This window comes from Phacochoerus africanus, chromosome 10 (assembly GCF_016906955.1).
Source record: "Phacochoerus africanus isolate WHEZ1 chromosome 10, ROS_Pafr_v1, whole genome shotgun sequence".
Lineage (NCBI taxonomy): Eukaryota > Metazoa > Chordata > Mammalia > Artiodactyla > Suidae > Phacochoerus > Phacochoerus africanus.
The window spans coordinates 12,680,427-12,968,784 of record NC_062553.1 but is presented as its reverse complement, the minus strand read 5'-3'; the positions used below and the strand labels follow the sequence as shown (position 1 = coordinate 12,968,784).

The 288,358-nt window shown below is 36.7% G+C and overlaps 3 protein-coding genes and 1 pseudogene across 14 annotated transcripts; 3 read left to right on the top strand and 1 right to left on the bottom strand.

Annotated features, from left to right (window-relative positions):
• Positions 1-27,433: 27,433 nt before the first annotated feature.
• Positions 27,434-27,701, top strand: LOC125137371 (dynein light chain 1, cytoplasmic-like; annotated as a pseudogene).
• A 44,959-nt stretch (positions 27,702-72,660) lies between these two features.
• On the top strand, positions 72,661-229,137 carry LCORL (ligand dependent nuclear receptor corepressor like). Of its 11 annotated transcripts, none has more exons than XM_047799551.1 (9): positions 72,661-72,987; positions 121,393-121,458; positions 133,450-133,529; positions 134,426-134,555; positions 173,630-173,881; positions 196,577-196,670; positions 204,641-207,662; positions 215,883-215,909; positions 227,344-227,492. In XM_047799551.1, exons 1-9 carry the CDS (start codon positions 72,831-72,833, stop codon positions 227,362-227,364), a joined length of 3,849 nt encoding a protein of 1,282 aa, XP_047655507.1. In that variant the 5' UTR covers positions 72,661-72,830; the 3' UTR covers positions 227,365-227,492. The 11 variants fall into 11 exon arrangements, with proteins under 11 accessions (XP_047655507.1, XP_047655504.1, XP_047655505.1 ...); XM_047799548.1 differs by having other exon boundaries at positions 204,641-209,451; positions 227,344-227,466; XM_047799549.1 differs by lacking the exon at positions 215,883-215,909 and having other exon boundaries at positions 204,641-209,451.
• A 597-nt stretch (positions 229,138-229,734) lies between these two features.
• On the bottom strand, positions 229,735-273,709 carry NCAPG (non-SMC condensin I complex subunit G). The gene is made up of 21 exons (XM_047799560.1): positions 273,324-273,709; positions 272,192-272,395; positions 270,991-271,219; positions 269,005-269,150; positions 268,643-268,727; positions 266,660-266,849; positions 266,096-266,245; positions 260,394-260,534; positions 259,846-259,969; positions 258,107-258,196; positions 257,775-257,954; positions 254,779-254,889; positions 253,304-253,423; positions 248,219-248,446; positions 237,505-237,686; positions 236,792-236,966; positions 234,410-234,574; positions 234,046-234,181; positions 233,602-233,685; positions 231,462-231,534; positions 229,735-229,933 (listed from the first exon to the last, which is right to left on the bottom strand). The coding sequence occupies exons 1-21, from the start codon at positions 273,432-273,434 to the stop codon at positions 229,819-229,821; spliced, it is 3,039 nt and encodes a 1,012-aa protein (XP_047655516.1). The 5' UTR covers positions 273,435-273,709; the 3' UTR covers positions 229,735-229,818.
• A 201-nt stretch (positions 273,710-273,910) lies between these two features.
• DCAF16 (DDB1 and CUL4 associated factor 16) lies at positions 273,911-287,772 on the top strand. Of its 2 annotated transcripts, none has more exons than XM_047799562.1 (2): positions 273,911-274,045; positions 285,385-287,772. In XM_047799562.1, the coding sequence occupies exon 2, from the start codon at positions 285,932-285,934 to the stop codon at positions 286,637-286,639; it is 708 nt and encodes a 235-aa protein (XP_047655518.1). In that variant the 5' UTR covers positions 273,911-274,045; positions 285,385-285,931; the 3' UTR covers positions 286,640-287,772. The 2 variants fall into 2 exon arrangements, with proteins under 2 accessions (XP_047655518.1, XP_047655517.1); XM_047799561.1 differs by having other exon boundaries at positions 273,937-274,045; positions 285,370-287,772.
• Positions 287,773-288,358: the final 586 nt, after the last annotated feature.

Sequence of the window (288,358 nt, the reverse complement as noted above, 5' to 3'; positions counted from 1 at the left end):
TCGACAAATGCACAGTGTAGTAGGGGCAGTAAATTGTTTTAATTAAACGTAATTGTACTACGAGGTACTCCTCTCTGCTACAAAGAAGTAATGTATAAAGGACAGAGTGACAGACACTGCTGTAGGATGTCAATGCAAACCTCAGCAAAATCATAGTTAAGCTGGGTTTTCAATAATTAATGGGACTTCATCGTAGAATATGGCAAAAGAAGTAACTCAAGTAGAGAGAAGAAAATCTGTCCTAAAGAAATAACTCACCATAGGAAAAAATCCTGTAGGCATGTTTAGGCTTGTTATTTTATTAACTATGATTATCAAGACCTTTTTTTTAAAAAAAGCAAAAAGCAGGATACACAAATGCAAAGAAGAGTATAGGGATATTGGAACAAAATACATAGAAAATCTAGAATGTGTAGTTGCCACATCTAGGAAAGTGAAATAAATGAACAAAAACTTAATTATCAAAAAAATAAGGAAATGGTTAACTAAGTAGTGACTAACCAAATCAAGGTCCTATGAAGACTTTAATAATGTTAATAATAGAGTAAATGCAATAGAGTCATTTCAAATTTTTGAAATAATCTAAAATTGGAAATTCTTATTATGTGAACAAAGACTTTAAAGGAAAATGCCTAATAAAAATGGCTGTTATTTGATGTGCTAGCGGTCATTATTTTATAAAAATCTTTTTGAAATCCTTTTATAGTGATTTACAACTTCAAAAAGAAAGCATGAGGTGTTTCTTTCTAGGAAATGCCTTTATGTTTACCAAATTATTTTAAATTGTTTTCAGACGAATTTACAACAATATTTTACGTGCACTAAAAACAACAAAGCAGAAGCATCAAGGACTAAAGTAAATATTCCGACAACATTAACTTAACTGTGTTCTGGCAGGCTTCCCATCTCAAAAACTCTTCCATTTAGAAAAGTTGTGGAGCATGGGAGATGAGGGTGGTTTGCATCCACTGTATAGCATATTTTATGTTCAAAGAACAGAGCATTTAATTACCTATGGTATAAGGATTTTCAACTAAAGTTGCCTTAATGAGAATACATTTATATGGCAACAAGATAGATTCTTCTAATCCTTGGCTTTTCCAGACAATAAGACAAACCAGGAAAATCTTCACCAGACTCATGACACCTAAACATTAGATGAGCTGTCAATCTAACATGGAGTCAAAAACAACAACAACAACAAAAAAACAATAAGGGAAGATCAAAAGTTAAGAAAAAGAACATGTTAAATTTCTATTCATTTTTTCCATTTTTTTCTCACCATTTAAAATCATAAATGCCTTAGCATTTGATTTTTAATGTGCCTTAAAGATCTATTTTTGAGTTTCTTATTAACTAGTGGTTATGGAATATTACTTTCTGAAATTACAAGATTAATGCATATATTTTTAAGAAAATATAGAAATAATTAAAAGTCAGAAGAATGTCACACATCCAATTTTAACGAAGCAAACTGAACCGATTTTACATTATTACTGTCTTTTAAGTGTGATAGATATGCATGTGCATTTTATTAAATTTTTAATAAATGTAACAACCTGCATTACAAATAGTAAAATAATTATTTCCTTCAATACTCAGGATTTTTTTTAATTGCGTTGAATACCACAGTTTCTCTTTCACAGGAATTATTCATCTTGAAAGGTCAACTATAAATATCTTTTCCTAATATCTTTGTGGCTGAATAAAACTGAGTGTATGCCTAATGAGCATGGTGCTTGTCAGCCTTGATTTTCTTTCTGTGGCTAGAGTTGATCGGCAACTCGAAATACATTTCCTAGAGCTATTCAGCAACAGGAGCCCAAAGCTTTGTGAGATGCCTGCTGGTATGGGAAGCTAGCAAGTAAAGGAAAGAGGAAAGGCAGTGAGATTTCCGAGTCTGCAGAGATGTCCAGAGGATCAGGAAATGTCTCAAGCTTCTGCCGTATCTATGAATAAATTACATTTAAGCACCACATTACTGTTTGTTAAGCATCTTACATGCATATCCTTCTCCTTATAGATGATGGAACAATCTCAGAGAGCCCAATGTCATGGCCATAGCCGCTCAGCTACCAGAGAGGCTAGAGATGGAATTTTCCTGCCCCACAACCTAAGCTCATACAAGCACACTGTCATAGTACATGGGGTTTAAAGTCAGACCAACCTATGCTTGAGTTCAGGTTCTGTTGCTTCCCAGTCTTGGGCAAGTCACTTGAGACCTCTGTGCCTCAACTTCCTCATCTGTAACATGGGATAACAGGAGCCTAGATGACACAGCGTTGTTGTGAACATGAAACACTGCATATACATCCCCTAGCACACATGCAGCCCTGGGATCATCCAGTTGTTTTAGTTGCCGCAATTGCTGCGGCTATTGCTGTCATTCTCCAAATGCAGCTGCCAGAACAGTTCTTGCAGAAGACAGCATGATGTGGGGGTTAGGAACGACGAGCTCTCAAGCTAAACTCATCTGGGATCAGATCCTACCACTGCCAAAGAAAAGCTATGTGACTCTCAAGAGGTTACCTAACTCTGTATTATCTCCATTTCCTCCTCTATAAAATGAAGGCGGTGATAATAAAACCTGTCTTTTGGCTGATGGGAGGGTTAAACAAGGCACATACTTGGAATACTTAACATAGTGCCTAATGTACAGAAAGCACTTAATAAATAGTCATTTGACTCTATTGTCATTATTATCTTATTAATTTCCATCAGCTTCCCCCAAGTTCCTGACATTAAATCTATTTTAAAACATCTGCACATCTATTACGTGTAGGTTCTGGCAATACATGGAAAGAAAGTGACGTTTCCTACCTCAGGTAGGTGTGGTTACAATCTATTTTATTAGCTAGGACATAAGTCTATACTAACAATGCAAGGCTTCATAGCCTAACTGCCGGTGAAGGGTAAAGACAACAGGTGAGACCAGAGTCCAGGGGAGGAATCCATTTTGAAAACATTAGCCTTCCATCTTCGGGAGCAGATTTGTTATTTATGACCACCCAAAAAAACGGGGGGAGGAGGAGCCAAGACGTGGTTCCAGGACTCTGGAATTTCATGGTCTTATAAAATGCATTTTAAAATCAAGGGAAATAATACCATTAAGACATTTTTATTTTGTCCTGAAGGCAGAAGCATTAAGAAATTTATCTAACCTCTATCCATACCTCATTCATAAGAAAAAGAATATTTTACTGCAAAAGTATGTGGAAAGAAATAACCTTTGAATGAAAAACAATCATTGTGTGTGCATGTGTGTGGTGCATATGTACGTATATATTCGGATGCACCAATAACATCACCTCTGTTTCTCATTTCTCTTCAAACTGCTTAAAAAAAAAAAAAAAACTCATCAAAACCTTAAGGTTGAATTCACAAACCAGCACTTGATAATCACTGGGACAAAGTGTCCTGCAGAGTATAACAGGTGTGGACCAGATCTACACTGGCAGAGCAAAGCAAAGACCTGGAATTAGACCATTTTAATCAAAATGTTTGTTTGGCTTCAATTACAGAGATAACTTCTTTCCTAAAATCTGCTTCCACTTCCTGATTCTGTTTACTAGGAATAACAACTTTTTTAGACTTGTCATGCAAACAACCCCAGCCCAGGGAACGGGAGCCACAAGGGGTTAAACTGAAAGTCATATGCCAGGCCAGTAAATAGAGATGAATTGCTAGTGTTCCTAGAAAGAACAGGTCCGTTTTCCAGATTTCCTGAGGAAGGAGCTGCATAAAGTGGCTTATTTGATTTTGCAGACGGAAGCAGGTAGCAGGAATCTAGCAGGAAACAGAGCCCTCAAGGGAATATTCAGAGAATGTTTAAAAGGAAGCATTTTAGAAAAAATTTTAAAATAACTATTTCAAGCAAAGTTGGAGATATTATGTGGAGTAAACAGCACAGACTGTGAATCCCTGCACTACTACTTACTAATCTTAACTATCTTGGGCCACCCTCTCAATCTCTCTGAACCTCAGTTTTCTCATCTACAAAATGGGAGAGGGATAATATACACTTTGTAGGCTTAAAGATTAAATTACAATAAATTACAATGTATATAAACTGTCTGGCCATTATTAGGTATTCAAAACAAAGCGGCATTACGGTTATGGTTAGAAGATTTGCTCCAATGAGGATCACTAATTTTTTTTTTTAATTCATCCAGCAAACATTTATTGGGCCCTTGCAGGGTCAGGCAAGTCTTTGAATCCAAAGTTCTCAAAGTACAGTGGCAGAGGCAGGGAGCAGGGAAATAGTCAGTAGATTTTGACTGATTCTATAATTTTAAAAAATGTAAAAAAGGAGTTCCCACTGTGGCACAGCGGAAGCGAATCCTACTAGGAACCCTGAGGTTGCAAGTTCGATCCCTGGCCTTACTCAGTAGGTTAAGGATCCGGCATCACTGTGAGCTGTGGTGTAGGTCACAAACGTGGCTCAGATCTGGCATTGCTGTGGCTGGGACATAGGCTGGCAGCTGTAGCTCCAATTCGACCTTTAGCTTGGGAACCTCCATATGCCGCGAGTGTGGCCCTAAAAAGCAAACAAAAAAATATGGATGAGGTACAGTGGTAGAACCATGGACCAAAGTACAGAGCAATCAAATGCCTAGAAGAGGAGCTCAGAAAACCGAAGTGCCTGAACCATGTCTGGAAAGGCATGCAGGGGCTCCTTCAGTGAAAAAGGCAAGGAACAGCATTTCAGTCTGGGGGAACTGCACATGCAAAAGCAGGAAAATATGAAACTCCTTGGTGTGTTCAGGGAACCATAAGTAATCACTTTCTAGAAACTCCCAAACATTTAATTTGTCATGAGGGCTTGAATAAGATATTCATGCTATTTTTTCAAAGACAGTAAAACTTCACCATGCTACAAATATAGCCATAATGCAAGTGGCAATTTGCTCCTATCCTCTGCTTAGCATTCCCACCAGGAAATTTTGGCAACTTTGAAGGCTTAGTTCTCTTCTGTGAGGAGAGGGGTAGTATTAAAAGTGACTCCTCTCCCAATATCCAGGCATTTTTCAGTTTAGTGTATGATGCACATTTTGATTATAATAATTAGCCTATTTCCTTTTTTTTTTTGCTTTTGCTTTTGCTTTTGAGGGCCTCCCTTGTGGCATATGGAGGTTCCCAGGCTAGGGGTCAAATCAGAGCCGCAGCTACCAGCCTACACCACAACCATAGCAACACGGGATCCAAGCCATGCCTGTGGCCTACATCACAGCTCACGGCGATGCCAGATCCCTGACCCAATAATCGAGGCCAGCGATCGAACCTGCATCCTCATGGATAATAGTCAGATTCCCCTGACCCACACTGGGACTCCAGTCTATTTCTTCCACATATAACAAATGAAAAACATTTTTCTTTCTTCCTCTGTGCAATAATTGGAATAGTAATTTTTAAAACATATATTATTTTTGTTTAAAATTGCAACAACAAAGCACCACAATTTTCATGCCTCAATTTTTAGGACCACATTTATCATCGTGGAAGGAATTTATCTACATAGTAAGAATAGTAATTATTTAATGCCACAATAACATATGGATTTAGTGTATAGATTTGTCAGACTTTTATAGCCTAGCTAGTATCAACATCTAAGTTCGTCAATGTTTTTATTAATGTTTTAAAGAATAACATCCTAGCCATTTCTGAATCAAAATTTCGAGTTACAATAGCCTTTTCTAGACTCAGTCAACCTTGGGAAAATCAACCATTTGCCCAAAGGAAAGAAACAGCACACCCAAGAGTAAATTCAAACTGTCAGACAATTGACAATTGTCAAAGAACAAGTATTGCTCTAAACATGCTACTGAGATGACCCCTAGAAAAAAAAAAAGATGGAATCTTGACTTCAGAGCCATAACAAGTTTAAAAAGCACCTGCGTTTCTCTACATCGGGAAATTGTGGCCCTTGAAAACTGAAACTGTAGTTTATTTGCCTAGAGAGTTATACCAGTTAGGACTGAAAACTCAACCCAAAAAAATTGAGCAGAAAAGGGCTTTTCATTGAACTAAAAGCCCAAAGAGGAGTTCCTGCCATGGCTCAGCGGTGACGAACCTGACTAATATCCAAGAGGATACAGGTTTGATCCCTGGCCTCGCTCAGTGGGTTAAGGATCCGGCATTGCCGGGAGCTGTGGTATAGGTCGCAGATGCTGCTCGGATCTGGCATTGCTGTGGCTGTGGTGTAGGCCAGCGGCTACAGCTCTGATTCCACCCCTCCCCTGGGAACTTCCATATACCGCAGGTGCGGCCCTAAAATAAAATACGGTAAAAGTCCAAAGGTAAGGCAGACTTTGAGGTGTGGCTTGATGACGGTGCTTACCCGCATCAGTGGTGTTACCAGCACACGGTTTCTTTTTCCTCCTTATCTGGCACTGCCTTCTGCTCTTGGCTTTCATCCAAGGCTCCATGCCGGGGTAAGCAGCTCCAGCTCCACCTCCTCTCAGCACCAGACCTAGGAAAAAAAGAGGGTCTATTTGTGACAGCTCTCCCCAGAAGTCTAGGATTCCTTCTGATGAACCAAGGTTAGCCAGTTGCCTACTCTGAATCCATCTCATCACTGGAACCAAACAATGGAAACGCCATTGTCTTAGGCCTTCAGGACAAGATACATCCCTGAAACTATGGGTGGATCCCATCCAGTCCATACAGATAGACGATGGGGAAGGCAGTTCTAAAAAGACAAGAACAAACAAACAAAAAAACACACACAAAAAATAACTCCAAAGAAACTATTCCTGAGTGAGGTCACAGAATCTCCACCAGCCCCCTTCAAAAAAGGCTGCTTCAAGACAAGAACCACGTCTTGGTTATCCTTATACACACAATAATTACCATAACACAGCTTCCATCACATAGTAGGTACTTAATAATTATTTTTAAAAATACATTTGACTTCAGTGAGCAGAGCTGAAATGAAAAAAAGACACTCTGTTAGCCCTTCTAAGAAAGGCATAACCTACCAACAAGCAATCTTAAGATAAAACCAGACCAAGATCTACCCTGGTCTAACTCATCGTTCTACCCATCTATCATCTATTACCACCATCTATTTATTTATAGTTATCTTATCTTTGTACTGTTTGCAGTGGTCTGAGTATATTTACATGAGCTTAGTTAAATAAATATAGTCCTTTCCTACTGTCCTTTCTATGTTTCTCAACCAGTCTTTCGTCTTTCAAAGACCTGTGTTCAAGGGGGCCCTTTAAATATATTGTTAACTAAATACAGAACTACATATGATTCAGCAATCCCACTCCTGGGCATATAGCCAGACAAAACTATAATTCAAAAAGATACATGCACCCCCATGTTCAACGCACCACTATTCACAATAGTCAAGACATAGAAATAACCTAAATGTTCAGTGACATGTGAATGGATTAAGATGTGGTGCATACACAATGGAATACTACTCAGCCATAAAAAAACAATGCCATTTGCAGCAGCATGGATGCAATTAGAGATCTCATACTAAGTGAAGCAAGTCAGAAGAAGAAAGACAAATACCATATGAGATAACTTATATGCAGAATATAAAAATGGCACAAGTGAACCTATCTATAGAACAGAAACAAACTCACAGACATGGAGAGCAGACTTGTGGTTGCCAAGGGGAAGGAGGTACAAAGTAGAATGGACAAGGAGTTTAGGGTTGGTAGATGCAAACTATTACATTTTAGAATCAATAGGCAATGAGGTCCCACTGTACAACACAGGGGACTATACCCAGTCTCCCGGGATAGACCGTGACAGATGATAGTATGAGAAAAAGAATGTAGTATATACATGTGTGACTGGGGTCACTGAGCTGGACAGCAAGAGTTGACACAACCTGTAAATCAACTATACTCTAATTAAAAAATATTAAATATGTAAAAATAAAAGTTATTGTTAAAGAGATACAGCAGAAAAAAAAAATTTTAATTCTAAAAAAATTTTTTAAAAAAGAGAGCAGAGGAGTTCCTGTCGTGGCGCAGTGGTTAACGAATCCGACTAGGAACCATGAGGTTGCGGGTTCGGTCCCTGCCCTTGCTCAGTGGGTTAACGATCCGGCGTTGCCGTGAGCTGTGGTGTAGGTTGCAGACGCGGCTCGGATCCCACGTTGCTGTGGCTCTGGCGTAGGCCGGTGGCTACAGCTCCGATTCGACCCCTAGCCTGGGAACCTCCATATGCCGCGGGAGCGGCCCAAGAAATAGCAACAACAACAACAACAACAATAACAACAACCAAAGACAAAGAAAAAAAAAAGACAAAAAAAAAAAGAGAGAGCAGAATACAGTGGTCCAAATCCAGGTCTGTAGTTAAGGTCCTATTACATACTTTGGCAGAAATGACATACAGTCACTTATTTACAAATAATTCTATTTGGCTGAGCAACACTTTGTAGGACATGTGGAGAATGAATTTGCAGCCAAAGAATAGAACTAGTGAATATCCTGGAGTAAGGGAAAGTGTGGCAGAGTTAAGGAACTGAAGGAAACTGAATAGGCAGAGAAAACAAGGGGAGAAAGTGGTGAGAGACTGAGGTGCAAAGTTCACAGAAGCTAAATCACAAACAGTTATACTGGCGTTCCCATCGTGGCTCAGTGGTTAACGAATCCGACTAGGAACCATGAGGTTGCCGATTCGGTCCCTGGCCTCGCTCAGTGGGTTAAGGATCCGGCATTGCCATGAGCTGTGGTGTAGGTTGCAGATGTGGCTAGGATCCAGCGTTGCTGTGGCTGTGGCGTAGGCCGGCGGCTAGAGCTCAGATTAGACCCCTAGCCTGGGAACTTCCATATGCCACGGGTATGGCCCTAGAAGAGACAAAAAAAAAAAATAGTTATACTAAGACGTTTGGACAGAAGTTCCCATTGTGGCTCAGCTATAACAAATCCAACTAGTATCCATGAGGACACGGGTTCAATACCTGGCCCCAGTCAGTGGGTTAAGGATCCGATGTTGCCATGAGCTGCGGTGAGGTCATTGAAGTGGTTTGGATCTGGTGATGCTGTGGCTGTGGCTGTGGCATAGGCTTCACAGCTTCACAGCTCCTAGCCCGGGAACTTCCTTACGCTATGAATGCTGCCCTAAAAAGACCAAAAAAAAAAAAAAAAAAGCTATTTGGACAAAGGCAGAATTACCTTAAAGCTAATGAAGCTTAAGCTTCCAGCAAAACCCTTCAAGGCCCTGGGAAGGGCCCTAGCTAGGGGTTCATATAGTCACAGTTTTTGAAATTTTTGGAAAGGAAAGATACTTTGTACTGAAATTGGTGACAACAACTATCTATTCCACTCTGACCTCCTCTCCACCAAACTTCCAGTGGTTTCAGTTGACTATGGCATTTGGGGGAATCCAGAGCCATGGGAAGTAGAGTTCCCTATATATTTACTTTGGGTTTACTGTTCACCATCATTTCCAGATATTACGAACTTATTGCAAGCCATCTCAGTGTAAGAAAGGCTTTTTCCTTTTGTGATGAGTATGGCATATTTGATCAAGTGCAAATCCATAGATTTTACTGTCATTTGGAGAGATATATCCATAAAGCAAGTTCAAAATTAAAGATTCCTAACTCGAATGCACATGATGGGTATCTCCTTTTATCACTTTTAAATGATTTTTTTAAATGACAGAAAAGTTACAGATTAAAATAATGAAATATGCAATAGAAGCAATAGAGATTAGGAATGAAATCAACAAAAATTATTCTAACGTTGAAAAGCAAATTGTAACAATCGGCTCTCAGATCTTACCAAATGAAATGCTTAAATAACAGGAGGAAATAACTTTTGAATAGAAATAATACATAGGCACCTATTATTAATTTTGATAATCCAATTAATACAGAGGAGTAAGTCATAGGAACACATTGGGAAAAGCCTTAAAGTTCGTGCTCTTAATACTCCACTGCAGAAGAGGGACATCAGGGGAGTTCCCGTCGTGGCGCAGTGGTTAACGAATCTGACTAGGAACCATGAGGTTGCGGGTTCGATCCCTGGCCTTGATCAGTGGGTTAAGGATCCGGCGTTGCCGTGAGCTGCGGTGTAGGTTGCAGACGCGGCTCGGATCCCGCGCTGCTGTGGCTCTGGCGTAGGCCAGCAGCTATGGCTCCAATTCGACCCCTAGCCTGGGAACGTCCATAAGCCACAGGAGCGGCCCAAGAAATGGCAAAAAAAAGCCAAAAAAAAAAGAAGAAGAAGAGGGACATCAACAACTAATTGCTTAATGTGTGTCACCATCTCTACTGGTGCTGAGGAATAGTCACTGAACAAGAGAATCTGAAATGTTCTGAAATCTTATAACTCATATTTGGAAGACATTCAATAGAGGTTTCCCCCAGTTAGACAATAGTCTTAAATAGTTACATGGCATATTAATAATGAGTTACAAAGCTTTTCAAAAAAGAAAATTTTCTAAAAAAATCAAATTTTGATTGCTGTGTTAAAGAAAAGATGAATTATCCACCTACAATCTTTGTAGAAGATTTTACAAAATCACTGTCAGATGAAAACATGATCAAAACATATGCACCTAAAAAAGGAAGCAAAGAAGGTACTCCAGTGGTGTGGAGGGTTAAATAATTAAGAAAAATAAAATATTATTTTTCTCAATTTTAGAAAATTTGTAGCATTCATCAGATTTTTTTAAATGTATACTTTTGTGTTTTATTTCCTCATTCTTAAATATTCACTTCTGTGCCTAAGTTTTATATTGATAATCTTGTATTATTGTCCCCAAAGAGGGACTCCCAAATTGTATAAACACTGAAACCTGCCCCCGATTTTGCACATTATTCCAAGACATTGTCTTCCTCTTCCATCCAGTCTGTTTATGCTGTCAGGTTTTGCCCAAATGCCACCTCTACACCATGGTTCTTTGTGCTGACATCTGTTTTCACAAAGGAAAGAAGGAACTAAAAGTTCTGAAGCAATTCTTCTCTGCTGGACATCATAGTAGGTGCTTTCTGACACGACCTCATTTAATTATATACATTCCTTGAAGGCAAGGTTATTGTTTTCCACATTTTCCAAAATCAAAACTAAATTCTGGTTGTAATAATTCTGGCTCTCTACGAATGCAGTGGTGCCGATAGCATATCTTAGCAAGTCCTTAATAAGTGTGTTGGTTAAAGATAACTATTAACCCTACTATTACATTTAGGATTGATAAGCAATGAGGTCCTGCTGTACAGCACAGGGAATTATATTCAATCCATTGTGATAGAACATGATGGAAAATAGCATGAGAAAAATATGCATATATGCGTACGACTGGGTCCCTGTGCTGTAGAGCAGATGTTGACACAGCACTGTAAATCAATTATACTCTAATTTTTTAAAAAAAGAATATATATGTGTGTGTGTATATATATATATGTTTTAAAATAACAATTAACCCTTCAGGAGACCCATTTCAAATTTTGACATAGCTCACCAAAATGCTGCTTCAGGTTAACTACAGGGTTTTTGTCCACATACACCGTCCTTCCAAATGTTACAACTCCATGGGCAAACGTCCCACTTATACCCAAGATAATCTCCTGCCTGTAAATGCACTTAAACTCTCAGGACTTTAATACGCTCTGTATTCTGTATCTCACCCTGCCTGAGTGTATTCCCTTCCAGCTCACGGTAGCCGGTTCTTAACATCCCCACCGAGAATGACACTCTAATCCCTGGGGATTAAGCAAACACTGCCCCTGCTCGTCAGCATTACATTGTTAATCCATTAGGATTTACAAAAGTACAATTTGAACAACGAGGAGATAATTCTATTGCCCATAATTTAGGATGGCAAAATCAGATCAATTAAGGCTGCCAACATATGATTTAATTAACACAACTATTGTATGGAGGGTATTGCAGCACATATGGTATGATATGTAAAACCAAACAATGTTTTTTATAATGTGTGAATACAGCTATTACAAAGTTAGAGATCAAGTAGAGCTCTCTTCCTTAATTCTTCCTTGGGCTGCATTTTTAACATGACCCTGACTGTATCAGGTGTCAATTTCATATATGATGCTTAAATTGTCTATTGAAATAGAAGGTTTAACCAGCTTTTTTTACTTTATATGTCAGGTTCTTAATAGTTTCCTAAATAACAAGGAACACTCTTAGTCAGTTGGCATTTTCCAGTGTTTTAATTGCCTGCTGTGATATAATTATTGTGACATTTTGGGATGTTTTTAACATCCTGAATTAAATATTCTGACATCCCACAGAGCACTTCATGAAAACAGTCAAACTGTATTCAAGTCATTAGCAGTCTACAGCTGTCCTTTAATATTAAAATTATTTTCCAACACAAAACACAGATGAAAATTAAAGTATTTAACAACTTTGAGCTCGGGTTAGATTTGAGTTCTATATGACTCTAATTTGTCAGGTAAGGAAGATCAAGGTGACTCTGAGATTCTTCCATTAAACTTTATCTGAAGCACCAAGCAAATTAGGGCCACCTCATGATAAAAGATAATGAACAAAATGTACTGATTTCAAAAGTGCAATTAGCCCTAGATTACACAGCCACAAATTCTGCATTAAGGATAATTACCAGAACACCGCTTCTCTTTCTCAATTGTCCTGGAAAGCTGGCTTGCTTTATTTTATTCAAGCCCTTATTTATTTACCCATTGATCTATTTATTTGTTTCACAGGATACATTCAAATAAAATCTGACAGATAATTTAGATAATTGATATATTTTACTTAACATTTGTTTTAATTTTATATAGTTTTTGAAGGTAACATTGGATTTGCAAGTATTACAGAATATTGGCTACATATGTTGTACAATATATCCTTGAGCCTATCCTATCCCAATAGTTTGTGTCTCCCATTCCTTCATTCCTACATTGCTCCTCCTCTCGTCGCTCTCCCCACTGGTAACGACTAGTTTGTTCTCTGTACCTGTGTGTCTGCTTCTTTTTTGGTATATTTACTAGTTTATTGGATTTTTTTTTTGGTTCCCCATATAAATGATATCATACAGTATTTGTCTATCTGACTAATTTCACTTAGTGTAACGCCCTCCAAGTCCATCCGCATTGTTGCAAATGGCATAATTCATGTTAGGTAATTGATATACTTTAAATAACAGATCCTGTGCTGTACTCCTGGTGGCAAGGTCCCAATGGATTTCCAAAGGGAAGGCCTGGCTTGAAGGGCCAGTGACTAGCACAGGGGTAGCTCATCATCTTCATTTAGATGTCTTACAAGCAACTCAGCACTAGCACATCTGTGGGTTCCCACTGTGGCTCGATGGTAACGAATCTGACTAGTATCCATAAGGATATGGGTTCAATCCCCGGACCCGCTCAGTGGGTTAAGGATCCGATGTTGCCATGATCTGTGGTGCAGGTCACAGACACGACTCAGATCTGGCATTGCAGTGGCTGTGGCATAGGCTGGCAGCTGCAGCTCTGATTCAACCCCTAGCCTGGGGGACTTCCATGTGCCGCAGGTGTAGCCCTAAAAAAAAAAAAAATGCTGAAACATTCCCCTTGATTCCCTTCCAGTCTCCCCTATCTCAGAAAATGGCAACTCCATGCTCCCAGCTTCCCAGGCCACAAACTTGGCATGATCACTGACTCTTTTCTTGCTCTCACACATAAAAATCCAAACCATATGGAAATCCTATTAGCTAAAATTCGAAACATATCCAAAATCCAACATCTCCTACCACCTCCTCCTCTGCTTCTTAGTTCAAACTGCTATCACTTTTTAAGTTGATAAAACAGACATAAAATGTGCCATGTTAACTATTTCTAAGCACACAATTTTGTGTAATTAAGTACATTCACGGTGTTGTGCAGTGATCACCACTATCCATTTCTAGAACTTTTTCATCATCCCAAGCAGAAGCACTGTACCCATTAAACAATAATTCCCCATCTCCCATCTCCCCCACCAGCCCTTGATAACCTCTTTTCCATTTTCTTTCTATGAACCTGATTCCCCTAGGTACTTCATATAGGTGAAATCACACTATATTTGTCCTTTTATGTTTGACTCGTTCTGTTTAGCAGTTTTTAAAGGTTCATCCATGTTATATCATGTTTTAAATTTTCATTTTCCTTTTTAAAGAAGAATAATATTCCACTGTATGTCTACACCATATTTTGGTATATGTTGTTAGACACTTATGTTATTTCAATGTTTCAACTATTGTGAAAAATGCCCCTATGAACCTTGATGTATAAGGATCTGTTTGAGTCCTGCTTTTGATTCACTTGAACTAGAAGTGGAACTGCTGGATCACACGGTAATCCACTATCATCTTTTGATTGAACAATTATACTAATGTTCTGTCTGGCCTCTCTGTATCCCCCTTGCCAGTCCACAGTCCATTATCCCCACAACAGTCAGTGTGATCCTTGAACAACCTAAACCACATCATGTAATTTCCCGGCTCCAAGGGCCCCAGTGGTGCTCATATCAGAAAGAAAAATCCAAAGTCCTTCCTGTGACCCAGAAGACTCTGATCTGACCCCTGCATGCCCCTCTGAACCAGTGCCCTCACTATTTTCACCTTTGACCACAGTCCAGTACTACTGACTTCCCTCTACCTCCTTAAACCAGACATGCACGTTTCTGCCTCAGGACCTTTCCACTGTTTCCTCAGTCTGCATAACCAGATAACCACATAGGTCCATCTCCCATTTCTTCAAGTTCTCAGCTCAGATATAACCTTACCAGACCTGCCTTTTTTATCTCCCTGTCTATTGTAGCCCACAAATACACACACACACACACACACACACACACACACACACACACAAGCCAATCACTCTCAATCTTCTTAACCTGCTAAATGTTTTCCATAGACTCTGTTACACTGGACATATCATATATTTGTTTGTTTATTTATCGGCTGTCTTAGCCTACTAGAGGGTAAAATTCCCAAGGCTAAGGACATCATACTGTTTGTTTCTGTGTCCCTAGATGGATGCTCGGCACAGAGATGCTCAGTAACTGTGCTGATACTTTCGTGCTTATTGCTCTTCCCTCCGCCCTGAAAAGTTCTTGGTTATGGCTGAAGGATCTTGAACATCAGTGACCCTGGCATTTGCAGTGCATAATTGTCTCAATGATCTTCCTAATGTTGACTTTTATTTCCTTAGAAGAGATGGAAATAAAGAAAAATGGGACTTTTTTTTCAGTGACTTATTGAGACTTTTCATAACACATTATGTTCCTTCTAGAAAATGTAGGGCTTCTGTAAGCACAAAAATAAATTAAAAATCATCTGTACTACCCCAACCCAAAGGTAATGATTCTTCATGTTTTCATGCATGTCCTTCCAATTTTTTTTCTATTTATATTATTTTTTTCTAATAATAAAATCAAATGTATAATTTTATATCCTACTCTTTTCACTAAATGTTATATCTCAAAAACTGCTTGGTCACAAAATGTTCTTCTGCAACAACATTCCCAATGTCTGGGTAATATCCACTGTGTTCAAGTACCATAATTGAACCCTATATATTAAGCATTTAAAGGGTTTCTGATTTTTTCTATATGATCAGCAGTGTGGCATCTTTAAAGCTAACCTTTGTGGGCTGCTATGAAAATGCCTTCATGATAAAACCCTAACAAAGAAATTTTGAGGTCAATGGCTATGCAGAGTTTTAAAGATTTTCATATGTACTGTCAATCTATACTCACCCAGGTAGGGCAGAAGAATGCTTGCTTTAGGGGTGCCTGAGAATTGCTGGTGTCACCTGCAGCTATCATAGCTCTTCAGTGAAATAAGCAGAATCAACCTCAAGGATGGATTAGGAGGAGCATAAGGAAAGGAGGTTAGATTAGTGAAAACGGGCCCTGATGGGAACTGGGGAGAAGAATATTAAAAACAGACTTTATCTTCATTATAACCGTTTCCCTGGATTGATTAAGATGGTAAAAGTAGTATTGCAGGGGCAGCATGAACAAATGCGAAGTATTTTTAACTACATTATTTTCTCTAGGCAAAATAATTAATATTAATTTTGATGCAAGCAATACATTGATTATGCTTGGTTTTTCTAAAACCCTAGCCTCACACTTTCCACACAGCAATCTAAAGGTTGCTTCTAAATTCAGTTCCTTTCAATATTTGGCTTTAAAGCATTTATAGCTATTTTTATAGCAGGAAAATATAGCTTGCAAAGGTGCAATATACACAACAGAAAACAAACAGGACAAAGTTTAGTAACAACAATGGATGAGATTCATATTTCAATACATTGTAACTGTTTCAAGAGTTTTGGCCAACTTCTGGTCAGATTAAATCATCCTTTTGTTATTGCAAAGTGACAACTTGTACTAGAGTGGAGGGAGGGATTTTTTGTTGTTGTTGTTCTTTGCAGGTAAATTATTAAAATTCTCTTTGATAATGTGGTTTACTTACAGAACATTTTTAAGAAATTTGTCAGGAGTTCCTGCCATGGCTCAGTGGTTAACAAACCCAATATCATCCATGAGGATGTGGGTTCAATCCCTGGCCTCGCTCAGTGGGTTAAGGATCTGGCATTGCCATGAGCTGTGGTGTAAGTCACAGATGCGGCTCAGATCCCGTGTTGCTGTGGCTGTGGTGTAGGCTAGCAGCTACAGCTCTGATTCAATCCCTAGCCTAGGAACCTCCATGCCTCAGGTACGGTCCTAAAAAGACAAAAGACCAAAAAAAAAGAAAAGAAAAGAAAAAAGAAATTTGTCCATTTTTTTTAAAGTTTGCTTCACTACAGCCTGATAATATAAACTTCTTACCAAAACATAAACTGGAATATACTACATTACTGCACTTCATTGGAAAGGAACAAGCCAGTGCCAAGTTCTCTATCCTCAGCCCCTTTCCCCATCCTACCATACCCAGGGCATCCCTTCTCCCCATCTCCATGGATACCTCTCTGGCCCCAAAGCACCAGCATCGCTTACTGAGACAACAACTGTAGCCGCCTAATGGTTTCCCTCCATCCGCTCTGGATCCCTTCTATACTTCCGACCACAGTGTTATCAGAGTCAAATAAAAAGTAGATGTAATTCAAATCTACTTAAGATGTTTCAATGGTTTCTATAACCCTTACTATGGATTCAGAATTCTTCAGCACAGCCTACACAGCCCGGCATCATTGGATCCCTAACAATCCCCCCAGCTTCCAGGCATCCCCTTCACTCTTGCCCACTGAAATCCAACCACAGACTTAGCCTCACCAAACTCCTCTCCCCACAGATTATTTCCCCTTCCTGAAATTGTCTCCTGTGAGTCTCTCCACCTCTCCCTCTTACTTATCCTCAGATTTTATACATCATCCCAAGAGAAACGTCCTTCCCTGACTCCAACTTCTTGGTCGGTTTCCCTGAAATACCATCTCATAGAACTCCGGTACTTTGTAGCACTGATCACAACTGAAATTCAATAATGATCTGTATTATTTAAGGTCTGTTTCCCTCCTAGACTGTAATTTCCATGAGGGCAGGGACAATGTTTATTTTGCTTCATGAATGTATCTGTGGGAGTGGCTTAGTGCCTGACGCATAGGAGGCACTCAGTAAATACTTCTCCAAGAACTGCAAGGACTGCATTTAGTCCTCATATTAAACCCGAAAGGTAACCAAGACCACTGGCACAGCATAGAGAAAGAAATTGTGATTCAGAGAAGGTAGTTAACTTGCCCAAGATCAATCACAGCGGATTTTAGAAGCATAAATAGAATAATGCATTGAGCAACTTAGAATACTTGCTTAATCAAAGCTGGAGTAATGATTAATAACACTCATTGTCATTAATATTGTTCAGCTTTTGAAAAAGTTTGCCAGCCAAGGAACAAAAGCAGTTAGTCAGCCTGAGGAAACAGAGTTATAACTACACATTCAATACCTAACTCTCAAAAAAAAGGTTGCGAGGTAGAAATGAACATATATTAAATTACTTTCTCCCAGGAAAGCCTAAACCATGGCTGGCCTATTATTTGCACACAGCATATAAAGATGACTCCTATACTCGATTACCACATACTAAATAAACTGCTGTGAATCAAGGACTCACTGGAGTACTAAGTGAGATAGTACTAAGTGGAATGGTGGGTGGCACCACACTTAATGAGCACGTTATGCTTGTTGACTGGATATAAAAATGAGCCAAAACTCGAGCCCCAATTTACTGATTCAAATTTTAAAGGTAACTTATACTTCAACTTCAGTTTTTAAAAAAATTACATGGAACTTCTTGAGCCTCCCTGTACCTAGGGCTTTACATGAACTAGCTCTTTAGTGGTACTAGCTACCACACAACTGGCACTACACAACATTGCCAGATTGCAATTTAAAAAACACTAAGCAATAAAATTAATGGATATTATTCAACAAATACCACTGAGTACCTGCTGTGTACCACAGAGCATTGATAATGATGACACCCACATTTGTATAGTTCTTCAGCGTCTACAAAATGTTACTGCTTTCCTTTCCTCGTTCCTCTCTGTAGGGAACCTGAACACTCCAACCCGTGGTTTATTATCTACTTAGTTTCTGATCCATCCCCTCTAAGACCCATTCACCAGCATAGAGACAGTGTATTGGTCCTGTGGTTTTAACATCCAGGATACTAAAATATGCCCTGGACTCTCACAAGCCCACCACGCGATAGCACTGTCTTAACATTGTGGGGAGGAACCGTATGACTAGTTTTGTCACATGTTCTGCATAGAACTCCAGTTCTTTCACTACACCAGGGGTTCTGCCTGAGCACCATCCAAATGGCGCTCTGATGACCACAGTAACACTTGCTGGTCCCCTCTCAATGAGACTGAGACCGTGCCTGTGAAACTTCCCCTTAAAGCAGGCCAGAGCAGGCCCAATCAAGTCACCACTCCAGTGGGTCAAAGCAAGATTAGACAGCAGGAGCAGACAAGGTTTGACCAACCTTTGTAATATACCAAGTTTATCAGAAGTGATGAAGAGAAAAATTGAAATGTCAACCTGAGAGGCCAAACCTTAAACCTTGTAGGCCTAGGATTTTACTTACAACCAACAACATTAGATGATAATGAAAGATAAGGAATATAGTAAATGCAGGAGCAAAGTGGGTAAGAAGCAAAATATACCAAGGATTTAATTTTGGGGCCTCATCCTATTAACACTAAGTTAATGAATGGCTGGCTTAAAACACAGGAATAAGGGGCCTCTGGAACTTGCAACCAAAAGAAAACTAAACAGAATATAGTATACTTAACGAGGTATGGTGTATTACTCACATTTTATAGACAGAAAAGTGACGCTTGAAAGCTCAAATGTTTTGTCCAAAGGAGAACTCTGGTAAAAAAAGAAGGATGTACCCAGGCCCCAACATAACATACTTCCAAAAAGTACTGTATAAATGCCTGTTGACTGGACATAGGAACAAGTCAAAACCTGAACCCTTAATTTTCTGAATATACTTTACATATAACTCTTGAGCTTTGCTATGTACAGGGTTGTACATCAACTGGCTCTGTAACGGTATTCTCCGCCATGCCATCCTGCCTCCACTGATGCTAAAGGAAAGCCAGATCACTCATGACTGGCATTAATCTAATGCAAGTCAGTTTGGCAGAAACAAGTTTAAAGGTAAAACATGAATCTGCAGAGAAGTCTACTCTTACAGTAGCAATAAACAAGAAATGTAAGAATGGAAGCCGTCTACCTGCATGTTCTTGGGAGAAACCCAATTTGCCTGGCTGGAGAAGCATTACAGTTTATCTCTGTATCCCACAGGCAAAATCACAGTGGACACAATACTGTGAACTTAAACGGCACTCCTATAATGACAACCTCTACACAGAATATTCCTCTCTCAGGAGTTCCCGTCGTGGCGCATTAGTTAACGAATCCGACTAGGAACCGTGAGGTTGCGGGTTCGGTCCCTGCCCTTGCTCAGTGGGTTAACGATCCGGCGTTGCCGTGAGCTGTGGTGTAGGTTGCAGACGCGGCTCGGATCCCACGTTGCTGTGGCTCTGGCGTAGGCCGGTGGCTACAGCTCCGATTCAACCCCTGGCCTGGGAACCTCCATATGCCGCGGGAGCGGCCCAAGAAATAGCAACAACAACAACAAAAAGACAAAAGACAAAAAAAAAAAAAAGAATATTCCTCTCTCAACTCCCTTCTCTCTCTCTCTGTCTGATATCTGCACAAACCCAGGGATGGAGAGTACCTATATGTTAATATGTTGAATATATTAATAATAAACATTTGCTTTGAACTCCCTTTTAAATTAGTAATGAGACTTTCAGATCAAGAGCTCCCTCCCTGGAAGCCTATGTTTGAAAGTCATGCTGGTTAATCATTGAGCCACCTTATGAACTTACCAGGCACTGTACAGAATAAACAGGTGACTGCCGTTTTCCCTTTATGCCTCTGTGTTACTTAGCTAAAGCATAGGCCTGAGAGCACAGTCCTGTAAATGATGGAATAAAATATACAATATAACAATAAGGCAAGTCAAAAATCTCCACAGAAGGAAACATAAAAGGTTAAGGCTGACATTCCTTCTGAAAAGTCACTGTGATGGGATGAGGGTAGGAAAATGTCAAACAGAAGGGAGGTAAAACAAATGAAATTCACCGCAGTAGCTGGATTACGTCAAAATCTCAAAGGTGACGAGAAAGGCCTTTCAAGTCTAAAGATGGGGAAATACCAATAATTATGCCTTCTGTTTATCTCCCTTCAGGAGCTGAGACATTTTACAAACTTTAACTCATTAATCCTCACAACATGACTGTGAGTCAAGAGGAGGACAACCGGTCTACCTTGTTTCACAGAAAAAACAATGAGACCCAGGGAATGGGATAAGCGGTTGAGTTGCTGCACCATGCCTGCAGGGCTGCCAGCAAAGACATCCAACTAGGAGCTGGCAATTCTGACATCCAGACATTAAACCCACAGAAACACAGGGCCCCCAAAGAAATTTACCGTTATAACACAATCAAAACTCCTAAGATTGGAAAGCCATTCTCGCCTCATTAGCTGCCAGGTCTATGATTCTCTGATCTGTTCCTTCTGGGTGTTAATAAGAATTTTTCATTTTTGAAAAGCATCTTGAAGCTGTCAGTAATAATATACAGGGAGCCACAGCTTTAAGATCATAGGCATTAGATGCTAAAGATGAAGTCCATGGATTATATTACACTGTACCTATAGTACTCTCAAGTAGTCTGTATTACTGCTTAAAGTATTTGCTGTTACTCTGAAGGAGAATGAAATCAGGCTTGGTCTTGTGACTTCTGTTGACTTCTCTGTGGAAAGACTAAATACCCCTAGCCTGTCGAGGTCAGGTTTGACCATACAACTGCCTTTGACCAGTAAAATGTAAGCAAAAGTCACATTTGTCACTTTTCAAAAGAGGTTTTAAGAATTACTGAATGTTGGAGTTCCCGTTGTGGCGCAGCAGAAACAAATCCAGCCAGTATCCATGAGGATGCGTGTTTGATCCCTGGCCTTGCTCAGTGGGTCGAGGATCCATCATTGCCGTGAGCTGTGGTGAAGGTCACAGAGGAGGCTCAGATTCCGAGTTGCTGTGGCTATGGTGTCAGCCTGCAGCTGTAGCTCCAATTCGACCCCTAGCCTGGGAAAGTCCATATGCCCTGGGGTTCGGCCCGAAAAAAGCACAAAAGAATTACAGAATTCTCTTGTGGTGTAGTGGTTAAGGATTCAACATTTTCAGTGCGGTAGCTTGGGTCACTGCTAAGGCACAGGTCTGATCCCTGGCCTGGGAATTTCCATGTGCCATCAGTATGGCCAAAAAAAAAAAAAAATTAACACATAGTCATCCATGTGTATTTCCCCTCTACTGAGAGTCCCAAAATTTGCAGAGAGAGACTGTGCCATCAATTCACCCAAAGTCATACAACTGGAAATGGTCTGAGCTATGATTTGAACCCAGCCATTTGAGCTCCAGCACCTGTTCTCTTAACCACTATTCCATACTTTCACCACGGGAATAGTGTAGCCTAAAAGAGGGTAACTTGTTTGGTAGAAACCTTATAACCAGCAATTTCTTCAGGCACTGAGAGAATCTGGCTGCAGCTTAGAAAGGTAATAAATGTTTTTCTGTATATATGTTTGCTTAAGGTATTTATGCAAGAGGTATATTTTTAATGCTAGGTGGCAACCTCTTTATACTTAAGAACCAAGTGACCAACCCTTTGTCTAACAGGCTAATAATACTTGCCCTCAAGGGTCTCAATTACAATTCTTCATTCCCAACAATAAGCTGGATCACTGACAACTTCCTATTTTCAATCTCCTCTTTTACAATGTTTACTTTTCCCAGCAGTTATTCTTCTTTGTTCCTTGGGCTCTTCTACTCTGGAAACAGAGATTCAAGCCACAAGTTTAGAATGTAAGTTCCTACTCCAATCTGCCATTTCCGCAGTTCCCCATCTCAGGAATCACCACCTCCATTAAACTAGTTGCTCAGAACCCAAGGCTGGAGTCCTTCTTGACTCTTCTCTTTCACTTACACCCTTCACTTGATTCTTTGGTGTATACCGTCTATCTCCAGAACATTCTGCTATTACTTACCTAACCTACTCTCATCTCTAAGGCAGCATCAACACTCCCAGGACTATAGCAAGACACCTAGCTGGTCTCCTTGCTGCCACTCTTGGTATCCTACAAACTGTTTTCCACAGAGCAGCCAGAGTGATCCTCCTAAAAGATAAATGGAATTCCTCCACCCTCGTCCTTTCAACCGCCAAGACCTTCCCACCCACTGTTAACACTGGTCAGTGTTTAAGGACCTGTGTGGAATCACCCCACACAGGTTGGGAAGAGATGCTGACAGTCTGATCTCATACATAGTACAAATGAGCTCTAAGACATCCCTGTTCCCACCACACTTAGAAAAATATCCAGAATTCTTACAGTAAATTCAAAGCCCTACATGACCTGCCCCAGCTACCCCTCAGATTACTCCTCTTCTTGTTTACTGTCCTCAAGACATACTGGACTCTGGGTTTTTCCTCAAACATCCCAAGCATATGCTCATCTCAGTGAATGTTCCTTCCACAGATATTCACAGGGTTCCCATCCTCACTTCATTCAAGTCTGGGTTCGCATGTTGCTTTGTCAATACCCTGTATGAGTAAAAAAAGCTTGATAGCTTTTTCCACTGTGTAACATACTATTATATTTATACATCTATAAATCCACTGTGAATATAAGCTCCCTGCAGTAAAGGACAATACCTTGTTCGTTGCCATATCCCCAGCATCTAGAACAATTTCTAGCACATTGTAGGTGCTCAGTAAGTGTTTACTTATTAAATGACTGAATGAAGCAACCAACGAATGAATCAACTAAGAAGATTTTTCAAAATAAAAAGACAGGTGTGTGACTAGTGGAGAGGAGTTTTGGGACAAGGACAAAGTGTCTTCTGAGTCCTAACTGAGCACCTAAATAGAAGTGAAACCCAAATTATAAAGGCCTTGGTCTGTCAAGTAGAGAGTAAAAAACAATTAAGTGACCAGGTGATGAGTGAATGCAAAAATAATATGTAAAAAAAATTAGACAAGTTTTAGTAATAAATAAGGAGCTGGGGCATGGTTGTTGCAAAGAGAAGATTAAGGACACATTAAGGATAATCTTGGCCCAGTAGAGAAAGTCCACGAGTAGTTGTTGGGAGAGTCAGACACTTATCCAAATACAGTCATTTACATGCTCAGTGATCGTACTCAAGGGACTTCGCTTAGTTTTCTAATCTATATTGAAAGACATATAAAAAGAGGGGATGGCACGTCAGGTTTTCTCAGACCCATTCTTATTGCTTAAGATCATATAGTTCCAAGCAACAGTCTGATCTCAGGTACCTTAGGTAGTAAAGAAGTTTTTAAAAGGGATACTGGATGGTTCTCCCAGAATCATAGGGAAGAGAAGAGAACCAGAATCAGAGAAGAACAGGAAATAAGGTAGGCCTGGGTGTTTCAAGGCAAGAACAGAGTAACAGTATTCCCAGAATTAACAGCTGCAGTTACCATGTATACCATACTGAATATATGCCAAGCACATCCTACACACTCAAGATATTCTAACTTACTTAATTCTCATAACAACCTTTCACAACCCTATGAGTTAGGTATATTAATGCCTCCATTGCAGAGATAAGGAAGCTTGGCATAGAGCGGTTAGGTAACCTGCCCTACCTATGTTCACTTAGTTAGTAAGGAGTTTAAACCCAGGCTCTCTGGATCCTGAGCATACCATTTCATTTCATCTTCTAGTCGAGGTTTCTCAGATTCCCAAAATCCCTCTCACTCCACTAAGTGACTGTGATTTTCACAAAATCTCTAAGAGTCCAGCAAGAATAAGCACAGGACACTAATGTACTTTGTAAAAAAAAAAAAAAAAAAAAAGAAAGAAAGAAAGAAAATTAAGGACTATTTCCTGACCTTTTAATGTGTGTCAGAACATTGTGCTAAGAGCTTTACATATAATCTCATTTCATTCTCTCAGTGTTATGAGATACATATTTCAGATGAGGACACTGAAGATTAAAAAGAGCTAGTAATTTGCCCAAGGTCACATTGCCAGTAGAGCTAAGACTAAAACCCCAATTTGTCAGATTAAAATTTTAATTTTTTTAATTTATAAGATATTGAGTTATGCTTAGCTATACAAAAAATTGGAGTGGTCCTTTAGGTGATGGAAAAATAATTCCAAGCATATATAAATGCGAATTATATTATAATAAAAACCTTAGAAGAGAAAAACAAACCATAAATGTGAAAATACTTTTAAGGCTGAAAGCACTAATTAGGTTGAATATATTATGCTATTAATAGTACAAGGATATTAAAATCACATATTGATTATAAAACATATTGACCCACTAAAGTAACAAAAAGAATTGCTTTTATAATAAAACATCATAACCTTGAACTTTCTTTAGATGTTGACAGCTCAGTGATCTCCAGCTCAGGGAAGGAGGAAGGAGGGAAAAATGGATGAGACAGTTGAGAAGGGAAAAAGGTTGAATGTCGGCCTTCCCGTCATGGCTCAGTGGTTAACGAATCCGACTAGGAACCATGAGGTTGCAGGTTGGATCCCTGGCTTTGCTCAGTGGGTTAAGGATCTGGCATTGCTGTGAGCTGTGGTGCAGGTTGCAGACGTGGCTCGGATCCCTAGTTGCTGTGGCTCTGGCATAGGCCAGTGGCTGTAGCTCTGATTGGACCCCTAGCCTGGGAACCTCCATATGCCACAGGAGCGGCCCAAGAAATGGCAAAAAGACAGAAAAAAAAAAAAAAAAAGAAAGAAAAGAAAAGAAAAAGGTTGAATGTTGATACCTTCCAGTTGCCTTCAAATCAAGTGAATGGTCCATACTATTTAAACTTGTTTCCCTTGCAAGAAAAAAGATCAGTTCACTTCTAGAGAAGATTTTGCAGTCAGTAACAATTCAATGGTACTTCAAATTTTTTTTTTATATGAAAGGGAGGATAGTGCAGGACATTTTCTTCTTTTCTCAAAATATAGCGAGGAAACACCAAAAAGAAAAATGCAAATAAATAAAGCTATAATTAGTCTTACAGATCCACACATGTATCTATTTGTGAATGGGGGTGGGGGATGGTTATGTCTACATGCAAAGTATCTATACAGAATAGAAAAAAGTAGGCTAGGACTTTTAGCCACAGATAGAAATTGTAGGTAATCTGGGTTAAGTCACCAACTAATTGCATGACTCTGGGCAAGTCACTTGATTTCTCTCTTCCCTTTGGTCCACCCCCCTGGTTGGGCACTACACAGAAATTCCCTGAAAACCAGATGTTACATCAAAGACAATATTTCTTGGAGGCCAGCCTTGCTGACTTCTTTGAAAGGCACTAAATTTAGAAGTAGCGTGCAAATAACACTGCTCAGATTAAACTCGCTTATTAGTGGTCCAGATGATAATCAAAGGCAAACAGATGGTCGTTTAATGAATGTTATTGGAAGGAAGACATCTTTAAATATAGGATTTGTGCGAAAAGTTTGCTTTTTCTTACGTGTTATTTTGATGATTATGTTAGCAGGTTGGCATCTCTTTTCAGAATATAACTTTGTGGACTCTCAGAGACATGTTGAGCAAGATCGAAGCTTTGGAGAGCCAGGGGAGGTTTCTCCAAGTCTAATAAGCAAAATTATGCAGTTAAAATGGAGCTTGAAAACCTTAACAGAAAGTGTATCAAGAGCCAAAGCATATATCTTAAGGAATTATAACTGTTGAGTATACCTTGCTTTTTAAAAACATGACCCTGGGAGTTCCAGTTGTGGTGAAGTGGAAACAAATCCAACTGGTATCCATGCAGATGTGGGTTCGATCCCTGGCTTTGCTCAGTGGTTTGGGGATCTGGCATTGCCATGAGGTGTGGTGTAGGTCACAGATGCAGCTCAGATCCTGCATTGCTATGGCTGTGGTGTAGGCTGGCAGCCGTAGCTCCAATTCAATCCCTAGCCTGGGAACTTCCATATGCCACAGGTGCAGCCCTAAATAGCAAAAACAAATAAAAGAAAAGAAAAAAAAAAAGAAATCTGACCCAACTTATGCAAAATACCAGTGCCAGAGTAGGAAATGTTTCCTTTTACAAAAGATTTATAACAGGATTCCTTATGACCAAGAGTACCCTAACATGCTGAGAATAGGATTTTATTTAATTAGTTTTTTTCAAGAAATATGCCATCCTCCTTGTACAGCAAAAAATGTGGTTATTAGCTATATCTTATTCCCTTTTACAGAAAAAAATTACAAACTACATCCTAAAATAGGCAAGAATAGCTTTGCACATGACTACTAGAGACTCTGAACCAGCATCAATTCATGTTATCAATGTTTACAAATGTTAGTAATACAACTTATGTTAATTGGATATTTATAAAGTTCTAGGTATTAGGTACATTTTACAGACAATACTTGTCAAAACAGAGCTACTCACACTAATCAGTTTTCCTGGAGTACAAGTGGGGTAGTCAGAGGCGCAATTCTACAAGGTCATGTATCCAGAGTTTATTCAGGATCCAGAAACTACACTAGATTGAACAGAGAGAAGTGAATATAAATTATTCTTAACTACATATAAAGTTATTAATAAGGTAATGGAAGGAGTAAAAGGAGAACTCTAATTAGTGGCAGGCTGCTAGGGAACCAGCTCTCTGCTTGGGAAAATCTGATTTGTATCATTTGCCACTTTCCATGGTGTAAATACTCCCACCATGGCAGATTTCCAGCTACCAACAGTTTAACCTGACTTGCAAAATTCCTTCAAATTTAACAATAGACCCTGCCAGCCAATACAGGCTGGCTCCAGCACAGAGGTAGCAACTATAGAAAACAGCTAGTACCCCTACTGCTGAGGGAAAAAAAGAGGCTGGGATTATTGAAATTTAGACGCCTGGAGGAGGGCACTGAAGAGCAGAGCAACCCCTGTTCTGTGGTAATCATGTGTAACCACAGGGAGGTGATCAAAAGTGCAAATATTTTGGAAGATACGCAACAGAAGTTGGTGGAGTGTGGAACTCAGGTGTTGGAGAAATACAGCATTTAGGACATTGTGCCCATATTAAATAGAAGGAGTTTGACAGGAAGTACAACCCCACTTGGCACAGCATCATGGAAGGAACTTGGGTATCTACACGACACCAGAAGCCAAACACGTAATCTGTACCTACTTGGGCCAAGTGACCATTCTTCTGTTCAGATCTAGTTAGACGTAAGGAATGAGGCACACACCCAGTGATCCATCCAAAAAACAAGGACTGCAGCTTAAATTCCAAATACCAGAGACTGAAATCTTCAGCATCACCTAGGAGGGCACCTCGTCTTTGAACTTTCATTGTGTTGTTTTGAACGGGGCATTCTCTAATTTCTTGTAATTATATAACAATGGGTAAAGCAGCTGATACGTTTTGTTTTTTTTCTGCTCTTCGTGTTTTTTACTCCTCAAAATCCTCAAAATTCATTCCTTTCAAAAAATTAATCTGTAAGAGAAGTGTGAACAATAAATAAATGCATGTATACATACATAAAGACATAAAAAGGAGGTGTGACTTGTGCCGGCGACTCTGAAGTGGAGTCCAGAATTTTGAAAGCGTCAGAGTAACTGCAAACCGGATTCGATTCTGACTTTGGGAAGGAACTGCCGCCTCGGAATGGAAAACACTGCTGCAGCGCTGCTCTCAGGAACAGGAAGAGACCCCAAGCCAACAGGAAGCAGGCAGGAAGGAACTTGCCTTCTTCTCCCAGCCTCGCCTCTCCCTCTGGTGCCCCCTGATGGAAGAGGAACAGGGATGGACACCAAAGCCGAAGGCCGTTCGGCAAGTGCAAGCCGCAAGGTTGCTGAGCTGAATGGAAAAACGATGCTTTGGACCTGAAAGGCAATGGCTTAATAACTGGCCTGGTTAAAACCAAAAGAATAATCCTTTATACTTGTATAACTCTTGACAAGTCGCTACATTTTTTTAAATCTTATTCGAAATTATAACCACCACTTACTGCTAAGTATTGATAAGAACCAAGAACCATGCTCAATGTTATACACAATGTATCTCATTCAGTTTTCAGAATAATACTATGAGACAGGTATTGTTATCCATTTCATTTATGAGGAAACAGAGGTATAAAAAATTTAAGGGAGTTGCCAGAGATTACACACGCTGATGGGGGCTGAATGGTTCTTATACCTAAATCCACAGGACTGCCATTCTCAGTGAAACAAACCACAATGACAGCACCAACTTCATGTGAGATCTGCTCAGGAAGATTTATATTCTTAATAAAGTAGAACAGCAATCCTGTTAGTTACGACAGCTCCTGCTCTCAGCCATTACGTACAAGGATTTGGGTATTCTGCAAAAAAAAAAAAAAAAAAAAGCTCTGATTAAGAAGTCAATGTTAAAGTTGGGGACAAGTGGAAACAAAAGTGTAAAAAGAACAACCTAAACAATTCAAGGGCTTCCATTTTGTCATATAAAATGAGTCCAGGAAGTTCCCATTGTGGCGCAGTGGAAACGAATCCAACGAGGAACCGTGAGGTTGCACGTTCAATCCCTGGCCTCGTTCAATGGGATAAGTATCCAGCGTTGCTGTGAGCCATGGTGTAGGTTGCAGACACGGCTCAGATCTGGTGTTGCTGTGGCTCTGGCGTAGGCCAGCAGCTATAGCTCCGATTAGACCCCTACCCTGGAAACCTCCATAGGTCACGAGTGTGGCCCTAAAAAGACAAAAAAAAAAAAGAAAAAGAAAGACACATATAAAATGAGTCCAGAATTTGGTGGTCCAAGAAGGGTACAGTAACCCTATGATGCCCTCCAGGATCTAGGTTCTTTCTAGCTTTCTACTCTTGGCCGTCCTTCTTTTGCTGGTGTCTTCCCTTCTCATGCTCCCTCATTGTAGCAAGACTGTTCCTTCCTGTTGAATTTTGAGTCCCTGTTTTGATTGAATAGAAGTGAAGGACAAAGAGCAGCTAATTCTTTTCCTTTTGAAGAATTTCTCAGAAGCCTTTCCCAGGAACTTCTGTTCATATCTCATTGTCCAGAACTGTCACATGGCTCACAGCTGAAAGGGAGGCTGGGACATGTCTTTTGTAAAGAGCCATATTTCCACACAATAGGATTCAGATAGTTTGAAAAAAAGAAAGAAAATTGGTTTGGAAATTATGCACATCAATCACAAAAGATAAAGAGGACTTGTAATATCAACAACTTATTTCTCTGTTACTTACTTGTCTACCTTTACCTTTTCCTAACTTATCAAGCTTGTGACCCAGATTTCCCAAGGCAGCCTCAGTTGAAAGTGTTCATCCCTTTTGTTCCATAAACTCAGTCATATACGCCAGCCCTGTGTCCTGACTTTTATTTGGAAAATGTGTATCATTATAAACTATCTACTTGTTTTCTGGTATATTCTTCAACTGCCTTTTAGGTCCTCTTAATTTTCAATTTAAGCACAGCTGACCCTAACCCTACAGTTCCAAAATGTCCCCTTTAGGTTTTTGTTTTCATTTTTTTGACCATTTTGTCAAATTTTGGTTGTTTTCAGTAACTCAATTTAGTATTCTTAGAGTTTGGAATCATTGCTGGATCAAACTGAACTTCCTATGAAATGATGCTCTCCTTCGGCAGAGTATCTACTATTACCTCTTCATCCAAGGTAATTGTGAATTTGAAGAGTAAGGGTTAGGAGGTCCTAAGCGTTCAGCCTCTGAGCTGCTTACTCTCTCCATCACTCTGTCTTCGTACAACTTAACCACAATAAATAAAACCTTGAACAAAAGGAAGATTTCAAGAAGACAAGAAAGCATCCCAAGTTGGCACAGCACCCAGTACCTCTTTTCTTCTCCCTCTCTCTGCAAGAGATCATGGCCCTGAGAATCAATTAACACCCTCCAGTAGTCAATAACTTGATAGGAAGATGTGTGCGGTAAGAGAGAGTTGACACATGATAATTACCATGCAACATCTTAGGCTTTGTTTTAGCAGATTGACATAAGGTAACCTGTGTCTGACCTGTCCTGCACACCCATACCACCAGAGCGGGCCCTTCTGCCTTTTCCCCGCTTTTTCTCCTAGGATGTTTTTAATACATTTTTTAAGGAAGATTTTATGTTTCACAGAGAAATCGAACAAACAATATAGACTGTTTCTGTATACCTTCTTCTCCCGTGGTGTATCCTATTATTAACATTTTACTTTAGTATGGCACATTTGTTATAATTAATGAACCAATACTGATACATTATTATTAAATAAAGTCCACAGTTTATTAATGTTTTCCCTAAGTTTTTACCTAATGTCCTTTTTTGGTTAGAGGATCCAACAAGGATACCACATTCATTAGATTTAATAATCATGCCCTTTAGGCTCATGTTGGCTGTGAGGTTTCTCAGACTTTCCTTGTTTTTAATGACCTTGATAGTTGTAAGGAGTACTGGTCAGATGTATAGTTGTATGTCCTCTATTATAATATATCTGATATTTTCCTCTTGTCTAGTTTGGGGGTGTGGGTTTACGGGAAGAAGATCACAGAGTTAAAGGATTGTTTTTACCACGACACATCTGGGGTCCATACAATCAAATGACTAATTGTTGGTGTTGACTTTGGTCATCTGGATAAAGTAGTGATGGTCAAGCTTGTCCACTATGAGGTTACTCTTTTTTCCCCCTTTCTGTACTGTATACATTTTGCAAGGAAGCCAGTGTATTCAGTCCATATTTAAGAAGTGAGGAGTTATACTCTCTGCAATTAGAGTGAAGTATCTACACAATTTATTTGGGCATCTTCTGCATGGGAGATTTGTCTCTTCTACCCCATTTATCTGTTTATCCAATCATTTATCTATGTCAGTGTGGACTCATGGACATTTATTTTATACTTTGAATATAAATACTACTTTATTTTGTTGCTCAAATTGTTCCAGCTTTGGCTATTGGTATCTCCTTCAATTGACACTTGTGCCCCTTTGACATAACGCATAATCAATGTAGGTTTGTTTTTTAAGTTAGTTTTTGTTTAGATCTCCCTTATTTGGGGGCTCTACAAGATACACCAGGCTCATCTTGTATTATTTCCTGCCCCAGTTCTAGCATTAGCGATTTCTCCAATTGTATTTTCATCTTTACTGTCAATTTTAGTTTTTTTCAAAGATTCTTTATTCATTAAGTAAGCATGAGGTTACTATTTCCTTTTGCTTCCAGCAAAGAAGAGATGAGCAGCTGACACAACAAAATAAGTTCAAAATATGCAGAGCCTTGAGAGAAGGAAGGAAGAAAGGAGCTTCCCATCTTCCTTTCCACATAGTTCCCACAAGGTGAGTCCCACTTTCAGACTATCAGAGGAGAAAGTCCATCTGAAGAAGAAAGTCACTGCTTGCACCCCCTCAGAGCATCCTAGAATGGATACTCTCCCTCCAGAAGAACCTCTGCTCTCTCTCTCTCTTTTTTTTTTTTTTTTTTTTCAGGGAAAGGTCTTTTCATCTCATCATGCAAGAGGACACCATCCAGCACATCTGTGTCTTCCAGAAATGGTTCAAACACTGGTGCCAACAGGGAAAAGGATTAAAAGAGCCCAGGGGACATCTCTGGTGAAGATGCAAATATCCACAAGCCTAGCCAAGTTGACACACACTCACCCATATCTTTCTACCATCTGCCCTTAGTGCACCATTCACAGAAGATCACAATGAGATGAATTCCTCCAGAATTTGTACAATGCAGTAGGTTTGCTTCTTCACTGATTCCCCTCCTCACCCACCCCACCACGCCTGACTGCATGGAGCCTTTACCTGGACTCAGGACTGACTATAGCTGCCTGTCTGGGTGTGCCCAGTGAAGAGATCACTATTGAACATTTCCTGGATAAACAAGAAGACTATTATAATACATGTGAAAGGGGAAAGGATGCCATATAGTCATTTAGAAAGATGGTAAATACAAGGTACATTTGTTCAGAAATAGATGAAAATACAGGAGTTTTGGATTCTTGGGGGTAAAAAACTTCTATTCCTAATTCTTCCTTTCTTTCTCCTTTATTTAAGTATACAGAACAGAAATTAAGTCCTCAGATGCTGCAATAAACTGTATTTGAAACCTAGGTCATATAACCTTCTGCAATATATAGCCACTGTGAACCTCAGTTTCTTCATCTATGACATGGGAAAATAATAACCTTACCTCAGAAAGTTGTTATGAGGACGAAATGAGAAAATACATTCAAAAGCACATAGCACAAAGACAAGCATCCTATAAAGTTTTTAAAACTAGCTATTGTTATCTTTAAGTACCTACTATGTGCCAGGAAAAGTAGGCAATACTGAGAGAAGTAAGAACCTTGAAAATCCATTGAGGAATGTCAGACATATAAGCAATTTCAATACAATTTGTAAATTCAACAGGAGAGGGGGAAGTAGAATAAGGAAAAAGCACTCCAGCCTAGGGATCAGGACAATTTCACAGTGGAAATTCCACATGAACCAGGCTTCCAAGGACCAGCGATGGGGGCTTCCTGAGCACACTAGTAGGGAAGGAAATTGAAAGCATAAGGAATAGCATTTGTAAAGGCAGCGGCATAGAAGAGCACGGTATACCTAGAGGAAGGCAAGAAGTCCAGTGTGGATGGGGACCAGTAGGTGTGTGATGGGGGGAGATGGAGAAGGTGGAAAAGTGGGAGGATGGCAAAAAATAAAGACATCTGATGAAGGCTGATATGGCAGCCTAAGGAATTTGGCCTCTCTCCCAAAGGCAGTTTAAGGCAGACTTCCAGCTCTGCTTTGGGCCACAGAGCAATTGTACTGTAAATTGATAGAGCAGCATTTGTATTTACTTGTCTACAAGCCAGACATAGCAAATGCGCACATCCCCATGGAAATGTTCGTCGCCAGGATCATCAGTAATCAGGGCAGAGGAGGGACAGGGGGTTACACACACCAAAAACAAGTCAACCGTGGCGCCCAACCCAGCCCGTTACCTTACATCACCACATGGCTGAACTTACAGAGGATTTGAGGAGGAAGAAAACCTTCTTAGTTGAAACAAAAGGACATATCGCCAAACATTTTTCTCTCTTCCCTCCCTTCTGCACGTGCCAGTTCTGGACAATTTTACACCACTGCTTCCCCCTTTCAGCCCTTGCTTCTCTTGGCTTCCAGGACAAGCTCATTCTCCTGGTTGTCTTAACCTCATAGGATGTGCCTTCTCAGTCTCCCTTGCTGGTTCTCCAGCCCAGATTCCAATTTCTGGACCTCTTCCCCATCTTCACTCATTCCCTAGATGCTCTCATGCAAATGTATTACTTTAAATGTCACCAAGGTGCTGACAATGTCTAAATGTATATCACCAGCTCAGACCTCTCCCTTGGATTCCAAACTCTGTATCTGATTCCCTGCTCAATATTTCTATGTGATATGGCAGGCACCTCAAACTTAAGATGGATAAAACTAAACTTTTGCTGTTCTAAGCCAAATCTGTTCAATAAACATAAATCCCAAAACCCTTTTAAAACATAAATTATCGCCTCACTCCTCTATTCAAAACTATCCAGTAGCTCCTTAGTATTCACAGAAAAGCCAAAGTCCTACAAACCCTCAACTATTCAATTCCCTCCCCTTTACTGCCTGACATTAATCTCCTACCACTCTTCACCATGGTCACTCCACTCCAGCCACACTGGCTTCTTGCTTTTCTGCACATACACAAGCACACAGTAGCCTCAGAACCTTTACCCTTGTTCCCTCTGCTAAGGATGCTCTTCCCCCAGATGATTGCAGATCAGATGCCACCTTCTCATGCAGTCTTCCCTAAACACCTTATTTAAAATATTAACTCCACCTCCGTCAACACCCCTTCCAGAACACGCTATATCATTCTCAGCTTCATTTTCTCCTTAGCACCAGTCACCATCTCATAAAGTCTCTCAAATACCTTTAACTTGTTAATTAATTTTTTTTTCTCTTGCCATCACCATTAGAATATAATAAAGCATGGAGACTTTTTCTTTCTGTTTTGTTCACTGTCGTATCCCTACTACATCAAACAGAGCCTGGCACATAGTAGCTACTCAGTAATTTTTTTTTCTTTTTATGGCCCCACCTATAGCACATGGAAGTTCCCGGAACGGGGGTTGAATCAGAGCTGCAGTTGCCAGCCTGTGCCACGGCCACGGCAACACAACATCCCAGATGCATCCATGACCTATGCCACAGCTTACAGCACTGCCAGATCCTTAACCCACTAAGCCAGACCAGGGATCAAACCCAAATCTTCATAAAGACAACATCAGGTACTTAACGCCCTGAGCCATGATGTGCACTCTTCAATAAATTTTTTTAAATTAATGAGCCAATCTATGGAGAAAGCACTGCACTTAGATTTTGAAGACCTAGATCTTTTTGAACCCAGACTGTGACTAATTTCTTTGCATCATTGGTCAGATGATTTGTCTTCTCTGCCCTCAGCATTCTCCTTTGAAAGTTAGGAATAATCATCTCTGTTTCTCATACATGTACCAATGATTACCTAGGATTTTAAAATACAATATAGTGGGCACTCAACAAATAATTATACACTCGTTTAGCTTATTTAAATGACAACTTCATCTACTGCTAGTAGTTCTTAGATAAAATATGATTTATAAAAAACAAGTTTAAAAAATCTACATTTTAAAGAATTATCATTTCCATAGTCCATAGTAACTCCTCAAACTTCAATAGGAAGTTAGGGTCCAGATATATTTTGTCAAGGAAGATAATAGACTAAAATAACAGATTGTTTTATATCAAATATCAACTCATAAAATTATTTGTTTAACAAATATTTATTAAGTACCTACTGAGTGCCAAGCATTGTTCTAGGTCGTGAAGATAGAACAGTGAGTAAGACAAAATCTCTGCTTTCATGACATTCATATTATGGTGGAGAAAGGAATAAATGCATATATTAACATAGTAATGATTTATAAAGAAAAAGTAGTATAAGATGGCAGAGAGTGATAGCAAAGACAGGGGTACTATTTTTTATAGGATAGTCTGATAAGGTAAAATGAGATCAGAAGACTAAATAAAGGATTAAGCCCTGGGAATACCTGAACAGATAATGTTCCATGCAGAGGAAACAGTAAAGAGAAAGGCCCTGAGGTAAGTTTGATGTGTTCAAAGAACAAAAAGGAGGCCAGTTTGTCTGTAGCTGAATGAGCAAAGAAGAAAACATTCTGAAACGAAGTAACAGATTACCTAGGGACCATAGCAGGTAAGAAGTTACAGGCACTGGCTTAACCACTAGCCATTAACCTTCAAATGATAGCACACATATTTTCAAATAACATGACTGAAAAATATTTGGGTATATTCCACTTGAGTTTTTTTCTAAGAATTTAGTATACAGCTCTCTTTGTTCCCTCTGTGATCATACCATAAATCTAGTATTATCTTTCTTTTTATATTTAATGTGTCACGCACACTTTGCATGAATGTAAGCATTATTTGAACATATTTCTTTTTTTTTTTTAATTGCTTTTTAGGGCCACACCCACTGCATATGGAGATTCCCAGGCTAGGGGTCGAATCGGAGCTACAGCTGCTGGTCTATGCCACAGCCACAGCAACTTGGGATCTGAGCCGTGTCTGTGACCTACACCACAGCTCACGGCAACACCGGATCCCCAACCCACTGAGCAAGGCCAGGGATTGAACCCACAACCTCATGGTTCCTAATCAGATTGGTTTCCGCTGTGCCACAACAGGAACTCCTGAACATATATATTAATGGTTGTATGATGTACCGTTATGCTGATGTGCCGCAATTTAATGAACAAGTCTTCATTGTAATTGTTTCCTTTTTTTCTTTTTTCCTTTTTACAGCTGCACCCGAGATATGTGGAAATTCCCAGGCTAGAGGTCAAATCGGAGCTATAGCCACCGGCCTACACCACAGCCACAGCAACACAGGACCCGAGCCACATCTGCGACCTACACCAGAGCTTAGGGTAACACTGGAGTCTTAACCTACTGAGCAAGACCAGGGATCAAACCCACATCCTCATGGATATTAGTTGGGTTCTTAACCTGCTGAGCCACAACAGGAACTCCTTGTTTCTTATATTTCACTATTACACATAGTGTTCAGACTAATATAATACTTCTATATTAAGGCAGACGACCAAGCCAACTTCTCCTTCTATCTGCTTCAAATCTCCGGAAATGACAGAAGGAATATACAGGAGGAAGAGAAAGTAAGGATGATGAAGAAGAGAAAGATGAAAAGGGAGAAGAAAAAGAAAAGTATGAGAAAATAATTTTTTTATCAGTGGACCATAAATTTGAAGGAATCTCTGAAAAATAAAAAGCAAAGGGATCAGATGAACATCTCCATAAAAGCAATGAGCACACTAGCAAATAATTAAATCAACATTTTCAGGACTCTGGAAACTAATGAAAGGCTTAAGGTAATCGAGGGAGGGTTTATTAAAGAGAAATGATTGATTCTCAGTAAGAATAGTGAGCTTTGTGATGTTTTAACTTGCCCTATTTCCATCCTCTCTCCCCAGCTCCATAATAGCCTTGAAAACCAACAGGTATGCAGCTATACTACTTATGGAAAACCACAGTCTGCCGTCAATGGAAGGAACAGAGCACACTTAGAGTCTACTCCCCACCCCCACCCCCACCGCAAATCTTCATCACAAGAGAATTATCATTATTTGGCTTGTCTGGCAACACCTTGATATTCCAATTGTGTTCTTAGCGTCTGTATGTCTATTTGGCATCCATTAATCACAGGGCCAAACTATCAATGACACGCTTACCTCTCTCCTACAAGTCAGCTTGCCTGAACTTCACCTTTCATTAGCAGCTCCTAGGCTGTGCCCTCACCCATCTTCTCATCTGACTCTCACACACCAAACCAATGTTTCCCTTTCCCTAAATCATTGTAGGGCCAGGTATGTGGCAACTAGAGACCACCTTTCCCAAGGGTCTGCCTTGCCTTTCCCACAGTAACCCCAAGAAACTGGGCCTTCCCCTCATTCCTGCTTCTGCCTAACCCAACCTGGTATTTATCTCTGGTCCTACATGGTGTGGTATGTCCCCTTTTAGTGACCTTGACCTCTCTATGTCATCATCAGTCAATCTCTATGAGTTAAATCTCAGGTTTAATTTTTAAAAAACCTGGAAGTAGAAAATTGATAGAACACTGTAAAGCAGCTAAAATGGAAAAAATAAAAACCATTGTAAAACAGTAAATAAATAGATAAATAAATATAAAATAAAATAAAATACTATTACACTAAATTTTTTATCATTTCTAACATTCAGAAACTAGGAAAATAATAAAAATGCCCAAAATTATAAAAAAAAAATTTTAAAAAACCCTGGAAATTCCAAATCATAAGACTTGTCTTTATTTGACCTGACTTAGAGCTCAGTCTTGTAACAGCCTTTTCCATGGGGCATTTATTGAAAATAGCAGTGGCAAAGATTTAACATCACAGCTGCTTGAGTTAGGATTAACAGCTGGGGCCGACAAAAAGATGACTAAAAAAAAATTTTGTAAGTAATTAGAGGTCCTTAGATGTCTTTAAGAAAACTCCAACATATTCCTGGGAATCTAGAAGACAAAGTGTATGCTCAGGAAAGAGCTAAGAAAGCTCTTGTCTCTGACCTCTGTCTGAACTTGAGGCTCTGCACAGACAGGAAGTGAAGGGTAAGGCAGAGCTGTAACTAGCAGAATGTGAAAAGTGTGCCAAGCAAGCACACAGAACCCTTTGACAAAGGCTGGGAACATTATTAGTTCAAAGCATTCAAGGAAATCCGTGTCTAATTATTAGCTAAGCCAGCTGACCAGAGACTTTTGTGGCTACCCATGACAAAAAATACTGACTTTACATAATTAGTTAAGGAAAATCACTAAGCACACAAATTGCAGTGATAACAAACATAAACAATGACAACAAGCCATGAGGAAGTGGGGGAAATTTGGTTTCCATAATTGCCACAAAATATTATTTAAAATGTTCAATTTTCAACAAAAATTATGAGACATAAAAAGAAACAGGAAAGTACGGCCATTACCCAAGGTTGCACGGGGCGGGGGAGACAGTTAATAGAAACTGTCTTTGAGGAAGTCCAAACATTGGACTTAACAGACAAAGATTTTTTTTTTTTTAGGGCCGCACTCACGGCACATGGAGGTTCCCAGGCTAGGGGTTGAATTGGAACTATGGCTGCCAGCCTACCACAGCTATGGCAGTGCAGGATCCGAGCCGCATCTGCAATCTACACTGAAGCTCACAGCATGCCGGATCCCCAACATACTGAGCAAAGCCAAGGATCAAACCCGCATCCTCAGGGATACTAGTCGGATTCATTTCCACTGAACCACGATGGGAACTCCCCAGACAAAGATTTTTTTTAATAAATATATTTAATTTATTTTCTTTTATTATTAAGTATAATAGATCTACAATGTTGGGCCAATTTCTACTTACAGCAAAGTGGCAAAATCAGTCTGTGTTAAGGGTCTCCACAACTACCTTCAAGTTCATGATTCACTAGAGAGACTCACAGAACTCAGGAAAGTTATGATTATGTGTTATTACAGAGAAAGGGTACCACCGGAATTCAGGAATGGAAGAAAGCACAAAGGGCGGAGTCCAAGAGAGACAAGGCAGAAGCTTCCAGGTGTCCTCCCATTGATTATGACAACATGTACTGAGTACTGTCAATCGGGAAATTCACCCCAGCCTTGACGACTAAGGTTTTTAATGGGAGCCAGTCACATCATCTCAATAGAGGTAGAAAAAGTACTTGACAAAATGTGATACCCAGTCATGATAAAATACCCAACAAACTAGGAATAGAAGTAAACTTCCTCAACCTGATAGAGGAATTCTACTAAACATAAAAACTAGAATTAACGTCATACTTAATGACGAAAGACTGAAATCTTGCTCCCTAAGATGAGGATTAAGACAAAGATTCCACTCTCTCTACTTACAGTCAACATTGTATTGGAAGTTCCCGCCAAGGACATTAAGCACAAAAAATAAATAAAAGAACTCATACTCACAGCAATTTTGTAGGCTTGCATAGATTGGAAAAAATTGAGTCACCCTATGTGCACGAGGTCAAACGAGGAGATGCTCTGCCTTCTTATTTCAGCTCCCATACTGTAAACAGGTGTCAATGTTTCACCATCCATTTAGTACCATATTTGCCTCATTTTTGTGCTCTGTTAGCAGCGGGGAGATTTTACCATTTGAAGTGGTGCCCAAGCATAACATTGCAGTGCCGTCTAGTGTTCCTAAGCCCCAGAAGGCTGTGCTATACCTTGCAGAGAAAATATGTGTGTTAGATAAGCGTGGTTCAGGCCCAAGTCATACTTCTCTTGGCCATGAGTTCCTTGTTAATGAGCCAACAACATATTTTAAAAGTGTATTTAACAGAAATACATATTAAAAACAAAGTTACATATTGATTGGCTGATTAAAATGGTGTGACCAGGGGTTCACAGTAACTTAACATATTCCTGGAACTTAAGGTATTTTCTCCGAAGCTTCAGTATTCACTAAGTCAGTATTCAGGATGACTTTATAGGAATAACTACCATGAATAATGAGAGTTGACTGAAAAACTATTTGCAATCAGAGCACAAAATTTTTTAAACTACATAATTTTGCATAAGTAAACAACAACTTAAACCATCTAAAAGCCTAAAACAAAGTTCTAACTATCTTCTTTAAAATCTACCAGCTGCTTTCCCTCTCCTTTCAACACGAAAAGGGTTCTAAACATAATCGACCAGTACTGGTCTCTTGAAATTCCCGAAAATTTCAAGAATATTTATGCGATTACATCAGCCATCTTTTCTGGGTATTAAAGTACACTGTGTTTCTTCTTTCTTTAAAAATAATCATCAATTATTTTCTTGGAATTTCTTGGAATTATTTTCTTTTGGTATTTCTATGGGCATCTCAGCACATCATCCACTTTAGAAAGAGGATAAATCTGCTTTTTAATATTTAGAACAGTCAACCATTTTCATCTTGTTTAAATAAATTAGCTAATAATTAACCAGTAGGAAGTGGCAACACACAAACAAATTAAATTAATGGAACAAAAAGTAGAGTACAAGGAATGAAGAATTTAATGAAGACAAACTGGGAAAAGAGGCTAAAACCTTGGAAAATTTACATTCATATTATTTCTTAGAAAAAAGTACCTTTTTGAATGGAACTTATTTTTCACTTCCTTAAGAAATAGAGCATATCCATTTTAAGTAGAAATATAGTAATTATTCTCCCTTATTTGCATATTGGGCAAGACTTGCTTCTGTCAACCACTTATCTATAGTTCTAAAACTTGTGAAAGAATTAAAACACAGGATTAATGGCAGTACCACTCGAACATGTTTCGGAGAGAATTTTATTCTTTCTGTCTTTGAACAATAAAGCAACGAAATGTGCAAACCATTGTGCTAATACACGAAGTTGACCTTCAAGTAGAGAGAGTAGAATAGGAATACTAAAATTTGTCAAACGTTTCCAAATATACCTTACTGAAGCCGATTCCTAATTGTTTGGCTCTGTTGTGAAGAGTACAAAGATTGGGATTCCCAGTTTGCTAGGGGCAGGCTATTTGGTATATAACAGCATAATTCTTTACAGCATTTCCGTTTGTCATCAAAATGTCTTAGCAATGAGGGACCTATGAAGAGGGGGATAGAAAGAAGGGGCTCATACGATTCTCCTTCCTATTTCACCATTCTCAGGTGTGCTTTTCATCCCTATGATTTGCCATTGTTTTTTTCTAGCCTAAGATAACACATTTTTTTAAAATTCCAACTAAAAAGCTGCTTCTTGGATTTCCCGTCGTGGCTCAGTAGTTAACAAATCTGCCTGGGTACCATGGGCTTATGGATTTGATCCCTGGCCTTGCTCAGTGGTTTAAGGATCCGGCACTGCCCTGAGCTGTGGTGTGGGTCAAAGACGTGGCTCGGATCCCACATTGCTGTAGCTCTGGTGTAGGCCGGTGGCTACAGCTCCAATTGGACCCCTGGCCTGGGAACCTCCATATGCCTAGGGCACGGCCCTAGAAAAGACAAAAAAAAAAAAAAAAAAAACTGCTTCTTTTAATTGAGGAGTTAAATTAAAATATTTTATCATTTAGCAGAACCAATTTTTAGTTTAATCTGATATAAAATTATAAGATAAATTTCATAAATATTCTAATACCTCATAAGATTTTAAAAGCAATTACAAAAATAGAGGTAGAAACAGACCTCTGCATCCTTCTCATCAATAGGTTAGTCAAGAGGAAAATTTGGCCATCTGTGTCAATATGAGAATTCCAGGCTTTTGGGTATAGACTAAAAATGTCACTTTGGACTATAAAGAAACCACAGGCTTCCAAAGCATTGACCAGCGGGAAGTTGTTTTCTGAAAGAAGGAAGGAAGGAAGGAGGGAAGAAAGAAAGAAGGAAGGAAAGAAGGAGGGAAGGAAGGAAGGAAGGAAGGAAGAAAGAAAGAAAGAAAGAAAGAAGGAAAGAAGGAAGGAAAGAAAGAAAGAAAGAAAGAAAGAAAGAAAGAAAGAAAGAAAGAAAGAAAGAAAGAAAGAAAGAAAGAAAGACAGAAGGAAGGAAGGAAGAAAGGAGAGAAGGAGAGAGGGAGGAAGGGAGGAAGAAAGAAAGGAAAAGAAAAACAAAAGCTTTCTCTACACTGTTGTTTTCAATTGATTGATTTGAATTTTATTTAAAATGGTTGGTAACTTTCCCCTCTAGAGGAGCAGGTATCAGGGATTCCTTTTCCATATTAATAATAATAATAAAAGTACTAAATAGACACTTCTCATAATAGTTGAAGAAAATGCAAGACCAAAAGGTATTAATTAGTTACCTTCTCAAATGACATTTCATTATATTTGTCATAATAGCATCTTAACTGCATGGAGAATACATATGTGAGAATATGTTTCTTTAGATATGGTTAGTTTGAGGTGTATATTTGGATTCACTTATCTTTTGGAACAACTTTGAAGCCTTTTGAAGACTGTTTTTTGCACCGCACCCACAGCATTTGGAAGTGTCCAGGCTAGGGGTCGAATCAGAGATGTAGCTGCCGGCCCATGCCATAGCAATGCCAGATCAGAGCAGCATCTGTTACCTACAACACAGCTCATGGCAACACCAGATCCTAACCCACTGAGCAAGGCCAGGGATCAAATTTGCATCCTCATGGCTACTAGCTGGGTTAGATACCTCACAATGGAAACTCTCCTTCCTAAGACTCCAAAGTCCAGAAGAAACACAAGAATTGGAGCCAGTAAACTGGGGTTTTTATTTACAACTCTACCTAATTTGCTGAGCTTGAGTAAATCACTGAATGATCCTGAGCCTCAGTTTCCTCATCTGACAAAAAGAAGTGCTAGCCCCTTTCTTACCACATCTAATTATTATAAGGAACACATGAGAAAATATATGTGAAAACAGATCGAAACTTAGAAGGTACTATACAAATTATTCAAATTGTTTATGAGAAGAAATAGCACAATTGGTTTAATGATTTTAACAAAGAAAAGCGAATCTTGCTAGAAACACAAGCAAAGTAGAAATGTGTGTGATTTTGATGTGTTTGGCAACAAAATGTGCTTTCTTAAGAAGTCAGATTCACTATGATACGGTCTTCAGACGCAAATGAAAGTCTCATTATTTCAAAGGAATGATATAAATTGAAAACTTAGGGTTGAATAGCACTGCATAACTTCTTATGATCTTTATTCATTTTCCACCTTGTATCATGGGTAAAAGTACATGTCTTATCTCCCATTCAAATCATAAGCTCTTTGAGAACAAAGTTCCTCTTTGTTCCATCTTTGTAACCTTCACAGAGACTTTACACAAAGTTGTAAAGTAACTATGTCCTCACAGGCACCCAATAGGAGAAGAAGAAACTCTGTTTCAAATCCAAGTCTATCTAACATTGAAAGCCTTGTCATTTCCTAATACCATCCCAGTACTATATTCATTTTGTGAAACAGTGTCGAGAGATCCATGGACAGCAGGTCTTACATATTTACATGTAAAATCTTACCTATAAGTGTAAGACGCGGTGTCCATAGAACCTTCAATACTGTTTTACAGAGCGACTAGTTTATAGCACTGGTTGGCAATAACTTCAGCTCCCTAAGCTGTGTTCCTGACTCATGTTCTTCTCCCACCCAACACCCTTGCTCTCTGCATCTCAAACCTTTGCCTACTTGGTTCTTCCCCACAAAGAGAAGATACCCATCTCTCTTTAATCCTATGAGCACAAGGTAATCTCCTGATGGCATCTCCCCACCACCGGGCAGGAAAGAAGATACTTCACCCTCTGGGTAGAACTCCAACTGATAATTAATATTCTGAAAAATCCCAAATATAAATGTTGTCCATCAGCACCCCTGTTGATATCAAACCAATGAAACACTTCACTACTTCAAAGTACCTGTGTCCCACTTTTCACGTGTTCCTGGGGCTGATGTAACAAAGGCTGGTTGCCCTTAGAGAACATAGGTATGTAAAGTCATCAATTGGGTCCACGTCATTGCTTGTTCATCTTGGCTTTGTTCTTAGCAGCTGAACTTCTTAGAGAAAACGCTGAGAAAAGTAATATCAAGAGGACCTATTAATAAATGTAGTCTTAGATTTCCTCAAAGCACGTTCCTCAGAAAAGTGGTTCCCAGCGATGCTCCACCAAAAAGAAGGAAAGAAGGAAGGAAGAAAAGATTCTTGTGGTCAAAAAAAGTAAGAGAAACTGCATGCCTCACATTTGCTTGCAGAATAACAAGAGATTCTCACCAGCCCTTACTTTGCAAAGGGCAGGAATGGTGCCTCAATATGCTTTAAATGTTAGTTCATTGTATGGCCCTGGAAGGCGTTTAACAAATGTGTCAATCGAAACATTAAATGCATTTCCCATACTAAATACTCTGAGAAGAACTACAGTTTAAAACATTTTCTTAACTATTGCTTTTGGAATGGATAAGCAATGAGATCCTGCCGTCTAGCACTGGGAACTATATCTAGTCACTTACGATGGAGCATGGTGGAGAACGATGTGAGAAAAAGAATATATATATGTATGTGTGACGGGGTCACCTTGCTGTACAGCAGAAAATTGACAGAGCACTGCAAACCAGCTAGAACTGAAAAAATTAAAAATAATTTAAAATAAGAAATAAAAAATAAAATATTTTCTTCAGTTTTGTTTCACCCAGAGTTACCCAAATGTGTCTGAACACAGCATTCTTTTTTCAAAGAAATCCTCTTTGGTGGATAATGTTCTAAGAAATGTGGATGGCCTCAGTAAATCAAACAAAAGAAAACCTATTTTGCCCTAAAGGTTAGATAATATTTTGTTTTAATTCTTTAGAATCTTGACAAGCCCTCTGCTCTATCCAGTGGTCGGAATAATTACCATTAGGGAGGGGAGTTCAAGAAGGAAGTAGAGAACTTAGAATCTTTTACATTTTGTTCAGTTTCCTGACATTATAGGAAAATTAACCAGCTCAATTGTAGGATATGGTCTAGCTCTGGCCTTTCTAATGGCCTATTTTCTTCAGACGCTGTAAACACCAATTTACCATTTTTATCAGATGTTTGAGATAAAAATATCTCTTTATCCCAATGTCAACATAATTTCTTAAAGGTTAAGAACAACCAAAAAATCTTGAATATTATTCAGTGACCTAGTTCTACAAGCATACAAAGAACTAAGAATCCCCAAAGAATTTTGAATTCAAAAGTATGTTTTATATTTTTAAAAGCATTCTGAAACAAAAAATGAGTTTTATTCTTTCAAAAATGTTGATAATGCATTATCAGGGTTTTCTTTTTTTTAACTTACCCAAATTTGGGGTTAGCTACAAGTTCCTCAAAACAGACCTAAACGCTTTTAGTTTTCAAGTGGCTAGGTAAACAAGAGCCTTAGCCCTGCTTTGTACAAAAAGTTTATATAAAAAATTACACAAACAAAAAACTGAACAGAATATCAGTCTAGATTCTAAGAAGTTCATTACCTGCCTGGATCATTATAGATATAAAAATTCAGGATTTCCCATGGTGCCACAGCAGAAACAAATCCAACTAGGAACCATGCATGAGGTTGTGGGTTTGATCCAAGGCCTCGATCAGTGGGTTAAGGATCTGGAGTTGTCATGAGCTGTGGTGTACGTCCCAGATGTGGCTTGGATCCTGCATTGCTGTGACTGTGGTGTAGGCTGGAAGATGTAGCTCTGATTTGACCCCTAGCCTGAGAATCTCCATATGCCGCAGGTGTGGCCCTAAAAAGCCAAAAAAAAAAAAAGCAACCTCAGATATTAAATAGGCCTACCTCACCTATTTAGTTAGCAGTCTCAGCCCCAGTTGTCTCATTGTAAAACAGGCATAACTACAGGAATCACCTCATATGGTTATTATAACTGATGGAAAAGAAACTAGAAAAGAGAAAACACTCAATATTAGCTTTTATTCTTAGTCTAATCCTTTATTTTCCAGAAGTTAAAATTGAGACCCAGACATGGAGTTCCCTGGTGGCTCATCAGGGCAAGGATCCAGCATTATCACTCCTGTGGCTCTAATTACTGCGGTAGCTCAGGTTTAATCCCTGGCCTGAGAGTCTGAGAACTTCTGCATGCTATGGGCATGGCCAAAAAAAAAAAAAAAAAAAAAGGACCCAGACAGCATGAAGGATTTGTCCAAAGCAACACAGATAGTATCAGAGAATGAACTGAAACTTAAGTCTGCCAACACATCTTTCTACCACATCATAACAACTCAAAAATTAGGAGTGGTGAAAATAATTTGAGGAGTTCCCATCGTGGCTCAGTGGTTAACGAACCCAACTAGTATCCATGAGGATGTGGGTTCGATCCCCGCCTTGCTCAGTGGGTTAAGGATCCGGCATTGCTATGAGCTGTGGTGTAGTTTGCAGATGTGGCTCAGATCTGGTATTGCTGTGGTTGTAGTGTAGGCTGGCAGCTACAGCTCCAATTCGACCCCTTGCCTGGGAACCTCCATATGCCACAAGCGTGGCCCTAAAAAGACAATAATAATAATAATAATTTCAAATCACATAAAAATTGATATACAAAGGAGCTGTAAATTGATGCAATGGTGAAAAACAGTAGACTTCAGAGTTGAGAAAACTCTTGAGTGAATGGAATGGTCATGTTCATAAGGTTAGTCAGAAGGGCCACAGAAGAATACTTTTAAATCATATTTTCATGAAAAAAGTGGGAAATATGGAAAGATGAGGCAGAGAAGGCAGTCAGTGGGAAGAAGAGATGGGAACAGACATTTGGAGGCTCTAAATCAACTACATGCCAAGACCAGCAGTTTTCCTGCCCTCTACATTGAGATTGAAGCTCCCTGTGTCAGGTACTATTCTTAGCTCTATAAAATGTATCTTTTTTAGTCCTTACAGGAACCCAGTAGAGTAGGTACTATTATAATCGTCACTTCCAGGTGAGAAAATGGAGGCTCAGAGTGGCTGAGTATCTTGCCTAAGGCCAAATACTTAATGAGTGACACAGCCTGGCGTTAAAACCTTTTAGATATAGAAATAATTATCATGCTGAAATGGAAGGGAAGAAAAGGAAAAAAGCAAAGGAAATGATGACTTAGGAATGTTTTCCCTCTTTGTAGGCTAAAATTAAAATGTTGTATTAAAGATAAAAACATTTTTTTGCCCATGCCCATGGCATGTGGAAGTTTCCCGGGCCAAGGATCAAACCCGCACAATGGCAGCAACCTGAGCCAAAGCAGTGACAGCACTGAATCCTTAACCCACTGTACCACAAGAGAACTCCAATATATTTTAGATGTATGTAAATATATGTACAGTCATGTAAATCATTGCATACATGAGTTTTATCAACTTTCTGGTGGAATTTAAGGAAACTATTGAAACTAATATATGTTGGGGAAGTTCCCGTCATGGCTCAGTGGTTAAGGAACTCAGCTAGCATCCATGAGGACCTGGGTTCGATCCCTGGCCTCGTTCAATGGGTTAAGGATCTGGCATTGCCATGAGCTGTGGTGTAGGTTGCAAACATAGCTCAGATCCAGCGTTGCTGTGGCTCTGGTGTAGGCTGGTGGCTACAGCTCTGATTTGACCCCTAGCCTGGGAACCTCCATATGCTGCAAGTGTGGCCCTAAAAAAGAACAACAACAACAAAAAAAGAAAATAACATACGGCTGTTTTTCTTAAGCCAAAACAATCAAATTTTGAAAGAAGCTCCCATGTTTTCCAAAGGTTCAATATCCTTTCTGGTGCTAAGGATCATTCAAATCCAAAGATTACACATATAATCACAGCCCATTTTAAAAACTGGGCCATATTTGATTGCATTTATAAGTGGCAAATATCCAATAACATGAAACTATAAAATGGTACAAGGTACAAATGAATCAATAGGAAATTGAATGAGAGTTTGCTCGATTATATTAAGAATCTTAACATGATTGGCATACTCAGCTTTAAGTTGTATATTAAAATATGATGGGAGTTCCTGCTGTGGCTCAGTGGTTAACAAATCCGACTAGGAACCATGAGGTTGAGGTTCGATCCCTGGCTTTGCTCAGTGGGTTAAGGATCTGGCGCTGCCGTGAGCTGTGGTGCAGGTTGTGGACAGGGCTCCGATCTGGCGTTATTGTGGCTCTGGCGAAGGCTGGCGGCTATAGTTCCGATTAGACCCCTAGCCTGGGAACTTCCATATGCTGCGGGTACAGCCCTAGAAGAGACAAAAATAAATAAATACATAAAATAAAATAGAATAAAATATGTTCTTCTAGTCATGCTTACTAACTACAGAGGAGTGGTTAAGAATATGGCCTCTGGAATCCTTCAAACCCATTTCTATCCCAGATCTGCAACTTATTGGCAACTTACAAATACAGATATATTACATCATTTCATTACCAAGTTTCGGTTTCTTTACGTATGAAAAAGGCAGAAGATAATATTATCTATTTCACATACAGTAATTCACACGGAGTGCTTACTACATGGCCTGCATTCAAATGAATGTTGGCGCTACCGAGGTTATATTTTACTTTGATCTGCATAATTTCTAAACTGCTGCTAGGGACAAACTGAATAAATTATATTTAATTCTCATCCTTTTTGAACACCTCCTGACCCATTTGTCTCTTCAGCATCTCCTTGAACTTCTCTACTTCCTTGATCTGCATAGTGACTGTATTGTCTTCCCATCCATCTGTGATGGCTGTGATTTCTTTCTTCTTTCTGTCTGTGGGGTAGTCCAGAGATGAGCCCTGGGCACTGTCTTTTCTCTTCACACTCTCGCTCCACTGTCATAACGGCCTTAACCACATCTAGGTAGATAACAACCAGCTCTACCTCCACGACATCCTCCCTGCCTGCACTCGTTGCCCTTATTCAGCTGACTCTGAACATTTCCGTGTGACTGTCATGCTCTTTGTTTTCACTTGTCACAACTAAAATGCCAGTCACTGTCGACCCTGCTGTGGCCTCTGTACATCACCAACCATCTTGCCAAACAAAAGGAACAAACTCTCCACTTAAGCAGGAATGAATTGTTTGGAAGTCTATAGAGGCTAGCTCATAAGCCTCTATAGGAAGGGGTTGATGGAAGGGCTGGAGAACCAGCCTCAAAGATTAGCAGAGACCAATATACAGCCACACCCCACCACAGACCCAGGCTGCTGAGGATGCTGCCCTTATGTGACCACCACTAAACATTTACTCTTATTCTATTGGACTCACAACTTTGCCACACAAAAAAATCTCTGACCATCTGCTGCCTCTTCCATCACTCCCACAAGGACCAAATTTCCATATGGGTGTATCTGAATCGCCTACCTAGGTGACATACCTACACTTTAGCTTACTGTATGAAGAACATTAGAGGGAGTTCCCATCGTAGCGCAGTGGTTAACGAATCTGAGTAGGAACCATGAGGTTGCAGGTTCGATCCCTGGCCTTGCTCAGTGGGTTAAGGATCCAGCATTGCCATGAGCTGTGGTGTAGGTTGCAGACGCGGCTTGGATCTGATGTTGCTGTGGTTCTGGGGTAGGCCGGCGGCAACAGCTCTGATTGGACCCCTAGCCTGGGAACCTCCATATGCCGCAGGAGCAGCCTTTTAGAAAAGGCAAAATGACAGGAAAAAAAAAAAAAAGAACTTTAGAGAGAGATTATCTGCTCCAGCACACAAGCTTTGGTCTTCCATAGTAGAAGGTAGGACTCCTAATTTAATATTGTCCTTATTAAAAGAAACTTATGTGAAGAGAGATGTACAGAGGGCAGATGATATGAAGACACAGGGAGAATGTGTCTACAATGAATGCCAAAGAGTGTTAGCAAAACATCAGAAGCTAGGAGAGAAGCATAGAACCAACTTCTTCAGAAAGAACCAACTCTGCACACAGCTTGATCTGAGACATCTAGCCTCCAGAACTTTGAGGCAATATATTTCTGTTGTTTAAACCACCCAAGTTTGTAGTACTTTGTTTTGGTAGCCCTAGCAAACCACCTTTCTGGGTTTAACCTCCCCACTCCTTTACAAATATAAATAATTCTCTCCCATAAAGTAATGAATCACTATATCATTTGCTTTATTTTTATGTACTCTTGAAATGTTTTATGACAAAAACTTTTTTCTAAATCCCAACACAATTCCTCTAGAAACATGAACTGATTTTAAAACTTACGTGGAAAACAAAAGTCTAAACAACCTGGAAAGGACAAACCAGAAAGCACCGAGAAAAACTCAGTACAAATAACTGACAAAAGATTAATTTCCAGAACACTCCAAGAATGCCTGTGCATCCGTAAGAAAAAGTCAAATAATTCAGTAGGAAAATACCCAAAAGACAGGGACAGTATTTGCACTACAAAGGAAATAGCCCAGTAAGCATAAAAATGCCCTCCACTCCATTAAAAGCATAGAAATATAAACGAAGGCCGCAATGAAGCACGTAATTAGCAGAAATTCACAAATATAACAATAATAAATATAATAAACATTGACAAGGTTGCTGCTAGTGGGATTACGGTGTGGCACAATTGCTTTAGAAAAGAAGTTGACAATAACTTGTAAAGTTGAGCATCCACATACCTACAATTTCATTCCTATGTATGCATCCTAGAGAAACCAGGAAACATGTTAAGAATATTCATGGGAGTGTTTCTTCTAATAGCAAAAATAATGAATATAACCAAAATTGTCCAGTAACAGGAGGTTGGATAAATTGTAATATATTGACACATTGGGTTATTATACAGCAGTAGAATTAAATAAACTAAAGCTACCTGCAACAACAGGGATAAAAATGTTAAAAATATAACTTTGTGTGGGAAAAAGGCGGGCTATGGAAGACTACACTGGGTATGATATTTTATAAAGCTCATAAACGAGCAAAATTGAACATTATGTTGTCGAAGGATACACACATAGAATTTATTGCTAATACTAACACAAGCAACGGAAAGATAAATTTTAGGATAGAATTTAACAGAGAACGGGAGGCTCAGAAAAAGCAATTGTATTGGTAATATTCTATTTCTTAAATGGTGGGCTGCAATGTGTTCATTCTACCATTATACATCAAATCTTAAATACATAGTTCATGTATCATTTTTTGTACCTAATATTACATAATAAGAAATTAGGGAGACACCAACATCAAATGCTATCGCTGACATGTGGAATCTGAAAAAAGGACACAGTGAACTTCTTTGCAGAACAGATACTGATTCACAGACTTTAAAAAACTTAGTTTTCCAAAGGAGACTGTTCAGGAGGTGGGGGGATGCTCTGGGGTTGTGGGATGGAAGTCCTATAAAACTGGATTGTGATGATCCTTGTATAACTATAAAAGTAATAAATTCGTTGAGTGATTAAAAAAGAGAAAACTAATACAGCTTCTCACTGGAAACTATGTCTAGTCACTTATGATGGAGCATGATAATGTGAGAAAAAATAATGTATACATGTATGTATAACTGGGTCAGGTCACCATGCTGTACAATAGGAAAAAAATAATGTATTGGGGAAATAAAAATAAAATAAGATATTTAAAAAAAGAAATTAAGGTATATGTTTCCACATTCTGAGACGAGATACATTTGTATTATGGTTTCATTCCTTTCACTGGAATCATGAATACTTCTGGAGTTTATTTTGATGTGTTACTACCCCCCCAAAGTTAATGTCTTGGTTTCCTACTGGTGCATAACACGTTATTACAAACTTAGCAGTCTAAAACAACATCCATTTATTAGTTATACTTCTGTTCTCCAGAAGTCCAATCACAATAGGACTGAATTCTCTACCAGGGTCCCACAGAGCTGAAATTGGGGTGTTGTCTAATCTGTCTTTTTTCTGGAGGCTCTGCGAACGAATCTGCTTCCAAACGCATCCAGATTATTAGCTGAATTGCAGCCCTTGTAGTTATAGGACTGAGGTCCATATTTACTTTAGCCAGGAGCTGTTCTTAGCTCCCAGAGGCTTCCCATATCTCCAAAGTCCACAAGGGGTAATTCCCCCTCCCATAGAATCCCTCTCACACTTCAAATCTCCTTCCAGAATAAGCCTCTCCCTTTTAAGGGCTCATCTGATAAGGTCAGGCTCATCTGGACTATCTCCCTATTCGGGGGGATCTTTATTACACCTGCAAAACCCCTTCACAGAAGTACCTAAATTAGTACTTGACTGAATAACTGGGAGAACATGTGTCTGCACCAGGGTCCACAAGTCTTGGGGGTCATCTTTGAATTCTTCTTACCACTGTTAGCTAATTATCAAGCTTAGCTGATTTAATAATTCCTCCCATTGGCAGTTAGTTGTTTATGTCAATTTCATCATACTATATATGTTTATATGTATACAGCAAGATCCTGTTTCCAGGTTATTTATACCCTAATATTTATCACCTATGTATTCTTATAGCCTTTCCATGCAACAATTTTATAATATTTACAATGTGTTTCAACATTTGACGTGGCCAATTTCCTCCCATTGCTTGTTCTTTTCCGTATTTTTGGCTGGTTTTATATTTCATATGACTCCAAATTTTTAAAAAATAAAAATAAAGTGAAGTAAATAACGCCTTTGGAATTTTTGTTGTAATTACATAATTTATAGATTTTGGAAGGTAACTTTGACAAAACTGGAAAATTGACTAGAATTTATTTGAGAACAAATGGCATTTATATTAATCTGAACTCTTTCCATTGCTGAGGAAAGAAAGCCAGTGCAAAATAAACGTTTAATATTTGTAAATCATATTAAACAGAATCTGACATAAGGTCAAAGTATCTGCTTAATACACAAACAATTATTTTGGTTTCAGCTTAAATGTTTTCTCATCGGGGAGGCTTTTTCCAATATTACACACTAAAATCGGCTTCCCATTACTTTTCATAGCATCATCCCTTTTAATATTCATCGCAGCACTTATCTCTACCTTCTCTTTTGTTACTTGGTTATTTGCTTAAAGTCCGTCACCACCCACTAGAATGAATGTAAATTCTATGAGTATAGTGAGACTTGTTCTGTATGTGTTAGATATTTACTACATGATCCAAAAAATAAAAACGAAAAACAGGGAGATTTACTGGAAGGATTCTCAAGTAGTCACAGAGTGAAAAAATAATGATTAAATAAGAAGTAAAGTGGCGAGAGAGAGTTCAGTGATTGGAACTAGGGATGGATACCTCCAGGACATTGCTGACTTTTTCTTAGCATTGTCTCAGTACTTTATTCTCTGTTAACACGGGGTAGGGGTGGGGGAGTTCTCCAAATAGTAAACATGGTGGCTGCCAGGTGTCCCAGATTTATTCTCTCAGCTGCAAGACCTGAAAGTCAATAGAATATCTCTCCTAAGTTCAATTTTATTAAATCCCCAGAAAATTTTCTGAATGCCCCCAAAGTTGGTTTAAGCATTCAACTTTTGCACCAGCTACTCTAGCAAGGGAAACAAAGTTCTACAGGTGGCCCAGGCTTGGTTCTACACTCACCTCCGCATGCTTCACCAATTTTTATCTACTGCAGCCATCACATCTATGAACACAGTGCACATCTCTATTTTGTCTTTTTTTTATTATCCCTCGACAATGTTTTGTAGTTTCTTAGATTTTACACTATCTTGGAAGCATTACTCTTAAGCCTATTTTTAATGCTATTGTGAATTGCATGTTTCTTTCTCCTCTCAGTAGTTGCGAGCAATACGGAAGATATATTGATTAATTTGGAGGTGTTTTTACTGGTTACCTTTCTGAATTCTCTTATTTGGAATGCCATAATAAAAAATCTCGTATTTTAATATTACAGAATAATTAATCTGCATCTATTGCTAGGATTTCATAAGACTTTCTCCTCATCTACTTAATTTATTCTAGTCTTTTACAGTTGTCTATGAATGTTTGCACATTACATCTCTGTCAAAATTCTGCAAATTGTAAAGGTCAGGTGACTGTAAAGAAATTAAATCTACTTTCTAAAGCAAACACTCAAGAACTTACACTTTTGAATGATTGTATTTTTAATCTCCCTCAGGGTTGTCACCTTGCAAGTTATAGAAACACCTGTGGGACATACGCCCAGTTCCTGCTCCACTTCTCTGAGGACTTCTCCCAAACCCATGTCATTTCACCCAAGATACCAAGCCTTGTACTAGATCAACTCTGTTGCCCAACCACAGTCAATTAGACACTGAGATAAGTTGGACTACTCAGCAGTCTCTACTGGGAATTTGTAATTAAGAACCTGAGATAAGAAACACACAGCAGTTACCCGAAGGTGCTGAGTTTGTATATTGAGAGTTGGGACTGTATTTCTTGATCAGCCATCTTCTCCTCTCCTTTCCATCACCATGTGCACAGAAAAGCGAACAACTAAAAAGTGTAGGAGAACGGTAATTAATGATGCAGGGATGCAAATTATAGTGGACTTTGCATCTCCAGAAGGAGAAAGAGAGAGAGAGAAAAAAAGTAGATTTGATTTCCTGTCAAATTCCACTTCTAGATTTACAAAGCACAGTACTACATCTTATATTTGGATCTCTCCAGGATATCCTTGTTTACTTCAAATAAACTGTCCCTTATGTTAAGCTATTTTGTGTGGGTTTTCTGTTACTTGCAAATAAGGAAACTCTGACTAAGAAATGATATCCCTTTCTAACCATTCTTTCTGCAAGACATTGATGAGATAATTAGTCTAGAGTTGCCTTCTGAGCTTTGATCATGATCTTTCATTTAATGACATATCATAATCCTTAAAAAAAATTTAATGATCAGAAGTCTTTCAAAGATACATAATGTACAAAAGTGAGGATTTGAAGAACACTCACTGAATTCTTATTATATGTTAAATAATTGGCCTAATTGTTTTATAATAATAACTTGTTTCCTGAGCCTACAATCCTGGCATTAGTAATAATTGAGGTTAAGAAGATAGGTTCAAGCATTAGATTCCCCTGTTTTAAATTCTGGCTCTGTCACTTATTAACTGCCTAAATATAAGAAAGTTATAGGGTTATTAGGAGACGTACATAAAATAATCTATTAAAAACACTTAAACAATGTCTCAAGTACTCAGTAAGTATTAGCTATTATTATTATTACTGTTACTACTAATACTATTACTATTCTTATTATGCGCAATGTGCAAACAATGTGATACGTACTATAAAGGAAGGTGAACTGAATGTTAGAAAAAAATTCTCTGTTCATGAATAAACAATATATAAATAATACTTTGAAATCAAGAGACATTGAGTCATGTCCTCCTTAATGGTTTAGTGGTGTGAATTTGTATGTAACAATATTTTAAATGAATTAGCTAAATATAAGCAACATACGCAGTAGTTTTCATAGAAGAATCATTTAATATAGAAAATATTTGACTATCTTTGAGTGGATAAGTGTCAGTGCCCTTGTCAGCAGGTATGTTTCTTCATTCCTGAATTTCATTGATTATTACATGCATTCACAAGTATTTATTAAGCATTTACTGTTTGCTATGTTCTAGGTACTATGGATAGAGCTATGAAGAAGTCAAAGACGATCCAGCTTGAGATTTACTGTATGAAATCAGGAAAGAAGCAAACAAATAATGCAATAACTTTAGATATTGATAAGTGCTATCAAGAAAACAGGATAATGATTGAGATGACAGAATACTCAGGGAGTCCCCTGTCTCTGGGGAAGGGACATCAAGTGAGGTCTACTTAGCGGGAAGGACCTGCCTAGAGTACCGTATGCACGTCTCAGCCATGAATTTCCTTTTGGCCGTAAACTTGACCAAAGCTTATGTTTAATGCCCTATTTTTGTACTGTTGATACTTCAAGTCCTGTTTTCTTTTCTTTTCTTTTCTTTTTTTTTTTGCAAGTAGTATTTGAGCACAGAAAAAACATTTGAATGTTTAAAGCTTGTAGATTGTTCATCCTGACTATTTTAAAAGAAGTCTATTTTTCTTACTGCATCTTAAACCTCAAATATAATGGCACAGACCTGGAAGGAGGTGGTGATCACAAAATGCAAATTTTATTTTAACTATTTTGGTATCCTATATCTTGCCTAGAATGAGAGAGAACAGGCTGGACACCCAAGATGTGGGGAACTTTGTGTGACTATTTCAGGCACAAAACCCATCCTCAGTTTTGCTCCCAGAGATTTTGGCAACTCAATTCCAGTTCTGGGAGAATCACTGGGCCTCATAGGAAACCTTGATGTCTCCAGTTTTCTGAGGAAATAAAATTCTTGGATAATAACATGTATGTTTCACAATTGTTGCAAATTTTGAACTGATAAAACTAAATTGAATTGAATTTATGAAATTATTTCCAATAGGAGAGTACTAAAACCTCTCTACAGAAAAAAATGAATTATACTAATTATAGGAAAGAGAAGTAATAAAAACAGTTTAAATTGAAAAAGTTACAAAGCAATCTAAAATCAATGAACCCAAGAATTTTTGGCTAGGTATCTTGTATGTCTCCCTCTCCCTACTCCCTCCACCCCGGCCCCGACTAGATTGAGCTTTAAGCAATGTCATCTCTAAGTCTTATCTTTTAGGTCTATATTTAAATGTCGCTTTAAGGTGTTGTTTCTCAATCACTCTATCCAAAAAATTTATCTACTCCATTCCTCTATTTTCCTCTCTCATTATACCCTCTTTATTTCTTTCAGAGCACGTACCACATTTTACAATAATGTGCTTGCTATCTGCTTATTCATTATCTGTCTACACTAGCCTGTAAGTTCTGAAGGGCAGAGATGATGACTGCTCCATTCTGTTCTGGGCTGTATATCAGGCACCATCAGAGCACCTAGTACATAGTAGACAGTCAGTAAGCACTGGTGGGATCAGCCAATGAATGCCATCCTCCCTACTTTGATCCATCTCCATCCAAATAGTCCACTTGCGTTAACTTGTCCTTGTCAACATTCTCACCATCCATACTTCATCATCATCTACTTCCAGTCTCAGGACCACTGTCAGTTTGGACTGTCTGCGCACTGCAAAAAGATACTGAGGGGATAAGAGGGGTTGAAATCCAGCTTGTGCTTTCTCTCCAGCTGTGAGCCCTGGCATGGTGACTGCATCCCCCCCAGAGGGATAATTTTTCCTAATAAACACAGTCATACAGGCTAATAGAGGCCCTTTCCTGACGGGACTCACTTCTGTGCTTGAGTCCTCTCTCTGCTTTACAGTCTGTTATGGGTTGTTGGGTATCCCTTGCAAAAAAAAAAAAAATACATTGAAGTCCTAACCCCCAGCACTTCAGAATGTGACCTTATTTGGAACTACGGTCATTGCAGATGTAAATACCTAAGTTAAAGTGAAGTGATGCTGCCATAAGGTGGGCCCCTAATCCAAAATGACTTGTGTCCTTATAAGGCAGCCATGCCATGCGGAGACAGAGATACAAAGGGAGAATACCATGTGACAACAAAGGCAGAGGTTGGAGGGAGGCAGCTGCGAGTAAGAATATCCAAAGATTTCCAACTCACCACCAGAAGCTAGGAAGAGGCAAGGGAGGATTCTCCCACAGGCTTCAGAAAAAGAATGGCCCTGTCAACACCTTGATCTCTGACTTCTGGCCTCCAGAACGGTGGGATAATACATTTATATTGTTTACAGCCACACAGTTGGTGCTTTGTTACTTCAGCCCTAGAAAACTAATATACTTCCCTAGCATTGATTCCCTTTGTCAGGTGAGGCTGAGTCAACACAGACCACACCCCACCCCATAAAAAATTCCCTGCCTAAGGTCAACCCAGCAAGTACTTTTCCCTCTGTTTCATCCTTTTTTATACCCAGTTGAATAGCAGTTTATTGCCCCAGGGCAGATGCTCCAGTGATTTTAAGGAGATCTTCTTTTCACAACCAGTGATAGCTGATTTGGCACCTGAGCTAGCCACAAAAAATTACGGATTATAGAATCATTTTTTTAAGCTTAGAAATTTGACTTCAGGTGAAGTTCCCTTGCTGCCTACTCCGTGGAACTACCCTTTCAAAATAAATCCAGAGATTAGATACTAATAGATGTCACAAATGTGCTTTGGCAGGCTATGAACAGCAAGCTTATTCCTGAGATCTAAACTCTCAAGAATAGCAGTTTCCTAAACTTGAAACATTCTATGACAACAGAAACTTTCTTCACCTGTCTGTTGCTCTTTGCACATCTCCAGCATTGGCACTCTGGGAGGAAAAACAACTGGTTGAAATACAAAGATATTAATGGCCAAGGGAACAATGAGGTATATTCAGACCAAGATGTGAATGTAGAATTTATTACTAGTCTCCAATAATACTAGTCTCCCATCGACAGAGCAAAGTATTTTTAAAAACAAGATGATAAAGACAAACCACGCACTTTAGAACATATAAATTACCGCTAGTATAAACTTGCATTCCATTAACATTACAGAGATTACTAAATTACCAAATTCACCATTTTAATCAGAAAGCTCTCAAAAAGAAATCAAGCCAAGGTTACCAAAGCAGCCATTTAGGTGGTCTCATTTCATGAATGGAATCCATAGTGCCGGTCCAAATGGCCTTTTTTCTTTTTCACCCTTGCCAAAGAGCTTAACCAAATAAGTTATTTTATTTTATTTTTAAATAAGTTATGTTAAACAAAATTTACAGTTAATAATAATCATTTTTAAACATTTTAGAAAAGAAAGTCATCATGAAAATACTAATTTAAGAATATCTGTACCGCAAAGACTGGAAAAAGTCAGCTCTCTGGCTGAAATTTGTCATATATACTTCAGGCCAGTCCTTTTTCTGTTAAAGTGAGATAGTTGATAAAAATTTGTTCCTAGGAGTTGCTGTTGTGGCTCAGCAAATTAAGAATCTGACTAGTATCCATGAGCGTGCGGGTTCGATCTCTGGCCTTGCTCAGTGGGTTAAGGATCCGGCATTGCCGTGTAGCCCAGGGAACTATATTCAGTATCCTGCAGTAAACCATAATGAAAATAATATGCAAAAGCATATATATATATATATATATATATATATATGTATAACAGAATCTTTGCTGTAGAAAAGAAACTAACACATTATGAATCAAATACACATCAATTTAAAAATTTTCTTTTTTATTCACTTACTTGTTCATTTAATTATTTACTGAGTGCTTGCTTTACATAAGGCACTACCAGATGCTGTTACTTTATTATTCTATGTACCCAAGTTTTTACTTAAATATATGTGATCTTAAGCAAAAGCCAGGTAGGTATTTGCCTGACAAAAAAATAATAATGTTCCTCTCTAAAGGAATGAAGCAAATAATTTAGAGGAAAGTAGAGTGGTTTTCCATAGCCATTGGTACCAATGGTAGATTGTATGATTGGCTCACAATTTTTCCTTCCCTTCCCCACAATTTTGTCAAGGTTCATTGTGGGCAGAATGTCGTCCCTCCCATTGACTTTGGACTTGACTGTGTGATTTGATTTGACCAATGGAATGTTAGCCAATACGATATAAAAAGAGGTTTTAAAAGTTTCACGTTGTCTGGCTTGCACATCTGTCATCTTAAGACATGATAAGAACATGCCCCACATAGCCACGGATCCCAGAATAAGGCATGTGGAGTGCACATGATCCCAACCTACAACCTGGAGCTAAGTCTACCCAAACCCAGAAAACCTGTGGAGTTGATAGAGGAAGAGAGAGAGAGGGAGGGAGAGAAAAAAACTTTGGAACATAAAAATTAAACTGCTTGGCTATTCAGTGAACATAGTCATAACATGTAGACAATGTTTATTGATAACTAATTTTTAGGATAAACCCATAGATAAAGGATAGAACATTTAAATACAGTTGCAGAATAGATGGTAACTGTCACCAAACTTGATGGGAAAATGCAGATGATGAAAAGTGGAAACTGAAAGGGAAAGAAAGCGCAAATGGAAAGATAAGGGTATTGAAGCCTTCATCTTGACAAGTGGAGACTCAAATACATTATCTGTGATTGATAAAACAAGTAATAAATGTATGTTAGATATTTAAGATTTTTTAATCACTGTATTAGTTTGCTAGGGCTGCCCTAGCGAAATAGCATAGACTGGGTGGTTTGAAAAATAGGTATTCGTTTTCTTGCAGTTCTGGAGGCTGGTGGTCTGAGAGTGTCGGCAGAGCCAGGTGTTGGCAGAGTTGATTTCATTCTGAGCCCTCTCTCCTTGGCTTGCGGATGGCTGTGTCCTTACATGATCTTTCCTCTGTGCACACGTTCCTGATGTCTCTTTGTGTCTAAGTTTCCTCTTCTTATAAGCACATCAATCAGTCAGATTGAATTAGGGGATGTCATGGCTCATTTTAACTTAATCACCTCTTTCAGGGCCCTGTCCCCAAATGCTATTACCTTCTGAGGTAGTGTGGGTAGGGCTTCAACGTACATATTTTCAGAGGGCATATTTCAGTCTATATCATGTACACATGCCTTTAAAAACACACATTCAATAATGATATAACTATATTGAAAGGTAAGAAGCAGGGAAAATAGACAGTTTGGTAATGACAAAAATTGAAGACAAGAACTAGTGGTAAATGCATGTTGTTGAGAAATAAGGAGTTAATTTAGTGCTGCCATATAAAGCGGTGCAAGTTGTTCAGGGTCCAGTTGAATACAGAGGTCCTGACTGACCACAAGAATAACTATTAACAGGAACAGTTAAAAAGCTAAAAGTAGTTAACTGTGGAGAACAGGACTGGGATTAAGGAGGAGCAAGACCGATTTTTTTCATTAAAAACTACTCAGTACTAGGGGTTTTTTTTTTTCTTCTTCTTCTTCTTTCTTTTTGTTTTATTTTAGCCATGCCTGCTGTACGTGGAGGTTCCCAGGCCAGGGATCGAACCCATGCCACAGCAGTGACCAGAGCCACAGCGGTGACAACCCTGGATCCTTAATCTGCTGAGCCACCAGAGAACTCCAGCACTAGTTTATTATTTTTATCCTTTCCTTTTCTTTTCTTTCTTTCTTTCTTTTTTCTGCCGTGCCTATGGCATGTGGAATTTTCTAGGCCAAGGATTAAACCTGTACCTCAACAGCAACACAAGTCACTGTAGTGACAATGCCAGATCCTTAACCTGCTGTGCTACAGGAGAACTCCTGGTTTATTCCTTTTTTTTTTTTTTTTTCCATTTTTGGCCACCTTGTGGGGCCAAGTTTATTCTTAAATCATGTGTACACATTAGTTTGATTCAAAAAATATTTAACTCCAATAAACAAATAAATAAATGTTTAATTTCTTCTTTGCCTTCACCCCACTACCACCCTATTTGCAAAACTTAATAACTCTTGATCAGACTGTGGTAGTCTTCAAAATGTTTTCTTTGCCTCTTGCACCCTCCAACCCATCCTGCAATGCCTCTAGAGGGTTCTGTCCCATAAAATGATAACGGTTATCATAAAAATATGACTATGTCTCCTTAAAAAAAAGTGATTCTAAATCAAGGAAACAGTATACAAAAAAAAAAACATAGAAATGCTCTTTCCTGGCCTTTATCACCAAAGAATATAATATACTTCTATTGGATTGAACCATATATAATTGCTTTTTTAAAAAATAGATCAGCACACAAATATCGGCAATTTCTTTTAGTTCAATATAATAGACCAGAGATCGAACTTGATAAGATGTAAATGACCTTGCATTCCATGAACTCACAGTCTAATACTTGTTCAAATGCCCCCCCATAATCTGCTTCTTATTGTAGTTTTTGTTTCAATTCATTAAGTGCTTGCTAAATATTAAAGCACCTTTTAAAGGTTTTTTTTTTTTAAATGACCATGTCATTTCCCTTCTTAAAGTATATCCGTGCTCTTACCATCCTCCATGTGAGGTCCCTTAACCTGGAAGACAAGATCTTCCATGATCCGTCCCTTGTCTCTTTCTTTAGTCTCCAATCACTCTGCTATTGTCATTTTACATCTTTCAAAACTAACTGAGGTTTTCCCCAATCATGTTGCTGTCACTGCCTTTAGTATTATATTGCCTGGCTGGGATACTCCATCTCCTTCTAAAATCTGACATCTCCCCTCCCCTCAACTCATTGCCTTCATTGGGCTTATCTCTTCTTTTCATCTTTTTGTCCAAGCTTATTGGCTTTAGACAGAGGTCATTACAGAACTTCGTTTCCCTCTCTCCCTTTGTGAGCTCTGTTCCTTGGTGGTGGCTTCATTCTCAAACAACATATAATTAGTTGCAAAAAGGTTGTAGCTCATTTAGTGGAAAAGAGCAAAGGTCTCTCCCAAATCTCATTGTGTTTCCTTGGCCCTGATTAGGTAATGTGTACCTTTGAGCCAATCACTCTGCCAGGGAAACGCAAGGTTCTGATTGGCCAGTTCTGAGTCACCTGCTTAAGTCTGCAATTAGGAGGTGAAGTCAATTCCATAGAAAGCAGATAAACTGAAAATAAGAGAGAGGATGGTCTTCAGGGGAAATTAAGATCTAATTTCTAAAAGGAAGGTTTACAAACATTGGGCAACCAACACTATAGACACGTGTCATGATCACAGAAGCAAATTCTGTGATGAAGACTGGCACCTAGCATAACACTTGACAAACATTAGGTGCCCAAAACATTTATTGAATTTTTGTGTGGGGAGTATTGCTTTCTGACTAGAAGATAAATTTTATGATGAGTATATATTTTTAAGTATTGACATTTTAAAATTAAATTATCCAGGATATACAAATGCAAGTTGTTTAAGATATTTCTGTGAAAGAGTTCCTGTTGTGGCTCGGTGGTAATGAACCTGACAAGTATCCAAGAGGACCCAGGTTTGATCCCTGGACTCATTCAGTGGGTTAAGGATTTCAGTGGGTTGCTGTGATGCAGATGAGGCTCAGATCTGGTGTTGCTGTGGCTGTGGCGTAGACTGGCAGCTACAGCTCCAAATCAACCCCTAGTCTGGGAACTTCCTCTAAAAAAAAGAAAGACAAAAAAAAAAAGACACTTCTGTGAAAAATAAACAGTATTTTTATAGCTGCATATAAATTCTAATCATACTAAATTTGCAAAATAAAATTCTGTCACATTTTTATATATACTGCAGCTTTGTTTGAACTGAGAAAATCATATAAAATCCATCCCAAAGTAGTTGACATTTTGAAGGGCTTTTTATTTTATTTTATTTTTTGTCTTTCTTAAAGAGTGCTTGCAAACCAATGCTTTAAAAGAAAGTGCTGCTTTGGCAATAAGTTTTACATAATCCTCAAGGTGCCAAAATAAACCCTCGGATCAATGAATTCATAATAGAAAAAGCCTGCTTTTAAAATGTACAAAAAAAGTACATCTGAAGATTTATCCTCAAAAGTGAATATTTTAAATCATACATCTTTGAGAATAAAGGTGTGCTAACAGACATTCTGTCTTAGCAATTGAGATTCACCCAACAACATGATGCAACGATTTCAAAAGCTGTGTGTGGGTAACTTGAGTCTTCTCACTCTTTCTATTCCTTGTAGAACCTATCCGGGCAGCTATTTAATACTATCAAGCCAAATTCCTTCTTCACGTCTTCCTGCCAAGGAGTATCATAATTGTCATCAAGATGTGATCATCTGTTTCATATTGCTTTAACTCATGCTGAATAAAAGCACCAGAGTAATTTGCCATTTTATTTCAGCTCTTATTCTTGAAAAGCAGAAAATATGTGAATGCTTCTTTTTATTCCCTTTTCAAAGTCATAAGACTGTGAATTAATTAACATCATCCTATTTGATGCATTGTACTATTTGATTGGAGGGAGAAAGAGGCCTCGAATGGAAGGAGAAGGTTTTCAAGACAGGAAATTGGTTGGGGGAGGGAAAGAATAAAGACTTTACTTAATAGAACATATAAGTTTTCACAGTCCAGAAATTCTTTGCCCATTTCTGGATGGAATGGAATTTGAATGGAAACATGCTGTAAAATAAACATAGAATTTCAAAGGCAGTACAGAAAAGAAGAATGTAAAATAACTCATTAAAATTTTTATAGTCATATGTTGAAGTGATAATGGTTTAGATGTATTAAATAAAACATTTTTAAAATTAATTTCACTTACTTTTTAAATATAACTACTAGAAAATTTAAAATTGGGAGTTCCCATTGTGGCTCAGTGATTAACGAACCCAACTAGTATCAATGAGGATGCAGGTTCGATCCCTGGCCTTGCTCACTGGGTTAAGGATCCAGCGTTGCCGTGAGCTGTAGTGTAGGTCAAAGACACGGCTCAGATCCCATGTTGCTGTGGCTGTGGTGTAGGCCGGCAGCTCTAGCTCTAATTCGACCCCTAGCCTAGGAACTTCCATATGCCATGGGTGCAGCCCTAAAAATACAAAAAAAAAAAGGAAAATTTAAGGTTGTATATATGGCTTACTTTTGTGTCTCACACCATATTTATATTAACCAGAGCTGGTCCACACTTTATATGCCAAGAAACTAGAAAGGTCAGAGATGAGATATAAGGAGATATAAATTCATACCAAACAAGCATTCTCAAATGCTATTTTCGTTTCTTTTCTTTTTGTCTTTTCTAGGGCCGCACCCAAGGCATATGGAGGTTCCCAAGCTAGGGGTCGAATTGGAGCTGTAGCCACGGCCTACGCCAGAGCCACAGCAACTCGAGATCTGAGCCACATCTACGACTTATACCATAGCTTCGACCTACACCACAGCTCATGGCAACGCCGGATCCTTAACCCACTGAGCAAGGCCAGGGATCCAACCCGCAACCTTACGGTTCCTAGTCAGATTTGTTAACCACTGAGCCATGATGGGAACTCCTTCTTCTTCTTTTTGCTTTTTGTTAGTTTGTTTTTGTTGTTTTGTTTTTTTGTTTTGTTTCTTGTTGTTGTTTTTTTTTTGAAAGGCTTATTTGGAGGAATATTTATCTCCCCAACAGAAGTCAGGATAATGCAGGTGATTTTTTTCTACTAAAGTAGTGACTTGGTTTTACCTTTCTGGATACCATCCTTCCCTTTTTCTGGTAATTGTGTCTTGGTTTGGGGACCATCTCTCCCTGATTTTTGAGTCCCTGTGGTTTGGATGAAGCTGAATCAGAGGGTCTCAGACTGGTCATGTGACCCAGGCCTAACTATTCAGAATATTCCCTTCCCTGGCCACAATAATTGGCTCAGGAAATTGATACAAGTTGGTTACCTTTGAATAAGCTGTGAATTTTGGAATAACAAATAAAAAAGAGATGTTGCTAACCTGGGGGATTAAGTCTGTAACAACTTGTGGTTACCTTGGCCAGGGATATGGGGAGGTTTGACCTAAGAGTGGAACAAACAAGAGCAAAACACTGGTAAGAGACAGAGAGAAACAGGTGGTTTTTGAGTTCGTAGATCCATTCTGTGACTAAAGATACCTCCTGAATTTTCCAAACTTTTAATACATTCCCTACTTTAATTTAATTTCTCTTTTTCAAAACTAAGAAATCCAACTAATGTGAAGGGATGAAAAGCAATTAAGTAAACAACATGCATTAACATAATTCAATACACATTTATTGTATTGTAATTGTCCAGTGTATTAGACCAGCTCCATGAGAGTAAACAGCATGAAAGCGTCAGATGGTGGGCAACAGAAACCCAAGTTTGACTGAATGGTTAAATACTGGGGACCATACTTTTTTGTGTCATTATCTTCCCTGAAATAATTAGTAGCCGCCCATGATAATCATAAAAAGTTCAGGCTCCTCAGTTTCTAATTTTTTCAATGCAACAGTATCCCTTTTGTTTTGTTTTGTTTGTTTGTTTGTTTTTGCTTCTGGTGTAAAGCAGTTGTTAAATTTGGAAAAACAGATTCAAATTCTAACTCCATCACTAAATACTGAGTGATACTGGGAAATTTAACTCCTCTGAGCCAATTTATAATTCCTTCTCTGAGATTTGGGGACCTTAATTATGGTACTTATTACATGAGGTTATGGGAAAAGTTAAATGAATTAATAAAGTATGTATGCACTGAATATCATGGCATTCTTATAACAAAAAAATCAAGATTAGGAGTCAGGAAATTTGACCTTTAGTTTGGGTTCTGCTACCTAAAACCTGTGTAACCGACATAATTGCTTATTTTCTCTGGACCTCAATTTCCCTATCTGAAAAAGTAGGTGACTGACCTAGACAATCCATACTCTCTCTAAGCTGTAATAGTCTAGATGCTATAGATGACATTTTTATTTGACTTTGATCCTGAACTATGCAATTGGATTAAATTGGATGAAATTGCTATCATTAAGCATATAATACATTGAAATGTTATTAAAAGGCTGAAAATGAAAGTGATAATGAGTTGGACTTGGGGAGTAATTTCAAGTGGACGCAAAAAAGAGTAGTGATGGATCAGATCCTATGAACACCTGCCTGGATGGAAAAAAAAATAGATGGTAAATTTATTCAATTCAGATGCCAAGCTCAAAGGTGTATGGTTTTTGTAAAAACAAAACAAAACAAAACAAAAAAACAAACAAAAGAAACCCAGAAATCACACTCACCCTAATCTCATTCTTGGTCATCCTGACAGTTTAGGGCCTGGATCATCCGAATACAGTGAAAATTGTATCCAACTACAAAATGTTTAATATGAAGAGGGTAACAAGGTTTACTAGTAATATTTTTAAAATGTATTTTTAAAACACTCAATGGTTGAACTAAACAAGAAACGTGAAAAACGAAAATCTGTGATACCACCTTGAGATGAGTGATAATATTGGATCAAGCATCAGGCCCATTTTCATGTACACTAAGGACAGTCTTGGAATAGGAAATAAGTAGAAGTTACAGTATAAGAAATGAAATGCATCATCATTACACTCCTGCTTCTTCCATTTTTATTCCCTGCTTTGAAATTTGATCTTTGTTTCCTACAAAATGTTCAAGAAAGATGTTGATCACGATGTTTGACAAAATCATCCATCTATTTTATTTTATTTGTTTATTTTTGTTATGGCTGCACCTGCAACATATGGAAGTTCTCAGGGCCAGGGATTGAATCTGAGTCGCAGCTGTGACCCATGCCACAGCTGTGACAGCACTGGATCCTTTAACCCACCAGGAATTGAACCTGTGTCTCTGTAGTTACCAAGCCACTGCAGTCAGGTTCTTAACCCACTGTGCCACAGTGGGAACTCCCATTCATCTATTTTAGATATCTCGAATTATCTAACTACAGTATTGAAATTAAATGCATCAGCATGTATATCTGAGATAACAGCGTCCTTAGAGTCCAAACTCCCATAAGAAAAAAAATGAGAAATCTTTAGCTTATAAACCTGGATGAATATAAGATGTTTGCATAAAATCTAGCATAATATTATTATGAGGCTGATTAGAAATTTTCTGGAAGGGGGTTTTGTTCCATATCCTAGTAATTGGTTGATAAAATTTGTTTGTGATTTTTAGATCTCTGATCAGCTCAGTGCACTGTAGCTCAGAACTAAAGGTTATATAGTAAAGTATGATATTTTTAAAGCACCCAATAAAGTTTACTCAAAAACTAGCCTTTCAGGAGTTTCCTAGTGGCCTACTGGGTTAAGCTATGGCTCAGATTAGATCCCTGGCCACCACATGCTGAGTGCAGAGCCAAAAAAAAAAAAAAAAAGTGGCTTTTCAGCATTACCAGTAACGTTATATCTAACCTAATAGTTCTGCCTTATAATTCCAAATATTTAATTCACACAAAGGTGTTTACATTTTAGTAAATAATAACATGCATATTACTCTTGTGTTATAGGTTGATAATTCAAAATTGAACAGGTATTTTACAATCCTACTAGTATTTGGGGTTGCTTATTTTTGTTACAAAGTAAAATTTTTTATATTTTTCTACTGTGGAAACATGGGTATTTCAAACCACACCTATTCATTTTTTGTTAGTATCTCAAAAAACTTGACTCTTTTCATACAACTCTATAATTTTATATTTTTCTACTACAGAAACACGGGTATTTCAAACCACACCGATTCCTTTGTATGTTTTTTTCTATCATATTCTCTTCATATTTACCCCAGATTGAGAATTGACTGCCAAATGATCACATAAATCAGGAAATGTAACTTCCCAGTAGTTTATAACTACACTCGTACTCTAAATGTGCTTAGAAGTTTTAGCTAGGTAACAGTGAACTTCAATAGATATTTCTGATGGTTTGATTGAAGTAATGACCTCAATTTGCAGACATCTCTCTGTATCCTTTCCATCTGTTACCTTCCTTCCGCTCAGACTCTGGGCTTGGTCATATGATTTACCTTGGTGGATGGGAGAGTGGCAAGCAAATGTAATGCAAACAAGTCCTGGGAAGCACTTACACCTTACTGCCTACCCTCTTACTGTGCTTGATATGCTGCTACTACAGTCTCTGGATAATGAGATGCAAGGCTCTGTTGTCCCCATTACCCTAACTGACAGGGAACCAATCCTAGATCAAGAAGTTTCTAGCATTAGCATTCCCAGCCAAGATTAGCAGAGCCTCACCTGAAGAGCCAGAACTGCCTCTGGTAGACTTTTGACCAATAACAAATGGTTTTTTTTTTTTTTTTTTAAGCTACTAAGCATGGATTGGCTTGTTACATGGCAGCACACCAATGATACAATATGTATAGGAATTAAAACAAAAATATCTTTCAAATAATATTTTAATATCATATACCTGTTGTTATATTAAAATTCCTTTTAATAACTAGATCTTATGTCAGAGACAATCTTGGATATGACCCCCTTTCTATCCTTGGCTTTACTGATATCCCAAACATTTGTCAAATCAATCAATCAATAGTAGGCACTAACTAAGTGCCTGGAACAGTACCAGATGCTGAGAATGCAAAGGTGAAACAGCTAGACTCCTAATTCTATGCTCATTGAGTTCACACAAAAGTCAGATTATTGGATTATTATAACATATTCTGTGGTAATGGCCACAGAAAAGTCTTCACAAAATCAAGCTGAATTCCAAAATTAACTCTATTTTTGTATTTCATGGTATCTGGCCATGATACTCCCCTTCCAGAAATTCTAGAGATATGATATTCATTAGTTCTGTTCATTAATACTTATATTTCCCCTTCTTTGGGGTAACAAGGCAGCCTTGCACTTTCCCTTATGTGGTAGACAGCGAAAGTGGCCACAAATTATTTCTTTCCCTCTTTCCACACCATTTGCAATATGTCTTGCAGCTCTTACCAATAAAAGGTAGGATCTGTTTCCCCATGTTGGCACTGGGCTTGGCCACGTGATTTGCTTTAGCTAATGATCCTGGAGCAAACGTGATTCAAGCCAAAACTTAAAAAGTGCTTATGCATGGAGGCTTGCTCTCTTGCTGTCTTAGGACCCTGTGACTGCCACCCTGTGAAGAAGCCAAGGCTAGCCTCCTGATGATGAGAGACACCTGTCCTGATTACTGTGTTACCCCGGTTGACAGCTCACGCTCAGGAAAAGACCTGCTTTGTTGACAAGCATCGTCTCACAAACACCTGGGTACGTCAGGCCAGCAGAACTGACCCACTGAGCCTAACACAAAGTGCCATTTCATGGATTCATGAAATAAACAAATAGTTAATGTTTTGAGTTTTTAAGGGGTTTTTTTTGTTTTGTTTTGTTTTGTTTTTTATCTTTTTAGGGCTGCACCCACAGCATCTGGAGGTTCCCAGGCCAGGGGTCGAATCAGTTCTACAGCTGCCAGCCTATATCACAGTCACAGCAACACCATATCCAAGCCACAACTGCAACCTACACCAGAGCTCACTGCAATGCTGGATCCTTAACCCACTGAGTGAGGCCAGGGATTGAACCCACATCCTCATGGATATTGGTTGGGTTGGTTAACCACTGAGCCACGATGGGAACACCAAGGTTTTAAGGTTTGAGGTGGTTTGTTATGCCTTCAAAGCTATCAGATATATCACTCTTTTGGTATAGCCATATGATTTGCTTCACCCAGTGAAATATGTCACTTGTGGCAGAAGTCTTTAACAGCTCGACTGTGGCTCAGCATCTTCTTTCTCTTATCATGGTGACTGGGGAACTTCCAGATGGTGGGGCTCCATAAATGTGGGTCCCTGAGTAGACGTGGAACAGTTCTCAGTAACCCCCATACTGATTTTTGGAGAACATATATTTTAAGTAATAAATAAATATATTAAACCTCCGAGATTAGGGATATCTGTTACTGGAGCATAACCTAGCCCATTCTAACTAACAAAGAATTTGGTACCCAGAAGGAAGTATGGATATGATAGAAAACTTACAATATGTAGCTATGACTTAGAAACTCGCTGGGTGGTAAAAAGGAAACTGTTGTTAGAGGCTGGAAAGTTAGCAATCCATGCTAGCTGTGGTGAAATATTTGCTAAAACTATTCATGCATGTCTCCCATTCTTCCCATTTCTAAACAGACATGTTTACCATGGTTATTCTGTTCCTGTCCCACCACTCTATGTGAATGCGTGTATGTGTATGTATGTTTGTCAGGGGGTGAGTGTGTAAGCAGAGAGGATCAATACTTTGTCTCTTCAGGTCTGTATAACAAGAGAAGTTTTTTGGGTTTTGTGTGTGTGTGTTTTTCCTATTCTAATTCGGGGACTACCAAGCATCACCCAGAGTCGCTGGCCTTTGAGATAAATGCCATAACTGAAGACAAGTTTTGGATTGTTTCACTTGTGGCAGGAATGAATGTATTTTGTAGTAGAAGGAGAGTGATCTGCAAATTGGTGACTAGAGGATGGATGGCGGTAAATCATTGGTGCCATTCACCAGTAAATTTGGGTTAATCTTCCTTCTGGGCAAATAGTAAGATTACACTTTCCTGCTGCCTTGAAGATAGCATGCCCATATAATTTCCTTTGTCAATGAAATGTGAGTGGAATTGACTTATATTGCTTTCAGAAAGAACCTGTTTGCCATTCACCTTCCTTGTGCCTATCCTGCAAGTGGGGAAGTTCCAGAGATGGGCTGGAGGCATCTAAGCCATCTGGTTACTTAGTGAGAATCTCTGAGTGAAGCTCTCCCTACCCCCTCCCTTCTTCCTACCAGAGATGAACAAATGAGTAGGAAATAGAATTTTTCGTCGTTTTAAAGCCACTAAAACTTTTGGATTTTTTGTTACTGCACCATCACCTAGCCCATCCTTATCAATGCAGATTACCGTGAAGGTGTTCAGGAAAGCTACAGAAGCTGATCATCTTGGCAATTAAAATACAAAAAGAACCGATAACTAAAACGATTCACTGATAATTCCAAAAGCACCTTCACTAATGATTTCACTTGCTTTCCCAATTGTGTCTGTTCTAGAAAACATTATGAGATTTCAAACTTCGTTTTTTAAAAATTTGTGAAAATGTAAAACTCTATCTTCAGTATTGAGGAAATGATGAGCAATGAATACTTCCACGTAGGAATGAAAAAAAAAAAAAAGGTGGATAAAGATAAGCCACAAAACAGGGTGAGTGGAACTGAATTCAGAATTCACACTAGTTTCCAAGGAGCATTAAAATATGTTTTCCAGACTTGTCCATAAATTTCCACTAATACACAGTACTTCTACGCAAACTTTGGGCGTCTTAGCTTCAATTCGGCCCCCCGCGCATATACAGAAATACACGCACAATCACCGTGGTGCTGAAGTAAAACATGTCATTGGAGTTTATACCTAACCAAAAGATTTCTCTTTCTCTTTGAAGAAATATTTTCTCTCTAGCGCAGCGTATAATTCATTCCGTAACATTTGTTAAGTGCTAATCCCTTGCCACACTCTGTACTAGGGCGAAGCAGGTGAAAGATATCAAGGTACAGATGTCTCAAAGGGTCGCTGCCCTCCAGGAGTTTACTTATTGCAGAGCATAAGTTTCTCTTTTTGGAGTTTTCACTCAGCCACACTTAAACCCTCATAAACGATTTCCGGTGAAAAGCCCCGCATCTTTCTCCCAATATTTACAGAGTCTCGCTTTCCAAGAAGTCATCGCCCTGGAAACTGAAGTCACTGCAGGATGTCCCTCTGGATATCTGGCAATTATTTTGGATGCAGCCCAGTCACTGGCTTGCTTTTTCCCTGCTGTGGCAGGATGACTGTGATCCCCAAAAGTTTCCAGCATTTAAAGCACAAAGCGCAGTTCAAACGCTCAAGAGACGGACAACTTTTCCCACTTTCATCGCCTTTCTATTGCGGAGCCTAAGGAGGTTAAGTTGGTTGGGTCAGACACGGCGACGCCGGCAGCGCACAGTCTTAGGCGCGGGAAATTAGAGGCTAAACCCACAAGCCGCGCAGCGCTGTGCAGTCTATGCTAACCCAAGTGTGCGAATTGGACTGGAGAGGAACCCATCCCTGATGGACTACAAAATCCGGCATGCACCGCGCCGTGGCGACGAGCTCCGCTTCGGGGGTCCCAGCACAAAGGGGTCTGGGAAGTGAAGTCTCCGGGTGTCCGGAGTTGCGTAGGGAAGGCAGAAGGGGGGCGTGACTAGTCCGCTCCATTGGCGCGCCGGTTCCTGGCCGGGCTCCGAGCCTCCCGCTCCCGCTCAGGGTTTTCGCGGGCGGCGGGAGCAGTATGGCTAGCTTGAGTAAACTCCGGGGGGAGGGGAAGGAGGGGAGGAGATGGGGAGTCGGGGTCAGCGGAAGCTGCAGGTTGCTTCCTTCTCCTCACGCTCCCTCCCCGCCTCTCCCTGAGGGAGCGGTGGGAGGGGGAGGGGATTGGAGAGGGATGGTAGTGTGACACGTGTCAATCAACCCCCCTCCGGGGGGCGCGCGCTCCGGGGCTCGCGCTGAGGGCTCGCGCCCCTGCCTCGTGCCTGCGCCGCTCGTATGTAAATGAGGGCGCGTGACGCGGGACGCAGATGGACAAGGGAAGAGAGAGAATGGCCGCTGCCGCCGCCGCCGCTGCTGCCGCCGCCGCCGCCGCCGCTCAGTGCCGGAGCCCTCGGTGCGCGGCGGAGAGGAGAGGATTCCGGCGGGAACTCGACTCTTGGCGCCACCGCCTCATGCACTGTGTAGGTAAGAGAGACACGGGCCGGGGCCCCGGCTCCGCGCGGCGACGGCTGCCGCAGCCCGAGGAGTTTGTGGCTGAGGGGTTTACTTGAATCTCCCGTTCGGGTCAGTTCAATGGGGGAGCGAGATGGGAGCGGCGGCGGCGCGGCAGCTCCGGCGCTCGCCTTTTGTCTGGGGGCTCCTCGCCCGGCGCACTCCGCGCTCCTTCCCCTCCTCTGCGCTTGGGCTCCCCGGGAACTGTTAGTTCGGACCCGCTCTCCGAGCCCCCGAAGAAGCGGCTCGCTCGCGCTCTCCCCGAAACTCCCCGGCTCCCCTCGCCGCTCGCCGTCCACCTTGTCAGGAGGGAGGAAACGGGCCGGCGGGGTCGGCGCCCGGCTGGAGAGGAGCCGGCGGGTAGAGCCGGCGGGAGGAAGGCGGGCTGGTCCGCGCCCCCGCCGGGCGCTCACACACCCCCTTCTCGCCGCCGGGGGCCAGGCGGGCCGACGCGGCCGAGTTCCCGGGGACGGGGACCTGAGCGACCCCCGGGCTGTTGCGGGGCCGCGGGTGGGCCCGCTGGGGGCGAGGGGCGGTGGGGGCGTCGCCCGAGGGGCGGGGGCGCCCAACTCTGCCCTCTCGCGCTCGGCGGCGGCGGCGGCGGCGCGGTGTGTACCCCTTTAAGAAGGAGCCGTTCGAGCGCTGACGGTTGGGATTTGAAGTTCTTCCTCCCTCTTTGGAAGTCTGGTCAGAAAGGGGGGTGTTGTCATGGTGACGGCACCCCCCCCCCGGTCTCCTCGCGGACGCCCCGAAGACTCGGGTCCTCTTTTACTGTCATGTGATGGACCCTTCCCCGCACAGACACGCACATAACCCTCCCCACCTCCCATTCCCGTTCTCTTGCAATTCCGTCTTCCCTTTTGGTTGGGTCGGAATCGTTTTGCTTCAAACTTCTGGCCTGGGGGCTGTCATTCTGCGGGTTGCTGGGGGGTGGCGGGAGGTGGTGGGACCTCCCCACCTTGCCCCCGACGCTTTTTTGTCTGAGTCGTGTGCGTGGAACTGTTATTAAGGAGGTTGGTTGAGTGGGCACCGAGGGGATAACGCGGGTTATGGGATGGGGTGTGTTATGTTTGTTTTGGAAGAGGTTGATGGGTAGGAGAGTAGGAGCAGAGGTACGAAGGAAGGTTGCATTGTCTAATGAGTGGGTAGTGGCTCGCTCGACTGGCGATTAAATCTTGGCGTTTAGAGTTGAGGAGTAATCTTAGCGCCCTAAGACAAAATTACTCTCTTACCTCTTTTCCATCTGTTCTTGCGCCACCTCGCGCCCCATTTACCCTCACCCCCCTCAGATTTGTTTGGTTAGTGCCTGAAGATCTTTCTTGTTTTTCACTAGTGAAAAGGAGATTGTGGTAGGATAAACTAGTACAACTTCAGCTGAGAAATGTGCACTGCAGAAACCGATGGATATAGAGAACACGTACCAGAAGGAAGGTTGCTCTGATTAGGGACATAAGTTATATTTAAGCAATTCACTCTTTTACCCTTATGAAATATGTTTTGGTCCTATCTAAGAAAACATTTTGGGAAATAGCTTTGGTCAAGTATTCATAAATAATTTTACTTTTTTAAAAAAAAACTCTAAAGGTATTATTCCACATATAAAAATTTTAAGCCAAGTGTTGCTAATGTTTCCTGAATGCAAAATGGACCTGATTTTTATAATTGCTTTTGTAAGGTCTCTTCCACTGACAACCTGTTTGAAATTTGTTGCGTTTGTTCGGTTAGAATCAGGCAGGATAATAGCATTCTAACACTGGCTCACGCTCTCAGTCAGCTGTGTTGTTTTGCCAAGGCTCACGGTGCTTTGACGATGTCTGGACAATTTTCATGTTTTAGAATACTTTGTTTTTCACTTTTTTCTCATCTTGCTTATTTATATACATTAGTATGGCTTTGTCTCTCAAAAATATATTGCTTTTGAAAAAGAGACGAGTTTTAATTAAACAAAATTAATTGAATTTGATGGAAAAGGGGAATATGATAGATTTCTGTCTTACTACTTCAATACCAAATAGAATTGGAAGACACTGAAATTGAGTTAATGCTGGGTGTCGAATATGCAGCTCCATATTGCATTTTAATGTAACATACACTTTGCAGTATTTGAAAGGAAATTTTTCCTGAGCTGTGACTATATTTGAAGATTGTTACCTTTTCCTATTACTTTGTAAACATATTTGCAAAAAAGCCATATTCTTTTTACTTTGTATGTGTATGTGTGAATATATATATGTGTGTATATGTACTTTTGAATATGCAGTACTCTTATTGCTTGAATTTGTTTTTATAAAATATTCTTTTAGCCTTTAGGGAAGAAAATGTTCCACAAGTCTTATTTTTAAATGAGATATGGAAGTTGTAAGTAGCATCTCAGGGCCGTATAGAAATTAGTATGGAGCCAGTAGTGAAGTTTTAATTTTCAGTTCTTAGCCTAAATCCTTAAAGTCTCATTCATTTTTTAAATAACATATATAAGTGTTCTAATTTTATGGGCGAAAAGTTCATTTTTCTTGTCATGACTGCTTGTAGTTAGCTAAGATGTTTAACTCTTGATATGGAAAATATTTACCTTTATTTGTGGAACTCATCTCTAGGTTAGGTTTATGGCTACTCTGCAGTTTAATAATGGTTTTTCTTTTTTTATAGTTTAACCAAAGTGTAGTCCTATGAGCTCTGATCCCAATTAATAGCTTTATTTACAATGTGGTGCTTTTTACAATTTGGCTTTTTTCAGTAATCATCTTACCCTATACTATACTTTTTACTGTATTCATCTAACAAATGTGTGAGTGCTTATGGTGTTTGAGTATTTGAGTTATAGTAAATAGTATCCTAGTACTCAGCACAATACTGAGTGATAACAGATATAGTCCAGGATCTTATGGAATATATAATTAATATCTGATAAGTCATAAAATTTAAAGCAAAAGTCTAGGATAAAAGAAATGTGTTAGTATATTTTTAAACATTATCAGGACTTTTATAGTCTGTTAGGATATTTGATCTGGGAAATGAGGCAAGGTTTTTGTTTTAACTTTTAATTTTGATATAATTTTGAACTTATAAGAAAAGTTGGAAGATTGGTACAAAGAACTCTTGTATACCCTTACTTTCACCAGTTGTATTACATTTTGTGGTTATTTGTTTTATCATTCTTGCCTTATATCTATCTTTTTTTCTGAACCATTTGAGGGTACGTTGGAGACATGATACCTTTTCACCCCTGAATTCTTCAGGTAAATTTCCTAAAACCAAGGACATTTTCTTACCCAACCACAGTGTAGTTATTGAAACCAGGAGATATAACACAGACATACTATTAATATATCAAATTCATATTTAGATTTTATCTATTTTATTTATAAGCCTTTCCCCCCTGTCAGGATCACGCCTTGCGTTTGGTCATCATCATGTCTCTTTAGTCACTTTAAATCTGGAACACATCTTTAGCCTTTCTTGTATTTCTTGCCCTTGACATTTTTGAAAAGTACAGGACAGTTATTTTGTAGACTGTCCCTCAGTTTGAATTTGTCTGTTATTTCCTCGTGATTAGATTATTTATGCGTTTGGGTTTTTTTTGGTTGTTTTTTTTTTTTTTGGCAGGAATACCTCCAAAGAAATGTTCTATCCTTCTTAGCACATCCTGCCTTGAGGTTCGTGATAATGGTTTGTCCAGTGTTAATGATGGTAGCTTTGAAATTTTGGTTAATGTGGTAGTCTCCATATTTCTCTCTCAAAGTTATTTATCCTTTTGTGATTAATAAGTATTTTATGGGAAAATACTTTTATGAACAGGATATTTACATATTCTTATCAAAACTTCACCCACGAGTTTTAACATCCATTCATGATTTTTGTAGCTTTATCATTTTATAACTAGCTGATATTGTCATAAAACAGTCTTTCTCATGTCTTCATCCTTTATTCATTTATTTATTCACTCATTCATTTATTTTTACCAGTATGAACTCATGGATTCTTATTTTATTCAGTGGTTAGATCCATTACAGTCATTATTTTGATTTCCAAATTGTCCCAGGTTTGGCCAGTGGGAGCATCATTAAGCTGGTTCTGGTATTTTTTGACAAATCATTTGTTTCCCCCACCCTCGGCCCAATGACTTTTTTTTTTTTTTTTTAGCACTTCCTTCCTGCCAAAAGAAGATATTCCAGGTTCATAAGCCATTTTTCCAAGGAGCCCTGAATTCTTTTTTGGGAAAAAAAGATTAAGATAGCAGAGTCTGAACACTAGGTGTCAGGACTGTTTTTAAGCCCTGTTTTTCTGATACAGAAGTTAATGATCATTGTAACTGATTTGCCTAACTTTACAACAGTTAAAAAGACAAAGATTTGATTAGAATCATTCTATAAACTCCATTGTTGACCAGTAGAAATATAATGGGTGTCAAATACATAATTTAGAATTTTCTAGTAACCACATTAAAAAAGCGTCTTTGATTTAGTCCAGGATATTAAAAATATTTTAACATTAATCTATGAAAAATTGTTGAGTTAATTTACATTCTTTTTTAAATATTAAATCTTTGAAATCAATTATGGCACATCTTAGTTTGGACTAGCTACATTTCAGATGCTTAGTAGCTTCAGGTGGCAAGTGACTAACACATTGAACAGCACAGTTTTATAGTGTAGTGGCTCCAGCCAATTCTTGACTATTTTAGCACCACTTATTTCAAGTCTGTTGATACTAACCAAACCAATAGCTTTCCCAAAATCTTTTATTCCCCAGATCTTTTGTTTGAATAATGTAATAGTGAACTTTGGGTGGAGTTCCCACTGTGGCATAACAGGATCAGCAGCCTCTTGGGAGCGCTGGGACGCATGTTTGATCCCTCACCCAGCACAGTGGGTTAAGGATCCAGCATTGCCTTAGCTGCAGCTTAGGTTGCAACTGTGGTTTGGATCTAATCCCTGGCCCGGGAGCTCCATGTGCCAGCAGGGTGGCCAAAAATTTAAAAAAAAAGGAATATAGGCTCTACCTGTGTTTGAATTCTAGCTCATACTGCATACCAGTGTGAACAAGTTGTTTAACCTCTCTGTCCTTCAGTTTCATGTATGTAAAGTGAAGATAATGAGGGTGTTTGAAAATTAAATGTGTCGATATATGTTAATGTGTCTGCCTTATAGAAAACATTCCATAAATGTTAGCTATTATGGTTATTTATTTATTTATTTTGGGCTGCACCTGCAGCATATAGAAGTTCCCAGGCCAGGGATCCAAGTCGCACCTACAGTAGCAACCCAAGCCACTGCCGTGACAACACAGGATCCTTAAGCTGCAGCACTACAAAAGAATTCCAAGTTATTGTTGATTTATACAGGTTATTGGCAGCTTTGAGCTGTATGTTTTTGCCACTAGATTCTTTCTGGTGGGAATGCTGATGAACAATGAAAAGATCATGAGGCATGTTAGAGGAAAAGAGAGCTTGAAAGATCTGTATTTTAGGGTATTCTTGAATTGTAGAGTCATAGTTTAAAAATCACGATATATGGAGTTTCCATCGTGGCGCAGTGGAAACAAAATCTGGCTAGCATCCAATGAGGATGCAGGTTCAGTCTCTGGTCTTGCTCAGTAGGTTAAGGATCCAGTGTTGCCATGAGCTGTGGTATAGGTCACAGACGCTGCTCGGATCTGGCATTGCTGTGGATGTGGCGTAGGCCAGTGGCTACAGCTCCGATTTGACCCCTTGCCTGGGAACCTCTATATGCTGTGGTTGCAGCCCTTAAAAGCAAAAAATAAATAAATAAATAACTGTTAATCACTGAGGCTCATCTTTTTTCATATATGAGAAGAGCAAAAGACATTTGATGCTGTCTTACATTATAAGGAATTTGTAATAAATGAATACAAGAAATTAGTTTAAATTCATTACAAAAAAATTGTCATATTAAATCATCTAAAGCTACTCTTTGTTGGTGCCTTTTCTCTGTGTTCTTCCTGTTAGCCACATCACTGTTTTAGACCTCTGCACTGTACACGTGTTTGCAGAGGAGACTTTCTTCCAAACTACCTACCCCATTTGTAATCAGGACTATCGGGTCAGAGGATATTCTCTTATTCTCTTTTTAACCTCTGAAGTTATAGGAGCCAATTATAGAGCTACAACTTAAAAATGGGATTGTCCAGGTAAATAAAGTTCTAAATAATCAATGATACTTCTTTCTAGCTGTTCCTTGCATCCTGCTCTTATTTTTCCAGTAACTTCTACCTTGTCTTGTTACTATTTCCATATAAATTCCAGAAGAGTAGATTTACTTAGAAATCAGGATTTGATGAAGACTGGTATGGATGGGCCAACTACCGCAAAACTTTAACTGTACAACAATTTTTTTCAAGCACTAGCAAATTTTTTATCCATTAAAAAGATGTAAATTCTTGCACTAATAATATGCATCAGGCAAATGGAATCTATGATGATCATGAGTAGTTGGGTGGTTAAAACACGTATCCAAATTTTCTGTAAAATAGATATATTGTGAATTTTTCACGTAAAATGTGAAATTCTGTGTACTATTGGATTATTGTATACTTGGAACTTCTGCCATCCTTGGGACCAAGGAGTATATAAATTTCATATGTTTTCAGATATATAAAAGTAGAAACAAGCTGTAGACTGGTCTAAGCATATTGTACATGGTGAAACAAGCTGTAGGCTGGTCTGAGTGTATCGTATGTAGCTTCCTTTCTGTGTGGTGCTGTCTCTTCCTGTCCGTGCTACTTCCCTTGGCTGGCTACATGTGTGTAACCCCTCCCTGTTTGGCTGTGTACTGTGATCAGTTCCTATTATGTCACTATGGTAAGTTCCTGTTATTTGTCTCCCATATCCCCCTGACTTGTCTTTCAACCTTGGTCTAATTTTCTGCCACAGTGCAGTCCTAGGAGGAGCAACAAAGACATGTAGATTTTTGGGTATGCAGTTTTTCTTCCATTTTGGTAAATCCACATTTTCAATTATGATGTCATATATTATTGAGATGTAGAGTTCCTCTCTCTTTCATTTTTGATAATATTCCTTCTTTTTGGTGTGTGTGTGAGCACATGCACGTTTTATGCACTATGGAATATAGATAAGAGAATATGAATAGGCCCAGACCGACCTATTGCTACCATTAGGAAACTCATTAAGATAACAAAATAATGCCATATTTATTATTTAAAGAATGTCACTTTGCTCTTATTTAAAGCTACTTAAAAATTTGTTTTGAGAATTTTGTGTTTTGTAGAAAACAACTTAAAAAGAAGAATCACTTTTTTTCTTTTTTTTTTTTTCTTTTCCTTGGCATGTAGAAATTCCTGGGCCAAGAATGAAACACAAGCCATGGCACTGACAACATCAAATCCTTAACCTCCAAGCCAGCAAGAATCACTTTTCTGTATCTCAATCTCCTTTCCTTTCATGTAGTTTTCCCATTAATTGACAACCACCTTATCCCGCTTATTTATATTTGCTTCTTTGTTTTTCTTTTTCATTTACCTTAATCTGTTGCCAAGTTATTATTACTTTCTTTACATTATCTCTTGGATTCAGTTTTTCTCGTGAAAGAGTGAGCACTTGGGCAGATTCAGATAAGATTCTGGTTTATGTTAGTATCTGCATTGCCGGTTTTACTGTCCTTCTAGCTTATAACCTACATTAAATTATTATTTGAAAGAGCTGCTTTGATTTTTGTAGTTTGCAAAGCAGTACTAACTCCCATTTGTCTTTTTCTCATCAAGTAAAACTCCTAACCATATTCAATTAGTTGATCATAATCCACCAGACTACTGTTTACCTAGTTTCTTCTTTAGACAGCCCAACCACTTTCATCTGCTTTTACTTCTATTTGTACACATTCTCCAAATCTTGAGTATCTTATTAATCATAACAGCAATCCTGCATCCTCAGTCACCTTTAAAATTCAGTTTTATCCTAGAGTCTTTTCTGAAGTATTCTAAAATATTTAAGATCTTTTTTCTATTAATTCAAATTGGCCAGTTCTTTTCTGATGGCTATGTGTAAGGAACATATGTAGGGAAGTAGCTTTGTTCAGTAGTCTTCGTATTTAAATAGTAAAACATTTATTTAGGAAACAGTTTAGGGGCAAGGGACAAGTTTTCACTTGGTAAAAAGGATTAAGAATTAAAAGAATACAGTTCCTTTTAAGCCTCTACCATTATAACCTTAGGCAGAAGTCATTTCACTTTTCACAGATGAAAATCTGTGAAACTAGGATAATATCTGTCCTTAAATATTCACTATTTTTGTTTTTATAAAAGGTGCTATAGTACTTTTGTAGTGGTGGTTTCTGGGCTAAAAATATAAATTACAGAATTATCAGCATAAAGATGATATTTAAATCTCTGAAAATGGGTGAGACCACCTAAGGATAAGGGACAGTATAACTTGAGAGGAATAGAGTATTTAGTACCACGTTTTAAGGAATCTTAACATTCTTTGGATGAAGTGGAGCCTCAGAGTAAGGCCACTGGACTTTTACACTGAAAAGTGAGGCCATTGAGTTAAGTAGGAAAACCAGGAAAGATGGTATCATCAAATCTAAGAGGAGAGAAGAGTGTTATAATAAGGAGGGATTGTTTTGTGTTGATGTCAAGTACTGTTAAACAAGAAAATGTGCATTATTTTTGGTAAGGTAGAAGTTCTTGGTGACCTTGACTGGATAAATTTCAGCAGAGTGGTGGGAATGGAAACTGTATTATAATAGACTAGAAAGTATTTAAAATGTGTCCAAGTGTAGAAAACATTTGAGAAGTTACATTTCGAGGAAGAACAGATAAATTAGAGCAGTAACTGAAAGGATCTGGGGTCTAGGAATGTTTGTTTTGTAGATGGATAATAGGATGGAGAATACTTTTTTAAATCAATAATAGCTATGGCTACTTTATGTTATTTAAGTAAGCTGAGACTTGACAGCAGCAAAATATTGAGAGATAAATTAGATAAATATCATGGGCTTGGTTTGAATCACTGAATGTGAACTCTGAATTTGTTTCTTTCCTTCAGAACATGTTTTCCTAATTAAGCTCATCGACTAAGATATGGTATGTGTGGTGTATGTGGCATTAGTGTTACCCATTTTAAAAGAATGATTTTTTTTTCCAGTTAATTTACTGTTGTCAGTCAGTCATCAAATATCTTGAGTCCTACTGACAGTTGATTGAAGTGTAATTCTGTGTTTCTTCCTTAACTAGGTTCTGAACTGAAAATAGACTTAGGAATCAGAGGTGAAGATGTTAGGTTTTTAGATGGTAAGACTGTATTAAAGAACTTGGCTTATAACTGAGGCCACAGTTGGACAATATGATCCTGAATTGAACTTACCAACCTATTAAAGAGCAGCTGGAGCTACAGGCCTCTTCTAAGATACAAGGAAGCTCTACCCATATAGTTTGCTTACTGGTAGGTAGGACCATCTAGGCAGAATGGTATGCTTGAAAAATGACTTTTAAAACATTAATCCATTCCACTAGGAACAACTATCAAGATGTTGCCAATACTAGTCATTACTCTTTCCTTTCATTGGAAGCATAAGGGGCAGGAAAAGGACAGAAGCTTCTTCCAGGACACATCTCCCTAAGAATGTGGAAAGTATTGGGAGAGGTGGGAACTGGAGTTGGGTAAAAAAGCGAATTCCTATACTAGGAATAGGATTTGGACTTTGCTTTTAAAGAGCTCAGAGTTATCAAGGATATTAAGTATTAGAGTTGACATAATATAATGGAAAGACAGAGGAGAGAGCAATTGATATTGATTTGAAGATCTGAAATGACTAGGCTTCAGAAGATTGAGTGAAAGCAGGGATTGGCAGACTTTTTTGGTAAAGGACCAAATGTAAATATTTTAGGCTTTGTGGGCCATGCGGTCTTTATTGCTCAACTCCACTCTTGTAGTACAAAAGCAGTGTCTAAATGAATGAGCATGGCTGTGTCCCAGTAACAAAATTATTTACAAAAATAGGCAAATTTGGCCTATAAGCCATAGTTTGCTGATCCCTAAGTTAAATGATCCATTCAGAAAGTAGGGTGAAAGGAACAGGCTGAGGGATAGTGTAAGCAAAGATATAGAGGTCTAAATAATGTATATTCTGAAAATATTCAGCACTCCATTGTCATTGGAGTATAGGGTGGGAGTAGGAAGTAGGACTGAAAGTATAAATTATGGCATCTATAAGGAGGAAATTATGAACCTTTGAATTTTTTTTAATGAGAAATAAGCATGATCAGATAAGTCGGCTTATTTTCATTTGGAACATCTGCTGTTGGTTCAGGTTTGAGGGTTTTTTGTTTGTAATAGTTTTAAGAAGCTCAAATTGAAGCAGCCCTTTTAAGTCAAAACTGGGGAAATGAGCAATCTCCGCTTCAGTAAATCAAGATACTGGATTGCTCAAGTACTCTCAAATGGCACCCTTCTTTTCTGTCTGGGCTCTGAACAACTTGGCAATTAAAATAAGGAGAAAGATGGAAGCAAAAAAATCGCTTTAATTGCTAATAGAGGTCAGCTTAGAGAAATAGCTTGGTGGCAGAGTCAGGTGTTCTGGCAGAGGCCAGTTTATCCACCCAGTCCTAGGCATACTAGGGAAGCAGAGCAAAATGTGAGCTCTCTGGATATATGTTCTCCCGATAGCTACTTCCAGGGGTCTACTCAGTTATTCTTTACAAAATCATCAATCAGATCAGTCACTTCACTTCCCTTGGGGTAAGGAGATGCTCATACTGTGCTTATTTTTTTAATTATAGTTGATTTACAGTGTTGTGCCAATTTCTGCTGTATAGAAGAGTGACCCACTTGCTCATTCCCTTTCTTATATGATCAAACATTCCCTTTCTTATATTGTCTTCCATCCTGGTCTTTCCCAAGAGACTGCATATAGTGTCCTGTGCTATATACAGTAGGACCTCATTGCTTATCCATTCCACATGTAATAGTTTACATCTACTAACCCCAATATCCAGCCCATCTCACTCTCTCACCCTTCCCCTGGGCAACCACAAGTCTGTTCTCTGTGAATCTATTTCTGTTTTGCATATAGGTTCATCTGTGCCATATTTTAGATTCCACATATAAGTGATATAATATGGTATTTTTCTTTCTCTTTCTGACTTCAGTTAGTATAAGATCTCTAATTGCAACCATGCTGCTGCAAATGGCATTATTTTATTCTTTTTTATGGCTGAGTGGTATTCCATCATATATATATATATGTACCACATCTTCTTAATCCATTCATTTGACAATGGACATTTAGGTTGTTTCCATGTCTTGGCTATTGTTTTGTGTGGGTTTTTTGGTTTTTGTTTTTTTATCTTTCTAGGGCCACACCCATGGCATATGAAGGTTCCCAGGCTAGGCGTACAGTCGAGCTGTAGCTGCCGGCCTACACCACAGCCACTGTGACCATAAGCTACACCAGTGCTGGATCCTTAACCCACTGAGCAAGGCCAGGGGTCGAACCTGCATCCTCATGGATACTGGTCAGATTCATTTCCACCGAGCCACGAAGATAACTCTCCTGTCTTAGCTATTGTGAGGTTGTGTTTATGACACATCTGTCCTCATGGAAACAAGGAAAAGGTATTTCTCCTCTAACAGGATTAATTTTTGCAGAGCTGTATCTGGGCATATGTGTACTAGAAACAAAACAACTGTCATTATACTGAAAACAAATTAAACTTACATATTTAAAATATTTAATTCTAGTGCTTGAAACAGTCATTTTTTGTAATCTGAAAATAAATGTTTTTTTAAATAATGAACTAGATTTTCCCACAGGCATATGTAAGATACTTAAATAAAATGTATATTTGGCTAGAAAAGAAAGATAACTTTCCTTCATCAATTTTCTTTCTTCTTTTTTTTAAACACCTCCCCGCTTCCTGGCATATGGAAATTCCCAGGCAAGGGGTCAAATCAGAGCTGTAGCTGCTAGCCTATACCACAGCCACAGCAAAGCCAGATGTAAGCTGTGTCTGTAACATACATGGCAGCTTGAGGCAATGCTGAATCCTTAACCGTCTGAGGCCAAGGATTGAACCTGCATCCTCATGGATACTAGTCTAGTTTGCTACTGCTGAGCCATGATAGGAACTCCTCTTTATTAATTTTCAATTGACTTTAAATTTAGAAGGAATTAGTATGAAAGAATAGAGCACTTTATCATAGTGCAAAAGGCAGATACTTTGAAAAATAATCCTTTTAATTAGCTCTGATTACAGGTGCTTATGCAGTTTTTCACGGATATCTCTCTATTTTAAAAATGTCATCAGTTGTTCTTTCTTGTTCTCTTCCTTTTCCCTTTCCGAACATTTCAGTATTAAAACCATCAAGTGGGTAAGTTTCCACACTGGATGAAGTGTGTGGGAGAGGGAGCCATGTCCTCTTGAAGGAATGGGATGTCAGAGCCTCTTGGGGGTGAGAAGGGTCTCCATGTGGGTTGATGGAGCTGGAGGCATGAGGAACAATCTGTATAAGAGGGCACATTAGTGTAAGGTTTTGGAGCCCAAGCAGGGTCAGTATGGTATTTGTGAGGGAGAATAACCTGGTACAGGGTAAGAGGATAAAGAGGGCATCCACTTGGAAGTGGGGGGTGGGGGGGGCTAAGGGTGGACAGCAGAAAGGCATCTCTGTGGGAGGGTAGCCTAGTATGGGTATATTGAGTTGGGTGAGGTGGAAGTCCGTGCACAGAGGCATCCCCCATGCAAGATCAGAACCTGAGGGTGGGGAGAGGAGGGCAGCTCAGTAGAGGGTCTGCTCATTAAAGAATGTTACTTGCCTAAGCAGGATGAGGATATTCTTGTAGGAAGAGTGCCAGGTACGAGGGATATGGGGCCCTGAGCAAGGTGGGGAGGTTGTACCTATGGAGGAGGTCTGGGAGTGTTGGTACAGAGAGAAGTAAAAAGAGCATCCCTGTGGGGATGGGGAAGCAGCCACAGTGGGAGATGGATAACAGATGGAGAGACTGGTCAAATAAGGAAGTATGAAGGATAATGGAAGCCAGGCCTGTCACTGACTGGGAAGGGAGTTACCATTATAGAAGTTGAAAAAACTACAATGCTCTCTGTAGTGTTGGATTGGAAAAGAGATATTGGTATCAAGTCATAGATTCCATTGCATATAAATATAGAAATGTACATGTATGTTCTATACTGTTGACCGAGAAGTGGCCTAGGAACAGTGACACCCCAGAGGCAGTGAGCATAATATTTCATTGTTAATTTACTAATTTTAATGGTTTTATTTGTAAGAGAATGCCTTTGTAGGAAATAATAAAGAATTCAAGGGTGATAGGCTATTATGTAGGCCATTTACTCTCAAATGGTTGGAAAAGTAAAAGTTCTTACCATACTTAAAACATTTTCTGTAAATTTAAGATTGTTATAAAGTAAAAATATTTAAAAGCAGTGCCATTAGTCTAAATATTACCTTCTCTTGAATTAATCTCTTTCAGCCCTTAAAACCTCATAGTTGGTAATATCTAAATTGACTTAACAGACTTTTCAACGATAAGAGTTGCCCTTTGCAACAATGATTAACTAATATCTATTGAGCATTTACCATGTGTTAGACACTGTGCTAAGCTTTTATTGTATTACTCACATTTAATTTTCACATGTAAAATAGTAAATATAGTTTTTAATCTCCATTTTACAGTTGAGAAAGCCAAGGGCTAGAAAAGCTGACTTCTCCAAGACTTTCCATCTAGGAACTATAAAGGTAGAATTCACATCTAAGTCTATTCACATCTGAGTCTTTTGGTCAAACCTAGTTTAAAAATTAGCCAATCAGGAGTTCCCATAGTGGCCCAGCAGTTAACAAACCCAACTAGCATCCATGAGGATGCAGGTTCGATCCCTGGCCTTGCTCAGTGGGTTAAGGATCTGGCGTCATTATGAGCTATGGTGTAGGTTGCAGACGCAGCTCGGATCCTCCGTTGCTGTGGCTCTGGTGTAGGCCGGCGGCTACGGCTCCAATTGGGTACCTCCATATGCCACAGGTGCTGCCCTAGAAAGAAAAAAAAAAAAAGGAAAAAGAAAAGAAATTTTCAGCCAGTCTGATCCTTCCTGTTTCCTGGTCAGATAGTTGCATTTAAAACTTTAGTACTAGAGCTGTAATCTATTTTATTTTAGAATTTTGAGTTTTAGGAGGAGGGAAAAATATTCTGGGCTTAGACTTTCTTGGCCTTTTGTTCCTGGTCCTGGAATAAGAGAGAATCCTTTAAGGGTTCCCTTGAGATCAGTTAATCAGGGAATAGTATCCCCAAATTTCTTTCTTGGTCTTAACATTGAAAAGGGAGAGAGGTAAGAACATGGAGTGAGTGGTGCAAGGTTTTCGCCAGCATAGATTTAGTCTGGATATAAAGATGTAAAGTTAACCCTCTGCCAGTTCCAAAAATGATGGTCGTACCCTTTCTACCTCCTTTAAACTTTTACCAATAATGGGAAATGATCAAATAGCTGATGACAATTTAAAATAAAATTCCATTTTAACTCTCCTTTTGCCTATGCTCCCCTATACCCATTTAGAGTATAGGAAAGTAGTGGTCTGATAATTATTTAAACACACCAATGTTACGGCATCAACCCAATCATTACCTATTTTTTTTCTTCTTTGCCTTGTTATTCACCCTTTGAATATGTCTGTTCTAGCATAGGTATAACTCATAAATGAAGTAGTATTTCCCTGACTACATATTAGCTTATTTACCTAACTTATTAAGTTATCTTATTTAGCTACCTTACCTTCATTCTTCTCCTGAGTCTGAAGCCATAAGTCTTTTCATTTTCTGTCACAATGCGTTTTTGCTGACCTTCTCACTTTTTACACCTATTCTAAAATTGCCCTTTTAGTTTTGTCAAGAATAATTGGATTTTCAGTGTTGAAGGAAGCATGGCCATCCGCTATAATCCTTTCATACGTCTTTTTTTCTCCTCATAATTTTTTTCAGTAAATATTTATGGGGCAGGCATTGTGCTAGGTTACTCAGATGCATTATATTGTCTTTTTGAAGCAAATAATAGTAATTATTGTTATTTTAAATTATTTTACTTTACTATGGATTAGGCAAGTGCTTACACTAGAATTCATTTGACTTTCACAGCAGTCAAATAAATAGGAACTGTTTTTACCATCCCCACTTTACAGACAAGGAAGTAAAGTACCTCATAGGGAGTGAAAAACTGTTGAAAGATTTTAAAGCATAGGAGTTACATAGTTTAATTTGTGGTTTTATAAGATTACTTTGCCCCTAGAGTAACAGGAGAATAGGACAGGCAGATAAATCATGGGAAAGTCAAGATAGCCCAACCAAAGGGTTCCTTTGTGGTGCATTGGGTTAAGGATCCAACCTTGTCACTGCAGTGTCTCAGGGCACTGCTGTAGTGCAGGTTTGATTCCTGACCTGGGAACCTCCACATGCTTTGGGTGTGGCCAAAAAAAAAAAAAAAAAAAGACCAACCAAGAAATACTGAGGGACTGAAATAAAAGTAGTGGTAAAAATGAAGGAAGAGGCAGAATCCAAAAGATAGGAGGCATTATGATCAACAGATTTTAATCATTGATGATCATGGGCATACAGAAAAAGTCAGAAGAATAGAAAATCATTTCTAGGTGTAAGAATTCCCTGGTGACTCAGAGGGTTAAGGGGTCTGGCATTGTCACTGCTGTGGTGTGTGGATTTGAAGCCTGGCCTAGGAACTTCTGCATGCCACACATGTGGCCAAAAATAAAATAAAATATTTAAAAAGTAAGAGGTCTGATTAGATTGTGGGATCATTATCCAAAATGGAATATAGAGCAGTTTTCATTTTGAGTAGTAAGGTCACTATTTAAGTATATTGATATCTAGGATCAACATATTAGGGTGTGCTAGTTTGCCATAATCCAGTTGTTGTAAGAGTATGTACAGCAAGACCTCTAAGGAAAAAGTGGAATGTGGTAGAGTATAGATCAGAACTTTTGCTGCAGGAATCATGTGGCACCTCCGCATTCTTGTATTCTTAGGAACCTATACGTTTGTAGGTCCAGAGATGTCTTTAGACCTTGATTATCATAATATTTATGGTGTTTTTTTTCCCCAAAATTTTATCCCTTATTATCTGTGAGGAAAACATAGTGTAGGTATACTTAGTAATTTTATGTTATATTTTTTGTTTATATGTAAATAACTTTATAATAAACATAAGTAATTTGGGAAGACCACCTTGTCAGTTTTCACAAATTGTGTTGAAGTTGGTAGAGTGAATGCAGCATGGTTCATTATAGCTTTGCCGTATAATGATTACTTCTTTAAGTGAAACTCTAAAACATTTTCTCAATCTTCATTTTTTTCTGTCTCCTCTCAGTTATAAGCCTGCTTTTTTTATATTTGATTTACTTGCTCTCTTTCCAATTGTATGTCTTTCAGGTATCCCAAATATAGCATTATCTAAAACTGAACTCTTGATCTCCCTCTACCAAATACCAGATCTGTTCTTCTGATTGTCTTCATCTCGTTGTACCTAGTTTCACAAATCAGAAACCTGCAAGTCATCTTTCACTTACTCTCCGTCTCCTCTCCAGTACTCAGTTCACCAATTATTACTTATTATGTATGCCTCTAGATATGCCTTAAGCCATCTTTTCTCCCCCAGTTCCACTCCATTCTAAGTCAGTCTTACTTTTTTGCCTGGATTACTGCAAAAATATTTAATAGTTTCTCCTATTCTGCTCCAGTTCTTTTTAGTTTAACTGTATATGATTCAACCAACATCTGATGAGGTATTTGCTCTATTCTCAACAATGACTTCGTTTTACACCTGAGGCAAAAGCAGGGAAGTTTGGTATATTTTGCTTTTTTTGAAAATTATTATAGCATACTCCAAAGTTGCAATGTGGCAGAAACCATGAGAGTACAGAAATTGACTTGAAGCCCTTTTGTGAATGTTTTTTACCTTAAGGAATTAGTCCTTATTCTCGTATTTAATTAGATATCAATTGACTTTTTTGTTAGTTAGCTCTCAAGTGGTGGGGTTCACAGGAATGCCACTTTCCACATTCCACTCAGTAAATTTACTATTTCAGTTCTCTGTTTTATGCCAACCCTCTGCAAACACTGATGGTTCTTTCTTTGGGGAAATCAAAAGTAGCTTTCCCAGGGGAATATTGGAAAGCTTAGGAATAATTTATAAAAGTCATTATGGGAAATTCTAAATATATAAAAAAGAATAAAACATAATGAATCTCCATATTTCTGTGTCCCAGCTTTAGCAATGATAATATTGTAGATTCTGGACTAATTTTTAATATTAAATTTTTTTATTAGAACAAAATGGATGTTGGTTGTCTGAATTCAGCAGTCAATCCATTCCTTGTTCTAATGTGAGTAAAGCCAGATAACACATTTTGTTGTGGTAGCTGTGGATTTATGCCAGTTGTGAAGAGTATCATGACATTTGTGATATCTTACTGCTTGCTTTTAGGCTTAATACAAACTATTTTTGGTTGTATATGGTTTGGTTATGAGCCAGAAAAATTGAGTTCTAGACCCCAGAAGCTCTTCCCTTTTCTTTTGTTTTCTCTCCCCCAACTTTTTGTTCTGCTGTTTGAGTAGCTGTAAAACCTATAAACCTTTGCTGCTATCTTGGATCTATCTGACATTTTATATTTATCAAGCAAATCAAAAAAGGAACTGCTTATTAATAGATTCATTGCATATGTTGAAGAGCAATTCATTGTTCTTAATCTTGTAGAACCATCGAATTAGCAGTGATGTAACTGATGTTTCACAGTGTCTTAGAGCGTTCATCTTATTTGGTCGTTTTTGAAATAACAATACCTTACTAAAAATATTTTCACATTAATGTTACAGTATTTGTTAGCACTCATGACAATTTGTTACTTAAAATTTTGTTTTGGGTATTTATTCAGATCCACATCGAATTCATCTTTGACTTAGGAAATCTGAATTTTAGGCAATATGGATAGAAATTTATAGAGACAGATGTATATATAGGTATACACACACAGATTTGTAAAATTTGTCCTTAGTAATAATAATTTTGATGATTCTAGGAGACTATTTTTAAAAATGTTTTTAGTTTAATTAGTAGTTGAAGAGAATGTCCTATTGACATTTGTGTGCTTTTACAATTATATAAAAAGTATTAAATTGAGATTTTTATAGTAAATTATGAATTTGGAGTACTTTTAATTTATTAGCTGTGTAAGCTTTAGAAAGTTATAAACTATTATCTCAAAAGTTGTTACATATTAATTTTCAAATCAGTGCTTATTTTCATTCTTTCTTTCTTTTTACTGGACCTGTCTACATGATTTGTTGACAGCCTCTTTCTTCTTAAATCCTTTTTTAAGCTTCACGTTTTCTTTCCTTGGATAATTTTCCTAAACTCAAATATGACCATAGCACTCTCTGTAAAATCCTTCAGTGTTTTCCCACCATCTTAGAATAAAGTCTGAATTCACAGTATGGTTTAGAAAAGCCCAGCATAACCTACTGCCTCTGTTCTTTAGTCTTTTTGTCTGTCGTTCTGCCTTGGGCACTACCATCAAGGAGCTGCATCAGCACAGTGATAGTGTAATAATAGCAGCTAACATTTATTAAACACCTATTAATATCTGAGCCAGATATGTGCTTTACATATATTCTGTCCTTTAATTCTCAAAATAGTCTTGAATGTAGGTATCGTAGTTAACATTTTACAGAGGAGCCTTGCTGAACCCTTTTTGGATCCTCAAGCATTGTGCCTTTGGTCTTTTGCATATTTATTTTTTCCTCCTAGATTGTCATTAGTTGCTATTCATTTCTTCTTTTTGTAAACTTTCTTTTTTAAGTATAACTATGTGGAGAAAAGATATAGATCATAAACTTACAAGTCAGTGAACAAAATGAGCATTCTCTTATCACCACCAGATCAAGAAATAGAACCCCCCAGAAGTCACCTCATAACCCCTCTTCATCCCAATTTCTCCCCTTTTCATGCACGAATAATATTCTAACTTCTTAATACCATAAATTATTTTTACCTATTTTGAGAAACTTTGCTTGAATGGAATTATATAGCTTTTATTCTTTGTGTATAGCCTCTTTAACTCACTACCTTTGTGAGATTCATTCATGAGGTCACCTATCAATACAGTTTATTCATTTTCATTGCTCTATAATATTCCTATATGTAAATATGTGATAATTTATTAATCTAGTCTGTTTTGAACTATTTTTGGTTGTTTCCAGTTTACACTCTTACAAACAATACAGTGAACATACAGGTACATGTATCTTTTTGAATGAAAGCTTTGGATAATATACTCAGGAGTGGGATTGCTAGATCATATGGTAGTTCTATATTTAGCTTTCTGAGGAATCTCCATACTGTTTTCCATAGTGGTTGTACCAATTTACATTCCTACCAACAATGCAGGAGTGTTCCCTTTTCTCCACACCCTCTCCAGCAGTTGTTATTTGTAGTCTTATTAATGATAAGCCATTCTGACTGGTGTTACTGTGATGAAACATGATGAAATATGAGAAAAAGAATGTATGTATATGTATGACTGGGTCACTGCTGTACAGCAGAAATTGACAGAACAGTTGTAAATCAACTATAATCAAAATTGTTTTTTAAAAAAAAGAAGGCAAAAAGCCCCCCAAAATACAGTTAACGTTCTTTTTTTTTTTTGCTTTGTGGCGTATGGAAGTTCCTAGACTAGGGGTTGAATCAGAGCTACAGCTGTTGGCCTATGCCACAGCCACATCAACATGGGATCTGAGCCATGTCTGTGACCTATACCAATGCTCACAGCAATGCTGGATCCTTAACTCACTCCAAGAGGCCAGGGATCGAACCTGCATCTTCGTGGGGATCCTAGTTGGGTTTAACCGCTGAGCCACGAAGGGAACTCCCAACATTCTTATATATGATACATTTTTAATTTTGATTCAACTTCTGGGTTATTTTTCTATTGCATTTTAGCTAATTAGAATTAAAGCTTTTCATAGCCTTCCAAGTTTGGATTTGATATCCTTCTGTATACCCTGATATCACTCTCTCCTTCCTTTGTCATAAACATTTATGCTATGTTTCCCACTAAGTTCAGAGTGTGTGTGTGTATGGCAAAGGAAAAAATATGTTTTCTCCTTCTCCATTTTCTTGGCACCCACTGACTAGTTAAATAAGAGTCAAGTGAATGAGCTTTTTTAATACATTTACCCTTTCACAGCTAAAAAATAAATAAGCATAAATTTAATGGAAATTGGATAACATACCCTCTGCTTTTGTTTTATTCTCTTCAGTTAGTTGTTTAGGGTTACCTTAAAATTAATTGTTATCAAGTTATGTTGAAATTTTTTAATTTATCAGACGTCTAGGTTGTCCGTTTTGTACTTTACATTCTGCTGTTCAGCTCTTGTGCAAACTGTTTTTGGAAATTTTCCTTATTATTTGTGGCATATTTAATAACTTTATTTGTGGCAAATGATATTATTTTCCCTTTGAAGTTGGTATTGAGTTTTTAACATAGCCAAAAGACATTTGAAGCCAAGACAGTAAATTTATGAATGATAGAGTGTATCAAAAGTGAGTTGTGAGAGTTCAAGGAACATAGACTCTCTGCTGCTACTATCCCCTGTGGCTTTGAAAAGGACTTCTTTTTGTAGAATTAAGAATTCAGGTAGAGTTAAACCATTGAGATAAACCAGAGTTTATCGTCTGTTTTGTTTTTGAGTTACTTGTGTCTTAAAAGCTGGTTACTTTTGCAAGTTTCTTCTCTTGTACTTTATAGTTAAGTGTTATTTCCTTAATTTGTAAGAATGTTTTCATTTTTAGCCCTTTTCATCTTGAATTAATCTTCCCAGAAATTAATAACTACCACGCCATTCATTACTAACACCCTACCCCTCCAAAATTAAACAATAAAAATAATGTACCTTCTACCATCTATTTTTCTCACTTCCTCTTTGGCTTTGGCTCTCTTTTCTTACTCATCTCAGGCATTCTGTATAATATTTATTGAGCTTGTCTGCTCTTTGTCTTTCATCTCCATTAAACTATGACCTTAAAAGACAGTTGTTTATTAGTATTAGGAGTTTAACAAAAATGTTGACTTGCATAAAGACTTTGTCACCTGTTTTAATCTTCTCTAAAATACTGTTTGCCACAAATGGTCATTTTTATATTAGTCATCTTTTTTATTATTTTAAAACTCTCTACTTCTTTATTTAAAAAGCACTGTATTGTTAAGAATAGATAGCCTCTCCCTTCAGCCAAATCCTTTGTCAGCTGCGTTTATTAGGTGAGTCACTGTGACATATCCTGAGGTTAATACAAAGGCAATAATGTCCTTGTCAAGTTGCTAAACATTCTAGTTCCCTTTCTCAATCCAAAAAAAAAGGCTCAGGTTATGATATGAACATGCTTGGAGAATGAGGTGTTAATAACATTGAATTCTGTCAAGTAAGATTGTAAAAGTCTCTGATACCATTTGGACAGTATTTTTGTATACTAGGTTTTTGTTTTCTGAACACAAACAAAAAGTTGGAAGAACATGTTCTAAGTTAGTTTGGAAGACAGGACACTTGACAGGTGAACAAAGATGGGAGAAAAACATTTCAGACAGACAACTATATGCAAAGCTCAGATTTGTAAATAACATACTTTTGTTTCTTATAAGTAGCCTATAATTATGATGGAGTTGTATAAAATGAGGTTGGAGAATAGGCAGGGGCTATATCAGGTAAGTCGTATATGCTATCCTAAAATATTTATGATTCATCCTATAAGCAGTAGAAATCCATTGAAGAGTTTTAAACAGAATTAGTATAGTTGTCTGTCCTTTTAAATGGTGAAAGTTGATTAGGACAGTGATTTCAGTATCCATTATAAGAGCCTTAATAATCAGAAATACTCCAGTAAATTTCACATTTTCTGTACTGCTGAAAATAATGTTTAGTAGAGGTAAATCTTTAAGGTAGCAAATTTACTGTTTAAGACCATACAACATTTTTTCAACTTTCGAACTATATCAGGCCTACAAAAAATTTACAGAGTGATATAATGTATATTCAAGTACCTTGCATCTTAAGAAATAAAAATAAAATGTGACAGATGAAATTCTTATCTGTCTTTTACTGGTCCTATTTCCTTTCCTCCATCCTCGAGGTATATATTTTTCATTTGCTGTCAGTTCTTCTATGAAGTCTTCATTGTCTACTTTCTGTAAGTTATTTCACTGTAGGAGTCAGATATGCTTTATGTACTGGATGTCTTTCATAAAAGTTGCACATTAAGTTTTTTTGTGTTTTAAATGCTCAGCAAACCTTCTGTTTAAATGATTAGGTTTCTTCTTAAAGTATACTATCCCATTTTTTTTTTATTTGTGTATAAATCTAGTTGTTTTACCTATTAGGCTTTCTTGAAATGAGATATTGTCAGTGCTGTAAAATATGGGTATTCTAGTATTATATCTTTGTAAGAGTAACTTAAAATTCAGGTATCTGAATTAGATTTCATTCCGACCTAAGTATACAGGTACAAATTCAGGACATGGATTCTTCTTAAACAAGGTAGGATATAATAAGTAAATGACTATGAATTTCAGAAAAATGCTTGCCGGGGGAAAGATAATTATCAAGTTTTAATTTACAGATTGGGCTGTGTTTCTTAAAATTGTTTTGAGAATGTCTTTGGTCTCAGAGTGAAAATTTTCTTTCAAACATTGATTCAACAAATATTTGAATGCCTTACATGGGCCAGATACTAGGGCTATTATAGCAAGCAAGATGACATGAACTCATCCTTTTTGGAGCTTATAAAATTTTGTGGCATTTATCAAATAAAAATATCAAATAAAGATTTATTTATCACTCTTCTTCCCCAGATTTGAGTGAAGGGCAGAATTCTTATCTCTTCTGGCTCACTGATGTTTCCCCAGCTTCTAGAACACCTGTAGGCATGAAGATATTTGTTTGATGAATAATTGATTAGTTGGGAAGAGACATTAAAAAATTATACATGATTAATTAGAATTGTAATAGGTGCTCCAAAGGGAATATTAAACAAAGCATGTAACAATGGGTCTAATCTAGTCGAAAGCTAGATTAGATTAGATGAAGCTTTAAATTTGAGGCAGTGATTCTTTCCCTCCCAGCTTTATTGAGGTTTAATTGACAAATAATATTGAGTATATTTAAAGTATACATGTGATGATTTGACATATGTATACTATGTGCAGTGATTACTACAATCAGGTTAATTAATACAGTCTTGTCACCTTATATGGCTGACTTATTTGTTTTTAGTTTTTAGTGTGTGATGAGAAAGCTTAAAATCTACTTGCTTAGCAGATTTCAAGTACATAAAACAACAAGCTCCTCAGAGTTTATTCATCTAATATGGAAGGCTTATACTCTTTTACTAGCCTCACTTCATCTCCCCTAATACTCCATTCTCTCACAACCACCTAGTCTACCTTCTGTTTCTATGAGTTTGTCTTTTTTTCCCTCCAGATTCCACATATAAGTGAAATCATACAGTACTTGTTTTTGTCTGGCTAATTTCACTTAGCAGAATGTCCCCTAGATTCATCCATTTTGTTTCAAATGGCTGTATTTCCTTTTTTTCTTATGACTGAATTAATATTCTGTCGTCTGTATGTACCACATCTTCTTTATCCATTTTTCCATGATGGATACTTAGGTCGTTTCCATTCTTGGCTGTTGTGAATAATACTGCAGTGAACATAAGGGTACAGATAGCTCTTTGAAATAGTGATTTTGTTTCCTTTGGATATATACCCAGAAGTGGAATTACTGGATCATATGGTGGTTCAGTTTTTAGTTTTTTGAGAACCCTCCTTACTGTTTTCCATAGTGACCACACCAATTTACATTCTCCACCAACAGTGTACAAGGGTTCCTTTTTTTCCATACCCTCTGCAGTACTTATCTCTTGTCTTTCTGATGACATCCATCTTAATAGGTGTGAGGCGATTTACATTTCCCCATGATTAATGATGTGGAACACTTTTTCATGAATGTTAGCCATTTTTATATCTTCTTTGGAGAAATATATGTTCAGTTCCTCTGTCCAGTTGTTTTTTTTGTTTGTTTGTTTTGTTTTTTTGTTTTTTTTCCTTTATTTTTTGGTCTACCCTAGGCATATGGAGTTCCCGGGCCAGGGATCAGAATCGAGCTGCAGTTGCCACCTACACTGTAGCAGTGGCAACGCCAGATTTTTTAACCACTGTGCTGGTTAAGGGATCAAACCTGCGTCTGCAACCTACACCACAGCTCACGGCAATGATGGATCCTTAACCCACTGAGCAAGGCCAGATATCGAACCTGCAACCTTAGGGTTCCTAGTCAGATTCGTTAACCACTGAGCCACGACGGGAACTCCATGATTTGTGTGAGTTCTTTATATATTTTGGATGTTAACCTTTTCTCAGATGCATCATTTGCAAATATTTTCCATAGGTTGCCTTTTTAGTTTGTTGGTTTCCATTGCTGTGCAGAAGCTTTTTAGTTTGATGTAGTCTCACGTGTTTAATTTTACGTTTGTTGCCTGTGCTTTTAGTATTATATCCAAAAAAATTATCACCACGACTGATGTTAAGGAGCTTTTTTCTTCATGTTTTCTTCTAGAAGTTTTAGCGTTTCATTGATTTTTAAAATGAAGATTTTAAGAATGAGTAGGAGTTATCTAAACATGTTTATAAATGGGGGCAAGAATGGAGGTTAGATTGTATTGTAGGCAGAAGGAACAACTTTATGTGTATGCCTGAGTTGGGATACAATGTGGCTTTTTCTAGGGTTTGAGTGTTGGAGGGCTTCGTGGGGGTGTTTCAGATAATATGGTACCAGATGACAACTAGCTTTGCTTTTATTTTGTACTGAAATACTGAATACTTGTGGTAAAAACAGTAATGTCATTACAATACTAGCAACTAAAATAGAAAAAAAAATTTGAAATGGTAGTTTTAAAATATTTTGATTCTGATATTTGATGAAAACCTGTTTTAGTTAGAAAATGAGACTCTATCTTCCATCCGTGTACTGATGATCTGTAAATCTGTGTTTCTACCTCCAGATGTTTTTGATTTATGCCCACATATCCAAGTTAGCATATCCAAAAGTGAACTTTTATATCTACCAGTCATATAAGATAAAAAACAAACAAACAAAAAGAAACACTTTATGGATTTTCTGTCCCAGTGAATTTTGTTTTGTTTTGTTCTTTTGGCCATGCCCACTGCATGCAGAAGTTCCCATGCCAGGGGTCAAACCCGTACCACAGCAGTGACAACACCAGATCCTTAACCTACTGAGCCATCAGGGAACTCCCTCAGTGAATGTTTTTTCACTCAGTTTTTCAAGCTAGAAATCTCTACCCCTCTCACTTCCACCCTAAAGTAATGAAACTGTGTCACTATTTATTTTTTCCATGTAATTGTATTTTATGGCTCAAATCCATTTTCTTTTTCTTAGGTAAACTTCTGCATGAATTTATGTTCTTTTTTTCTCTCTGCTGTATTTGTGTAGGTTTTCTAACCAAATAAAGCAATGGCAATGTTGCTCTATTGCTCTTTCCCCATGTTAATCTATGTGCTAGGTGTTGACTGAATGATCTTTTCTGAATGCAAAGCTAGTTCTGTCTCTTAACTGCTCAAATGCCAACCATTTCTCATTCTGACTTTCAGGATAAAAATTAACTACTTGGCAAAATGCTCTAGGTCCTTCAGGATCCATGTCGGGGGTATCTCTCCAACCTTTTATATTGCCCTTCTTTCACATCATATTCTTTACTTTTGCCATACTTTTTCACCTTCTAGACAAGCTGTTTAAATTAATTAAAACTTAATAAAATTTAAAAATCAGTTCTTCTCCTGTGTCGGATAGCACAAGTACAGAACATTTCTAACATCACGCAAATTTCTGTTACATGGTGTTGTACCTGAGCATTTTAAGCTTTCTCTTCTTTCTCTTTATTCAGGCTGCTCTCCTTTGCTCAATGCGTAATGTGGCCTTCCTCGGTTTGCCTAGCCAATTCTCATTCTTCCATTAAGACTCAGTTTGGGTGTCCTCATTTCTGGAAAACCTTCCCTGACATCACCTTTTCTTTTCCTCTTCCAACTCCGAGGTCTGAATTCTTGCCTTTTGCCTTAATGTTTATTACATTTAAATTTAAGGAGTCAGTGTTTGAAATCAGGATTCTAGAAGGTACAAGTACAGAAATTTTGTATGTAGTTTTATGTTTGTGGTGCATGGATTTACCACCGTGAAAGATGCGCTTAAATGTATTGTCCAAGTACTGACTGAAAAAGCACTCCATTAAATAACTGTGACCTTAGGAAAAGATAGTCAGTTTGTATGTTATGTAGGTCAGAGTTCTCAGATTTGCTGCTTGAATGATAATTGCATACATTTAATTAGATTTTAAAACATAGAATTGAATCTAGCAACTCAAGAATTTATCTGAAGGTAAATTTATAAGTAGAAAAGTGTTGTGTCAAGTGTATTTCCATTACAAAAATACAGTATTAAATTTCTGCCTGTCAAATCAACTTTAATAATCAGCGTTATGATAAACAGTGGGGAACACAGAAAGCATCGGAAGGGTACTTACCCTCACTCAGGTTTTTATATTGTTATCAGTACATTTTACCTCTGCTCTGCTTTAGTTACCCACTTCTCCTCATGTCTCACTATCACATGCTATGTTTCACTTCTGTAATCATTAGTTTGGATATACTTCTGTTTGACCAGGATGAGGAGAGATTAGTTTCAGTGTTAAGTTTAGACCTTCAGAAATGGTATTAGTGAGTCAAAGAGAACATAAGAAAGGAAAATGTGATTTTTTTGTAAGGGAGGACAGAGACTTCGGATTTTTGCCCAGGGCCTTTTGTTCTAGGGAAGGCACAAAAGACACATTCTTCTTCTTGCCTATTTGTAATAGATTTAGTGACTGTAATTTCCTAAACAAAGATCTTGATGAATGTTCTAAAGAGAGGTAAGTTTTTTTTTTTTTGGTTTCTGTTTGTTTTGAGTTTTGTTAATCTATCCAGCAATATAAGGCTGTCATGGGATAGATTAAGATGCCAAATATTAGAGTACCACTTTATGGCTTATGTAAACAATAGATTTTTCAAGATAGTTCTGATTTCAAATATTCGAATTTAAAAGGTAATTAAGGAGTTCTCATCATGGCTCAGCGGTTATCTAACCCAACTAGCATCCATGAGGACACAGGTTCGATCCCTGGCCTTGCTCAGTGGATTAAGGATCCCGTGTTGCCATGAGCTGTGGTGTATGTCACAGAGGCGGCTCAGATTTTGAGTTGCTGTGGCTGTGGTATAGGCCGGTGGCTACAGCTCCAGTTGGACCCCAAGCCTCGAAACCTCCATATGCTGCGAGTGCAGCCCTAAAAAGATAAAAAGACTAAAAAAATAAAAAATAAATAAAAGTTAATTAAAATTCAGGAAACCAGAACCCCAGTTTCCTGAACTCAGTTGAATTTAGCTACACTTGGGGTTGGAAAAGCTTCATTAATAGTTTATCTGTTTATCTCATCCATCTTTCCATCCATCCACCCATCTTTTTTTGGCTGCACCCATGGCATATGGAAGTTTCCAGGCCAGAGATTGAATCTGAGACCCATCTGAGACCTATACCACAGTTACAGTGACACCCAATCCTTAATCTACTGCACCAGTCTGGGGATCAGACTGGCAATGCCACAGAGACAATGCCAGATCCTTAATCAACTGCCTACAGCCACAGTGAGAACTCCTAATTTAGATATTTAAGTTGCGTGGCTAAATACGTAAAAGAGGCATTTAAAGACAAATAGATATTAACGAAGAATGGTTTGATTAGGGATGCTTTCTTAGAAGACCTGGGTTTGAATAGACAAAAGAAGGAATGGAGAACAAGAAGCGGAGGCCTAAAGAGACATAGGGAATGGAGAGTGTTTGGGGAATGGAGTTGAGACAGGATAAGAACACCTGACTAGAGTAGAGGATTGACTGTACAGGTAGAAGTTGATTTCACCTGTCAGAGAAGGAATTAGGATTATCTGAACTCTCCTGTAAAATCTCATATTCATGTGATCATATAACATTGTCCTTATTTTTGTCTTATTCTTCTAGTGTCAGACTTTTTTTGAAATAGTTTTTCATATATATTTGTATCCTACTTTTGCTTTCAAATCATTGTTCTACTTCTGTACGAAAGGGTCTTTATTGCTGAATATCATGGGATTTTTAGTGTGCCACGAGAATGCAGAAAGCTAAGTTACCTTTCCATATTCATTGATGACTGTGACATCTAATTTTCATCTTCCATCTTTACACCCTGACATCATTCGTGTTGACTTTATTTTTCTTATGGATAACACATCAAACTGTCTAATCTCACAGTTCATCTAGTTCTCAATGATAACTTTCACCTTTCTCTGCTTCAGAAATATTGTTATACCATATTAAAAGCTTTTGGTCAGGTTTATTAAGGTATAATTTACACAGTGTAATTATGAGTTCTGACACACAAACAGTTGAACAGCCAGCTCCTCAATAATCAAGATACAATAAATACAGTTGTTTCATCCCCCAAAATTCCTTTATGCTCTTTGGTAGTCATCTCCTTACCCATACTCAGGCTAGTACTAGCAACCATTGATCTCCTTTTAACCCTGTAGTTTTGTTTTTTCCAAGTGTTATGTAAATGGAATCACATAGTGTGTACTTTTGAGTCTGGTTTCCTTCACTTAAGGACATGCATTTGAGATATATCTTGTGTCGTTGCATGTATCAGTAGTTTATTCCTTTTGCTGCATGGTATTCTCTTGTATCATGTGGTTTATCCATTCAACAGTTGAATTGGATAATTGTGAGTGAAACTCTATGAAGACCTTTGTACAGATTTTTGTATAAATGTAGTTTTCATCTCTGTTGTATAAATATGTAGGAGTGAAACTGTTGGATCATGTGGTAGTGTGTGTTTAGCTTATCAGAAATTGTCAAACTGTTTTCTAGAGTTGCTGTTCCACTTTGCAGTCCTTCCTGTAATTTATAAGAAATTAAGTTGCTGTGCATCCTTACCAGAATGTGGTATTAGCAGTATCTTTTTGGCCATTCTAATAGGTGTGCAGTGATGTTTTCTTGAGATTTTAATTTGGATTTCAATGATAAATGATGAAAATGAAAAGTTTCCTATGCTATATAGTAAATCTTTGTTGTTTATATCTTTTATATATAGTACTATGTGTCAGTTAATCCCATAGTTCTAATTTATTCCTTCCCCTTTCCCCTTTGGTAACCATAAGTTGTTTTCCATGTCTATGAATCTGTTTGTATTTTATAAATAAATTCATTTGTATTATCTTTTAGATTCTACATAATTGATACCATATGATATTTGTCTTCCTCTGTCTTAACTTATTTCACTTAGTATGATAATTCCTAGGTCTATACATGAGCTGCAGATGGCTAACATTCCATTGTGTATGTATGTCACTCCTTCTTTATTATTCATCTGTCGATAGACATTTCAGTTGTTTCTATGTCTTAGCTATTGTAAATAGTGCTGCTATGAACATTGGGGTGCATATTATCTTTTCAAATTAAAATTTTCATCTTTTATGGATATTTGCCCAGGAGTGGGTTTGCTGAATCATATAGTAGCTCTATTTTTAGTTTTTTGAGGAACTTGTTCTCCTACCAGCAGTATACGAAGGTTCCCTTTTCTCCACACCCTCTTCAGCATTTATTATTTGTAGACTTTTTAATGATGGCCATTCTGATTGGTGTGAGATGATACCTCATTGTAGTTTTGATTTTCATTTATGTAATAATTAGTGTTGTTGAGCATTTTTTCATATGTTTCATTTTTGTTTTGGGTTTGGGGGGGGGGGTTTGGCCATCTGTATGTCTTCTTTGGAGAAGTGTCTATTTAGATCTTTTGCCCATGTTTTGATTGGGTTGTTTGTTTTTTTGATACTGAGCTTCAAGAGTTTTTTGTATATTTTGGAGATTAATTCCTTGTTGGTCACTTTGTTTATGCATATTTTCTTCCATTCGGGGGATTTTCTTTTTGCTTCATTTATGGTTTCTTTTGCTGTGCAAAAAATTTTAAGTTTAATTAAGTCCCCTCAGATGGGAAAATTTATTTTATATTTCCTTTCATGGTAACCATTTTGGAGGAATCTTCATTTCTTTGTGTAGATCCAGATATCTGGGTGGTAACATATTCTTCTGCCTGAAGAATTTGCTTTAACATTTCTTATAATACAGGTCTTCTGATAATTAATCTTTCAGTTTTTGCCTCATGTCTTAATTTCACCTTCATATTTTTTCAAATATTATGGCATTGACAAACTAAAAAACATCGCCAAAAAAGAGTTTGAGTGGATAGATGAAAAATACATTTATATTTTTCCCCATCTATGCCTCCTCCACAGCAAATTCTCTTAATTTGCAAAGGGACTGTATATTACCCTGGAGCAGTGATTAATTACATATAATTTTCAAAGCAAGCTGAATAGCTGAACACCTTTGAGAAAGGGATTTCATAAATACACTTTTAACATCATCATACTAAATTGTAAAATTTTTTCCTGTATTTAAAGAACTTTTCCCACACTTTGTAAATTATTTGTTGACCCCTCTCTATAGATATGTTATTACTTTTCTTACTACTGTCTTGCCTTTCTGAGAAGCCCTGTAGACACAAATTCCTATTTTATAACCTTGATTTTTGGAAGATATTTTTCTTAAATATAGAATTCTGGATTTATAGTTTCTTTCAGCACTTTAAAGGTGCCACTCCATTGTCTCCTGAGCTGCATAGTTTTGGATGTGAAGTGTGCTATAATTGTCACCTTTCTTCTTAATTCATATAATTTAGGGTATTACCATTCTGTTCAACATTAACTGGAGGACTTAGACAAAGTGATAAAATTAAGGGAGGGGAAAGGCACAGTGATTGGAAAGAGGAATTACAATTGTGGTTTTCCACAGGTGTTTGTATATAAAAATGTAAGAGCATCTGTAGATATATTGTTAAAACTGTTAGAAGAGTTTCTACCGTGGCTCACCTGTAATGAACCTAGTATCCATTAGGACGTGGCTTTGATCCCTGGCCTTGCTCAGTTGGCTAAGGATTCATGAGCTGTAGTGAAGGTCACAGACATGGCTCTAGTCTAGCTCTGCTTTGGCTGTGGTGTAGGCTAGCAGCTACAGCTCTGATTTGACCCTTGGCCTGGGAACTTCCATATGCCGCAGGTGCAGCCCTAAAAAGACAAAAAACTGTTAGAAGAGTTAGGAAGTTCACTTGGATATAAATTGGCCAAGTCCATGTACACCAAAAAGAAGCACTTTTTAAAATAACATTTTTAGTTGGCTATAAAAAATATGATAAGCAAGAATAACTCCAATAAATGATCTTAGGCTTTTGCTATTAAAATTATTAAGTAGCATTAAGAACATTTTAAAAAATCATAAATAGTTATCCCTAACACATTGTTATATTCACTTAGGAGTAGGCAGAGAGATCAATGGAGAACCTAAAAATAGATCCATAAAAAAAGGTTGATAATTTGGACTTAAAGTTAGAAACTTCTGTGTGTCAAAACACATTTATCAAGAAAGTAAAAAGACAACCCAAAGACTTGTAGAAAATATTTGTGGATAGCTCATATATCTGTTAAGGGACCTATATTCATAAGAACTTTTATAGCCCAATAATGAAAAGACAGATAACCCAATTAAATAGTAAGCAAAGGATTTGAATAGACATTTCACTGAAGAACATATGTGTATAAACAGTAAGCACATAAAAAGATACTCAATATCATCAGTCACTAGGAAAATGAAATACTGCTTCTTACTAATATAGTTGTAATTGAAGAAACAAATGTTGGTAAGAGTATAGAGAAATTGCTGGTGGGAATATAAAATAGTCCAGCTAGTTTGGAAAACAGTTTGACACTTTCTTAAAATGTTAAATGTAGAAGTACCGTATGACCCAGAAATGTAATTTCCATGTTCCTACCCAATAGAAATGAAAACATATATCCACAGATGTTCATAGCAGCATTGTTAACAGTAATCAAAAAAGTGGAAACAGGAGTTCCCGTCATGGCGCAGTGGTTAACGAATCCGACTAGGAACCATGAGGTTGCGTGTTTGGTCCCTGCCCTTGCTCAGTGGGTTAAGGATCCGGTGTTGCCATGAGCTGTGGTGTAGGTTGCGGATGCAGCTCAGATCCCGCGTTGCTGTGGCTCTGGCGTAGGCCAGTGGCTACATCTCCGATTCAACCCCTAGCGTGGGAACCTCCATATGCCATGGGAGCGGCCCAAAGAAATAGCAAAAAGACAAAAAAAAAAGTGGAAACAACCCAAAGTTCCATCAGCTGTCAAATGGATATACAAATGTAGTAAAGTACTAATATGTGCTACAACATAGATGAACCTCACAGGCATTATACTTAGTGAAAGAAGCCAGACACAAAAGAGCACATATTACATGATTTTATTTGAAATATCCAGAAAAGGCAAACTTACAGAGACAGAAAGTGGATTAATCAGTACCTGGGGATAGGGATAGGGATAAGGAGACTCTAAATGGCACAGGATTTCTTTGGAGGTGATGGCAAGTTCTCAAATTAGATTGTGGAGATGATTTTACGTCTCTATATATACTAAAATTATTGAATTGAATGTTTACAATGAGTAAATTTTATGGTACGAAATTATGTCTCAGTAAAGTATCAATTTTAAAAAATCCAGACTACATATTGGGATTTCATGAGACATAAATGTAGCCTTACTAATCAATTGAGATGAAGCAGTGCTTGGGATGAAGTTAGATTCATAAAAATGAATTCTGAATAATTGGAGAACTACATATATGAAGCAATACTTCAAAATATTGTACATACACATAGAATAATTATCTATGCTCTTGGATAGGAAGAGTCAGTATTATCAAAATGACTATACTACACAAGACAATCTACAGATTCTGTGCAATCCCTATCAAATTACCAAGGACATTTTTCACTGAACTAGAACAAAATATGTTAAAGTTTGTGTGGAAGCACAGAAGACCCAGAATGGCTGAAGACATCCTGAGAAAGAAAAATGGAGCTGGAGGAATCAGTCTCCCTGACTTCAGACTATACTACAAAGCTACAGTCATCAAAACTGTACAGTACTGACACAAAAACAGAATTATAGATCAGTGAAACAGGATAGAGAGCCCAGAATTAAACCCACACACCTACAGTCAACTGTATCTATGACAAAGGAGGCAAGAATATACAATGGAGAAAAGACGGGCCCTTCAATAAGTGATGCTGGGAAAACTGGACAGCTACATTGTACAAGAATAAAATTAGAACACTTCCTAATACCATACACAAAAATAAACTCAAAATGGATTAAAGACCTAATATAAGACTGGATAGTATAAAAACTCTCAGAGGAAAACAGAGGCTGAACACTCTCCAACATAAACCACAGCAGTATTGTCTCAGATCCACCACCTAGAGTAATGACAGTAAAGACCAAAATAAACAAATGGGACCTAATTGTACTTAAAAGTTTCTGCACAGCAAAGGAATCCCTAAACAAAACCAAAAGACAGCCCACAGAATGGGAGAAAATATTTGCAAATAATAAAGTGACTTGTTGACAAGGGATTAATCTCCAAAATTGATAAACACTTCCTGCAGCTCAATACCAAAAAAACAGACAACCCCATCAAAAAATGAGCAGGAGATCTAAACAAACAGCTCTCCAGAGAAGACTTACAGATGGCCAAAAAACATATAAAAAGATGTTCAGCATCACTAATTATTAGAGAAATGCAAATCAAAACTGCTATGAGGTACCACCTTACACCAGCCAGAATGGCCATCATCAAAAAATATACAAACAATGAATGTTGGAGAGGGTGTGGAGAAAAGGAAACCCTATTAGACTGTTGGTGAGAATGTAAATTTGTGCAACCACTATGGAAAACAGTATGGAGATTCCTCAGAAAACTAAAACTAGAATTACCATTTGATCTAGCAGTCCCACTCCTGAGCATCTTTCCAGAGAAAACCATGACTTGAAAAGATACATGTACTCCAGTGTTCATTGCAGCACTATTTACAATAGCCAAGACATGGAAACAACCTAAATGTCCATCGATGGAGGAGTGGATGAAGAGGATGTGGTACATATACACGATGGAATATTACTCGCCATTAAAAGGAAAGAAATGATAGAATTTGCAGCAACATAGATGGAACTGGAGTTTGTTATGCTAAGTGAAGTTAGACACCAATGTCATATGCTATCACCTACATGTGGCACCTAAAAAAAGGACACAATGAACTTCTTTGCAGAGTAGATTCTGACTCATAGACTTTGAAAAACTTATGGTTTCCAAAGGAGACAGGTTGGGGGTTTGGGATGGAAATGCTATAAAATTGGGTTGTGATGATCATTGTACAACTATAAATGTAATAAAATTCATTGACTTAAAAAAAAAAAAAAGAGATTCTTAGGGATATCCAGGGAAGGTAAAGGTAGTAGTGGAAACGCTTTTCTGCTTCTGTCCTAAAAATCTTTTTAAAAGCCTCAAAAATTATCTTCAGGTAACTTAGCTTCCTGAATGAACAAAATATGACACTCTTTAAAGAAAAAAACAAAATCCAGCATTCACAATATAAAATTCATAATGTCTGGCATCCAAATAAAATTACTTGACATGAAAAAAAGCAGAAAAATTTAGCTCATAATCAGGAAAAATGTTGATCAGTAAAATTAGAACCAGAAATAATAGATAACAAAATTAGCAGGTAAGGATGTGAAAACTATTAAAATTCACAGCTCACGTCCCATATTGCTGTGGCTGTGGTGTAGGCTAGCAGCTGTAGCTCCAATTAGTCTCCTCACCTGGGACCTTCCATATGCCGCCGGTGTGGCCTTAAAACAAAACAAACTCTTACCATTCAATGATAAGAGGTCAAAAAGCCCAATTAAAAATTGTGTAAAAGATTACATAGAGACGTATGAATGGCATTAAGCATGTGAAAAAATCAACATGACTAATCATTAGAGGAGCGCAAATTGAGATATTTTGACATTAGAAATGTTTTAAACCATTAGAATAGTTGAAAAGAAAAATAAAATAAAAGCACATAATTGACCATACCAAGTTATGTTGGGGATATGAAGCCACATTAACTTATGTACAGGGCTAGTGAGAATGTAAAATGATCCAATAACTTTTTCTTAACATTGATGTATGGTTAATTTACAATGTGTGTTTCTAGTGTACAGTAAAGTAATTCAGTTATACATAAATACTGTTTTTCTTATTCTTTTCCATTATAGCTTATTACAAGATATTAACTATAGTTACTGTGCTATACAGTAGAACCTTGTTCTTTATTTAATACATAGTAGTTTGTATCTTCTAATCTCAAATTCCTAATTTATTCCCCCCTTCCACTTTCTCCTTTGGTAACCCTAAGTTTGTTTACTATGTCTGTGAGTGAGTCTGTTTCTATTTTGTAAATAAATTCGTTTGTGTTATTTTTTAGATTCCATATACATCATACAATATTTGTCTTTGTCTGACTTAACATTACCTTGTATGATAATCTCTAAATCCATCCATGTTGCTGCAAATGGCATTATTTCATTCTTTTTTATGGCTGAGTAGTAGTCCATTGTGTATATAAACCATATCTTTTTTAAAAATTAAAAATTTTGGCCACCCTATGGCATATAGAGATGCCAGGCCAGGGATCAGATCCTAGCCACAGTTGTGACCTATACCACAGCTGCAGCAACACTGGATCCTTGACCCACTGTGCTGGACTGGGGATTGACCCTGCATCCCATCACTCTAGAGATACCACTGATCCATTGTGCCACAGCAAGAACTGCAATACCACATCTTTTTTTATTGATTCATTTGTCGACGGACATTTAGGTTGCTTCTGTGTCTTAGCTAATGTAAATAACGCTGCTGTGAATATTGAGGTTGCATGTATCTTCTCTTCAAAATAAAATTTTCTCTGGATATATTCCACAATTAGGATAGCTGGATCATATAGTAATTGTATTTTTAGTTTTTTAAGGAACCCCTCCATACTGTTTCCATAGTGGCTCAAATTTATATTCTCACCAACAGTATAGGAAAATTCCCTTTTCCACACTCTTTCCAGCTTTCATTATTTGTAGACTTTTGGATGATGGCCATTCTGACCGGTGTGAGGTGATATTTCATTGTAGTTTTGATTTGCATTTTTTTAAGTTAGCGATGTTGACCATCTTTTCATGTATCTGATGACCATCTGTGTGGTTTTTTTGGAGAAGTGTCTATTTAGTACTTCTGCCTATTTTTTGATTGAGTTGTTTGTTTCCTTTTTTATACTGAGTTGTATGAGCTATTTGAATATTTTGGAAATTAAGCCCTTGTAGGTCACATCATTTGCAAATATTTTCTCTCCGTCCCTGGGTTGTCTTTTTCTTTTGTTTATGGTTTCCTTTGCTGTGTAAAAGCTTATAAGTTGGTTTAGGTCCCAGTTGCTTATTTTTGCTTTTATCTCTATTGTCTTGGGAGACCGGCCTTAGAAAACATTGCTACAGTTTATGTCAGAGAATATTTTCCTGTGTTCTCTTATAGGAGTTTTATGGTGTCATGTTAAATCTTTAAGCAATTTGGGGTTTATTTTTGTGTATAGTATGAGGAAGTGTTCTAACTTTACTGATTTAAATGCGGCTGTCCAGCTTTCCCAGCACCACTTGCTGAAGAGACCATCTTTCTCCATTGTATATTCTTGCCTCCTTTGTTGAAGATTAATTGACCATAGGTGTGTTGGTTTATTTCTGGGCTCTCTGTTCTGTTCCATTCATTTATGTGTATTTTTTTGTGACAGTAGCAAACAGCATACTGTTTTGATCACTGTAACTTTGTAGTATTGTCTGAGGTCTGAGAGGGTTATGCCTCCAGCTTTGTTCTTTTTCCCCAGGGTTACTTTGGCAATTCTGAGTCTTTTATGGCTCCATGTAAATTTTAGAATTATTTGTTCTAGTTCTCTGAGAAATATCATGGATAATTTTATAGGGATTGCATCAAATCTGTAGATTGCTTTGGGTAGTATGGCCATTTTAACAATATTAATTTTTCCAATTTGAGACCATAGGATATCTTTCTGTTTCTTTAAATCATCTTCATTTTCTTTTATCAGTGTTTTATAGTTCTTGGCATATGAGTCTTTCATCTCCTTGGTCAGGTTTATTCCTGTTTTGTTTTTTTTTTTTTGTGGGGGGGGATGAAATTTTAAAAGGGATTATTTTTTTGCCTTCACCTTCTGATATTTCATTGTTAATGTAACCAATTTCTCTATGTTAATCTTATATCTTGCTCTCTTGCTAGACTGATCAGTACTGGTAGTTTTTGTGTCTTTAGGGTTTCCTATATATACTATTATTATGTTATCTGCATATAATGACAATTTTACCTCTTCCTTTCCAATTTGGATACCTTTTGTTTCTTTTTCTTATCTGATTTCTGTGGGTAAGACCTCTGAATACTATATGGAATAGAAGTGGTGAGAAGAGTGGGCATCTTTGTCTTGTTAGAGACTTTAGTGGGAATGCTTTCAGCTTTTCAGCATTGAGTATTATGTTGGCTGTGGATTTATCATAAACAACTTTTATTATATTTCTATATTCACTTTAGTAAGAGTTTTTATCATGAATGGATGTTGAGTTTTATCAAATGCTTTTTTTTTGTATCTATTGAAATAATCATGTGGTTTTTGTCTCATTTTTGTTGATGTGGTGTGTCACTTTGATAGATTTGCCTCTGTTGAACCGTCTTTGTGACCCTGGGATGAATTCTACTTGATTGTGGTACATGATTTTTCTTCTGTGTTGTCGGATTCAATTTGCTGATATTTTTTTGAGAATTTTTGCATAAAATGATACAATAACTTTTGAAAACATTTTGATTTCTTAGGAAGTTAAACATAAACCTACCGTTTCACTACTAATTTTATGTACAAGAAAAAATGAAAACATACACTAGTATGACTGGATAAGTGATGGTATTCCATACAATAAAATGTACTAGAAAATAAAATAGGGTAATGATACAGGTAACAGTATGGATAAAACTCAGAATCATCCTAAGTATGCAGATGGCCAACAAACACATGAAAAAATGCTCAACATCGCTGGTTATAAGAGAAATGCAAATCAAAACTACCATGAGATATCACCTCACACCAGTCAGAATGGCCATCATTAATAAATCCACAAATAACAAGTGCTAGAGGGGCTGTGGAGAAAAGGGAACCCTCCTACACTGTTGGTGGGAATGTAAACTGGTACAGCCACTATGGAGAACAGTTTGGAGATACCTTAGAAATCTATACATAGAACTTCCATATGACCCCGCAATCCCACTCTTGGGCATCTATCCAGACAAAACTCTACTTAAAAGAGACACGTGTACCCGAATGTTCATTGCAGCACTATTCACAATAGCCAAGACATGGAAACAACCCAAATGTCCATCAACAGATGACTGGATTCGGAAGAGGTGGTATATATACCCAATGGAGTACTACTCAGCCATCAAAAAGAATGACATAATGCCATTTGCAGCAGCATGGATGGAGCTAGAGAATCTCATACTGAGTGAAATGAGCCAGAAAGACAAAGACAAATACCGTATGATATCACTCATAACTGGAATCTAATATCCAGCACAAATGAACATCTCCTTAGAAAAGAAAATCATGGACTTGGAGAAGAGACTTGTGGCTGCCTGATGGGAGGGGGAGGGAGTGGGGGGGGATTGGGAGCTTGGGCTTATCAGACACAACTTAGAATAGATTTACAAGGAGAGCCTGCTGAGGAGCATTGAGAACTTTGTCTAGATACTCATCTTGCAACAGAAGAAAGGCTGGGGGAAAAATGTAATTGTAATGTATACATGTAAGGATAACCTGACCCCCTTGCTGTACAGTGGGAAAATAAAAAAAAATAATAAAAATTAAAAAAGAAGCTAAAAAAAAAATCATCCTAAGTGAAAAAGGTCAGGCCAAAAAAAAAAAATGAATGTGTATCATAAGTTTCTATTTTCATGAAATCCTAGAAAATGTAAACTAATCTATAGTCTTTGCCTAGGATTCTCAGTAGAGGGAGAGATGGATTAAAAACAAGTGAACATACTTTTAGAAGTATTCTGGGTGTTTTTTGTTTTTATTGTGGTATTGGTTTTATGGGCATATGAAGAGTCAGAACTCTTCAAGTTATATATTTTAAATACGTATTGTTTCTTATCTGCAAACTAGGTATTGCAGAAGAAAAGATCAGTGAACTGAAAAATAGCCCCAGAAACTGTCCAAAATAAATAATATAAAAATAACTAGGGAAAAAAGTAAACAGTGCCTTAATGACTTGTGGAACAATATCAAGTGGTCTAACAATATGTAATTGGAATCCTGGAAGAGAAATCCTGTAGAAAAAAATATTGGGAGAAATAATGGCCAGGATGTTTACAAATTTGATAATAGCTATATCCTGACACAGATCCAGGTAGCTCAACTTGTCTCAAGTAGAATACACACAAAGAAAGCCGCCCAAGTAATATAGTAATGAAATCGCTTAAAGTCAGTGATAAAGAGAAAAATTTGAAAGCAGCTAGAGAAAAAGATTGTGTACAGAGGAACAAAGGTAAGAAAGACTGCAGTCAGCCAGCAACTTTGCAAAACATTAGATACAGGAAGGGCCTCTTTAAAGTGCTGGGGTCAAAAGCTATCAACTTATAATTCTGTCTCTAACAATTTTTTTTTTAGATGAAGACAGAATGATTTTTTTCCCCCAGAAAAACATAGCTGAAAGAATTCATTGCTAAAACGTAATATTGAAGGAAGTCTTTTAGGCATATATAAGATCTAAGAAAAAAAAGGGACAGAAATTGTAAATACATGGATGAATGTAAGAGTCATTCTCCTGTTTAAAATTTCCTTAATAACAGATGTTGATGTGAGGTGTATAACTGTGGCACAGAGGAGTATGGATATGTATACTGTTCCTATCATTGTTTATTAAGTAGTACTATAGTATTTGAAGGTAGACTGAAAAGTTAAAATGAGCATTATAAACCCTATAGTAGCAAACACTGAACAACTAAAAAGAGGTAAGCTAATAGTGGCAATAAAATAGAATACTAAAAGATCTTTATTCAACCCAAAAGAATATTGTGGGATGTGGGAGTGAGGGGAAGTAATAGAGGGGACAAATAGAAAACAAATAACAAGATGGTAGATATAAACCCAGCCACACTGATAATTACGTTAAATATTAATTGTCTAAGCACTTCAGTTAAAAAGCAGATTTACACTGGACAAAGATGAAGATTCAGTAGTATGTTTTCCACAGGAGACTCAGTGTAAATATAAAGGCATAGAGAGGTTATGTCTGTGTCTTTATATTTAAATTTTTTTATTTTATATATGTATTTTTTATATTTTATATTTGAAAGTTAAAAGATGGAAAAAGATGTACAGTTGACCTTTGAGCAGCAATTGGGTTAGAAGTAGTATCCCTCTGTACAGTCAAAAATGTGTATGTAACTTGTAGTCGGCCTTCCATATCTGTAGTACCTCCATATCTGTAGTTCAACATCTGTGAATTTAAAGCATCTGTGAATTTACAAGTACCGTTGATACATGAAGTAGCATGGATAAATCTCAGTAACAGGTTGCTGAGCAAAAGAAGCTAGACATGAAAGAAAATATGCTCTGATTCCATTTATATCCAACTATTAAAAAGATGAGTTTAATTTATAATGACAGAAAATAGATTAGTGTTTCTTTGAGTTTGGGGTTGTTCCAGGCAGTTTACTCAGAAGAACACAAGGATACCATTTGAGTTGATGGAAATATTCTATGTCTTGATTATGTGCTTAGTTAAATGAGAGTGTGCATTTGTCAAAATTTATTGAACTTTGTTTTTTAAATGGGTATATAATACAGTATGACAATTACATCTTTATAAAATTGACTTTAAGAAAATCAGCTGATTGTGCAATAGAGGGAATTTGCACAATGTAAAATACAGGAGGAGCATCAAGTATTGTGAGAACAATTTGGCTGCTTTTGATTGGAGTCTTAGGAATGGTGTTAACAGCAACAGATATTCACTAAAGGCAGAGAGAAGAATTCCTAGATGGATGCTCTGCGATATACTAAGTAATGAAGTGAAGTATATAGAGCAACAGCAATAGGAAGGAAGGAGGTCTAAGTCCTGGAAGGATGGGTAAAGATTTAGATTAATGTTACTTAGACCTGTATCCTTATTCCTGGATAACCTCAAAAAGAATAGAAATAGAGGGCATAATTTTCATTTGATAGAGGAAAAATAAAATTAAGCAGTAAATAGTAAGTGAATTCCAAAGTTTGCAAGAAAGGAAAAAAATAGCTTTATACAAATAGAACAAAAATAGATAAGGAATTTTAACCCAAATATAAACTTTTAAATTTAGATTACTAAATCCTGTCAGTGTCTTAGTGTTTTATAAAAGGAAATTCTTTGTTATGTAATAATACAGAAAGGTTGTAAGAAAATAATTAAAAATGACATATTATGAAAACAGTTAAAAATGTTTTATAGCTTTGTAATATTAGACCTTATAGTCAAATACAAAAATCATGCTAGAAATAAAAACGTTCACTTCATAATAGAGTTCTGTTCACCAGGATGATGTAACAGTTAAAAAATTATAAGCATTTAATAATGCAGCCTCAAAAACACACAAAGCAAAATTTCAAAGAAATAAAAAGAAATAGACAAAGCCACAGTTTCATGGAAGATTTTGCATACTTTTCTCAACAATTGATAGAAAAAACAGACATAGAAAAACAAAAATGTGATAGGATGATTAAAGAGCCCATTGCTGCACCCATCAACTTTAGAGTATGTATTCTTTTCAAGCATATGTAGAGAATTTTAAAAAATTGTGTATATTGACCATAAAGATAGTCTCAGAAAATTTGAAAGGATTGAAATCATGTCGATCAGTTGTAATTAAGTCAGAAATCTATAAAAAGAATTGACTATCCATATATATTTGGAAATACATGCTTCTAAAAACCTTGAATCCAGAAGGAGTTCATAATGGAAATGAAGAAATATTTTGAATGAATGGAGAGAAAATATGACATGTCACAAGTTGTGTAATGCAACCTAAGGAGCACTTAAATGGAAATTGGTAACTTTAAATGCATATGTGAGAAAAGAAGGGCTGAAAGTTAATGAGCTAAACATCCATTTCAAGAAGGAAAAGTAAGAGCAAAATAAAGGTCAGGAAGAAATAAAAGCAGGAACAGGAAATAATGGATAAGAAACATACAATACAGAAGATCAAGGAATCAAAAGAATTCTTTAAATCTAAAAAAAATTGAGAAGCTTCTTATGAGCTTGACTGCAGAAAAAGAGACATCATATATAAGCAGAGTATGGAATGAAAAGCAAGAAGGATATGACTGCAGATGCTATTGACATTAGGTAAAAACATGTAAGGAAATGCTTATGCAAATAAATTGTAAAATATAGTTGAAATGGACACATTCCTAGAAAACTATAGCTGACGTAAGAAATAGAATACAAGACAGTTAAATTTGATTGGTAATAAGCACTTTGGAAAGACTTTATTACCAGTTGGCATCCCTAGCATGCTCTTTTACATGTTAGAGCAAGGTATCCTACATATCCTAATATTTTCCCAGAAAGGATATTGCCATTCATTTTATGAGGTTAGCATAACATTGCTATAAAAACTTGATATAAGTACAGAGGAAATTTATAGACCAGTCTTACTGGTGAACATAGATGCAGAGCTTGATTGGTTGGTTGAGGTTTTTTTGGCTTTTTAGGGCCACACCCATGGCATATGGAGGTTCTCAAGCAAGGATCCAATCGGACATGTAGCCGCTGACCTATGCCACAGCCACAGCAACATGGGATCCAAGGCACATTCGCAACCTGTACCACAGCTCAGGGCAATGCTGGATCCCCAACCCACTGAGCAAGGCTAGGGATCAAACCCACGTCCTTGTGGATACTAATCAGGTTTGTCAACTGCTGAACCACAGCGGAAACTCCTCTTTTTTTGTTGTATATTTTTATTTTTTTAATGCAGAGATTTGAAAGGAATAATCAAGATAAGAAACCCAGGAAATATATCTCACGATAATTTGAGTTTTCCCAGGAATGAAAGAAGTTTGGTTTAATATTCAGTATAATTCATGATGTTAAGAGATTTAGGAAAGAGAAATGGCATGGTTATTTCAATAAATTCAAGATAAATTTGAAATTCACTTACTAAAAAAACCCATTTGTGACCACATGAAGGGACTTGGAAGGTATCATGCTTTGTGAAATTAAGTCAAACAGATTGACAGACACTATGTTTTCACTTAAATGAAATCTAAAAAAATAAAACAAATGAACACATAACAAAACAGAAACAGATTCACAGATACAGAGAGCAAACCTAGTAGTTACCAGAGAGAAGAGGTAGGAGGAGTGGCAAAATGTGTGAAGGTGATTGAGAGTTACAGACTACTAGGTATGAAATAAATAAGTACAAGGATGTAATCTACAGCACAGGGAATATAGTTAGTATTTTATAATAGCTTTATATAGAGTATAGTCTATTAAAATATTGAATTATTTAGTCAAATATAAATTAATCAATTTGGTAAAATTCTTTTTATGGCAGGAAAATCCCCCTAGCAAGCTGTACAAAGAAGGAACTTCCTTAGTGTGAAAAGTAGTATTTATGAATACAGCAAACATATTTAATGATAAACCTTGAAAGCTTTCCCATTTCAATTTGCTATAAATTAAAAATGCCCACTAGTGTCACTAATTTTCACCATCATAATGGAGTTCCTAGCTAAGGCAATAAGGTAAGAATAGGAAAAAAGAAAGCAATTAGGAATGGAAAGGAAAAAAAAAACACTGCCATTGTCTAGAGATGATATATTTGTGTATGTAGAGCATTCAGGTAAATTACTGTAGTTACAGATTTTAGCAGTGTTGTTAGATGCAGAATCAATATACAAATATTGATTTTGTTTCTGTAAGTCTACAAGAAACAAAACTTTAAAGATATCATTAACAACAGCACCAACACTATGCACAGGCTATATGTAAGACCTTGGTCTTATCTAGTGAAGAATTGAGAACCCCAATAGATTAAGAATGTAATTCCTTGATCACTTTCTTCTCAGGCTTAAATCTTGGAAATGTATTGTTTAGATTCAGTATGCTCATCTAGGGAGGAGCTATACATTTTGTCTGAAATACCATAGAATAACATCCTAAAATGGTTGTTTGCAATATTATTTTTGGACTAAATTGATCACAGCAAAATAGAATATCTTAGTAATAGAGATTTGAGACTTGTACAGTCTGAGTCTTTATCCAATATTAAAGTCTTCTATAGCATTTTTGAAAGCATTCTCTGGTGGGAGTTCATTCACATTTTTTCCTGAAATTTCCATCTGTGGGAACCAGTACTGAATCATTTTACAGAGATTTTATTTAGTACATATTTACCAGGTACCATGATAGCTACCCTTACTTTGTCAGATTTAAGACATCAGTTGTAAGATGCATCATTTCTTCATGTTCTGCTAAATGAAAAAAACGTTGCCACCTTTTGACTGTGACACACTTGATTTTAATGTACATCTGGTTTGTAGGGGTTTTAAAGTTTTTTAAAAGCATTTTGTTATTATTCAACATTTCCACAGAAGTATTTCTACTGTTTTATAGTTTAGGAATATAACCGAGAAAATCTACTTGAGAAAATCTACTTTATCTATCTTTTTCAGATCTATCATGCTTCCTTTAGTTTTTTTTCCTTCATAATTTTGGTTTGGAGTTATTCTGAAGTTTTGATATGAGTCACTTAATTTTGTTGGTCTCTTAATTGCAAGTGCATCTCCACTGTTCTGCATTTGTACCCTCCTCGTCTCACGATTTCTGATTTTGGTGGTATAATTGTGCATGGATGATTTCCTATCTTTACTGTATATGTACCTTTACTGGTGAGCCTTGTCATTTGTGGAATTTTTGTTTCTGATATTGCGGCCTTTTCTTTTCTGCCTAGAGAAGTTCTTTTAGTATTTGTTGTAAAGCTGGTTTAGTGTTGCTGAATTCTCTCAGCTTTTGCTTATCTGTGAAGGTTTCGATTTCTCCTTCAAATCTGAATGAGAGCCTTGCTGGGTAAAGTAATCTTGGTGGGAGGTTTTTTCCTTTCATCACTTTAAGTATATCATGCCACTCCCTTCTGGCCTGCAGAGTTTCTGCTGAAAAATCTGCCAGTAACCTTATTGGGGTTCCTTGGTATGTTATTTGTTTCTTTTCCCTAGCTGCTTTCAGTATTTTCTCTGTCTTTAATTTTGGTTAGTTTGATTAATATGTGTTTTGGGGTATTCCTCCTTGGGTTTGTTTTATATGGTACTCCTTGTGCTTCCTGGATTTGAGCGAGTGGTTCCTTTCCCATGTGAGGGAAGTTTTCAGCTGTTATCTCTTGGAATATTTTTTCTGTCCCCTTCTCTCTCTCTTCTGGCATCCCTATAATATGGATGTTGGTGCCTTTAACGTTGTCCCAGAGTTCTCTGAGACTCTCTTCATTTGTTTTCAATCTTTTTTCTTTTCTGTTCTGCATTCGTAATTTCTACTAATCTGTCCTCCACCTCACTTATTCGTTCTTCTGCCTCCTGTATTCTGCTGTTAGCTGCTTCTAGTGAAATTTTTATTTCAGTTATTGTATTTTGCATCTCAAATTTTATATCTTGTATCTCTTTGCTCAGTGTTTCCTGTAAGTTATCCATCTTTGCCTTCAGTTTACTTCCAATGTCTTGCATCATCTTCAGCATCAACAGTCTAAAGTCTTTTTCCTGGAAGCTGAGAATCTCCTGATCACTTAGCTGATTTTCTGGGGTTTTTCCTTTCTCCCTCATCTGAGTTACAGTTCTCTGTCTTTTCATTTTTAGAGGTTTTTGGTGTGACCTTTTTACAGATAATAGAGTTGTAGCCTCTCTTACTTCTGGCGTCTGGCCCCTTGTGGCTGAAGTTGGTACGGGGGCTTGCTGTAGGCTTCCTGATGGGAGGGACTGGTGCTTGTCCACTGGTAGGTGGAGCTGATATCTATCCCTCTGGTGGGTGGGGCTTTGTCTCTGGGTGAGATTAGAGGCAGCTGTGTGCCTGGGGTGTCTTTAGGCAGCCTGTTTACTGATGGGCGGGGCTGTGATCCCACCTGGATTGTTTTTTGGCATAGGGCTTCTCAGTGCTGATGGATGGGGCCAGATTTTCCCAAAATGGCCACCTCCAGGGAAAAGCATGCTGATGAATATTCCCAAGAGCTTTGCTTCCAATGTCCTTCCCCCACAATGAGCCACATTCACCCCTGTTTTCCCAGGAGGTCCTCCAAGAACTGCAGTCAGGTCTGACTCAGATTCCTATGGAGACTGCTTTGCCCTGGGACCCAGTGCACATGAAAGTCTGTGTGCACCTTTTAAGAATGGGATCTCCATTTCCCCCAGTCCCGTGGAACTCCTATGCACAAGCCCCGCTGGCCTTCAATGCCAAATGCTCCAGGGGCTCTTTCTCCCAGTGCCAGATCCCCACGCTTGGGGGTTTGATATGGGGCTCAGAACTCTCACTTCTGTAGGGGAGTCTCTGTGAACCAGTTACTTTCCAGTCTGTGGGGCTTCCCACTTGAGAGTTATGTGGTTGCTTATATCACGTAATTGCCCCTCCTACCTCTTGATGTGGCCTCCTCTTTGTCTTCTGGAGTAGGATATCTTTTTGAAAGTTTCCGGTCCATTTGGTTGAAGATTGCTCAGCATTTGCTTGTAAATTTTGTTGTTTTTAGGGGGGAAGTTGAGCTCCAGTCCTTCTATTCTGCCATCTTAATCCCATCTGTTTTTTTTTCAATCCCATCTCTTTCCTTCATAATTTAAGCATCCTTAAATTAATTCCTTTTCATGATTTCCCAGTTATTTTGCCATCCCAGTCATTTTCCTTTGGGTGCTTTGTAGTTTATCAATAACCTGTTTAAAATGAATATAAGGAGCTCCCCTTGTGACTCAGCAGGTTAAGAACCCAGTGTTTTCTCTGTGAGGATGCAGGTTCAGTCCCTGCCTCACTCAGTGGATTAAGGATCCAGCAATGCCATAGTGTAGGACATAGGTCACAGATGTGGCTCAGATCCAGCACTGCCATGGCTGTGGTGTAGACCTTCAGCTGAAGCTCCAATTCAGTCCCTAGCCTAGGAACTTCCAAATGCCACAGGTGTGTCATAAAAAGAGAGAAAAAAAAAAACTTAATATGGTGCAGGCTTCAAAAAGAAAATTGTGAAATCTTAAAAATTAGTATATGTAGAAAGTAGAAAACTCAGTTCATGAACTAGAGTTTTGTTAATAAAATTTTCAGTAATTTTTTTTCCTTGAAACAAGGTAAAAATGTATTTTAATTTTTACAGGTAAGTTTAAATATTATATATCCTATTTTTCATAACAACAATTTCTCCCCATTGACACTCATTTAGTCATTTTTGTAATTACGGTTAAAGATGCTACTTTTTTTTAAGATAACGTTTACTATAACCAACATAAGCAGGATTGTAATATATGTCTAATTATATTTCTCCTTTTTACAAGATCAATGCAAAACAAATCTACCCGTTATTTTAACTTGGGAATATTTCTAAATGAGCCACGTGTTTCCTTGTTTTAGAAATGAATATTTACATTTGAATATTTACTTTTCTTTTTGCTTTTTTTTGCTTTTTTTTTTTTTTTTTTTTTGCTTTTTAGGACAGCACCCATGGCATATGGAAGTACCAGGCTAGGGGTCGAATCAGAGCTACAGATGCCAGCCTACATCACAGCCACAGCAACACAGGATCTGAGCCTCGTCTGCAACCTGCACCACAGCTCATGGCAATGCCAGATCCCCGACCCACTGAGCGAGGCCAGGGATTGAACCTGCATCCTCATGGATATTAGTCATATTCATTTCTGCTGTGCAATAATGGGAACCCCCGAATATTTCCTTTTTTTTATAATCCTGATAGTTATTGTGTGACTTCTTACTATGTTATATATGTTGCTTAATTCAACTTAATTCAAAGGAAAAATGACACTTCATAGTATGTTAATTTATAATTTTCAGATGAAATTTATAATTTTTTGATTCATAGAATTTATGGGTTTTGATTATTATGAAATGAAACTGCCTTAGTAGTTGATATACTTTTTTTTCTGTTTAATAATACAGGTTTTGAGAGTATTTTAGAAGGGCTTTATGGACCACGGCTACGAAGAGACCTCAGTTTATTTGAAGGTAATGTTTCTTTAAATTTTATTTTAAAATTTTAAATTTCTGTCCATTTTCCAAATGAAAAATGGTTGTTCTATACTAACTTTATATTAAAATGAGTTTGAGATCTCATTTAATTAGAAAATATTTTAAATAAGGAAATAAAATGATCCAAATATTATTTCTCTTATTACATAATGTTATTATAATCTTTAAAAAAATTTTTCAGTATACTGATCAAAATAGGAAAAAAGCTTGTTTTTGGTTTAATGGTGAAATTTAACTTTTGTTATTTTATCCATTATGTCTGATTTATTCTTAAATAGGACTTAAAGGGGTTCAATTAAATAAATATGTTGCTAATGATACAGGCAGCCTGAAACTCAAATTGTCACTCTGAGAAATCCTTCCATGTGTATTCACAGTTTTATATTTATGTATAATACTGTTTGTTATTTATTGTAGCTTGCTCTTTCAAACTCTAGCATAAATCCCAATGGAAGATTTTGATCTATGCTATAATTACTGTAGTGTGGTTTAGTTTTTTTATTGCTTGCTTAGAAACGTGGAGCACTAGGAGAGAACATTTTTGTAGACATTTGAAATTTTATAGTACAATTCATTCACAAAATGTGCAGTGCTGGTATAGATTTTATACTTTGACTTTTAATAATTATTTCTGAGTCTCGTACCTGGTTAATTTTATATGCTAATTCTGTTACCTTCTATTCTACTCTGATACTTTCCATTCTTCGAAGACCCAGGTCCTTTAAAGGTCCTCCTCTCTCTTAAAAATAAATCTTTTGAGTTGAGGGAGTGACAGTGATAGTGGGAGCAGTCACAACTTTCCTACTCATTCTTTTTCAGTGTTGGGCAGGACAATTGTGTTATGAGTCTTAGAACTGAAAGTATCCATGAAAGGTCATTTGTCCCAACCACCCATGTTCATCAGATGAAAGATATCCATGCAAAACATGACTTTTAGTATGAAAACTCCAAAATGAGCCCATTCTAGTATTTTATCATTGTTATTATGGTTAGGATCTTTTTCTTTTATCTCTTATTCACTCATTTCTTATTTTATCATAGTTTAACACTGAATTAAATATTTTACCTGATACATTTATAAACAACACTAATTGTAGTTTCACTTATTTTTCTGAGCATGTAAATGAAGAAAGAAAAAATCCAAAAAAACAAAAATTTAACCTATGCTTGATATTTCTTTAGTCTTTCTTTTTAAACCTGCTGTCCTCATTCATATCAGAAGTCAGCGTTTTACTTAATTGCCTTTTGGTAACTCAAGTTGCAGCTTGTAATTCTAAGCCTCTTGCTTCTCCCATTTTCATTTATTTATTTACATAATTATATGTGTATATGTTTATGTTTTTTTCAAAAATTGCTTATTTCATAATGCAGAATGTCCTAAGGAAATAAATTCTTGTACTTTATTTTTTAACTACTTTAATAAAAGAATAAATATATCCAGACGTATGTTTTTTTCCTGTCTTATTTTTTAATGATTTTTATTTTTTACATTATAGTTGGTTTTCAGTGTTCTGTCAGTTTTCTACTGTACAGAAAAGTGAACCAGTCTCTCTCTCTCTCACACACACACACACACGCATATATATATACACATTCGTTTTCTCACATCAAATGTATATTTTATTTTATTATTTTGTTTGTTTTTTAACACTTTTATTTATTTATTTTTTGTCTTTTTGCTATTTCTTGGGCTGCTCCCACGGCATATGGAGGTTCCCAGGCTAGGGGTCTAATCAGAGCTGTAGTCTCCAGCCTAAGCCAGAGCCACAGCAACGCGGGATCCGAGCCGCGTCTGCGACCTACACCACAGCTCAGCAACGCCGGATCGTTAACCCACTGAGCAAGGGCAGGGACCGAACCCGCAACCTCATGGTTCCTAGTCGGATTCGTTAACCACTGCGCCACGACGGGAACTCCCAAATGTATATTTAAAATTAAAATGTTAAAGTTTATCTGTAGGTCATAGGACCAGGAATAATTTTTTCTTTCTAATTTATTAATATTTTCTAATTTCCAAAAATGAAATGTGTTATTTGAATACTAAGGAAGCATAGTTTGAAAATAAAATACAAGAATGGAAATGAGCTATAAGCAATGAGGTATTAATTAAATTAATTATAATAGATCTACTATGTAATAATGAAGAACGATGATCTAGAATTTTATATACTCAAGAGTTCCTGTCGTGGCTCAGTGGTTAACAAATCCGACTAGGAACCATGAGGTTTCAGGTTCGATCCCTGGCTTTACTCAGTGGGTTAAGGATCCGGCGTTGCCGTGAGCTGTGGTGTAGGTTGCAGACGCGGCTGTGATCCCACGTTGCTGTGGCTCTGGCTAGGCTGGCGGCTACAGCTCCGATTAGACCCCTAGCCTGGGAACCTCCATATGCCAAGGGAGCGGCCCTAGAAAAGGCAAAAAGACAAAAAAAAAAAAGAAGAATTTTATATACTCAAATGATACACTAGTGAACAAAAACGGTAGGCACAAAAAACTATACACACTGTATCCTACAAGTCAACTTTAGCATACAGTGTGATTTTAATTTTAAGACTTTTTATCATATATATTTGTGATTTGAGTGGTTTATATTTTAATTCTTGAATCTGATTCAGAGTTGCCTCCAGATTGAATAGTTTTGAAAGAAGCTTTTGAATGCTGCTAATTTTTAATTTGTTGGAAACAAAAGAAAAGTCCTAGCTTTCTGCCTCCTTTGATCTGTTCTTAGGACTTTTTGTCCTTTTGAAGAATAGTAAGTATTATTCATTTCTGGAGTAAATTCTCCAAAGAAACTTTCAATGTCATGAACTTTTATGTACTCCCTAGTGTGTAATCACTTCTACCTTCCCAAAACTCATTTTTCCTGCCGTTACAGGACTGTTAAGCAGGAAAGTCTGCTTTAATCAATCCTTTATCATGTCTTATTCTTGAACCAGTTTCTGTCATTTGTGGGATCATCTGATTTACTTGTCCTGACTAGGGATATTTACAAAAATAGGAGAAGAGTACAATAGGTATATGTAAAATGGCTGATAGATCCTTATTGGCTTTTTTCTAGGTGTGTCCACATTTCAAGGAGAAATTATATCAGAGGTATGCAAGCTATAGCATGAGGGCCAAATCCAGCTCATTGACAGTTTTGAGTGGCCTGTGATCTAAGAATGGATTTTACATAGTTGAAAAAATATCAGAAGAAATTATAATATTTTGTGACATGTGACAACTATATGAAGTTCAAATTTAATTGTCCAATTAATAAAGTTTTATTGGAAATAGCCCCTCTCATTTGTTGACATACTCTCTATGGCTACGTTTGTATTGCAGCAGTAGAGTTGAAAGGTTGTGACAGAGACCAAATGTCCTGCAAAACCTGAAATGTTTATTCTCTGGCTGTTAATAGTAGAGTCTGCTATTCCCTGAGTTATTATACCACTGGCTGACATTTAATATTTTTGGCTTAATTTCCATTTTTTCCGACTGTTAACACTATGATGATGGAGCCAACAAAGCTTCTTTTTAATAATATTTATTGGATGAAATATTTTGAATGCTTATTTTGTGTTAGGAGCTGTGATGATCAATGAGGAAAGAAAAATAAATAGGATCTCTTCCTACTAGGAATTCACTAGGTATTAACTTAAAAATGAGTAGTTTCTAGTATGAATTGATGATTATTTATATTAAAACTGGAAAATCTAATAATATTTTATAGTTAAATAAGTTATACTAGCTTTTCTCAATGTGTGCACAAAGACTTATCCCAAGTGTACAGGCATATCTCAGCAGTATTGCAGGTTCAGTTCCAGATCGCTGCAATAAAGAGAATAACACAATAAAGTGAGTCCTGTGAAGATTTTGATTTCCCAGTGCATATAAAGTTTTTGGTTTCTACAGTTATGTTTATACTATACTGTAGTCTGTTAGGTGTGCAATAACATTATGTGTAAAAAACAATGTACAAACCTTAGTTAAAAAACACTGCTAAAAATGCTAATAATCACTTGAGCCTTTAGCAAGTCATAATTGTTTTGCTGGTAGACGGTCTTGTCTGATGTTTATGACTGCTCACTGATTAGGCTGGTAGTTGCTGAAGGTTGGGGTGGCTGCAGCAATTTCTTAAAATAAGACAAGTTTGCTACTCTCAATTTACTCTTAACTTTCACAAATAATTTCTCTGTAGCATTAGTGCTATTTGATAGCATACTACCCACAGTGAACTTCTTTTATAATTGGAGTCAGTCCTCTCAAAACCTGCTATTGCTTTATCAGCTAAATTTATGTGATATTGTAAATCTTTTGTTGTCATCTTAACAGTTTTCACAGTATATTCATCAGGAGTAGATTCCATCTCAGGAAATCACTTTCTATGCTCAACCGTAAGAAGCAACTCTTAGTCACCTGTACTCCACTAAAATTTATTTTAAAAAAGAAGCAGCAGCAGCAGCAGTGGCAACTCATTATACTTTAAAGTTTTTTCATGAGTTTATAACAATTCAGTCACATCTTTAGGCTCTACCTCTGATTACATTTTTCTTGCTATTTCCACCACATCTGTGGTTACTTATTCTATTGAAGTCCTGAACCCTTCAAAGACATTCATGAAAGTTGGAATCAGCTGCTTCAAAACTCCTGTTAAATTTTGTTGATATTTTGACCTCTTCCTATGAATCATGGATTTTCTCCATGGCATCCAAAATGGTGAATCTTTTCCAGAAAGCTTACAATTTACTTTGCCCAGATACATTAGAGGACTATCTTTGCCAACTGTAGATATTTCTTGAGTAAGATTTGAAAGTCAGAATGACTCCTGATCCATGGGCTGCAAAATGGATATTGTGTAGGCAGGCATGAAGAAACATGAATCTTATTATACATCTCCATCAGAGCTCTTGAATGACCAGGTTCATTGTCAATGGACAGTCACATCTTAAAAACAATTTTTTTCTGAGTAGTAACCCTCAATGGTGAGCTTAAAATATTCAGTAAATCATGTTGTCAACAGATGTGCCATCATCCAGGCTTTATTGTCCCATTTATAGAGTATAGGCAATGTGAATTTAATGTAATTCTTAGGGTCCATAGGACTTTTGGAATGGTAAATGAGCCTTGACTGAAACTTAAGTTATCAATTTCATTAGCCCCTAGCAAGAGAGTCAGTATGTCCTTTGCGGCTTTGAAGCCAGACATTGACTTCTTCTTTTTAGCTACAAAAGTCCTAGATGGTGTCTTCTTCCAATATGAGGCTGTTTTGTCTACTTTTAAAATCTGTCATTTAGGAGTTCCCGTCGTGGCGCAGTGGTTAACGAATCCGACTAGGAACCATGAGGTTGCGGGTTCGGTCCCTGCCCTTGCTCAGTGGGTTAAGGATCCGGCGTTGCCGTGAGCTGTGGTGTAGGTTGCAGACGCGGCTCGGATCCTGCGTTGCTGTGGCTCTGGCGTAGGCCGGTGGCTGCAGCTGCGATTCAACCCCTAGCCTGGGAACCTCCATATGCCGCGGGAGCGGCCCAAGAAATAGCAACAACAACAACAACAACAAAGACAAAAGACAAAAAAAAAAATCTGTCATTTAGTATGGCTGCCTTCTTTAATAATCCTAGGTAACCTACTGGATAAGTTGCTACAGCATTTATATCAGCAGTGTTGCTTCACCTTGCACTTTTATGTTATAGAGGTGGCTTCCTTTCTTAAAGGTCATGAACAAGTCTCTGCTAGCTTCAGACTTTTCTTCTGTAGCTTCCTCACTTCTCTCAGACTTCATAGAATTGAAGGGAGTTAGGGACTTGCTCTGGACTAAGCTTTGGCTTAAAAGACTGGCTATCCAGACCACTGAAACTTTCTTCGTATCAGCAGTAAGACTATTCTGCTTTCTTATCATTCATCTATTCACTGGAGTAGCACTTTTAATTTCCTTTAAGAACTTTTCCTTTACATTCACAATGTGGTGGTTTGGCACAAGTGACCTAGCTTCCAGCCTGTCTTAGCTTTTGATATACTTCCTTCACTAGGTTTAATCATTTCTAGTTTTTGATTTAAAGTGAGAGACTTGCTATTTCTCCTTTCACTTGAACTCTTAGAGGCCATCATAGGGTTATTAATTGGGCTGATTTCGATGTTGTTGTGTCTTAGGGAATAGGGAGGCCCAACGAGAGGGAGAGAGTTTGGGGACAGGCCAGTTGATGGAGCAGTCAGAACATTCACAAAAAAAAATTATTAAATTTGCCATCTTTTTTAATGGCTGCACCCATGGCGTATGGAAGTACCTGGGCCAGAGATTGAATCTGTGCTGCGCCTGTGACCTGTGCTGCAGCGTTGGCAATGCTGTATCCTTTAACCCACTGTGCTGGGCTGAGGATTGAACCCGTACCTCCACAGCAACCCAAGCTGCTGCAGTTGGATTCTTAACCCTCTGTGCCATGTCAGGAACTCCAAGTTTGCCATCTTATTTATCAGCACAGTTCATGGCACTCCAAAACAATTATAATAGTAATATCAAAGGTCAGTAATCACAAATCGCTTCAACAAATATATAATAATGGAAACATTTGAAACATTGTGAGAATTACTAAAATGTGTCATAGAGACACCAAGAGAATAAATGCTCTTGGAAAAATGGTGCTGATAAACTTGCCCAACACAGCAAGGTTGCCACAAACCTTTGATTTTTGGCAAAAAATGCAATATCTGCAAAGTGTAGCAAAGCAAAGTGCAGTAAAACAATAACACTTCCTTGTATGGATGTTCCACAGTTTGCTTATGCAGTCACCTATTTGAAAGGCTTAAGTTCCTTTTGCTTTACATCCTCACCAGCATTTCATGTTGTCAGCATTTTGGACTTTAACCATTCTAATAGGTGTGTAGTGGTATTTCCTCTGAATTTGCTTTTCTCTAGTGGCGTGTGATACTGAGCACCTTTTCATATGCTTATTTGCTATCTGCACTTCTTCTTGGGTAAGGTGCCTGTTAGGAGTCAAAGAATGAGTGAGGAAATATTTCCTCTGTTTCTGTTTTCTGGAACAGATACAGAGAAACCACTTGGGATGGTGCTTTCTATTTTGGAAGGTTATTTATTGATTTAATTTCTTTAATTGATAAATGCCTACTGAGGTTATGTATTTTTTCTTGTGTGAAATTTGGTAGATTGTGTTTTTCAAAGAATCTGTCCGTTTTATCCAAGTTTGTGGGAAACTGATGTATATAATATTTTGTTATCCTTTTAATGTTTGTATGATCAGTAGTGGGGACCCATCTTTCATTTTTTTTAATTTTTAAAAAAATTTTATTATAGTTGATTTACAATGTTCTGTCAATTTCTACTGTACAGCAAAGCAACCCAGATATACATCTATTTATATCTATAGATATAGTATATATCTATTCTAATAGATATAATATATATCTATTCTTTTTCTCATATCATATATAATATATATGGATATATATCTATTCTTTTATATAGATAGATATATCTATAGATATTATATATATTTATTATAATAGATGTATATATTATATATATAATAGGTATACATAATATTCTTTTGTTATCCCTTTAATGTTTGTACAATCAATAGTGGGGGCCCATCTTTCATTTTTTTTCATTTTTAAATAATTTTTATTATAGTTGATTTACAGTGTTCTGTCATTTTCTGCTGTACAGCAAAGCAACCCAGAGATAGATATATATATAGAGAGAGAGAGATCTATAGATATATATCTATTCTTATAGATATATAATATATATCTATTCTTTTTCTCATATTATCATATATAATATATATCTATTATGATAGATATAGTATAAATCTATTCTTTTATATATAGAGATATATGATAGATCTAGCTATAGATATAGTATGTATCTATTTTAATAGATATATATCTATAGATATAAAATATATCTATTCTTTTTCTCATATTATCTTCCATCATGTTCCATCATAAGTGACAGGATATAGTTCCCTGTTGCTATACAGCAGGATCGCATTGTTTATCCACTCCAGATGCAATAGTTTGCATCTACTAACCCCAAACTCCCAGTTCATCCCACTCCCTCCTCTCTCCCCTTGGCACCCACAGGTCTGTTCTCCATGACCATGAGTCTGCAGATAGGTTCATTTGTGCCATATTTTAGATTCCACATGTAAGTGATATCGTATGGTATTTGTCTTTCTCTTTCTGACCAACTTCACCTAGTATGAGAATCTCAGCTAATTATTTGAAAGTCATGGAATATAAACTGGAAGGATATATTGCAAAATGTTAATCATTATCCCTAGATGATGGGATTATGAATAGTTTTTCTTTTCTCCTTTATACTTTCATTATAGTTTATATATAATCTCATAGTGAAAAAAATTGATCGTATTGCCTACTGTTCAGCATCTTTTCTCAAATCAACATAGTTATAACCACTTTTTTATGACCTTAATGAAAAATCTATTTTTTAGTATTCTCCTTTTTCACATTTTCATTGGGCTTTAAGAACTCCAATTTTATTTTCTATAGTCAGAGGGTACTGAAGACAGTATAAACATTAAAAAAAAAAAGTGTGGTTATTTAAAAGAAAATGAAAGTAACATCTACTGGATTTATGTGTTATGCATATGTTTTTATTTAATTTTTACTATAACCTTTAAGCTGCAATTATGATTATCCTCATTTTACAGATAAGGAAATTGAAGGTCAGAGAAAGTAACTTGCTCAAGGCCACATGGTCTAGTATGTGGAAAGACATGATTCAGTACAAGGCTCTCTAATTTTTTTTTTTTTTTGATAGGCAAGAAACAGATTTATTAAGATAGGACACCTGTGAGAAATGCAGGCAGACAGGCATGGAAGCTCTGCCAAGGCTCTCTAATTTAAGTCTGTTATCTTTGCCAGATAGATTAGGTAAATGATTGGAGCCAGACTTAGACCACAAGAATATGTATAAATGGTGGAAAGGTTGATCTTTGTCATTCCTTTACTATCAGTTTTCATATATGACATTGCCTTTTATTAATAAGGCCAGTTGTATAAGGCACATGATTTGACCTGTTTTGAGCTTTTGAGATACCTTCATGTATTAAAATTTCAAAATAAGAGACAACTTTAGTGATGAATATCTGATTCATTGTCAAATTTTATTTGAGAGAGAAAATGAATCGTTTTTTATAATGTTTTTTTAATTTTTATGACCTGAAAGGACAGCCTGGACAGAGAGAGAAATCTGGCCTAGAGGTGACTATTCAAAATTTCTTTTCCTAATGTACGGCACAAATGAAGCTTTCTACCGAAAAGAAAATCATGGACATGGAGAACAGACCTGTGGTTGCCAAGTGGGAGGAGGGAGGGTATGGAATGGGCTGGGAATTTGTGGTTAATAAATGCAAACTATTGCCTTTGGAATAGATAAGCAATGAGATCCTGCTGTATGAGCACTGGGAACTATATCTAGTCACTTATGATGGAGTATGATAATGTGAGAAAAAGGAATGTGTGTGTGTGACTGTAGAAAATTGACAGAACAATGTAAACCAGCTATAATGGAAAAAATAAAAATCATTTTAAAAATTGCTATATATGTAGGTGTGTGTGTATAGTGTATAAGATGTATGCCACTATCTTTTATTTGGACTGAAAATTAAGTTGCCATATAAAGAGTAATTATTAAATATTTCTAAGTAAATTCATAATTTTTGAACCCAGTAACATTTAATGGCATTTATGTAATCATTGATTATTCAGTGCCATATATTTAACTATGTAGGCATTTACTTTAATTAACATTTCCTTGAAGAACTTCACCTAAAATAAATAAATTAGGATAATCTTATCATGCCTAATTTTATTTTACAAGTGGTAATTGTTTTAATTAACCCAAAGTTGTCCTTTAAGTCAACCTATTTATCACTAAAACTTTATGAAATGTTTCAACAATTTTTCAAAAATACCCCTTTTCAGACCGATTTAGCTATTTTTCCAAAATTCCAATGCTGGATTTCTTTCATATTCTTATTCATGAGGCCATAATTTTAAAAAGCAGTAAGATTTCCTTGATCTATCAAAATTATGCTTTGCATATGAGTAAGTTTTTGCTACAGTGTATAGTAATGCTGTATAAGCTATGTAGCAGACATCTCCAGAATCTGTTATTGGGTCATCTCATTCACTGCACTCTAGGCTGTGGGTAGGGATTACATCTCCTCATGATTCCATTTCTCAGACTCGAGGGAATATTGGCTTTATGGGGCAGGTTTTTCTGATGTTGAGTGCTGGAAATTGAAGAGAATTGAGGGAACTTGCCATGCCTTCTAAAGCCTCACCTTGGAATAGTGTGTTGTTAACTTCTCATGTTCATTTCATTGGTCAGAGAGCTGTGCCTCCCTAGTAAGAGACATTGCATGATCTTATATTCAAGAGTATGAATATATATTTCTATTCTAGTGACAAGGCGAAAGGTTGGAAAAAATTATGAACCTGCATAGCTACAATTCTGGGTTTTCAATTGTATAGATTGTATAAACCTTTTGATTTGTCGGGTGTATAGAAATAGTGATCAGTTTTCTTAAGCTGATATTCAATTAAAATTATGCTGTAAACTTACATTTTTATATACATGTGTGATAGAAGAGGATTTTAAAAGTAATGGCTGGGGACTCTGTCTTGTTAATAATTAGCTTTTGCATGATATTTTGTAGCTTATAAAGTAATTTCATTTAAAAAAATTGATCACAAATAAATTAGGTGAAAGGATCCTTATTTTACAGATGTGGAAATTAAAACAAAAACTTTGTATCTTGGCAAAGTCATAGCTAGTAATTTCCAAGTTATTGGAGACTTCAAATCCAGTAAACTTTTCCTTACCCTGTACTGGATCTTATATTCTCATTCCCTATTCCTTGAAAGTTTATATAATTATTAGGAATATTTTTGGACTACTGCCAAAAATCAAAGGATGCTATCACTACACTCTATATTCCAACAAATTATATTATCCTCTATTCTGACCTTTCTATCTGGATTAATGTAAGAATATCCCAGGGGCTGAACCTAACTAGTATTTATTTGTAATCATCCCAGAAAGATAAGTTTATTGTCTGTGTGTAGTTAGCATAAAACATATTCAGATTCATTGTATTTCAGAATTATAAGAGAAATTACTGTGATACACCAGTGCTTTTCAAATTAGTTCCAGTGTAGCTGCCTCAGATGATAATGGTTTATGTATTTGAGGTTCTGTATATGAATTTGAGAAAAGAAATTAGAGGGAGTTGCAAGGAGTAAGTTTGAAAAATTACTGTCTGTGCTAGGATGACAACGTTATTATACCTTCATAATATTCCTTCATTAGAAATTGTTTTCCACAAACTCTCTAATATATTACAGTAGTTGGATTATAAAAACATTCCTGTGGAAAAAAAAATCCATATTTGGTAATGGATAATGTAATTTGTTTACTTGCTCTTTATTCTAACTCTTGTAACAGATCCTTAAAGCAAAATAATATAAATCTGATCTGACTTTTTAGCAGTGTATTTCTTTTTTTTTCTTGGACAGCATTCCATTTTCTCAAATCTGTAGGCTTTTCTGGTGCTGTGCTCCTTTTCTCTGTTTTTTGTTGTCTTTCATGATGTGCAAAATTTATCCCTTTATCCCCAAATCACTGTTCGTTCTGATTTCTTTCATAGTGAAAATAAAAATTAATAGACAATGATAGACTGAATCTTTCAGACAGCTAGATGATACTTAAAACTCTATTGTTGGAAAATTAATTTATAACCAGCTTGTTGTTCTTGCTGCTTTGTCTGGTAATAGTGCAAAATTACTTTGCATATTTCTTTCTTGATGTCACCAGTTTAATTTTAAAATTAGGCCTTTTTCCCTTATTGTTAATAGTTTTTTTATATGAGCCATTGCTAAGGGAAGTGGTGATTTTATTTGTTTTAATAAAGTTAGTATAATTAATCAATATTTTTCCCTCTTTTAAAGACTGTGAACCAGAAGAGCTGACTGACTGGTCTATGGATGAAAAATGTTCATTTTGTAACCTACAGAGAGAAGCAGTCAGTGTAAGTTTTAGTGCTATGAAATTATTTCTAAACTAATTGCACAATTGTATCACAACTTTTCTAACATAATTTGTTCTGAAAATTTGTGACCTACAGTACAGTTTAAATACTTGATTTTGGTAAGGAGAAGAATGTTTTAAAGTCTTCTCCTAGAAGTCTTACATTTAGTTTAACTTGCATGTGAAAATCCAAACACACTCATCTTTTTCACATTTCTTTCTTAAAGCTCCCCAACTCATAAAGTTCAGTTCAAATCTGTTTTGTATTTAGGTAGACAAGGGAGAGTGTAATTTGGTCTGCGACCCCCTAGAGTCTGATTTCTTAGGAGTTAGTGTGGTTGGAGGATAATGTAATACTTCTTTTTAGCCTTTTATTTTCTCACGAAGTCTTTTGGATATCATAACTTTCTCCTGTGAAATGATTAATTATTAAGGTCTACTGTAAACAAGGCATAAACTAGACAAGCAGCATCTTGTGTGGTGAAGGGTCTAGTTCTTTATGTACTTGTTGTGAGAAGGGCTGAAAGGAAATGCGAACTTGAGAACTTGTACCCATTTTGGTTGGATTGGTAGGATAAACAGATCTGCTTTGTTCTTAAAACTCTTATTACTGGTATGCTATATAGTGGACTCAATTAACTATATATTTTATCTGTTCTCTGCCTGCTCCCCCAACCCCCGATAGTAGTTTTGCTAAGGAATAAAGCCTGTTTAGCCCAGGAAGGGCTTTTTTCCCAACTCCGTTTCCAAACTTTATGTTCTGTATGTAATTTGATGTATTTAAAAGATAGAACAAATGAGCATTTAGAGAATTAAAATTTTTTGCCATTTTAAATTGAGTTTCTTCTTTAAGTAAAAAGTGGGTTTTTTTTTAATGTTGTTTTCTTCTAATTTTAGGATTGTATACCATCTCTTGATTCTGCACAGTCAACACCAACAGAGGAACTATCATCTCAGGGCCAGTCCAACACTGAAAAGATTGAATGCCAAGCAGAAAATTACCTAAATGCACTCTTTCGAAAGAAAGGTAACATTGATATACTTTGTCATTTAAAATTTACAATATAAGATTTGAAATGTTTGAATTTTTCTCACACACAAGTTTTTAATATATCAATCTCTACTCCATTCTTGATTATTTCCTTCCTTATACTTAGTGTTTCATATTTTTGGGACATTAGGATTTGCAGTCACTTAAAGGCTAGTCTGTTAGGCTTTCCTTTTCACCATTCTATTCTTAAATCTCTCCTTGACTTTATTTTCTTCATCTACTATAGGCAGGTGAAAATTTTTATGCTTTTGCTCTTCCTTATTTTGTTGCTGTTCTCAAGACTTCAAAAATTCTTTTATGTTCAATAAGTGGTAGATATATCACAAAGCTATTTTTAAAACTGTAACAGTTAAATCATTTATCAGCCAGGTTGGTAGTATATTTGCTGGCTTGAGATTTCAGTGTTTCTTCAGTAGCTTGAATGTGCTTACTTGACCTTAAAATGTCAGTGTTCTTTGCTTCCTGTCTGTTTAAAATATTTACTCCAAATAAAGCTTGTTTCCCTTGTTTCCTTACTTGATACACATATATTGGGCAGAAGTAGTTTTTATATCTTCAGTTACTTAAGAAAATGCAGAAATATAGAATCTTCCATTTTTTGACCTTGGCCATTTCTGCAGTGGTAGAATGTCCTCATTTTACCACATAGACCTTACGAGTAAGTCTTGGTGTGGGGGGAATGCAGAGCGGTAGGGGAGTTATCCTACCTCCCAACTTCCAGAGATTGAGAAAAATATTATTGTATTTTCATCTAAGTACTGATAGTGCTTATACTCCTCTTTTTGAATTAACAGATATTTTCTGTTAAATTGGTAACTTTCAGGTTTTAATCAATAATGTTAACTATGCTTCTCACTTTTGAAGAGGTGTTTATTTAGTCTTTGTGTTATGAGTTCTTTAATGTGTTGAAATATGAAAATCTTCTGATTAGAAGAATCATTAGTGTATTAAAAGGCCTATAGTTTATATATATATATATATATATATATATATATATATATATATATTTTTTTTTTTTTTGTCTTTTTAGGGCCACACCCACAACATATGGAAGTTCCCAGGCTAGGGGTTAAATCAGAGCTGCAGCTGCCGGCCTACACCACAGCCATGGCAACGCAGGATCCGAGCTGCATCTGCAACCCACACCACAGCTCATGGCAATGCCGGATCCTTAACCCACCGAGCAAGACTGGGGATCAAACCCACATCCTCATGGATACTAGTTGGGTTCGATACCACTGAGCCACGATGGGAACTCCCAGAACTATTTATTTTTAAATTCAGTGAACTGAAAATATTTTCCTCTGTGTTAACTGAAGTACTTAGGATTAAGAAATTGGCATTGTCTTTTTGAAAAATTGTTTTTTGGAATTTTTTGTGTGAACCAATTTAAGAAATACTCTAGGAATTCCTGGTGATGCAGTGGGATTGGTGGCATATCTGTAGCACCCAGACATAGATTAGATCTCCCACCTGGCACGGTGGCTTAAAGGGTCACTATGCTTTACAGCAGAAATTGGCACAACATTGTAAATCAGCTATACTTTAATTTTAAAAATAAATAAATAAATAAATGGATCCACTCTTGTCACAGCTGTGGTATAGATCTCAACTATGGCTCAGGTCTGATCCCTGGCCTGAAAACTCCATGTGCTGTGGGGTGGCCATAAAAGAAAAGAAAAGAAAAGAAAAAATAAGGAATACTTTATCTTCCTTTAAGAATTTCATATTAATTTAGAAACTTTTATTCTGCCTGTATATTTACACTTCTAAGAGGAATTACATTATCAGATTTATGTCACGAAGAGAGCTGAAGGGAAGTGTATGCATTTTCACACGTGCATGCCGTAAGTTTTATTCATCTTACAACTTCTCCTTCTCCTTTGAATAATTTGTAATGGTAGTAGGTAGAAATTATCAATATTAATAACCTTTAATATTTGATAGTATGGAGTTAACCTGTGCTCCATTGCCCTATTAAGAGTAATCAGTAAAAACTTGGTACTATTTCAGCTGATTCAAGCATCTGGGTCTCCAAGAGATCTCCTACCAATGGTTGGGTGAGTGTTCATGGACATTTAGTGACCTCTCCATTTGGGGATTTTTTTGGTTTTCTTCAAGATATTTGAAGGATTGCAGAGTTTTTAAATGAAAGATTTTTATTAGTAGCACTTTTACTTACTTCAGGTTTTCAGTATATTTGTCTTTTTTAATTTCTTTATTTGTAGTACCTTATCACTTTCCAGATTTAATTAAACAATAAAGACTTTTCTCCTTGTTTACTTGGGTTTGTTTCTGTTTGTTTTTAATTTTCTTTGAATAATATCATTTTAAAGATTTCCAGTGTGGTTTGACCAGGATGAGGCTAGTAGATAACAGTATTTTTTAAATAGTCTTAACTCCTCTGTTTGTGTATTTATTAAGTTCTTTTAACTTTACTTTGAAATAAAAAGAAAAAAAAATGTGTTTTTAAAGAGAGGAAATACTTCTGAATCTTTGGAAGCAAGTAAAATGTTAATAAAGCATCTTGCTGGTGACGCTTCAATTTGATTCCTGAAAATTTCTGAAACTCAGTAATTTTTAGGAATTCTGGCTGTTAGTAATATTTAAGTCTGTTGCTTAGCTTGAGGAACATATGTGATCATCTTGCCAAAACAGAGAAATCTTTTTAATAGCCCTGTTGTAGCTTATTATCCTTCTTTGACTATAGTTTTGTGGCTGTTGATGGTGGTAAATGTAAGCTGTTATTGAAAACTCAGCTTAGGATAATTATGATGGTTGATGTCTTCAGCTGTGATTGAACACTAAGCCCTTTTTGTGCCTTATCTAATTTAATCCCAAAACATTCTTGAGAGATAAGTATTCTAGTTATCATTTTAACCAGCAGAAACAGTGAAGCACAGAGGAGCTAAGTTCTGTGTTATGAACAGTGGAATTCTCAGAGGAAATTTTTAAAAGATAGAGATGTTCTATGTGAGGAGCACTTAGATTCTTCTAAGCAGAAAAACCTTCCTGTTCTCTACTGCTTTGCAGCCTAGGATTAGGATCATGTTAATTGAATTAGGCAGACTATAGAGGACCTCTGAGAAATGCTCTGTATTTCTCAGAGGTTTCCATTTTCCTCTATATGAATTACAAACAGCTTTAGTGATTAGTTCCCTTATAGTAGAGAATAATTTGAGAAAACATATTACTTAATCTAAAAGCCGTTCAGACAATCCTTTACAAGTAGAAGCTACTTAAAGATACTCTTTAGGGTTGAATAACTACAGTCGGGGAAGAAATACTTTAGTGCAGAGGTGAACTTTTAACTGATTTTGTATTCTTTACTGTAGAACTGTTTCAAATTGAATTTTTTTCAGAGGTTAACCCTAGACAGTTGTGTAAAGTGCTAGAATAGATTGAAACCTCAGTACTTGGAATAGTACTTGTCACATTTTAGATCTTGGGTAAATATTTCTTAAATGAATGAGTACTGAGAGAAACTGTCCAGATATCTGCCAGTTTTTCTACATACTCTGGTATTTGTTCACTTTGAAGAAAAACAAATATTTAGCATGTACCTATAGTTTATCTTTTCCTACTTTGTACTTGTTTATTACTATGTATAACTTGAATATCAGTCACTTTGTTTTGAAATGTGGGTAAACACAGTAAGTAATAAAATGCATTTTTCTGAAACTGTCCCTATACAATGTAAACTGAATTATTTTGACTTTTAGCTTAACATTCTCTGATCACCTGGGGCAGTGTAAATCACTGGCTTATGATTCAGGAAGATGTCTCTTCTTTTTTTTCTTTTTACAGCTGCATCTGTAGCATATGGACGTTCCTGGGCTAAGGGTCGAATTGGAGCTGCAGCTGTGGCTTATGCCACAGCCATAGCAACATAGGCTTCAAGCCGCATCTGCGACCTACATCGCAGCTTGCTGCAAGGCCAGGGATCAAACCCACATCCTCTCAGGGACAGCATTGGGTCCTTAACCTGCTGAGCCACAATGGGAACCCCTCATCTTTTGTTTTTCAATTAAAGAAGACAACTTGACTGAACTGGACAGACAGTATACACATAGCATGTGTATTCACATATATATGAATACATATATATGTATTCATACACATAGCTGAATGAATCATACTAATTATATAAAAAAATAAAACCTTCATCAAAGTATAATGTTTTTCATGCTTTATCTTTTACCCCCACATACATTTAGTATTCATGTAAATACTGTTCTGACCTTTTCAAAGACCTTCTTAATTTATTTGATGCAGTTGGTTGAAAGCTGCTGTTAACCAACACTTTCCCATTAAATTCATTGATAGCCAGGTTTTTGTTGTTGTTGTTGAAGTATAATTTACAATGTCGTGTTATTTTCAAGTGTATAGCAGAGTGACTCAGTGCTACCTATATATACATATATATTCATTTTCAGATTCTTTTCCATTATAAGATATTATAAAGTGTTACGTATTGTGCTTTGTGCTGTACAGTAGGTCCTTGTTGCTTACCTACTTGATGTATAGTAGTGTATATATGTTAATCCCAAATTCCTAATTTGTAAATTCCTGATTTGTTAATTCCTAATTTGTTAATATGTTAATCTCCCCCCCCCCATAGCCGGGTTTTGTATAAAGTTTTTCATACCTTTTCTCAACACATATTCTTTTCTTTTTAAACTCATCAATTTTTAAGTTTTGTAACATTGCCTGAAATAAATGTTGATACTGCTTGTTAACTAATTGGATTATGACTGATGATAAAACATTTGATTTCTTAGAAATAGTGTTAATCTTTTAGATCGCTTTTCTCTAAATCCAGGCATCCTTGACTGAATATGTGCATTTGACCTGATTCATTCAGGCCCTCAATGTATACAAGTAAGCTTTTATGATACCATTGTGGCCATACATCAACCTTCTTTCTCTATGTGGGTTACCTTTCTAGAACTCTTAAGGGAACTGTGTGTTAGTGCCATAAAATAATCCATATATTATTAGTCACATTCAGAGATGTTCATGAAAAGGTTTTTCTTATATATTTTGTAGTACACATAGAGGATGTGAATGAACTAAGAATGCACTTAAAGTTAGAACTGGATTTAAGAGTTTGTGCATTTCTGTTAAAATCACGTCTTCCTGCAATACCAACCATAGCAGGATTTAAAGGCAGTCAGGTCCTTGGAGAACAGACTTGTGGTTGCCAAAGAGGAGGGAGAGGGAGTGGGATGGATTGGGAATCTGGGGTTAATAGATGCAAACTGTTGCATTTGGCATGGATAAGCAATGAGATACTGCTGTATAGCACTGGGAACTGTATCTAGTCACTTGTGATGGAGCATGCTAGACAATGTGAGAAAAATATATGTGTGTGACTGGGTCACTTTGCTGCAGTAAAAATTGACAGAACACTGTAAACCAGCTATAATAGAAAAAAAAATCATTGTATAAAAAATAAATAAACAAATGCCATGACCAAAAAAAAAGGCTATCAGATCTTTAATTCATCATCGCCTGAATTCTTATCTCATTTTGTCTTTTGTAATTTCTAATTTGACCCAGTCACACCTTTATAAGCACCCATATTTTTTCTGCTATATCTTCTGAAACTTGGGGTCTTTTGTCTGCAAGCCCCCTATATCCTCAGTCTTTTTCTCTTCATGTTCCCATTACTTAATTGCTTTAACCAAAACCTGTATATTCATAGAAGATGCTTTTGTAGCCCTTTCCCTTCCTGGGTGTTTTTGATTCCTTGCTTTATGTAACTTTAGGGGTGATAAAATTGACAGGCAACTTCTGAAAGCTTTATAGCCACTTTCCGATCATTTATTTGTCATCCTCACTCAAAACCCTGAGCTCGCTTGAAGCATATGACATGAAACTATTCCATCCATATTATAATGTTATAGACCTCTACAGACTTTCACTTTCTTTTTAGTTCTTGGTGACTTCAAGTTCTGTGTAGCTGATACTTCAACATTCTGGCCTCTCAGTTAATTGACCTCTTCATTTCCAATGATCTTTTCCTCTATTCCACTTCAGCCACCTTTCCCGTGATCATCCCTAGACCTTTGAGCTAGACCACCTCCCAAATATAATTTCAACCATGCCTTTTCTAACTACATTTTGTTTCACTAGTCATCCACTATTTTTTAACCTCCTTGCTAAACCCCAGTCAGTCTGTTAACTGTGCATTGTCTCCTCATGACTTCACTTCTCTCTTTACTCAGCTCAGATACTTTGCTTGATCTCTGTGATCATCTTGATATAAAATCTTAATTCCTTTGTTTCTGTTTTCTTTTGCTGTATTTGCTTGTCAGAACCTTATCTGTGTTTTAACCCAGCTCCCCATGTAATGCATGCTTGCCCTGGAACAACTGAACTTGACTTAAGTAAAACACTCAGTTATGCTGACTCTAAGTCTCACTTAGTTTCCTTTGTTACAGATGGTTCTTTTATATCCCCCTCCTCAAACCTCCACAACTAAAAATCACCCTTCCTTTTTGTAGCACAGTCACCTTCTAACATATAACTATTTATTTATTGTTCATTATCTTTTTCCTTCTTCTAGAATATAAACATCATGAAGAATTAGATTTTCGTATTTTTTGCTGACTGATATATCTCAAGCATCTAACACATAGTAAAACTTTCTTTTCTGTACTTGTACCAGCTTCTCATCTCCCCTTTTCAACCTATTCCAGTTAGACTTTCTTCCCTACTACTCCACTAAAATTGTTTTATCAATTTCATTGGTAATTCTGTCTTGTACTATTTCGAAGGAAGTTATCGGTTCTCATCTTACTCAGCCTTTTAGCATCATTCGATAGAGTTCATCACTTCCTTAATCCTGGTTTCTATCTTTTATTTTTTTCCCCCCTGTCTTGCACAGTATTTCTTTCACATGCTCTTTGCTGGCTTTTGTCTTCTTTACCTTTAAATAATGAAGAGCTCAGGAGTTAGTCATCAACTTTCTTTTCTTCTCAATATACCTTCTCTTACTTGATGGCTTCATTTCATCCAGTGGGTTTAATTATAATATATGTGGTGATGACACCTGAATATTATAGGATTATTTCTAATCCTAATCTTTCTTCTAACTTTACTCTCTTATATCTGTCTACTTGGTATTCCTCACTGGAATATCTAATAGCATTTCAGAACAACCTGTGTAAAACAGAACACTTGATTTTACTCTCCTCAAACCTTCCCCTGCCCCAGCCTTTCCCATCTTAGTAAAAAATACCACTCTTAACCAGTGGATCAGGTCTCAAAGCTAGGAGCCTTTCTTGATTCCTTAGTGTACTCTATATCTACATTCAATCTATCGTCAAGCCTCGCTGGCACCTTCAAAGTCTATCCCAAATCTGATCATGTCTCATCGTTTCCATTGCTATCACCCTAATCCAAGGCACTTCATCTCTGACATATGCTACTTAAAGGGCCTCCTAACTGGTGTCTGCTTCTACTTTTTCCTTCCCTGCCAATTTATTTTTCTACCCAGAAGGCAAAATGATATTTGTAAAGCCTAAACTAGGACGTTACTGCTCTGCCCAGAGCTTCCAGTGGCTTCATCTTGGCACTTAGAGTAAAATCTATCGAGGACTTGATCCTCATGGTCTGGTTCTGCCTCCTCTTTAGCTACATCTTTTATTGTTTATTCTTTTATTGACTCCGGGTTTTGCTTTTCCTAAAATGTGCTGAGGTCTTCTTGCTTGCTGTTCCTGTTACTTCTGTCTGGAATCCTATTTCTACATGAGCATTGCACATCTTCATATTACCAGACATTACCCTTGAAGCTTGACCACCCATTGCCCCTAATCACCTATTTATAATAATTTTTTCAGTTAATCTCTTTCCCATCATTCTGCCTTTTATTTGTTTGTTTCCCTGACTCTCTTAATATGTTATCTGCCACTTCTAGAATAAGAACTATAAGACTGGGGTTTTGTCTATTTTGCTGTATCCCTAGCACCTAGAGTTATACCTAGTATGGTTAGTAACTTAATTGAGTGCGTATAGAAAAGGAATAGTTTTAAACATCAATAGCAGTGCTTTAAAATCATGATTGCTATCCAGTTTTTTAAAAAACCTGTGACTTATAGCTGTAGTATGCTAGAGCTTTTAGCAAAATCTTTATTGAACCCTTATGTATGATGAGCAAGTACCAATATTCTAAGATGTTGTAGGAATCAGCCCCAAATACTGAAAGTATAAGTGATTCTAATTTTCTTTCAGAAATATTTAGTAATTTAATTATACAACCCTGATAACATTTGGAAGACATAATTTAAATTTTGGGGAAGCAGTGCTTCTTCCACTTATTTTTATATAATTCTTCAGGAGTTTTTCTAAATTATTTCTTTGCGTATTCTAATTCAGTTGAGAAAGTGTAGTCTCTTAGGTGAGAGAGAAGACCTAATTCTCAGAAGAGATATAATTCTATTTGGGCCCTATTTTTTTGAATTACCATCTTCTCTGGGTAATATTTCTTCTCTTTACTCTGTGTCTAATATGGCAGATAGTGAAATTAGCCTGTATTGAAGTAAATGTAATCCATATATGTTATTCAGAATAATCAGAGTACTAAATTGGAAAAAGCACTTTAATGTGGAAGTAATAGACAATTACTATATGTTATTTAACTGTTCAGTATTATCATTTAAAAAATCTTTTTACAATATTTTCCTGGTTTACTTGAGTAACTCATGAATTCACCAGCTGTGTCATCACCTATGTGTTCTTTTATAAAATGATACTAATTTACTTCTCTCTTTCTCCAAGTATGACTTTCCTCAAAGCAAGACTAGCATGTTGGCCTTTATAAAATGCATTTTTGGTCCATGACTAGAGAAGTTCATTTATTCATTAAAAATCCACTAAGCTCCCTTCTATATGCCAGATACCATACTGCTGAACAAAAGGCAAAAAACATCCCTATGTTCATGAACCTTTGGGCACTAGTGAGGGGAAGCAGATAGTAAACAATTAGATTCAGTTTGTGGTGAATGCACACACACACACACACACACCCGTTACACACATACTGGATGTAAATATATATGTAGGTGCTATGGAGGCAAAGTAGGGAAAAGAGCATAGGGAATGCTGGGCTGGAGGTGGGATCACAATTTGATAAAAGGTACTCAAAGAACATTTGAGCAAACCTAAAATAAAAATAAAGTATCAAACTACAGAAAACCTGGGGGAAATCATTTCAAGATAAAGACCATTTAAGGAAAAAAAAAAAAAAAACCTTAGTGGCCAAGGAAATTAGCTGAAGACCGAAATAGTTCATGTGTCCTGAACTGAAATAAAAAGGTAGAGGAGGGATTGCTTGACAGCTTTTTTTTTCCCCAAATAATTTTCTTCATACACTGTTGTTTTATTGATGATAAACTGTAGTATAAAAAAATGCTTGAGTTATAAGCCAGCCACTGAATCTCTCTGCTGCCTCAACTCTTGTAAAAGTTTGAAGTTCTGTCTGGCAGTAATTTTGAATCTGGTACTTCGAATTTGTTATTTTTACATAAAGAGTTTTTAAATGAGGTTTTTTATAGAAATAGCACTTTGTTAAACATGGTCTAACACATGAAATTTCCACTCTCATTTAATATGGTGTAATTATAATTCTCTTTTAAATACTTATTTTCTATGGCACTTTGGAACCTCAGTGACTGATTCTGAATTTCTTTTACTAAAATATAAGGAGTCTAGGATTTCAGCAGAGGGTTTGATCAAATATAATACTTGTGAAGTGTGATAGTTTTATAAATTACCATCTCATCATTTTTAGTTTACATATAATTACGAACTGTCAGTTACAGTTTACTACTTGCTGTTGGCTAATTGTACATTCACAACCTGCTCATACTGTTTTATTGATTCAAATTCATTGACTTGTTATTACTAAGTAGCAGTCTTCCCCTCCCTTTTTTCATATGGATTTATATTTTTATATGTGTGTTTTCCTCCTTTAAGTGTTTTGAATGAAATCTTTAAATGTTTCTGTCTTGAGTAGAATGGGGAAAGCATAAGCTTTTCCACTGAATAGATATGGAGTCCAGTATTGCCTTACCATATACATATATTAGCTATATAGTTCTGATAAACCGCTTACCCTTTTATGTGACTAAGTTTTCCCATATGCACAAGAGGCATAATAATTGTGGATGCTTATACTCTGTTGTGTACCATAACCCACCAAAAAATTCTTTTATTAAAACAGAAGATAATAGTTTAGATTTTAGTGTTTGTCATTGATAGGTATACTGTTTGTTTAGTAGTAGCTTCTTTTTTTTTAAGGCTGCATCTGCGGCATATGGAGGTTCCCAGGCTAGGGGTCTAATCGTAGCTACAGCTGCCGGCCTACATCATAGCCGGAACAACTCGGGATCTGAGCTGCGTCTGTGACCTACACCACAACTCACAGCAACACGAGGCCAGGGATCGAGCCTGCAACCTCATGGTTCTTAGTTGGATTGTTTCCACTGTGCCATGATGGGAACTCCAGTAGTAGCTTCTGATAGAAAAAAGAATATGTACTACGGAGGCAAACTTAGATGGGTTGCTTCCTGTTTTTTTCCCATTAAATAGCTGTGATGTTGGGCAAGTTACTTAACTTGGTGATATTATATCACTGAAAATTAATATAATGTAAATGAAACGTCCAGCTTAGCGCCATATTTGTAATAGGCATCCAAGTGAAGAATAGCTCCCTGGTGGATTGCTCTAATTTTTTTTTTTTCTTTGAATGTATGAGAAAACTAGGCACTGGCGTTTAAATGATCTGCTCTAAACATAGTAGAGCACAGTTGTTAAGAAGTCAGATTTTTTATTAAACCTGGGTTCTAATTCTGGTTCTACTACTTATTCAGCTTTGTGTGACCTTATGCAAACTTTTTAACCTCCTTAAGATTAGTTTCCATTTCTATATAATAGGAATAATTCTGGCATTCTTAAGAGGATTGCTGTGATGATTAGAAGAGATAATGCATTCAGACTCACCAAATTGTATACAATACTTATGTTCAGTTTTGCTTGTATACCAATTATACCCCCATAAAGATGGAGAATGGTAGGGGGAAGAGAGAGTGTCAGGACTCTGTAATGTAAAACTGCTGCTACTGTTAGTTATCATCATTGTCATCTATTACTTGGACTTACACCAAATCAGAAAAGGAAGATCACCTACGGTTTAGTTCTCAAATCTTTAATCATTAAGAAGATTGTCCTTAGGATTTCATGAATTAATAATTACAATCAAGGTGCTAAGGTATCGTATGTTTCAAAATTGAGTAGTAATACTTCAGAACTGTCAGCAGTAAATGTAGTACTATTTGGATACCTTGGAGGAGTTGAATTATCAGATAAATAGGGTACAAATATAATGTTCTTTGTGTTCGTTTTATACAAACAAAAAGTCACTTTTGTGCTTCAGTTTCTTAGTCGATAAAATAGAAAATTTTTGCTAAAGTATGTTAGTATATATTGTTAGCCTGTGTAGCATTCAGGAAGTGAGACAAAGGTAAAAGAATATTTGAAAAAATTATTTTATAGGCATATAACCAACCAGCCTTCAATAACCATGTGAGACACTTTGAAGTAAAATTTCAGCACAGATAATCTGAAAAGTTGATTAATCCTGGTAGCCTTTTTCTCTTACTCACTACATCTTCTGAAGAGTCAGAGAACCAAAACTAATTTTAAATTAATAACAGAGTGTAAATCTTGTGTGATTATATTTATGTAGTGAGGGTGTCACATTCTCTAATGCAAAATATAAATTATTTGTGAACTATTGTTTTAGATTTTTTTTTTTTTTACCCCTCTAGGTATAGATAATGGAGAGAATACTTTATAGTGACTAGAAATGTTAAATACTTTTATGTGTATTTAGGAAAATTAGTTTTTTAAGTATTTAGGAAAATTAGTTTTTTATTTAAGTTAGCAAGATTTAAAGTGGCATTCTTTAGGATTGCTTCTGCCTTAAATACACCAAGTCAGGCTGCCAATGATTCTGATGAGCAAATGGAACCATGATACTAGCCAGATACGCTAGTGACTCTGATCATATGCTCTAATATTCTGGTATTTGAGTTCCAAAGCGTTTTGCGTGTGGTAAGGCCTGGTGGGGTCTGATTTACTTTGCATATTAGCTCATTTTTCAACTTAAAATGCTCCAGAGTTTTACAAAACCATCTGTGAGCCTATATTAAGTGCTGGCTTTTTTTTTTTTTTTTTGGTAGGAGCCTTTATCCATTTTTTTCTTAAAAAGCACTTCTTATTTGGACAGTACTAGTTGATGTTTTTGAGGTTTGTTTGTAAAAGAAGCACTCATTCTTTGGAGGAGTAATGGTCAGTGCCTACCTAAGTTAGGGTATGTTTATGTACCTCAGGCATTGTTATTTGTTGAAGTGATTGGGGTTCCAGAGTTGCAGACCTTATGCCTAAAAGATTATAGAGACAAAATTTTGGGTAATATTAACAAGTCTGTGACTCTTCCTTGTTACATCCATTTCTTTGACTTAATCTTTGTTAACTTTGAAAATATTTTATAGTATTAATAGCGAGCATTTCTTCATTGTTGTTGAGTATTTTGTTAGAGAAAAAAAATTATCATGACGGAGCAGTGCTGTAAAATGGTGCTTTCCAAAATCATGTGTGCAAAGGAAGTTCCCTTCATGGCTCAGCAGTTAACATACCCGACTAGGATCCTTGAGGATACGGGTTCGATCCCTGGCCTCACTCAGTGGGTTAAGGATCCAGCGTTGCCGTGAGCTGTGGTGTAGATTGCAGATGTGGCTCAGATCCTGCGTTGCTATGACCGTGGCATAGGCCAGCAGCTGTAGCTCCAATTTGACCCCTAGCCCAGGAATGTCCACATGCCACAGCTGTGGCCCTAAAAAATAAAAAAAAAAATAAAAAATCATGAAGTCAGGGATTAAATACAGCAACGCCAGATCTGAGCCACATCTGCAGCCTATGCTGCAGCTTGTGGCAAAGTCAGATTCTTAACCCACTCAGGGAGGCTAGGGATGGAACCCGTGTCCTCATGGATACTAGTCAGGTTCTTAAGTCACTGAACCACAGAGGGAACTCCTACATTCTTAATAAAATAAAATTTCTTCAATAAAGTGAACCAAGGCCTCTTGGATAAGTGGTTGTTTCTATGGCTATGGCTATGGCTGTGAAACTGTATAAAATGAGTTTGGAGCATTTTGTGGTGCCAGAACTTAAGTCTCAAAAAAGGTAGATTTGTAGGGCAAAGGTGCCAACTTGAAAGAGCTGCTGATGGCCAAAGATGGGACAATTTGGGCAAAAAAATAAATAACAATATAACCCATAGGATAAAATCAGTGTTCATATATCTCATATTGATGTAAGTAAATGAATAAGAAAAAAGGGGCAGCTCTTTCTTACAGAAGAATTCCTATTTTATAGTGTAGAAAGGAATTCAGGAAAAGAAAATCACTCCTAAAACACCATAATGACAATTATTGCACTGAGTAATGAGTGCTAAAATCAGTGAGCAGCAGTTTGATGAGAAACAGAATATTTGCATGTTATAAAAATATCTCCCCCAATATATTAATTACGACAAAGAGAGAAACAGTAGCTTTGCAGTTACAAAAACCTAGCAGACACCAACTTAACCAAGTGATCCAGAGTAGCATCACCACTAGTAAAACATCACCCACCCAGTCTTATTGGTGCACTGATAGGATGCACTGAGAAAAGCGCATCACTTCTGCAGCAATCTTTCCAAAAATGGATAACTTGGAACTAATTGTGAGAAAGCATAAGACACATTGAGGAACATTCTTCCAAATAACTAACTTATCCAAAATGTTAATATCATGAAAGGCAAGGTGACAACTAAATACAATGTGAGATCCTGGATTGGATTTTGGAACAGAAAAAGGACATTAGTGGAAAAATTGATGAATCCCAAATAACACCTACAATTTATTTAATGGTATTGTACCAATGTTAATTTCTAGGCTTTGATAATTGGTTATATAGGAAATTAACATTAAGAAAAAGCTGGGGAAAGAATATATGGGAAGTCTTTGTACTGCTTTTCTTTGTTTTTTTTTGTTTGTTTTGTCTTTTTGCTATTTCTTGGGCCGCTCCCTCAGCATATGGAGGCTCCCAGGCTAGGGGTTGAATCGGAGCTGTAGCTGCTGGCCTACGCCAGAGCCACAGCAACGTGGGATCCGAGTCGCATCTGCAACCTACACCACAGCTCACGGCAACGCCGGATCATTAACCCACTGAGCAAGGGCAGGGACCGAACCTGCAACCTCATGGTTCCTAGTCGGATTCGTTAACCACTGCGCCACCACGGGAACTCCATTTGTACTGCTTTTGAGAGTTTTCTATAGTCTAAAATTACTTAAAAATTTAAAATGTTTTTAAAAACAACAAAAATTAAAATATAAGTTAACCTTTACTAATCTTTGATGACTGACAATGGCATCCTTATTTGGACTTTATGTCAGAAGTCCTTTGTCATATGAAGGAGACCTAGTGTTCTTGGAGAAGAAGAGTGAGAGTTCAGTTCCTCAAACAAGGAAGATTATCAAATGGAGCTCCATTATCAAAGGCACCATTATTCTTTGGTTTGCATTTTGAGTGTTGTGATATATTGCAGTTTATAAAGCCCAGTTAAATAGATATACATATTCTACTATGTAGTTTTATCTGAATTAAGTCTGAAAAATAGATTAGTGGCATTAAAAAGATTTTATCATGGATGAAGCCTTCTCCAGGTATATGCTACAATTTGAGATGTTTGTCTCATAAGAACATGACTATGTAATTTATGAATAGTATACATATTTTTAAGGTACAGTCTCAATTTTGTTAATTGATGAGGTGAATATTCAGCAAAATTTGATGAAATCTGCTGTGAAGTTACTTTTTAATTTTTTTTTTGTCTTTTTGCCTTTTCTAGGGCCACACCCACTGCATATGGAGGTTCCCAGGCTAGGGGTCTAATCGGAGCTGTAGCTGCCAGCCTGTGCCATAGCCACAGCAACACCATATCCAAGCCGTGTCTACAACCTACACCACAGCTCACAGCAACACTGGATCCTTAACCCACTGAGTGAGGCTAGGGATCGAACCCTCAATCTCATGGTTCCTTGTCAAATTAGTTAACCACTGAGCCACGACAGGAACTCCCTGAAGGTACATTTTAGAGAGAGACTTATTCTTCCCAAGTCCAGAATTGGTAAGCTGAACTTATAAAGAACATTTTTAATTGCTAAAATGTCTAATAGGGAAAGCTGTAGTCGTAGGGGAGTTAGACTTTTACTTTAACAAGTCTAGGAAATTGACAAATACTGTAGTCAGTTCATGGTTTTAAAGAGGCAAGAAACAGGAGAAACAGGAAGGATGGGGGGGGGGGGGCAAAAGGATTAGATAGTTACATTAAGCCATGGTAGGCCATGGCTTCTCCTAAAGTCTCATGTAGTCTTTATGAAATGACACTTAGAAGCATAAGTGTGATGCAACAAGAGTTAATAGAATGAATTCTTACAATAACATGGTTCTATCCCCTTTACCTAACCAACTATCCCCCCCACCCCCAAAAAAGAAAACCTAAAATGTTATAAAAGGCAAAGATCTTCTGGTTCTGTATTCTCCATGTTTCTCTGGCCTGGTGGAGTCCTCATTGTGCATGGGCAGTTGAGACTGTCAAATCTGTGGTATAAAAAGAAGTTTCAGGAAGCCCATGTCTACTCATTTGGTTCTTGGTTTTGTATAAATCCTTTGCATTGCATGTTCAGTAGTAACATAGTAAACCTAGGTGGAAGCAACATAAACAGTGTCTGTCTTCATTATTGCCTACCTTTGAACTGACTAGCTTATAAGACTTCCAAGAAAAAAAAATCATTTTTCTCTAATAATTCCTTTCAGTGACTGTTCAGAAACCTTTTGTGTAAAGTGTGAGACAGTAAAGGAATATTTTCATTCTTGTTTTTCTGTGCCCTGAAAAAAAAAAAAAAAAGATTATTGCTCAGCTGTTAATGCTGTCCTTTATTCCTTTTGAAGAGTGAAGAGCCATTTATTTATGAAATTTATCCTGTTACATTGTTGTGGTACCATTGTAGATCCCTGAATAGGTAGATGAGTAAGATACAGCATTTAGTCTCAAGTAGGACACCGGCATGTTGTAGAGTAGGATACAGTGGGGATAGAATAGAGAGAGTAGTTCAGGTGCTCTTGAGTCTCCTGTCCATATTTAGCATTTACTCAGGAATGTTGAAATTGAAGACCAAATGAGCCTCAGGATATTCCTCCAAGAAGAATGCAGTCTTTATATTGTATACTTCTGTCCTGGATTGCTAACTCCTAGAGAGCAGAAAATATGTATTATCTCGGTGTCTCTTTTATTTCCCCGAGCAAGTACTGTAGTTATTTTAGAGTCTTGGTAATTGATTTTTAATAGCTTTACTTGTAACAATGAAAGGTGATTTTTAGTTAAAATATAGCTCTGTAACTCTGTAGCTATGGCATTATTTTCTAGATAAAAAATTTTAATGCTTGTTATTAGTAAATTTTTGCATTTTCTTTAGTGTCTCATTCCATTTAAAATTAAAAGTAGTAAATTAAGGAAGCAACATTTGGGAGGAGCTTTGATGGCTCATATTCAATAGGCAAGACAGACCAATAGTATTAATCTTGTTAAATTTTAAGCCTGCATTCTGCAGTTTACCTTTCTGCCTGTTGCTTTAGCAAATAGATATTCTCCATGATCTTGTCATGTCCAGAGAACAATACATTTAAATCGTATAGTAGTCCTTATCAAACACCTGATTTAGGATAGCATTTTTACAGCCTTATTTGGGTTTCATTATATTGTTAAAGTATTAGATTTTCTTTGGTAGAGAGTCTGCTTTTTAACACCTTTATTTTGTTTCCTCTTTGTTCTCTTAGCAGATCTAAAAGCTTCTCTGAAGATGTTGGTTGTCTCTCTGAGTACCACACTGGTTAACAGTGGGTATTTTCTATAAGTAGATATGTTCTACAAGCTCTTGTGGCATACTCAGCCGTAGTTCTACAGTAGCCTCTGGACAATAACTTCTAAACTCTGTTGACAGTGGCTGTGCTAGGAATAAGGAGTTGTCTAAACAACTGCTCTCTTGGGTCAGAGATTGATACTGCTTAATAGCAAGTGCCATAGCTGCTGAGGAAGCAGAAAAAAAAAAAAGACATGGGAAATGACTCAGCACTCCAAATAATTTCCAGTCAGATTTTCACTACAACACACATACTGTGTAGAGAGATATAAGCATTGAGATAGTGCATCTAGGGCAACTTGCCTGACTGCATCCTTGTAAGAAGAAAATGGTTTACTCCTTCTATTCAGTATTATAACGAATTGTTTGTTATCTCTAGGGTCACAGGCCAACTAAAAGACTTGTGCAATTACTAGTCAGCTGTTACGACCCTAGCTTGCATGGCAGAGTGCATCAGTAGATGGTACAAGAAGTAGAAACTGAATGAAAAGGTTGGGGGTGAAGTGTGTGGGACATAGAACGATCATTGTATCAGCAGTCTGTGGTTATGGTGATTATCAAGTAATTCCTAATGGGAATAAATTTTTAAAAACTAGTTTAAATACAATTGTGATTTCTTTTCTTTCTCTGAAAATATTCTGAACCCTCTGGATTTTTTCTACCTTACTTTTTTTCACATGCTATTCTCTGACCTTTCTCTCTTATTCTGCTTCACAATTGTAAGAAATGAAGCAGAGAATGTAGTATTTTTATAATTGTGATTTACAAATTATTTTTTTCTTTTTTTAGGGCTGATCCAGCGGTGTATGGAAGTTCCCAGGTTAGGGGTTGAATCAGAGCTGCAGCTGCCAGCCTACGCGACAGCCACAGCAACATGGGGTCTGAGCCTCATCTGCGACTACACCGCAGCTCAGGGCATTGCTGAATCCTTAACCCACTGAGTGAGATCAGGGATGGAACCTGCATCCTCATGGATACTAGTCGGGTTCTTAACCCCCTGAGCCACGACTGGAACTCCTATAATTGCAGTTTTTAAATAGCATATGCTATTTTGCTGCTTTGATTTCCATAATGTCATTTTATCAAGTTTTTATGACTCAAATTTTACTTTCTAGCTCAGGGGTTTTTGACCTAACTATTTTCCTCCAAAAGTTCCTGGGCAGGATTTCATGGGTTTTGAACATGAATGGAGGAAAAAAATGACGTCTTTATTTTCCCTAACCCCCCAGCTGAGATTTAACTTTTCCTTCAAATATAACAATAAAAATTATAGATATTTTTATATCACATTGTTTATCTATTTTGAAATTATAGATATTAGACTTACTACTAGATTTTATATTTTAATGCATTAAGAAGAAAGTACATATATTACTGTATCTTAGTTTTTAAAACTTTAAATTGTATTTCAGTATAGTTGGATTCTTTTGTAATCTTACAAATTTGTGCATTTAAAACATGATTTTGAGGAGAACTGAAAATCTTTATCCACACTGCCAAAGGAGTTCTTGCACAAAAATAGGTTAAGAATCCTGTCTTCCTCCTTTACTATTTGATCTTCCTGCTGTCCCCAGAATGTTATTCATTAAGGACTGTCCTTAGAATTTATATGTACATACATGGGTATATTTATGTACATATATGTATTTCCCTTGAAACCGCCCCCCTCTAATTTCAGCAAATCTAAACTAATTTTCCTTTTTAAGCCTGTTCATTTTCTTATGTTCCCCATTTAATTAGTGCCGTTGATACCTTCCCATTCACGCAGGATTAAGATACAAGAATTATTTTTGATTCTTTGTTCTTTCTTACAGCCTCCTCTAAAAGTGGTTATTAGTAAGTCACTAGGGATTATTAATCAGGCTGCTACGAAAACTCATATACTTTTTGGACATCTTTTTCACTTCTCTTGGGAATAGAGTAGAATTGCTGGGTCATAGCATCAATGTATATTTAAAATATATTAGAAACTGAAAAATCATCCTCCCAAATTTATTGTTTCATAGACTCATTAGAGATGCATGAGAGTTCTAGTGGCTCCAGATCTCTGTCAGCAACTACTGTTATCGTGTTATCCATCTTTGTTATTAGCTATTCTAGTAGGGGTGAAGTGGTATCTCATTTTGCTTTAAATTGCATTTTCCTGATGACTAATAATGTTGAGTGCTTTTTCAAGTTCTTATAGGCAGTTTGTAGAACTTCTTTTTAGAGGATCTGTTCAATTCATTTGCCCATTTTTAGTTGGGTTGTTTGCTTTCTATTGTTGATTTGAACATATTTATAAATTCTGAATACAAGTCTTTTATAAGATCACTAAAATGTCTCGTGTTTGTTAAATAGGACTTTAACTTTGTCGAAGGGGCTTTATACCTCCTAATTTGTGAGCCTTATAAGGTAGAAGACAGTTTTGATATCCTCCATGTGATAGCTAAGTTAACTAGACACATAGATGAAAACTAAAGACTAAGAAAACTAGGAAAAATTTAAAGGGAATCTCTAAAAACTTGAGAGAGCCTTGGCAACTTTACTTTTTTGAGGTGCAAACTGCTGTATATTTTAGTTGTTTTATAGAACCAATTAAGCTTTAAATATATTTACAAAATAAAATAAAATTGTATTCACAAGATCATTATTAGATGTACAAAAGGTATTAATTTGTAATATCCAGGGAGCCCAGTAGAGAGATGGAAATTTTAAGTTGTAGGGTTAAAGCCTTTTTTTCAGTCCTGCCACATATAAATAATGTATAACCTCTTTCAAAGATGACGTTAAAATTGTAAATACGTAGCAAATTTGTAAATGTGAGACCCAAGTCAAATGACTCTCCTGGCTGCTTCCGTGCTAAATATAACACTGGACCAGACTTTGTTCCATTTTTCACTCTTTGGTTCCTCTTTTTATTTGAGAAAAATACCTTATCAGTAGAAAAATTGATAATTAATACAATGACTTAGAAATTTTTTTTTTTGGTCTTTTTGTCTTTTTTTTGTTGTTGTTGTTGTTGTTGCTATTTCTTGGGCTGCTCCCGCGGCATATGGAGGTTCCCAGGCCAGGGGTTGAATCGGAGCTGTAGCCACCGGCCTACGCCAGAGCCACAGCAACGTGGGATCTGAGCCGCGTCTGCAACCTACACCACAGCTCACGGCAACGCCGGGATCGTTAACCCACTGAGCAAGGGCAGGGACCGAACCTGCAACCTCATGGTTCCTAGTCGGATTCGTTAACCACTGCGCCACGACGGGAACTCCAGAAATTTTCTTTTTATATGGCTTAGCTGTATCTCTTAATTGTGAAGGCAAGAGGGTGTGCTGCTGTTTGTCTTCTGGTGTACTAAGCGTCATGCTTGTTAATATCTTTCTCTGGAGGATGAGAAAAGGAAAAGAAATTTAAGTCTATAAGATTTTCCATTTATTGCCTCCTTCCCAAGAGATTTACACTAAGGTAAGGATGAAATTATTAATGAAAATCAAGTTTGTTTTTTTTTAATTTGGGAGATTCAGCTAGCTCATGTTTTCTTACATTCTTTTCTTACAAATGCTTTAAAAAGTTAGATATATTAATACTTACTACTCTTTATATTGAAGAATTATCCTTTCCTGATAATATACTGCAGTGATTGCAAAAGATAACATTTCTTTATTAATAGACCCCGCTTTTAAAGTATTTTTCCAGCTGTATAGTATGAATACTAAAGCCTGTTTTGTTGAAATGTATCTGACAGTGGCAATGTGTTACAGCATACTAGGAACAGTTGCAATCGAGTATTGGCAAAATTTGTCTGACAACTTTAAAATGATTAAAATGTTATCCCAGAACAGTGTTGGTTTGGCACTAAGGAATAGGTCCAGGGAATAGAGATCCAGCAAAAAAAGGAGACTGAATACCTCTGAAATTGTTCAAGGTATTTAAAGGGCATCTAGTATGTGTCATTTTATAAATTCCTAATCTTATATGTAAATTATAAACTATTATAAAATTTATATAATAAATTACAAAATGATTGCAAAGTAATATATACTGATCCATGAATATCGAGCATGTTGATTTGCTTAATCTGTTTATTGTACATATTTTTGCCAGTGGTAATTGGAGACCTTCTATAATACTGTATGTGAAGAGAGGTTTGGAGTCAAGAGGACACTAGAATCTTCTTTCCTAATTGAACTCAGTTACTACACCACTATTGCTCAGAAAAATAGAGACATTTCAGTCATTATGCCTCCTGGGATTCGGCAGGGGTAGGATTAGAAACATGCACAGAAAGGAAAGGGTGGGTCAAGGTTTTCTCTTCCATCTTCTTATAAAACAAGAACTCAGATAAAATAATTTTAGCTCAGGAGTTAAATAAATTTGTATGAATTTTCAAATAAATGTCTTACTGTTGAAAACTCAGGAACCAAATAGATTCAGATAATGCAATATCCTTTGCTACCTGAACTTGCTTTTCAAAGAGTGTGAATTCAAGAACCAAATAAATTTCAATAAGAAATGATACTTTTACTACTACGTTTGTAAGCAAGACCACATGGTCTGGTAGAAAGAGTACAGTCTGGAAGATAGTAAACTGGTGTTCTAAGCTCTGTCACTATCTCTGACTTGACCTTGAGGCATTTTTGCTACCTTCTCGGGAAAATTATGAGGATAGATTAGATTTTGTCTCACCTGGTATATCCTGAAGTCTGGTAGTCCTGAAAGCTGGTGTTAAAAAAAAAAGGTCCAGAAGCTATTTTTGACATTTCCAAAAGCCAGGAAAAGTCTATATTTACTTATTTAAGATTGTAAACCAGGAGTTCCCATCGTGGCTCAGTGGAAACAAATCTGATTAACATCCATGAGGATGCAGGTTCCATCCCTGGCCTTGCTCAGTGGGTTAAGAATCCTGTATTGCTATGAGCTGTCGTGTAGGTTGCAGACATGGCTCAGATCCTGCGTTTCTGTGGCTGTAGTGTAGGCCAGGGGCTACAGCTCCGATTCTAACCTTAGCCTGGGAAGCTCCATACGCCATGGGTGCAGCCCTAAAAAGATTAAAAAAAAAAAAGATTGTAAACCAAACAAAAATTTTCTTTACATTTGGTTCAAATTGATAGTATTTTTTTCTTCACAAAATTTGCCAGACAAAACAACTTACCTCTTATTTGCATATCTTTTAATTAAATAGGGAATTAAATTATGAAAAATTAGAAATCATTGTGCTGTATATTGTCCAATATTTCCTAAGGTTTACTCTTACAAATTAAAATTAATACATATATCTATGGGCAAATCAGAGATCCACCAGTGGCCATATTTTTGTGTTTAGCAATGTGTAGCAATCACTTCCAAGATTGATTTTTATTGTTTTGTCTTTTTTTTTTTTTTTTTTTAGGGCCACACTCACGGCATATGGAGGTTCCCAGGCTAGGAGTCCATTTGAAACTGTAGCCGCCGGCCTACCACAGCCACAGCAATCCGGTATCTGAACCGAGTCTGTGACCTACACCACAGCTCACAGCAACGCCAGATCTTTAACCCACTGAGCAAGGCCAGGGATCAAACCCGCATCCTCATGGATGTTAGTCGGGTTTACTAACTTCTGAGCCATGGTGGGAACTCCCCAAGATTGATTTACTTAGACTTAATTTCATTCTGCTTTGGTTATTCTGCAGCTATGTTCTAAAATTTTGATTGATTTGTTTGGGACATTGAGTAGTTTTTTTTATTGGAAACAAAGGTTAAAATAGTAATTCTCTAATATACAGAACTCTATAATGATAATTAAAGGTTAATGTACATGTTTTTATTACTATTTCAACTACATACTGCTTTGTTGATAATTTTATTTCTGAGAATTTAAATTTGGAAGAATAAGAATACGTTTTACTTTTCTCTCCATAGACTTCATTGATTTCCCCCCTTTCTTCTGTTGCTTCTCTCCTTTCCCCACCAAAGTAGCAGTATACGGTATTTGGTCTCCATTAAGGGATAAAATAGGTAATAACTAAGTGCTTGCATAAGATCATGTTAAAGAGATACAAATTAGGAAAGTGAAGGAAAAGATTATTTTTTATAAGTCAAGGCTACTTCAATTGTTCTCTGTAAAAATACATACTGAGTATGTCAGTTTGAATCCCAGTGGGTGGACAGGCAATAGTTTCTTGGCAGGTAATTAACATGTTTTCATCCTCTGCTTTTTAAAAAGATATAATACTTTTTTCTGTCCCAGCTTGAGGGGAAATTGAATTTTAAAATGCCTCGATGCCATGTTTAGTGAATGCTTTAGTCTACAGAGAAAAACAATTTACTAATGAGGTACTTGCTCACTGGTAGTCAAGAAGTGTCAAATGGATGTGCTATGTAGTTGTCAAAATGTGAGTTGGAATTTGGTTTTTAATGGCTTAATATAGCACCTTTTTTATTTACCCATGGTGTAGGATTACTGTTGTTCCAGTAATTTATCAGATCTGTATTCCTAGATATCCTTGATTATTTACCTACTTATTGAACAGTATAATTTACATCTAAATTTACTTGTCCATAACACATTTTTTTCAAAAGCATCAATTCTATTATTCATTAATGAATACAATCTCAAAGCATGTATCAACATCAAAACTAAGTATGAATAATGAGTCTGTAATTCCTTATTCTAAAGGATCTCTGGTGCCACCTACTGAATAGTTTTTTAAAGGAAGAAAAGTGGGTGAAATCCAATAGATATTTATTTAATATGATTTTCTGTTTTCTTTTTTAAATTAATAGATTCATTCTTAGAGCAGTTTTAGGTTTACAGAAAAATTGAGCAGAAAGTACAGAGCGTTCCCATATACTCCCTTCACTCAGTTTCTCCCATTGTTAACATCTTTCATTGATGGTTGTATATTTGTTACAATTGATAAATCAATATTGATTAAATAAAGCCTGTAGTTTACATTAAGTTTATTTTTTGTATGTCATACAGTTGTGTGGGTTTTGCCAAACATACAATTTTATGTGTCCATCATTACAGTGTCATACATAGTAATAATTTCACTGCCCTGAGTATCCCATATACTCTACCTATTCATCCTTCTACTCCATGCCCCAACTTGTCTTCTTACTGTCTCCATAAGTTTGCCTTTTGCAGAATGTCATATAGTTAGAATCACACTCTCTATAACCTTCTTAGATTTGCTTCTTTCACTTAGCAGTGTGTATTTAAAGTTCTGTGTCTTTCTGTGGCTTGATAGATAGCTCATTTCTTTATATTACTGAATGATGTTTCATGCTATGGATATAGAACAGTTTATATATTAACCTTTTTTTTTTGTCTTTTTTGTCTTTTGTTGTTGTTGTTGTTGCTGCTGCTATTTCGTGGGCCGCTCCCGCGGCATATGGAGGTTCCCAGGCTAGCGGTTGAATCGCAGCTGTAGCCACCGGCCTACGCCAGAGCCACAGCAACGTGGGATCCGAGCCGCGTCTGCAACCTACACCACAGCTCACGGCTATGCTGGATCGTTAACCCACTGAGCAAGGGCAGGGACTGAACCCGCAACCTCATGGTTCCTAGTCGGATTCGTTAACCACTGCGCCACGACGGGAACTCCTATATATTAACCTTTTGAAGGATATTTTCTTTGCCTCCAATTTTTGGCCATTATAAATAAAGCTGCAGTTACCAGTTTATATGTGGACATAAGTTTTCAACTCATTTGGGTAAATACCTAGGAGTGCAGTTCCTAGATCCAAAGGTAAGGGTCCAGCTTTGTTATGAAACTGCCCACCTGTCTTCCACTGTGGCTGTACAAGTTTGCTTTCCCATCTGGAATAAATGAAAATTCAGTTGTTCTCCATCCTCACCAGCATTTGTTGTTTGGTCACTGTTTTAGATTTTAGCTCTTCTAATGGGTGTGTGTCATACCTCATTATTTTAATTTGCAGTTCCTTAGTGACATTTTGAACTTTTTATGTGCTTTTTTGCTCTCTGTGTATATGCTTAGTTGAGATAATCTGTTCAGATCTTTTACCCATTTTTAAATCAAGTTGTTCTTTTTCTCATTGTTGAGTTTTAAGAGTCTTTATATATTTTGGACATAAGATTCCTTTATCAGGTAAGTATTTTGTAATTATTTTCTCTCAGTCTATGACTTGTCTTTCCATTCTCGTAACAAAGTCTTTCACATCAGAATTCTTTTAATTTTAATAAAGTCTGCTTTATTCATTTTTTTCACACATCATGCTTTTGTTTTATCTGAAAAATCTTTGCCACGCCCAAGGTAATCAGGAGTTTTTCCTGAGTTGTCTTCTAGTGGTTTTTATAGTTTTGTGTTTTATATTTAGGTGCATGACTTGTTTTGAGTTTGTTTTTGTGAAAGATAAAAGGTCTGTGCCTGGGTTCTTTCTTTGCATGGAGTTGTACAATTATTCAGCCACCATTTCTTGAAGAAAGTCCTTTCTTCATTTGATTGCTTTTGCTCCTTTATCAAAGATCACTTGACTCTTGCTTGTGTGGGTCTATTTCTAGGTGCTCAATCCTGTTCCACTGAACTATTTGTCTATTCTGTGTTTATTATCATACTATCTTGATTACCATAGCTTTATATAAATCTTGAGGTTCTCCAGTTCGATTCTTTATTTGCTATCGTGTTGGCTGTTCTGTGTAGTTTGCCTTTCTCTGTAAACTTAAGAATCAATTTGTCAGTATCTAAAGGGTAGTTTATAGGATTTTGATTAGGATTATATTACATCTGTAGATAAAATTGAGAAGAACTGACATCTTAACAGTATTGATTTTCTATCTGTCAACATGGGATATCTCTCCATTTATTCAGTTTTAATTTCTTTCATCAGTGTTGTGGCTTTCCTTATATAGATCTTGCATATATTTTCTTAGGTTTATACCCAAGTATTTCATTAAAAGGGTGCTAATGTAAATTATATTATGTTTCACATTCAAACTGCACTTGTTAATTGGTGGTGAGGAAGAAGATGATTGATTTTTGTATATTTACCTTGTATCATGCAGCCTTGCTATTATTCTAGAATTTTTTTTTTAGTTTTCCATATTTAATGTTATATGTATTTTTTAGAATGCAGAATAATATGAAAAATTGTCAGTGCATTTTCAGAAATGTAAGTGATTCAAAATCTGAAAAATTATCATCCTCTAATGAATATACAGACAGAAATTCTATATGAAATATTAATATATTGAATCCAAAACTATACTGAAAGAATAATAATCTAAATAATAATTTTGGACCTAGTAACCTTATTATTGGTTTGATTCCTCAAATCAGTAATTTAAAATGAGAATAATCTTATGTTCACCCTAATAGACTGTGTTTTATTTTATTAAGGTATAGTTGATTTATAATATTGTATTAGTTTCAGTTGCACAACATAATGATGTGAAATTTTTGTAGATTATACTCCATTTAAACTTATATTGGCTGTATTCCCAGCACTGAACACTATATCATGTAGTAAATATGTAAGTAAATCTAAAGAAAAACTGATTGCACTGAAATAGTAAAAATAATATCTTTGCAGGATTAGTAAATGTTATGATACCTGACAACAAAAGCATGTAAGGCCAGAGTGGTGTGAATGGAATTAAAGCATTGTACAGCCCTTTTTAATAGAGCAGATGCATTAACTAACTTGAGACCTTAACAAGAAAAAATAATGCATATGAAAATTTCTGGGCTAAGTAATAAAAGAATAGCTTTAGAGGTATTAGTTTCAAACCAGTAGAAGAAGGAAAAGACTATGGAAAAAATAATTTCAAAAGAAAAACTGAGACCTATTAAGTAAAAATAGGTAAATGGAAATACTAGTTATTTAAATAGATGTATATCCAATTAAGACATAGATTATTAGATAGATTAAAAATTCAGATCCATCTATAAGTCTTCATAAAAGAGTCCTTGATGATGTGAAAGGCTGGAAAAATATATACACTAGTAAAAGCCTGATCAAATATGTGTTAACAGTGTAGTAACATCAAACATAATTATAAATATGGAAAGATGTACTAGAATAAGAATTACCATTCACCAGAAAAGCGTGATTATTACAAATACATGTCAAAAGAACATAAGCTGAAAATATGAAGTAAAAATTATCAAAAGTACAAGAAGAACATCATAGAGAGTCTAAGATCTTAGTTAAGTCAAACAGACCTAAAGTTAACAAGAAGAAAAAAGATTTGAAAACAGCATTAAGTTTGAGCAAATAGACATACATAAAACCCTGAACCCAAGCATTGTGAAATCTGTGAGCATTATAAACATTTGCGTGAGTTTACTCAAAATTTTTTAAGAACTGACTGCATCCTGTGCCATTAAGAAATTACCAACAAGTAAAAACTGAGAGTATACACATTTTATTTCTTGATATAATTCAGTTAAGATGGTAATAAAAAGATAACTTTAAATAAATTTATGCAGATGGAAAGTTTATGACATTCTAAGTAATTTATGGGCTAAACAAGAAGTTCTGATGGCTATCAGAATGTATTTGGCACTGAATGATATTAAAAATACATTTAAAAATTTATGGAACTTAATTAGAATTTGATCAAAGGAAATTTTTATATTACTTAAAAAAAAGATTGGAAATTTAACAAGTAAGTGAAGCATATAACTGAAGGAGTATTTTTTTTTTAAGTAACCCTAAATAAGGAGAAAGGCAAACAGAGAAGATAAGAACAAAACTTTTGAAATAAAATGCAAAGGCAAAATAGGAGAGACAAAGTTAAATGGCTGATTTTTTTATTGGCTTTTAAAGTGTCACAATATGCTTGTATCTGAAATTTTACATTCTAAATTCTAGGAATTTAATGCTTCAAGGAGTTTTCTCATTTTAAAAGCTTTTTTTCTAGATAGACTTCCCAGATTACTGTCTTTGATTTTTTTTCCTCCTGATAAAGATTGTTTAAAAAAATAATTGCACTGTATAAAAATTAAATACTTAGGCTCTTGCTTTTTGAGGACTATGCGATAGGTACAGGGTAAGCACTCTTTATGCACTGGTTCATTTAATCATTGAAGCAACTCCTTTGGACACTATTAGTAGAATCACTTTTCAGATAAAGAAATTATGGCGCATAGAGTAACTTGCACAATGTTACACAGCCTGTAATCAGCAGAGCTGGAATTTGATCCCAGGCATAGCTGACTATGGTGATGTACTTACAACCATTCTTCTGTGTTGCCTTCCAGTATACTATTATGGAGAAAAATACAGTAGGTTTTTGTAAGACAGTGGTTCTCCAAGTATGATACACGGAACTTTTAGGTCTCTGAGACTCATTCAAGGAATCTGCAAGGTCAAAACTTTAAAAAATAATTCTAAGATGTTATTTGCCACTTTGGCTGTGTTGACTTTTGCATTTAATGGTACAAAAGGAAACGTTAGTTAAAATTATTGGCACTGTAGGATGAGTCAAGCCAGTGACAATAAACTGTACCTAGTAGTCCTTGTGTTTCGGCTTCAGACGCATTGTAATAAAAAAAGGCTATTACTCTTACAAATGCCCTTGGTAAAGAAAGAAAATTTTTTTAATTCATGAAGTTTTAAGCCTTGTGTTAGACATTTTTTTTTAATTCTGTGCGATTAAATGTTAAGTACTCAAATGTTCTGTTGCATACCAAATTACACTGGCGTCTGGAGGACTAAAAGACTTTGTTAAAGGCCTTAACTCATAATTTTAATTTAGCATTTATTAATATCTGTATACCAAATAATGTAGCCACCACCTTCATAAAACAGAAACCAGAGAAAATTCAGAGTAAAGGATAAACAGTAGTTTTAACATGTCACTTTCAGTCCAAGATCAATGAGTGAAGTGGATCTAAAATAAGTAAGGATATACAAGACCTAAAATCACAGTAAGGGATAGTTTATGGATATAAATTGAACTCTCCTCTCAGATACTATCAACTATACTTTCTTCTCAAGTGTATATGGAACAGTCACAAAAAATTTTATATGCTAAATCAAAAAGAAATCCTGAATAAGTTCATAAAGTAGAAACAACACCTAAAAAAACCTATTTTTTTTCACCGTGGTGCAATAAAGATAGAAATGGATAACATCAGTTTTAAAAAATCATCTTATCCACCTGCAGTGTAAACATTCTTTTAAGCAATAACTTTTGTGTGAAAAGGAAGGAAAAAAAATTATAAAATCTCTTTAACAATACTAATAATGAAAAAGTTATATATAAGAATCTAGGGGATATAATTAAAACAGTGATTAAGAGGCGATTTAGCCTTTAATATTTTTATTGATAAAAATTAAAGAATGAGAATTAGTTAAATTCCCATCCAAAAGACTTAGAAAAAAATCAAAAAAGTAAATCTTATTAATGATCTTTAATAATGAAATAATAAAGATAAAAGCAAATATTATTAAGGTAGAAGACAGAAAAACATTAAGACTAAAAAACAGGAAAAATGCTTGTTCTTTAGGAAAGACTGCAAAGTAAATAAAGCATTAGGTGAACAATTGGCCAGTAAATAGCAGAGGAAGGTAGCACAGAGAGAAAAGGCAAAGATAGACAAGAAGTGACAGAAAATAACCACTGAAGCACAGAAATTAAAAAGTTATATATTCTCTTTTGTGCAACTTAGGTGAAATGGATAATTAATAGGAAAATCCAGTTTACCAAAATTGTCTCTAAAGAGAGAGATTTAAACAGGCCTTTTTTTTTTTTCTTTCCAAGAATTAGAAAAACAGCAAGAAATCTTGACAAAAGCACCAAGCCAGGAGCTTTAAAAGCTACATTTCACCAGATTTTCTAAGATCAGCTAATCTCTCTTTAATAAAATTTTTCAGAACATAGAAAAGTTTCCAAGTATTTTTTAAATGACTATAATATTGATCTAGATAAAAATCTCATAAAGTTAGTTCACACACAACTACATAATAATCTCACAAAAATCCTAAGCAGAATTCTACTCTGTATTAATAAAATAATACATGATGATCAAGTGTTCCAATAATGCAAGAATAGTTCTATTTTAGGAAATCCATTAATAAAATCCACCTGTTAAACTAAGGAGGAACAAAGTGAAGTTATCTTTACTGATGCTCAAAAGATCTTTGAAAATATTTAATATGTTCCTGCTAAAAATATTTGGTAAAAAAGGAACTGATGCTTATATCTTTAACCTGATGAAACACATAGACTCCCATTTTTTAAGTACAGCTTAAAATGTGGGAACTTCTGGCAGTGTTCCTACTAAAATTGGAACAAGACAGGATTATCTTCTGTCTTCACTATTTAACATCTTGTGGGAGGTTTGGGTTTGTGCAGTTAGACAAGAGAAAATTGTTTTAGATTCAAAAGAATTGGAAAAGAAATACAACTAATTCTCTTGGCAAATGATATTAGAAAACTCAAGAGCCTTGAACTCAAGCAGTAAAAAATTCAGTACAATATCAAGATATAAATCAAATAACCAGTGACTTTGTACACACATAAGCAGATGAGAGAAGTCCATTTATAGTAGTTTTTGTTTGTTTGTTTTTTGTTTTGTCTTTTGTCTTTTTAGGGCCGCACTCACAGCATATGGAGGTTCCCAGGCTAGGGGTCTAATCAGAGATACAGCTGCCACCCAATGCCACAGCCACAACAAGGCCAGATCTGAGCTGCGTCTGCAACCTACACCACAGCTCATGGCAACGCCAGATCCTTAACCCACTGAGCGAGGCCAAGGATCGAACCTGTAACCTCATGGTTCCTAGTCAGATTCATTTCTGCTGCACCATGACGGGACCTCCTCCTACAGTAGTTTAAAAAAAAAAAAAAAAAAACCTTGGAATAAACATAGAAGCAATTTCAGTTTTCTTTATTGTATAATTTTTTTTTTGTCTTTTGTCTTTTTGTTGTTGTTGTTGTTGTTGCTATTTCTTGGGCCGCTCCCGCGGCATATGGAGGTTCCCAGGCTAGCGGTTGAATCGCAGCTGTAGCCACCGGCCTACGCCAGAGCCACAGCAACGTGGGATCCGAGCCGCGTCTGCAACCTACACCACAGCTCACGGCAACGCCGGATCGTTAACCCACTGAGCAAGGGCAGGGACCGAACCCGCAACGTCATTGTTCCTAGTTGGATTCGTTAACCACTGTGCCACGACGAGAACTCCCCCCTGGAAATAATTCTTTGTGGGCTTTTGAATCTGTCCTCTGGCCTCTATTTTCTACTCTCTGAGTTATCTTTTCTTATTTTTCTTTTTTAAATTGAGATACAATTCATAAACTATAAAATTCACTTTTTTAAGTATAAATTCAGAGGTATGCTCAATTCACAAAGTTACGCAATCATCCCAGTCTGATTCCAGAACATTTTCTTTACCCTAAAAAAGAAAAACCCATAACTATATTAGCACTGATACCTTGTCATTCTCCTATTTTCGAGCCTCTGGCAACCACAAATTTTTGTCTGTACAGATTTTCCTATTTTTGATATTTCATGTAAATGGAATTGTACTATGTGCAGCATTCATTTAGCATAATATTTTTAGGTTCATTTTTGTTACAACATGCATTAGTTCTTCACTGCTTTAATTGCATCACATATCTTTCAGTACGTTTTTCTTTTTGTTCAATTTTTATTGTATTGTATCCCTTGTGTCCTTATCTTTTATCCACTAGATGTTGGGGAGTACTTTTTTTTTTATTCTTAACATTTGTTTCTTTTTTACTGTTTAAAAAAAAATTTTTTTGTCCATTGCCAAGCCCATGGCATATGGAATTTCCTTGGCCAGGGATCAAACTTGCATCATAGCTGTAACCAGACCCATAGCAGTGACACTGCCAGATCCGGACCTTCTGAGCCACAAGGGAACTCCTTTTCTCACATGTGAATTTCCCAAATTTCCTTTTATTACTGATCTCTCCTTTCATTCCTTTAAATACTTTGTGTTTTTTAGTCTTTTAAAATTGATTGAGACTTGTTTTGTGGCTTAACATACAGTCTGTCTTGGAGGATTTCTGTATATACTTGACAAATAGATGTATATGTTCAGCCATTTGGGGGTGGAGTGCTCTGTATATGTCTCTTAGATCTAGGTGGTTTATAGTGTTGTTGAAGTCTACTTTTTTATCTTCTGGTTTTTCTGTTCATTATTTAAAATGGTTTATTGATGTCTCCAGATATTATTACTCAATACTGTATTTTTCCCTTTATTTCCTTTAGTGCTTTCTCCTTGTATTTCTAAGTTCTGTTGTTAGGTATATGTGTGTTTATAATTTTGGCTTCTTAATAGATTGAGCCTTTATTATTATAAAATGACTTTCTCTATTTCTAGTAGTGATTTTTGTCTTAGAAAAGATTTTGTCTGATACAAATATAACCATCCCAGCTTTATTTTGGTTACTGTTTGCATAATATGTCTTTTTTTTTTTCATCCTTTTTCTTTCAACATACTTGTGTTTTTGAAGTGTCTCTTTTGAAAGCATGTAGCTGGGTATTCCTTTTAATCCATTTTGCCAGTTTCTGCCTTTCCATTTACATTTAATGTAGTTACTTATAAGGTAGGATGTGCATTTGTCATTCTTCTATTCACTTTCAATGTAGTATTCTTTTTGTTTTTTCTGTATCTCTATTATTACCTTATTTTGTGTTAGATATTTTCTAGTTTATCATTTTAGTTACTTTGGTTTGTTGTGCTGTTTTTGTTTTGTTTTTTTAAGTATCTTTTTTTTTTTGTTATTTTCTTAATGGTTTCCCTGGAGATTGCAGTTAACATCTTAATAGACAATAGTCTGGTTCAGATTTATATGTACTTGACCTCAGTGATATACAAAAACTTTGATCCTGTATGACTCCATTCCATCTATCCTGTGTGCTGTTACTGTCAGCTGTGATACATCTTTATACATTGTCCACTGAGATGATTTGTAATCATTGCTTTGTGCTGCTACCATCTAAGGTAGAAGGAAAAAAGTTATAGACAAACAATACATTTAATAGTTTATAAACAAAAATAAATTTATACTGTATTTTGCCTTTATAATTATGGAACTATTGCTTATTATTTGATTTACTGTCTAGTGTCTTTTCATTAGGTTTGGTCTATGAACAACAAATTTTGTTTTTGTTTATCTGAAAATGTCTAAATTTCACCCCCCCCTTTTTTTTTTTTTACAAAAATAAGAGAGCAAAGAACCAAATCTGAATATAGATTTCTGAATATATTTTCTAAATACAGAATTCTTGGTTGACAGTCTTTCATTTAGTTTCTTGAATATGTCATCCTTCTGGCTTTATTGTTTCTGATATAATATTGACCGCTAATCTCATGGAGGATGCCTTGTATGTAATGAGTTGATTTTTTTCTTGCTGCTTTCAAGATTTACTCTTTTTCTTTGGTTTTCGACCACATAATTAGGATGTATCAAAATGTGGCTTTCTTTGAGTCTATCCCATTTGAAGTTTGTTGAGCTTCTTGGGTATGTAAATAAATGTTTTTCATCAAATTTAGGATGTTATCAGACATTATTCTTCATCTATTCTTTGTGCCTCATTCTCTCCTCTCCTTTTGGGACTACCGTTTGTGAATCTTGGTACCCTGGATGCTGTCCCACAGGTCTCTGAGGCTCTAGTCATCTTTCTCTCCTTTTTTTCCTTTCCTCCCTCTCTTCCTCCCTTCCCTCAGACTGGGTAATTTCAGTTGGCTTATCTTCAGGTTTATTGATGCTTATTTCTACCAGTTCAAATCTACTGTTTTATCCATCTAGTAAATTTTGCATTTTTGTGTGTTTTTCAACTCCGGAATATCCTGTTTCTTTTTAAAAGCCTCTGTTTATTTAGGTTTTTATTTTGTGAGTTGTTCCCCTGATACTTGTCTTCTTTTATGCATGGTTTCCTTTAGTTCTTTGAACATATTTAAAATGCCTCATATAAGTTTTTTGTTTAGTGAGTCCAATATCTGGCCTTCCTCAGAGACATTTTCTGTTGACTCTTTTCTTCCTGTATATGGTTCATAATTTCTTTCTTTTTTTTTTTCTCATGATTTTTTTTTAAACTGGATATTTTATATAATACAGTATGACAACTCTGGAAATCAGATTATCTCCCTCTTTTGGATTTGTTGTCACTTTGTGTTCTTGTTCTTTTTCTTTGTTTAATGAATGCTGAACTAATTCCATGAAGCCAGTATTCTTTGTATTGTATGGCACTGATATCTCTGCTTAGTTAGCTTGGTGGTCAACTAATGATTGGACAGAGATTTCATAAGATTCTCAGTCTTTGCCTAAGAGCTGTGTGTGTATTGCGGAAGGCTACTTCAGAACTGGGGAGGGAGGATGGGAATAGCACAATTTTAAATGCCATATGGTTTTGCTGCTTTTACCAAGACTTAGCCAATATTCTTGAACAGAAGCTTCCTGGAAAGCTTTTAGTTAATACTGTAGTTCTTGTACTTAATGAAGTGACATTCACCAAAAAAAAAAAAAACCTAAAATGAAAGTAATAAATTTACACATGACCTACAGCATTATTAAAAGAGCGAAAATTTGAAGAAATCTCATCAGCTTTCTGAGTCATATTTTCCTGGCTGTCCCTTTGAGGTGGGTTTTTATTAGCCTTTCTTAATTTTAGCCTCAATGGTTATCTGTATATAGACCGAAAATTTTCAAACAATTTTTGTTTAATAGTCTGTCAGTATATTTCTCTCTCTCTCTCCTCACACTTTACAATTGGCACGAAGAAAATCCACATTTTGCTTAGAATTTCCCTAGATAAACCCTCCAATCTATTCATTAGGCACATGTTCTACTTTCCAAGTTAATGCAGACAACAGTGTTTTAAAACTTTCTGCTGCTACATAATGATTATATTTTTCCACTTTCCAATAACATTTACCTCATATTCCTACAATTCCTCACCTTGCAGCCTTGTCAAAGACCATAAGCCTCTGTTAACAGCTTCTTCAAAGTTTAGGCTTACAGTATCACTCTCCATGAAGCTTACTGCCTGGTTCTAAAGTACATGTGTATTTTAGGTTTTTATTATAGCAGCATGTAACTAACATGTACCAAAATTTGTGTTATTTATCTAGTAATACTTCACAAATTACCCCCCAAATTAAGAAGTTTAGAACAATAAACACTTATTATCTCACATTTTCTCTGAACCAGGAATCTAAGAGTTGCTCAGCCAGATGTTTCTGGCTCAGTTTCTCACTTGACAGGAGGCAAGGGGTTGGCTAGGGTTGCAGTCATTTGAGATTTGGTTGATCTTAAGCACCTTCTTCCAAGTTTTTGGCTATTCGTAGGAGACTTCAGTTCTTCTTCTTGTGAGCCTCCTCATAGTGCCACCCATGGCTTTTTCCAGAATGAGTGATGAGAGAGAGAGGACAGAGTAGTGGGGGCAGAGGAAGCAGGGGGAGAGAAGGAGAACAAACATCAATGTTCAGAGTATCCAGGATAGAAACCACATTGTTTTCTAACCTAATCTCAGAAGTGACACAGCCTTCTACAGTATGCTATTTTTTTTTTTCTTTTGGCCGCACCCAGGGCATGTGGAAGTTCCCAGGCCAGGAATCAAACCTGCTGCGCCACATGGGAACTTCCAACAGTATGCTGCTATTAATCACACATGCCGCCCCTGCTACAACGTGGAAGTGGCTACACAGCACTGTGAAGCCAGGAGGTGGGAATAGGAATCATTAAAGACCATTTTGAAACTGGCTACCACAAAGAGCTTGTTAAAGTTTTAAATTAGTAAAATTTGAAAAGCGAAGAAATAGAGCAAAAATAAGTTATTTCTACCTTTTCGGGGTTAACTGATACCATTTATGTGTGGCAGCATATTTTCTCTTCTAGCCAAATGTTTGTTAGTCGCCTGACTTTTGAAATCATTTAAGTTTATATCCCTGGCCAAGATCTTTAGTTAACTAAACATTTGCTTTTTTGTAGTAGCAACGACTTCTAATCTAGAAGGCTCACTAGCTAATCAGCAACTGAACAGCATTTTCTTTGTCTCTTTCTTTTTTTTAACCTTGTTTGTTGGAAAGTCCTTTGTCTCACACATAGACTTATTCTCAATATAAACAAAGTGAGTAGATGAATAGAATAAAGTAGCATTATTATTCCACTTTAAACTTAGCTCTAAATGCAACTCTAAAGTATAACCCTAGTTGTATGATGTGAGTCTGGTCCTTTTTTAATAAATCATTTTGAATCTATAAGGTGGCATTAGCCAGTAAATTTTAGGACAGTTAACCAAAATGCCTAGAAGTAAATCTGGCATCTCCTTTTAACACATAATGAATGCCAAGCAAGATTAGTTTTGAAAAAAGGTGGGGAAGAATGTTCACAGAAGCCTTCCAAGATTCCTAGAGGTAGTAATCAAAAAAAAAAAAAAATTGATACAAATTGGGAATCCTTTTATGTAACATGGAAATTTCTTTTTTTGCTATAAATCTAGGTTACAAAATATGTTACATGGACTTAGAAATTTTGTCCTTTGTATTTTCCCAGCTAGTTAATAATTTTTTATTAATCTAGTTAATATTTTTACTTATTTGACATTTTGTGAATTAAATAATATTTAACTGCTCAGCTTGTATCTTTTTGTTCTCTTGTTATTGTCACTATAACCTAAGATAAGAAGATAGTAAATGTCAGCTATTAAAATGCCAAGTACAGGAGTTCAGTATTTTATCTACTTATATAACTTTAAAATATCCAGTGAACTGTTATGTTTCTGAGGTTTTATTATCATTTCCATTTTTATGAACAGAGAAACTCAAACATGGAAGGGATGTGTAACTAGCTTACATTCATAAGGATGACTAAGATTCCAATCTGTAGCCAAGTCTTTTATTTTTTATTAAAATATAGTTGATGTACAATATTATTTTAGTTTCAGGTGTACTACAGATTGCTTTGACATTTGCCTACATGGTGAAATGATCACCACAATAAGTCTAGTAGCCATCTACCCCCATACAAAGTTATTGCAGTATTAATGACCATATTCCTTATGGTATATATTCTCACTTATATGTAGAATCTAAGAAACAAAAAAATCAAACTAAAGTAAATTGAAGCTCAGTTACAGAGAACAAAACAGGTGGTTGCTAGAGGAGAGGGGTGTTGGGGGACAAAATAAATGAGAGGGATTAAGAGGTATAACCTCCAGTTATAAAATAAATCAGCTACAGGGATATAATATACAGTTGACCTGTTACAAGTAGGGGTTGGGGCACTGACCCTTTGCACAGTCAAAAATCTGAGACTGACTTTACAGGGGCCCTTCATATTTGGGGTTCCACATCCTCAGATTCAACCTACCGTAGATTATGTAGTACTTAGTACATATTTATTGGGAAAAAAAAAATTCATGTCTAAGTGTACCTCCACATTTCAAACCCGTGTTGTTCAAGGGTCAGTTATATAGCCAAGTCAAGAACAAATAGAATCTCTCTTCCCTGCTGGGTTCTAAACAAAGAATAACTATGAGAGCTAAGACACTACTTTTTTTTTTTAGTCGCACAGATTTTTTTTCAGAATTCAGAATTCTTTTTTTTTTTTTTTTTGGAAGTGGCAGTATAATGGAGAGAACTTATCATGTAATGTCTCCAGCTGGTCAAAAACAACACCCTGTGATCAAATATATTGATATCTCTGCAGGACTATAAACAGATTCGTGTTGGCCCAGGTCACATTTTCCTACCAAATGCAGTGATAATCATGGTGGAAGTAGCTTGTTGCCTTTCCTCACCTCTCAATAGTATGTTTTCTATCCTTCTTGCGTTTTTAGAATCATAGATCAATGAAACTAGATGCTAGTTGGAGGACTTGTCTTCAGACCTGTTAGATAAGTGCTGTAGCTAATACTGAACCCGAAAACTTAGGAGATTTAACCCTTCTGTCTCAGATAACCCTGGAATAGAACAGGCCTATTTTCATAAGACTTGAGGCATTTAAGGAAGCAAAGAAGTAATATCTCTAGAAGTAGGTTTACTTCTAGTAGGAAGGAGTATGGAGCCTAACCAAGTATGTTTAGTCATCCTTCCCAGTTCACTAATTATTCTAACTGTGAAGGAGCAGAGTAAATAAGAGCATTGCAGTGAGGCCAGACATATGTGTGTGAAAAAGCTACCACCACCACTCAGTATCAGAAAAGACCCTCAGTAACAAGTTCCCACTGTGGCATGGGATCCATGGCGCCTCTGCAGTGCCAGGATGCAGGTTCCATCCCCACCCGGCACAGTGGGTTAAAGGATCTGTCGTTGCCACAGATGTGGCTTGGATCTAATCCCTGGCCTAGGAATTCCATATGCTGTGGGGCTGCCAAAAAAGAAAGGGAGAGAGGGAAGATCCTCAGTAGTGCTATTACCATTTTTATAGGGGGATCTTAGTAGGTATGTGCTGAAATATTTAAGAGTAAAATACCATAATTCTTCAATTTACTTTTAGTAATTCTGCAAACCAAAAAAAGTAAAAAGAAGGAAAATATGGCAGATTACTAACAATTCTTGAATCTTGGTGGAGGCTGTCTGTGTCGTAGTGTTCATTATTTTTTTCCTTATGATTGAAATTTCAACAAGAAAGTTGAGAAAAGAAAAAAATACTTGATGACATTCAGACCATTTTTGAAATGCACATTTGACAGAGTTGAATTAATAATAATAAACAGCTGTGGCGTTTAGGCTTTTTTAAATAGTTAATGTGTGTACCTACTCTTTTAGGTTGAAAATTGCCTGGTTACTTAACAGTTTATGTTTACAGCACTAAGTGTTTTAATAAAATACATTTGAATTAAAACTCTAAAAATAAGCCGTCTGCTTTTATGTCTAATTCTTTATATTTTAGTTTAGGATTGAAAATATTTATTTTTAAGAAGTAATTAAATATCTTAAGTTTGATATAATACTGATTAAATGTACAGGGTTTCTCTTGCTAAGTCTAAGAAACCGTTGGCAATTATAGAGTAACTCCAAGAGACTTCTAAGTCATTAATCTGTAATAAAAATAAGATAAATTTAAACATTGGTGTTTTACATTCTATTTTTTAATTCTTATTATATTTATTTTTTCCCTAGATCTTCCTCAGAACTGTGATCCTAACATTCCCCTAGTTGCTCAGGAATTAATGAAAAAGATGATACGTCAGTTTGCAATTGAGTATATTTCAAAAAGTGGTAAAATTCAAGAGAATAGAAATGGTTCCATTGGACCAAGTCTAATATGTAAAAATATCCAAATGAATCAAGCAGAAAACTCCCTTCAGGAAGAGCAGGAAGGCCCCTTAGACCTCACTGTGAATCGAATGCAAGAACAAAATACTCAGCAAGGTAAGATCTGTGCACGTGTACATGTGTGTGATGTGATTTTATGTTTTAATATTCTTAAATATGTGAATAGCCTTATAGTCACAGAGAAATTTATTTTAGAAGCAATGTCACTTGTAATTAGCCTGAGTAGTATGGACTAGAAATAAGTTCTAATTTAGAGCTTTTGTATTGCATTTGACTTTGTTTATAAAAGAGAAAATGAGAGTTCCTCTCAGCCTCTTTTCACAATAAAGTGTATGGTGGAGAGCTTTCTGAAAAGCAACCTGAAAGCAAAGTATGCAAATAAAAAGATGTATGTGATTTTAAAATATTTTATAATGTAGCACTGAGAACATTCATCAGGTACTTGCTGTTCAGCTTTTTGCACGTAGGTGAAAAGTAAAAAATAAATTATTTATCTTTGTGCTGTAACTAGGGAAAGAGAGAGTTAATACATATGATAAATAATAATGTAATCATGTAATTAACTGTATATTTTTCATAAGAAGCATGAATGGTGAAGCTGTGTTGGTTTTATCTAATTGTTAATTGAAGGAAAATCTGTGATTCTCAAAGGAAAGAAGGGAAGAGCCTTAATGTGCTTGTGGAGGATGCCAAACAAGTGTTTGCTTAGAGAAGAGAGAACAAGTAGCTTTTATTAATGCAAGTTGGAGATAGTGTTGTCAGTCCTTCGGACCAGAAAAATATCAACATTAGGTTTGACTGCAGAAGGCAGTGTGGTGTTTAGGACTCTAAAGAGGAGTACACTAATCAATGTTTGAAGAAGATAATCTTTTCAGTATGTAAGACAGATATGTAAAGTGCTGAAGTATGGAAATACTTTTTTCTTTTTGCATCCCTCATTTTAGGTTGTATGAGTTAATTTATGTAGAAAGACCTGAAAAATATTAAGATAATAATTAGATGGGTTATCAGGCACAAGGAGGGAGTTCCCATTGTGGTGCAACGGAAATGAATCCAGCTAGCATCCATGAGGATGCAGGTTCAATCCCTGGCCTCGCTTAGTGGGTCAGGGATCCAGCGTTGCCATCAGCTGTGGTATATAGGTCACAGATGCAGCTTGGATCCTACATTGCTGTGGCTGTGGCGTAGGCCAGCAGCTGCAGCTCCAATTGGATCCCCTAGCCTGGGAATTTCCCTATGCCACGGGTGCAGTCCTAAAAAGCAAAAACAAACAAAAAAAGGCACAAAGAAATGTGCAAGACAATTATAGGGCTTAAGGTCAAAAGTATATCAATACATTGAATTTTATAATATAGAAAACATAGGGTTTTTAGAATTTTTATTGTTTGTCTTGCTCTTCTTTTTTTTTACTTTTTTATATCTCTTCTTTGTGGGAGGCAGTTCAGTGTTCTAGACAGACTGAAACAGGTTTTGGTATCTGCAAGGGACTTGTAGTTAAAATTAACAGTTAACTTCACCTATCAGAGCTTTAATTTCCCCATTTGTTATTGGGCAGTAATAATAACAAACACATTGGAACAATATGAAGTTTAAATGTAAAGTAACCACCAAAAAAATTTAAAAAATTAAAAGAATAAATGTAAAATAACCTACTCATAAAAGATACTCAATCTCTAGACTCTCTATACACTTTACCTTCCTTTCCTTACCACCACAGAAGAGAAGCCTGGTAGTTATCTATAAACATTTGTATGGCTGTTTACACTAAAGTAGGACTGCGCTTTCTCTGAATGCCCCAATGTGTAGAATTAAGATCACAAGCTAGAAGTTAAGTGGAAAGAGATTTCAGGTCCGTATAAGAAAGAATATTTCTAAGGATCAGACATTTTTTCAAAGGAGAAGGGGGTAAATAGTTCCCTTATATTAGAAGTATTCAAAAGCATCAGATGAGTGGTTGAAATGGATGACATTTTAAAAATAAATTTCCAGACCTTACTTTCTGTAACTCTGTGAACTTAAGTGATAAGGCAGACCCAAGTATACATAGAAATGAGTAATGTACTTATTATTTAAATTATTGTGATATTCTAGACAAAGTATACAAATAATTTATGTGAACATTCTTATGTGGAAAGAAGTAATGATGGTGAATATAAATCTGTACTTTAGTCTTCTTGAGGATTTTAATTTTGAGGGATGACTTTTTGTCACATGAGATTTCAGTGTTCTTAGGCAGGATGGGAATCATTTATTTAGTTCAGTCTGACTTGTAGTGTAGTGACCAAGGGGGAGAATGATAATAGATGAGGCTAAGGAAATAGGTAAGGAAAAAATTGTGAGAAAGCCATGTGGTAAATATTAAGGATTTTGTTACTTTTCTTAGGATCTGCTTTGCTTAGAAAACTGTTAGATTATTTTAAGCAGAGAATAATAAAGTCAGACTGTTTTTTTATTTTATTTTATTATTACTACTTTTTTTTTTGTCTTTTTGCCTTTTCTAAGGCTGCTCCTGCGGCATATGGAGGTTCCCAGGCTGGGGGTCTAATCGGAGCTGTAGCCGCTGGCCTACGCCAGAGCCATAGCAACTCGGGATCCGAGCCGCGTCTGCGACCTACACCACAGCTCACGGCAACACCGGGTCCTTAACCCGCTGAGCAAGGCCTGGGATCGAACTCACAACCTCATGGTTCCTAGTCCGATTCACTAACCACTGTGCCATGACAGGAACTCCAAAGTCAGACTGTTTTTTAGAAAACTATTCTGCTCTGTAGATTGGAAGCCTTTCACTTTGCCTACTTGCGCACCCAATTGTTTTTTTTTTTAATGAAGCACATAACCTTTAATGCATTTGAATATGTGCGCATGTGTGTGTGTGTATGTTGTATACATACCAGTACCTTATATGTACTAATCTTTCCACAAATTAAAAATTTTTAAGTTGAAATAAAGATGTTATAAACAAATTTTTTTTTTTTTTGGTCTTTTTAGAGCTGCACCTGCGGCATATTGAAGTTCCCAGGCTAGGAGTCAAATCAGAGCTGTAGCTTCCAGCCTAAGCTGCAGCCACAGCAACATGGGCTCTGAGCCACATCTGTGACCTATACACTACAAAGCTCACAGCAACACTGGATACTTAACCCACTGAGCAAAGCCAGGGATCAAACCCACATCCTCATGGATACAAGTCGGGTTCGTTACTGCTGAGCCACAATGGAACCTTCTAAACAATTTTTAAATGTCTTGCTAAATATGGTGACTTCATCCCCAGTATTTTATACAGTCCACACTGTAGACTTTGGAGTGTTTCATTAGTAATAGTACAAGGTATAAACCCTTATTTCAAATGGTTTCTTAAGAACTAAAGGTATTTTTGGACTGACTTATCTGTTCTTACCTTATAGTTGGATTAATAATGTACTCATACTTGTAGTCACAGGATTAGTTCTGCCTTTGTTTATTATTTGCTAGTGATTACATTTTTCATGTTATTCTCACTTTATAATTTTGCAGCAGTACTCATTTAAGTCATTTGTTCATTTTGTGTTGTTTTATTCAAATTAGATGATGTAATCTATAAATCCAGTAATCTAATAACCATAAATAATGTGAATAGTTTATGGATTGTTGAGCCTATAAGTATGTAAAATTAAAGTTATTAATCCCAAATTATAACTTAATATAACCTTAAAGCAACAAATAAGTCATATATTTTACTATTCTAAAGAATAGAAAAGAGAAAAATATTGCTATAATCTTGATACCAAAATGAGGCACACGTAGCAAAAGAAAAAAAAAGTTGCAAACTAGTCTTATTTACAAACCTAAGTGCAAAAATTCTAAATAAATATTAGCTAACTGAATATTGTGATGTATAAAAACATTATAAATAATGACTAAGAAGGCACAGTCGATTCTTCATTTGAAAAACCTTTATGATTTTCCACATTACCAAATAAAACTATAACATCCTAGTAGATACAGAAGAAATTTACGGAAGCTGACTCATCTGTGATTTAAAAAATGCTTTTCACACCAAGAATAGATGAACACTTCTGCTACCAGGGACATTATAACTTAATGATTTAGAGTAATAAAGTTCTCACTAAAGTGTAGTGAGGTAAGAATCCAACTGCAGTAGCTTGGTTCACTGTGGAGGCCCAGTGCAGTGGGTTAAAGGATCTGGCGCACCTGTAGCATAGTTTGCAGCTGTGGCTCGGGTTCAGTCCCTGGCCCAGGAACTTCCATATGCTGCAGATGTGGCCATAAAATTAAGAAAAAAAAATGTGGAGTTCCCGTCGTGGTGCAGTGGTTAACGAATCCGACTAGGAACCATGACGTTGCAGGTTCGGTCCCTGCCCTTGCTCAGTGGGTTAACGATCCGGCGTTGCCGTGAGCTGTGGTGTAGGTTGCAGATGCGACTCGGATCCCACGTTGCTGTGGCTCTGGCGTAGGCCAGCAGCTACAGCTCCGATTCAACCCCTAGCCTGGGAACCTCCATATGCCGCGGGAGCGGCCCAAAGAAATAGCAAAAAGACCAAAAAAAAAAAAAAAGAAAAGAAAAAAAGAAAAAAAAAATGTTAAATAAAGTAATAGACATGACCAAAATGCACAATATAACCAATTTTCAACATTTTATGAGAGGTCTTGACTCATGTAATAACATGATGGAAAAAAAAGGAATATGAAACTACACATAATAAGCAACAGGCTATAAGGAAAGAATGAGCAAAACTGGTTGCTTATGAACATTATGGTTGTGTATATAGAAAATATGAAAGAATACCTAAGGTTTTAGAATTGATGAAAGAGTTCAGAAAAGGTCCTACTTACAAGATTAGTAGGTATTACAACTGATTAGAAAATCACATTTTTAGGGAGTTCCCATCGTGGCTCAGCAGGTTAGGAATCTGGTATCCATGAGGATGCTGGTTCGATCCCTGGCCTCACTCAGTGGTTAAGGATCTGGCATTGCTGTGAGCTGTGGTGTAGGTCACAGACACGTTGCTGTGGGGTGGTGTAAGCTGGTAGCTGCAGCTCCTATTGGACCCCTAGCCTGGGAACTTCCATATGCCACAGGTGCAGCCCTAAATAAGTAAGAAAAAAGAAAATCCAATTTTAGAAAAATCTCTTCTACCATAGCAACAAAAGCAGGAAAAACATTAAAACAGCTAAGAATGAAACTAATAAACTGTTTAAGATCTTATGGAGGAGTTACCCTCGTGGCGCAGGGGAAACGAATCCAACTAGGAATCATGAGGTTGTGGGTTCGATCCCTGGCCTCACTTAGTGGGTCAAGGGTCTGGCATTGCCATGAGCTGTGGTACATGTTGCAGACGTGGCTCGGATCTGGTGTGGCTGTGGCGTAGGCCGGCGTCTACAGCTCCAATTAGACCCCTAGCCTGGGAACCTCCGTATGCCACAGGTGTGGCCCTAAAAAAAAGATCTTACGGAGGACATTATAAAACTTTATTGAAGGACTCCTAAAAGAATAAAAGAGGACTCCTAAAATGAGTGATTATATTTTAAATTAATGCAAAGACTCTAAAAGAGAGCAATTCATCTTAATGTACTTAAAAATTCAGTGTCATTCCAGTCAAAATTTTGATTAAGTTTATTGAAAAATGACTCGCCAATCCTAAAATTTATGAGCAAAAACTTATGACCTAAAACTTAAAGAGCCAGGAATTACCAAGTCAAGATAGTGACGGACTTCTCTAAAACAGATCAAGACTTAGTATAATACTCCATACAAGGTGCTATGAACATAAACAAAACACTAGGACAGATTAGCAAGCCCAGAAACTCTCCAAACACCACTGGAATCTTGGTACAAGACAGAGATGTGTCATATTAAATCACTAGGATGATAGCCTATTCAGTAAATAACTCCAGGGCAATTGGTTACCCATGTGGAGGGGGGGAAATAAATCCCTACCTCACACTATTCACAAAAGTAATTTCAGTTGAATTAGAGGGCAAAATGTTAAAAGCAAAGCTAAAAGTTAGAAATGATAAAAGATTATATCTTAATTTAAAATAAAAAAGAATTTCTTAAGATGCAGAAATAACAATCCATACAATTGTGTAAATTTGACTGTACTAAAATGTAAAACTTAAGTATTTTGGAAAACACTGTCAAGAGTGAAAGTTCAAGCCTCAAATTTGGAGACAGTATGTATAACTGATGTAACTAACCAAACAAAACTATAGCCAGTGAGGAAAACACAACTCTGTAGAAAAATAGGCGAAAACAGATATCAGAAGATAAAATAGCCAAATAAGCAGAGAAAAAGCTGCTCAACAGAATAGCCTACCCAGTTTTCATCCCAATATTGGGTTCTTTTATTCTATCATAAGAGATGATAATTCAACCTCTGCTTGACAGTAAGTACTTACAAAGAAAAATCTTTGATAGCTGTGATAATTAAGCTCATATCTCTAAAACATTAACCCTTCATTTTATATTTTTTCCATCTGAAACAATATTTGACTTAATAGTACTGTAAATATTTGTAGAAATTATCGTATCTCCACAACTTCTCTTTTCCATGCTAACCTTTAGGATTTTGGGGTTTCTTTCCCACCTGCAATAAAATGAGGAAATTTTTCATTTTACTTACTAGTGCTATGTATATGTGTATATGTATATATTTGTTGAAACTGTTTTGTATCTCTAAACATCTCTTTTCCATGCAGACCTTTACAGCTTCTGTTACTGTTCTTCATAAATCAATTTTCATACTTCTCATTTTCCTTGCCCTCTCTTCTACAAACTCTTGACTGAAAATATTGTTTTACCCCCATTCTAATTGCGTCTCCATTGTGCTTTCTAGCCAGGTATTTCAAATATTAGAACTATTTTTTTGTGCACTTTTATTTCTGCAGATTTGCATACCCTGGGCTCAGAAACTAGGAGAATGTATGACATTCATTTTTTTAGTCCTGGAGCACTAACTTTAAAATAGGTAGAAATAACATTAGCACGTCCAAATAAAATTTTTTTAATTTTAATCTGGGTTTAAAGTAAAAACTCCTGAATTCCAAAGTAGAGGAAGAAATTTATAACTTATTATTATGAGAACTTTGAAGGATTTACCAGTTTAGTACAAAACAAGATCAAATGTGGGCAGGGATGAAACAGCAGCACTTCAGGGACCTTGTTGGTATCGTTTTCTTCCATGAAGTCCTGGGGATATTCTGGTTCAAGTTTCATTATAATAGATTTCTCAATTCATTGTACTTGTTGCCATGTTTATTTCCTCACTGTAATCAACCTTTGGGAGCTGGAACCTTTCTATTCACTTTTGTATCCCCAGTGTGTGTGTATACTTTATGACATTGCATTTCCTGGATTAAAAATCTTCACTATTTTCAAATGCTGTTGACAACTAAAATAGGAATTGAGACTTGATCATTGTATTTATGATTTTTTAGCAGTGAAATTTCTTATTTTAAACAACATGTAGAACATTGTGTCATGATGAACATTAATTATTACACTGCATTGTGATGACGTAACATTTTTAGAGTTATTTTCTTTTAAGCTAATTGGCAACAGGTTAAGTTAAAAAATTTTAGGAAATTTTAATTTAAAAATTTTTTTAAATTTAAGATTTTACATTGCTATCAGTAGGCTGAACTTTGGAAATCATATTTCCTAGTTTGCATAAAACTTTAAAAAATGAATTATGGATGAAACTAATATAAACTGGCCTTCAAGTGAGCATTTGGAAGATTGTATTGAATAAAATATATAAATTTCAGTGATATGTTAAATTGTCATTAAGTATCCTTTATTGTTGCTGCTGCTGCCACCCCTAGTCTAGTTTCTTGGCTGAGGTTAAGGTGATGTCGGTTGAGGTGTTAAATTGTAATTGAGAGCCAAGTATCACTTTATGATATTCAGTATTTTAAATTACTATAAACTACACTGTTTAAAAATGAAGTTCATTGTTACTCTGTTAAGAAAATACTGAAGTTTTTTTTTTTAAGTTCAGTTTAGAAGATATTTCTATATCGACTAATGAAGGCAATAAAATTATCCAGCTTGTTTTTCTGTGCTGAACTTTTAAAGACATACGGAAGAAAATGTTATGTTCTATGCTTGAGAAGATACCATATTTTAGTAAACTCGAATTTAGGTGATCCATGACTCTAGGGATAGAGGAAACGGGTGATACTAAAAAATTCCAAATTGAGACATACCACTCATCTGCTTAAGACTTAGTGGCTTCAAATTGTCCTTAGTATAGAGTCTAAAAACCTGAATTCATCAAGATCCAGACCCTGTCTATCTTACCTATTCAGTCTCATCTTGCATCCCTCTTTAGTCCTCATATTGGTTTTCTCTGTTTCTTGAATGTCATACACTCTGGCCTCAGAACATTTACACATGCTCTTGCCTCCCCTGTGGAAGCCACTCCATACCCCCACTAATTTTTTTTAAATAAGTCTTATTCTGTTTTTCTTCAGGCTTCCTTTTAAACATCACTGCTTAAGAAAAGCTCCCACCATGCCTCCTAAATTAGATGTGCACGGACTCACACACACACACACACATTCTTATTAATAAACACCAAATTTCATTATATTTTCCCATAGCATCCTCTATTCTTTTGTAGCCTCAACACCCTTGTAATTGTTTCCACCATCTTATTTTGTGCTTTCTGTCCCATTTGTTATAAGCTTTTTTCCTCCTTTGTTATTTTCTTTTAGATTACATTTTTGCTCTTATTTTTCTTCCTTTGCTAATTTTGAAGTTATACACTCTACTGCTATTCTATTGGTAGTTACTCTAGAAATTTTTTAATGTTTAGTGAACAGTTAATATAAAGAAAATTTTAATTTGTTACTAGCCCTAACACATACAGCCATTTTATGTCTTTTTTCTCTCTTATGATATCACAATTAAACATTATAACTATTATATAATTAATTTTTGTTTAGATTTATGTACTTAATTGCCTTTTTCCTTTGTTCATCATTTGTTCTTATATCTCAAATTTTCTTCAGGAATCAGACATTCTTTTAATAAAAGTCTTTTGGTGTAGTATCTTGTATTTTTTTCAACCTTTGTTTTCAAAAGAGATTTTTTTCTGGGTAACAAGTCTAGACTGACAATTATTATTTTCTCAGCACTGCTACTATGATAGTGTCTTGGCTTTTATTTTTGCTGCAAGTGCCCAACAAATAGTCTTTCCTTTGTAGGTAATCTTCACCCTCTCTATTTTAGCACCTCTCTCTCTCTCTCTGTTTTGTTCACACTGTTCTGCAGGTTGTCTTAGATATGTTTGGGTGTATATTTCTTATATTCATTCTGTTTGTGACTTCTTCATTTCTAAAACTGAGCTGTGCTTTTTTAGCCATTATCTTTTCAGTGTATTATAACTCCCATTGTATATTTTGTCACAATATACTGAGACATGTTTTGGATCCTCTAATTCTAGATGTCATATCTCTTATCTTCTCTTTCATATCTTCCACTTTTTTTATCTTTTTATGTTATACCCTGATTAGTTTACTTAGAACTATTTTCAAATTCACTGGTTCTCTCTTGAGCTATTCTTTTTTTTTTTTTTTATGTCTTTTGTCTTTTTGTTGTTGTTGTTGTTGTTGCTATTTCTTGGGCTGCTCCCGCGGCATATGGAGGTTCCCAGGCTAGGGGTTGAATCGGAGCTGCAGTCACCGGCCTACGCCAGAGCCACAGCAACATGGGATCCGAGCCGCGTCTGCAACCTACACCACAGCTCACGGCTATGCCGGATCGTCAACCCACTGAGCAAGGGCAGGGACCAAACGTGCAACCTCATGGTTCCTAGTCGGATTCGTTAACCACTGCGCCACGACGGGAACTCTCTCTTGAGCTATTCTAATCATTGTTTGAGTTTCTAAGATATTATTTTTTCATTTCCAGAAGTTATTTTTTACTTTTTTGAAATATGCCTTTCAGTGTGCCCCTAATTTTACAAAAGATTCAATAAGCAAGGCATCAAGAGTAACTTGAGAGGGTTATTTTTAGATAAGGTGGTCAGGAAAGCCTCCCTGAAGAGGTGAGTTTGAACAGAGAATTGAATGGGTAGAAGTCCTCAGTATAAAAATCTGAGTGCAGGGCATTCCAGACAGAAGACAAATCAGAAACAGAGACAAAAATATCAGAAATCAAAGAAGGCAGGAGTAAATCCGGTATGTTTAAGGAACTGTGTGAAGATTCTCTGTCACTTAAAAATCAAGAGACTAGTCAAAGCTGTTTCCATAAAGTCAGATTATAAAGTGTCAAAAAATATAGTTGTTACAATATATTTAAGCTAGATTTTTCTTTTTTCTATTTTTTTAAAGAATATCTGGAGTTCCCATCGTGGCGCAGTGGTTAATGAATCCGACTAGGAGCCATGAGGTTGCGGTTTCAGTGGGTTGGGAATCCGGCATTGCTGTGAGCTGTGGTGTAGGTTGCAGATGCAGCTCGGATCCCACGTTCCTGTGGCTCTGGCGTAGGCTGGTGGCTACAGCTCTGATTAGACCCCTAGCCTGGAAACTCCATATGCTGTGAGAGCGGCCCAATAAATGGCAAAAAGACAAAAAAAAAAAAAAAAGAGAATATCACAAAAAGCCATGCACTTTAAATTCAGAAGTTCCATAAATATAACCATGTAAACCAACGATTACTTCACTAACTTACTTAGCTGTATAAAGTATAAAAAGAAAGAAAAAAAATCAGTTTCTTTGTAGCCATTATATTCTCCCTGAATTTTTGTTATAGTTTGATATAAAATTGACTACTCTTCCACTGCATGGTTTCCAAGTGACAATTCATTGAGTTTTTGTTTCCCTTGTAATTTGTTCATGTATTTTCTCTCAAAATACAACTTTTATAATATGTACTTTAACATAACCTTAAAGTTATCGTGTGCCAAAATGGAGTTCTCATGCTTAGACTGAATAATGTAAAACTGGTATTACCTCTATATTTAAATCTTCCTCTTAGTTTTCTATTACATGAAGAACGAAATTTAAATTTTCTTTCCGTGACTTATATGACTTTGCTAAGATCTTGTGTCTGTGTACCTATCAGGACTTTAATCCCTTTTCCTCTCTTCCTGGCTTAGTGTGTGCAAGTCACACCATCTATTTCTGACACATACCAAGCTCACTTCAGTTCTGAACCTTCACTCTAGCCAGTCACTTTGCCTGCATTACTTGGCCTTCGGATCTTCTTGTTTCTCTGCTTGCCCCTCTTCATCATTTATATTTCAACTAGAATATCATGTTAACAGTAAGAGAATGATAAATTCCAGTGTATAAAAATAACTTCTGTGTGATAAAAAGAAAGCACCATTAGAAAAATTGAAAGACAAATGGCAGTCTATGAAAAACTATTTGTAGCTTCTATTTTAAAATAAAGGACTAATAATCTAATACATTAAAGTTTCAGAAAGTTGAGAGCTGGAGTACCCCGTTGTGGCTCAGCAGTTACAAACCCAGCTAGTGTGTGTGAGGATGCAGGTTTGATCCCTGGCCTTGCTCCCATGGGTTAAAGATCTGGGGTAGCCCCGTGAGCTATGGTGTAGGTTACAGCTGTGGCTTGGATCTGACGTCACTGTGTCTGTGGTGTAGGCCTGCAGCTGCAGCTCTCAGTTCCACCCCTAGCCTGGGAACTTCCATATGCCATGGTCACAGCCCTAAAAAGACCAAAAAAAAAAAAAAAAGTTGAGAGCTTAAAGATCAACCACCAGATGGAAAAATGAGCACTGTTTTACTATCAATTCATAGAAGTTTTAAAAGCCTTTAAACATAGGGAAACATGCTCATAAACTCATAGGAAATATACTCATATATGGTTATACCTGTTAGACTGATGAGAATCTGAATTTAGCAATATAACCCATTTGATGAGGCAGTGAAGAAACAGGCACTCAGGGAATACAAATTGAAACAATCCTTATGGAGGAGAATTGACTATCTATTAAAATAATGTGTACCTTTACCCTTTGAGCCACAATCTCAAGGAACTGAGCCTATAATTATATAAATATCAATGCTGTATATTCAAGGTTATTCATTGGGAGCATTGTTTATAAGAGCAAGGAATTGAAAGTAACCCAAATAGTTAACTAAATGATTGTACATCCACACAGTGGAAAACTGGGCTTTTGAACAAAAGAGATGGGAAAGATCTCTTTATAGTGACATTTTCCAAGTATCATTGTTAGGAGATAAAAGCATGCTGCAAAATAGTATATATGTTCTTTTTAATAAAGCAAGAAAAATAAAAACTAATAAGCATGGTTACCTATAAAGGGATGAAGTATATGTTCTTTTTAATAAAGCAAGAAAAATAAAAACTAATAAGCATGGTTACCTATAAAGGGATGAAGTAAATGAGGTAGAGGGAGCAAGATGGAAATGCTATAAATGGACCTAGTTGTGTAGTTTTATGTAAATGTTCAACATTATCACAGAGAATAAACGTTTTTAAAAATTAAAGCAATCCCTAAAATTTGAAAAAGAGTGTAACAAATGAACCTGGCTACATCAAGTTAGTAATATATTGACAGTGAAAAAAGAATTATGTCAGGTTACTTTACCCAGTCTGTTTGTTTGTTTATTTGTTTTGCTTTTTAGGGCCACACTGGCAACATATGGAAGTTACCAGTCTAGGGGTCAAATTGGAGCTGCAGCTGCTGGCCTACACCAGATCCGAGCCATATCTGCAACCTGCACCACAGCTCGTGGCAACACTGGATCCTTTAACCCACTGAGTGGGGCCAGGGATCGAACCCACCACATTCTCATGGATACTAGTTGGGTTCTTAACACACTGAGCCACGACAGGAATTCCTTTACCCAGTGTTTTGACTATACATTCTTGGTGGAATGAAGTCAAAAGACAAGTAGTGCTTCAAAAAAATCCTGAACTTCCTTTTAGTTTATTAGTAATAATATTGCCATTGTTCATTATTTTGGATCTATAGGACAAATCAAATATGTAGCCATGTTAACACTGTTGTAGGAAACCAAGATTTTTAGGGTAAAAGAAGAAGCAAGTGTAAAATCAACAAGTTAAAAACCCTGTAATATAGATTGAAATGTCAGTGCAAAATCACAGTTTCTTTTCAAAAATAATGAAATTTTTGGTCTGACCACTGAAGTATTCTACAAGTAATGTCATGACAGCTCAGTGGCATTGAACTTAGACCTGGATTGTGGTCTCTCAACATTATTTTCCTTTAAAGGGAAGCAGGCATCCTTGGAATCCAGGTCTGGATCAGAAAATATACAAGATGAGCCTGGAACATCTAGTGCCAGCAAGCAAGAAGTGCCAAGGACTAATTGGTCAACCAAATACAGGAGGCAGTGTTAAGAGTTCTCCATTGGCCAAACATGAGAACATTTACGCATCAGAAGGAAGAATGATTGCAGCTGAAATATGTTGAATGTTTTAAAGTCCATTAGTTCATGATAATCAAAAAAACAAAAGTGCTCCTCAAAGTCATTAGTACACATTGGTAGAACATAGCATACCAACTTTTTATTTTGAAAATGAATAGAAGAAAGAATTAAGCATTTATTCTGCTTTTCTTTTACAAGTTGTTTTCCAAAACAACCAAATAGCCTCCTTTTAATGAAGATTCTTAAAGAAGAATTTCAGCTAATAAATATGGAAGACACAATAGACTTAAAATATTACTATTTCACAACTCCTAATAAGATAATCAAATCAAACAGCATCATCAGAAGATAAAATTATTAGAGGAAAGGTAACTTGGGGAACTTTACAATGGAGAGTCAGGGTGTTGCCATCAGAATGCACTGATCACTTGAGCATCATTGAAAATAGGCTTGTGAATTATTCTTGCCAAAAATATTGAACATGAATCTAAGCAGATTTTTAGTCCAGTTTTCAAATGTGGTTCAGGACGCCCATAGCATCCTTGAAACTCTTTCAGGGGATATACCAAGCCAAAACTAATAATTATATTATTTGTCCTTTTCACTCTCATTCCCTCACAAGTGTGTGGTGGAGTCAGCCAAAGGCTGATGTATAATGTTTAAACACATTGAATCCAGCTGTCTTTGATTAAGCTAGACATTAAAAAGACTTGCAAAATTATTTTGTAAAGTTCTCACTTATTTTGTTATTTTTCATTAAAATATTTTTGTATACATTAACCTTTATAGAGTTATCAATTAAGCATATTAAACATTTCAGTTTAATTTGTAATACAGTAAATATAAGTGGATATAACTCTCATGAACAAAAGCTTTTTGAGGTCCACAATAATTTTTAAGAGTGAAGAGATTATGAGATCTAAATATTTGAGAATCATATGCTTTAGAGCTAATTCCAAGTTTGTAGAAATTATTGGGAAATGTAAAAACAAAGTAAATGACACCACAGGAAATAAAAAAGAACAAACCATAATGTAAAGGATTTTCTGATAGAATTGATGACCTGTCTTCTTTAAAAAAGTCAATGTCATTGTATTTAAAAACGTGGGAAAGGGATGCTATAAATTTTAGAAGACATAGCCATCAAATATAATACAGACAAATTAACTCCTAATTTGAACATAACAACTCTAAAAAGACATTTAGGACTCACTAGAGGAAATTTCAGTACACGCTAAGTATTAGGAAATTGTTACAATTATGTATGAAAATGTTCATATGTTTAAAGATGCATAAGAATGTAGAAATGATAGCTGGATTAAAATACTTAAGAGGGATAAATAGAGCAAGTGGCAAAAGTCTAGGTAATTGTAGAAACTGAAGAGTGGATAGAAGGAGAGGGAAATCATTCTATATTTTTGTATGTTTGCAATGTATCTTAATAAATTTTTTTGAAGAACAACTTAGAGTTCCCTGGTGGCTCAGCAAGTTAAAGATCTAGTTTTGTCACTGCTGTGGCTTGAGTCACTGCTATAGTGCAGGTTTGATCCCTGGCCAGAAATTTCTGCAAGCCGTGGGCACCTCGAAGCTGTAAAAGTAAGTCACCTTCTTGGAGGTTTTGCCTAATTATTTATTCCAAATAGCGTAGTAACTTCTTCCCACTTGCCATTGTTATTATTCTGGCCTCTTACTGTGTTTTGTTTTCATTATAGGTCTTATCACCTTATAAAAATATTTTTATTGATCTATTTTTTATCTGCCCTACTAGAATGTAAATTCCATGAGAGCAAGAGCATTTTCTCTCTTACTCCCTACTGTTTCCTTTGTGCCATTTAGAAAAATGAGCTGTAAAGCTGTGCCTTGACCTTTTATTCATCTACCCAGAGGTAACTATTTCAGTTAAGCTTTCAATCCTTCCAAATCATTTTCTGGAAAAAAAAAAAAAAGAAATACACACTTACTGTCACTCTCTCTCTCCTCCCAGGGCTCATTTGCACAAGTCATTCATTATATAATCCTCTGTAATTTGAATTTTTAAAATACTTTTAAACATCCATATGTTACTGTTTTTCTGCAGATCCATTTTGATAGTCTTAATTCTTACCCTAGGACAAATTCCTAGAAGTGGACTTGCTGCCTAAAAGAGCATGTGTAAAGCTGTTAGCAGTTAAGATAGTGTCGGTGGCTGCAAGTTAGTGACCGTAGGAGATATGATGGTGGGTGGAGGGGGTTCTGGGTTGATGGTGGTATTCAGGTGCTATTTATACGGAAATGTTCAGTTTGTGAAAAACTCATTAAACTGTACTTATGTTCACTTTTGTTATGAATGTCATATTTCAATAAAAAGATTTTGAAACTTCATAAATCATTTTTGGATGAGCATGACAAGGGCAAGCAAATCTAAAGTCTTCCAGTATGATACTGTTGTAATAAGTGTGCATCCCACATTTTAAATGTTCGATTCAAACTTAAAGAATAAAAACGTATGGAATAAAATAGTACAATACACAAGAGAAAAGAATGTGTTTTTTAAAATATTTTTCAAGGTATTAACTGGATGCCTTTTTGAAAACATTGCTTTATTTCAGTACTTGTAGAAAAAAACTGAAGAAAGAAAAAAGAACTACAATGAAATTCTAAACTGCCATTGGTGAAAGTACTGAAACTTTGTTTAGTTTTACCAGTAATTTTTTCTAATTAATTTTAGAATTAATTTTACATTCTAAATGTACTATAAGCACTTTATGCTGATTTATTTTGTCCTTTATCAGTATTAATAGTAGGTGAATGAATTCTACGGGATTTCAGCTGTGTATGAGCCAAATAAAAACATCAAGAAAGCAATAATCCCTCTCTTTAAAAGAAAAAAAAAATGGTTTGCAGAGGAAAGCAAATGAAGGAAGGAAAAATTGTTAAGCCTTAATTGAGGTACTACTCTGATATTATATTATTTCCTCCATGACTCTGAAACTTTAACTCAATGGTTAAACAAGTAACAAAAACAGTTTTAAAATAAAATTTGGATAAACCCAAGTGATTGCTTTTACACTTTGGTATTAAGTTTGTGGGGGTTTTTATGGGTTTTTTTTTAATTTATATTTTTTTCCGCTGTGCAGCATGGGGACCAAGTTACTCTTACATGTATACATTTTTTTCCACCCTTTGTTCTGTTGCAATATAAATATCTAGACATAGTTCTCAATGCTACTCAGCAGGATCTCATTGTAAATCCATTCCAAATTATATCTGATAACCCCAAGCTCCCTATCCCTCCCACTCCCTCCCTCTCCCCCCTGGCGGCCACAAATCTATTCTCCCAAGTCCATGATTTTCTTTTCTATAGAAATGTTCATTTGTGCTGGATATTAGATTCCAGTTATAAGTGATATCATATGGTATTTGTCTTTCTGACTTATTTCACTCAGTATGAGAGTCTCATGTTGCTTTTTTTTTTTCACTAATATATTCTCATTATGGCAATTTTGGGGAAAACAGGAAAATAGAGTGAGATTATATATAATAAGTGTGTATATTATACTGAAATCAGTACTGAAATCTTTGGTTTATCTTTGTATATAAGACCATTTTCCTGTCAAATATTGTTTTCTTAAAACAGATGCCTAAAAGAATGAACATTTTTAAGACTTCATAGCGTATTACTAGAGCATTTCCAGAAGCGTTGTATTCCTGAACTGGTACTGTTTGATAGTGGCAATTCTGTTACACCATTACCATCATTGTAACTTGTCTTTTTAAAACATTGCACAGATTAGAATTGTAGTTGAATGCTGACTCTGGAATATGATTGCCTAAATTTGAATGGCATTTCACTACTTACAGCTGTGTGACCTTGGGCAAGATAATTAACCTCTTATTTCACTTTCAGTTTTGTTAAAATTTACAAATAAAATCTATGTATGTATTGGTTGTGTGAGCCTTAAATGGGGTTAAGACGTATGCTCTTGGAGTAGTGTTCTGCACACTTTATATACAGCATGGAAAAATGTTATAGTTTTCTGTATTTAGATTTTATGTAAGTTATGTTTTCTAGAGATCAGTTAAATATAAATGATAAGTATTTGAAATCAGGGGAATCTCCTAGAGAGTACATTAGGGGAAAAGCAAAAGGAACCAAAGCCTGACTAGTACAAAACATTGAGGGGCTGAAAGAAAGATAAGAAGACCCATTCAAGGAGATAGATAAGAAGTGATCAGAGAAAGTAGAAATAGCATTAAGGTGTTTATTTAAACCTGTTAGTGTATGTTTGCATCAAAAGTATTGTGTTAAATTGCAGTGGCTTTGATGAAAGTTTTATTGCTAGTGTTATTATGAAATTTAATTTGGAATATTTTCCCCCTTATCCAACAGCATAAAATGTATAGGATATTTTCTTGTTAAAATTCACTTGCTTTCTTGTACTGAATATTAGTGATATTTACATCTTTAATATTGATGATAGGCAGTGTGTTTTTAAACAACTTTTAACTTATGTTCATACTCACATAAGGACTGAGCTTGATGAATTTGTCATGTATAACAATTGGAGACCGATAGTTTTGTGAGAAGGTAATAAATATGTTTTTAATGTACTGTAATGTCATTTAAGTTATTGATCATTAAGCTAGTGATCATCAATCTAGACAACATTTCTGAAGAAAAATCTGGTTATTAGAACCTAATGAATATAGAAATTGATAGTTAAAAAATCATTCTTAGACTCTTTAAGTGGCGTTTTCTTCATGTGAAGCTAGCTTCTCATCTAGTTATCAACTTTTCGACTGTGCTGTCATTTTCTGGCTAGCTGAACTAAGCTAATTGATTTCATGATTATTTTGTCAGTCAGGGTCTGCTGTTTACAGTGCTATATGCTAAGGATTGGTGGGACAGAACTCAGCAGGTCATTTGATGAGTCAGTGAATTGGTCTTTATTGAGGTGCTGTTCCTTTCAGGCCCTTGCTTAGAAGTGAGTCTTGTGAAAAAAATCAGCCAAGTAAGTATACTTAATTAGATATAAATTATAAATAAATTCTAAACATAGTTGCTAATTCCCTACAATACTATGGGGCTTCAGTTGCTTAACAAGGCAAATTATTATAATATGACATAAATACTGTATGGAAGAATACAAGAGACACTAAGTGAGTTTGAAAGAAGGCTGGGGACAAATTAGGAAAAGCTTCTTTGAGAGGATGATTCTGAAGGATGTATAAAAAGTTGACCAGGCCAAGTGAGCACAGAGCATACTTAAGAATGGACAGAGGTCAGGTAAGAGATGAGAAAGAAATGGTGTCCTTGAGGAGTGAAAGACAGTTCTGTAGTTGAGGGTTGTATTTGTCTGCTTTCAATAGATTCTTTATCAGGAACTTACCAGAGTTCCTGATATGCAAGAAATTGCTTAATTTGGTCATGGTTTTAATTTTTCAAACACCAGTCCATTTTCAAAGTTATCTCTCGTAGTGTCATGTATACAATTACCTGACCTTGTTGAAAGATTACAACAGCCTCTCTTAACTGTATATACCTTTTGCATTAGTGTTTGATGAGAAATAATTAAATTTTGTTGTTGATGCTCAATCTACAACCATTAAATGGAAACAATTTGTGTTTATTATTGGGTAAACATTCACATATACAGCAAAATGCAGTGTAATAACCATGTTCCTGGCACGCAGAACTAGTAAGTGTGTTATTTGATCATATTTGCTTCTGACAGATTTTCTCTTGAGGAACTATCTTTTTTTTTTTTTTTTAATTCTTGGAAGCAACCTCTGATAATACCTATTTATGCATCTGTAAGAAAAACAGTTTCCTGTCCTTTAGAGATTCACATAAATACATACTAAGTACACTCTTATTCATTTACTCCCGCAGCATGCTCTTCTTACTCATCAGTTAAGCAAAAATTTTAAATCTCAACAATAGCAAGTGGTGTTAAAGTTGTGGGGAAAAAAATTTTGATAATATCTGCAGAAGTTCAAAACGTATACCCTGTTGTGCAGCACTTACACGCCATTGGTGTACATCTTAGAAAGATTCTTATACATGAACACAAGAAGACACTTAGGAGGATTTTCACTTCAGCCTTGTTGGTAATAGTAAAAAACTAAAGCAACCTAAATACCTACCGATAAATGAATGGTAGATAAATTTCAGTCTCTGTCTGTCTTCTACTTATTTCGTATTGCCCTGCAGCGTTTAGTACAATTAATAAGTGTTTAGTTTTCACCCAGCAATTTAATTATTAGACTTGAAAATATATACACACAAAACAATCTAGTTGTGATATGATATCTCCATTGTGAAGGATGCTTATAGATGTAAATCAGCAGCAGGAATGAGAAAATGCCCTCTACCCCTTTACTGATTTTCCTCTTTTTCTCAGTCTTAGTGCCCAAACTATTTCTCCCCTCCTCTGTTTTTGTTTTTTTCCTACTTCAGACAGTTTTTCTAGCTCTTGAGCTGCAGCCTTTATGATGGGAAAAAGAATCTTGCTATCAGCAGAATATTTTAATATAGGTGATAAAACTGCTAACAAAAAGTGAGATTTTCTATAGATAACATGGGCAGCCCAGGAATGGAAAGATAAAAGCTTTTCTACCTGGATCACTGAGTAGCGTTCCTTTAAAAAGAGGAATCAGGAATACAGGCTTGATTTGGGTAGTTCTCTTAAAGCTGGAACAGGCCTTAAGTCTCGCTCATCTTCACGATTGAAATTAGCCGTAACCGGGGCCATATTTGTCTATCAAACCATCAACCTAGGAGTGGTCCAAAAAAGGACAAGAATACCTTTATTGCCCTAGCTAGGGAGCTACAGCTTAGCTGTCATGCTTAATGTAAAAGAGAGGAAGGTGTTCCCTGCACCTCCTTTCCTTATTTATAGTTTGTGGAATAAATACTTTAAATCATATCAAAAGTCTAGAAGAGTTAGAATTGGAGAAATTTCATTAATTTATTCTGTAACATTGACAAAAAACAGACTTATGAAGACTGTTTTATATGCTATAAGCTACGTAAAACATGAGCAAAGTCAAAATGAGTGAATTCAGTGATAACATAAATATGGATTAGATAGTAATGATTTTTTGAAGGTGGTCTTGTAAGATCTTAAAATATTGAAGTTTTAATTGCTGAAGAAGAGAAATGAGGTAATAAAGGAGAAGACAGAACTCATTTCTTTCTTCTTTAATATATTTATAGCACTCTACTTTTGTTTTTGAGATACAAATGAACTGCACTGCAGTTTGAGAGACCTGACACTGCATAGCACATTTGAGGAACTGCAAGTGATTTAGGTGCACAGGAAGTGTGAGTGTTGAGATGAGTTGGGCTGAAAGGGTTAACTGGAACAAGTACTTCATTTAACAATTTTTAAGGTACCATCTGTCATATACTTTGTCTCTTCCAGTCTGTTTTTCTCTCTTCAGCATACTAGCTTCTAGCAATAACTGAATGTCTTTTAGTACTTCTAAATTCTATTCAGTAAATATGTATTGAACACTTAACTGTGTGCCAGCAGTGGGGGATACATCAGTGAATAACATGATGTGTTATTGTATAGACATGGTATGTAATGTGGACATGTCTTGCCTTCACATAACTTACAGTCTGGTAGCTAACACTAGAATATAGCCTGCTAAATGCTAAATAATATAGTTAAGTGTTGCAATTTTAGGGACCTAGAATAATAACAACCAAGTTCACGTTGTGTCCTGATTGATGAGTGAGGTTTGGTGAGAATTAGGATAAGTGCAAGGATAGAAGGAGGAGAAAAGACCAGGAGTCTTCTAGCCAGAGGAAACTAAGTGAAACTGTGAAAGCTCAGAGATGAGAAATAGCATAGCATTTTTCCCAACAGGTTTCCCTGTTCTACCCCATAGCGCCTTGCGGTCCATTCTCCCCACAGCAGATTGATCCTCTAAAAACAAAATTGTGTCATCTTATGCTTAGAATCCTCCAGTGGTTTCTTGTGCCTTTCAAAATAAAACTCAAATTTCTTACCATTGCCTACAAGTCCCTTTGTGATATACTTCCTTTAACATTTCTTATTTCATCTTACTCTTATTTCATTTCAGTCACTCTGGCTTCTTTGCTATTCCTTAAAAATTCCAGATATGATTTCCTTATAATAGCCTTTGCACAGACTGAGCCTCGTACAAGCTTGCCCCCAGATAATCTGCTTGGCTGGTACCTTCAGAGCAGAGTTCAGAACTCTGCTCAAGTCAAAGAGGCCTGTACTGATAACACTCAATAAAATAGCAGCTGCCTTACCCCTACCCTCATTATCCGTCAGCTCACTCTGCCTCATTTCTCCTAAGTAGCACTTATCATCAACCTGAAATATGGTTGTTGGTGGTGGTGTATGAATTACCTAACTAGATCATAATAAGCACCGTGAGAACAGTACTTCATATGCTTTTTTACTGCTGCTTCTCCAGATTCCTAAAACAGTGCTTTACGCATAGTTGAATTATTTTTAAGCCCCATTGAAATTTTTAGTATTTTTTAAAATATGAATCTTCTTATAATGATTTCTATCTTATAGCTTTAATTTTCAGTTTTTTGGGTACCAGTAGTGACTTATTCACAGTCTTTATTGCTGTGTTTTAAATTCATAGTTTATTCTTTGTAAAGTTTATCAGATTAATATATCTGATTTATTGAAGTTTTATTTATGTAAATTAAACATTATAATAGTAATAAAAATAACTACATTTTAGTAGCAAACACATAGGCAGTTTTTTACTAACAGGTTATTTTTCCTAAAATGTTATTATTGTATCTTCACCCAATCACAGATATAGTTTATTACCTTGGTAGTGATTCCACTGTTCCACATTTCCATTATTTAAAACAGTAAAATTTTGTACTGTGAATTCTAAAAAATAAATTGGTTGTACAGAGTCACAGATTACTTAGTACATATTCCACATATTACTAGTACTAGTAAATGCTAATTATTGTTCTCTTATTCATCATCATATTTTTTATGCTCTCTGTTTTGTTTGACGTACATTATTCCTACTTTCCTAAAGCATCATCTGGGCATCCTTGAATAGAAAACAGTCATGTTTCTATTGAATGAACAGTCAAGTGGTTGTTCACTGCAAAACAGTGGGAAAGATGACCAATGGTGGATTTTAAACAGATTTTATATCATAGTCTGTTTGTTTCTCCATGTCACTTGGCAGTGCCTGCTCTTCCTCTGTTCTTTTTTCCTATGTAGTGCCTTCCCAGTCATGTTCTGTTGCTAAAACCACAACATGAGTTGGTAACAGCCACATATCAAGTGCACGTGTTAATTTTTAGGTCATGAATTGGTAGATCATCAAAATATGAAATGTTACAAATGTAAGGATTACCTATCTGTCACAAATATAAAGTTTTTTCTCTTGCAAAAATTATAGGGGATGGAGTGTTAGATCTCTCTACAAAGAAAACCAGCATAAAATCTGAAGAGTCATCCATATGTGATCCTTCTTCTGAAAATTCAATGGCTGGGTAAGCAATATCTAGGAAATATAATTTAATATTAATATAAAATTATACAGAGAACTCTTAAAACTACTCTGAATAGATTGACATATATAGTCTTCTTCCAGAATTTTTGTCACTCATAAGTGTGTGTGTCTGTCATACCTTTCATTTGTCTTTTCTCTTTCTTTTTTATTCTTTCTGTTAAAGAAAAGTTATCAGAACAATCACCAAACTTCAGTTCATGTTACTAAAATGAACTACCAACTTAATCATAGAATACAAACTAAGAAGCAGGACCAAGTAAAGAGAATTTTAAGTTCAATATTTAGGAGGCAATTTTAAGGAGAATATGTAATTTCACTTTTAACTTCTTAAACAATCAACCAATTTTAAAAGTACCGTACTAATTCTTGTAACTAACTTATAGTGTTCAGATTTTTCTCATTGTGTTTTAGGTGTGGTGGCAGACTACTTATCTAGTAATCACCACAGAAAGTCCTTTCATGCTTTGAAAGCTGTTGTTAAATAAACAATAATGAAATGCTGTTCTGTTGGATTTGGGGATTTTTTTTTTTTTTTTTTGGTAACTTTTGCATCTTCCCATTAACAAATTGCATAGGAAGTTTTTTAGTCACGTTTAAATCTCAGATGTAGAATGTAATTTGCTTCAACTAAGACTGTAATAGCTTTTGAGTTATAAGGTATTATATAGTGAGCTTTCTGTTTGAGAAACTTTGAAAGTTACAGTGATACATTCGAAATAGAAATAACATGTATAATATATAAAATTATTTTACCTAAATATAACTGATCTACTTGTTTCAAATTTTAAATTTTTACCTAGAGAAAAATTAGTCTTGTGGAAATACGGGGTGTTGGTGTTTGGAAATATTCTTGCTGCTACAAATTTCCTTTAAAGGGGTTGACTCTTTTATTACTTGTTTAGCGGTAACGTCACGTTTCTACTAACAAAAACTCCTTTAGGGTTTGGGTATTTTATATAACGGAACTCTAATTGTAAAAAAATTTAAAGTGTTGCTCAGCAAGCATCTGTCAGAGGAATAGCAACATCATGAGAATATTTTTACAAATACTGAGTTAGGATTTTATGTTCTTGGAAGGTTTGCCCGTTGAGGCCACCGTATGATTGACACATTGTCCTACCAGGACTATAGCGTTTGCTTTGATAAGGAGTAACTACTACATCTCACAGACTTAAAAGAGTCATAAGCAGTGATGTTACCTAAGCAAGGAGTATAATAAAGGAGTGGACCCTCCCCTTCCATAGCTGTGTGAGAGTCTCTCATGCATCAGTTTACCATCGTTTCATTCCATCCATCCAGGAGACTACACAGAAACAGAGAGGACTATGTGGAAAGAAGTGCTGAGTTTGCAGATGGTTTGCTCTCAAAAGCTTTGAAAGACATTCAGTCTGGAGCACTGGACATAAATAAAGCAGGCATACTTTATGGCATACCTCAAAAAACTTTACTTCTCCACTTAGAAGCCTTACCAGCAGGGAAGCCTGCATCTTTTAAAAACAAAACTCGAGATTTCAATGATAGTTACTCATATAAAGACAGTAAAGAAACTTGTGCAGTGCTGCAAAAAGTAGCCTTGTGGGCAAGAGCTCAAGCAGAGCGCACAGAAAAAAGTAAATTCAATCTACTTGAAACCTCAGAATTAAAATTCCCAACAGCTTCCAGTTACCTCCATCAGTTAACTCTACAGAAAATGGTTACTCAATTTAAAGAAAAAAATGAAAGCCTACAATATGAAACTTCACATCCTACTGTACAGTTAAAAATTCCACAGCTACGAGTAAGTTCTGTTTCAAAACCACAACCTGATGGTCCTGGTCTGCTGGATGTTATGTATCAAGTTTCCAAAACCTCTCCAGTCCTTGAAGGATCAGCTCTCCAAAAACTGAAAAATATACTCCCTAAACAGAGCAAAATAGAATGTTCTGGGCCTGTAACTCACTCAAGTGTTGACTCTTATTTTCTACATGGGGACCTCTCTCCTTTGTGTCTTAATTCTAAAAACGGAACAGTTGATGGAACCTCTGAAAATACTGAAGACGGATTGGATCGAAAAGATAATAAGCAGCCCAGGAAAAAACGTGGCCGTTATCGGCAGTATGATCATGAAATAATGGAAGAGGCTATTGCAATGGTAATGAGCGGAAAAATGAGTGTTTCCAAAGCACAAGGAATTTATGGGGTACCTCACAGCACTTTAGAATACAAGGTAAAAGAAAGATCTGGAACACTGAAGACTCCTCCGAAGAAGAAACTCCGATTACCAGACACTGGGTTATATAATATGACAGATTCAGGGACTGGCAGCTGCAAAAACAGCAGCAAGCCTGTGTAGATTACTTGTTAGGAAAATGTTTGTATGTGTGTATGTGCGTGTGTATGTGTATGTGTGTTTGCGTGTGTGTATGTGCACAGGTGTGTATTTGTGTGTCTATATACACACATGTGGGAATTACAGATGCTCACTCTGACAGGAGACATGAAATTTTACAGTTCAAAAACCACTTACATGCCTTTTGAAAAAAAGTTTTATTCAGGGTTTTCACTGTGGACAGAATTATATAGTTGCTTACTTAATTCTGATAGTTTGTATTTAATCCTTGTATAAATAGGTGACAAAGATTCAGGTTTTCTTTAGTAGTCAATAGCATAAAGCATTGTGGGAAAACAAGTAATTGTAAAGTGGAACATTTTTATTGGTGAAAGACCACTCCAGCCATTCAGTTGAACCATCTTATAATAGAAATATGATATTAATAGCTTGTAAACATTTTCACGTAACATACTTACAGTTATTGTAAGTATATCAAACACCCAATCAGTTTAAATAGACAGCTATCTCCACACTAATATAAATTAATATATACAGTATTAGTACACTACAGTGCATTCTGTGAAATATGAAATGCACTCAAGTGCATCCACCAGGAATATAAAAGAAAACCTTAAATGATATATGTATAATGAAATTTAATATTTATCATTTAATAGTTGATTTAGCAGGAAGTTGGGGTTTATAAGGTAAATACTTAAAAAAAAACTGACACATATTTAACCCCAGCATCTATAGAATCCTTTAATATAAGATGGAATACTAAGAACAAAAAGTAATTTAAATTTAATTATTAAAATAATTTAATTTTGTTTTTCATTTGAAAAATAAGCTAATGTCGTAAGGTTAGAAAAGAAAGTTGGAATGCAGCTTAGAGCATGTTTATAATGTGCACAGAAAAAGCTTGAGAATGATAATTTTGGTTTAAATGTGCTGGTTAGTTGATGTTATGACTACTTTAAATTTTAAGGATTGTGACACACTCCTACTGTTGAAAAACCTCAGTGTAACTTTAATATATTTGCTGCTGTGACATTTCAAAACATTTTCAGTTTATCAAAATGAATTACAGATTTCATTTTGGTGGGCGATACATTATCATTTTGCTAATAACCAAATTTGCAGTTTGTTCAGGGTCTTGAATAGATTTACAGATATTTAACACTGAAGCTGTTTTGAACTTTCAGTAATGTAAACTCTCTACTAATTGGGTAGTTAGAAGCTGGGCAGTGCATTTTAACTTTTACTAGACTCATAAGAGAGACCAGTAATTTTATATAGCAGTTTTAAAATGTGGTTCAGAGTATCCATGTTCGATTTATGGAGTATGCAGTTTTAGTGGTAAAATGTTACAAAGCATGTGCCTCCATATAAAGAATGGGGATTTGCTTCATAAACTCAAAATTCTCCTAGTGCCCCTTTTCTCTGTTAAAATTCAGGTTCTGATCATTTTTTTCTAAGCCAGTTTTCATAAGTCCAAAAGGAATACTTAAAGCTGAAGTTTGAAAATAAGTGCACCTTGTCAAATACATGTGTTACTACACTTGTGTTTGTGTGTATCTCATGATCACACATGTACATGTAATACTAAAGAGATTTTCAACTATTACATTTAAAAACTGCTCACATATGTTTAAAGAAACTGAAGAGTGAGAAACTACACAACCAAATAGTTATTTGGTCTCTTAGATCTATACTGAACCCTCTTCAGCTATTAATGTTACCTGCATACTAGGGTATGAATCCTCTTGCTCTTTCCCCCCCACCCCAAGAAAGTATACATATAATAGATTGCAAAACAGCAGATGTCAGGGTCATCTTTCTTTTTAAAGAATTAAGCCATATTTTGTGAGGGCCAGAACTTGGATTATTTAATATATTTCCCCTTCCCCCCCCCATTGAAAAACAAAGTTAAAGATAAAGTAAATGTTTCAACACAATTTTATTGACCTCTTTATACAGAATTTACTTGCAAAAATTTGGGGGCTTGAATGCATTACATAATATTTATATTGTATTGAGCTTTTTTATTCCTCACACTATATTTACATTAATAAATTGATTGAGAAGTTTATAGTAAAGGGATACTTAACAGAACACTTTTATATCATTTAAAAGATGACCTGACCAAAAACTTTACAGGATTCATAAAATCAGGGATCATTTTGCTATTGACTTCACAGTGATCAGTAGTTTTATAGGTAATATTATAGTTAATTTGCAGCATTTTAGTACTTGTATTATTTATTTTTGGTCAGAAATAGTAAATTAAATATTTTTTGATAGTTTATAGGTAATGATCAACCCATAACTTTTAAAAGAAACAAAATGTTTCTAATAATTGAGTTAACTTTTGATTATACAAACTAGGAAAGGCAGGGAAATTTATGGGTTCCCCTTCTCCCCAGTGATTCTATTAAGATGTTCTTTATGTTAAACTTTCAAAGTACTTTATAAATTTAGTTACCAGTTACTACTTATAAATTGACAATTTTCTGAAAAATCCAGTTTCAGCAGACTTTTAATGAAGGTGAAAGCAACCCTTATGTGCTTTCTACTTATTTGAATGTTCCTCAAGTATTTTATATTTAAAAAAAAAAAAGAAGGAAAAGAAAAAAAACAGTGCCTCTGTTTTTAGAAAACTACTGCTCAGTAAAGTTGTTTAAACCATTTCTGGTAGCTAATGACAATTTTATATTAAATTGTATACTAACTTTAGTGAGACTGATTTTTTTAGTTGTTTACAGTACAAATACTTGTATTTGTTTTTTAATTGCAGTATTTCCATTGTCGCAGTAATTTAGTAAAACTCTGTGGCTGCCTTGATTTTGACAGATTTTGTTAATATAAACTGATTGTTAGGCAATTAGTTATATTTATGCATAAATCAATTGCACTATAATTCATGAATTATTTATTACAATATTTTCTAATGAATTCATGTATCTGTCTTGTGTTGTAAATGTACTGTAATTCTGTTTCTACTTTGTGTTGTTATATATCTAAATCTGATTGTATGAATTTTAATTGTTCAGTTAACGTGTTTCTAGGTTGTAATTTGTAGTAAAGCACTTCAATGCTTTTGCACTTAAATTTACAACACTGTGGTGTGTGATTGATTTACTCATTCAGTAAAAGAAAAAGAAAAAGAAAAGAAAAGAAAAAACTGACTACACTGGCTTCTTTGATTCACTCCAGGAAGCAGTCTTATTAATATTAATACTAATATTAGAAATTGACTTTTCTCCAAAGAGAACAATTTCAACAGCAAAACCTGTAATGGGCAAAATGGATAGTAACATGCAAAAAATAGGCAGGATGTTTTGTTTATAAACCAAACAGGAAAAAGTTAGAAAAATTCTTAGCAATAAGAACAGAGCTGTAAAACATAACATTTTAGAATCTTTATATAGTCAATTGAGAATAAATTCTTAATTGGAGGTTTATATGTATTTAGCTATTATTTACTCATTAAGTTTTCCTCTGACATTCTAACATAGAAGGAATATGGAAAATAAAAAAAAGTGAAGCCAAATAAACATACTGTGGAGTTTTATAAATTTGAGACCTTAGTTTTCTAATATCTGATGCATATATAATCTTAATACCTAAATATTTAATAACTTTTTAAAGCTATTCTTCATATAGCATTAGATAGAAATTACTAGCCACTGTGATATTTTTGAGATTTTTGAAGTTCCATTATTAAAAATAATAAATGAATAAGAAACTCTTAAAGTACTTCCTCAGAATGTCAAAAGAGAGATATAAAAATCTTGCAGGAGTTTTCAGAATAGTTAACACATTATTAATTTTTATTATTTCTACTCTATACTAACAGAAAAAAAGCATTTGAGCATTTCAGGAACTATTAAAAAGCGTATTAATTTTTAAAATATAGTGCAATGTATTTTTCTGAGAAACATGTGAAATCTCTCTAACTACTTAGTCACAAATATGTTTAATAGACCATAACATAACTTTAAAGAAACCTGTTAGAAGTGTGTGTCTGTAAGAACTTCTTTGTGCTTTCTTTTGCTTATGCGAAAATTACAATTTTTAATTTGCTGGAAAAGAGTATAATGTCACTTGTATCTTCTTATTTGATAGTTAGCATTTCCTCCTGTCTCTTTTCTCTACATATGCTTTTTGAATTTTCTAATAGTGAATCTTGGGAGTCAGCTCAATCATTTTATACTCCCAACTGCGACAGAATTTACAAAAAGTTATTTTCAGAAAGCAGGGGATACTGAGGTCATGTCTTGTCTTCATCTGTCTGGAGGTAGCAGTGAACTTAAAATTTTTTATTATACTTTCGTATCTCTTCTCACTTTGATAGCTACTGTATGTCAAATCACATGTTAGTTTTAGTAGTTCAACATTGGTTGAATCTAGGAAACATCTTTCTAGAAAAATTTTGATCTAATTTGTGAAATTTGGTGTTTTTGCTATTCAAATAATATGTAGATAAAATATTTCAGACTTATCTGTGAAATAAGCTAGTTATAGGGAGGAAAATTTAAAAGAATTTCACTTTTTACTGTAAAAAAAATTTTAATTTTTTATGTTCTTGAACATCATAGCCCTTTATTTAAACAAAATACAATATTCTGTAGCAATTCATAATCAGCATATTTCAGTTCCAATCCTAAATAAAATTTCTACAAACCAGGAACTAACAACAAATACAAGAGATCATGAGTGGGAAGCTATTTTCATGTACAGAGTTTGGTGATATGTTTACTTTAAATAGATACTTTTCTGAAACAGAATTCTTTTAATATATTTTATTCTTCTTGCTGCTGGTATTGGATTAAAAAGATTTTTTTTTAGACTTCTACATTGGTTGCTAAGTAATCCTGGGTTTTAGTTAACGTTAGATTTATGTTAGTTTCTGCAGTGGGACATTTTCCAGCATTTGAAATTAAATAATTAGGTAAGTAATGCCTTTAGTTTTGATATAATTACTTTAGTATTTAAAATCAATTTAAAATAGATTTCATTTTTAAATAGCTTAAATTTTTAATTTTCTTACTAGGTTAAAATGCCTGCAGTTTAATCTTAGAAAAGACATTCGTTTATTTATGTGAAATTTAAATCCCTTAATTTTCCTTTGTGACTCTGCAAAACTTCTTTATTATTTTTACTACCTTGAAAAATATATCTATTTTAAATAAAGATAAAGATTTCATCCTACATCTTATTTTTTTTCATTTGCTCTAATATGGATTGATAACTATCAAAATAACTTATAAAATGTCTACTTTACAAAAATTTTAACTATTTCTGAAGCACTTTCATTAAATATTCTTAATATATCCAAAGCACTAAACATTGGCAGTCTTTAAATATAATAATATCTATCAGCAGCAGCTTTTATATCGCAAAATATAGGGCTTTGCTTTAACTCTTACATTTTGTCATAGGAAATTAATTATCATCAGTGCTTCATTATATCTTTGGCTAAACAATAATCAAGATGTCATTATTGCAGCTCTCCATAGGAGTTAGGAGTCCAGCAATACCAAAACATCTTTTGTTCAAACTCTGTTAAAATTAAAACTCCTTATGATATTGGTATTTTTGCTGTAATTCATTTTTTGTTTGATTTTTATTTTTAGTTCAACTGTTGATGCAAAATCAGAGGAAGCTACTAAAATGGAAAAAGGAAAATCAGCATTAAGCAAAGTTTTGGAATCTTTGTGCATACATCATCAGCAACAAGTTTTGGCTATGTTGAAATTTCTAGCCCAAGAGCAGAATGCTGCTTCTCTTTGCTGTTGTAATACATCATGTACTGTGTCTTCAGAATCTCAAAATCCCCTAATTGAAGATGATTTAGATGGTCTATTCTGTAGTTGTGAATATAGGCTGGCAGAAAGAGGGTGTTTACAAAATGAAAGACAAAGAGCTGGTTTTGTGCCTCTGCCAGTCTGTATTAAAGATTTACATTGTTTATCTTGCCAAACTGTAACTACTGAACACATTAAGACAGTAGTGAATAGAGGAACTGCAAACAGTTATAACTCTCACAGGTGCTGTTCTGGATTGTTACCAGACATTCATTCCACAAAATCAGGCTTTCAGACTCCTTTTTCATCAAGGGAAGTATGCGATGTATCAATAAGTCTTAAAGATGTTTGTAGATCTCGAAGTCCCTCCCCCCCACCATTGTCACCTGTACAGACTGAAGGATTTGAAAAATTGAAAGATGTCATCTCAGAGCTTTCAGCCTTAGAAAATAACAGACTTGAAACAAACATTAACCAGCCTCCATCTCTCACTCCAGCAGAAATAAGCAGTGACAAAGATGATCATGAAGGTAAAATGCATAAAACTAAAGAATCCAGTAACTCTGATTCTTTGCTCTTGGAAGACAGCAATAATTGTACTACAAATCATGAAAAAGGTGAAGCTACTGTAATTTTTCAAGATTTAATGGATCGTATTAATGAAAAATTAAAATCAATAGAAACGATAGATATGACTAACCTTATAAAATTATCTAGCAGTGATTGTAATACAGATAATGATTTAAAATTGAGAGATTTAATAACCTCTCTCTTGCATAATGCAAAAGCCAGTGATTACAGTTTTATGGAATTACTGAGTCAGCATGATAAAAAGGTAGAAAATAAAATAATCCAGACAAGATTTCGAAAGCGTCAAGAAAACTTGTTTGCAATGCACAACTCTCCTGATTCACCCATATTTAGAAGGCAATCTTTACAGATAAAAAGAGAGCTTGCTAGTCTTGATGAGAACTTTATAAGAAAAAAATACACTGAAAAAAATTCAAGGAAATTTTTGCGCAATGATGAATTATTTTCAGCAGACAAAGAATTCTGCCATTGCCAAGGGCCTTTGTTACAAAATACTAGAAGCCTTCAAGATAAAAATCAAGCAGAAACATCGGTTTCACTAGATTATACGTTACAGTCATTGCAACTACCTCCTCATAATTTAGGAACTAACTCGGCTTTTGATACATTTTCAGAAAGCTTTAAAACAACTTCCCCTGAGAAAATGAACATAAGAAGATCACAGGAGAAATCTGTGGCTGGAAAAAATTTTTTGCAAAATCATAAAGCAAATTCAAAATTAGAGAGTGGTCAAAACTCTTTGAAAAATAATGTCTCTGGACTTTTGAATAGAACTAAACGAAATATTGTACCTCCAGGGTGGTATTCTATCTATGTAACAAATAATTATGTTTTAAAAAAATCCCCTAAGGCCAAAAAAGTTTCTGAATCTACAAAAAAAAAAGATCCAGTAAAAAATACTCAGATTGAAAGCTCACACAATATAGATCTAAACAAAATTGCACTGAATTCTAATTTACAAGTTGTTGTGGAACGTTTGGAAGATACAATAAATATAACAAAGTCTTGGAATAATCAGTCACTATCAGAAGGATATAAAGCATCCAAGAAATTGATCGAAATTGGTGGTAAAGATCAAAATGTTGGTAGAAATCTGACTCTTCCTATACATAGAATGGCATGCAAAGAGCAGAGTTTATCAAAATCTGGAGTACCATCCACCAGTGTTAAAAGCAGCCATATACCTACAAAAGATTCGAATAACAGGAGACTTGATAACCAGAAAAAATCATCTGTTTTAGATACAGGTGGCTTGATTTCCAGTGTTGAAAATGTACCAACAAAATATAAAGTCATTGAAAGCTCTTCTTTTTCCAGCTATTCTAGTCCTGTTAAACTCATGTTTTTATCTGAGGTTAAAAGCAGTGAAGGAGTCAAATATACTTTAACTTCAGTCGGTACTTCGGAATCAAATACTGATCTTCCATCTAAAAAACTACTAACCCATCAAGTAACTGGAAACAGAAAGGGAACAAATGAGAATATCTCAAATGCTAACTTTGAAAATTATAGTTCTACTCTTAATGACAGTGACACTCTTCAAAGAGAACTAAGCAAATTTAATTGTGCGAAAGAAACTACAGACTCCTCTGCAATGTTTATAGATGATATGAATAGTGATAAACCACAAGAGGAACCTAAGGAATATTCAAGCAGTGCTATTGATTCATCTTTTAAAAGAAAACCAGGGAGACCTAAAAAAATAGGTCCCCAGGTTGTGAAGCAGATTAAGCGACCAATTGGAAGACCACCAAAACCTAAAACTGACCAAGCAGACATTACCGTTTGCCAGAAAGAGTCTTTTAGTGCTGAAAAGAAAAGCCCAGAGTCTCTCATATCAGAAGTAAAAGAAGGTGTATATAAAAAGAGTATTATAGTAACTGTTATTTATGGAAGGTCAAGAAGAACTAAAAGGCATGTTTCTGAAGGAAGTGTAAACAGAGGCAATGTAATGTCTTTAAACAATGTTGCTGATTTTACAACAGAATATAACAGTCTCAGAAATATTAGAGAATATAAAATCGACTCGGGTGAAAGAATAAGTGCTATTTCAAGTTTGACTACTGAAAGTGAGATCTTGGGGTCTGGCTTTGAATATGTTAGACCTATCAAGAACAAGTCTGTGATACCTCAACCTTCCAAGAACATTGTTCGACCAAATCAGAAGCCTTTGGCAATTCGGAAACCTGGTAGACCTGCAAAAGTGAAAATCTCTGGCATATCTGTGACTGTTAATAGAATTTCACCTCAGGAGAGAGAAGTAAGTATTAGCAGCTGCTTACCTCCTTTAGAACAAGAGAATACATTAGAAAAAAATCTGCCAGAAGAAAAATATGATCACCAACACTCCGTGGATACAAGGCACACTGAAGCTGACGAATTTAAGAATGGATCAAAAAGTATGGTTGCTACTATACCTTTGAGACATTCTATTAGGGATAGAAAACCATCTCTGCATTTCCTACATTCATTAGCATCTTCTAATTCACTTATTTATAGAAATGCTCTGCTCCATAAATCATGTAAACTCCATTTGCAGAAAGGTAAAAGTCAGAAGGACAAACATAAGCAGTCAAGGATTAAAATAGCTTCCAAAGGTAACCTAGGAGCTAGAAATTCAAGGAATGCAAAAAAGCGTTTGGAAGATAAATTAATACCCATTTCCGAAGTATCCTTGGACCCTATAATCTCATCAGATCCTTTGCTTAGGTGGTGGGCTGCTTCTACTCCAAATGATTCCTTATTAGAGGAATTAAACAATAGATTTGAACAAATAACAAATGCTTGGGTGCATGTAAGTGGAGATGAGGCTGAGAATTGTGTTCATAAAAAAAGAGAACAGATTGAAAATAATAACTTCAAAATAGCAAGCCCTTTGGAAACCTGTCTTTTAGAACTTGAAGTTTCACCTGTAAAAATGCTTTTTCAGAAAAAGTATGATTTGAATGAACTCTGTACCTGGTTTATGCAAACAACAGAAACACAGTCTCTTTCACTAGTTAGAAAAGCAAATGCTCGAAACCCTTTGGAAGTAATAAACACCAGAGGAATTAAATTAGGGACCAAATATTCTGATTTTAATACCAGTCCCTTCAGAAAGCACTTTAAAAAGTTTGCACTATCTTCTCCTTCAAAATCAGCAGGGAAGTTGCATATACTGCATAAAATGGTTAGCTCTCCACTCTTAAATGTGAAAAGTAATTTAACACTAACTAGATTAAAAAGAACTGAGTTTAAAAGGTTGCAGCATGAGAGGTGGAGAAGAGAGGGAAAGCTGCACAGCCATGGAACAGGTGATTGGATGTCTAAAAGGAGGAACTTAAGGTTTTTTTGCCAGAACCAATTTTTAAATAAGACTAAGGGGGAAGCAAATGCTGACATCCAACTCCAAGGAAAAAAAACAGTAGATAATCAGTTTATTTTGCCACCTGAGATCAGGGATGACTTTTTGCAACAGAAGGTGGCAATCTCTGACTTCAAAACGCATGCTAGTGTAGAGACTAAATTTAAGTCAGAAGCAAAGGAGAATGGAAAGAATTGCAGCCAAAAAGATTTTGAAAAGGGACCAAGACTAGGAAATGTATGTCCAAATAATTGGAGGTCGAAAACCTTAAAAGATTGTAGAATATTTTTGAGGAAGATCAACTATCTTGAACACAGAAATACTTTTAAGCTAAATACAATTATTTACTCTCCTGAACCTGTTGACAGTGAAAGTAATCCTCAGACACACATAGAAGAGTCAAAGCGCTTTACCTTAAGATCCCATTCTCCTAGGCAAAATTCTTTTAAAAAGCAGTCTAAAGAAATAGAAAATGCTAAAGCCAATAGTCCTTCAAGTGATAAATTTCCCGGCCAACTTGACAATAGTAAATTAAATAAATGTGTTAACTATGACAAGAATCCTCCTGATAATTCTGAAGTTCTTAGCAAATTGAACAAAAGAAAAAGACCACCGTGGAAGACCACAGAATTGTCAACAAAAAGACATAAACGACAATCTTGCAACAGTGGACAAATGGCAAACTATTATTCAAAATCCCAACTAGGTAAGTTTTTCTCTACTTAATTTTAAAGTTTCATTGTAGGTGCCTTGAGTAAAGAATGAGATAATGGTAGAAAAAGAATAGCTGATTTAGTTTTAATTAATATTTCCAAAATATTTGGATAACATGAATTTCTTGGCACCTAGTATGAAACTCATGAAATCAGGTGCTGCTAAATGTCCCAGAGCATTTCCCCACATCTAAATGTGTCCAGGATTTCAAGCAAATTAAAGTGCATTTGATAGAGACATAGAAAGCTTCTAAACAGACATCATTAATGTAAATGTTTTATTATTGGTTTTTGCACCTGATCTAATATAAAATATAGAAAACAATTTAACAAATAAATATGCCCAAGTAACTATCTAGACGTTAACTACTACACTACAGGCTAGTAAATATTTATTGTCTTGATAAATTAGTAACTTTGAGACCATCTGGAAAAAAGTAAAAATATCTCATGGCTAAATTGATAAACACTATGACCTATGTAATAATCCTAGGGTATCAGTCTCATATTCTTCATTAAGTTGTTAGGTGCTTTGGTACTGTTTTGGGAACCACTTTAAGGCTGTATTGTTTAAAGAGTGTCAAGGAACAAGATTTTTTTTTTTTTCCAATAAATCAGCAAACTTGTTGAATACTTTGTTCATATCATTGAACTAAATTCCATGGATATAAAGATGAATATTTCTTTCCAGAGATAACTCATAACCTAGCAAGAGAGAAAGGCATATACAGGTAATTTTAAGGTAATGCTAAATTTAGAATGCAAACTGAATTTGCATTCAGCAAGTAATTTTGGGTTTTACTCAGTTATATTGATCTGACAAAATGTGTGCCTCAGGGAGACTGTTACCACTAGAACCTAGCAAAAAAGGGACATAAACACTGAAGTTGCCAATGTAGTTAGTTCCAACTCTGCTTATTTATAGGTGCTAGACAATTTAGGATATATAAGAGTATGGTAGTGCTTGCTGATTACTTCCCTGACATGAGAGAGTGCCAGGTTACATTTGGGAATATAAGGCTATTTTTAACATAAATTTACATTGATACATTGCGTGTTTTAGGGGAGTCTTTTTTGTGGAGTCAGGGAGGTAATGGTGGCTTAATTTCTGTTACCTTTTAAAAAAAATCAGGTCTTAGATTAAAATATTAAAAGCAGTAATTAAACTCAAATTTTAATAGGTTAGAAGATTTTTATGACCCCCCCCAAAAAAAAATTCAGTTACTTAACTGAATAACTATATAATACCTACTTCAGTAATATCTAACATGCAGTGACTAACATTCAGTGATTAAATTTTAGGAGTTCCCACTATGGTGTAGTGGATTAAGAATCAAGTGTTGTCTCTGAGGCCATGCAAGTTCAATCCCTAGCCCTGCACAGTGGGATCTGGTGTTGCTGCAGCTATGGCATAGGTGGCAGCTGCGGCTCAGATTTGATCCCTGGCCTGGGAACTTCCATATGCCATGAGTACAACTGGAAAAAAAAAAGAAAGAAAAGAAAATATAAAATTAAAATTTTAAAGGTGATCAAATTAATGTCTCCATTATGAAAGATGGATCAACTCTAAAAATAATGCCCTTCTTGCCCTAGGGATAACTAAAAATATTATAACAAATAGTATATCATAAAAAAAGAGAGGAGTCTGATCATGATTTTTTAAAAGAACTTACTATCATTCACCTTAAAATATCACACATATTTTTAAAAGACCACCATCAATGGAGAATAGAGGGTAGTGTTTCGTTTTCAATTCTTTGTACCATGTTCATTTCATGCTAAAGATAGTTGGCATTGTCGTTTTTCAACAGAACTGTATTTTGTTCTTCCAGCTTTTTAACCACTGTATCTTTCTAAGGTATAAATGTAAAATTTATTTTAATATTATTCTTCATCTCACTGAACGAGATCACCCTAGAAAAATAAGATGGAAGATGCCTAATTATTACTTTTTCAAATTAATTTCTGAGTTTCTGGTTCAGTAGGTTAAGGGTCCTGCATTGTCACTGCTGTGGCTCTGGTTACTGCTATGGCACAGGTTTGATCCCTGGTCTGGGAACTTCTTCATGCTTAGATGCAGTGAAAAAAAACAAAACAAAACAAAAATATTAATTTCAGATTCTTTTGTATATTTAAAAAAGTTTTAGTATCACATTGAGTTTTTTCACCTTTTCTCACTTTTAAAATTACTACAAGTAGTTCCTGTTCTGCTTAAAGTTTTATTTATCTTTTACTGATAACTTTCCTTATTTTTTAACATTCTTTTTTTTTCACTCAACAAGGATGTTATTTTTATAAAGTTGTATTTATAGCAATATTTGTTATATTATCTGATTTTTAAATATTTCTTAAGATGTTGTTTTTTTCCTCATTATTCTTGATATTCCATACTTCTTTTTGCCTTTTTGGATATGACACTAAAACTCATTATCAGTTTTATATGTGTTTTTCTTCTTCATAGAATAATTAGTGACTGGAAATTTGAGAGAGACTTTCATCAACAGGACTTTTCTAGGAAAATTCCTAGGGCAATGTATATGGTGAATTATGGAATATTTCTATTGGTGAAGAGTTTTGCTCCTACCACAAATGTCTTGTTTTTATACATTTCAAGGTTAACTGTTCAGATATAGTTTAATACATAGGAGTTTTAAAATTAAAAATTCACTACATTTGTACTGCCATATTATATGTCAAGTAGACATGGAAAGGAAGAAAAAATTTAATTCTGTTCTATTCTTGGTTCAACAAATAATGAATGCCTACAAATATGCTTTTATGTAGCATAGAAGGTTCAAAAAGTTCTTTTTCCATCTAAATGAGAAAACAAGACCTTATTCAATAAAGAGAATGCATTTTCTGTTTTAAGTAGGATGTTATATGTTTTAAAGGGATAGAAAGTCATGGTTCCTACTCTCGTGGAACTTACTGTCTGCGTGGGGATAGTGAATAGGCAGTTTTGGTAGAAGGATAAGTGCTGTGATGATGGGCGAGAAAGGTAGACTGTAGGAGCACACAGGGAAACTGAAGGCACGTTTAGAGAATTAGGCAAGGATTCCTACATCGTCACATCTAAACTGAGATTTGAAGCAATGTGTTACAAATCCAGAGAGTTATTTCGGGCAGAAGCAGATTGCATGGGGAAAATTTGGGTGACAGAAGGGAGCAGGCTTGTCTAGAACAGTGAATAATTTAGTTCATATAGCTGAGGCACAAAAACAACTGTAAAAGATTGATTAGAGGTCAGTTAGGCCTTGAAGTAATCCATCGACTATAGCACAAGAGGTTATTTTAGAGATTTGGGAGAGAGCAGTTTTGGTGGACTAGTAGATCCAGAAATCTTAGAGTAACTGCAGGAAGACAAAGAAAAATGTAAATGGCTGTGATTAGAGAGGAAATAGGGAAGTAGTGAGAAGAAGCCCAGTTGAATGATGTTTAGATGCCAGTAGGAAGAAGCCAGTGGAAAATGAAAGACTGAAGATAGAAAATGAGATGACAAGTAGTGGAAATGGAGTGAAGCCCCTGACGTGATCATTTGGGTATCATGGGGCATCATTAGAGAGATTGGTCTTGGCCAGAAGAGTCACTTCTTGTCCTAAAGCACATAAATAGTGGGAACAATATGTGAGGATGCAAATCAATATATAAGTTTATGGGCAGAATGTTGAAGAGAGTAGGGTCTATTTTCTATGACTCAAGAGGTAATCTAAGAGTAGTATGGTGGGTATTGAGCTATATGGATAACATTTGAAATACTGTCTCGAGAACTAACAGGATTGAACAGCTTTGTGGTTTTATTTCAGCTGCCAGAATAGTAATTGGGTTCATTAAGTGGGTGTAACAGAAGGGCAAAGAGATCAAGCCAAGAATTCATTCTGTGAATTGTGAGAAACTATATGATCAAAGTGTAACTTGTAGGGTGTCTCTAATAGTTGCACACAATATCGATTTCAGGCGAAGAGCAGAATGGGGTGTGTGAAGGGCCAATTGTGAGAGATGATTTGGGGATGATCATGGCCTAAAATTGTTTGTGACTATTGAAAATAATAATATAAACCTCTTTAATGTCAGTGTCTTGAGTTCCCAAGGCAAATGTGTGCCTTTTCTTAATTGACATATCCAGATGTAATCAATGGACTTTGGACACCTCCAAGGAAGTTTTAAGACTAGAATAACATAATGTGTACTTCAGGCTACTATCCTCATAGTATTTTTCCTATGATATTAAATTTTCTCCTAAAAATTTAGAATTCAAGTTGACTCTGAATTGAATTCTGAGATGAGTGAAAAAAAGGTCAGTTTTTCAGCTTCTGTTTTGTCATCTATCCTCTAGAATGATTTAATATACATATAACTTTTCCATTCAGAATTCTGGTTTTCGCTCAAGTATGTAACTAACAGGTGATTTTTAATTAATAGTATACTCCTTTAACTCCCCAGAACTGAGACTAGACATGCGTCCGTGAACGTTTTACCATATTTTTTGAGTCCTAACAAGATATTCTTTCAGATTTGAATGGTTGAGGCAACTCTCAGCACAGGATATCCTTAAGCATTTAAAAATAAAATTTAGTGTTAGTTTATTCATGTGGTGTTATTTAGCATCATAATTATTATCTCATGGAAAAACTACGATGAACCACAGAGTAGATGATCTCTCATTTTGATAGAAAAACGTTTCCAGATGATTTAGTCACCTTAATCTAGTTTGCTACACAAACATTCCAAAGTGTTTCCAAGAAACACTAGCCCACCAAGATGTCCTGTGTGTAAAGGGTTCTGTAGTCTGATAAGATTGGAAAGTGCTCAGTCCTTTTTCCTGGGCTTCCTGAGTCACAGTGTCCCATTGGCATATTAACCTGCATTCTCCAAACTTTGTATCCCACAGAACACAGTTTGGAAACAGTGCTCCGCATGCTTTCCTGCTAGGTTTTCTCTATGCTTCCTATGAAGTGATTGTAAAGTAACTTATATACCAGATATGTTCTTGTGCATAAATTGTTAGAGTAATCAAAATTAAGTTGTAAATGCTTTACTAAGATTCACCATTTAAGGAACACTGGTACATACCTATAGGCCAAAATAATCACATGTTGATCAGTCTGTAAGTTTCACTTTTGTATTAGAATTTATTTCACAATGAGCTGTGCTAGCAGTCAATTCAGGTAGCTGTCCTGTTTTACAAACTCTAAGAAAGTATCTTATGAATTTAGAAGAACAGTGTCTTCTCAAGTCTCAATTAATCCACGCTGTTAATTTGTTCAGAAATGGATGAAACAGAGACAGATATTTTAATGTAAAAAAGAAATGCTTTGACCTATTCTTTTTAACATGGGCTTCATATTACTGCTTTGTTACTTGCCAGTGCCATAGGTAAAACTATTAAAACTGTGACCCAATAATATATTCTATTGGAATCAAGAATTTTTAATAAAAATCCATTCTGTTTAACAATTGGATTCAGCCCCCCACTCCCACCCCCACCCCTGTCGTTGTTTTCATAGGAATGGAGCAAAGAGAAGAGTTTTAGTTTTCAAAGAGTTTCTAACTCTTGCCATAATTCTTTATTAAAATATGAGACAGCTACTTTTGTAATTCCTTGTCTTGATATTTTTTTCTTAGAATTTTTTTGCATGTCTTTTGTCTCATTGTCTTTTCAACCATTACGGAGTTTTCCAGGATATTCTGCTTTACTGATTGCCGCATATCTTTCCTGGAAAACTATTTAATTTATTCAGCAAATGCCAAATATTTTTCTTTTGATCTACCAGGCATATTTAGACATTAGAGTCACACAGGAACTCAGGGCACTTATCAAAAAATATTTCAAGTTGTTTTTTTTTACTTTGACAACATAATTAGTATAACTTGAAGAAAGATAATTTGGTTGATTCTCCTCATTAGTGGATATGGAGTACAGCACTGTTTTCAGAAAAAATTAACTTTCCAAATTGGGATTTCTGGCCCCCCGCCTGCTTTGTAGGTAGTTTTATTGGAACATTGCCATGCTTATTCTCTTATATGTAGTCTCTTGCTGTTTTTATGCCACAGTAGCTGAATTGAATAGTCGCAGACAGAAACCCCAAAAAGCCTAAAATATTCATTATCTAGCCCTTTGCAGAAGAAAAAAAATTTGCTGACCCCTGTTTATATCAGTAAAAGTTTGACATGGTGTAACTAGGGGGGAAATGTATCAAATTTGTTTAGTAAATCAAGATTGTCTATCCAGTTCATCCCCAGCACCCCATCCACCCCTTCCCTTTGTCTGCTTCCACCTCCCACACAGCGCAGGGCATTTCTGACATGGAGTTTTTTGCTTCATTTTGTTTTATCTCTGTGGGACAAGACCTGTCTTTATCCAGCAGGGTGGTGCCATGAATGCCAGTTTTATTTTGTTTTATAAATCTTTATTCTCTCCCTGCAGCCTCCAGACCTGCTTTGTCTCTCTGAGGTAAGTTCAAGGGTCTCCCTTCTCTTCCTTAAACCAGCTGGTACCCCCTGTTCGGAAGAGATTGATTTCAGGGCTTCACACCTTAAATTTCTTCCTCTAGTGTTCTCTTCCCCTCTTTTCTTCTCTATTTCTTCACTTAGGAATTCAAAATTCTTCGTTCAGCTCTTCTGGATGCCATAATTTTTCCTCATTTTTCCAGGGCAGTCGTTTTCTTTGTAGTAGAGCTGAGTTTCTGTGATTATCATAATATTAAGCCTACTGAATTCACCTGTTATTTAAAAAAAAATGCAGATTAGGAGTCTAAATGATTTCATCCTGCCAGGTTTTTCCTTCCTTGTTTTTGTTTAATTTTAAACAAGACCTTGGCATCTTTTTTCTCACCTTAATTCCAGTTCCAGACAACTTGGAAAATTCATGTGTTTGCTTCTTCGTCTCTGTGTGACATAAACTTACAGAATGCTAGATTTTAGAAGCATGTATCTGTAGGCCCCATGAATTTATTCTTCCAAAAATGTTCGTTTCCTGCATGCCAGGCAATATGTTAGACATAGGGGATATAGTGGACAAAACCAGATGTCATTCCATTTATGGTCCAGGTTTATTTGGAGAGACCGTCACTGAGAATAATAAATTACACACCATCTTACGAGTCCTCGATTAGTACGTGGAACTTTGAGAATTCCTTAGAGGGCGGTCTTGTGAAGTCAGGAAGATGAAGGAAGCCTTCTCTGAGGAAGTGGTCATTGGGCTGAGCTGTGAAGGGTGAGTAGGAATCAGCTGGGTCAAGTGGCAGAGAGTGGGGAGGGGAGGAATGACCTTCCCGGAAGAAAGAACCGAATGTGAAAAACCCTGAGCAGGTAGGAGGGGTAAGGCATGACTGGGGTGTCTTGAGTCAAGAGAGAAAGGAGCAACGTGATGTCAGGTGTGGTGAAGATGGGCCAGGTGAACTCTAGACCACACAGGTTCTCAAAAGCCATGGTTGTGTACTTTCAGTGGCCGGTTTTACCCACCACTGAGGCAATAGCTATGCCTATCTGAGGACTCTATGTCATGCCCCAGGTCCTAGAAGCTCTTTCCATTCTTTTCGGTGGGAATACAAGTTATATGCAGTCCTATGTGGCTCTAGGTATTTTCCACCTGGTCCTTTTCAGTGGTCTTTTTCACAGCCTTGGGAAACATCCACGTCCTGATGAGCATTTCTCTAGCCTTGCGGGAGTTCCGGAGCTCGCTCTCTGCAGCTCTCTTTCCTGTGTTCTGCCCACACATTTTAGTCACTTTGGACTCCCTCACCTCCAAACTCTGTCTTGTCTTCTCAGGAAGATTTCTAAGATCTCTTTGGGCTCCCCCTGTATCGCAGCCTGGAAGTTCTCCGAGCAGTAAGCCAGAGTGAATTTTAGGAACTACCTCCTTTGTTTCCCTTTTTTCGAGAATCACTGTCATCCTGTACTTCCTGTCATCCATTATCTTAGAAACATTATTTCATATATTTTGTGGGGGGTTTTAAGTTGTTTAAAACAAGAGGTAAATTCATTTTGTTACTTCTTCATGGCCAGAAACAAACATCCTACATTTAATTTTTTAACAAATATTGATCCAATTTCTACATGCTAGATACTGGAAATAAAATGCTGAACAAGACCAGCAGGGAATTGTACTCTTGTCAAACTTGTATATTGGCGGGAGGGGAAACAATAAAATAGAAACCATAAGTCAGTGGTAACTTCTGTGTTAATGAAAGTAGATGACATGCGTTTTTAGGGAGAACTACTTTAGGTTGAGTAGTCAGGAAACTGAGTATGAATGAGAGCTAAAGAGAGTATGAAATAAGAAAAGAAAGCCTGGGATTTGACCTCGAGAAATTCCGGTGCGTGTTGGCCACCTTGACTGGGATGACTTGCAGTGACAGGAAGAGAGAATGGAAAGCCAGTATTGTGTTTTGTCTCAAAAGTCAAAAAAAGTGAGTCTCAAGAAGGAGAGTGTCGTATTCTGCTCAGGCTGACATAACACCAGAAATTTATTGTCTGGTGCTTAAGCACCAGAAATTTATTGTCTCACAGTTCTGGAAGCTAGAAAGTCTAAGATCTGGAGGGTTCCATTTCTAGTGAGAGCTCACTTCCTGGCTTACAGGCCACCTTCCTGTTCTCTGGTGTCTCCTCCTCCTCCTCTTAGAAGGACATCAATCCTATTGGATTATGACCCTACCCAATGGCCTCACTTCACCATAACCACCTCCTGAAGGTCCTATAGCTCTTCACAATGGGGGGTTAGGGCTTCAACATACAAATCAGAGCAAGGAGTTGGGGGCAAAGGTACACATCCACTCGATAGCAGAGGAAACAGCCAACAGTGTTAAATTTTGTTAGGAAGGCCAAAATGTCAAAAACGAATTCATTAGACTTATTTCATTGGTGACTTTAATAAGTGCTGTTTTCATAGCATAAAAGTCCTTGAAGCCAGATTGGAGAAGGTTAAAGAATAAGAGGTACAGAAAATAGTGATAGCAAGTGTAGGACAACTCACTAAAGTTAGGGACTCTAAAAATATTAACTTGCGGAAGATAAAAGATTGAGCGAAGCCTCGTATTTTAAGGAACGAGAGACCTTACACTTGTTTAAACATCATGGTGAAGATCCAGTTGAGAAGAGGTGTTATTTATCTGTTCGCCACAACTGTAGGTAAATTTGGTTGCAAACTGCCCAAAACTCATTAGCTTTAAGTAAATAAGCATTTATTTCACTCTTGAGTCAGTGATTGGCAGATAAGACTGGGAGATTCTTTGGCTGGGCTCCCTCAAGTGTCTGGGGTCAGCTGGCTATCAAGTGGGACAGCTTAACCCTCATCCATGTGTCTCTCATAGACATTCAGCAAGCCAGCCCAGGATGTTCTCATGGCCAAAGCAGAGATGCAAGAGTGAGCAGAAAGGCCCAAACCATTTCTCAACTTCAGCTTGCATCCTATTTGCTAGTATCTCATTAGCCAGAGCGAATAACATAGATGAGACAGAATGAGAGGGCATTGTAAACTAAGGCAAAGAGCGAATGCAGTGATGGGTGAAGAACTGAGGCTGTTAATGCAATCAGTCTCAGTCTGCCACGGATGGTATTTAAAAAAAAAAAAAAAAGGAACAGAGTCGTTGGTAATGATTATTGATAAGTTCCTGAGAAGACAGATGGGATTGGGGTCCAAAAACATTTGTTTCAAGTCATGCTGGATTCTGCATTTTTTTTTTTACAGTTAGTTGGCATTATTTTGGATAAACAGCTTGCTAATTGCTTTTACTTTCATATTAATTTAGTACTGAAAATTTCTATTTTTATAAGAGTATCTGAATCACATGTACTTATTGCATATTTGTATACCTACTTAAGCTACTGCTTTAGGCACAGTTGTCATACAAATTTAATATACAAATTCACTAAGAAATTCAGGCAAAGTCTTTTTGTCCCTACAAGGCAAAGAATCACTTCTAAATCACGTAGCAGTGCAAACTATGCTCATTGATTCTTAAAGAGAATTTTTTTGTATGTTTGATTTGACCATAATTTCCTTCATTCCATTCAACTAAAATTTCAGGTAGATGTCCCGTTTCTCAGTATAAATGATTTTTTCCATTCTAAGTATTTTCTTTTGAATTCCTGATTATTGTGGTTTGCTCTCTGATAATCATGGCAGCACTTACTAGTTAAAAACCTATGCACCACTGGTACTAACCTTTTATTGAAAAAGTAATTTTCCTAAAATTGGTTGCAGTAAATTAAAAATCTAGGATTCTGATCTGCAACTATCAGATTATTTAAAATCTTGCTCTTAACCACCAAGTTCTTCTGTTCCTCCAAATAACCCAAATTGAATAATCAAAAGCAAGTCAGGGAAAAACATGACTTTAAATCTCCCACTTAATCTACCAAGGGCTTTAAATTTATTAATATCTTACCAAAGGGAAATTTTACTCTTGAGATAAATTAAGTATTAAAAAACGAACAAACGAAATCTTGTACAGCCTAACAAGTAGAGTGTTTGCCAACAAGAGAAAAAATTTATTTACTTGTGTTAGACCTCATGGTTCACTGGTGGACCATTGCTTACCTGTACGTCCTCCGGCTCTTTTATATTTAATCCCCTTTAAGCCCAGAGGTTCAAAATTAAACTGTTGTAGGAGTTCCCGTCGTGGCTCAGTGGTTAACGAATCCGACTAAGAACCATGAGGTTGCGGGTTCGATCCCTGGCCTCGCTCAGTGGGTTAAGGATCCGGCATTGCCGTGAGCTCGTGTAGGCTAGCGGCTACAGCTCTGATTAGACCCCTAGCCTGGGAACCTCCATATTGCTACAGGAGCGGCCCAAGAAATGGCAAAAAGACAAAAAACACAAAAATAAACTGTTGTATTATTATCCGACTACAGAAATTATAGGAACAGACTGATGATGAACACTGCAGAAACAAATCATACCCTTATCTGCCATAGATTATCCCCACACGTGTACCTTTTTTGAATTTTGTTTTTAATACTAATGTTAATTCACATGTACTGACTCCTTCCTATATGTCCAGCCAGGCATTCTACAGGCCTTCTCTGTACCAAGTGCTTCATTTACATACACATTTAATAATCATATTATCCTTAAGATGTATTCTGTCTTAACTATTCAGTTAAATTGAAGCTTAGAGACTAAGGAATATACACTGAACAGGTGAGTGATATGATTCAAGAACAGAACTAAGGCTGGAAAAAGCCCCCCTCTGTCCCAGTTTATTAAAATCCTCATCCCTAAAGACCTCTTTCAAATAGTTTTCCCCCTGATCTCCTCACTGCTGGGATTAAGCTTTCCCTTCTCTGTAATCCTTTTGTCCTTAGTTACTCCTTTCATATTTACTGCAGACTGCTTTTTTTTTTTTTTTGGTCTTTTTGAGGGCTGCACCCGCGGCATATGGAGGTTCCCACGCTAGGAGTCTAACCAGACCTGTAGCGCCGGCCTACACCACAGACACAGCAATGCGGGATCTGAGCCTCGTCTGCAACCTACACGACAGCTCACAGCAATGCCGGATCCTTGACCCACTGAGCGGGGCCAGGGGTTGAACCCGCAACCTCATGGTTCCTAGTCGGATTTGTTTCCACTGCACCAGGACAGGAACTCCCAGGCTGCTTTTAATTGGGGTAATTTATGAATACTTCCCCCGACCTCACCTCCTTACTGAGCTACAAAACCCTTGAAAACAGATACCATCACACTTTTATATTCCTAATGCACCGGGTAGGTATTAGTTAAGAATTTGAGGGGGGCATGAGTGAATTCTAACTAACTTTACTTTCCAGCAGATCTGGCTGATGAACACGTGCCAGTTCAGTGGAATGCATTTCAGTTCGATATAAACTGAAACATTTTGTTTTGTGGTAAGGTCTCCTATATCGGCCTCCTGGAACCTAGGAACCATCAAAATTAGAGTCCCATAGACCCATGACTTAATTTTTATAATTTCTTATTACATTGAAAACGTGGGGATACACTTGTGTACTTCATGAGTCTCTGCTCTAGTTTTGTGTGTTAACAGCCTCATCACGCTGTTGGGACAGATTTGTGAAAAGAACAGGCTCAAAGGTAGCACTGAGCTGCAGCAGCTATTCAGTACACTTTTTTTTTTTACTGAAAAAAAACAGAAGACACTGTTTCCAGAGGAAAATAAACCGGTCACCCACTGGTGCTAAATAAGTTCAGATTTGATGGTTTCAAGGACTTTATAGTAACTAATCAAATTCCAAATCCTTTATCAGAATTGTTTGTCCATGCTTACATCTGACTTCTTTCTCCATTTGAAAGGATGAGCCTGGGTTCCCTGTCACCCTCAACCTAAAGCATACTCTCATGGGAGCCATTATGTCAGGGCCACATACTCTTACGAGTATGCCTATGGCAGGCCTCATGTCAGTCTGTGCCCATACTTTTTTTATGCTGAGAAATTTAAAGATATGACTGGCAGCTCCCTCTCTAGTTAAATATAAAGAAACTGTGCTCTACAAAATAAAGAAAAGGAAAGAAACTAGAGCATATGTTTAGAGCATAAACATATAACATCTCTTGGATAGGGTCATGGCTGTAGGCCAGACATGCCATGTAATGTTAAGTATTCTAAAGAAATTGGTAAGTGGGTATTAATATGAAGGGAGACTCGTGATGGGGTCACAACCCAAGAGTTAGTGTGCAGAATAGCATAAATAGATGATCCGCCCTGAAGTCTGTCACTTGGTTGTGTGACTGTTGGTAAGTCATTGTACTTCTTGGAGCCTCAGGGGGGTGATAGTCAGAACCGAATGAGGTACTGTAAAAAGGCTTTCAGCATAGTGCCTGGCTTTTTAGCAACTACTCTATAAATGGTATTTTCAGGTCTGTCTTGATCACACTGAAATTTATTTCCTGCAACGTGGCTAGCTTACTTTATTCGTTTATTTTTGCTCCTTAGGGCTGCACCTGCAGCACATGGAAGTTCCCAGGCTGGGGGTCAAATCAGAGTTACAGCTGCCCAGCAACGTGGGATCCAAGCCACATCTGTGACCTACAGTGCAGCTCATGGAAATGCTGGACCCTTTAACCTACTGAACGAGGCCAGGGATTAAACCAGCATCCCCATTCATACTAGTTGGGTTTCCACTGAGCCACGGCAGGAACTCCACCTAGCTTGTTTTTTTTTTTTTTTTTTTTTTTAATCTTTTTGCCATTTCTAGGGCTGCTCCCACGGCATATGGAGGTTCCCAGACTAGGGGTTGAATCAGAGCTGTAGCCACCAGCCTGCACCAGAGCCACAGCAACGCAGGATCCGAGCCGTGTCTGCGACCTACACCACAGCTCACGGCAACGCCGGATCCTCAACCCACTGAGCAAGGCCAGGGACCGAACCTGCAGCCTCATGGTTCCTAGTCGAATTCGTTAACCACTGCGCCACAACAGGAACTCCAGCTAGCTTGCTTTAAAGTTTACTCTCTGTATGACAGAGATGAATCATCACACATCTCTAGTAATAAGTAAAGCTAGTTTATGTTAGAGTTGAATATATTAAAATTATTTTTGTTAGAATTGTCAGTAATCATTCATTTAAATCACAAATGATAATTATTTGGATTTCCATGACCCACAAAAGGTTTTTATCTTTTATAATTTCCAAATGCACATACTCTGTAAACTTCCATCCGGATGGTAGAGAAGAGCTCTGTTTCAAGGTGAGTGAAATTATTAAAGTCTTGAAAATAGGCTCAGCTGTCTATGTAATCGTATCAGGCGCCCTTTGCCCTTGTTGAGCCCTCACCTACCATCTGGGTTCCTAATTCGATAGAAGGGGCCTTACTTAGGGTAAGTACGTCTTCTAGCGTCTTCCCACTTTCCCCCGAGTATGCTATGCAGTGTTAAACTAAAGCTTTGCGTTTGTCTGCAGCTCCATGTGGTTTTTAAAGCATGTTAATGGATTCTCATTAGATCATCCAAAACACACAGAGTAAGCAGGGAAGACGTCATTTCATTTTTCTTTCTCACAGGTGAGGAAAATGAGGGTGCAGGTGGCTAAGGTACTTGTCTAGGGTCATAAAGGCTGATTGTTAACGTTGTCAGAACTGGCACCCAGGTCCTCACATTCTTTTCCCTAATTCTTTACTCAAGAGTCCCCCCTGGATCCACAATTGCTGAGCTTTCATTAGAATCCTGGATAAGACTCTAGAAAGCCACTTCATCAGATGGTTCAGACGCTGCCGCTTCAGCTTTCTGATTAAGACATGAAGCAGAGAAACTGTGAAATAAAAAGACTGATAAATTTGATATAAAATTTAAAATGGATCCACGACAAAATCAGTATAAGCAGATACAAACAACTAATGCACTAGGCAGGGTGGGGAGGGGGCGGGAATGTAAATCGCATAGAAGGCAGGATTAATCCTAACGGCCTAAGCAGGAAAAGGTCATCGTCTCCACTGACAAAGAACACAGAAGAGGAAATAGACGTGGCTCATAAAATACGACAGTAAATTTAACCTTACTCAGACATGCCAGGTAAACAATGGCGCAGCATTTTGTAAGCTTCCCTTCGTTGTCGCCCGCAGTATGGGAAGGGGGAGGGAGGGAAGGAGCGCATCACTGGTCAGAGTGTAAAGTGGTATGCAGGGGATTCGGGTAATAGCTTTACACATTTTTAAAGCAGCCTTTGATCCAGCTATGTCAGTCCTAGACAGCAACCCTTTTGATGGCCTTGCACACATATTTCAAGAGACACATAGAAGAGTAGTACGTTGAGATTTTAAGCAAAAGATTGGAAAAGTCCAAAAGTTTATCAGCTTGAAGACTGGTAAAGTGAATTATGACATATCTGTAGAGTGGAATTCTCTGTAGCTGTTAAAAGAATCAAGTATTCATTGCAAATACGAAACAATCTGCAAAATATACAAGGAAGATACACAACAGTACACATAATTGTGTCGGGGGAAGGGATACTTGAAACAGATACGTGTATAAATGTGAAGAGGCTAACTGGGAGAATATACCGGAAGTCGGCATCGGTAGTTGCTCCTGGAAGAGGGACTAGGAGCAGTGAGAGACTTCCTTGTATAACATTTTGTAGTGATCTGTTTTTAACTTTGAAAATTTATTACCTATTTTTAAAACATAAAATCATTATACGGTACATCAAGAAAAGTTGAACATTTTTTAATCTTTTACTTGGTACAAATATAATTATATGACAGATTTCTAACATTAAACCCAACTAGTCTAGACAAAATTTTAATTTCCAAATATAAAGGAATGTTTGTTTAAATTCCTCCAGATTGCAAATTTTTTTGAAAGCATGGACTATATCTTCCTTATCTTTGTATCCCAAAAATACTTTCTGATGGGTACTCAATAAAGGTTGAATAATTTGGTAAAGAAAATGGAATTGAAAAGTGCTCTGGTAAGTACTAGATTATAGTTAGAGATCCAGATTCCTTTTTTTAGACTTTTAATACTTACGTTTTTATTTTGTTTTCATTTGTCTTTTTAGGGCCACATCCATGACATGTGGAAGTTCCCAGGCTAGGGGATCAAATCAGAGCTGTAGCTGCCTGCCTGCACCACAGCCACAGCAACACCAGATCCTTAACCCACTGAGTGAGGCCAGAGATCGAACCTGCATCCTCATGGATACTAGTCAGGCTTGTTACCACTAAGCCACAGCAGGAACTCCCAGATTCTTACTATAGTCCACACACATCTAGTTAGGATGCTCTTAAAAAGAGCCATTTATTTTATTTTTCTATTATACCTGCATTTCCCTCTCTCTTAAAAAGGTGAGGTGGGGGTGACTAGAAAGGTCTCTTGGAGCTCTGTTGTTCTAAGAGCTGTGTTCTATTTATAATAAGACTAGTAGACTAGCAGTACCCAAACTGCAAACAAACATCAACTAGTTTCTTTATAGGTATATATTCATGAATTAAGGATGTCAATCTGTATGTTAGTACTAACATTTAATTCATTTTCTTAACTGGTATTTTCTTTCTGTGCAAGTATATCGTTTTGTGCATGCTTGGAGCTTGTGTTTCCAAGTTTGGAGTACATACTCTAGAAAAGAAACTTTAAAAACTTGTCTTTAGAGTTCCTGTCGTGGCTCAGTGGTAACAAACCTGACTAGCATCCTTGAGGACCCAGGTTCAATCCTGGCCTCGCTCAGTGGGTTAAGGATCCAGCGTTGCTGTGGCTGTGGTGTAGGCCAGCAGCCACAGCTCCAGTTTGACCCCTATCCTGGGAACCTCCATATGCCATGGGTGCGGCCCTAAAAAAAAGGCAAAAAAAACCCCAAAATCATCTTTAAAGTATTGAAAAAAATAATGTAGGTATTGCCTGTTATTCTCTGAATACACCTTTGTCAAATAACAAACAGAAAAAAAATCAGTATCGTGGAGCTCCCATCGTGGTGCAGTGGTTAACGAATCTGACTAGGAACCGTGAGGTTGCAGGTTCAATCCCTGGCCTTGCTCGGTGGGTTAAAGATCCAGCATTGCCGTGAGCTGTGGTGTAGGTCACAGACACGGCTCAGATCCAGAGTTGCTGTGGCTCTGGCGTAGGCCGGCGGCTGCAGCTCCAATTAGACCCCTAGCCTGGGAACCTCCATATGCTGCAGGAGCGGCCCTAGAAAAGACACACACAAAAAAAATCAGTATCATACATTTATAGCTTTCTTTAGAGTTTCTCAAAAGTGTACATCAAACTTTGTTTTGAAAATACAAATAAAAAAATGACTAGCAGTCCTTGGAGGAATGATAAACATTACTGTTCCTAATCATATCTCTAGGTTTTGGCTTCTTTAAGTGATTTACCATTTCTGATGAGTAATCTTTTGTCATTTTGTTTCATATCTATTTATAAAAGATATGTCATTCAGTGGACCTGGGACTCTTTGCCTGGGGGAGAACTCAATGAAAATATGAGAGCTGTTAAATTATGGTTTAACAGCTTGTATCTCTCTGGCTTATTGAGTGGCAAATGTATCGGTTGAAGTTGCAAGGAAGGATCAGGAAAATGCTACCTAAGTCTGGATGCTGCTGCCATTTACCAACTCTGATAAGCCACTAAAATACTACACAGCTCAGCTTGCTTCTTACTAATGGGAAGAATCACTGACCTTTCTCATTGGAGAAAGCTTCAGAATGTAGTCCGACCGAACTAATCAGTTGTGTCAAATGAGCTCATGTATAGGAGGCTACTGGTTTCGAAACATAAGGCTTCCCAATCCAGAAACGTGAATAGACTTTCATTAATATTACTTAAAACTTGGGCTTATATGTGTGTTACATGTGGAGTGGCTAGCTGCACTTTGGACTCTCAAGTTCCTGTGACTTCAGAGAAGCTTGTCATCAGCTAGTTAAACAGGCCTAAGGAAAAGAGTAATAAGGACTGTATCCCACTTTCAGCCCCATGACGTGACTTTATTTGTACTTTAACTCTCTACAACTCAATTTCTTTTTTTCTTTTGTGATTAGGTATACCACTCTTCCTTGGTCATTATAAAATTTAAGAGATAATACATGTGAATGTGCCTAGACTATGGCAGGTGTGCAACAAAGGTCAATTCCTTGTCTCAACGTGGCTCTGGTCCTAATAGGTTATTGAAGGAAAAGTTAAAAGGGTTGAATCCAGCCAAGCTCAGTAGGTTAAATATCCTTTCTGATGTATACTAATGAAATGCATATATGCTGGTTTTGTCCAGTGGTATCTGAGTGACATCTCGATGGCCTGTGTTGTTTTCAGTTCACTAAGGAGGCAGGAGCTTGGAAAAAAAAACAGTCTTGTACTTTTAGGATAATAAATATTTAATGTTTAGAGGTCCAAACAATAAATAAATCTACTGAAGATCATTTTACAAGGTTGGTAATTTCTTTGAAATTGAAGTAAAACTAAAGTACTTTACACTTTTTTTTTCCAGCATGCTACAAGTGAAAACTGATGAGAAACTGAATTTGTCTGATGGGAATACAGCAAGTTGCCCTTTGAGCCCCATTAAGATGTGCCTTAATCGTCCCATTGAATGGAATCTGAATTTGACAGCAGCATCTCTAGCGAGCTGTACAGTTCATAACCAAAATCTCGAAGAGAAGTAGATTGCAATTCTTCTTGCACTGTCCTTATTTTGTACGTCAATATTCTGCCAATAAGCATTTATCTATTGATTTTAAAAATAGTCCCAGTACTGTGATTTGTCTATATATTAAATCATTAGCATTAATCATTTTGGTTATATTCTTTATATGTTTCTTACATGGTTTTACACCAGACCATTGTGGAATTTTGCAGTACAAATGGATTTTGATGTTTCTCTCTTCAGTGGCATTTTGTGAATTTTGTACGCCCTCAGTTTAAATATAAATTGTCCCGTTTTATTTATGTGCACAAAGTCTTAATATATAATGCATTGTGAGACTTAGGTGGCTAGAATTGTAAAGATTTGTGATGACCTGACCATTGACAGTTGTTTAACAGGTGGATACCAACTACCTCGAAGCAAATTGGTAAAAGGCAAAGGTATCTTTTAGAAGTATCTCTCTTTCAAAGTTATATATGTATAGAAAAATTGACCATAGTTTATCAAGTAGCATGTTTCCATTCATAGAATTTGAGCTGATCAGTTATTTCTCTGTATTTTTCAACCTATAAAGTCTGTGGGCTTTAAGAGCAATGGCACAATCGCATGTTTATTCTTCGGCAAATCTGTGCCTCCCTGCAGACAAGAATACTGTTTGGTTTCTGCAAGTTAATTAGTTTTGGATGAAAAATGGTAAATGGATTTACACCTGCTGATTTTCCTGTATTTTAGCCATTTATTTTAAAATGTGAAGGGATGTCTTAAAATAAGGATAGCATTTTTTACCTTTAATAGTGCAAAAGCATAGCTTCATCAATGGCTTATGTGATTGTGTCTGAAACTTGAATAGTAATAATCAAAAGTTTGGTGCTTAAATTTATTTTTCCCATGCCAAAGAAAGCAACCTTTGGTATGGTGGTCCATGTAGGATGTCAGAATATGGCCCCTTCCCTTTGGATAACCTTGCTATGGGTTAAATGGAATTTAGGAATTTATTATGTTTCTAAAGACTTACTTATGGCACTTTTTGTGTACCTTTTAAGTCCTTATTTCTCCCTACCTACCCAACCCCCCAAATTATTTTTGAAAAGACAGGGATTTAACAAAAAGATTTTTAACAATAAGGAATCTGAAGCACAGGAAGAGACACAGAGCCAACAGAATGAAAAACAATCACTGTTTTATATCACCACCATATCTGCCTTTTCCTTCTTGCTTAATAAGCATTCAGACTCCTTTTATATTTGTTTTATAAAAGCACATGTACGTATGTAATGTAGCAATCTGGTTCAAAAAAAGCACAGCAGTCTTACTTTGGCTCTGTCTTAGAACATCACCTTAAATGGCCTCTGGTAAATAAACCTAAAAAAGCACAATTATTATTAAAACAGATCCAATGTTAGTGTATTTCTATTCTGAATAACAACAAAGAATGATCATCAGAGGGATAAGAAAAGTTTTTTGTTGGGTGTTGCAGAAGACTGATTTCACACAGTGTTTAAGTTAGGCAAGTGCCAATTTCAAAGAATAAATTTACAGTGAAGAAATAGTGCTCATAAATTGATATAGTGGACTTCCTGTCACATTCTTTTCCTGCTGTTTTTTATTATTCACAATAAACACTTTGTTACTGCAAAACATAGAATACTCCATGATTAATACGTGTATGTGGCCATCTTCCTCACCCAGGAAACAACTGTAAGCAAATTGGGCTCCCTTATGCAAATATTTGGGGGGAAAAAACTACCTACACAGGTAACACTCTCCAAATACTTGAAAGAATTACAAAATCATCAGAATGGCAACTGTGGAACTTGGATGCTGGACACACTTTGGTTCATTATACTAGTCTTCCCTGGAAGTAAGCTCCTTTTTAAATAACCAGTTTGTGGTACTTTATTTGCCCTTAAGATGTCATTTTTTAAATGTGTTATGAGGTATTTTTATTTATGGTGGATCTGCCAAATCAGAATCGTAAACTTCTCCAATGCAAGCTACCAGCTAGTTAAACTTAAAAGCCGTCCATAATGCCAGGATTTTAAACATAAGAATTCCTAAGCATCACCTGGGGTAGGCTGTTAAAAAGCAGGATCCTGGGTCACCTCAGTAGGTTCTGATTAAACCCACCATTGATGCAGGTGGTCTGTGGAGCACACTGTCTTAATGCTTCAATACAGGCCAAAGCAATGTGGGATCAGAAAGCAGAAAATTCTACAAGAATCACACTTTTTCTAATTTTCATACAAGGGTAACTTTATTAAAGGAAAGAACTGAACATAGTCTTCATGGACATTTTTCAAAGGACTCCATCTCTATCACCTATTCATTGAGAAATTGTGCAAGGTTAAGTTTACTTTTTTCTAGTGCTGCTGTTTTGGCTCGTCTTGGTAATCTCATCTTCATTTCTGATTCTGGCTCTGGAACTTCATGATCACTAAACAAATGTTAAAATATACCAATTTAAATACAAGCTTTAAAACCAGTTTATTTATAAATAAAACTTTGTTTCTGTCATTCTATCAGTGTGTGATTAATAATCCTGATTCTATTAAGCTTAAAACTAAAATCTCAAAACCAAAAGACAGTAATTGGCTATCCAGCAAAGTGAACAAACCATGGAAAACCTAGCTAATTTCTTAAAATCTACATGGAACCTGGTGTTATACAGGAAAAAAAAAAGCAAAAAACACAAAACTTCTATAATGAAGCTTATTATTAAACAGGAACTATAACAACTGCCTAAGAGTTTTGGGGGGAATTCAAGTACTGAAAAAAATAAGTCCTATTTATTATAAGGCAAAGAATTCCTAAGACACTGTAAACAGCAAATTTCCCCAAAAGGTATTTTAAATTTAATCAAAATTTGAAAATAGGAGTTTCCTGCTGTGGCACAACAGGATCAGCGGCATCTCTGGAGCACTGGGACCCAAGTTCAATCCCCCACCCAGCACAGTGGGTTAAGGATCTAGCGTTGCCACAGCTGCAGTGTAGGTCACAACTGTGACTCAGATCTGATCCCTGGCCCGGGAACTCCGTATGCTGCAGAGCAGCCAAAAAAAAAAGATACATATATATATATGTATGTATGTATATATATATGTATGTGTGTGTGTGTGTATATATATGTGTATATATATGTACATATATATGTACATATGTATGTATATATGTGTGTGTGTGTATATATATGTATGTATGTGTATATATATACACACATTTCCCCAATGAATGGATGAAAGCAAGACAAGCTGTAAACATTCAGCTTTCAACAGTGGCTTACTGACAGAAACCAAAAATAAACACCATATATATATACCATACCACTATATCCAAATTATTCTATCGTTATAAATGTAGAGAACCCAGGGGGTTCCCATTGTGGCTCAGCAGTAACGAACCCAACTAATATCCATGAGGACTCAGGTTTGATCCCTGCCCTCGCTCAGTGGCTTAAGGATCCAGCATTGCCGGGAGCTGTGGTGTAGGTCAGACACGGCTTGGATCTATTGCTCTGGCTGTGGCGTAGGCTGGCAGCTGTAACTCTGATTCAACCCCTAGCCTGGGAACCTCCACATGCTACGGATGCGGCCCTAAAAAGCAAAAATAAATAAGCATGGAGAACCCACATCTAAATCTCAAGTTTGCTGATTCAAGTTCAGAGAAGTCATACATGCATGACCTTATAATTAGAGGAATACATGGAAGTAAAATTTGAAAGAACATACTATAAAACTGACTAGCTAGTACTAATAGCTATGACAATGAATAGGAAAAGCACACAAGCCACAGAAGTCAGATGCTCTTGGATGTATAATTTAAAAAGCTATTTATAGTTTTCATTGATTATCTTGCTATATAGTCACAGTATAAGCAAACTACAATTTTTTTCTTATAAACATTTTTTTAAAAAATGAAGATTAGGTTAGGCCTCTCTATATTCTAGACTCGCATGGCACACGCACCTTTCAGAGTCAGCCTCAGCCTCAGTCTGACGTCTCCTGCTCATTCTAGCTGAAGCTGTCACTGTTCTTCGTCCTTAAAGACAGTATAATTCATTATCAAAATTTAAGTTGCTCATATTTAATCTAGTTCCTGGGCTACCCAAATCCTTTATTTTCCACTTTCAACACAATTCCTCCTAGTTCCCAGCCACCATGGTACAAATTATCATATGGAAAAAATGAATCCAAATAAGATTAAAATTTTACTAATTTCTTTTGCAACCTCTGATATCAGGCAAGGGAAAATATGGACATTGAATTATAAGGAAGCGAATTTTTGCTAAATTTATTTGGGAGAAAGAAGCATATGAAATACATGTTATATAAAGAAAGTACCTTTTACTGCACAAAGTATATGGAGAAACTAATTAAAAATTAAGGTTAGGTAAGATTGGTTAAGTCCATAAACAGATCCTAAAGAAACAACTTTAATCAGTAAAGTATGGTTTCTTATAAAATATTTTAAAACATACATGGTCAATTCAAATGTGTGCTCTAAAACACTTCAGCATAAAAATTAAAGCCTTTATACGCTAGGGAGATTACAAAAATTCTGCTAGCTAGAAATTTACAAGAGTAGGAAGTAAAGTGGCACCATTTATCATAAATACAACAGCAGATGTTTCCTTATGGCGCGGTAGATTAAGAACTTGGCATTGTCACTGCAGCGGCTTGCTTTTGATCCCTGGCCTAAGAACTTTCACAGGCCACGGACACAGCCAAAAAAAAAAGAAAGAAAACAGCATATAAAGTTTGAGCTACTGGGAAAAAAAAAAAAGAGGTGGGGTTCTCATGGCCTATCTGACTAAAAGCAGTCTAATCAAAACCAAATTATTTGGGGGGAGTTCCTTGGTGGTCTGGTGGTTAGGAGTCAGCACTTCCACCGCTGCGGCCCAGATTCAATCCCTAGTTGGGACACAGATACCACTACCACATCAAGCTGCTACACACCAGGGCCAAAAAAAATAAATAATAAAAATTTTAAAGTTAAAATTATTCAGTATAATCATTTGGTTGAAATTTATATAACCTTTTGTTTCCTCCCAACTTTACATACTTGCTTATAAACTTCTAATGCAGTTATTCCCAAGAAAACATCCAACAACATGGGACTCATGTGGAACAATATCCAGCAATTAGTATTTAAATAAATCACTGGCTACAAAACAATACTATGGCCAGATTCCATTTAGAAAAAGAATTAAGTATGCATTGAAAAGGACCTCAAAGAATATTTTTCAGAGATTAAAATAATGGTTGGCTCACAGGTGGAATTAACATTCTTTGTAATAGTTTGCTTGGATGTATTTTCTGATTCTTCTATAATAAGCATGCATTACTTTTGTAATAAGACAGACAATAAAAAAAATCAAATTTCAGATTTAAGTGATCCCCTAACAGTCAACATGTACATTATTGCAAAAAATCTCCTATTGTTGGATATCCCTTGGGAAACAAATTTTGTCAGAAAAATATGCAATACAAAGGAAAACAAACCCAGAAAAATTCTAGGAGAATAAAAGGGACAAAAATGTTTAATCAGGAGTTCGCACTGTGGCGCAGTGGTTAACGAATCTGACTAGGAACCATGAGGTTGCGAGTTTAACCCCTGCCCTTGCTCAGTGGGTCAAGGTTCCGGCATTGCCGTGAGCTGTGGTGTAGGTTGCAGATGCGGCTCGGATCCGCGTTGCTGTGGCTCTGGCGTAGGCTGGCAGCTACAGCTCCAATTCGACCCCTAGCCTGGGAACCTCCATATGCCGCGGGAGTGGCCCAAGAAAAAGCAAAAAGACAAAAAAAAAGTTTAATCAAGTAAAGACAGACCACAAACTGGTAATATAAAAAATCATTATTGATCATTTGATAAAAAAATCTTAATTCAACCCAAGTAGTCCTTTGTATATGTATTTTTTTCAATCAAAAGCACTTGGAGCCAACACTGATACTATCTTTTAGACATAAAGAAAAACCTAGTACCAGCTGAAACAAAAAGGAAAGTTAAGGATATCTAAGATACTGAAAAATCCTTACCCCTAAGGATACAATGTATTTCACCGGGTAAGAAAACTGAAAAATTTTATTCTAAAGTTAGTTCATATATTACCTCTGTTAGTCTGCTTCTGAGTGGATTTCATTCGGGTTACCTTTACATCTTTGACAGGAGTTATATACACTTCTTTATTCTTTTCTATTAAAGTAAATAATACAACAATTATAAATTAAAAACAGCTTCATGAAATATTTTAAATGACCAAATAAATGACAACCAGTCCCAAGAGCAACTACAGAAAATGTACCATGGAACGGTGTTTCAAAAAATGTGAACACTGGAAAATAAGCAAGCAAAACTCTTAAGAACATAGTTTTGCATGGTCATACGCTAAGAAACGTACACAAAAAAAAACTTATAAAAATAAAACAAACATTTACCAGTGATACACTTCCCCGAGGGGACTTAATTAGAAAAACCTTTCTTCCATTCCGGATATCCAATCGCATGTGTGTGAAAGGTGGAAAGGACAGGATCTTATAGGCATGTGGTTACTACCTTCACTTTGAAAAAGAGTCGTGACTGTGCCGTCATCCTGCGCTGCTACAGCTTGGTCACCATTTTCTTTATTTCCTTTTTCCAACTGAATCTTGATTTTCTCCAAAGCTCTCAGGCACGTTCTGTCTTTTACTTGCTATAATAGAAAATATTTTTTAGAGCAGCATTTTCTAATCTTAACAAAAAAAGATATATACTAACAAAGTTGTTTAAGAACATTCTAAAAATTCTAAGTTTATGAAGGCAACATTTACTTCAAAGAGCAAAGTCACAATATACTCATGTATATATAAATTACTAGAACCATATCAATTCTACTTTGCTAAAGATATATACACATTGAGAGTAACTAGAAACTACTTACCTCTAGAATCTCATTCAACAGAACCAGAAGATCTTTATTAGCAAGATCACTACTGAGCTCTAACGAACTCAAGGCTTTAGTATAGACCCGAACTTCTGGTGAACATGGACATGACAGGATCTCATTGCAAATTTTTATAGCCAGATTGTCATGAACTGTTAAGGCCTGGAAAATCAAGAGAAAAATCCTTAAAAACTGAGGTGTATGATCATAATATAGTCCTACACATCATTTCCAACTACTGTGACATAATCCCAAATGCAAAATGTCTAAAAACCAATCAACCTACTCCCCAGATGAGCTCCCCTTCTTACAGTGGATGCTGTGGTACAGGGCCTGCTCCACTTTTACTACTGAATCATTCTCCAGGCTAGCATGAGTTTTGGAGGCTCAAAGTTCCCAGGTGCAGAAATGATCCCAGGTTGAAGACAATGTGCTCTGCCTAAGGTCACACCTCCTCCCCAAGAGTCAGTCCACATTCAGTAACTCGTAGATATACAGATACAACAGCCTAGCCTTATCTCAATTCTGGACAAATCAAAGAACTATCCCAATTCCGGAACCTCCTATGAGATCAGCTGGGATCTTACAACTACATGCCAGTTCAACTTTGTGCTCTGCCCAATCTATTTCCCTTGCCCTTCCAAGATGCTCATCTTAAGAGTACGCCCTAATGTTAATCGCTTCTTTGAGCTCTTCTATCACTCCTACTTCATTCAGCTCCTTTGCCTTGCAAAGCTTTCTCTTCTAAATTTTTGTATCTGTTTTTTTTTGGCTGCCCCACAGCATATGGAGTTCCCAGGCCAGGGATCAGATCTGAGCGACCCAAGCCCACAGCTATAGCAACTCTGGATCCTTAATCCACTGTGCCAGGCTGGAGATCAAACTTGTGTCCAGTGCTCCCAAGATGCTGCCAATCCCAGTGCACCACAGCAGGAACTCCCACAATTTTTTTCTCTTTTCTATTTCTTTTTCTGTAAGCTTTTATCTCCTAACTGTACCGATTTTTAACTGCTCTCTTTGTTAATATTCTCTATACCTCTTACCAATTCACCTCACCTAATGATAATGACCACCAAGTTAATTTTCCTAATAATTTTCATCCCATTAACCCTTTCATTACATGCCCTGCAAAGAGAGTCAACTCCAAACTCCCTATTCTAAGGTTCTGCCCTAACAGGCTTATTCGAGATCCTTAGCTGTAATGATTTCTTCCATAATTCCCCGACATGACTTGTACAACCAGCTACATTTAGCATCTTTCCTAAAGTCTCTTCTCTATGCAAACCACCCCTCAAATTCCCACAAGGCCTAAGTAAATAAAGCACTTAGTAGCTTTATCACTGACCCTTACTAGATTTTGCCTTAATATCCTTTGTAATCTTTCCAATAACATGTAACATAGTGGCTGCATACTTCATTTAAATTACTAAGTATCAATTAAAACAGAAGACCAATCCTTTCACCTTAGTCAGCTAGTATCTGAAATCATTAACACACTGATTTTCAAATGGTGAATGTTTGAGCAAATGGTATTAAAGGGTTAAAAACCAGCTTACATTTAAGTTGTGTGAGATTACACACTTACCCCGCATCTTTGAATTAAAAACAAAACTAAGCTTGAAGTGAGTTTCATTCTTTGAATTCTCCTTCCTTGTATTAGAAACACAGCAGAAAAACCAACAATTGAGGACTCGAAGAGTCCTACATGACAGGTCGTGGTTCAGAACGATTAACAGCCCAGCACTAGGTGAGGAGAGGGTAGGAAGGACGACGAATTTTTGCTAACTTTAGCAGCAAAAATGTTAGCACTGACTACTTCTATTTTTGTGATTCTCCCCATTTCCCAAAAGTTCTTTTGCATTTTTAAAAGTATAGTTCATCTACAATATCATATTAGTTTCAGGCATACAAGAGGGATTCAATATTTTAATGGATTGTACTCCATTTAAAGTTATTACAAACTAATGGCTGTATTTCCCTGTGCTGTACAATATATCCTTGTAGCTTATTTATTCTATATGTAAATCCCTTCTTTCTATCTTGTACTTTTTAATCCCTCATTTCTATCTTGTCCTCCCACCTTCCCTCTCCCCACTGGTAACCATTTGTTTGTACTCCATATCTGTGTTTTATTAATACTTATTGTTTTAGATTCCACATATAAGTGATGGTATTTGTCTCTGACTTATTTCACAAAGCATACTACCCTCCAGGTTCATCCATGTATTTGCAGAAGATCTTGTTCTTTGTGCTATGTGCTACCGCATAAAACAGGAATCCCAAGGTCAATATGCAGCTTCTATTTCAAAGTATCTATGAAAGGGATTGTTTTACCAAAGCAACAGTGACTCCTTACCATCCAAAGGCTAACTCACCTACCTGATAATCTTGGGAATCCTTGGCTTTAGGATTTAATCCACTTGGTCTCGTCAAATCTACAAGTAACTCGGCAACATTAGTGATATCTATTTCAGCTAAAGGAGAAGAGCCAGGGGCACTGGCCAGTGTTTGTAGAGTTGGAAGAAAGGCTTCTTCAAAACATTCCTGGTTATTCCTATTGAAAAACAATTTGAGGTATGTTGGCAAAGAAAAAGCATGTGACCATTAAAAAAATTTTTAGGAGCTCCCATTGTGGCACAGCACAAATGAATCCGACTAGTAACCATGAGGAAGAGGGTTTGATCCCTGGCCTCGCTCAATGGGTTAAGGATCCGGCATTGCCGTGAGCTGTGGTGTAGGTCACAGATACAGCTCAGATCCTGCATTGCTGTGGCTGTGGTATAGGCCAGCAGCTGTAGCTCTGATTTGACCCCTAGCCTAGGAACTTCCACATGCCACAGGTGCAGCCCTAAAAAGCAAACGCAAAAAAAAAAAAAGTAAATATATATGAAATTCACCCCATCAAGATAACAGTACAAGTTCATCTGGGAAAGAGTCAAATAATTTAGGTGGACAGATGTTAGGTAAATTCTTCCCATTCCCTCACTATCATTGAGGAAAAAGAACATTAACAACAAAATACCATAGCTATGACTCATGGGGAGCCTGAGCTGAACTTCCAGTTAGATTTTGATTTATCGAGGACTAAGTACCTGCTTGCATACGCAAAGAGGGGAAAGAACACGCCAAGGCAATGTCGAAGTCGAACATCCTCTTCAGTCACAGGATTATACCACAACAAGACAAGCCGAGAAAGAATCCTGCTGCTGACCAAGAGCCCAGAGAACATCAGCTTGGCCAGTCCTTCTGCAGCTCCTGTCCTGAGTTCAGACACCTAATAAAAATGACTTTCATTACAAGAAATTTTTTACTTGTATTTCCTTTAAGGCTTACATTATAGCCGGTCACATAAGTTATCCAAACTCATGTTAATATGAACTTTTTAAAAGGCACATAAAAGATTTTGTTTCCTCCTTTCAGGTTAAGGCTAAGTGACAAATTATTAATCTAGCTATGAAAATTTTAATTCCCTTTAATTTCTTTAGAAGAATCAAAAGATCTTATAACATTACACCAGAAATCAAAACAATATGTATTCAACACTTACCACAAGTGCTAAGATATGGCAAACCAACAGTAATGGTCTTTGCCGTCAGAGAAAGTGTCTATAAATTAAAGCTCCAGAGGTAAGCATAGCAATATGTGAGAAAAATGGGTAAAATGTGAATAAAGGTGTACAAGCAGAAAAAGACATTCCTAGAAAGAATAACCACAACAAATCTAGAGAAGAAAACAGAAAAGATGCAGTGTTATTCAAATGGACACAGGGGTAGAAACGAGGGGTAGTTAAAAATACTGAAACTGAATTCAAGCCTTTGACATTTCCTAGCTAAGTGATCTGCTCCTGTGCGTATTATTTCATTTCTTTGTACCTCACCTTTTTTCATATACAAAAAGGGGGTACTAAAGTTTTTACCACAAAACTGTTACAAAAATAAATACATGTAGACCTCTTAGAAGTGCTAATCCACAGAGTAAATCCTCAACAAACATCATTAACTATTTAGTATTACTAATGGAAAGTAACTTTTGCTCAGTATCAGAGACGCGTTGAAAAATTAGGTAAAGAAATTCAACCTTCATGAGGCAGAATATGTTGCAAGTTTTTGAAAGGATTGGAAGATTTAAATGTGATTTCAGAAAAATTATCTTGACAGGTTATAATCTGGGAATGAAAGACAAGACAAAACTATGGGATAGGAGTTCCCACCGTGGTTCAGTGGTTAACAAATCCAACTAGGAACCATGAGGTTGCAGGTTTGGTCCCTGGCCTTGCTCAGTGGGTTGGGGATCCAGTGTTGCCATGAGCTGTGGTGTAGGTTGCAGACGCGGCTCGGATCCTGCGTTGCTGTGGCTCTGGCGTAGGCCAGTGGCTACAGCTCCAATTCGACCCCTAGCCTGGGAACCTCCATATGCCGTGGGTGCCACCCCAGAAAAGACAAAAAAACCTATGGAGATAGAAAGGAAAATAGAATGAGCAGACACAAGAACTATTACAGACATTTTTTTAAAAATCAAAAATAAGGTATACTACAGTTCCCACTGTGGCTCAGTGGGTTAAGGCCCCAACGCTATCTCCCATAAGGCTGCAAGGTTGATCCCTGGTCTCATTCAGTTGCTTAAGGATCTGACATTTCCTCAAGCTGCAACACAGGTCGCAGATGTGGCTCAAATCTGGTGTTGCCATGACCAGGGCATAGGCCTCGGCTCCAGTTTGAACCCTAGCCCAGGAACTTCCATATGCTGTAGGTACAGCCATAAAAAAGAAAAAAAGGTACAGAGGTTGATAAGACTAAGTGCCAGGACTGGCACGTGCTTTCCACATTCTAACTTATTAGGGCTTACAACAACCATGAGCGCAGAGACTTTGCTCCACTCAGCACTGTGCTCTCAAGAGCATATACTGACCGGCACATAAATATTTGTTAACTGAATTAAAGAATGATCCCACTGAACAGGCATCATTATTCCCATTTTAAAGATAATGAAAGAGGCCAGAGACAATAAATACTTTACAGAAGATTCACAGATGTTACCAGGACACAAGTCTACAAGTCTCCTACTACAAAAGCTGCATGCCCTCCACCTTTTTAAAATTTCTAACACAGGAATGTGAATTGGGACAGGACTACAAATCTTTAAAGCAAGTAAAAGACTGTTACTTATGCTTGAAGGACAGTAAGGGAAGTCAAGATTTTTTTTGGTGGGTTATAGTAAAAATAAAGTCAAAGTCACAGACTCTAGTTTAGCCAGAAAGACTAGTGGTACCCACACTATTAAAAATATATATATATATATTCATCTACTATCAAACAGTTTTCATGTTCAATAGTTTTCCTATCTATGCAATGTCAGCAAGTCCGCAGCACTGGACAATTCTCAACAAGAAGTTAGTCTATCACTTGGCTAATAACTCAAAATTTAAGAAAATACTAAAAGAAGGACTTGTTTCTGCCATTTTGCAGTCAAAATGTGATGTCAAAAACTGTTACAAAAGACAAAGGACATTACATGTTGATTTTTAAGAGGTCAATTCAAAAAGATAATTATAAACATATACAAGACAAACAAAAGAGCCCCAAAATAAATGAACAAACTGACAAAACTGTAGGGAAAAACACACAGCTCTACAACAGAACTAAAAAGACCAGTAAAGAAACAGAGCACCTGAACAACACCATAAATCAACTAGACCTCAAAAAAATAAAGACTATTCCACCCTACAATAGCAGACTACACATTCTTCTCAAGTGTACATGGAACATTCTCAAGAATGGACCCTACTAGTTCCAAAACAAGTCTCGATAAATTTATAAAGAATGATATCATGCAAAGTGATCTTCTCTAACCACAACAAAATACACCTGGAGGAGTTCCCATTGTGGCGCAGCAGTTGACAAGTCTGACTAGGAACCACTGAGGATGAGGGTTTGACCACTGGCCTAGCTCTAAGGATCCAGTGTTGCCGTGAGCTGTGGTGTAGGTCACAGACATGGCTCCAATATGCCATTGCTGTGGCTGTGGCATAGGCCGGCAGCTATAGCTGATTCAACCCCTAGCCTGGGAACCTCCACATTCTGTGGCTACGGTCCTAAAAAAAATATATATATATATAGACAAATATGTAAATTAAATACACTCTCCTTACACATCAACAGGTCAAAGGAAAAATTCAAACAAATTAAAAAGGATTTAATTAGATGAATAAAAATGAAAACACAACAAACCAAAACTTATAGGGTGCAGTAAAAACAAGTTGGGGGAAATTTATAGCTATAAATATCTTCATTAAAATCTCAAATCAATAACCAAACTTCACACCTTAAAGAAAAAAAAAAAAATCAGAGAAAAAAAAAATCAATGAGAAAAAAACGAAATGCAAATAACTACAATCAGAAATGAAAGCAGGGACATTACAACTGACCTTGCACAAATAAGAAGGATTATAAATGAATATTAAGAATAACTGAAAAAAAAAAAAAAAAAAAAAGGAGTTCCTGTCATGGCGCAGTGGTTAACGAATCTGACTAGGAACCATGAGGTGACTAGGAACCATGAGGTTGCGGGTTCGGTCCCTGCCCTTGCTCAGTGGGTTAACGATCCGGCGTTGCCGTGAGCTGTGGTGTAGGTTGCAGACGTGGCTCGGATCCCACGTTGCTGTGGCTCTGGCGTAGGCCGGTGGCTGCAGCTCCGATTCGACCCCTAGCCTGGGAACCTCCATATGCTGCGGGAGTGGCCCAAGAAATAGCAACAACAACAACAACAACAAAAGACAAAAAAAAAAAAAACTGAATACCAACAAATAAAACAACCTAGATGAAATGAACTACTTCCTAGAAACGCAAATTACCAAGACAGACTCAGGAAGAAATCTAAAAATAAAAAGATTAAATAAATCAGAAACCCCTCCAAAAAAAATAAGTCTATGACCAGATGTGTTCACTGATAAATTCTACCAAATATTTAAAGAAAAATTAACATTGATCTTTCTCAAAAGTCCTCTACAAAAAAAACAAAAAAAAACCAGAACAGGAGGAAACAACTCCTATTTCAGTTTCCGAGATCAGTAGTACCCTGATACCAAAGCAAAAACAACACAAGGAAACGATAGACCAATTTCCATAAAGATCTTTTAACAAAGTACTGCCAAACTAACCGCAACATATTTAAAAAGGATTATACACCATAACTAAGTGGGATTTATCCAAAGAATGGAAGAGTGGCTTAGCATAAGAAAACCAGGCAAGGGAGTTCCCATTGCAGCTCAGCAGGTTAAGAACCTGACTAGGGTCCGTGAGGACGCAGGTTTGATCCCTGGCCTTGTTCAGTGGGTTAAGGATCTGGTCTTGCCACAAGCTGCAGCATAGGTCACAGATGAAGCTCCAATCTGGTGTTGCTGTGGCGTAGGCCAGCAGCTGCAACTCCAATTTGACTCCTAGCCTGGGAACTTCCACATGCCACAGGGGGGGCCCTAAAAAGAAAGAAAAATTAAAAGAATCACATGATTGTTGCAATTGATATAGAAAAAGAATCTGACATAATTGAACACGCTTTCATTATTGGAAAAAAAACAAAAAATCCTCAGAGAAATAAAAATAGAAGAGAATTTCCTCAAAACAACAAAGAGCATTTATGAAGAATCCACATCATACTCAATGGTTAAAGGCTGAAAACTTCCCCCCAAGATCAGAAACAAGACAAGGATGCCTGCTTTAACCACTGCTATTTGAGATTGCACAGCAAGTTCTAGGCCAGAGCAATGAGGCAAGGAAAAAAAGACATCCAACTTGGGAAGGAAGAATTAAAACTGTCTTCACAGATGATGTGAGTCTTATAGGGAAAAATCCCAAAGTGCACACATGCGCGCACACACACACACACACGCAGACACACAAACTACAAGAGCTAACAAATGAATGCAGCAAAGCTGCAGGATACAAAATCAAACCCACACACAGAAATACAGTAGTTTCTATACAACATGAATGAACAATTTAAAAGGGAAATTAAGAAAACAATTCCATTTACCATAGCATCCAAAATAAAATATATAGGAGTAAACTTAACCAAGGAAGCAAAAAAACAAAACTACACTCTGAAAACTATATAGCACTTCTGAAAGAAATTAAAGACAATCCAAATAAATGTAAAGACATTTGAGATCATGGATTGGAAAACATTAAGATGGCAATACTGACCAAAGCAACCTACCTGTTCAATGCAATCCCCATCAAAATTCCCACAGACTTTCTGCAGAAATGGAAAAGTCAATCCTCAAATTCATAAGCAACTGCCAGGTACCCCAAATAGCCAAAACAGTATCAAAAACACCCAACTCCCTGATTTCAAAACTTTACTATGAAGTTATATGAATCAAAACAGTCTGGTACTGGCACAAGGATGGACATAAAAAACTGAATAGAATTGAAAGTCTAGAAATAAACTTATATACCTATGATCAATTGATTCTCTGATCCACCAAAATGATTCTAAAACAATTCAATAGAAAAAGAATAATCTCTTCAATTAAGGGTGCTGACACAACTGGATGTCCAAAGGCAAACCAATGAAATCAGACATCTACCTCACATAAAAATTTAAAAGTTTTTATACATCTAAGTACAGAATTAAGAAAGTAAAAAGACAAACCTACTAGAAAAATATTTACCTATTATGTATCTAATAAGGATGTACTATTCAGAATATGCAAAGAATTCCAAAGGACAATCCAATTTAAAAATGAGCAAACAAGACATGGAAGCAACCTAAATGTCCAACAACAGAGGAATGGATAAAGAAGATGTGGTACAGGAGTTCCCGTCGTGGCGCAGTGGTTGACAAATCCGACTAGGAACCATGAGGTTGCGGGTTCGGTCCCTGCCCTTGCTCAGTGGGTTAACGATCCGGCGTTGCTGTGAGCTGTGGTATAGGTTGCAGACGTGGCTCGGATCCAGTGTTTCTGTGGCTCTGGCGTAGGCCGGTGGCTACGGCTCCGATTAGACCCCTAGCCTGGGAATCTCCATATACCCCGGGAGCGGCTTAAGAAATAGCAAAAAGACAAAAAAAAGAGAAGATGTGGTACATATATACAATGGAATATTACTCAGGCATTAAAAAGAATGCAATAATGCCATTTGCAGTAACATGTATGGTCCCAGAGATTATCACACCAAGTGAAGGAAGTCAGAGACTGAAAGAGAAAGTTCATATCACTTACATCACTTATATATGGAATCTTAAAGAAGGATATAAATGATTATCTGCAGAACAGAAATAGACTCAATAGAAACACTCATAGATTTTGAAAAACTATGGTTGCCTACAGGACAGATTGCAGGGGGCAGGGTGGGGATGGACCAGGGGTTTGGGGTTAGCATATGCAGTGAGGTATATGGAATGATTGGCCACTGGGGACCTGCTGTATAGCACAGGGAATTCTACCCAATATTCTGTGATACTCTATGTGGGAAAAGAATCTAAGAGAATGGATGTGTGTACATGTGTAAGTGAACCACTTTGTTGTACAGCAGGTTTTCGCAACCTTATAAATCAACTGTACTTCAATAAAATTTTAAAAACATGAAAAAAAATTTAAGAAAATGAGCAAAGGATTTGAACAGATATTTCTCCAAACAAGGTATACAAAGAGCCAAAAAAGCACATGTAGATGCTCTTCATTAGTCATTAGGGAAATGCAATTCAAAACCACAATGAGGTACCAATTTAATCAACTAAAATGATTAAAATTGTTAACAATTTTTTGTTATTAATAAAACAAAGAAATTGTTTTAAAATAACAAATGTTCATAAGGATGGAACCCTGGAACATTGTTAGCGGCAATGTAAAATGGTTCAGCTGCTATGGAAAACAGTTTGGCAGGTTCTCAAAAAAGTTTAAGAAATTACCACGTGATGGAGTTCCCGTCGTGGGTCAGGGAAAAAATGAATCTGACTAGTATCCATGAGGATGCAGGTTTGATCCCTGGCCTCACTCAGTGGGTTAAGGATCCAGCGTTGTCATGAGCTGTGGTGTAGGTCGCAGATGCGGTTTGGATCCCGCGTTGCTGTGGGGAAGGCTGGCAGCTGCAGCTCCGATCTGACCCCTAGCCTGGGAACCTCCATATGCTGCAAAGTATAGCCCTAAAAAGACAACAAACAAAAACAAAACAAATTACCACATAAGAGCATAAAACTCCTACAAGAAAACAAAAGGATAATACGCTCCTTAACATAAGTCTCAGCAATGATTTTTGTATTTGATACCAAAAGCAAAGATAAACAATTGGGATTATATCAAACTGAAAAGCTTCTGCAGAACAAAGGAATCCATCAACAAAACAAAAAGGCAATTATATGGAATGGGAGAAAATATTTGCAAATTATATACCTGATAAGGGGTTAATATCCAAAATATATAAAGAACTCATACAACTCAATAGCAAAACCCAAACAATTTGATTAAAAAATGGGCAGAGGGGAGTTCCCGTCGTGGCGCAGTGGTTAACGAATCTGACTAGGAACCATGAGGTTGCGGGTTCGGTCCCTGCCCTTGCTCAGTGAGTGGGTTAACGATCCGGCGTTGCCGTGAGCTGTGGTGTAGGTTGCAGACGCGGCTCGGACCCCTCGTTGCTGTGGCACTGGTGTAGGCCGGTGGCTATGGCTCTGATTCGACCCCTAGCCTGGGAACCTCCATATGCTGCAGAGGCGGCCCAAGAAATAGCAAAAAGACAAAAAAAAAAAAAAGGCAGAGGAAGTGAACAGATTTTTTCCAAAGAAGATACATAAATGGCTGACAGGTACATGAAAAGGTGCTCATCACTAATCAGGGAAACACAAATCAAAACTACAATGAGCTATCACCTCCCACTTAATGGCTTTATCAAAAAAACATGAGCTAAGTGTTGGCAAGGATGGTAGAGAAAAGGGAATCTTAGAGTAGTTTGGTGGGAATATAAACTAATGCAGCCATTATGGAAAATAGTATGAAGTTTCTCAAAAAATTAAAAATATAACTACCATATGATTCAACAATCCTGATTCTGAGGCTATATTCAAAAGAAATGAAATCAACTTCGAAGAGATCTCTGCACTATGTTCACTGTAGCATTATTTAAAAGAGCCAAGACATGGAAACAACCTAAAGTGTCCATCAATGAATGAACAAAGATGTGGGCTATATAATGCAATGTCAGTCATAAAAAAGAAGGAAATCCTGCCATTTGCAACAACAGAGATGGACCCTGAGGACATTATGCTAAGTGAGACAGCCAGCCAAAGAGACAAATACCGCATGATATACTTACATGTAGTAGAATTAAAATTCAAACTAGAAACAGCAGAAAAGTTTTCACCCACAGACTAGTGGGTGAAAGAAATAAGAGATTGACAAAAGGGTATACTTTGTTATAAGATGAATAAGTTCTATTATACCTCAAAAAAAAAAAAAAAAAAAAAAGGAGTTCTCCCATTGTGGCCCAGCAGTAACGAACCCAACTAGTATCCATGAGGACGCAGGTTCAATCCCTGGCCTTGCTCGGTGAGATGAGGATCCGGTGTTGCCATGAGCTGAGGTGTAGGCCACAGACATGGCTAGGATCTCATGTTGCTGTGGCTGTGGTGTAGGCCAGCAACTGTAGCTCCGATTCAACCCTTAGCCTGGGAACTTTCATATGCCGCAGGTACAGCCCTAAAGAGCAAAAAAAAAAAAAAAAGTTCTAGAGACCTAATGTAAAACATGGTGACTAGCTGATAACACTACTGTATCACTGAAATTCACTGAGAGTAGAACTTATATGTTCTCACTTAAAGAAATATGTGAAGATGTGTTAATTACTTAGGATCTGGAGCAGGGGTAGAATCCTAAAAACGAAAACAAAAAAGAATGAACACGTGATGCACTAATCCCACTTCTAGGGAAACAAATACATCTTCAAATTCACTATTCACCATAGCCAGAAGATGGAATCAGCCCAAATACCCTTCAGTGGATGAATGGCTAAAATTGTGGTATGTGTGTAAGATGGAATATTGTTCTACCATAAGACGGCTTGCACTAGAAGCCACAGCATAGATAAGCCTTGAATACTAGCTAAGTGAAAGAGAGTAGCACCAAGTCACATACTTTATGATTCCACTTAACATGAAATATCCAGAAGTTACATCCATAAAGACAAAATGAAAACTGGTTGTTATCAGTGGCTACTGGTAGGGGAAATGAGGAGCAACTACTTAATGGATAGTTTCCTTTTTGGATAATGCAAAAGTTTTAAAATTGTGATAGAGACAGTGGTTGCACTATTATTTTTAAGGTACTAAATGTCAATGAACTGTTCACTCTAAAAGTGAATGTTGTATTTACGCTATGTCAATTTCACCTCAGTAAATAAAAACCTTATTTAAATGTTTATATGTTATAAAAATGTAGCTTATGAGTACCTTCAGGAAAGAAATATAATCCCATAACACATCTCAGAATTTCCATTCACCAATGCAAAATTATTTTAAATTATTTAACTGTTGGAGAAAAAACTTTTAAGTCATAGATCACAGAGAAAAAAGGAGTTCCCTGGTGAATCAGAGGGCTAAGGATGTGGCACTGTCACCACTATGGCACATGTTTGATCCCCGGCCCAAGTAAATTCCACATGCTTAAGCCAAAAGAAAAAAAAAAAGGGGATGAAAAAATAACCACCCCATAATCATTTTTTTAGTACTTCAATTCTCTATACATGTAATTGGATAGTAATAAATCAGGTATAGTAGAAATGAAAGGGTTTAATGAGGATATTCAAAAGGCAAATTTTTAAAATGTTGCCCAAGTTTAAACTTTATTTTAAAAATATAAAGAGCATAATTTGCAATGATGATAACTGTTACCTAAGGGACAGGAAAACAAAAAGCAAGAGTGTACTCGCAACTGTAGCTGAAATGCAATTGATTTTCTTACAATTATCACATTCACGTAGAAACTCCAGGTAAAGTATTTATAAACAATATTAAACATGAAAAGCAACACATTAAGGAAAATTGTAATGTGTCCTTCTGTCACCATGCTGGTAGTAGTTCTGGTACTGTCTCTGATAAGGAGGCAAGGAATCTAGGAGAGGGAAGTGGACCCAGTGCCACAGCATGATTGGCCCTTTCAGAGAACTACTTGCGAGGCCACCAGAATTCTCTACCTTCATAAACTAAAAGGTGCTTGGTTTATATTTACATATGGGTTTGGGTTTTTTTTTTTTTTTTAAAGAACAGTTTAATGATATATTTTTCATGTCTTCAGTGAAACTGTTTAGATCAGTATCAGCAATAAAGTTGTGTGTGTATATATATATGTGTGTATATATATATCTTTTTGGGGTTTTTTAAAAATCTTCAATTAAATAGCTTTAATAGGAAGAGCACATGAAATCTAGATATGGAATTTTAAGATATACTTGATTAGGAAAAAACTACTGTATCTTTGGTTCTGAGCTTTAATACTCATAACCCATAGTTCTTCCTATTTCCTATACTAGGCTGGAAAGATACAGTACCCAAGCACTACAGACTGTGAATGAACATCTTCATACTCATGGCAACAAAGTACTTTAACAGGATTAGATTATAATCAGTATAAGTTGTCATTTTTTCTACTTTCATTCATAGTCATCTTTAGTGAACTAATGGCTAATTTAACAGTGATTCTTTTAAAGATTGTCATATTTCAATAAAATAATACCAGTTCAAAAAAATATATATATAAAGAGCATAAACATACATATGCTGAAAATGACATTTCACAATCACAGAGCTATGATTATTTCTCACCTCACTATCTAGGAAATCGGATAGTAGTTTCAGAACATTCTTGGCTGTAGCAGCCTCTTCTTCAGATTCTTTTGACTCTTGCTCTTCATCAGTGTTTATTTCTTCACCTTCACTTTGAAGGGATTTGATTTTTTTAGTTTTAAATGGTTCAAATCCAAATGTCATCAGCTGGTCAAAGATTGCCTTTAAAGCACTTATTTTTATTGTCACATCATCAATTTGCAAAACCTAAATTGAAATATCCCCCACCAAAAGTAAATGAGGTATATACTTTTACTGTTTAAGAATAAAATACAATTTCACGTACTATAATCTAATTTCAACAACAGTGTCAAGTCTATGTAAAATATTTTTCAAAGCTTAAATTAAAATATTTTATTTATTTGTACCATAACATTTAGAATTAAATTTCCTTTAGAAAAAGTTCATCTTCAGTCAAAATTCCCTGAACTAGAGTCAGATTGATTTATAGTATTTGTTACTTTTATATAATAAAAATGTATACATTCAACTATGATTTTATTTTTTTAAGATTTAGAAAAACTTCAATTACATCACACTTATTTGGGGCCATCTATGAAGACAAAAACATCACATTCTAACCAATAAAAAGCACTCATTAGGAGTTCTCATTGTGGCTCACTGGTAATGAACCTGACTAGTATCCATGAGGATACGGGTTCCATCCCTGGCTTTGCTCAGTGGGTTAAGTATCCAGCATTGCCATGAGCTGTGGTGTAGGTCTCAGACACAGTTCTGATCCCATGTTGCTGTGGCTGTGATGTAAGCTGGCAGCTACAGCTCCGATCTGACCCCTAGCATTCATGAGAACACCAGTATTCTAGGTTATCAAGTTTCATTAAAGACAAATTTTTCTCTTATTAATAGCTCAATAAATTCAGATTTCATTAACAGTGGATTATACAATTGTCTGCCTCCAATCTCTTCTATCAAACGTTCCAACTTGAAAACATCTTACAATTTTTCAGAAGCATTCATAATGGACTACAGGGCATCTTAATGAGTATTTTACCTCATTTTCGGAGTCAAAAAGCACTATACTTGGTAAGCTAGACATAAATAAACCCATCACTATCAAATGTGAGATTTTTCTTCCATTAAAAAAAACTTAATGACCAGGGGTCAACCTAGCACTTAACACCTCATCCTCTAGAAAGCTAGGAAACTGGAGTAGAGAACTTACTGTTTTTAGTTTCTTAGCAAAACCTCTTTGAATATGTAGGATTTTACTTCCAGGGCATCTATAAAGCCAATAAATTTCACAATTCTCTTTAGAATTACTAGCTAAATCACTGATTCCATACCTACTGATATAAAAAGTAATGACTTTGTGTAACAGGGAAATTCATTCTACATCTTGGAGTAAAACCAGATGTATCGCCAAACATAAATGATTCATCTGAACAAGTACCAGAATTTTTCTTCCAGTTTGAAAACTGTATACCATTTTAAAGATAATACCTGACACAAAAGGATCTTACAATAGAAATTGTTCTCGGATAATAAATATAAGCAAAGGGACCATCAAGAATTTATTTTTTTTATGTCTTTTCTTTTAGGGCCGCACCCATGGTATATGGAGGTTCCCAGGCTAGGGATCGAATGGGAGCCTTAGCTGCTGGCCTAAGCCACAGCCACACCAGATCCAAGCCACGTCTGTGACCTACACCACAACTCGCGGCAACGCCGGAACCTTAACCCACTGAGCGAGGCCAGGGATCGAACCTGCAGCCTCATGGATCTAGTCGGATTCGTTTCTGCTGATCCACAATGGGAACGCCACCATCAAGAATTTAATCCTGGAGTTACCATTGTGGCTCAGTGGTTAACGAACCCAACTAGCATCCATGAGGACACCAGTTCGATCCCTGGCCTTGCTCAGTGGGGTTAAGGAACCAGCGTTGCTGTGAGCTGGGGTGTAGGTCGCAGATGCAGCTCGGATCTGGCGTTGCTGTGGCTCTGGCGTAGGCCAGTGATTACAGCTCTGATTGGCCCCCTAGCCGGAGAATCTTCACATGCCGTGGGGGCGACCCCAAAAAGGACCCCCCCAAAAAAAAAAAGATTTTATGTTGAGTGAAAATTCAACTACTGGTTGAGTGCATTCTTTTAAGATAATCTTCATAAAAACAATGTTATCACCTACTTTAATTTTTAAAAAAATTTTTATTAAAGTACAGCTGATTTACAGTGTTGTGTCAATTTCTGCTGTACAGCATAGTGACCCAATCATACATATATATGCCTTCTTTTTCCCATAGTATCTTCCATCATGTTCTATCCCGAGAGACTGGATATAGTTCCTTGTGCTGTACAGAAGGACCTCATTGCCTATTCATTCTAAATGTAAAAGTTTTCATCTACCAACCCCAATCTTCCCATCCATCCCCCTTCTTCCTCCCTCCCCCCGGCAACTACAAGTCTGTTCTCTATGTCTGTTTGTACACCTGTTATTTTCAAGCTGAACATGCAAAGCCCTCCCATTTACCTGTAGGAAAGCAATTAGCACTAAAACTCCTTGCAGCTTTTTATCCCTATTTGGCAGCACCAAGACACCACATGAATCTCATTGTCTTTTCACATGGGGTGATGGAGGGATGTATTATTTTCTTAGTTAAGCTAAGCCAAATGTTAAAAACAGATGTTCAAAGGAGTTAAAAAGCTAAATGCATTCCACTGGTACACTAGATTTAATCCCTCTCGTCTACTCGATAGTGCTCTAACAGCTTCTCTCTCGTCCCTATATTATCAGGTTTTTCCTTTTGAGTGGGTCATTGACATTAGGATACAAACATGCTGTAATTTTCTCCATCTTAAAGTTTAAACAAAGCCAAAAACTCTTCTTACCCAGTATTCTCTCTTGCTACCATTCCACTTCTGTTACTCTAACAAAATAAAATCTTGAGTAGTCTACACTGGCTGTTTCCAATTCCTCTCCCATAATCCTCTTTGGCCCACTACAACAGGCTTTGCCCTCCACATAACTACTCTTAGGAACATCACCAAATGCTCCCTTACTTGCCCTCAAGGATCAGCTATGAATCTTTCTTACCTGTCACCAGCATTAGACAGCTGGGTCATCCTAGACTCTTTAAAATAGCATCTTCACTTGCCTTCTAGGACATCTCATTCTTCCATTACTGGCTACCTCCCCCTGGGCCTTTACTGGTTCCTCTTCATCTCCTTTACCTAAAATGTTTCCTGAGCCCTACAAAGCTGTTGAGATACCTTCTCAATCTATACCCACTTGTCAGGTAACATCCAGTCTGTAGGCATTGGATACCATTACAGAGTAAAGACTTTCAGATTCATCGCCCCAGCCTGGGACCCTCTCCCTGTCTCTAAACTTGCATACAAATGCATATTCAATATATCTAAGCTATACCTCAAACTTCGAACTTAGCACACCCAAAACTGAACTTATCTACTGGCCTTAAGACCTGTTCCTATTTTCCCCATCACAGGAAAGAGAAATTCCATCTTTCCAGTTATTTTGGCCAAAATCCTGTTTTCTTCTACTCCTTTCTTTCACATGCCACATCAAATTCCTCAGCAAATTCTACAGATGTCATCTTCAAACTTAAATTACCATCACTTCTCATGACACCAATAACCACAATACTAGTCCAAGTTGTCACCATTTCTTTCCTGGATTATTACAATATCTTCCTTATGCGTATCTCTGCTTCCATACTTATATTCCTATACTTAATACTAGGAATCTGCGAGCTGTAACTCACAGGTCAAATCCAGTCTGCTGCCTATTTTTATAAAGCCTTCAAGTTAAGAATAGTTGTACATCTTTAAACGGTTAAAAAATCTCATTACACACTAAAATTGAGATTCAAATTTCAGCTTCCATAAATAGTTTTATTGTATTACAACCACACTTATTTATGTATCATCTATGGATTTTTCATACTACCACAGCAGAGTTGTAGTTGAGAAAGACCATATAGCCTGCAAAGTCTAAAATAGTTACTCCTTAACTCTTTATAGAAAAGGTTTGCCATCATTTGGTTTAACACTATGTTCAGTCAGATCATAAAAATCCTCTACTCAAAAACTTCCATTCCTAAGTGCGGGAATTGCCTCAGGTCATTGGGTGGTGGATGGGATGAGGCCTGCATTTAGATTCAGACCAAGGGCAGGAGTTTGATTTGAATACACACCTTGCTGGATATCAAGGAGGAGCTAGTACTGTCAGAAAGAGGAGGTGGTCTTTTCGGACCCCCACTCCCCCTAGATGATAAAACTGCGGCCCACTGGATCCTCAAGGCAGAGCCCCCCTTGCCTCTCTCACAAGCGTCCTATCCTAATTAATCTATTTCTTGCCTATCAGAAAAAACAAAAACAAACAACAAAAACCCTTCCATTCCTTCTCATATTCACTGAGAAGGACTAGAAGCCTCTAGAATTCATAGATGTCTGGCTGCCTGCAAACCCTTTCTCCTACTCTTCTCCCCTTAGCATGTGAGCTCCTTCCTGCGCCATGAACGTAAGAAGCAGAGTCCTACTGCAGGGCCCCTCGGCCTGCTCTTCTCTCTTTGGAATCCTCTTACTCAGATCTACATGGTTCATTCTCACTTCCCTCTGGTAATGGCCCAAATTTTGACTTATTAGTGAGGTCTTTCTTGACCAAACTGCTTCCTCTCCATAGTCCCAGTCCTCATTACCTTTCTCTGCTTTACTTTTTTCCTACGACATACTACATAGTATTTTTGGGGTGTTTCCTCTTCTAAAATTTAAGCTCCATTGGGACAGCAACTTTTATTTTTTTTTCATTATCTATCTTTTTTCTAAGCCTAGAATAATGCTGGGCATATAATATGAACTCAATAAATATTTCCTATATTATTAATTTTTAAAGTACCTTAACTGATATTTTGTCTTTTTGCTACAAAAAAGTTTTAATAAAAATCCAAAAAATAAAAATTGAGTCCCTAAAAATCATCCATTATCATAATCAATAAGCCCTCAAATAGATTAAATTTCTTGGACCAGCATAATCACCACAGATTATTTTAATAAGTACAATCAAGATCTTAATCACAAGATAAATCCTACCTGCAGTAGTAATACAAAGTGTTTACTTGCAAAATCCTGATTCTGCAGTCCGCAGCATCCTAAGCACAAAACAGCCAGATTTCTTACTATAGGATGAACACTTATTATTCCAGGAAGAATCTAAAAAGAATTAGAAATTAAAACAATTTTGACCAGGACAAGAAATTTATAATAGCATGTTTAAAAAAATGGTCAAAGTGAAAATTTCAATATGATTTCATATATCTACTTTATTTCCATATAGGCTATTAACTCAAAAAAGTCAATTTTTGGTTAAAAAAAAAGTAAATATTAAATTGCTAAAGAAGAAGAATATAGTCAGAGCACAACATGGAACCATGAGATACCTTCCCTCTACCTGTCAGAGCTGACTTAGTGGCTTTCCAGTGCTCACAGAAAAAAACTCCTTAATATGACACACCTCACTCTGTAGTCTTTCCCAGTTTTCTTATACCACATGATCCCTTGCCTCTTTGCTTATTCAACTGATCTGATTTCAATGTCTCCCATTCTGTGCTATCCACTAGAAATATAGTGGAAGCCAAAAGTCACTTGAAATTTTCCAGTAGCCAAGTAAAAGAAGAAACAGATAAAACTAAATTTAAATATTTTATTTTATCCAATATAAACAAGATATTATCAATGAAACATGTAACTAATATTTTAAAAAGATAATTTACATTATTGTCTTTGAAACCCAGTGTATTTTTACATTTACAGCATATCTTATTTTGGACTTCTTGGACCAGGGATCAAACCGGCACCACAGCAGTGACAAGAGATGCTTAACACAATGAGCCACCAGGGAACTGCCTCAATAATTTTAATATTGAGTAAATGACAAAGTTAGAATGTTTGGGGTATACTGGGTTAAATATATTTAAAATTAACTTCACACATTTTTCATTTTTTAAATGGGGCTATTAGAAAATTCAAAGTTGCATGTGGTTTGCATTTATTTTTTATTAGATAATATTGTTCTAATGACTTGCAGTATTTATATCCCTCTGGTCAGTAAAATGGAGATTACCTATGAAGGATTACTTTAGTTAAAAATTCCTTTAAAATATATAGTAATAAATCTAGTTAAAAATTCCTTTAAAATATATAGTAATAAATCCCTTCCACAAAGCATAGAATATAAACTTCTCATAGTCTTTCCATAAAACAAGATTCTATTGCCTAAATATTCCCAATGTGTCTTCAGTATTTCCTCTTATTATTCAAGAAATGAGGATATACTCTGCATCACTTTCCAGCATAAAATATTTTTCATGCTTTCTAAAGGAATAAACATAACATAGACCAGATCCTTTACATACATCATCCTAATTTAATCCTCACAATATGAAACAGCCACTGTTTTTTTATTTACCAGATGTTTAAAATAGTCTTTTCATTCTTCTGAACCTCAAGAAATATATAAAATAAGGAAGGAGTGAGCTATAATAAAGCCTCAAAGGGCACCAACATACCAAAGATTCAATGATGCCATTCATAGTTGCACCTATACCTGTTGATATGGACATCTGCTTCAAGAGTTCATAACACAAAACAAGACACTTCTGCAGTGTTTCGGCATCATTCTAAAATGAAACAGAATAGTAAGCATTAGTATGAATTAGCTTCTGTCCATTCTTTCAAATGTTTGCTTTCTCGGGGTTTTCTGTTTTTTTTTTGTTTTTTTTTTTAAAGATATGTAGGCTCCATTACTCTCCTTGCAACCACCTTATCCAGTCATGTAACTCCATTTACCATTTATGAGCTACTCCAACTATTTTCTAAGTTATAGATTTATATAAAAAACTGCCATAAGACATTGCTCTTGTATGTTCTACAAGCTTCTCAAACTCAAAATGTCCAAAAGGAAACTAACTCATCATTACCTAAATCCCTCCTCCTCCTGTGCTTCCTCCATATCACTCCCATCTACCCTGCTATCCAAATCAAAAGACCTAGGATAGGAGTTCCTATCCTAGGTGGCGCAGTGGTTAACGAATCCGACTAGGAACCATGAGGTTGCGGGTTCGGTCCCTGCCCTTGCTCAGTGGGTTAACGATCCGGCGTTGCCGTGAGCTGTGGTGTAGGTTGCAGACGCGGCTCGGATCCCGCGTTGCTGTGGCTCTGGCGTAGGCCGGTGGCTACAGCTCCGATTCAACCCCTAGCCTGGGAACCTCCATATGCCGCGGGAGTGGCCCAAGAAATAGCAACAACAACAACAACAACAAAAAAAAGACAAAAAAAAAAGACCTAGGATATATGACTCACTCTTCTCCTTGTTACTCATTCCTACGTAGTTCTCAAATCCACCACTTCTTTCCATACCCACCATCATTAGCATCTCCATCCTACATGACTCCAACAGTATTCCAACTAGTACACCCGCCTGCAATCCCTTTCCTGAGGATTAGTAATCTCTATTAAGACATAAATCTCATCTTTAGTGGCTCAACATGATCCTTGGGTAAGGCACAATTTTTAAAATATTGCTTATACAAGGCCTTACATGAATTGGCCCTTAATTTCCCCCCCAGATTTATCTCTTACCTCTCTCCCTCTAATCTTTAGTTATGTGGACTTAAAGTTTTCAAACACAACAGGCACTCTAACTTTTGGGCCTTCTCACGTCATTCCATTCGCCTATAAGATTCCCTTAACGACTCACTGAGGAGAGATGACAGAGTGCATTAAAAGCACAATTGAAGCCACTTGCCTGGGGTTGAATCCCGCCTCCACCATTTACTATCTGTGAAACTTTAGGAAAGTTACTTGCCTTCTTTAAAATGAGGATAATAACACCAATCCCATTAGGTTATAGTGAGAATCAAATGAATTCAAACTTGTGAATATCACACACAAAAAAAAGCATCCTGTAACTGTTAGCTTACATTATTTTTACTCAAATCTGAAATTGGAACACTTCTTCTGCAGAAACCAACACCACCTGGCCTGAGTTAGCTGCCTCTCCATAAAACCTCCATAATATTTACCTGACCATAGCATTTATTACGCTATACTGAAGTTATAGTGCAATAGATTTATAACCCTTAAGTAGGACAAATGAACACATAAATGGTCAAAGCAAGTAAAGATAGATCACCTCAGTTAAAATGTCCTTAATTCAGGAGTTTCTCATCGTGGCGTAGTGGTTAGCAAATCTGACTAGGAACCATGAGGTTGCGGGTTCAATCCCTGGCCTTGCTCAGTGGGTTAAGGGTCCGGCGTTGCCGTGAGCTGTGGTGTAGATTGCAGACGTGGTTCAGATCCCGAGTTGCTGTGGCTCTGGCATAGCCCAGTGGCTACAGCTCCGATTCGACCCCTAGCCTGGGAACCTCCATATGCCGCGAGAGCGGCCCAAGAAATAGCAAAAAAAAAAAAAAAAAGTTCCTAATTCAGACCTGAAGTTTTTTTTATATCATTTCTCAGTCATAGTATATTTTCACTTTTTGCTTTAAATTTGAGGAGCAAATTTAAAAGCCTATGATAATCCATTTACTTTGCCAAACAAAAAAAATAAAGCTACTATGAAAATAAAATTCAGGCAGATCCGTTGGGAAGGTGGTGATGTCCATGGCTACAGAGCTCAAGGACATAACTTACGAAATGCCCCATATAGTAAACTCTCCTATCCACCCACTGTCTCTATGAAAATAATCAACACCTCCCAAACCAAAACTAGAGTAGTTTAAATGATGTTTACTACAAAAGGCAAGATCCTAAAAGATCTCCTGAATTAAAGTTAATATAAAATAGTAATTTATACCATCTATCCTATATTAAAATAGGACTAGTGTATCAAATACAACTAATTAAATTTAAAAAAAAGACTGCTGAAATGAAGCTTTTAATGTTGCTAAATATATGTTTGGTATTTCATTTAAAATAAAAGTTACTTAGCTTTTTCTAGAAACAAGAGTAAACTTTAAAAAAATATGTGTCTGGCATTGCTGTGGCTCTGGTGTAGGCCAGCAGCTACATCTCCAATTCAAGCCCTAGCCTGGGAACCTCCATAAGCTTCAGGTGTGGCCCTAAAAAGATAAATAAATAAGTAAATATGGGCACAGTGGTATTGTTACCACAGAAATTCTTTTCCTAGGTCATGAGTCTTCCACAAATAAGGGAAAGATGCAATCTCCTTTTCGAAACCATTCAAGACCCAAAAACGAAAGAGCAAACAGAAAGCGACTAGTGGAAAAGTAAGCTTCCTTGGCAAGGAAGAAAGACTTTAGATTCCAGAGATTAACACGACAGGGAACAAATCAAATGAAGTCCTAGCTACAATAATTAAAGTTCATTAAAGCCTTTTAAAGTTCCAAATAGAAAGGAGCAGGTGGGAAAATATTTCTGTATTAATTCATGGTACTGTTAAAAAATCTCTCCAAAGTGCATATATTCTGGCAGCTGAGTCAAGAAAACAAGGTTTAGTTGAGATGATAACATCTGAGATTTAATATAAAAAAGTTATCTATACCTTTTCTACATGGACTTCTTTCATTTCAAGTTGCTCTGTCTCTTTCAATAGGGTTATTTTGGCATCTTCTAATGCTTTTATTTCTTCTTTTAATTTCGATGCTTGATTAAAATCCTGCAAGGTAATGCAATTTTCCAAAGCTTCTTTTGCCTCAATAAGTTTAACTTTTATTTCAGCCATCTAAGAAGATATAAATTGTGTAAACACCACACAAAAATATGAAAATTTATAGTAAACTAAAGGGTATTTTTTAACATCTCAACCATCCAGAAATTCAGTCAAGCACATACACTACATTATACTCAAGCATTTCTTTAATTTAGAAGAGTTACCTTGAGTTCTTTCTTTCTTGCATCAGCTGGATCACTATTAACACCAACAGTGACAATGGGTGCCCGAATCTCTGAGATAATTTCTGAAACCTAGTAAGTTATAATTCAGAATACATACTTTAATATGTTATATATCAGAAAATGACATCAAAGTGTTATATAAAACTCCAAGTAATAGCCACAATCTCTTGAAAAATGCAGCAAAATATACAAGCAAAAGTGGCACACAGGGAATTTCTGCTATGATGCAGTGGGTTAAGGATCTGGTGTCACTGTTGCTGTGGTACAGGTTGCAGCTGCAACTCAGATTCAATTCTTGGTCCAGGAATTTCCATATGCTGTGGGTATGGATGGAAATGAAAAAAAGAAAAAAAAAAAGAGCATACATTCTACTTGCTAGACAATTGTGGGGGGGGGGGGGGCGCGGCGGGAAGAAGGCCGGAGTTCCCGTCGTGGCACAGTGGTTAACAAATCCAACTGGGAACCATGAGGTTGCGGGTTCAATCCCTGGCCTCACTCAGTGAGTTAAGGAACTGGCGTTGCCGTGAGCTGTGGTGTAGGTCGCAGACACGGCTCGGATCCTGCGTTGCTGTGGCTCTGGTGTAGGCTGGTGGCTACAGCTCTGATTCGACCCCTAGCCTGGGAACCTCCATATGCCGCAGGAGCGGCCCAAGAAATAGCAAAAAGACAAAAAAAAAAAGACCAAATAATATATCTGACTAAAACCTCTCTAAGATCACGGAAAGGTAAACAGGCAGGTGGACACTGAAGAGAAATTCTCTCTCGGGGGACATTGAAGAGAAATTCTCTCTCACATAGTGCTTAAAGACAGCAGCTAATCTTAGGCAGCATAAAACTAAAATTTTCTGCCTAAAATATTCAACTACCTCCTCCCTGTTCAGCTCCAAAAGGAGCTGAATATAAAAAATTAGAATACTTTTATTTTTCCTTTGGGTACACATGCATAAATGATGACAGCAAACTAAACACTGTTCTTTCAGAGCCACTGGGCATTGGAATTGGCTGATTCAGGAAAAGGCGGCATCCAAAATGAAGGTACCTTAAGGAGGTGCTGGATAACCACTGAGAATATTGTAGAAGGAGTGTGTGTGTGTGTGTGTGTGTGTGTGTGTGTGTGTGTGTGTAGGAGTTGGAAAAGAACCTCTGAATTAACTTGCAACTCCAAGACTATGGTTTTATGAAAATCAAAGATACAGGCCTATCTTTTTAGGGAACTCCAGAGAAAATAACACTTGAATATATTAATATAATAGATATTTTTACCTGTATTTACCAAGCTCTTTACATTATTTCATTGAATAAGAGGTTTTCTTGTTATTCTTATTTTGCAGTCAGGTAAAAATTCTAAATTAAATAACTTGGGCAGGGTCACAAAGCCAGAAAGTGTCCAAGGGGATGTGAACCCAGGTAGATATAAATTCAACCTTACACATTCTAGCGACCAATGCCTATATGTCACCTCTTCCCTAACCTGCTCCATTTCAAATAGATTTAACACAATGATAGGTATGCTAAGAAAAGGAAGGAGATATTTATAAAACAAATATGTGGGTGTGGGTGTGTGAGAGAGAAAGAGATTTGGTATTAAGAAGCTTAAAAATTTGATAGACAAAACTAAAAGGCAACTGAAGACAAAAAGCCAAAAGTACAGAAAAGACAACCGTCTATGTTACCAACCAAACCTTTGATCTTTATCAACAATGAAGAAAACTACTTACAATCTGTGTTCTCTTATTATCATCTGTCATGATGTGAAGTAGTCTCTCAACAAGAAAAGAAATTAGGGATACTGGGGTAGTGGGGACAGTAAGAATCTCCTGTAAAATAGCCAGCAGTCGTTTCCTGCATTCAAAAAGAACTACTTTAATTTCAATGTGACAGTAGAAACACATTTCACCTATTCTGCAGACAGCAGGTACAAAAATTTATATACAGACTTTAGACCAAAAATTCTCATTCTAGAAAAAATTTGACCGTATAATCTTTCACAAATCAACATGATGAAATAATAACAAAATGCCGTAAGTGAATCAAATCTTTTATACTGTATTTAATTTACTACAGGGAGGGATAGTAATACTAACAGATTTTTAAGAAAAACCTGCCCTTTTATACTATTATTTATATATATGAGGAAAGAGAAAACTTCATATAACACTTCAGAGAGATAGATTATATGTACTTAATCATACCGTAACAAGACTATATTTCAACACTGAAGATTTTCTAAGAGCAAATTAGAACAAGGGTTAACATTTAAACATACCTTCCTCCTTCTTCACTGGTATCCAAAGACTTGATAATTAGAATCAATTGTTGACCTATGAATTCTTTTGTCATCAAATTGCCAATATAGGAAAAATCACCTCTCTGTTCATCATTAACAACTGGAATGCTCTGAATATAACTAAAACAAGCACAATTAATAAAATGTAGAATCTGTTAAGAAACATTAAACAGCTGCAATATTAAGTCAGAAAAGGATAATTTTCTGCTCATATAAGTCCAAACACATAGATATTTGTACCATGCTATACTAATTTGGTCTACAGAGTAAATTCTATGCTACTGCCATGAATTTTCAAACTTACTGACTTGATTCAAATGAATCTGGAAAACATTTTCATTAAAGATTCAAATGTCCTATGGGAAATTATCAAAAGCTAATTTATGTCGCTCAAAAGAGAATTATTCCGGAGTTCCCGTTGTAGCGCAGCAGAAACGAATCCGACTAGGAACCATGAGGTTGCAGGTTTGATCCCTGGCCTCGCTCAGTGGGTTAAGGATCCAGTGTTGCCCTGAGCTGTGGTGTAGGGCGCAGACGCGGCTCGGATCTGGTGTTGCTGTGGCATAGACGGGTGGCTACAGCTCACATTCGACCCCTAGCCTGGGAAACTCCATATGCCACGCGGGTGCGGCCTTAAAAAGGACAAAAAAAAAAAAAAAAGATTATTCCAATGTCACCAGTATTCTGAATTATAGAGTTCTAAATCCTTTCTCCAGAAATCCAATTATGCAGAAAGAGCTTGTCTTCCCTCTTTAACCTTAATTAACAAGTTTTGTTTAAAATAGTAATTACACACAGAATCCATGAATACAATGACATTTAAAAAAAAAAAAAAAATCAGAATATAGGATTCCCCTTAGTAGCATCCATGAGGATGTGGGTTTGATCCCTGGCCTCACTCTGTGGGTCCAGGATCCAGTGCTGCCATGAGCTGTAGTGTAGGTCACAGATGCAGCTCAGATCCCATGTTGCTGTGGAATTCAGAAAATAGAAAGCTTCATGAATTTCTATTAGCCTTGCTTAGGGGCCCTAAGCATTGTACTTATTTTAGTACAGGTCCACAAACAAGCACCATCAACTATCCCTTTATTTTTACTACCACTGCCCAAATTAAAGCCTTTTACAACCCTCACCCAGATAACTTTCAAAAGCCTACCAGAAGGTCTTTTTTGTGTGGAACAAACTGTTTAAAAGCAGAATTAAGAGTTTAAAACTTATATAACTAGGTGCCCTTTAAGTTGTAAGAAACATATGAAATGATAATCCTAATGAAAAATGTCTTTTTTAAATTGTTAAAAAATCAAGTTATAGACACTGTAGAATTACGTATGATGAATAAACAAACTGACTTATAAAATCACAGCCAGGAGTAAATAAAAGCTCATCAATCTCTGGCCATGATATTAGGACCTTGGAGGACATTAGCCACCCTTGAGATTCAGGAAACTAAATGAAAGCTACAAAATTGATAATTATCAAAAACCCAAGCTTTAGCACAACACATACCATCAAGACTGAGGGTATTTTTTTTAAAAAAACAAATTCAAAGAGTTACTTATTTTAATAGATTACAAATCCTGAACTGCATAAAGACAATTTAAAATGGACCCATCGATTATAATTACCATGAAATAATCTCTTTCCAATCATTTTAAAAGACAGTCATTATAGTGCAGAGACCACTCAGGAAAATCTTTCAGACATGGCACCCATGGCATGCAGAAGTTCCACGACAGGGATCAAACCTATGCCACAGTAGTGGCAATGCCTGGATCCTTAACCCACTGAGCCACAGAGAACTACAAAGAAAGTCTCTTTTCAAATCTCTCTCCAAGAACTATATTTAAGGTAGCTTTCTAGAAACTGTATTGGTGTCCCCTTTTTTCCACTCAAATTTCATGTCTAACACCCCCAATTTCTCTGAATGTAAACAGCTCAATTAACAGGAAATTGTTTCATATCAGAAATGAGTCACTAATTCTTCCTGCTACAAAAATGCCTGAAAATGTATTTGACATTACCAAGAAGCAATTTTTCCATTTAATTTTGCTTCTGTACCTGAAAAAGCTAAGCCTATCTAGTGACATTGCTCCAAAAAGAAACATCCAAGTATCCTTTCAATAATAAAATATGATCTTTAAAATTTTCCTTTTTCTAAGTGGGAAAAAGTGATTCAAGTTTCAAAACTCACAGATAAAAAGACAAAGGAAATACAAGAATCCCTCTTAAAGCCAGAGAAACCAAGCTCTTTACATGTCGCTCTTCAGTAACTAAGAATTAATCAATCTGTGAAACAATCTTTGAGGAGATGCTCTTCCTGTTATTTAACATTCCCTCATATTTTCTTGTAGTTTCTCAATCTTCCATGAGCATTTATTACATTTATATAAATATGTATTATTAGGCATTGCATTAAATTCATTCCTTTTGGAAACATTTCAACATGGCCCAAATAGCATTATAATGAATATTCCAACCAAATATTAAAGCCTGAAATAATTACCATTAAAACTTTTAGTAGATTCACATCTGTTTTTCATCATGTTACTATGAGTACAAGTTCTAAATCTCTATATTGGCTTACATTTAAGATATTTATCCTGGATTCAATGTTTTGTGTACAAAATTCAAAGACATTTTTAGCTTTGCTCCCTAACTCATATGTGGAGCCATTATAAGCAAAAGCACAATACTCTTTCATAAAAGCAAATTCAGGCCCATAATTCATATTATATGAAAGAAGCTTAGAATACTAACACCATACACAAAAATAAACTCAAAATGGATTAAAAAACCTAAATACCATAAAACTCTTAAAAGGAAAACACAAGCCAAACACTCTCTGACATAAAATAGCAGCAATATCTTCTCAGATCCACCTCCTAGAGTAATAACAATAAAAATAAAAACAAACAAATGGGACCTAATTAAACTTAAAAGTTTTTGCACAGCAAAGGAAATCCAACAAAACGAAAAGACAGCCCACGGAATGGGAGAAAATATTTGCAAATGAATGACTGACAACGGATTAATCTCCAAAATATATAAACACCTTTTGCAGCTCCACACCAAAAAGCAAACCACCCCATCAAAAAATGAGCAAAAGAGCTAAACGGACACTCTGCAAAGACATACAGATGGCTAAAAAATACATGAAAAGATGTTCAACATCACATTATTATAGCAAATAAAACTATGAGGCACCACCTTAAACCAGACAGAATGATTATCAACAAAAAGTCTACAAACAATAAATGCTGTAGAGGGTGTGGAGAAAAGGGAACTCTCTTACACTGTTGGTGGAAATGTAAATTGGTGCAACCACTATGGAAAACAGTATGGAGATTCCTCAAAAAACTAAAAACAGAATTACCGTATGACCAGCAATCCCACTCCTGGGCATCTATCTAGAGAAAGCCATGACTCAACAAGACACATGTACCCCAACGTTCAACTGCAGCACTATATAGTATAGCCAAGACATGGAGGCAACCTAAATGTCCATTGACAGAGGAATGAATAAAGATGTCATACACAAATGCAATGGAAAATTACTCGGCCATGAAAAAGAATGAAATGATGGCATCTGTGCAACATGGATGGACCTAGAAACTATCAGGCTAAGTGAAGTTAGACAGTGAGACAAACATCATATGCTATCACTTTTATGTGGAATCTAAAAAAGGATAAAAATGAACGATGTGCAGAACAGAAACAGACACACACTTTGAAAAACTTATGGTTACCAAAGTGGACAGGTTGGGGGAGAGGGATGGACTGCGGATTTGCCATGAAAGTGTTCTAAAATTAGGTTGTGGTGACCATTGTACAACTATAAATATAATTCATTGAAAAAAATGTATCAAAATCATCAAGTTAAAAATCTACACACCAATATCTACTAAAAAAAATATGACTTTTAGCCTAGCAATCAATTCCACTTCTGAGAATCAACCCTATAAAATCCCAAATGTACACAAGAATGTAAAGTTTAACACACATTTACCAGTGAAAACAGAAAACATCCTAAATGTCCACTAACAGCAGAGTAAATTAAATGTTATTGCTATCCTATGAAGTGATATGTTATTGTTAAGACTGTAATAGATTTGGGGAGTTCCCATCGTGGCACAGTGGAAATCAATCTGACTAGTACCCATGAGGATGCAGGTTTGATACCTGCCCTTGCTTGGTGGGTTGGGCATCCAGCATTGCTGGTGAGATGTGGTGTAGGTTGCAGACACAGCTTGGATCTGGCGTTGCTGTAACTGTGGCATAGGCTGGCAGCTGTAGGTTGATGTGACCTTTAGCCTGGGAACTCCCATATGCTGCAAGTGTGGCCCTGAAAAACAAAAACAAACAAAAAAAAAAGATTGTGATAGATTTCTATCACATAAGGACCTCAGTTATCAATAGTTAAAAAAAAAATGTGTGCTATATTTAAAAAATTATGCACTTAATATATGTGTATGTAAACGTAGAGGAGGTCTGAAAATGTACACCCCAAACTGTTAAATTGTTAACTTTAAGGAGATCAGTGGGATTGAGAAATGAGATAACATAGGAAATACCACGTTTTTCTTCTATATACTTCTGTATTCGAATTTTGACAAGAATGCATTCATATTTTACTTGTTATAATGTTAAGCGAAGTAGAAGTTAAAGTCATTCATATAACTTAAAAGATATTTTAAGAAAACGTTTTAAAAAACAAACAGCGAAATAGTAAGCTTCAATTAATACTAAAACTTGCCACAGAGGTTTCCATAGTTGGAAAACTATGGCCCATGCACAAAATCCAGCCTGCTGCTCGTTTTTGTACGGCCTGCAAGCTATGATCTTTACATAAAGATGTAAAAAGAAATGGTACTTAAGGAGTTCCCGTCGTGGTGCAGTGGTTAACGAATCTGACTAGGAACCATGAGGTTGTGGGTTCGGTCCCTGCCCTTGCTCAGTGGGTTAACGATCCCGAGTTGCCGTGAACTGTGGTGTAGGTTGCAGATGCAGCTCGGATCCTGCATTGCTGTGGCTCTGGCATAGCCCAGTGGCTACAGCTCCGATTCGACCCCTAGCCTGGGAACCTCCATACGCCGTGGGAGCAGCCCAAGAAATAGCAAAAAAAGACAAAAAAAAAAGAAAGAAATGGTACTTAAAATATGAACATAAAAATATATATTTAGTGAAAATTATATGAAACTCAAATTTAATGTCTGTAAATTTTAGTGAACGTTTTCTTATAAAAGTCCCAGTTATTCATTACATACTTTAGCTGCTTTGCACCACCGTAGCAGTTAAGTCATTGTAACAGTGTGGCCCACCGACACTTAAATATTTAGTATTTGGCTCTTAGAAAAAATTCTCAACCAATTTCAAAGAGCAACACACCATCATCATTAACTTTACAGAGAAATGCTCATAATCACATCTTTTTTCATAATCACAGCAGTTTTTTTAAAAATGCACCAAATATACTGATTTTGATCTTTCAGTGTACAGACTGGCACAGAATATTCTTCAGAAAAACTCAATGTGTAAACCTATTTACCCTTGCCTAACCAAGGGAAAAAAAAATTGTTTTTCACTTATTCTCAATCAACCATGGCTTTGAGGGAGGAGGCTAAGGAAGTTGACACACACAATAATAACACAAGTACAGTCCAAATACAAGGAAAAACTTTTACCTCAGTAAGTACTCTGCATATACTACAGGCTCTGGCAAAATCTGCTCTAAAACTTCTTCACCTTCATCTCCTTTTGATTTCAAATATTCACAAAGGACACGCCAATACAAAGCAATTTCAGGAGTTAATGTTTCCACTGGAATCAATTTCCTTCATTTAAAAGAGAAAATAAAAAATACCTTAATATGCAATAGAAATTTGAACTGAGTGTAAAAAAATGGGAACAAGAAGCAGACTCGATTTATAGTTTATACACCATCCTTTTAACTTCAGTCATTAACTTATCCACACAAAAAAGAATGAAAATATTTAGACAGAAAAAAGAATCAAATGAGCAAACATACAATGGAGGTAGGCTAATGCAAAAATCAAAGTAACGACAACATAAAATGCAGCTAAAGTAGTGAGTTCTTATACAGGAGGAAAAAAATCCACCAAAGAAAACAAAATAGGTGTACATAACATACATAAAATAGGTACTGATACAGTCTTAAGTAATGGGAAAGGGACTAATTTTAACTGCAAGAATTCATCAGTATCATATTTCAAATAATGAATACTTACCCGCCATCATTTTTACAGACTTCTGCTAGTTCATTAAGAGGAGTCACTGAAAATAAGGCATTGAGAACAGAGACTGCCGCTTCAGAAGAATTCTCCACATCCAACCGATGAAGCAACTCTAGCATATTTCCTTCAGTGAAACGTAACCAGCCTTGGAGAAGATGCTTCTGTGTCGCTTGTTTCACAGCATCTGTTAAGTCATTTGAATTATAATTGAATAGAGTCTCCCTCTAGCTTTCATTTCTTATAGTTTGCCCCCCAACTGATTTTTCGGTCTTTGTGCAGCATATGGAAGTTCCCAGGCCAGGGGTCTAATCAGAGTTCAACTGCCTGCCTATGCCACAGTCACAGCATCGCAGGATCTGAGCCGTGTCTGCGACCTACAAGCTCACAGCAATGCCAGATCCCTATAACCCACTGAGCAGGACCAGGGATCAAAACCCGTGTCCTCATGGATACTAGTCGGGTTCGTTACTGCTGAGCTACAACAGGAACTCCATTTTCTCTGTTTTAATTAACTTTTATCAGATCAATGTTAACATTAAGTCAACACCTACTATAGAAATGGGAAGAGGCAAAACAAAGCACACTAAAGAAAAAATACAAAGTACAATGATACTGCAAAAAGTCACTATGATGCTCACTTTCAAATGAAAATGGAAAGGGTCAGAGAGTTCCCGTCGTGGTGCAGTGGAAATCAATCTGACTAGGAACCAGGGGGTTGCAGGTTCAATCCCTGGCCTCGCTCAATGGGTCAAGGATCTGGTGTTGCCATGAGCTGTGGTGTAGGCCACAGACACGGCTTGGATCTGGCGTTGCTGTGGCGTAGGCTGGTGGCTACAGCTCCGATTAGACCCCTAGCCTGGGAACCTCCATATGCCATGGGTGCAGCCTTAAAAAGACACAAAGAAAAAAATAAAAAGAAAACAGAAAAGGTCAGAAGCAAATACCCAACACAGCTTACAAAAATATTTTTTGGATTCCTTCTTCCCTGGGTTCCCTGGGCTTCAGGTTTTAGTCCAGAGTCTATTTATTACACCTATTATTTCATTTAGTTGCCTGATTTTATGTATTTTTTTATCTTTTATCTTTTTAGGGCTGCACCAGTGGCATATGGAAGTTCCCAGGCTAGGGGTCGAATCAGAGCTGTAGCCGTCGGCCTATGCCACAGCAACGCCAGATCTGAGCCGCATCTTCGATCTACACCACAGCTCATGGCAACACCGGATCCTCAACCCACTGAGGCCAGAGATTGAAGCTGTGTCCTCATGGATGCTAGTCCATCCATGGATTCATTTCTGCTGAGCCATGATGGGAACTCCTGATCTATTTATTACAGGATTGCTATTTGCAGTAGTGAACCATACAAGAATTTAATCACTGAAAACCTTATTCTTAGTTTTTAAAATCATCCTAGTCATTGGTCCTCTGACAATGTTTTCAAATTCAGGTTTTCTTGCTACAGGAAAATTTGGAAAAACTCAATTTCCAAACCCCCTTCTCATGGGGTTTGGAAATTTAAAATATATCATTCTTCATATCATTGCTATAAGCAGGTTCTCCAGTTATAGCAGAGAAAAAGGAAAAAAACTAGGGAAATTATTGGTCTGACCATTCCTAATTGTTTCAGATGCACAGAACACATTCATAGCAGGATATACACAAAGGGAATAAGACAGCATTTTTTTAAAGGAAGAGAGGGCTGAAAAAGAAATCCCACCCTACTTATAAGTTATTTTCATAGCCTTGAACTCTAGTTTCTCCATACATAAAACATAGAAAAATTAAAACAAACTTTGCTGCTTCTAAGTTTGCTACCAAGATCTTTAAAAAATGTATTATAAACAATACGCCAAGATAAACTTTGACAGGCTATGGAAATGACAGGCTTACCTGACCTAATTTGGGAAACTTCCTCCTAAACCTTTCAGGTCTGACCTCAAAATCTACTAAAGTTTTATATATATAGGATGTCTAACTTACCTGATCTGTCATTAAGACCTTGTTGAAGGAGCATTACCCTCTGAGCAATGGACAAAGCTCTCATGTGAACCTTTTCAGCTAAAACCTTAAAGAGATAATAACAATTTTAAATGGCCATTAAACTCAATATGGTTTATGTATTTTATAACTAGTAATATCTCCTTCACCTAAGAGAATTACCCAGAATCCCCCCTCAAAAAATTAGTATCTGGTAACATTAATAAGATTTTACCTAAATTATCTATATGTTCCATCCATAAAAATCTCAATTGAAGAAATTATGTGCCAAATATTTTTCAAAAGTATTTTAAGAATATAGCTTGTCTTTTAAGAATATGCCACATAAAGTATCAGTTATTTACCTGATAAGCCAGTTTTCTGACAGCCTCTTTCACATCTTTGGTGCGGCCTACAATTTTTGGCAAAGTCTTTGCTGATGGTGCAATACATGATAACACTGCCCGCCTAACCTCTGGATTTGAATCATTTTCAATCAAAGTAGCATATGCTAAAAACAGAGCAATACATTTTAGTGCACTAATAAAAATTTAACCACAGTAAGATAGCCCACATTTTGATATTTAATAATACCTTCAAAATGATTAATATTTTTTAGTCTTACACATTTAATTTTCGCTGAAGTTTTTTTTTCTGCCAACTTCCTTTAAAGAGAAGTTAGTCAATGGACTGGGCATGTGGCTAAAACTGAAAAAAGACAGCTCTAAAGATCATGGAAAATCTATCATTAAGGTTATATTTTGCTGCTCTTCAAGATTTAGAAAAAAAATATGGCAGACAGTTTAATCTGATATGGTTTTTAAATTTTGACTTTCAATGAGTCCTAAAAAAAATAATAATAACTTCTGGTTCCATGATCTCTGGCATTCTCTCTGAAGCAGTGACTGCTGCTCCCACTCAGAGGTCACACTGAATGTGCCACCAGAGGTTGTCCACGCCTTCCAGTAAGCCGCATATGATGGCATCTATTTGTTGAAGTGAAAGTCACCCACAATGACATGTGTTTATTCCCAAGCCAGTTTTATTTCCTGTAAATGTTTATTCACCTCTATTTCTCTTCCCCCAGCTTTACAATCAAGTATGTGCTATTAAATATGTATGTTTTACGCACTGTCATGTTCCTCATTTAACACGAAAAAATACCAACTACCACCAATCAAAATTATAAAACTAGTAACAGGGACAAAGAAAAATAGAAGAGTGCCCAAAATAAACCTAGACATATGTGGAAAAGTGGAATATGACTATCTTTATAAGCCCAGAGGTAGAGAACAATATCTTAAATTAAAAAAAAAGTGCAAATCATAAAGACAATAATTTTGACATTAGAAATTTCTGTCAAAAAGACATCCCCGAGTGAAACAATCCATCTAAAGCAAGAAGACCTATAATTCATATAACCCAAAGATATCCTTTCAGAATATGTAAAGAACTCCAATTAATAAGACAAAACAACAGAAAAATAAGCAGAACATTATTAAGGCATTATACAGAAGAAACAATTGCCTGGTAGATATATGAAAAGACACATAACAATGACATAAATGAAACATCAGATTAACAGAAAATTTTAAAATCTGACAACACCAAACTCTGGAGAAGATATGCCTCAATGAACACTTTCATGCACTGTCATTGGGAATAATGATTGACGACATGGTTTTTTAGAACACTTGCATCTTATCTAATAAATGTACAAATACCACCAAGTCCACACCTAGGTACACCAGATGCCAACAAAGTTCACAGTGACAACACTGTATTTTAAGAGAAAAAGTCCTGGAAACTAGAAGGTCCATCAATATAAGAAATAATAAAGCTGTCTTATATTCATTTAGTAGAATGTTATAAATCAGTAAAATATATCAACAAGGATATTATTAGAAATAATGTTGAGAGCACAGCAAGATATAGTATGATCCACACAGCACACAAAATCATCCTAAGCAAAATTTAATACTATTTACAGATATAGACATGTGGTTAACTACTTAAACAAAAAGTCAAGGGAATAATTAACTCCAAATTCAAGGTAATCATTAATTCTGACGTGGTGATAAAGCTGGAGTGGGACATAAGGTAGGCTTCAAAGGTATTGATGATATACCACTTTTTTAGGTTGAATGGTGGCTACTCAGGTATGTGTGGGTGTGTATATATATAGATAAGGTATATACGTATCTTACCCAATTTATATCTTAGGTAAAAATACTTATACATATACACACACACACTATACTCTTCCATATCATTTCATAGTTAAGAAAATTCGTATAGCTGAGAATTTAACAGTAATTGAACTGAAAAAGGATTTAGGGAGTTATACGTACCATTAACTACAGGGCATTCATCATCTTTGGGATCCTGAAGGCGTGAAAGCGCAAGAACTGCCTGTATTCTTACATTTGGAATTTTATCTTTCAATCTAACCAGCATGGCTTCATTAATTTTATCAAACAAATCATCATCAATCTGGGCATTTTCTGGCATACTTCCCAAGAGCTTATTTATGAGCTGGCACACTCTAAATCTAACTGCATTGCTGTTTGCTTCATGAGACTAAAACAGAAACAAATCAAAATTTATTCCAAGCCACATTTTGTTACTAAATAATTACAATTACTTGCAGAAAAACTATAATGCTACCTTGATCCATGTATATACTATACACATATAATACAAAGTCTCAAAATACAGTCTGAAGTACATGCTGAATTACAAGAGCATAATCCTCTTTGTAGGAACTCCCACTTTACCTGCAAAATAGATAACTCATTTAAAACAAATGTATGTGAGAGAACTGGTTTAGAATGCTCATTAAGGAGTTCCCATCGTGGCGCAGTGGTTAACGAATCCGACTAGGAACCATGAGGTTGCGGGTTAGGTCCCTGCCCTTGCTCAGTGGGTTAACGATCCCGCGTTGCCGTGAGCTGTGGTGTAGGTTGCAGACGTGGCTCTGGCATAGGCCGGTGGCTACAGCTCCGATTCGACCCCTAGCCTGGGAACTTCCATATGCCTCTGGAGCGGCCCAAGAAACAGCAGAGAGACGGAAAAAAAAAAAAAAAAAGAAAAAAAGTCATTAAAAACCCAATGCTGGGGGAGTTCCCGTCATGGAGCTATGGTTAAGGAATCCGACTAGGAACCGTGAGGTTGCGGGCTCGATCTCGGTCCTTGCTCAGTGGGTTAAGGATCCGGCGTTGCCGTGAGCTGTGGTGTAGGTCGCAGACGTGGCTCAGATCCCGCGTTGCTGTGGCTCTGGTGGAGGCTGGTGGCTGCAGCTCTGATTAGACCCCTAGCCTGGGAACCTCCATATGCTGTGGGAGCAGCCCAAGGAAATGGCAAAAAGACCAAAAAAAAAAAAAAATCTTAACTTTTAATCTTAGTGACTGTTCTAACAGTTCCTATATAAGGCAGACTTACTCATTTTCTCAATTACCAGATATTTCATTCTCTTAAATATACAAACTCCCATTGCCCTTTTAAAAATAGTAAAATTTTCTACATTCCCCCAAAGTTCTAGTTTTCATATACCTTTAATAGAAAAGTAAACAAATAATTTAAAATGCCACCATCTTCCTCTTCCTCATCATCTTCCATATCTGATTGGTGAAATGAAGTAACAAACTTTGCTGCAAATTCTATTATCCTCTCCACAGCTGGTTCTCGTTTATAGACTACCATTGCATATTTAAGGTAATGAACAAACTCCTGATGAAAATCTGTTTTGTCATCCATCTGAAAGACAAAAGAAACCCTTTACTGCACAGATAAGAATTTTTTCTCACATTACCCTAAGACGCTGAAAACACTAGCCATAACTCCAACAAATTATTTAGTAATCTCTCAATTATCCAAACCATCAAAGGGAAAATAAATTTGCACAGTTTCTTTCTGGAGAAATTTCTCCCAGGGAGAAAACAAACGGGAATTTTGATAGTGAAAGGATTCCTCTGATTTTTTTTTTTTTTTTTTTTGCTGTCAATATCATGGAATCCTCAATACGATGCCTTGGTACCGGTTTAAGTAAAAATCTGCTTCCTCCTGAACAATCCAAAAATCAACACGGCTTTTACATTTATCATATTTAACCTTAATATTACACAGGCGTTCCTTTCGATTTAACTTCCACATTCTTATATCCTCAAGCCCCATTTTCCTGACTTACAATTTTTCTTGGACCTCAAAATAAATCATTTTGCGAAATTCACTGTCCTATTCTTCTCAAGGCTCCCTTCAAAACGAAACAAAGTTATTCACCGGACTAGGAAGAGCCACGTCCTAATGATTAATTTGCTAATTAGTGAGTTGATTCAATTCAACTGTGGGGGGAGGTAAAGCAATTTGACGAGGTCGGTGACCAGGGGCAATCACAGCTGAACCGCCAAGTTCAGGGCTACTCCGCGACCTTACAACTAGGTGCCCGGTCCCCCGAGTGAGCACAAATGTTTCTCCAAATTCATCCCCAACCGACAATTAACGGTCCGCGCGGGAAGCCGCTAGGGAGGCGGCTGGGAGACCTCAGGCAAAAGGCCAGACCTATCCGAACCGGGTCGGAAAGGTTAAGGAGGTTGGAGTCTTGGTGCGCGTAGTCGGGAGGGTCGCGGGAAGCCCCTGGGAGAGACAAGGCTGGGGAGGGGCAGGGAGGGCCCGGGGCCGCGCTTACCGAGCCATAGGTGCGGCTCAGCGCCACCACCAGCTTCGCCTGGTTCTGGTGCGGCTGCTGCGCCAGCTGGAAAGCCTCCTTAATCGGCAGCAGCCTCTTCTCCGCCCCCATGGCGCCGGGACCCAGCAGGAACGAAGCCTGTTCAGCGTTTCGGCGCAGCCGGTTCGACGGACCACGGCGGAGGTCTCCACAAAGACGCCTCAGCCTCCAGTCTCACAACAGCCGACAGTCCGGGGGCGTGGTTACCGCCAGAGCGTTCAAATAACTCCCGCGGGAGAAGGAAATACCGCGAGAGGGCGTAGAGCGGCGAGAGCGGGATCCACTGGCTTCCAAGCCGCCGTTTGGGCGCATGCGCTTAGGGTCTTTTAACCCTTTTTTCTCCTAAGAGAAGGGGGCGTTGGCGCCCCCGGAAGTGGTTTCGACCTGGAGGGCTAGCCCTGCAGCAATGAGACTGTTGGAACCGAGCTGGTGGCGCTAGGCCTAGACGGGTCTTACGGCTAGGGTTGAAGCGAGAAAGAAGAAAGGATCCTTCGTGGGTGAGAAGAGGGAGTCTGCAGAGGGGAAGAATCCCTGCTCCCGCTGAAGGGGAGGAGGGTTCGTGAGGAGATCCGTCGGGAAGGGAGAGCTAGGGCGTGCTCGAGTGCTGGGCAGAGGCCTGGCTTCTCCCGAGAAGGGGCTCATTCCTGGGTCGGCTGAGGGCGTTCCGAAGTCTCCCGATGGAGGTGGGCCACTGTCTTTTTAAGCCCCGAGCGGTGGGTTGGAGGGTCTGCGAACGGAGGCGGCCTTGTGGAACAATTGTGTAGAGAGGCACCAATTAATTTAGGTAGAGCGTTCCAGGTCTACTCTATATACTCTAAGGTGCAGAAGGAGGTTTTCAACAAAGGAGACCACAGAATGGAAAAAAGGTTTAGAGTAGCGGTTAAGGTAAAATCCTTTGGAGTGTCTTCCTGCAGGCACTAAGCCTTTAATTTTTTTTTAATGGAATTATATCCAGCAGAAACCAATATCTCAGTACCCGCAGCCAGCTAAAAAAAAAAAAAAAGACAAATCCGCCGGCATACCCTTTTCCTATTGAATTAACTTCCCTCCCCAGCAATAATGGATTTCCTGAATTTGCTGTTAATTTTTATGTATTAAAAGACATGAATAAATCTCGTAATAAGTATTCATGTGCTAAGGTGTATATGCAACTTGCCATTTTTTAAAATCAGTGTTATTTTTGAGGTTTATTCATATTGATACTTTCATATCACTAACACTTTATGGATCCTTTGTTGAGGAAAAGTTAATCCATAGTTTACCTGGGAAAGAAATGGAAAATTTTATTAAAGCCAACCTGAGGATTATCACCTGTGACTTTCAGGAAGCTCTGAGAACTGTGTAAGCACTGTTATGTATGAGGTATTATTGACAAGTTTACACAATCCAGATGTACAGGTACCTTGTGATTAGTGGATCATGGGTCATTGTGACCCTTTACAATTAAGAAGGAACGTCATCTTCTGATTAGTGGCAAATACACAAGACAAGGGAGCAGGCCGAAACAGGCACAGAAAAATTTTATTTCATCACCTTATATACCAGACACTATCCTAAGCACTTTCCTCATTTAATCAGTAGAAACAATCCCTCTGAGATAACTTTCTCCTTTTTAAGAAAACAGGTACAGGAAGGTTGCTCTAGTATTCTCTCATAAGAGTATACCATAATTCATTCTCTTGCTTCATAATCCTAGTTCCTGAAGTATTGTAGGTTTTCACATGCTAGGTAAACTACAGTAGCAATTGGGTTGCCCATAATTTAAAAAGCATCGAAATGCCTAATTTCTGAAAAGGCAAGAGGGGTGGATATTTTAAGTTAATCAGGTAGAGGAAAAGCATAGAAGTTGAAGAATGCATGGAATATGATAATGTTTTATGATATGATAATGTTTTATTATCTCACTGTAACTAAAATGTTTTATGATATGATAATGTTTTATTATCTCACTGTAACTAAAATGTAAAATGCCTAGACAGCCCTGGTGAAAGAAACCTGGAAAGGAAATTTAAGTATATCCAAAATATCATTTCAACATATACTCAAATTATTGATGAGATTTTACGTTTTTTTCCCTGCCAAATCTTTGATGTTGGGTACTATTTTACAGTAGCCACATTTCAGATGCTCAATAGACACATGGGGCTAATGGCCACAGAGTTAGATAGCATAGAACTATTCTTTGGGAACCACTGAATATTGCATTTTTCACCTGAAGTCACCTGGTGAACTAAAAGTGAGAAAAATACCTCCAAATATTAGTTTGTTCTATTTTTGTGGCTTTTAATTGCTCTGTCTTGATGCTTTGGGTGCCTGCTACCTTTGTTGCTTTGTTTAATGCTGCATCCAGCGCTACAAGGCAGTTAGTTACACATTTGGCAATGTAGAAAATAGCAATTTTGTGAAAAGTTTATAAAAATATAGCAATAAAAATATAGATAGCGGTATTAGTAAAGTCATAAACAAAAATTTACAAGCGCTTTCACCCTGTTCAGCTGGCTTAGTTGTTTCTTTTCTTTAAAGGAAATTATATACTGTCCATTCAGCCTAATTTCCTGGTGTTTCTTAGGCTGGTTATTCCTAGATGGTTTAATTGTTCCCAACATAAACCTTTAGATTTAAATTTATAAGAGCCTGGCAAAAGTTATATCCCTTGGCTGAAGTCTCACTTGTTGCTAATTAAGCTTGAGTAATATTAGAAGAAAACACTTATGGCCTGGGTCAGAATAGTTTATTAACTGCCAGGTGTGGGGGATCCCACCTAGTAACATCAATAATAAGAAGCTTAGAGGGGAGAAACTCAATCAGGGTAAATCAGAAATAAAACCACCATACAAATCAGGTGTGGCAACCTTAAGACAGTGACCTACTTCTGATGTCTTTTTTGTCCAGGCATTGGTGTTTTTCTTATTAGAGCTCTTTATTTAGGGTGAGCTTTTAAGTCAGTAATTTTCTCTATAGACTGGTCCAATGTATAGACCAGTCAGTCTAAGGTAGCATTCCTTCTTAAGTGAGAAATTTTATGAGTTAATTTTCTTCACTTTCTTTGTGCATATGGCACTTAATTCCTGATACTATTTTAGGTTGAAGGCAACCCTTTAAATGATCCTTTTCCAGATGTATATATATTTTCCTGGTTATCAAGGGACATCTGATATTTGCCCAGAGACAGATTACAGCAGTCAACTTCTGAAACAAGCTTAGATTATTCTTCCTAATAATTCAGTTAAAGTTTATAGTATGTAACATAGCAGCAAAGAACTATTTGGGAGGTGAATTTTAGACAGCAAACACTAATCTCAATACACAAAACTAGAGTATGAATCAAAGCACTCTTTAAAATTACCCTCATTTTTACCAAATATAGCCCAATTAGGGCTGTAGAAATTCTTCCACATGAAAAACATGTTTTCTAACCATTTCTTTTTCATTATTGGGATTGCCAGGGAGCTGGGAAGAACCAAGCAGCCATCTTAGATTTCCCATAGCCCTGACTCAAGAAAACCTTTCTTTTAATAGGGACCAAATCCAAATTCCAGTTTTGCACTTGTTTACTTTTAAAATTGGTTTACTGAAATTTTAACCTTAGCCCAAACCATGCACGAAATTCTTATTGTCCACTTCCCACAAACCTTCTATCACTTTTTGTATCCATATTATTCTGTCCCCTATCTTTCCATTCAAAATAACAAGCTATAAGACAGATTTTCTCATAATAAAATGTGGTTACATTCCTCCATTAAACCTAGGTACAATAAGGTATTATACTTAATGTTGACTTGAAAGACATGTCTCTATTAGAACTTTAATATTAACATCTAATAATAAATATCGAATTTTTTGCAGTTCACGTGAACGAAAATTTACTTTGTTTTTTGAGAATTTACCTAAGTGCTTAATTTCCTTTAAGCCAATTAAGTAGAGCTCTTTTATGAATTTTGGCAATTCCTTACATGCACAACACAAACAAGCAAAACAGACCTGATGTTTCTCATTCTGAAGTTTTAGCCATGAATAAGGTACATTTGTGTAAAACCTGACAATTACAAGAGATTGGATTCAAATTTGTGCTCCCACAAGCGTTCCAAAACGTGTCTTACTAGTCCCCATATGGAAAAAACAGAAATGGAAAGAGAGGCCCCAGATTGATGGGCGCACTTTAAATTCTCTACTTCCGGGTCCACAGTACCCTTGCCTGGAAACCAAGGGTTATATTTGATCATGGCTTATAACAAATTCCTCTATCTTAGACTCTGTTACCCAGGCCCCTGCTTGTTTTATCATACATTTAAGTAACTGAATATAATGTTTAGCTTCTTGATTCTTCCCCATTGTTATCCTGGTTTAAAGTTTCTACTTGCCACTCACAGTCGCGACTCCATCAAGTGCCAGGGTACCGTTTCCACCGTCTGTAGTTTCACTTTTTCCTGCTCTGGGCAGACCTTCCTTTATTTCTTCACTGCTGGCAGACTTTAATTTTTCTTTTCTCCACTCGTGGCAGACCTTTTTTTCCAGCCCTATGTTGGGTGCCACTCTGCCAGGTCCAGCGCTGCAGGGCAACAGGAGATCCTGGAAAAGGGACGGCGCGGCATGACAAAGCACAGAAGACTCACATTTAGAAAAGTAGAGGACCAGGAGGCACTCTGTTCCGCAGAACAAAGGCACTTAGGCTTTAGCCCTCATGACTTTTGTAGGGAAAGTGACGTAGGTTAATGAGCAAAATCAAGTGCAGGTAATGATAAAGCTGTCTCTTCATGGTTGTGCTTTTGCACGTGCGCCAAATTTGTTGACTGCATCGTTCAGCAGTTTCAATGGTCTCCCAACAGGTTAACTATGAAGTTTCTAACAGGAGTATTTTCTTTACCATATTTTATTTGGCTGTCACCCCACAAATGAGACGTACCTTCATACCATTTCGTCAGATACTGAAGGATGAGATATCTGGCCACCAGAGGTCAGCCTAACTATGTTTGATTAGCTTTGGAGGTGGAGAGATTAATAACGTGTTTGTCCCAGCACTATATCTTGAGAAGTAAAAAAAAAAGATACTAGATTACAAAAATGGCAGCCTTTGGAATGGGAGAAAATATTTGCAAACCGTATATCCCATACGGGCTTAATATCAGAAAGTATATAAGGAGTCAATTCAGTAGCAAAAAAAAAAAAAAAAAAAGAATGAAAAATGAGCAAAGGGAGTGGCTCAGTGGGTTAAGAACCCAACTAGTTTCTATGAGGATGTGGGTTGGATTCCTGGCCCCACTCAGTAGTTAAGGATCCATCATCGCCGCAGTCTGCAGTGTGGGTCACAGATGCAGCTCGGATCCGGTGTTGCTGTGGCTATGGCGTAGGCTGGCAAGTGCAGCTTCAGTTCGACCTCTAGCCCGGGAACTTCCCTATGCCGCAGGTGTGGCCCTTGAGAGAGAGAGAGAGCAAAGGATCTGAGTAGACGTTCTTCCAAAGAACACATATGAATGGCCAAGAGGTATATGAAAAGATGTTCAACATTACCAGACATCAGGGAAATGCAAATCAAACCATAATAAGGCATTGCTTCACACCTATCAGGATGACTTCACAAAAAGTCAGAAGACAACAAGTGTTGGTGAGGATGTAGAGGAAAGAGGATCTTTAAACATATTGCCGGGAAATAATAGGCAGTTCTTCAAAAAAGTAAAAATAGAACTGTCATATAAATCTCACTTCTAAGTATATATTCAAAGGAAATAAAGTCACTATCTCAAAAATATATCTGCTCATATTTGTTGCAGCATTATTCACAGTCGTCAAAGTATGGAAATAATCTAAGCACCTGTCAATGAATGAATGGATAACGAAGATGTGATATTTATATACACACACAATTACCTCTTTAAAAATAAGGAAATCCTGCAATTTGCAACAACGCAGGTCAACCAGGAGGCCATTCTGCTAAGGAAAACGAACACAAAGACAAATACTGTATGATCCCACTTCTATGTGGAATCTTAAAAGGTGAATTCATTTTTTTTTTTGTCTTTTTTGTTGTTGTTGTTGCTATTTCTTGGGCCACTCCCGCAGCATATGGAGGGTCCCAGGCTAGGGGTTGAATCAGAGCTGTAGCCACCGGCCTACGCCAGAGCCACAGCAACGTGGGATCCGAGCCACGTCTGCAACCTACACCACAGCTCACGGCAACGCCGGATCGTTAACCCACTGAGCAAGGGCAGGGACCGAACCCGCAACCTCATGATTCCTAGTCGGATTCGTTAACCACTGCACCACGACAGGAACTCCTTAAAAGGTGAATTCATAGTAATAGTAGAATGGGAGTTATCAGTGGCTGCGGGGTGGAGAAAAAGGGAGATGTTTATCAAAGCGCACAGACTTTCTGGAGACTCGATATGCATCATGGTGACTATAGTTTATAATTACGTATACTTAAAATTTGTTGAGAGTAGATCTCTAGTGTTATCACATGCAAAATAAAGTGTGAAGTGATAGATAACGTTAGCCTGATTGTGGTAATCATTTCACGCTTAATACATATATCAAAATATTACATTGTACATGTTAAATATATGCAATTTGTCAGTCATACCTCAATAAAACTGGTAAAAAAAAAAAAAAGATGCTATATTAAACTTAAACTTACACACTGCCTTTGGATTACCTGTGTCTTGACTTACTTTCTTTTAATGCTATGGGGAAAAAGAACAAATGGTAGCAACTAAACTAAGCAAACTAAAAAATGTATATGGCAAGGATATTTCTGAAGTTACAGAAAAATCATTCAAGGTGAATTATACTTGGGACTATATAGAGGAAATGATAAATTCACTGTTGATGTGAGGACATTATGCACATGGAATGTAAAGCAGCAACAGTGATGGGTTCACTCTAGAATTTACGTATGCTTTCAAAGAAACTGTCATTTCTACTAAAAAAAAAAGTAGAGTGAGCCTTTTAGAGAATGCTATGAGTAACACAGTAACTGAAGTGCAGCCTATAATAATCTTGGAAATAGAATCTGGTTGAAAGGAAAATAGTAAAAAATATAAGAGGACAGAAACAAGCTAACAACTCTTGTCTCAGTGAAATACCTATGGTACATTTTAAATTTCCTCTTTTCAGATTGAACTATGTAATATAAACTTTTGAAAGTGTCTGCATTTCATGTTCTTAAAGATGCAATTATGAGCAGCTCCCTTTATCTTGCTTTAGTAGCATTATCCTTGTTGATCTTTTTTTTAAGAAAAAGTTGTTTCATTTGCCTTTGTACAACATATTGCCAAATCACCTGAATATAACCTGGAAATTTCTGTATCCCTAGAATAAAAGCAAGACATCCTTGAATAGGTAATTACAGCAGGCCTTCATCATTCTCTCATTAATTTTTTTCAAAAAATTTGCTTAAAGCTGCTAATATATGCCAGGTACTGCTGACAGCAGAATTAGATAGAAGAATAAGAAGCCAGAGAAATATTCTTTTGAAGAATATGACTGACACAATACCATACCCTATGACCTCGTGTATTTGAAACTAGAAATGTTTTACCGACTTTCATTTTGGAAATCATCCTTACAGAATGGCATAATTGGGGTGTTGCTGTTTGGGTTTTGTTTCATCATTTAGACTGGTGCCTTTAATCCATCCTTGATGCTCTGTATACTTACAATGTGCTTTAACCACAAGTTCCCTATCCACTCCTCCAGCGATGGAAACCTAGAATTCTTCTAATTCTTTACCATCAAAGAGGAAGCTTTAGAGTACCTGTTGGTCTTACAGAGAATTTCTCTGCTATATATACCCAAGAGTAGAATTGCTGGATCATGAAATGGACAAATAAGTTATTTTGGCTAAGTCGTGGTGCCCCATTACTCTTTGGAAAGGCTCCCCAAATCTATAATCCCACCAGCAGTGCTGGTTCCTGAAGGAGATCCTTTAGTCCCCTCGCTAACATGTGGCATTGTCCAGCTTTCTAATTTTTACCAAAATGATAGAATAATGTGGTATATCTTGTCATACAGTTATAGCCTGTGGATTTTCTCTTCTCTAAAGTGGATATTTTTGTCCTTCGCCCCCTTTCTTTACTGAAATTGCTGCCTTTTGTTGTTGTTGCTGTTGATTTATAGTTAACTTTATTTTTGATGTGATTGAATTCATCATATTTTGGTCTTGGGCTTTATGTTTTTTTATTTAAGAAGTTCTTCTCTGGCTCTAAGTCACAAAGATACCCTCCTGCATTATATTCTATTAACTATACAGAGTTTTACAATTCTCATTTAGGCCTTTAATCAATCATGAGTCTTCCTTTGTATATGGCATTATATAGGTATGCAGCTTTATTTTTCTTCATATAATGAGACAGTCTTACCAATGTTATGTACCAAAGGCATTCACTCCCTCTTGATTTGAGTGCTAACTTTACTGTTTACTACATTCCAAAATTTTATGTGGCTCCATTTCCAAGCTTTGTTCCATCAGACTATTTTTTTCACCCTAACTCCACCTTGTTTTAATTTCTGTGGCTTCTATAATATGTGTTAATATCTTGTAGGCCAAGAACCTTTACTTTTCTGCTTAAATAGTTGGTTTAGCTATATGTGGAATTTTATTCTTAACATGCTGGGATTGTATAAATTAATTTTGAAAAAGTTATCTTTGTAATACTCATTTGTTCTATCCAAGAGCATGGAATGTCTGTTTGTTTTAAATCATGTGATTAGAATGCTGCAGTCTTCACCATAGATGTCTTACATATTATTGATTAGTTCTTAAATCCTTTAAAGGTTTGGTATGTGTGTGTGTTTTTTTTCTTCCCTATTGTGAAAGTGATGTATGTAACATTTTATGATTAATATTGCTGGTATAGAAGTTAAGAATGCCTAGGGCCAAATCCTGATTCTATCACATAGTAGATAATATGACCTTAGACAGGTAGCTTATACATTATATAAAGTATGGATAATAACAGTACCTATCTTATAGGATGGTTAGGAGAATTTTAAATGTGTTAACATTTGTGCAATTCCTAGAATAGTACCTGGCAAATAGTAAGTACTATATAAATAAATTAATGACTATTCATTGGTTAATCTCAGATCCAGGAACTTTGTTAAACTCTTTTATTAGCTCTTTCTATATTAAGTTTTTAAAAACTGTTAGATGACCATATCATTTGTAAATTAATAGTTTTTCTCTCTTCTTCCAGTTCTCACACCTCTTCTGTGTAAATAACATTGATCAGGGCTTTGTTACACTGTTACACAACATCATCACATCATCATCACATCACATCAATCACAATCATCATTTAATTTTTAAAGGGAATATATATAAAGTCTCTCCTTTAGGATAATACTTGCCGAAAGTTTTGGTAGATAATTTTTTACCATGTTGAGAAAGTAATAACTTTCTCTTCCTAGTTTGGTAGGAGTGCTTTATTCTTTAAAGCATAAATAGGTGTTGATCAAGATCTAAATATCCACAGTTAATAAAATTGAAAATTTTATTACAGTAGTGACATATTTATAAATTTTATGCAGTTGAGATATTCTTACTTTCCAGTGATAAGCTCTACATGATCATAACTTTATTGTTTTCTTTGATACACTATTACATTGAGTGAGGTAATATTTGAAGTTTTTGCAAGTGAAAACTAAGCTTGTACCTTTCTTACTTGTTTTGTCTCTAGATTTGGAGTTAATATCTTATTATCCTCATAAAAGGAACTAGCCAGGTGTATGCTTTTTTCTTTTTTCTGGAGCAATTTATGTAAAATAGGTATTAATTTCCTTAGGAGATTAGTGGAACTCACTTTTAAAACCATTTGCCCCTGGTATTTTTAATTGGTGGTTGTCACCTTTCCAGATTCTTTAATACTGGTCTGTTTTATTCAAGTTATCTATTCCTGCATGAATTTTATTATTTCATATTCTTCTAGAATTTAGCCATTTTATCTGGGTTTTGACATTTTAGTATGTTTTTATTTTTAATCAGTTGGGCTATTTTAAAATCTTTTTCTTTTTTTTTTTTCCTTTTGCTTTTTAAGGTCGCACCTGCGACATATGAAAGTTCTCAGGCTAGGAGGTCGAATCGAAGCTTTAGCTGCTACTCTACACCACAGCCACAGCAAAGCAGGATCAGAGCTGCGTCTGTGACCTATACCTACAGCTCAAGGCAACACCAAATCCTTAACCCACTGAGTGTAGCCAGGGATTGAACCCATGTCCTCATGGATACTTGTCCGGTTCATAAACCCCTGAGCCACAATGGGAATCCCTTTCCTTAAATCTTTCTTTCTTTCTTTCTTTCTTTCTTTTTTTTTTTTTTTTTTGTCTTTTTAGGGCCCCACCCACGGCATATGGAAGTTCCCAGGCTAAGGGTCTAATCGGAGCGGTAGCTGCTGGCCTACACCACAGCCACAGCAACGCCAGATCTGAGCCAGTCTGCAATGTACACCACAGCTCACAGCAACACTGGATCTGTAACCCACTGAGCAAGGCCAGGGATTGAACCTGAAACCTCATGGTTCCTGGTCAGATTCATTTCCTCTGTGCCACGACGGGAACTCCAAATCTCTTTCTTGATAAGTCTCACCAGTTTTGTTCTACTTATTCATATTTTTGGAAAACTGTCTTTCAGTTTTATCTCTATCACTCTATTTTATGCTATTTAATTTCTGCCTTTATTATTTCCTTTCTGCTTATTTTGCTGATGCTCTTTTCCATTATCTGAATTAAATGCTTAACTTGTAGGTATTTAAACTTCTTTGTTCCCACATCAGTGTATTCAAAGCTATAAATTTCTTCTAGAAACTGGTTTGGCCATGCCCCACAAATTTTGCCTTGTAGGGTTATATTATTATTCAGTTTTATATTTAATGTCTTTCATGATTTCCATTTTATTAATCCATGAGTCATTTAGTTTCCTATCGTAGGATTACTTTTAACTAACCTTTAATATCTACTTTTTTTGCATTTTGCTCAGAGAATTTAATCTAAATAAAATTGACCCTTTGGAATCTAGTTATACATACACCCTAATGCATAAAGTATTTGTGTGTATATGTGTGTACTCAAGTATATTCTGTTTGGTATAGAGTTTTGTATACTTAAATAATATGATGCCTAAAGTATATTAATATTTTAACTTTTTCAGGATGCTTATATCCCTGCTTGTAGTCCCCCCTCAGTTCTATTAGTTGTTATTTGAAAAATGTTGAGGATGTGCTTTTAGGTTCATAGATGTTTATGATGAGTGTTTCACTTTTATTCTTTTCCTTTTGCCACTATTATCATCCATTTTCATCCCTTATATTTTTTGGCCTGAAATCTTAAGATGTAAAGATTACTATTCCAGCTTTAGGCTGGTCCGCAGTTATCTGATATATCTTTTTACATCTTTTTATTTTTAACCGTGTCCTTTTGCTTTAAAGTGTCTTTTGTTAGCATATTGTTGAATCTTTTTTTGTTTTGTTAATACATTCTAAGTGTCTGCTTTTTAATTGTGAATTTAAGCTGTTTACATTCATTGTAATTCCTGCTATTTAAGATTTATACCTCCATCTTCTCTCATATCTATAAAGTATGGTCATCGGACCACAATCTCTGGAGTCCCAGCAAGAGGTCTAACATCTAGCAGCTCTAGAACTGGGACAGTTTTCCTAAAACTAAAATCTCAAAAAGCACCTCTAAAGACATAAAGATACCTTTCGTAGCTCACTGTTTGGAGTTGGGAGCATAAGAGATCTGCTTTTGCTGCAGAACAAATTTTCTGGGCTAGAAGTGCAGAATAAACAAACTGGCCCAAATATGTGCCAGTTAAGTATTAGTGTGGCCTCAGGCTCTCCTCAATTTTGTCATGTCAGGAGCCATTCCCAGTATGAAATTCTGCCTAAGACTGTGTGCTAGAAATGGGAAAACCAATAAGGCTTCTTGCTCAACATTAATGTGCTTAGATACTCTATGAAGTTAGATGGATAATAACGTTACCCAGTGCTTTCAGACTTTAATATCATGTCTCTAGTCTTCTCATTCACAGGTTAAGGCTACTTTTCCAGATAATCCAACAACTAAGTCACCAGTTTCCAAGGGCACTTGCACCATCAATGGAAAACATCGGATCCATGTACTCCAGACAGATCCTTGGCAACTCATCTCACCATCCCCCTGCACAAAAGTTGCTGCACCAGCAGACAAAGGAGGTGACCACTGAATTTCTTTTTGTTACCAAATAAATATAATATCCCTGCCAGCAAAAGAGTACGCAAAGTGTCTCTTCTTAATATCACAACCAATTGAGACCATGCCAAGAAATCAGCTTGCCTAGATGAGAGCCTTTTCTCTTCTTGGGTAGCCAGGATTTGAAGGAGAGACTGACCTGTACCACTGGTGAGTAACTAACTCTTACACACTGAACTGGTCCTGAGAACTGAACTGTCTTCTTTGTAAATGAAGAATATACAACATATTCTTGAAGAACTGCACACTAGAGCAAGCCAGAGGAATATTGTGTGTGTGTAATGGACTGAGAAACAGACAAATGAATCTTATTGAAAGGATTTTTCATCTTTTGCTTCTATTGGCCAATGTTAGTGTTTTGCTGGCCTAGATTGTTTCCTTCTTCTGATTCCTTTTTTCTATACTGTTGTTCTTTTCTAATGGGTCCTAGAAATCCCTCTCCTGACCCATTATCAGAATCAGAAAGTGAGGAAGAAGAAAACGCTAACTACCTCAATGAGAGTTCTGGAGAAGAGAGGGATTCCTCTGAAGAAGAGGACCCTGTGGTGTCCTGCCTAACATCTCTGGAGAGTCTTGCCTGGCAGGTTAAGTGCCTTTTAAAATATTCTACGACTTGGAAACCTTTAAATCATAATTCCTGGTTATATCATGCTAAACTCTTGGATGCTAGCACACCAGTCCATATACTTCGAGAGATAGGTCTAAGACTCTCCCATTGTTCCCATTGTGTACCCAAACTGGAACCAATTCCCGAATGGAGGCTTCTTGGGGCGTTTCAGAAGCCCCTTATGAGTCCCAGCTGGCTTTCTAGAGATCACGCCACTTTAAATGGAGCACTTCAACTTGCCACCAAGCAGTTAAGCCAGACTTTGAGTAGAGCCACTCCCATACCTGAATACCTAAGACAAATTCCTAATTCATGTGTTTCTGGTTGTTGCTGTGGCTGGTTAACTAAAACAGTTAAGGAAACAACCCGCACCGAACCCATCAACACTACTTACTCCTACACTGACTTCCAAAAAGCAGTTAATAAACTCCTAACTGCATCCCTATAAAGATACATCATTCCTCCTCATATCTCTTGGGTTGCCAGTTGAGAAACAAATGTCTTCTCAACCAAACTACGCCTTGTCCCGACAAACTGAAGTACTATGAGCATTAGCTATGTACCTAGGAGCCCCATGACTCAGCCACAGAAGACGAGCACTGTGAGCATTCCCTTGGAAAGACCCTGTGGATAAAACGAGAACTTCAGTAGAGAATTAATCAAAAGAGACCATATTACAAAACATATGTTGGCTATTCTCCGCACTCCATTCTCCCCCCAGTTTATTCTTCTGGTCTAATGGAATGGACTTAACTAAACACCTAATTATGAACGGGAAGAAAAAGGAGGCCACGCCTCCATTTGTTACCCAACCTGCAGAATAGCCATTGAGGAGAGTAATAAGTTAACTACTCCCAATAACTCCTTTCGGAGCATACTTTTCTCTAATACTCATTTCTAGGGAGGTAGCTTAATTAAACTGAATAACTAGACAAAAGACAGTATGGAATATGGATGTCTCTCCTGGCTTTTATAGCGATAGGCCTACATACGGCACCCTTTAGGGTGGATAGTTTTGCATGGAGAGTGCAATAGTGTAGTAGTAGCCTACACTGCTCCAGACCTATTACAGTACCTGCAATTACAGCATAAACATTTTATAAGCTCCCACCAGGCTGTGTCTAGGTAAAATGGCTTATGAGAGCATACCTGAGTATTAAACAAACACTTGTTCTGTAGGGAATATATTTCCTGCATCTTGGCATCCAGACTTTAGTCAAGAGTACATAAAACACATTCCAAAAGACCAATGGGAAAGAATTAAGAGAGCATTTATGCTAATGCGTTACAGTAGTTCATCCTATAATACTTTCTGGAGCAGCACTTCATGTACTTTCCACATCCACTGCAAACTTTTCAGGAACTCTTGTAACTTTAAAGAACCCCACTGCAGAAAACTTCAGCCTAACACAACCTGAAGTTAGAGTTTTTAATATCATTGTTTTTTGTTTTTTTTTTTACATCTAGCTTTAGGTTTTTCTCTTGCTGAACAGAAAACATGTACCCTTGTAAATGAGTCTTGCAATGTTTATTTAGATGTATCAAAACATAGAAATCAGCACATATAGGAGTTCCCATCGTGGCGCAGTGGTTAACAAATCCAACTAGGAACCATGAGGTTGCGGGTTCGGTCCCTGCCCTTGCTCAGTGGGTTAAGGATCCGGCGTTGCCATGAGCTGTGGTGTAGGTTGCAGACGTGGCTCGGATCCCGCGTTGCTGTGGCTCTGGCGTAGGCCGGTGGCTACAGCTCCCGATTCGACCCCTAGCCTGGGAACCTCCATATGCCGAGGGAGCGGCCCAAGAAATAGGAACAACAACAACAAAAAGACAAAAGACAAAAAAAAGAAAAAAGAAGAAATCAGCACATAAAAAATGCATGATACCAGTAAGTCTTTTCACACACCTACAATAAAGGGTGAAACTTGTTTGTGAACCTGTTTGAGTGGGCTTCTAAAGGGAATCAGAAAATACACTGTTATATATCATACATCCTCTTCCTTATTTTAGTTTTGCTATTTCCTGTTCTCCATGATTAAGTGCTGTGTACTCCATGGCATAAAAATAATTTGAGCACTAATGGAATCATAGATTCTACAAATGTGTAACAATTTTAAGAAGAGAGGAGAATATTTATAACCTAATAAGTAATTTCTGCTGAGCCTTCGTT

Bases quoted from the DNA above. Each gene is read 5' to 3' on its own strand.
- LCORL (XM_047799548.1), top strand. From the start codon at position 72,831: ATGGACAAGGGAAGAGAGAGAATGGCCGCTGCCGCCGCCGCCGCTGCT. The intron at 121,459-133,449 runs GTAATGTTTCTT...CCTCTTTTAAAG, and splicing joins AGACCTCAGTTTATTTGAAG to ACTGTGAACCAGAAGAGCTG. The intron at 196,671-204,640 runs GTAAGCAATATC...TTTTATTTTTAG, and splicing joins TCTGAAAATTCAATGGCTGG to TTCAACTGTTGATGCAAAAT.
- NCAPG (XM_047799560.1), bottom strand. From the start codon at position 273,434: ATGGGGGCGGAGAAGAGGCTGCTGCCGATTAAGGAGGCTTTCCAGCTG. The intron at 266,850-268,642 runs GTAAGTTAGACA...ATGACTTAACAG, and splicing joins AGGTCTTAATGACAGATCAG to ATGCTGTGAAACAAGCGACA. The intron at 237,687-248,218 runs GTGAGAAATAAT...CATTTTTATTAG, and splicing joins CCGATTTCCTAGATAGTGAG to GTGTCTGAACTCAGGACAGG.
- DCAF16 (XM_047799562.1), top strand. From the start codon at position 285,932: ATGTTAGTGTTTTGCTGGCCTAGATTGTTTCCTTCTTCTGATTCCTTT.